Source organism: Patella vulgata, chromosome 2 (assembly GCF_932274485.2).
Source record: "Patella vulgata chromosome 2, xgPatVulg1.2, whole genome shotgun sequence".
Taxonomy (NCBI): Eukaryota; Metazoa; Mollusca; class Gastropoda; family Patellidae; genus Patella; species Patella vulgata.
In genome coordinates, this window is record NC_065880.2 from 34,850,489 (window position 1) to 35,088,738 (window position 238,250).

The following is a 238,250-nucleotide window of genomic DNA, read 5'->3' on the forward strand; positions in this document are numbered from 1 at the left end:
TCATAGCCTCCCCAAAAACATCGACTTCACCAGTTATTAGAAACGAAACAAAGGCCATTTTTGTTACAATGTTGATCCTCAATTATTTTTTTTCGTTTATAGTCCGGGAGGGTGCCAACCAATAAAGGCGGCGTTTTGGTCCTTGAGATATGCCAGAGAGCACCAAAAATAACGTCTAATTTTTCAAGTTTTTCTTCCACTTTCCACTCTGGGTCCACAGCCTTAATCCCTTAAAAATGCCATTCAGTAATCGGGCGTTGTGTCTTCGAGAATGGATTAAATGAATGATAATGTCATTTTTTTTTTTTTTTACTCGGTGGGAACAGTCAGTAATCATTTTGTATACTTGGGCGCGGGGAGCGGGCGTAAACCGCTTTTTTTGTGCAAAATGGCGGCGCGTCTAGAAGGAGCCTGCAAGTCCTTGTCCTGGTCAAATTTTATGATATACATCGACCATATTATGCCAACTAGCCTCCGCTTTGCAGACCATCCGTCCGACAGTCCTGATAAATCAATCAACGCCAGTGATTTCAGATTAATTTCGCTCGTGGAAAATAGCACGTATTCTATATAAAATATATGCTATCATAAGAAGCTTATATTGTAAAAAAAAAATAACAAGAAAAGCTCCAGGAATTCGATATTTTTTACTCTTGTTCTAAACAATAGATGTATTTCGGTATAAGGTCATCCGTTCGTTACATTTCTATTCTGAAAGATTATAGATACTGCACGCGCTAACAATTCAAGAACTTGTAAATTACATCATAAGCTCCTCAGAATGCGTTCGCGATCTTGACCAATGTTTGCCATAACATTGTACTCAATAATACCCTAATTTAACTGTACGTGGCGAATGATGAAGGAATCTCGCATGCGTGCACATGAATGAGGCACACGTGTGCCGATTAAAAGAGAAGCATTATATACTAAAGTATCCTACAGATTGTATATTAATTAACTGTTAATTGCACGTGATGCAAGTCATTGACTCACAACGGTTAATATAACGGGGTTTCTGTTGATATCAGCACTCGATATTATCTTAATTACATTTTGAGGAACTCAAGACTGAGTTATTTTTTTTCAAACTGTTCTAGCTTTCCAAACTTTGTTTGATTTTGTCTATTCCACAAAATTTGCTAAGTTTTTTCCTGAAGTTCGTCTATATGGAATTAATTGAGTACAAATACAATTGTTGTCGGTTCTTTCGTTTTCTAAAATGTAATCTATTCGTGATCGAAAGTTGTGTACAAATGTTTAGTACACCGTTTGGCATGTTTTACCGGCTAATAGCAAAACTGGAAACAAGTATAAATTACAGGTCTTTTATTGCCAATACAGTGTATACGACACTACAACTTTCAACAATACAAATTGCATATTTTGAAAGCAGGACCGGTGCCAGACTATTTTGCGCCTTGAGCAACCCCAACTACTTGTACCGCCCGCCCTACCGCTCCCCACCCCACTCCCACTGCAGCTGCTGGTGAAAGTATTAAACTATAACACATACTTGATACTTATCTTCTGGCAAGCGAACTTCCGTTTCTAGGGACAGGGATGCGTAAAATATCAAAATTTCACTTCATAATCATATACCAACGCACATCAAACATACCGAAATTTTGGTCATGGCTGACGAAATTGAAGTTTAATGAGAATTTATGTCTAATGCCTAATATTTCACCGATTGTATAAATTGTGATAAATAATATTCTAACGTATAGAATCACTCAGTGTTTAAAGAAAAATATATGCATGAACAAGTTATTTAAGCCGCCCTGCATGTACTTGTTTTCTCCTTATAACAAGACGATCCCCAAGGCATAAAGGTAAATAATTATCATTTACGAGGCAGAACATATCAACACGTATTTTGTTGTTAAATACGTATAATACTGTCTATAAACTTGATACAGTTATTTAGGTAAAAACTGCATGCATCATTGCTATTCTATATGTGGACTTAACACAAAAAATAGACTAACTTCATTTTTCTTATCCTATTTTCTGCGTCTTTTCTTTCTCTGAATACTATATTATAAAATATTTTACATGAAGTATAAATCTTGCCTTTGTTCATTCATTTCTTTTATGCATACAACATTGGTGTCCCGTTTCTCACGCGTTTTTAACCCAAAGGACAGATTTACCATCCAGAAATTTCTTTATTCAGTACATAGGTTTATATTACCCTTCGTATTTGACTTAAGTGTAGTGAATTGTAGCATAGTATGTCGTTCTACATTGCTGAATCTATTGGTAAATATAATTCCAAGCAAGATTAATTTGTATAGCTTGTCAGGGGTCCGGTACAATCTGACTTTAATATTTTCTCGCGGTAAAAGCTGTAAAGAGATGAGTACTTTATGTTTACTGTCATTGTATCAATTTTCTAGGGCGGAACATCAAATCCCAACAAATGTCTCACCTAGGTTGAAACATAACACGACTTGCCACGGGGACGTATTGCGTTGATACAACGCAAATAAAGAAATATAACCGAATGTGATTTAATACTATTTCAAGGGGATAATCTGTCCTTCCAGACACAATATACCAATATACAAACGAACCCAGGTGCTCTCCAACACGATACCGTTTGATTTTTGTGCTTTCTCATAACCTCAGATTAATAAAATCACACGATATAACTTTAGTTCCGATCTGCCCCAAGCACCTTAATATAAAATTTTATATTTAAGGTAAGTTTGAAATTAAAATAAAAGATGTCACGTATACCTAATATAAGAAACATAAACCTGATGGGGTGGGTTATTATGCAAAAACGATATTCGTTCGTCATCTGCTATCCATGTTTTAGTTACTTTGTGTCGTACACAAGACAGTATATCCCTACACTTTCTCTAGACCTATATTTAATTCAACTGGCACTCTTTCAATTCGTGGCACTCTTTCAATTCAATTTTAGCAATTCGGGGCAATTTAAGGTCCTGTCCATCTATAAGCTTACCCGATTCCTACCCCCTTTACACTACAAGTGCAATTCAGATTGGTAGCCCCTGGACACATGTGCCTTGTAGGTAATGCCATTGGTTGACAAATTCAAAAGCTTGGTTTCCTAACCTGGGATACATTTGTTGATTCTGGATTATTATTATTATAAACCAACGGCTGACAGGCAAGATACGCCCACATTTTGCAAGAGATGGATAGGGAACAAGCTAAAACAAAAACCCACGATTTTTCTTATAATCAGGGGCCATAATCCAAGAAGTTATGGCTGAAATGCGCGAATATCGAAAGGGACTGTGATCTTTGGGATATAAAGATATATTTTAACAAAGTCGGAAAAAAATTGTGACCTCTATAGGGTCCACAACATTCGTATTACATACTTGTACACAATTTGCGTGCAAGGTTCGGCCATTTTGTCGGGCAGTTTCGGTTCGATTTTCACGAAATTCGAACTCAACCATCATTAGGGTGTAACGGTGATATATTTAAACATTTTTATTTAAATCGGTAAAAAATTGTGACCTCTAGAGGGATCACAAGCTAAAAACGTGATTTTTCGTACAATCAAGGGTCATAATTCAGGAAGTTACGATCCGATATGCGCGAATATTGCAAGGAACCAAGATCTGTGGGTTATAAACCTGTATTTCAAGTTTCATCAAAATCGGGTGAAGATTGTGACCTCTAGAGAGTCCACAACCTTGATATACCATATTTTTACACTATTAGCGTACGAGGGAAGGCCATTTTGTCCGTCAGTTTTTGTCCAATTTTCACGAAATTCAAACTCAACCATCATTACGATGTAAAAATTACTTAAGCTATATAGACACCGTTGTTTCTAGAACAGATTCAACTGATGGAATTATTCGAGCCCAATGGGGATTTGGGACTTTTATGTGCTGTTGTGTCTATATGCCCCAGTACGGCACAGGGCCCTTATTCACGAAAACTTAAACTAAGATACAATCGAAATTTTAAGAAATACTGCAATTCGATTGGCTGACCAATATGCAAATTGAATATATGCAAATTGATTTTACTGGTCAGCCAATCGAATTGTAGTATTTCTTAAAATTTCGATTGTATCTTAGTTTAAGTTTTCGTGAATAAGGGCCCGGTACTGTAACCAATTGATTTTAAGCGTATGGACGCTCACTACAGGTTTGGTGGGGGGGGGGTCAAATCGTTTTAACTGATGACCACATTAGCTGGTCAGTTATAGCTTCTGGACTATGATAGTGCCCCTTTACTAATAGAATCGAAATTCCGCATTAATTCTGCATAATTCCGAGCTTTACACCATTAGAGCCCATCTTGCTAAGAACCGTGATAATATGTGATGTGTTAGATATAATATGACACTTTCGATAAGAAAGATAAGCATGCGTTACAAAGCTTTTTATTTACAGTTATATTGTTACAACATGTAGAAACAGACTAGTTTCATATTCTATAGAAAATATAATCACCTTCTCACTCATAATCTCATAAACACAGGCCAGAATATTATATAATACATAATATGTATTTTTTTTATATTAAAATTAGGACCATTTTCAGTAAGGTCTGCTTTATTAATCATGAGTTTATTAGAGTTCGGATGCGCCATGAGAAAGATGAATCTCTAATAGGAATGTCAGTCAAAAAAAAAAGTTCATTTGCGTTCAGTATTTATAAAAATACGTGGATTTGAAATTTCATCGCAATGCAATAGGCCCGCCGCCATTATCTTGTCTGTGAAATTTAATGAAAGGCTGATTTTAAATTTTTAAATTGGTATTTGATTTTGTTTTCTTAATTAAATGTTAAATAATCAATCTGAGTACATATTAATGTGGATGAAGGTGTGAGAAATTGGATATTTTAGCAACAAAGACAATGGCGCATCAAGCCTTTAAAATGCCTATTTTCACGAGATTATCATTCTGAATGTGCTTCAATTAAAATCATCGTAACCAGCAGGTTGACGATGTTGTCGTATCTATCGTGAATTTGAGAAAACACAGGAATAAAAAAAAATATACAAACTCTGGGAATGAAGATCGGAAACCTCTCTGACATTTTTTTTATTTGCAATTTTAATATACATTAGTACTGTCGTGCCATTAATTTAATTGAATTTCTATTTTCAGCATTTAGACACGAAATTGCCGTTTTAGTCTATCCCAACGCCTATATTTCTAAAATCAACGTGTCAGACTAAATATAGATATAAACACCATACACAACACCATATATAAACACCATATCAACGTGTCAGACTAAATATAGATATAAACACCATACACAACAAAAAAGAGTACTTTTGCTAAAACATTTTGGACCAAACTGAATTGTGGGGTTGGATGGCCGAATGGTTAGCAGGTGCGCGCTGTATCATAAAGCCTGTCAATGAGTCAACTGGCGTGGTTTCGAAGCCCCGGTTGTGCGTTACAAAGAGTAGGGTTGCCTATCCAACCTCGTGGGTTTTCTCCGGGTCCTCCGGTTTCCTCCCACTGCTAAAGACGCCTACGCGCAAGCGAATTATTTAGCCCCGAAATGACCTAGTCTGTGTCGAGTGGACGTTAAACCCCATTTCTCTCTCTCTCCAAACTGAATTGAACTCGATTAGGTAAAGATCAGTTAAAGTTTGCATTGTTTTCTATTGATTTTACACCGTCATTTTATGTGTCTTAGATAATAAGGTAATACAAATTATATCTTTTTGGTACACGCAAACCCAATATGCTTATAATTATATAATAACAAGAATCTTGGCATCGGATAGTGCACGTTTTAACGTGTGCCTTGCAAGAGCATTAAACTAATTGGCGAATTTTCATCGACGAAAATGTGAGGTAACTAGAACAAGAACCTGGCGGATTGGCGACGAAATGATCGGAAAGAAGTAACCAACAAATCCCCACCCCACCTATATATATATCCGTGAATCTACACGTTCAAGCTATTTAATATAGTTACATGTTGTGATAATGATAAAATCCTAAAAGCAAAGACTGTGACCCTGCGTCTAGTAATTTTTCACCGCCAAACAACCAGATTAAATTAAAATAAAACGAGTCCACATAATAAGAAAGTATTTCTTATACTTTTTAAATTGTTGGAATATTTCACATTTAACATAGAATGTACATGTACAGCTCATACAGGTACATTATCGCGTGTAGGAAATCTATTGTGTGTATTTAGATAGCATATAGGCCTAGTCAAAAAATGAATACTGCCCTAGAATTAAAACTTCAACATGTTCTTACAGTTGACAACTGTGGATTATCATTTATTAAAATAGATCTTATAGTGTCTAAAATATAATCCGGTGTTTCTTTGCTACCGCTTTTGATCGCCGAATAACCCCTTTAAGTCACCGTGGAACAGTCCATAGGCTGTGCTTGTGTAGCTGAGTGGCTGAATCCATTTCATATACAATACGACGAACGTTATAACGTGTAGCGAAGTTATCACTACCGATGGTAGAACAGTCGTGTGCTTTACCTTTAATCACTTCGAGGGTTGGACCCGTATCTGGATAGAAATTTGAAAGAAGTGACCTTTTTTTTTACCTTTCTCCATCATGGAGAAAATCGGGACTAACGAGGGGCGAAAACCTCGAAGTCCGTGTGCTTGGATAATATTGTGGATTTTCGTATGTCTTGGAATTTCTTTGCTCATTTTACTTATTCCATTTGTTGTCTGGACCATAATATCATATCAGGATGCTATAGTTTCTTTAGAGTCGCGAGTAGGGACATTGGAAAAAGAGTGTTCGAATTCACTTTCTAAATTGGATATGGAACGTTATATTGACTCAAAATTGGAGACTTTACTCCAAGAGGTAAGGCAAAGTTATTTTTTCGGGATTGTTATAGTCTGTATACAATCATAACACACTGTTTCGAAATTTGACAGCTTTTATGGAATTATTTTGTAAAAAGTAATAAGATATGAATGGGTTAAAAACTAATTCCTGATTACATTTACAATGAGTTATTCCCTAGTTAATAACAATATTGATTGCCCCCTTTTGGATAGCATGCGGAGTCTTCTTCCCAAAGCGTTTTATAACCGTTTGTCTCAGTATAATATAAGTCCAAATGTGAGTTTGATGAAATCTTTCTGCAATGTTAGAAGGAATAGAGGCCCTTCTAACTGGCAGGCTATATCAAACATTTTCCAACCAGCATTTCTCGATTCGAAAGAAGTTGTTTGTCTTAAAAATTAAACATTGTTTTGGCATCGTGGTAAAATTCAAAAGGTGCCATCAATAAAAGGAGTATTTTCAGTAAAATTTATTGGTACTACTATATAACCGAAAAATGTATGTTTCTCTTTATCGTATGAGACTGTCCTTTCGTTTCAGCGCGTGTCAAGATTTCAGCAGGAGGCATGGCGCCAAGACGACACACGAAGAATTAAAAAACGCGCCACCGAGTGTCACTGCCCGGCAGGTAAGCAAACTAAATGATTCCTTTGAATAAATAAATGATTATTATAGCAGGTTATTTTCAGTATACCCTAGGGTTTATTATATTTATGTCTTGTTTTTATTATATCGTTTATGATATCTTACATTCCAAAACCTTGTTCATTGTCAGGCAAATTATAATCACCGAATGGTGATGAGCCGTCTGTACCTCAAAATACGGGTTTTACATTATTCAACCAAAAATAGTTCTGCCCATCTTCAGTACACTTTACAAGATATTTCAGAATATTGATAACCACAATATCAATAGAGTTTCGTTTCTTACTCAATGTGGGTGTTGTCTATCAAAACACTTACATTTATTGTTCATCCATTTTTGTCACTACTTCATATTTTATTACGTGGTACATCATGGCGATGGACAACATGGGCATGTAATTTACGAATGTCACAAAGTGCAAGTATGTGTTTCTTTGATATATGCAAATTCGTGCATGATATTTATATTTATTTCAACCTTAGGTTCAGCATAACGTATAAATTATTAGATTTACAGCACACGTGGATAATTACACTAATAGTTATGCATTTACCAAAACAATTTTTAAAAGTTCTCTAATATGATGCAATCTCAACTTCAAATTTGTTTTTAATTAAATAATTTAGTGGGGAATTAATATATTTTAAAAATATATATATCCTGGCAGGGTTTCTTCTTACATTGATGTAGTCAATACAACGTGATGTTTAATTTTAATTTACAGCACATGGCTGTTTCAACTTCAAGCTCTTTATTGCCTGGGGGAATTTCCATCTTCATCAATTGTGACTTTGTGAAATACACAAACTTTACATTACAAGTGTGTTAATATAAATTGTATTATTAAAACCTTTTACAATTTGTAAGATGAAGAGGAGGGCTGGACATTTTTCTTTAGGTACAATAATAGTTTAAACTAGGAACATGTAGTTAATTTTATATAGGGTGGTACTTCCTATCTCTTAAGTGAAAATTATTGAAAGACCTTTTCACTAAAGTAGACCTGTAAAATTTTCTTAGCTTTCTATAGATTTTCATACAATTTTTTAATGGTCATGTTTTCTATACTCTATTTTGATTAAGCTATGCTTTTGAGAAATAAATCACTTGTTGAGAAACTTACCTCCTCCCCCTCCCTCTCCCTATATTGTTTTGTATGTATTATAAATTGAAAAAGCTAAAAAATAATTTCTTTTAATTGATTTGTTATTTAAATCAGTGATGGATAAGGTCAAAAGATTAAATGTTTGTTTAGAAAGGAAAGATTACCAACTTTGACTGTGTTGACATAGGAACACCAATTGATTATATCCCATCATTGGCTTTATCTATGGAAGTAGAATTTCATATCAAGACAGATGTAAACCCCACAAAACAAATCTGAATCAGTTTTATTTTTGGTCCAGATCAAAGACGTATTTAAAGACTGATTTTAAAATGTTGATAAATAAATATTGTCTCACTTTAAAGGAGCTAAATCGCTAACATTTGCGACCTAGAAATTGACACAAGTGGGTCCCAACTCATATAATACTGTAATATGAATGTATATAAAGTGATTTACATTCAATCGTTTCCGTTTTTACTCTTATTTCAAATCAGTTATGTTCCGTGAAATAAGCCAGAAGTCTCAATCGAATTCAAATTCCTAGCATCTGGTTATTCCAGTTGGTTTGGTGCAATATGTCTAGACTCGTTCCTCGAGTCTCTTACTAGAACTGGGGCTGAAACGCATTATGGTACACGATTCGTGTACCAATGGTAAAATATTTATTTTGTCTTAAATATTGGATATCAGAAGCCCATCTTTTTCCGGTAAGATCACAGCATCAATGTTGTTTTAAATTGACAAATAATTCGTGTTTTCAATGTCGAAGATTTTGGATGATATTGAGTTAGAGACTTAGCTACTTTAAGCAGTGATTCTCAACCAGTGTGCCGCGGCACACAAGTGTGCCCCGAGATCTTCCTAAGTGTGCCGCGGAATTTTTGAACGGCACACTAAGAAAATGGGAAAAACCATGTGATCCCAATTGAGTATTTACTGGTTCTACTGAAAGCTATGTTTTTCTTTATGTAGTTTGAGTCATTCTATGTGTCTCTATGACTAGTCTCTGTCTACGGTTGTATGCCGTCTGACTTACCAGGTTTTTATTTTGTAAAATTCAAATATTTCTCATATATATTTAGCCAGGTGTGCCGCTATTTTTTCATGTGTTACATGGTGTGCCGTTCGTAAAAAAAGGTTGAAAACCACTGCTTTAAGGGGTCGATGCCTCCCACATTGCCATTCTATGTTATCATGTTATCTAGCTCAACTGTCTATATATTTTGAAGATAAGTAAAAGAAAATGTTATAAAATGTGACTAGTAAAAGTAAAAGAAGTGGTTTTTGTTTTATTTATTTTCTACTTATAAATACTGTTTAACTCGACTATAACAGTCAACAGACCAGTAATTTCTGGCTTCACATGGACTATAAATGTCAGTGTACTGGTGTTATTATCCTTAATGCTGATTTAACTGAGATTTTAATTCTGTTAATTAACCATGTTTCCATGTTGTTCATTTTACGATTTATGATTGGTATATTAAGGAGATATGCTACAAGAGGATTAATCTAGTTTATGAGAAAGAGAAATTATAAGATCTGTAATGTAGTTATATTACCCAGTAGACCTACATGTTTTACAGTGGGATTCTGATGCCCAAATATCCTATCTTTAACTTTTGTCTTGGCCAGTAGAGTAGTTTTTAATTCATGTAGATTATAAAACATCTTAATCAGACTTCTTTAACCTATTTTTGTGTTTACTTGTGAACTTATAATTGATTTTAGCTTACTCTTGTCCAATTCTTATATTACTTCAGTTTCTTTTCTTCCAGACCATGAATACAGTATGCTAATTTATCAGATTCGTTAACTATCATACTCTGTTTATAATAAACTTGTTGCAAGCTGTCCCTGTATTTTTAAAACACCCAAATGTATTATTTTCAGTGTTTGTTTAAAAAAGGGGGTTGGCTGGCAGAATGGTTAACGTGCGTGCGTTGCTTCATAATGTCTGTCATTGAGTCAAATGGTGTTGTTTCGAATCCCCACTTGTACGTGACAAGGAGTAGAGTTGCCTGTCCAACTTCGTGGCTTTTCTCTAATTCCTGCTAAAGACCCCTACACACAAACGATTGATTGAAATAAATTGAACCATATGTTAGTCCTGAAATGACCTTGTTATTGTCGAGTGCGTGGTAAACCCCCTCTACTTCTAATTGGGGTAGAATGTTCAAAATTGGTGTAGGTGTCTATTACATGAATGCCTTGACATAGTTTGTTTGTGCGCATTTTCCACTAAGGCGAAGCAGAGATAAGCAATTTGATTGGTTGAGACTTTGGAACATGATAACTTCGGTTCTAATTGGGTGAGAGCGATGAAACTCTGAGTATAGATTCATTATATTAATACATTGACTAAGTTCGATGGTGAGAATTTTCTGCTTAGGCCAAGTAGCGATAAGCGATTTGATTTGTCAAGACTTTGGAACATAACAACTTTTTTTTAACTGAGGTATAGATGTTCATTAGGTGAATGTCTTGACTGAGTTCAATGATTAATATTTCCCATCAAAACTAAGCAAAGGTGAGCAATGTCTTTGGTCGATGCCTTGGGACAAGATAACTTGGATTCTAACTGATGGAGAGTGATAAAACTTATTGTATAGTTTCACTCACTACCAGGTACTTCAAAACCTGAGTTTGATAGTAAACAAGTTTGATAGTGAACATTTTATGCTTAGACTAAGCATAGATAATCAGTTTGATTACTCGATACTCTTGAAAAAGTTAAATGCTCAATTAATTAATATGTGTCATCTGTTTATTTTGGGATTTCGGCAGGGGACATCAGCCTCAGTGTTGTTTCAAAAAAAGGAATTTATTCAAATTTAGGAGAAGTAGGTGTAAACTAGATACCATAACTCCCCCATTCTCTACACAATGTTTTTAAGTGTAACAGAAAAGCATGGAGATTATTGCCAATGATGTATAAACTATAATTTGGTTGTTTTTAAAGAGGAATAATACTTTACTAAATTAGGTAAAACAAAGACTATTTTAAATGTTTAAATCAATTTTGACTTCCCCTTGATCTGTGGAATTGAAAATGTCATTATATATATACTAGTGCTGGCATGATGTATCACTGAATCGATGTATTGCGATTCACTGACTCACGATTCGCGTATTGAATCGTGACACACTGTATCGATTTTTTATGATTCTTTTTTGTTTTTTGTTGCTTCAGTAACTAGCCTTGCCACTCTTAATTATCCATGTCACACATTATCCATAGTTAAACAAACGATTTAAATTGTTTAGGTCTTTATTTTGATCCATATGAATATTGTGATATAAAACCGTATCGTGACTCCAGTCGCAATACCCAGCACTAATATATACCAGAGCTTTTCCCCTTTACATAGTAAAAAAAGTCATACTTCGTGGGGAAGACTCATTATGTGGGGAATACAAAAGTACAACAAAGGTTTAGGTATGTGAACTCCGGAAACTTGTGGAGTACAACATTTGAAAATATGTACTGTGGGAGAAGTAAACGTCACAGAGATCCATTCATATATATATATATATAGTTTAGTTTGGGGAGAACTTTTTATCTTGTGTTCCTAAACCTCCTTATACAAATAGCTAAGTTAATAAAACTTAATGAAATGTTGCCCTTTTGAAATCTAAATGTTTATGACTTATGAATGACTGCATATCATGAATACATTTTGGGGTGTCCTGGAAGAATGAATGAAGGGAGTGGTAATTCTCCATAATCTTTCACCCTTTCAGGGCTTTTTAAAATGTATGATTCTCTTATATTCTGTTATTCATCAAAATGTTTTTATAAAATTTGTTTTTGTCAGAAATGCTAGACTTGCAGTTTTTTAAGATTTTTATCTAGATAGAAGTGTACTATTAATTTAAAGTGGTTATCTTATTTTAAAGATAACTTTGTACAATGAAAAAAATAACTAAAACACACCATTTAATTTGGTGAAATATTATGCTAAATACCAGAATCTGTCCACCACTCACAAGACCTGCATTGCCTGTGCATTGAATAAGGGTTAGAGTTCAAGCAAAGGTTATACAGAAAAATTGTTAATAAACTCCAATTGATACATTGATCCTGTTGTACATATGCTATGGGAGGGGGCGGGTAGCTAACACTTTTAAAATTGATGAAAAGACAACAAACTACAAAGCACACAGAAGAATTTGATATTACAAGTAGCACCTAATATTCAAGGCCCCCTTTAATAGATCCTCATTAATGTGTTATGTTTGAAACACTCTTTCTACACATAAATACATCAACCACATGTAATTATTCTCATAATATAATGCAAGAATATGGAGATTTTTTTCTCTGTGTGTTCCCCTGGAGAGTTGCACATAAAAGAAACAGTCTAGACATGTAGGTCTGATACAGATCTCATAAAGGGGATTTTCTTCAGGTAAACAACAAGAGGGCCTAATTACACTGTTTCTCTATTCTGTAAATACATTGTTATGTGAAACCCTTGAATTTGAAAATATGCAAACTATTTTATAACACGAATGTACCCATCAATTATAAGTTTGTTTGTGGAGCTGAAATATATGGATGATAAGAGAAACCACACTTTTTGTCAAGTAATGTAACAAAGAAGTTAAAGATTGGCAAGATTGTTTGGAATAGTTTATGAAAAAGAAATCCAAAATCTGATCTAACGCAGCAACTGTTACGTCTCCTTTGGGAAAATCATAATGGGCCAAATGGGAGTGTGTATATGTCATGTAGCTGTGTTGAATTTTTTGCCAAGTTATATATGTACCAACAAAGACATTTTTTAGTTGTGGGGTATCTTATTTTTTGAGACGATATTTGTATATAACTTTTGAATTGATAACCCAAATATTATTTAAATATATTTTAATTAAGCCTATTTAATTTTTACGGTAGAGCTACATGTAAAGTAGTGGAATGATATAAAAAGTGAGATGTTTCCCCAAAATGAAAAATTACATATTAGGCCACATTATTCAGAATATTTAGGAATTAATAAAGTAACTGTCATGTCTTCTTGTCTAAGTAAAACATAAGTAATGTGGAATATTTGGGCTAATGAATTACAGAAGGAAATAAATGTTCGAGAGGCTTTATCTTATTTGTTTTGGCAACTAGTATTATGCAAGTCTTGTGGACAGGTTGTGATGCCTTCTTACTTAATATTTATACCTTGAGGCAACAAATGAATAACATAATAATAATGATCCTTTAATATATTTAATTTGTATTTCTTTGAGATTTAATTATTTACATTACTCACAGAAAATTAGTTTTTGTACCTGGTAAATAGGTTTGAAGACTGTTTTCATACCTGTACATTTAAGTATGAAAGACCTTATCTTTTGTCAGTTTTATAATGTGGATAAATGATTATTTTAAGATTTTTTTCTTTTACATTTTCACTCTTTAAGAAATGTTTTTCCTTAATAAGTGAAATACTGGGGAATCTGCTCAAAAAAAGTTTGTGATGGCCAATCCCCCATACTGTTACTTATTAAAATTACATTGCTCATAGGTTTTTATCCTGGGTTTGTTCATGTTCCATTCAATTTAGAGCATTTAAACGTTAAATATGATTTGTGAAAGTTAACTATTAGGTTGATTACAGTATGTAATAGATATGTAATATATAATGCACTGTGTAAACTATATCTATATTATAATCAAATAGCATTAAAGACGTTTATATTAAACCCCACTAGACCCCTATAGCTATAGAAACATCCAAATACACTAACAAATGTCAGAAAGGGATTATAGAGGAATTTATTATGGTTGAGATTGGTTAAAGTTTGTTATTTCTGATGGTTATCCTAGGACACCTCCAGGCCACATCTTACAAGTGGCATCATGTTCTGATAACCTTCTTCAATTCATTGATTCTCTTGAACAGCATTTACCTTCATTTAAAATCGAAGCATTTAGCATGATATTTTATAGATAGTATTGGATTGGGTTTAACATTGTATTGATCTTACCTAGACTAATATTTTTTAAAATTCTGTTTCATTATTTGTGTAATGCAAGGGAAAAGAATTTTGCCCAGGCATTTCCAGTAATTTCCACCTACTCTGCTACTCTGTCAAGGTTTCTTTTGCACACATGCTAGGGTTTACCCAGTTGAACTTGTTTTGTTGTGCCATAATGTACATGTACAAGCTCTTATGGTAGCAGATTTATCAGTTGTGTATAGAAAAAAATATTGATTAAAAAGGTATTGTACTTGGACCCATATTGTAAAATGCAAACCAAACATAAATTTCTTTTTATTTCTATAACACTATGAATCTAAATTGTTTTTCCACATTGAGCACACAGTTGCATGTGGTAAAGCGGCAATTAAATATTGTATTGATTAGAAAAAGATGTAAGCCTGATCATCATTGGATGAGTGGAATCACAGTATGATGCTGACTTTTATAAGACAATTGAGAATTTATTAGAGTTTTCAATGAGATTTATGATGTCTATACAATGTAATTGTATATGTATAATGTATTTATGAGAGAATGTAGGTCTATTAGTTTGGCATTGGTTTTATCTATTCAACACATAGTTGCTGTTATAACACTACAATGCCTTTGTTATCTTGCCAATACCTATCTCTGTCTTCAAGAATTCCATAACTAATATACTTTCTGACAATCTCTAAATATTTTATGGGGGAATTTCTCTGATGTAGATTACCTACAATGACTGATTTTAAAAATAAACTTAATTGGATGCAAGAAAAATAAAATATGTATGTAGTTAGAAAAATAAAAGAAACTTTTCTGCTACTACTATACATCAATAATTAATCAACTGATGGTAATCAGTGAATCAAGTGCAGTACATAAAACATGTAGAAAGTGGCTATACTGTACGGCAACGTACATTAGAAGCATCCACTACAAGACCACTTCTTGAAGTGACTGATCCCAATCGTGCATAATTTAATCAGACTAAAAAGAGACCCATCAAAAGGTTTTATCCAGCACTTACAGGTGGTGCTGGCTTGTTTACATCATTTGCAGAGAATGGTGAATGTTATTAAATTTTCAATTCATCATATCTTTGTAAATAATTAATTGAATCGAACCATTTTTTGGACAGATTACTTTTAAAGATCCAATTTCCTTGAATAGAACTATTTTTTGGACAGATTTCTTTTAAAGGTCCAATTTCCTGGTTGTTGTTCAAGAAGTTGTGTATTTTGTTATATGTGTATGTAGATGCAGGATGGGTAGGGAATAATATAGATTGAATTATTTTAGTTACCAGTACATGTATTAAATCAGTAGGGGGTTATTGAATGATTGACATTAATGGGTTAACCAAGTCATTATGTATGATACAAGGTAATTTATGTTCCCCATTTATTTTTTAAAAATCTCCACCATTTGAAAACTCACATGAAATTTTTAATTCTTCACCTATGATTCATAAATTGTCTATTGTATAAAATAGGGTCATGCATCTACTATTATACAATGCGTTGTGATGAATATTGCTTACAGTGAATACTTGTGTTGTAATTTGCATAAAGTATCATTTACAAAATTTAAAGTGGAATTTCCATTTCTTTTAATGAAACGTTTTGACATTAACTGCATGACAAAATAAAAATCCAGCATATTCTATATACATGTATCATAATTAATATTATATAATATCAGTTATCCATAATTTTGCTGATTTTTAATGAAATGATTAAATTTTGGAAATGAGACGTAGGATATGCATATCTACATGTATAACATATCTTTCCTTCTCTGTCACTTTTTGCAATACTTTGGACGCTTTTGACAAACCTACGCTCTTGTTGGTTCTTGTCGGTGATTGGTAGGAATGGTCACTCCTCCCTTTAAGTCATCTGTTAATTCATCTGTGAAGTCGAGAATATTTGTAGATTTTCTATAAAAGAAAAACAGATTTTCTTACATATTTTAGAAACTTCAGATATTTCTTTTGGAGATAATCTTGTACAAATATAGTGGTTGGCCTGTATGATGGACAGCCCTGATGACACATTAATGGTCAAGCAGACAAATTCTATCACCAACTTACTAACTGATAATGTCCAGTTAGATTGGTCAAGTTGTGACATGAAGCAGATAAATAAATGATTACTAGTATATATGATCTTCTTACTATTTGATACTTGTAGAATTTAGCAAGTATATCGTTATTTTATCAACTGGAAGTCTACAAGATTGATATTAAAACAGACAGATTCTATCTTTCATTCAAGTATTTTAGTGATAAACATCAAACAACCACCATTAGAAACTGATGGGATTAGTTGAACAATTAATTATATTGATGGTTTTCAAACTATCCCTTGATAACCATCCTTAGTGTTTCAATATTTTCTATATTCTACTGGTCATATGAATTTATTTTGGTTTAAGTTAAATGGTAAATATATTTGTGTGCATTAATTTGTGTTTTGTGCTTGTTGTCTTGTGGAAAATTGTATACACTTTATGAACATTAGGAGTCAAATTTAAATAAGAATGACACAAGACTAATGTTCTAATCTGTGTTACCAAGAACTTCCCTAATTTAATGTCATCAATATTCATATCCTTAGAAAAAAATCTGTCAAAGTAACCTTTTGGTATATTTGGCTGAATAGTTATCTCTGGTAATGTGCAGGTAAAAATCGAGAAATTCTGGTATCCAAACCTGTGCGTCTGTAAAATCAAATGAAAGTCTGAAGATTTTTAAATAGTAGACTAGTGTGAAGTGATTATGTTAATTAACGATGTGTCATATATCACAACACCATTTTAATTGAACCTATTGTCATTAATTAATGGAATTAACACCTCATTATACTAATTAGGAAAGTGTTTAGGCCATTGAGGTTGGAATGGGGTGTCTAGCAATGATCATTACATCTAACCATAGTACATAATGGTTAGAGATCTTTTCAGTGATAGATTTTTGTTAAGTCTAGACATCAAACTAATTACAAATTATGTTAATACAAATTATGGCACCCTGATGATTTGTACCTATTATAGTGCAGGCAGAATTTTCTTTCTTCTAAAAAAGACATAGCTTCACTATTGTGAGTTTCTGTAAAATGTTGAGCTACATGAACACCCACTGATTTTGATATTTTTTTTTAAATGAGCACACCTTTGCACTTCTTATGCAATGAAGATTTTCTCTTCTGGATTTGAGAGGTTATCACTCATTTTCTGCTCTTGAGTTTTGAGCAAGCCTTACAAGTTGTCTAACACATTATCTGTAGATCATGTTATCTATACATTCCGGGTTCAATCCTAGGTTTATTCTTGTGTTTCTTCACACTATGTCTCTTTATTAAAATGATCTAGTATCGAGTGAACATTAAATCCCCATTTCTCTCTCTTTATATGAAATATAACTGATTCATAGTTTCATGAAATCTGCTAAGTGGGTAAGACGCTGATCGCTAGCCTGGATGACGGGTGTTCGATCCCTGCATTGGCTGAGAAAGTTCATCCAGATTTTCCGGCGTGGTTCCCCCTTGTCAGTGATGCAGGACGGAGGGCCTGACAAGGACAGCTGTCTAGTCATTCGGATGTTACGAAAAACCCTCATAGCCCACAGTATGGTGTATGCCCGTCTTCATTAGCCCAGTTCGGAGCAAAACAGTAGGACGTTAAACCCCATTTCATTTCATTTCATTTCAAGAAATCTGAAAATATACGAAAAAACATTTGATGTGAGCGCTAACGACATGACTGATTAATTTAAAACTAGAATCTCCAATCTCTACAGTGTCATCGCCCATGGCTTTTAGTCAATTTCATAGGTAAATAGTACAGCAAAGTGCTAAATGAATATATGTATAGGTTCACTGTTATTTTTTTGTTTGTTTATCTGATAGTGATGTTTAATGTAAACTGACTGACCACAACTGTATAGGATGAATGCATAGATAAAATCTACACAGTTTTTATTGTAAGAAATAAACCACAGAGAAAACACAAATACTTGTCATAGAGGTCATACATACAAACATTGGATATACAGTGTTGTGCTATAATATTATACATACAAGTAAAATATGACCACCTTTTACATGCCCCTGTGTATTATCATCCAAACATGGGCAGAGTTTCAGCTATTCTTCTGCCTAAGATTGTAATTACATGTATATAAGCAAACTGGACATAATTTAAGAAGAAATGTGTTTTCGTGCCATACTGTATGTAGATGTATTTAGAAACCTTTCTTTGGGTTTGATCCTAGATCATGATCTACAGAGGATCTAACAGTCATGTGCAGAGCATGAAGTATGTAGAATATGGTTGTATTGTAGGTAGAGTCTATTAGAATTGTATGAAGATTGTAGTTTCTTACATAAGTCTAGAAAAATTTCATAGTTATTACAATTTTGATCATATTTACCAGTATACAGATCAATGCCAGTTTGTTCAAAATGTTTGACTCTTTCTCTGACCATTATGATGGTGTATTATTTTGTTGGATATTGAAGGGGTTCATTTTGTATAGATAAAAGTTATTACTCAGAATCAACGTAAATTCCGTTGTCTTTATTCCATTATAGGTGTCTGTAATGTGTAAAGTAAGGCTGTACATTAGATTTATTTATTCAAATCGAAAAATTGCACCAGGAGCCTAGATCATTTTTAGAGCATCTGCATGTTTATTAAAACAGTATGTATTTGTAGTTGGAATTTCTGATGTGGATCTAATTTAAACCATGCCTTCGGAAGTCTGGATGAACATACATGTAAGGGAAGTTCCTAATTTGTACCATTACTTGTAAATTATTAATTATTGATGTCAAGTGATGTGAAATAAGTATAGACCTTGTTACAAAACACAATAAATGAAGTATAAAACACGTTTTATTGCTAATCTAAGACATGTTGGATGTAAGTAGCTTAATATAAATGAATCATATTCTCTAAACCACAGTATGTAAATAAAGTTATTTTCATACCCGTAACCGCTTACCTACATATTTTTATAATATGGATTCAAGTATCTTACACTGAACTTTTAAAACAACATAGACATTTTTTGAGGCTGTACGTTTATTTTATTTAAGATGTTACCAAGTATTTTAGTCTACAGCGCTATGCCCATAGGTTTCGTACTCAGGGACTTCAAATGGCATATGGCACCAACACCTGCTTAATTGATTTAATTTACAGACAGATACAAATGTTACTTGGTCCATCCTCCATGTTTATGACATAGGGCATTTATACTTAAAAAAAACAGACAGCACAAAACATCCTTTTAAGTATATGCATATGAGACAGGATTTAATTTCTTGTAATTTTCAGTGGCGTTAATCTTTCTTTTAAGTGGAGTACATGACATTGAATGAATATTGAGATTGTTGAGGGCAAGTTTAAATGTATTGCAGATTAGTTAATGTGTACCTAAAGAGGCATTAGCACTTTAAATAACAAAAATAAATATATTTAATTTTGTATTAATACCATTTACGAAAACCTCTATACAAATATTTTATTTATGAACAACGAAGATCACCAAAGTGCTAAGGCCTCTTTGAGGACTGCAGGTGCAAACCTCCCTTTCGACGGGGCTTTGATTTGTATAATACCTTTCAAGACATCACTGTTTTTGTGTCTCTGAATTGATATTAGTGCAGCATGAGTAACAGACCTATCTAAACCCCTTTGTGTGAGATATGTGCATATATATGAAATAGAAATGATATGCTAATAGAACGCTAGCACATGGGTATATCATACAATCTTTTATTATTTTATAATGTAGGATACAGGTTGAATATGCTAACAAAGATGAATATTAACAATAGTAACTAAACCAAATTCCACACATTTCAGAGTATGCTATATAGTAACATCTCTAGTTCTGTGTGTAGTTTTTACATATTTGGCATATGTGTGGTTGTATATATGAAATGTTAAATACATGTATTTCTTTACTTCCCATTCCAATAATAGATTTAACTTGATAGAACCAAATCTTTATTCATTAGGATTCAAATGTCAAATTCAGGGAGGGCTTTCTTTCTTTTAAGGGGGAGGGGTTGGATGGCCGAATGGTTAGCTTGTGCGTGCTGCATAGTGCATCATAAGGTCTGTCATTGAGTCAACTGGTGTGGTTTCGATTCCCCGGTTGTACATGACAAGAAGAAGGGTTCCTGTCCAACCTCATGGGTTTTCTCCGGGTCCTCTGGTTTCCTCCCACGCGCAAGTGAATTATTGAAATAAAATTGAACTATATGTTAGTCCCTAAATGACCTAGTTTGTGTCAAGTGGACGTTAAACCCCATTTCTCTCTCTATTTTTTAAGTGTGGAGTCATTTGGAGTGCAGGAAATGTTTCCCTCAAAACAATTCCCTTGGAGATATTCCTCCCCCCCCCCCCAGTGTAAAATGCCCCCATAGGTAAACCTCCACCTTAGGAAGAATGTCTGCCACCCCACCCCACCCCATCCCATCCCATCCCAAGAAAATAGACTTGAAAAAAAGTATTAAATTGTTTATTATACGCCTAAAGTGAGAATATATTGTTGGCATCCATGTCCGTCTTGGACATGTTATAAACTTTGTATATTATAAGTTGCTGCGTTGTTGATGAACCACCACTGATTTGATTTAGGAAATGTGGAGTTAAAATTTTAAAATTTGAAAACATTATCTGAATAATTAGAAACATTTCCATTGTGTACAGCAGCTAAAAAAAATGTCTATGTTTCTTTTGATCTTAAACAAAGAATTCTAGACTTCCTACTTAGTAAGCAACAGAATTATTATGATGACAGAATCACTGAAACAGTCAGGAAGACTTGAAAACAAAATTTTTTAAAGGGAATAGTTCTTGCAAAAATCAGCATTACTAACATAGCCAAATATTTAGAAAATTAGTAAAATGTTTTAAAGGGCGTGTGGCTCAATTCTTAGGGACTTTAAAATAGACAAAAATGGGTCTCAAAGCACATAGTAGTCGTAACTTTCTGCCAATAAATAAGCTGTGACGTAATTTTAGTCTTTCTGCTCATAGAAATATAGACTAGAATATGAGCCGAAGGACTAAAATGATGTCACAGCTGTTTTATTGGCAGAAAGTTACAACTACTTCTAGAGAATGGCGGAAATCGTTAGAATTTAACTGTGGCAGGTAACATTGACATTGGGGATCATGTTATACTTATAAAAAGGATATGTTGACATAATTACTTGCATTATTTAAAAAAATTATGAAGCTTTTCCGGTGACCCTTAAAGGGAGGGGTGGTTGGCCGAATGGGCTAACTTGTGTGCTATAGATCATAAGGTCTGTCACTGAGTTGAGTGGCGTGGTTTCGATTCCCTGCTTGTACATGACAAGGAGTAGGGTCGCCTGTCTAACCTGTTGGGTTTTCTTAGCAACCACCGGTTTCCTCCCATTGCTAAAGACTCCTACGTGCAAGCAAAATATTGAAATGAAATTGATACATATGTTAGTCCCAAAATGACTAGTTTGTGTGTAGTGGATAGTAAACTCTATTTCTTTCTCTGTCTTAGATTTCAAAGAAACTATTTATTGACAAATTGTTAATAATTAAATTAGTTAGCTATATCTAAATGTACTGAAAGATGTTACTCCCATCTGAAAGATCTAATTTTTAGTTTACCTTGATATAAAGATTAGTAAACCAATCAAACTGAACTATTTAAAGTGAAAAACCTTTTGAAAGGCTACTGGTAGCCTACTTGAACACTCCTGGTTGAACTAAGCCTGTAGATGTGTTGTTTACCTACAGAAAGTTATTGTGTTGTAAGAGCCAGTTAAGAGATGTTCAACCATTCACTTGGTAAAGAAAACTATATAAAATGACAATAAGCAGTTTATGAGTATGTAATTGTAAGAGTTGTTTGCACATCACTTAATGGCCACTTAAATCATATCTTAGTGACCCAACCATACCTTAACTGACCCAACAACATAGTACTTGTTAAACACACCAACATCACAATCAGTAAAGGGGATTAATCTCCTTTAACCAAAGAGGCAGTGGAATGTCTTCTTCATTCAAGTTAGCCCAACTGTGACTTGTTCCATAAAAACACTGGTTTTCGGTTCTGTGCTAATTTAAGATCTATATTTTACGACTTTATGCTCACATTTTCATCCAAGCAATTACCCTTATAGTCGATTCATGATAGGTAAAGCTGTTTTTTGTCTGACGAGAAATATTTGCCATACCATTGTCAGTTCCATATATCTGTAGTAGAAAGATTTGGGCAGCTGAGAATCGTAATAGATTCATCTCCAAAGAGAAGACAGACTATTTCTTTTGTTTCTAACCTGTCAATGATAGAAGATAAATGTTTTATTCTGGGTAGATCTGTCTAGTGTAAACAAGTGAGGACCACTAATTAATGATAACGACCCAACAAGTGATTACATTGCTGCATGATTTATCCTTATTGAAGGAATTCATAATTTATTAATCACAGTGACAAAATATATTGAATATATCAATATACAAAATATTTTGTACAGAACCGTTAATGATGATCATGTTCTGAGAGACATAGGGCGTAACGCCCATGCAACGCTAAAAACAGACAATTTTAGGACTAACATACATTGCATAGTATATTTTTATTCCTTATCGATTAGGGAGGGTTGGATGGCCGAATGGTTAGCACATGCGTGCTGTATCATAGGGCCTGTCATTGAGTCAACTGGCTTGGTTTCGAATCCCCGGTGGTATGTGACAAGGAGTAGGGTCGCCTGTCCAACCTCGTGGGTTTTCTTTGGGTCCTCCGGATTCCTCCCACTGCTAAAGACCCCTACGCGCAAGTGAATTATTAAAATAAAATTAAACCATATGTTAGTCCCGAAATGACCTAGTTTGTGTAGAGTGGACGTTAAACCCCATTTCTCTCTCTCTCTCTCTCTTATCGATTAGATATGATTTCTAATTGATGGTTATGTATCTAGGATGGTGTCTGTTGAGGAAATATATTATTAAAAGATGTAATATAACAGTTCTTGTTATACATTATGTATACTGATAATATGTGATCTCGAAAACAAAGAGTTATTGGTAGGTCTGATTACAATGGTTGTATTTTCTCTACATTAATATGTCACATTCAATTACTAAAGACATGTGAGAAATAACATTGTGTTCCATGCAAAAAAAGAAATAAATTGTGTGCTAGTATAATTACTATGGCAGGAATTTACCTCTGACACAGATTGCTAAATACAGTTTTGACCATTCCATAATAAATGGAATGTTAATGGAACCTGATTTTTTTTTTTTTAGGGGGGGGGGGGAGGGATTAACACGACAATGCTTTGATAGGGCCAGTTCAAGGCAGAGAATTCGGCTCATCTTCGTCAAATTCCAATTGCCAAGTGTTCGTTATTGTGCACACTAATGTATACTATAATGTTATACCCCTGTTTGCTGTACAATCAGAAGGAAAGGGCACACTTTCCTTGTTATCCCAGCAACATCATTCAAAGAAGAAAACATATCAATCAATAAGTGAAGAACTAAATAATTGGAGTTGAGATTTGATAATGTCATCTTTTTATGTTTGCAATTTCTACTAAAATCCATAGATTTCCCTCTGTTTTCAGAAAAACAGTGTTATCTATGGGGAGGGGGGAATGGTGTCTTAAATGAAAATTTGAATGTTAACACGATTCATTTGTCTGATAGTTATACTTGTTTGGGTTAGAACTGAAGATTTTGTAGTTGTACTTTTAAGTCTTAGTTTTTGAGCTGAGATTATTTTTGGCTTTAAAAATGATTATAACCTCTTAGTATTCTTGAACATTTTTAGAGATGAAGTTTGTTTGATATTGTAATTAAATGATGATCAGATAATTAAAGGAAGATATTTGACTTGGGAACAAATGAAGTACTCTTCCAAATCAGGTAAAATGGGCTGAGAATAGATGATGGAAGTTTTTCTCTGTCTTGATGGCCAATTTATCAGTAGTGAAGATCTGTGGAGCGTAATAGGCCATTAGTGTGCTTGTTATATAACACGGTAATTGTTACATACATCAGCAGTAGGTTGTCAAAAGTTGTAAATGAACAGGGTTACCTAGTCGGACAACTGTGATATTTTTCCACGTTTCTGCTATAGTAAACACTTATACACACCTTGGAGATTAGAACAAGTCATGTTTTTATTTTCAACACATTGTTCAAGTTTGAAGGTTGTTTAAATCACTTTTTTTAATGGTAAACGTGTGTAAAGATTTAATTTATTTATAAATAGCTGAATGTTGAGACCGTATGAAGAAAGCCTCCAGGGGTATTTCTATAATTTGATGGAATGTTGATGAGTAAATACAAGCAAAAAATCACAGTGACCCTGTTAAGTTGATTTTGCTGGAAACCTGAAGAATATATTTTTTTGAATCTCTTTCTTGTAGGTAATCAGTGCAGTAGAGATAGTTCCAATTTCAAAATAATTTTTTAAAATGTGTGCTGGTACATTATGAATGAAAATTATTCAATGATGAAATGTTCAATGCTTAAATAGTATTTGACCAAAGCTGTTACTTTCCAAAGGTTTTCGTATTTTTATGTTAATCTGGAAATTTTGCAGCATTTTAAAGGATGATAGAAGGTAAAATTTATCCTAAAAAATCTGTAAATTTGGCTTTATTTGAGAGTTTGATAACAAAAAAGAGACCTAAAAATCTGACAAGTTCAAGATTTTATATATTTTAGAAAACATTGTTCTAAATGGATACCTTATATTTTCGGCTCTAGGTGGTCCAATAGAACATTTATTTTACGAACAAAAATGGGCCAACTTTACAGGCATACGCCTATCATGAAAATAACATTCTAAACTTTGAACTTAGTCACATAAAGGTTCTATTTTCTTAAAAACATAGAATCTTATCTAACATAGAGAGGTTAAAACAATGGATTGGAAGAAAACAGACCAGATTTTTCAAGAGTAATAACAATAAAGATAAAAAAACATTCTCATTTCATTGATATAATTAATGTGGAATTTAAAAAAAAAATTCAAAGAAATAACAAAATTCAGGAATAAGATTAAATGATATTTATATGGAATAAGTATTTTTAAGGAGGCAATGTCTGAATTTTTTGGTCTTCTAGTATTTCTATATAATATACAGTACCTATATCACCCAGTAGATAAAAAGCTATTTTACTTATCTTACACCAAAAACTAATGGTGCATGACCTCAACGAACCATAATAAAACAACTCAGTATTTTTACAACCTTATCAAATTCATTTTTAAATGTTCCCAAAGATTATCCTCAATATCAGAGAACTAATTTCAAGTTTCTTGTAAGATCTATAACATATAAAAGTAAATTTTTGGTTGACGTTTTCACTATGTTGGAACATCAGTTTGAAAAATCTGATTAGATATCATTGATGTCTTATCTCAAACTTGTTAGATCTTGAGTTTTAGAAATTCGATAAATTAAATCACGTCTTGATGCTAGTTCCAGATATAAATTGGCAGTAAAAAGGAGTAGATGTTCTACATTTGTAGTAAATGCAATAAGCTAATTACATCTGACAAGTTCATCTGTTTTGACAGCCAAGTTTTAAGAAATGTTTTTTTATTTTCAAGAAAAAGGGAAGCTGGAAAATTAAAATTAGATTACATAGAATTATCAGTGATGTTGGAGTGAAGTCATTCATCATCATGCCAATTCTTTGTTTACAAAATAAAAAGAAGCAATGTCCTAGAAGCAAAAAGATTTTCATAGTTTTCAACTAATTTTTAAAAAGTTAATCATTGTCATCATGTTTTCAATTGTAGAATCAACAAGCACATAGCGCCACTTATTATTTGGAAATAATATTATTAAACTAATGTATATTGGATAAACCCTTAAAAAGACTTTGATGTAAATTTGCTGTTCCATCTTTACCAATTGTGAATTAATAGTATAATTTAGTAGAAATAGTGGTTCCCATGGATATACAGATTACATGAGCGGCCATGTTTTAATGGCTAAATGTATTTTCAAGACGTATCTATTTGTTTTCAAGGTAAATTAATGAAGGTGTAAAAGCTGGGCAAATTGATCGTCAAGTTAAATAGTTACAATTACAGTTAAATCACCTAAAACTAACATTAGTAATCGAAACCCCCCCTCCATTTCATTCCGAAAATTGTTCTTGGCAGTTGAACAATAAACCAGGTGTTTCTCCCGTCATCAATCTATTTCAAATTTTTTCTACAAATGCTGCAAGACATGAACGCCAAAAATGTATTCATAGATTGTGTAGATTGACTGAAAATCAGAATGTTTCTACTTGTCAAAAGATTATGATGAATTTTAACAGGTTTTTAGACTCGACTTTCCTCCAGATACACCAGTGGGATAAGATGCCTAACCCTGATTCCAAACTGATTTCTTTCCATTCTATTTAGTCTACATCAATAGTTTTGCAATTCTTCAGATTTTCAAGTTAATGTTCCAAGTCGTCAACAATAGTAATCTCTTTCTCTGATCAGAATTTATATTGGAGCTATTAATTGTGAACCAAAAAGAATGTTTTCTCCATTGAGAAAAACTTAGACAAGAAAAACAAAAAGCTCCCCTCGAAGAATCAACGTTTTATTTTATCATTGTTTTATTGTTGACATCTACAAAAACAATTGTTATGTGACAAAAATGGCAGACATAACTTTTTTATGTTTTAGAGTTTCAGGACAAATTTTCACAACTTTTCAATGATAGCAGTCAAGAACGTATGAGTATATCTGTGGGAAACCATGGAATTATTTAAGAAATTTTATCAAAAATAAAACCTATCTAGCTTATCAGAGAAAATCCTATGTCTACAAAAAATTTTGAGGGGATCATTACACCATATGTTTGGGATAAATAAAACAACTTAAATAGTTTACATGGAGCTTACAAACTTTGTATGTGTCAAAACTATATTATATCACAACTAAGACCTATAAGGGGATTACAAGATTTTCCTTTTCCTTTCTTAAGATAAGGCCCTTTATAAGAAAAACGTTTCTTTTGATACTTAAATTATGATTGGAAAATTTAAGTTCATGTAAAATTTATGTGGATATTTCCATTATTTTGTAAAATAGATATTGATTAGCAATGTTTGTATTAATTTAAAACAAAAATTCACATTGTAATTGTAGGAGAAATTCACCTCAGATTACTTTAGTTACCTGAGAGAAGAAACTGATTATTTTTCTTGGCCTAAAGAGTAATCCCAAGATTTTAGAGTTGTTATATGTATATATGTAAAGTCTTTGAATAAAAGTTATATGATTGTATAAATCACAGAGGGGGGTATATTAATAGTATATATACATGTACCTATATGTCATAAATAATGAATTGTGTATACAATTTGATCAGGGATTAGACCATACAAATCCGCTGTTGATACTTATCCCGTTAGTAAAGGTGAGAGAATTGTTATGAGGGATTATGATATAATTATACACCCCCTTTAGCATTTTACTTAACACTATTTCTTGGCACTTTCATAATGATACAAGGCTTAGATAAGTGATTGACTTCTGGATCACTAGAAACAAATCATCACAATGATCATAAATATTTTGTTTTCGTCTCTGACTTGGGAGCAAAAGTTAATTATGGCCGCATTTTCTGGATTCTTGTGTGTCTCTGAAAATATAAATAAACAATTAAAAGGCAACCAAATTAAATAAATCCTAAATAGATTATGTCAATGTAAACAGAACATTTCTTTCCAAGAATTCTCAGCAATTTGTTTTATTTTTGTGTTTCTATTAATTATGGTGAAATATGTGAAAGACAGAAGACTTCAATAAATCACTTTTAACTGTAATAACATATTTCATCATCTTGTTAAAGTAAGGAGAATTTATCAAATGATGAAATCACTGACTTGTAAAAAAATATTAAAATAATTAATTTTTGTTACATAGGAGGTGATAAAATAGGAGGTTTATCTGAATGAATGACATTTAAAGATATGGTAAACTGTAGATTACAGACCACAATAATTATCACATGCCATAACATTTAATTCATGAATCAAGTGTAAATATAGGTCATATGACTACCGCTATAAAATAATCTATGAATGAAATTTTTACAGTTGACTAGTGAACGTTGATTCTTAAGTGGTAACATATTTTAAATTTAACTAATAACGATTACTTATGTAAAAAATTCAAAAGATTTAGGCATTACAAAAATCATGGTTAAATTTTGAAAATTAATTTACAACAAAACTTTTTGTATAGAATTTATCATTAAATAGATAATATGAATGTCCTTAAAATGAAATAAAATGTACTATAATACAATATACATTGGATATGAAACAAAATTAAACAATTAAAGAAACATACAAAATAGAGAGAAATGGGGCTAACATCCACTCGACACAAACTAGATCATTTCTGGACTAACATATGGTTCAATTTCATTTCAATAATTCGCTTGCATGTAGGGGTCTTTAGCAGTGGGAGGAAACCGGAGGACCCGGAAGAAACCCACAAGGTTGGACAGGCAGCCATACTCCTTGTCACATACAACCAGGCAATCGAAACCACGCCAACTGACTCAATGACAGACCTTATGATACAGCGTGCACGCGCTACCCCCCCCCCACCCACAAAAAAAAAATGTACAAACCTAGGTAATTAAATGTTATGTAAACCTACACAGATGCAAATTACATGCATTGATCAAACTTCATTAGCAATGACCATTCAAGAATATCCAAGACGCTATTGTATCTTTCAAATACTGGGTACTGGTAGATTCAAGACAAACACTGTATTCATCAAGGTTCAACTTGAAATATCAGAAATTATAGCCATGCTTCTACAATAGGGTTAAAAACCAAGAAACGTGAAGTATTGTAGATGATAAATTATTGGTGTTGATATAGATATAAAGATATCTACATGTACCTACTGACAGGTGGGATTAATAGGTAAATACTATATTCTACATGTATCTTATTTTAATTAATCTCAACTAAATACTTTATGTGACTTGATAGGCAACAGATTGAATTCATTTATAGCCAGAAAAAAGATCTCTTCATGATCAGTGTAGTGGCTGGCTCGACCAATTACTTTGACGATTTACAAATGAGTTTTGATGACATTGATAGTCAAAGGTTATAGATGAGGGGTCAAGCTTCTGTAAATCTTATAGAATTATCTCTCATGTTTACCTTTAGTCTCGAGTGTTGTTAATGTTAAAATTACCTGTTCATCCACAGATAATTACCTGTCTTTGTCACTGCTAAATCTCCATGTCTTTATCTCTCCCGTGCCTAGTTCACCAAGTTAATGACAGCTTGTTTGGAGGAAAGTAAGATGGACAGATAGAGACTGCCCAGTCAGTTGGCATTTTAAGGGGGTTAACATGGGATTGGTTTCAACAATTTGTACCTCTGGTGAAAGTTATACTGGCTGGTAGTTTAATTAATGAGTTCTAATTTATCTTCATATGTTTGATTGACTGCCAACAACAAAAAATATTATCTAGTTATTTATACCAGAATTTTTTTTCACTGATATAAATGCAGCTTTTTTTTTTCAAAGAACAATCAGTTTATTTTTATATTAAACAAAAAGGATGACGATGTGACATTTTTGATTGATGTAAAATGTCAGTTATGAAATGACACAAGCAACTTTTCTCTGTAAGAATTTGATTTCACATTTTTGGAAATATAGGTAAAAACAAAATGTACCCTCACACCTTATATAAATTCATTTTACTTGAAATTTATTTTCCTAAATTTGGTGTATTTATTATGAATTGTGATGATGTCATCGCTTATCAACACTTACATCATCTTGAGTCGAATGTGATGGAGACTTGACATTCATTGATTCAAGTCTATTATGATTGAATTCCATTTTCAGATACGACAATCCAAGAAATTTTTCCTAATGAATCGAAATAATTGTTTCCACTTATTACAAAATCTAAATGATATTCTAATGTCTCTTCAACAATAACAATGCCGTACAGTTGAAAACATAGTGTAGCTTCTGGAAACATAGCTTATAAATTTACTATAAACACAATTAATGGTATTTGGTTGTATAACATCTAATGTTTTGAAGAGATTAAGAATGTTTTAGGGAAGATTTATAAAATCAAAAGTTGAAACAAACCATTTGGTAGATTCTCAGGGAGATTACATCAACAAACCCTAAAGAATTAATGTTCTATTTAGTTTACATCAGGCAAGTCATCCAATAGCAAATAACACCATATCTTATTGAGCATATTGGCAATAAATTGTGATGAGGTCAACTTTTAATGGTCTAAAGATGAAATACACAGCCACAGAAGCAACTTTCTTGGCCCAACTGTGGTAGCTCTATGTGCAAGGGCTCTTCTTATTTACAATTAAGTAAACCTGTGATAAAAGTTTTCATTTTAAGAAAGCTGTTCAACTTGTACGCAAAGTTAAAACAAGAATTAGTGAAGAATCGTGGTTCCAATCAGTTGATCAAAACCTAGAAAATGAGAACATGAGGTGTGTCTACAATATTTATAAAATAAATCACCAGATTTTACATCTTATCTGTAGACATGTGGACATATCGATCCTATCAAATATGTTTCTATCCAATGTAAAGTTGTAGCTATTTGTTGATATAAGACAGAAGCTTGTTTTGATCCAAGGTATTTTTTTGAGCATGTGCCCATGTTAACAGGTGTGTTTTGGTGAGCTATCTACTGTAATTGGGTTGATTTCCGTCAGACATGTGTCCCTCATTATACAAGTTTTGAGACCAGGGCTGGACCGTGTTCCAATTTCTGTTGACATTTAGCAAACCTTTTACCAAATTTTGTATGAAATCAGATTTATTCAATTTGTTAAGGAAACATTTATAACATAAAGTAAATAATCTGTTACTGATAAAAGTTTACTTATGATTTTGATGGCAAATGTCTATAAAGTTCACCTATCCATTAGTTATAGATTAGGCTTTTTGTATGAAATAATTCATATCTTTAAGAAAAGCTTTATAAAAAGTTAACATTATAAAGCTTTTATTAACAATAAAAAGAGAGTGATGTTTGTTTGATTACTTGGTTATACGCCACATGTATGTACATGTGTAACTTGGGCTTTCTTAGTTGAGTTGGGGCACCCATGTATCTTATGATTTGGTTGGTTTTGGATCCACTATTTTTTACCTATCAGGTCCTGAGGTTAAACCGTCCCACAATTGACAAAAATATGAAATAAGATACAGAACCCTCCCCAACCACATCAGATTTCTGTGGATTCTTTAGTTCCTGCCAATGTAAAAGTTTTAAGTTTTTAATTCTCATATGGTGGTCCTGAAATGATATATTTCTGTTTATTAACCTCATTTCTCTCCATCTATGAACAACTATTAGATTAACAAAGGGCCTCTATTAATTCAGTATTACAAGATATGAGATGGTTTATCACTAAACACAGCTAAATCTGTGAAGACAGAACCACTCAGTTGCTGCCCACATCACTTTTTTTCTGACAATAATTAGTTAAATGTTACTCAATATTGTTATCAGTTGTAAGAGTTATCCATGTTGTTATGAGTTATCCATGTTATGAGTTATCAGTTATATTAATATTTTATCTTTCAATGATGACTTTAATATTCTCACTCACTTAAAACATTATAGAGAAGAAAGAAAGCATGTCGAATTGGCTTATTGAATTTGCACAGGTATAATAGGGTAATCTTGTGTCAATATTGAAGTTTGTACAGGTTTTGTAGCACTTTGTATTCATTGAATAACTTATGTATAGGTTAAGATTGTGAGTATATTATAATATTTTATTTCCTTTTGCATTATGATAAGATCGTATTGAGGAAGTGATACAAGATCGAAGTGACCACTGTTTAATAGAAAACAGCCAGAGACATTGCTTTAGTCAATTATGACAGGCGAAGATTCAACAGGTGTTTCTCTCTATAAAAGTCAAACAAGAAACCCTGCTTGATATGAGAATGATTAGGGAGGCACATGTCAGAAGTCTTTATTTTCTACAATTTGAGGATAGGTTTTGTTTATTTTGCCCGTAAGACAGGATTCTTCTCTCTAGGTTTGAACTAACTGTCATCCTTACCCCCAGTAGGAAGAAATCAAACTTTGTAAAGTAAAGGTCAACATGTCATGAGGCACATGACCACTTTCAACACTTAATATTGAATTTTATAAAAATTATCACTATTAAAGGAGCTAAATCGCTAAAATTTGGGACCTAGAAATTGACACAATTGGATCGCAATACATATAATACTGTAATATAATGTATATAAACTGATTTAAATTCAATGGTTTCCGTTTTTACTCTAATTTCAAATCTGTTATGTTCGGCGAAATATGCTAGCAGTCTCAATCGAATGCAAATTTCTAGCGTCTGGTTATTCCAGTCTGCATAAGAATATGGCGACGCCGTTTGATTTGACGCAATGTGTCTAGCCTCGTTCCTCGAGTCTCTTGTTACAACTGGGGGCTGAAACGCATTATGGTACATGATTCGTGTACCAATTATTTTGTCTTAAATATTGGATATCAGAAGCCCATCATTTTCCGGTAGGATCACAGCATCAATGTTGATTTAAATTGACAAATAATTTGTGTTTTCAATGTTGAAGATTTTGAGTTAGAGACTTAGCTCTTTTAAGCTCTATAAAAAAAAGTTTGGACGAGTCAGGAAAAGCCAATGTACTTGTTCTTCAAATGATACAAAAAATAAAATTTAAAAAACCCCAGAGGATCTGCCACAATTTTTAGAGAAGACCTCTCAATCTCTATCAGCTAAACTTTACGATCTGCCCACTGCCATATTCGCATTATTTATATTGCACATGCAGTGAATAATGCAGAGAGTTCAGGTAAGATTATAATGTAGGGAAATGTCAATGGACATGTTCTGGCATATCTAAAACTACATATCTTAAAATCATCACTCATTGTTTGACTTAGTCACCCAAGCCCTGTAATATGGGGATTGCTCTGCTAGTCCTAAGGAGGAACTTGATGGAAATTCAGACTTGGTACCAACTTCTCACTCAGTTACTTCCCCTATTCATGTAAAGCTTCCAAACTCTCTACATGTTAGAGATATTAATTAAGGATGAGATATCTTCTTGGTGATAATAGCTTGAAATATTAAAGAATGAAAACCTGACAAATTTAGTACTTCCCCATGATGCACATGAAAACCAACAAGTGCTCCTTGGGTGTGAATTGCTTGAAAGCTGTTCACTAACTTCCTCTAGCAGATTATTTTAAACTATACTCACCTCCAAAGAACAACCAATCTTGACAATCACTAACTTTTATTGTAAACAAATTATGTTTACCTACCTTATACATTGCCCAACTGAATATATATGTTTATGATGCTTCTTAAAGTAATATACTGGTATGTTTTATATAGATAATTCTGCAAGATGCAGGCAGTATTATTATTTAGTACTTCTTATTTGTGGTTGGTTGCCTGTGGTTTTGAACACCATACTATCCCAAATAAAACTATATTTATTGGTAGAATAAAAATAATGTAATTCATTTATTGGGTTGGTCTATAGCAAAGTCTATGTTTAATGCCAAAAGCTTATCATTTTCAGCCATTACACCTCCAGTACACTTGGGTTAAAGCTTTAAATATAGAACTTGAGCTGTTTGTTTGATAATTTCTTGATGATTTGATTACTTTCGTTCCCCATACCTTCTCTTTAAAAAGCTGGGAGTAATACCTCCCAGTTCGTTGTGAAATATATTTGCCGACTTTAGATGATTTTTTTTTGTGATTTGTCAGGAATTTTATTCCGCATATGAAATGATTGTCTGATAATTTGTCACAACAACGTGGCTGTTTTAGACCATACCTGTTGAAATGACAACTGAATAGCCCAGACAATCTAAATTAGATTGTCTCCACAGATAGGTTTTAGACATTTAATGCAAATGACTACCATAATTGAAATTAAAATTTTCATCTGTAATCGGATTCCTGTGTTAGAAGACTGTGCCCATATTAGTTTTACGCTTCAGTAATTGTCAATAACACAGATTAAATAGACTAAAGCAGATAATGAAACTAGAATGGGTGTTCAGATGTGCAGGTTGTCAGTTAACAGGTTGAATTACATTAGACTGTCATGTACAATGTGTTTATTTGATATGTGCATTATTTCACTAGTTGATTATCAGATAAAGTACAAATCATGTGTCACATTCCAGTCTGTAATTAGAAATTTCTAGATCTTTCCATTTGCATATCATAACCTGAATTCTTTACAACTCTACAGAAATTTTGAAAGGTTTATCAAAAGAATGCATAAAACATGTATGCATATCTATTCACTTTACACACCTGTCCTTTTAGTTTGGGACATACTTCAATTATATTTTCATGTATTTTATTTGTTTTTTAAATGTATTTGCCAATTTCCAAGGGGACTTTGTGTGGTCATAAATTAATATTCTTTTTGTTACCTAATCTTTAAACCTTTCTATAACAATTCTGAAATGTTTATGCCTTACACCTACGCAAGTCCACAGCCATATCACATTGTTTTCACCCCAACCTTTTTAGTATTGGTACATCAAATTTAGGAAAGAACAGTAATGTAAGAAGTTTGTTGATAAGATATATATTCAAAGTAGATATATTTCATTATGTATGCTTTCCAATACTTATATGTCACTACAAAAGTAAGATGTATGTCATAGAAATGTTAAATGTTTAAGTAGAAATGTCATTCCATAAACATAAATCTAGATATTTATTATGTGTTTATGTTTGAAAATCACAAGATATTACGTTATTTATATGCATTTACTGAAACTTTATTGACATTATTCATGTGCTGCCTTAAAAACCTCTCTGTATACACAAACTGATATTTAAGGTAACATAAATTGTATAACAGCTGACTAGTCAGGTTTATAAATTGGCTAAATATTGAATATTGAAAGGAAATGAGGATAAGAATATGATCTAAAGATTAAAGTATATATTCCCTTACAGAATCAACAAGCTATAATTAATATCTGGATACAGTGCAGATGCTTGGAGACATTTGGGAACAATTACTAACAGAAATTAAACATTAGATTGTGGGAATTTCTTCAATGAATTTTATTATATAAACTACATATCGAAAGCTTGGGGATGTACATGGTGCATTAAGTGTGATGTTCTTTGATAAAACTATTAAATCTGTACGGATGTTACACAAGAATCTGTCTGCTTGCCTCGTTATATAAACCAGAACTTATATTGTAATCTAACCATTACAAGATGGTTATTCACAAAAAAACGAGTAATAGAATTCCCATTATTACAAAATTCTACATGGAGCTGTTTGATCCATCAGCAGTTGAATTTTGACACCATATGTTGAAATTAAGGTCAAATGGGGTCAACATGCATTAAATTTTGTAGATTTTACATTCATATCTACGTGGAATATAAGCGTATCCATTTCACTATTGTTCTACTGGCGCTATGTAATGTAAGATAATGTATATATAAGTGTGAATATATCATTTGCATGTTTCTTTAGTAATGACCTGGAATTGTGAAGATTTGAATGCGGTCAATCTATTTGAGAAGTAATACTCAGATTCAGATTTAACATAACTGGGTGTATGTGTTGGGCACACCTAATATTTAGATGTAACATGAATACAAACTTATATTTTATATGCTATGCACTGTTGTGGTTGCCATCCACACAGTAGATTTTTGGCATGTGAAATCCATGGATGTTGAGCTTAAGGTACTTGATATTCTTACTATATCTTTAACAACCAGCACCACTTTTATATTCCTAACTATTTATAAAGTTTGTCCAAATAAGATTTAGATCTCTTTAATTGATTGGAGGATTATCCAAGGGTTAGGTCTGTTATCTGTGCAGTGTGCACACATCAAGGGTTTGATCCAGAGTTTGTATGTGTCATGTGTGTTTTCTTGGTACTTCAATTTCCTCCCACTTCTAAGGACCTGAATTATTGAATAAAAATATTTCATAATTATTGGCCTGAAGTGACCTGGTTAGTGTCAATTTAGTTTCTACTGTAATCAGTGGAATATAGTTAGTCAAGTTCTGTAGTGGTATAAACTAGATGCCAGGAATAAATCTGTGTTTTTGATAGACCAACCAAGTATTCTCTGACATTACTCAGAGATCAAGTCGAAATCACTTGGTGAAAGGTCAGCTTCAATACATAGCACATCAATAAGATATAGAAAATATACATCCTATATTTTATCTTCAAGAGTTTCAATAATCCTTGGCCTGCCACTTGAATGATTCGAGACGTGATAAATAACAAATACACATGTGGAGGAAAATAAACCGCAGCCAAAAATTTCCTGTATGCTGCCCATAACTCATGTTCCCTTTTAGCAGCAGATCTCATTATTCAACCGCCAACAGCAAAACTGGAAAGGTAGAAAATATGAGATCTATAATCATCATTAATTGGACAAAAAGCAGATTTACATTGGACAGGAACCCTTGAAGAGATAATTGAGATGTGTGTGGTCATATTCCTACAGCAAGAAAAGTTTTAGTTCTATTCTTTTATTATGTGTAAACTGTATAGCATCTTTGTTCCACCTATAACTTTGATAGTTTAAGTTCTGTAGTAGTTAGATAATGTACAACCATTAAATGTGAAAGCTATCTTTGTAAGCTCCTACAGACACTTTCTATCTTCACACTCAAAGATGCTTTCTTGAAGCCCATGTATATTATGATTCATAATCAGTCCCTCAGAGCATTTTCACATCGCTTTACTAAAAATCACATACATACAATATACTGGAGGGTTATCAAAGAGCAGTATATTTTGTGGAAAGTACCCTACATCTCCATCTCAGTTTTGTGGAACTCCACATATGTATCTTATACACACATAAATGATTACAGACACCTCTAAGAAACTGTGAAAGTAGGTGTGGTTTTCATGCATAAGGCAGGATATACTGAACCGTCTCTATCTAGAATCTCTGATATAATACTTGGCATTTGTGAGTAACAATTTTTGTTGTATTATTCAATGTTTCTATCTTTCACAACAATCGCTAACAGTCTCTCTACACTGTGTCTTCCTTTCATTATTGTTTCATCTGAATCAATGTTACAAAAAACATGGCCATGTGTGTGCCTCACGCTCGATCTAGTAATATCACATACCTGCCTCACGCTACCTTCCTGTATTACCAGAGAAATATTTGACTACTAATATGTGCCATGTTTTTGTTGATTGTGTGTGGATAGGTTTAGAGTAAGCGTATACAATATTATTCTCTTTGTCTATATAGTATATAAATATAGAGAAAACAATATACCAATGAGTCAATTAGTTTTACTAAGATCAGGTGTAAAGACGTAAGGATGAGAATATTGTTAAGTAAACATAGTTACCATTTTCTATGACCGTAGTGGAATTTGTTACTTGTAATAACCTCCGATGGAATGATAAAACATTGTCCTGTTTACAATTGGTTGTGTGTGTTGAAGTTGTATAGCTGCATGTACATATTGAAGCAATGCAGATGAACTATATTCAAAGGATTATTCTATATATTTTAGTCTAAAACTCATGAGAGAATAATGTCCTAAAAATCAACTAAGTTTTGGGATCAATTTTTACTGAAAATTGAATACAAATATGTTTTTAAGATTTAGTGGAAATAAATATTTATTCATGCCATAAATATTATTTAAATCATTTTTAAAAAGAAAACTAAAATAAGATATCGAAAGATTTTGATCTTTAACCCAATGCTTACTGAGTTTCTGAACTGCTGGTATTATGGGCACTACATTGTTACTTTCTTGGTCTATTTGCAATATTCCACCTTGTGCTACCAACATTTTGTTGTCTGCACATCTGACATCTGGAAAGTGAAGAAATTTCTAGGTACTAGTAAAATGGTAGAAATTTTGTTTTGACTACTGCTTGTAAAATTTAATTCTTTTACAGGACCATGCATAATTATACAAAGTGCACATTTAAAATAATTATTTACACTGTAAACTTTCAAAATTGTAACAGAAGAGATCATGTCCACCCAATGAATTATAGACTTGGCTGATATTATAAAGAAGTAAACTTAAAAGTTATTACAAATTTGATAAAGAGATAGACCAGGTTTAGTCTTTTGCAAGATGAAGATTCTGTGTTTCATCTCCATAAAACAAATTTGAAGATAAGATTATAATAATTATGACTGAAGTATGAAAAGATCGTAACCCATTTAAATCCCCATTAAATCTATACTGCTAGGTAGGATATGGTTTATGGGGCGGAACAAGTAGTGGATATCTAGTATATTAATGAAGGGTCTTGGGGTGTGCAAGGCTATAAAAATGGGAGTTACTAATCAGTGAAACAGCATGATTAAAGATAGTTCTGTCATAGATCACCATCTTAAATCTTTCTTAGTACCGTTAACCTTTTCTTTAGTAGAAATTTCAGGGTTGATTATTTGGAATTCAAAGAATCTTTAGAGGTCTCTACCTTCTTCATGCTATGGTACCATCCAAAATAAGACCATACTATACTGTATTTAAAAGATTTTTCAGTTATATGCTGTATTTCTAAGATTCTTCAGTTATGTGCTGTATTTCAAAGATTCTTCATTTGATTTGTATTTGAATTTTATCTGCTGAAATTGCTCTCATCTGACTGAAGTCTTGTTAATTAATCATAGAATGCAAGACTTTGAATCTTGCTGGAGCCTTTTTGAAAATATTTATTTTTTAGCCATTAGGTCAATTAAACCTTTACAAGATAATTTTATGGACAGCATGTTAAGACATCCACCACCAAAATTTGTTTTATCCCCACAAGAAGCATCATAAATAGAAATGATGCATAAAGCCAAAAGTACCCCACTTTATGACTTACTTAGTTGATAAGAGCCTTAGCCTCAATTTATTTCCAATTTCACTTCTTTTGATCTTTTATTCCAAGCTTTCACCAGCGATTACGTGGATTATATCACTAGGAAATCTGTGGGTTATGTGTAGAATTTATGATATATGATAAGCAATGTAAACAACGTATATTATAGCATAGGTATGTCTGTCTGGCGCAAGTCCTGAATGTATTTAGACAAAGTAGAATATTTAGAAGCAGATTAAAATCTTTTAATACAGTATATACGAAAGGTGTGAGGTTGCACGTATAGTGAATATTCTGATAATCATCAGTGGATTTTTTTTAACTTTAAAATAATGTAGAAAGCTGAATATTAAGTGCGTAAAAGCCTTCTTGTTTGTCTAATACTGTTTAAATATAGCTTAGAGATATCTTCATTCAACTTGGCTGAGAAGCTTTAACAATCAGAATTCTTTGACTATTAGCATATTATATAATTAAACAGTGGGATCATTTCAGATGATTAAGATAATGTTGATGATAAAAATCTTTACCATTGCATGTGCAAAAGAGGGTGCCAGAGAACTTCTTAAATACATGAGAAAAGTGGTATTGGGTGTTCTAAATAGATTAAGCATACCCTGCATCATGCATAATACCCAATCATCATTTATTTGATATAAATTCATGTATCAGGTGGCCAGGTGAACTGGGTCAGAATTTTATACATGAATAGATTACCTCAAGTTGAAAAACATTCTGTTACTTTGACTATAAAAACATACATTACGATGAGGTAAACATTAGCAGAAAGGATGTTCTACCATTGAGTTAATAAATTGGTGCCTCTTTGGTCAATAGATGGAGACGTTAGTTCTGATTTTACAAGTACAAGTGTAACAACAGGTTTAGTAGAGAATCAGAGCTCTACAACTAGAAGTATATAATTGTATGTATGTACTTGAGACATAAATCTGACACCATGGGTATACGATGATAAACACCTGCAATATCATTCTGTCCGGCAGACGTCTATCTACCTCCTATATAATAAATATCATCTTGAGTTACCAGTGCAAGTTGAGAACAATTAAGACCAAGTTTTTGTAGTATTGTTATCTTATCAACCATAAGACACTTTCTGCTAGATTGATGTCTTACAAATACATAAAATTTCTTATAACTTTCCCCAGGTGATAAGCCAAACATTGAGACGTGTTCAAGTAAGTGATTTTCAAGACAAAGATTAATATTAAAAAATCATGCGTTGGTAATATTGTCATCAGTTTTAAGACAGAGATATGGATGATAAGTATCATCTTGTGATAATATACTATAGCACAAATTAATTTCTTATATACAAAAGCACGACAAATATTTGTTACATAACTCAGCTACTAAAATGTCCATGAAAAATCATCAATCTAATACACATATTTATTAGCTTTCGGCTTGATTATCTTTTGTTTTCCAGATTAGATGTTCTCTTCTAATAAAATTGATTTTCTTGCCCAGAAAACAGTGAACGTTATCTTTGGATTAGGCAGTTTCCTCAAAGTCAGTTTTGAAAAGCTTGGTATTTTTTCTCCATTTTTGATGATGTTAGGTAATTAATTTATAATGGGTATATAGCTGTATCAGGAAGGCACATAAGATAAATTTTGTTGAAGATTTATTAGTATAAGAGGTTCGATATTTTGTTCCACAACTTTCCCTGTCTAAATTTATATTACACACATAATAGTAACTTTAAGTATCTGAGTTCTTTTGTTAGAAATCCATTTGTAGGTAGTTGCTATGACGTAATTTTTTAAATATTTTTGATCAAAAAAAGATTAAATTATTGGCATGTAGCCCATTGGGTGAACTAAGTTGAGAATTTTAACTAGTTTTTATAGATATATTGTTAATAAGGAACATCAAACAGAAAATTATTTGTGTAACTTTCAGTTACATCACTCAATTTTGTTTTTATACGCCCACATTTTCATGTGGACGTATATTGTCGTCGCCCCTGTCCGTCCGTCCACAATTTGTTTGTGGACTCTCTACAGGTCACAATTCTTGTCCGATATTGACGAAACTTGAAATATAGGTTTATCCCCAAAATATCTCGGCTGCTTTCGATATTGGCATGTATCAGATCGAAACTTCATGGATTATGGCCCCTATTTGTACGAAAAATCACGTTTTTAGCTTGTGGACACTATAGAGGTCACAATTTTTATCTGATTTTGTTGAAACTTAAAGAAGACTGAGTTCGAATTTCGTGAAAATCGGCCCAAAATTGACAGACAAAATGGCCGCCGTTTGTTCTCAAATAGCGTAAAAATATGGTATATCAAGGTTGTGGACCCTATAGAGGTCACAATTTTTATCCGATTTTGTTGAAACTTAAAATGTAAGTTTATTACACAAAGATCTCAGTTCCTTTCGATATTCGTGCATATCGGACCGTAACTTTCTGAATTATGGCCCCTGATTGTACAAAAAATCACGTTTTTAGCTTTTGGACCCTATAGAGGTCATAATTTTTATCCGATTTAAAAAAACGTATTATTGTATCACCGTTGCACCCTAAGGACGACAGAGTTCGAATTTCGTGAAAATCGGTCCAAAATTGACAGACAAAATGGCCGCCGTTCGTTCTCAAATAGCGTAAAAATATGGTATATCAAGGTTGTGGACCCTATAGAGGTCACAATTTTAATCCGATTTTGTTGAAACATGAAATATAAGTTTATAACCCAAAGATCTCGATTCAATATTCCGCTCAATATTCGCACATATTGGACCGTAACTTCCTGAATTATGGCCCCTGATTATACGAAAAATCGTGTTTTTAGCTTGTGGACCCTAAAGAGGTCATAATTTGTATCCGATTTAAAAAAACGTATTATTATATCACCATTACACCCTAAGGATGGCTGAGTTCGAATTTTATGAAAATCGGCCCAAAATTGACAGACAAAATGGTTGCCTTTCATTCTCAAATAGCGTAAAAATATGGTATATCAAGGTTGTGGACCTTATAGAGGTCACAATTTTATCCGATTTTGTTGAAACTTGAAATGTAAGTTTATAACCCAAAGATCTCAGTTCCTTTCGATATTCGCGTATATCGGACCGTAACTTCCTGAATTATGGCCCCTGATTGTACGAAAAATCGCTTACTTTTTAGCTTGTTCTCTATCCACCTCTCGAAAATGTGGGCGTATCCTGCCTGGCAGCCACTGGTTAAATATACAATTAAATTGGAATTGTGACAGCTGAAAATTGCTGGGGGATTTAAATTGGAATTTGGTTAATATAAATTGCATATAGATTCCACTATGTGTTTGGTATTCCAGCAAGTGAAATTCTTTCAAAATTGCTATAATTAGTTATCAATAAAAGAAAAAGATTTTTTCTTTGCTATAGGAAATTAAATGAGTCAGCTTATAAATTTTAAAATAACATCATAATAACCAGCTTTTTACAAGAAATTTAATGGTGCTATTTCTTTTGTATTGGATGCAGTATTTAATAATGAAATTGACAATCACCAGGTAATGATTATTGTGTTATATGAATGTTAGATAAATGGACATTTTTCACCCATGCAATGCTGGTTAACTAATTTAAGCCAATATCAGAAAAAATTAATCTCTGTTTGTTGGTATTTAAAAGATAAGACTGTTTTCTCATTGACTCTCAATGAGTCTATATTTAAATACAGATGCATCTTGAGCATGTAAGTGTATGTTGTATTAATATACTGGTATGTTATTTACATTAACGGCTGTATATTTCATCATACCAACAAACAACACATCTGTCAATCAAAGCTATTTGCTTATTACACAACCATTATTACCTAAAGCTCAAAAAATACCACCAAATATTGGTTTAAGAGGACTTGTTGCTATTTAATGGCTCTAAACACATTCTTTGCTAATAAATCATTTTGAAGGCAATTTTCAAATACCTTATAAATAGCTGTGGATTTTTTTCATTCATGGTTTGTGATGCTGATTATTTCAACATGAAGTAATTCAAGTATCTGAAGACTTAATGTGAGAACTAATGATTCTATAGACAACATGAATGGAAGATACATCGTAAAGCCGGTAAAGAATTCAAGAGTAAAAGATTTTGAGAAAAATGTATAATTGATGAGTTCTAATGGTACAATCAGTCGGAAGTTTTCAACAGACAGACAGAAATATATAGATGTTGTTTGTATAGTATAACTTTGCTAATATAAGAATGCTACTTTAGGCACACTCTAACTTGATAACTCAATAGACAAGGCCATGGTAATCTTGCAGTTGGGTTTGGACATGGACATGACTTTGAGGCTCATGATTGACAAAACCATTTTCAGTTAGTTTAGGGCATTGGACTCAAAATAGAATGTCCTAGCCTGCATTCATATTGGAATATATATTTCATAGAAGTGATTTGCTTTGATTAATATAATATGTGTTAATGCAGACCTATTTGTGGAAGCCAAGAGGTAAAATCTGCTGCTGTATTGACAAGAAAAGTGTGTATGCAAAATATCTATTTACGGTTGGAATTCACTGAAGAAGTGGAAACATTCATGTTCAGGCCAAATTGCATGCATTGTAAATTAAACCGTAAACCATAGGAATGAATATTATCAAATGTAAGTCTAAAAATGATAGAAGTAATGTGTTTTAAGATGTAAAAACACACTTTTTCCCTTCTATATTTGGCACTATAATAACACTACAACACTCATGCTATAGTAAACTTTAATCTTGCTACCACACATGACCTTCAAAATTCCTTGAAAAGCTCTTTGTGTTCTTACGTATAAAGACAATGTTATTCTTCTGAAAAACAATAGTTTTTATGTTTATCTTTCAATAAATCAATTGAACCAGTAGTTGTTAGAAATGTAAGTATTTTTTCAGCTGTGTTAAAGGTTTTGATGGATCGCTCTTTATTTATTTACCTTACTTGTAAGAAAAAGTTTTAAAATAAAACTCAACAAACATGAAAGCACACAGTTTTGAACTCAATAAATTAGTAAGTAATTTATTAATTTAGAAAATACTATTTGGCAGAGCAGACTTTTTTTGTCTCGCAGATGTTTTGTTTTATTTTTTGGATTGAGGCAAGTTAGCTTGGAAGATGAACCTGTCTGTAATAGCCCATTCAGACGCTTAAGTTGAACTGGTTTAAAAACCCTGGGGATAGTTAAACCAGTTTAACTTTGTCGTCTGAATGCAAATGTGGGGCAAATAAACCAGTTAAAAAAAACAGCTCGCGAGCTGTCTTCCAGAAGGCGTTTTATTTTAAACTGGTTCATCTTGGCCGTAGTTAACTCTAACCTCCGACCGAAGAGGTCAGAATAGTTAAACTGGTTTGGCATATAGTATGTGTGAACGCAACATGATCCTGTCTTAAAATCCCGGGCGATTTTGAAGTGGTTTAAAAATAAGCGTCCGAACGGTATACAAGATGGGTATGGGGTAATGTTTTTCAGTTGATTTATTCGTCCAACTTTTCACTCAAATTTAATAAGCCAGTTAACGTTTACTCTCAATTTTAAACCAGCTTAAAAAAAAATCTTAACAGCTCATAAGTGTGATTTTATTGAAAAAATGTTGGTATTTTCTACTGGATAGCTTTTGTTCATGTTGAAAAATGACCTAGATTTGAGTTTTTTCCAAATGGTTAAAGTTATGACTGGTTGGATTATCCTGCATGTACCGGTATGCCTCATTCTGTTTATGACTATAAAATTACTTTGATAATTTCTGGTTTTTTTTATACATTGAAGTGGTTACTTTTTTCAAATAATTGTCCACAAAATTGAGGACTGTATTCTATACTGTTGGTGGATTTATTGTTATGTCTAGACAATCTGTTGTTGATGACCTTTGATACAGAAGGTGAAAACAAATAACCATCCTACAGAGATGCCATGGTTGATATATGCATGGTATGAAGAATTTTGTTGTAGTCTGGTTTGTTTCTGGTCAGTTACATGTTGGACAGTTTGTTTTGTAATCTATTACATTTTGATAAGACCAATAATTTGTTATGACACTTTAAACAAATGTTAGCAGCCTACTTAACCTGTTATTCTGAAATCTACTACTGATTTGATTTGAACCAACAAAATTTTTGTACAGCATAAAAATAGGTTATGAAAACTTAATAGTCATGGAATTAAGATGGCAACACCATTTTAGCATACCAGTAATTGGCAATTTTAGCATCTTTAGTTTCAATTTCAGTAAGGTTCTCTTAATCGTCCAAAAAAAATTGATCACAGACTTGTAAGAGATGATCGAGGGCAGCACATTGTTGTTGTTTAATTTTTAGAAATAATGATGTACCCTCTCTCTATGGTTAAATTATCTGTCATTGAAATAGTTAAAAATATTGCTAAATTTAGTTCAGGGTTAACCCAAACGTTTAACTGACCAGCTCAAAATATTTAAGTTGGCTACAAACAAGCTTAAATATCAATGTCTGAACGGGATATTAGATTTAATGTTTTTTTGGGGGGATGTACCTAGAAATGTCTGATTGTAAGTGAACCTTCTGTCAGTGTACATCAACTCACTATCTGAGGTTTTACAAGATCATCTGACATTTACTACTAGGCCAATAAGTTCATCAAAATTAGATATCTTTTGATTAACAAATTAACAGACATGCAACGATTCTTTCACTCCTCATTAACCACAAAATTCTCTGGTATTAAACCTAAAACATAGATGACCCATTGACCCATTCTGATTTTTCAATCTTGACACACAGTTTCCAGATATATGCATGGTGTGAATTTGTTTAATTACTTGATGCTCTCTGTATGTGAACTTGTTGCATTACTTGTTTATATTAAGTACACATGCATTGCAAAAAAAGAGATTATTGTTTGTATTTAAAGCAGATAAGCACTGAAACGAGTTATCAAACAGACATTGACAGATGGTAGCAAGGAAATAGTAATGGTGGCATGAAATCTATGAAAAATAATGTAAATTTCAGATGACTATAACTGCATTATGATTGATCGATTTTAATAATTTGTGAACCAATATGCCTTTAATGTAGTCAAGTATATCTGTATGTGCACAATTTCTATTCACCACCCTAAGGACAACAATTATTGTATAATCCTTATGAAATCTGTGTAAATTGGTTGGCTATATAAGAGGAAGAATCCTATTAATTTTCGGTGATATCCAAAGCGAACTTTTCCCCGTTCTGCGCTTTATAACAAAACTTCAATTTGACTGGTAGTAAACTTCCATAATCTTTTGATTTCAACCATTGGGTTACCTTTTCTTGGTTAATCACACAGTATAGGCGGAATCTGTAGCCAAAAAGAAAATATGAAATATCTGGTTTCTATATAGTGCCAGCAGTTAAACACATTACCATGTTTTCACAGTAGGATGAAACAAAATGACTAAAAAATGCACTAAGACGCATTTCATAGTTCATTATTGCATGTGTGTATTGGTAGGATCATTAGACGGCTATCTGTGTGAATGGTTATCATAGGATTCAACCAGGGAGAAAATTGGTACTAAGAGACTTGGTGTATCATTAAACCAACAAATATCTCTCTTATATGTATCTTTGATCTTATCATAATAGATCACACTTTACCACAAATATTCTAAATACATGAAGGCCAAACCTTGTGGCTTTCTACAATTTCACTGTTTGGTGTATTATAGCTGGAACTTTTCCTTTAAAAAAAAAAAAAAAACAGTAAAAAAATTAGACAATAGAACAAAAAAATACTTAGTTTTCTTATGGTTTTGATCTCAATTTTAATGGATTTCATCTTGTGGTTAGATCAGTCCAAAAAAATAAGATTCCCTTTAGGGTTTACTTCAACAAATTAACTTGAAACACCCAGCATGCAAAAAGCAATATGATTGTCTCACTCATTGGTGAGATATTAACCATGTTGCATTATCTCAGATTATTACGCTATTAGGAAAAAAGATAGCTGTGTCAAAAGTTTGAAGAACCAACTTTTTGGGGAATTAATGTATAACCTGTTAAATTATTTGCTAAATGGGGAATTCGGTGTGTTTTCGATTGAGTTATTACTTGGTTTGAGAACAAGATATCTCAATGGAAAATATGATTTTCACAAACAATGTACTTGGAGGTTGTTCTTTGATTGACCTCATATTATAGACAGGTATTTTATTGTCCTAGAGATGATAAGAATTCTCCCTGTTTTAACAGGTGGTTTCCATCTCTTCTACCTACCTACAAATTTATTTCTAACTAGTGACCTGTCATCAATGTGGGTAAAATTATATACAAGACAAGTTCAATGGTACTGCTTGAATGTATGTAGAACTTAAGGTGAGACCACTCATCTATCAACAGTACTTGGTCAGTTAGACTGATTGAAACAGGTATTGGTTCGTGGAACATTGCACTTTATTGACTAGGGTTGGAATTTGGTTAGATTTTTGTAGGTCTAACATCCATAGCAAACAGACATGGCCGCAGGTGACCATTGATTTCTCCATTGACTTTAATGTTAATTCTTATCCCTTTGATGGGCTCTAACGTTTTCCAAATTTTTGTTGGCTATATTGTTTTCTAGCTCAAAAATATGTATGAGGTTCACTATCAAAATCCTGAAATACACAAACTGGAGTAGCATACTAGTAAACCTGGCACCAACTATCAGCACTACATTTCAATGTAGCCAGTTCCATACTCATTGCACCACCATTCCAGAAAGCAATATGATTTGAATTCATTTACCTATACTATTTTGATTTATTTACCTATGAGGAGCTATTTAAATTCCCTATTTGATGTTCTGTATAAATGTTCTCACACAGATAAAGGTGTAAAAACTTCCTCAGGGCTTTTATTTTACATTTTTTGTTTCATTTATAATGTAAAAAACTCATTTATTTTTTATCTTCCTGTCTGAAAGGCCATGTTTTAATATGGCTATTTATAGTCTTTTAATTAGTACATGTGATATGAATTAAAATAAGAGAGAGAGAGAGAGAGAGAGAGAGAGAGAGAGAGATTGATTGATTGATTAAACCATTTAACACAAACCAGGTCATTTCGGAACTAACCCATGGTTCAATTTTATTTCAATAATTCACTTGCCTGTAGGGGTCTTTAGCAGTGGGAGGAAACCAGAGAAAACCCACGATGTTGGACAGGCGACCCTATTCCTTGTCACGTACAACAGGGGAATCGAAACCACGCCAGTTCACTTAATGACAGACCTTATGATACAGCACATACATGCTAGCCATTCGGCCATCCAACCCCCCGAATTGAAATAAAGAAAGAAAAATGTGTTTTACTGTAATTTTATACGCCCACATGGAAATGTGGACTACATTGCCATCGTATATTGCCATCGCCCCCCGTCCATCTGTCTGTCGATCTGTCTAACGCCAAAAAGTTATCATCTGATTGTTTTAAAATTGATGTATATTGTTTACATTAGTGCGATGAAGAAACCTATTTAATTTTAATAATTTCCATTTATTACGTCTAGAGTTATGGCCCTTGTTTCACTTTATTGAATCTTGTGAACGCTCGAACGCCAAAAGTGATCATCCGATCTGTATGAAATTTATATACATCATTTGAATTAGTAAAGAAAAGAATCCAATTGAATTTCAGCAATTTCCGTCCATTATTTCTAGAGTTATGGCCCTTGTTTCACTTTGTTGCACCTTGTGAACGCTCTGACATCTAAAGTTACCTGCCGATCTGTATGAAATTTATATGTGTCACTTAAATTAGTTTAATGAAGAATCCTATTGAATTTCAGCAATTTCCCTTTATTACGTCTAGAGTTATGGCCCATGTTTCACTTTGTTGATCTTTGTGAATGCTTTAACGGCAAAAGTTATCATCCGATCTGTATGAATTTTATATGCATCATTTAGATTAGTGAAACCACAAAGCCTATTGAATTTCAGCAATTTACAATAATTACTTCTAGAGTTATGGCCCTTGTTTCACTTTGTTCAACCTTGTTAATGTTCGATTGATGAAAGTTATCATCCGATATGTATAAAATTTATATGCATCATTAAATTTGTGAAACGGAGGTTTATTGAATTTTAGCAATTTCTATCAATTATTTCTAGAGGTATGGCCCTTTTTTACTTTGTGAACATTTGAATGACAAAAGTTAACCAATCTGTATGAAATTTATATGCATTATTTAAATTAGTAAAACGAAAATCCTGTCAAATTTCCAAATTTTCTGTAAATTACCTCCAGATTTAAGGCCCTTGTTTCAGTTTGTAGAACCTTATGAACCCTCCAACATCAAAAATTATAATCTTATCTGTATGAAACTGTCTTGTAAATGCCCCCAATTACCTACAAAAGAATAAACATGCGACAACCCTTGTCGATCGCTCGGATGATTTAGCTACTGTTGGCGTATGTTTTGTTTCCTGGCAACCTATCTTATTATTCCTGTAAGTTAAGAAATGCCCTGAATTAAAAGAAAATCTACAGTAGGGTCCATGACAGTTAAAAATGTAAAATAACTGTTAATTATTTCACATTCTAAAAATGTTCATGGTTGAATGAATATTCTCTCCTCATATAGTCGAATTTATGCCAAAATCTGTTGTCATCATTAAACAGGTCAGTGATGCTTAAAGGAATACTCCAACTATTGTAGATTTAGTCATTACCAAGTACAGGAATGGTTTCATTTGTTCACAACCAGAACAGCAAATGTTTTTGCTTTGATGAACAAATGACAAGAGGTGTTGCCAGTCACTTAGATATATAAACCAACTGTGAATGCATGCATTTTAATACCAGATATTAAATGGAATACAAAAAATCTGCAATGGCTGGAGTTCTCCTTTAAAAATCATGTAGGATATTTAGTGCACTATAGGTACTAAACCCAATTCCAGCAGTGACATCCAAACCAGTATTTGAAATGTTGACTTTTTTCCCCCAAATTTCTGTTATGAATTACGAACCAGAACAAGATCAAAATACTCAACAATAGATTAAAATTTCTACATTAAATTACTGAGCTATTTAAATCTTTAATATCAAATTGACATTCCCACCTATTATCACACTGAGGTTTTATTGCTACAAGATCAACTTTCATAATAAAGAGACTTACAAAATATTAAACTTGATTTTATTATCAACAATTCATCAATGTGAACAAACCATGAATGATTTATAGTGCCTTTAATATTTTCGACAGGATGACAAAAGCATTAAAATTGTTCCATTTTAAAGTTAATCATTACCACACAGGGAGAAGTAGTAGACATCACTGTTGATTAGTCTTAATAATGGCATCTTACACCAATTATTATTCACTTACATGTTCTTGTCATTCCTTTTTTTCTGTTTGTTAAATGACTTTATTTATGTCTCAAATGTTATCTTTACCTAATGTGGGTTAATTTCATGTTATTACACACTGTTTCCTTTGTAAAATTATGAATTAATATAAATTTAACTCTTGCTGAAAGCCTAGAAATTTAGATTAGAATTAATTTTTTTGGGATGATTGCATGTGTTATCATTTCTTGCCATTACAAATTGATATAGAAATAAAAAAAACTAATCAAAATGGTCTTGGATTATGAAATACTTAATTATCTTGATATAATTATGATTATAGCCTTTTTGTTAGGTACTGGTTTCACAAGGAGTCCATGTACATCTGCTGGTGTCTGTACCTTTTCAGTCCAGAGGACATTTCTGGTTTTAAAATGAATATTGTGGTTTATGAGTATATGGACTGAAAAGTGGTTTGTTATGCAGTCTACTTGAAACAGTAGTAAATATTTAAAGTTTATAAGAGGTTGTATACACACATGGTTCAGTTTGGCTGGATACTAACTTTTGACCTTTGTGTTTTTTATAGCCAATGAAGAGTGTAATGAGTATATCTGATGAATAAAGTTGATGATCTCCTTGACCTTATCAGTTTCTCTCTAACCTACCGATAGAACTAATCAAAACCAATTTAAAATGTATCAAACACAACATTCTCATGAGTAAATCAAATTAATAACTTTATGATAATTCTGATTATAGTCGCTTCATTCCTTTATTGACAGAGTTAATATTTACTGTTGAATAACTGTAACAGAGGGAGGCAAGAAACTAGCTACACCAAAGAAATGATTGCTTGGCAATTCCTTTTCATGCTTGCAGCTCTTTGCTTGTGGAAAGAAACTGAAAATCTATTGACTATGCATGTATCCTCTTAAGTTGGAAGGAGTAGATTGTACATGTCATTAGAGTAGTTTTAGAATGTGTATTCAAGAAGAAGTGGTTTGATCCGGTAGGGCAAGATGTATGGCACAGGCACTAAACTCTGTACTAGAATGCTCCAGATATAAATCCAGGTTTTCGGTGCAGAGCCTGGTTCCCACTTTAATGGGAAACAAATGGCCTTCACCAATGTATGCATTGATACGCACATAAAAGAACTTTAATAGTAGGAATTCAATGAATAGTCAGCTGAAATACAAAATTATCCTTACATTGTACATTATCACCATTCTAAGTACAAATCACCTTATGTTAGTCTCAAAATGACCTTGGGTAACTTTCAGTGAGATGTTAAACCTCAGTCTGTTTATAAATTTAATCACATAACTGGCAAATTGTGAAAAATTCTTCATCTCTTCCAGTTTCAAAATGACTGTTCTCTTTGACTTAAAAATTGACTGTGAAACATGTGGGTAGTAGCAGTAGCCATTGATTCTACTTTTGATAAAGCATCCCATGTTTCATTTAATCTAAATGTCATAATTCAGTTAAAAAAAATTTACACTTAGTTATTAAAGGAAAAAAGATTGATAACCTTTTATTATTGGAGTCATATGAATGAAAGATAACATTATGGTGGTTAGCATTAAGTGTATTACAGGAGTTAATATTTCAGCAGTAAATATGATATGCGGAAATGAGTTGTCGTTAAAAGTGTAAAATAAATGTGTGTGGTTGAACCATATTATTATTCTATAAATCTTTTAAATTTGTCATGTGAAAGATCTATTTTTGATAATGAAAGATTAACTGAAATCTAAACCACAAATGCATTGTAACCAAAAGGATATTCCGCCCCCAGTTACTGTGGTTACATTAGTAATATGAAAATTGTTGTGCGCTTAAGTGCAAATTACAATTTCCGTTATTGCTAGATTGATGCTTCCATACTGAAAATAATCTGTTTGTGAAATGAAATGAATCCGGTAACAGTATTTTAATCTGATACTTGTTTCTTTTTATAAGGAAGTTATTATAGGATAATTAAAATGTATTAATAGGGCATTATTTTATGAAGGGATTGTGTTAACAGGAAAGTGTAGGATTTTAATTCATTCTTGCGATTCTAGAAAATATTTATACTGGTACATAGTTAGATAATTATGTTTTTCTGAAAATTAATTGATCTTCAGTTGATTTAGAACATCTGGGGCTATGTAACTGTATTCCATAGTGAAAACTATGGGTACAGAGTGCTTATCTGTTAAAATGATGCATAAAAGGTAAATCTTAAGCAAACTGGCTGGTTATTGAGAAAATAGAAGAATCTGTGTACAGAGTTAAAATAATTGACAGTTTTAATGTCAAACATGGCACCCTTGTGTAATCAATACGCCCAATCCATTAACTCTTTATTACAGCAAATTATATGTCAGCCAGTCAATGCCTTCCACTCAACTTTGTGGTAATACACATACTAGGTAAATAAAAAATACTACTGTCTTTCAACTGTGTGTGGTATTTCAAAACCTTTGAAAAAATTTCTAAGAAGTTTTTTCCTTGTATCTTTATTATCTGTTTAAATAAAGGCTTACTGCAGTTTCTTTTTATTTGAAAATATCTAGAAAGTGTTAAATCATAAAATAAGATTCCTCTAAATTTATTACCTACATTACTACAGTCACTTTATTTTATTGGATTTTAAAGTAGAAATCAAATACAGGAAAAAAGTATATATTTAAGGTCCACAGAACATAACATGATCATTTTGGGATTGAATTTGTCTTAATTCTTCCTTTGTTATATTATGTCTCTTGAACGTGCACTTCTTTTTAAGAGGAAACCAGAGATTAGATAGACGACCCAACTCCACATCCAATATTGAGATCACACTCCCGATGTAGGATCCTTAAGATGACCCAACTCCACATCAAATATTGAGATCACACTCCCGATGTAGGATCCTTAAGACGACCCAACTCCACATCCAATATTGAGATCACACTCCCGATGTAGGATCCTTAAGACGACCCAACTCCACATCCAATATTGAGATCACACTCCCGATGTAGGATCCTTAAGACGACCCAACTCCACATCCAATATTGAGATCACACTTTCGATGTAGGATCCTTAAGACATAAATCATATAATGCAACCAATTTCATCTAAATGGTAAAGATTCCATACTTAGCTATCCTATAAAGTATATAGTTTATATTTTGAAAACAATATTATGTTGCTTCATTATTTAATTAAGTGTTCAATCTCCAGACAGGAAATTTTGATTGTTAAATTTGTAGTAGTTCCTTTGATAGATCAAGTTTTATCAAGTATATCATTCTATTCTAATTGTATGTGTAAATATAAACTATCCTTACATACATTATTTAGGAAATTGAGTAAGTTATTTGATAGCCATTATGTATATATTGTACAAGTGTGGCACATGTTAGATCCTAAGACTAGAGGTAATGGAGTACAAAAATCGATTCAACAGAACTGAAAATTGAGACCGTAATCAGCGTATTTTCCAAATGTTCAATATTTGAAAATAATCAATTACCGGAACTCAAAAGTGAACTAGTACCTTGTGTTCCAGAAAGAATTTTATCAATGAAATTGAATAGGAGCAGGTGGAAGTATAGATAAACAATTCTACAATACAAATTATACAATAATAAAATTCACAATACATAGAAGTACATAAATCTCTACAAAATTATTTGGAATATATTATTGGCAGTATGTGTTGGTAGCTGTTATTGTATCTTGCAAAGAAATTATAGGATCTGCTGTGATAAAGTGTTAAGTGTATTGGATATCTGCCCACTGTTGTGAATATCTATGTTCTTACCTCACACCGTTTATTATAAGTTGATAAAACAAAGGACACAGAGAGAATTAGTTGAGATGCAGCTTGAAAGGTTGCCAAAATATGTAACTTACTACATATAAAATTAATATCAGACCATTATATATAAATGTCAAATTGTTATCCAATTTCCAGTTGAAATGTACTGGTTGCCTTTTGACTGGGGCCATACAAATTACTAGAAAGGGTTAAGCATAATTCATAAAAATAAATGGATAATAAAATGCATACCCACTTATAATACTAATAACTACATACATAATCATGGTCATGTTCGTTGTAATATCTTTCTCCATTCATAAATTATGATCAAGTACATTCATAGTTAGTGACATATGACATAACCTATAAAAAATAAAACTAAGGATGGATGAAATGAGGAAAATTATGGTTTACAGATGTTTGTCATTTATTTCATCATTGGTTTTTGATAATTTGTACATAATTGATACAATTTGAACACCAGTGATCGACTGAGCCCACTTCAGGTCTTGATGGTTTTTAGAAATCTGATTAATATCTATTCACAACTGAAATGTAGTAGATTAATATAAAAAAAAGTTGATCAACTTTGTCATCTATTTACTGATACCACATAATACTAGTAAACTTGGTGAGATTACAGATTTCAACAGCTACCATTTTTCATTTACTCTATTTGTAGATGAATCTTCTTGCTATTTTATTGTGGAAAGATGCATTTGGTGAAATCTGTTCACCAAATTTTTGCTCCAATTTGTGGTGAAAGTCAAGTGCCAAATGTAGAGTATGTACATGTAGTATTGACATAGCTATCATGTTTTCTAGGCTTGTTGTTGGTATGTTGAAAATAAACAGTTTGTGGTTGAAGGTAGATGTTGGGTGTGTTGAATCCCAGGGAATGGTAAATCATCGGCAATGTCACAACAGGTGAAGCAACACATCCAGCTTTTAATCTGCTGTTTCCTTTCAAAGAAACAGGTGTTTAGCACATATGGCTTTGGCTCTAGTGTCAAATGAAAATCTGTTGATATAAGAATCGTTGTCCCAGCATATTAAAGATGGTAGGGTATTGCACATGCCAAATGACACTAAAAGCAATGTCCATAAAAATTCTTATTCCTGAAGCAATGGCCTGAGAAATCCCTCTCTGGCCATTGCTGGATTGTCTTCTGATACTTGAGCTTTTGAGGGAGTTTGTCTATTCTTCCCGTTCAATCAAATCTATCCCAAGTACAGCAACATGACAGCCCTTCATTTCATCTGGGTCTTCCCTAAAACTTTGTACAGTGATTTAAGGTATTAAAAACGGTGAAAGTATGTTCGTCTCCAAACAGTATTGTTTTCGATTTGATAGCCTCGTTTGTCACACAATTAGCCTTTCTGCAATATTTTGCTATGCACCGGTTAATTGGGCATAATAAAATCTTGAGTCATGAAGTAACGTTATGTAAACATATTTGGTACAATTTAGAGCTTTGTTTTAAGCGTAATGCTTTTGTAACGCAATTAGCTATTGGTTGTTAATCGGACCTTTGACAAGTCATAATTTGGAACAGAAATTTGCCTTCGTTAAAGCAGTGTTTAGTGGGATTAGGTATAATCAAACGTAACAGTGCAAGGAGTATGATAAAAATTTGTCTTGTAATGTCCAGACAGATTATGTTGTAAATTCTATATTTTTTAGGGTATTATACTAGCATACACAATATTTATGAACATTCTTTAGACCTATGTTTATAAGCTTAGATTGAATCTTTGACTGGCATGTAACTTTAAGCTTCTTATTGATGCAAAAGCCTAAAAGTTTACAATTACTTTGGATTAAAGAGAATGCCTTGAAATATTTATGGATAACTGATAAAAATTATGTTTAGATTTGTTGTATAGGGTGGGTGATATATCATCTTATAGAAATATCAGTGTATCATTTGTATGGTTCTTACTGGCGGCATCACTAGGTTTAAATACCAAACATTTAACATGTATTACAACATACAAAAAGAATATAACATAATGGATAGCGCATGAACAAGGTTATTGAAAAACTAGCCTAGTTGTAGACATTTTTATAAAGTAGAATGTTTAATCAAGCTGCCCTTATGTGTGATGTGTTGAGCAGACATTTTTATTTTTCAAAGACTTTATTATTAATCATCCGTTTTTGCTTTGAAATAATAAGAAATACACCACTAGAATTTGAAATAATAAGAAATACACCACTGGAATTTGAAATGAAAAATAGGGTAAGATAGATGTCCTCCATAAAATATAATAATCTGGTAAAAAAAGGAGTGGGGGGATGGGGTACCTCTTATTTGAATCTTTCCTTGCCTCAGTGATAGACACAATTGAATACGCACTAATAGATGTTGTTCTCTTTGCTGTAGATAACTGCCATCAATTGGCTGTATGCTATCCCAGAAAAATTTCTACATTAGGATAGAGGAATTTGGAGTTGATGAGATTTAAAGAGAATAATTCACCCCTATTACCTGTATAATTTGCTACCATATCACATGTCAGATTTTCCTTTAATGAGAACTTTAAATCTGTAGTTGAGTGGAAAAACCAAGACTGAAATTACCTCCTGAGTATCCAATATAGATATGAGCTAAATAAATGGAAACTGAACCAAAAATCTGAACATTTTATTGTAAAAAGTTAACTAATTGACATGGTATTGTAGGCATTGGGTACAATAAAATAACAGGTTTTGGGTCATTTTTGGTCTTCCCTGCCACATTTAATTGGAATAATAGAACAGCAAGTCCATCCCTTACAGCACGTTTTAATGAGCTGCAAATATATGAAGTGATAAGGTGCACAAATTATCTTATTACTCCGTCTATTACATTTATTATCATTGCTGTTTACAGCACAAAAAAAATACAAAATGGCGTAATATTATCACTTTACAAACATACATTAAGCACATTGTCTAAGACAAATATACTCTGATGTAAAAAACTAAAAATTAAACATATTGTCTACATGTGAACAAGAATAAAATATTTTATTGTCAATCTGAGACATTTGAAATTCCAGTTATTATTTTTATTAGAATTCAATTTTTAGCAGATGTTGTAAATGTGGGTGGCTGAGAGGGATAAATGTTTACCTCACCATATGACAATAACTGTATACCATATGAATTTACTTTGTTTCTTAACATTTCTAAAGGGTATACTTATTATTTAGATGTATTGAGTTGATCTGAAAAAGAAAATTATAACAAAATGGCATTGTGAGTGCCGGAAGAGAAATGTTAAAGGGAGAGAATTACAAAGGTGTCATCAATCTGTTTTTAAGGATTTCTTATGTCCTATGGTCTTTAAAAGTTCCCTGCATATTTGCATGCAAAATATTTACAATATCAGAGAAAGTGTGTACAGTATTCAAAAATATTACATGTAAGTTAGCTAATAGACAGTGAGTGTATGAACATAGTGCAGATAATTAAAAATTGCGGCATCAAGCCAGACATTTCATGAGTTTCTCAAAAGGCTACCTGTGTTAGTAAATGCAATGCACATATGTACTGGGCCTGGCTTAGTTTCCATTTTACGTTATCAATATTTTAGTGAACTGTACTTGATCTGATGAGAGATCACCCGACTTCAGTGGCCCAGTTCTTTTCCAGACTGAAAATGTATTAGACCCATCTACTCTACTCAGAATTAAATAGTACAGTTCCACATCCAGACAGGGTATCGTTTTTCATGGTGAAAATGTTGTTTATTTGTTATGTAGGGTTTTGTGCCTATTGAAAAAGCAAACCACAGAGTATGCATATAAGTTAATTTATCATTACATTAGTGACTAGACATTTATCAAATATAATTAATAATAAAAGTCATTAGATTAAGGACACATGAAATCAAAGACATTAAGTGACATTTACTACAACATGTACATTACGACTATGTGTCTGGAAGAGTGAAATATGACAAAGGTAGTCTTAAAGTTTGTTTACATTTAAAGAAAGTTTAACATGCGCCAGAGATTGGTCATTACACACACTGACTGCTAGTAATGTCTTTAATCTAAATGGTCTACATAGTTGGATTAACACTTGGTATGTTAGAATGGGACCTTGTTAGCACAAGAGATTTGTAGTGACAGAAATCATTTATCCTGCCAACTACTTTACATGTAATTTATACATTTCTTATTTTTATTCTAGTATTTTAAATACATGACTTTTTTAATTTCAGTAGTCACTTTGCTGAGCATGATTCTTAAAAGCAACATTAACTAATTGCAAGACATAAGCCCAACAACTGCTGCTAGGTTCATGCAGTCCTTAAAGACACAAAAAAATGATGAAAATCCCCAAGCCAAAATCATTAAGATTTTATAGGCTCTCCACAGCCCTCTCACACCCAGTCTCTCTCTCTCCCACACCCCCACACGCACTCCCACCTTCAATCACCCTACATTGGTGCTGACATTAACAATGCACATAAATTTCAAGTCAGCTGGATGATAACTTTGGATTTTTCAAAGTAGTCAAGGGCAAGTAATTAGTCTAAAAATGATTATGATAAATTATTGAAAATATAGGTAAATAAAAATTAAAGGAAATCAGCAGATAAATAGATTGTAAAATTTTAATTTACTGCAATCTGATAAATCAGTTAACATTCAGATGTAATAAAATATCAAAGTGTGGAAATTTCAGATCTTCAAATTATGCAGTAGTTCAAATTTTACTGGTTGATTAATAAAAACAAAATGACTCAATGTTTTAATATTGCAAATGAAATAAAGATCAGCAAATTTCATTTTAACAGTTGATTTTGACAAGCAGATGGACCAAGATGGGAAAAATACATATACTTATATATTCTTTGAATTTAGTTTACAAGGACTTTTAAGTCGTGACTTACCATGTCTACATTTGTAGTATTTAAGGATGGACATGTATTTTGTTTGAAACAGCATCTGTTATTCAATACATGTACATGATCTATGGATAGTTTCCAAAAATTCCTCTAATGTGCTTGAAACAGAATAACAAAGTATGGATAAGATTACAACATAGTGAACATTTATGTTAAAGCATATGTTTGTCCTTGAAGTACATCCATCATAGAAAAATAAGTTGTTGAATAATAAACACTTTGTAGGCCTATGTGGGAACAGCTACATGCATTGACGAACACATGAAAGTAAACGAAAGGTGTTTTCTGGAATGTTTAATGAATAGAGTGCCAGTTTTAACAAATGTATGATATATTTTTGTTTGGAAATGAACATATTAAAAAAGGTCTACTGTATAAACTATGCATTTACTTCATACTAGAGGTGAAACAACCTGAAACATCATCAGCATTGTGAGAAGAGAAGAAAGCAGTTTAGTTGTTCAAGATTTCCCAAAAGATTGTCTTCTAATTGCTCACCTGAGCCTTTCTGTTCTTTTCTTAATGCCTGTACTAAACATGAAATAAATTGACTTTCAATGTCTCTAAAAGGAATATAAAGCCATATTGAAATGGTCAATTAAAGTGAAAAGTATAGAGTTGAAATGCTAATTAGAAAGTAAAATTAATGACCATTCTTGTCACAGTCTCAGTACTTTTCATTAATTTTCTTGTGTTTATCTAGTTTGACTTGACATAAAGGTCTCTTTACTTTTATGTTAGTTAAATACCTAGGTTTTTTGTCCCTACAGGTTAATAGGGTTAATCCCTAGTGGACGTAAATACTCTTTAATGTTGACATAGGGTAGAGTAGTCCATCATACCATCATGGTTCGGTCAGTTTGTCCTATTTATTGTAGAAGACCTATCTGTAAATTAAAATATAACAACTTATGGTTACGGATTCAAAATTCTATTTTTCGTACCTAATTTAGCAGTCTTACATGCCTTCAACATATCTAAATACATGATATCCTTCCTCATTTAAAAGTTTTCATTCAGAAATAAAACATGAAATCCACAGACTAGGCTAATAAAGACAGGCATCATGCAATGTGCTGTGGGAGACTTTTTGCTTGGTCAGGAGGTTTCTGTCTACTCTTCATCCAATTCCAACTGTCAAGAGGTCTTTTATGCGCCCACCACAGTTATCCCTCTCATCCATTTGCCAGCCCACTGTCATGCATCACTGACTCGGGGATGGGAAACCAGCCTGGAAAAATTGTGCCAATTTTTGTCAGCCACCACTAGGGTCGAAACTGGGGACCTCCTGGTGAGCCACATACTCACTGAGCCAGGTCTTAATTAAGACAATCAATCTTGACTTTCAGAAATGAAATAAAGGATTCTGTGGAGCATCTCATTCATTTACAAGAAAAACTTTTGTCTACACTTCAAATATTAATGCTACCGGCATTGGTATTAAATTAAATACATGTGCATGAATAATATTCCATAAATGAGATATTAATTGTTGGATATATCATGAATATTATTTTAGTATGGTGATGTTATCATGCTTTTCATGCATGAAAATTACATACCTGAATAAAGACTTCATTATAAACAATTATAAATAACCTTAATTCTTTGGGTCCCTACAACATCATGACATTCAAAAACTTGAAATTGAGAAAATAATGTTCAAATTATGAATAGTCCAATACCCAGAGTTATCAGTTATTATTTTTAATTGTGGAAAAATAGAATTATGAAAATTTGTATGCTCTCGGAGATCCTTTTCCTCTTTGGACAGGGTGGCAGAGGATATTTGAAACCAAACCCTGCATTACTCAATGTCCCAATTCTGTTCAGCCATATTTCTTAAAAGTTTAACAAATGACAGGTTTGAATTTACTTAAAAAGTCAAAATAAAACACAAAATAACCAGTAGTAGTATAAGACTTGTAGAACAACTTAACAAATCTTCCTTACATTATTAGTGTAAATTACCACTAAAAGTGATAAATAAAGTATGACGTCACTTGTTATCTCCTGGCTTTGTTTGATCACAACTAGAGATTCTTTGTACATCTGACAAGAATCTGAGATAATTATTATAATTGCCCTCAGTTGTGTCATGGGTGAGGCTTCTGCTACCAGAAAACATTCATTTTGATAGCAATTTGGGGGCATTCTTGACATTACCTTTAGACCTAAGTGTCTGGGCCTTCACAAAGAATCACCTTAAAAATACCATTTTCTCCATTAGATACAAGATGAAAATGTCTAAATCTGCATCTCATTTACACTGTGAAGATGGCTTTCATAATGATATAACAACCCCAGTCAGGCATGTTGTATAGCTTATCATGTCGGCCATTAACAGAGATTGAAAACACCATCATGCAACACCCTTGGCTAATTGGTGTGAAAATCACCTTCCTCGAGATGTATGACTGGGAAAAAAGTTCAGATGTGGAGATTCAGATGTATGCTCAATAGACCTGATTATCACGATCAACCTTTTATACCAGTGGTATCGTAGTACAGATAATCCTTAGAGATTACATAAAGAATATGTTTTCATATTATACCTGTTTTTGTTTATCTACTGAACCACACAGCACCTTGAGACAAATTGTATTAGCAAATGCAAAGGTTTAGATGGGGAAGATTGGTGAAAAGGAAATATGTTTGGAAACGTCATGGAAATATATGACGATTGAAAACTTCTGTGATCAGTACCAATTGCTATTGAATACACAAACCATATCAGCTGTGTAAATTTTCACACTGACATTAACACCTCTTCAATGGCCAAACTCTAGTTACTACCTACTTATTGTTAAGAATTGATTTTTTGAATCTGTGAAAAATATGCCCCCAAATAAACCAAATTATTAAATGATGACAAATATCAATTTTAAGAGTGTGCATATTTGTTGTTTTTTTTGTGCTTTTTTTGACTAAACATCTGTTAAAGATGCTTGCTATAATAGATTACATGTCTGGCATTTCTTGCTGGGATCAAAATCATAGGAGTGGAAGGGTTGCTGTAATAATTGCAGTGTAATCTGTCCCAAAAGACTCTAGCAGAGATTCTAATAATTCTAGACATATTGGAATCTTGATTTGATATCTGTTAACTTCCAATCCAAAAAACTCATTAGATATGATAAATGACCTTACTAGTGATGGATAGTAGAATCTGTCATTTTTACCATGTAAATGTTTCCATCTTTCATCGCATTTTGAATTATCTCCCTTTGCTAGCATAACTGTTAATGAAAGCTTTTAACACCTCATTCACATCACAGAAGATGCCAAATACCTTGTATTATATGTATAGATCATTATAAATAAAGATGATTTATAATTGAAGGTACTCTAGAAAGGAAAGGAATATGTATGTTTAAAAACAGTAAGATCAACGACCTTCATCTGGAACAAAATATATGTCAAAATATGTTAGTTGTTAAATAGTTTTCATATTTCTGTAATTTACAAGAGCTAAACTTCTTGATTTAGATCAAAATGAATTATGAAATTGTGTTAGTTTGATGTGATTGAATATTTGTTTCAAAAGAGACAGCAGAAGTGGGCTTGTTTACTAATTTTAGTTTCAGTTTTGACTTACTGTAACACAGTGTCACATAAAATTAGTTATATCTCAATAAAATTTCCAAGAAACAGACTGTCATCCCACAAAACAAATCAAAATAGAAAATCTCATGAAACCGAAACGTTTATTTTTGGCCTGTATTTAACAACTCTGATTGCCTATTAAAGACTCTACTATTATATGGAATATAATATAAGACACTGATTAAGACTGTTGATGGCCATTCTATTCATCTGGTTTGCAATCTGTCAAACTATTTTATTTATGTTTGTGGGCGTTCAAAATATAGATTTTATATTAAAGGACATTCTATTGATTACTTGTATGTAATGTTGGTTGGCATTGATGAATATTCAGTCATCTGTTTTATGTTGTAAATTAAATAAAAGGAACACCATCTTATATTTGTGTATTTTTGTATATTTCCAGGTCCACCTGGTAACAAAGGTGATGCTGGTCCAAGTGTAAGTATTTTTATTATCTAAAATATCTCAGGTGCTAATGTGTCAAAAGCACTCTCGTTAATGTGTGGGCCTGCCTTAATGACCAGGCGGTTTCTTTTCTGCGCCAACAGCAGTTGTTACTCCTGGCAACAGGGGATTGTCAAACCCTTAAAGTTAACATTCTGTCCTCTTTCTGGTTGTAAATATAGGAAATTTTACATCAATTATTAAATTAATAGTAAGTTTAAGGCTTAATTGTTAGTGTATATAGGCATTCTGAAAGTTGCTTTGTAGAATTTATTCTTTCTGGACAAAATGGTCACAATCGCATTACAGGAATATCCGTTAGTTTCAAATGACGGAAGCATTGAGCTGATGAGACATTAATGTCCATTCTAATTTTAGGATTTGTATAATAACAGTATGCACTATTAACTATTTTAAGATATTCTAAAAAAAATGGACGCATGAACAGTTACAATTTGGTGATAGATGTTGTTTTTCTAATTAAGCAGTAATGATATTTAAACATTGGAGACTATTGGTTAAAATAATTTAATAAACTTAAGATATATTTATAATTTAATGCTGCACAGCATAATGGTGGACTCATATAAGTACAACACATTATATTCACTGCATGATATGTGTCAGTTCATATCATTCACTCAATATACTGTATAATGATTACAATTTGGGTAGTCCTTTGTAAATTATGGATGAAATTCCCAACAATATTTAACATCTGGAGATAAATATATTCATATATATCACCTTTCCTTCCCACCTGGAACCTTCTTCCCTTCTTTTACCGGTACCATCATTGTAAACATTAATCATTTCCCATTCCAAATTGAAGAAATGCTTCATTTCTATTCATTTGTACACCCTAATTATATAATTGTTGTGTATTATATATTGTTATAATGTGTATTGTTTACAAAATGTGTTTTGTGTGTATTTTATCATTCCAGGGCCCTAAAGGAGAAAATGGTTTTCCGGTACCCCTTTCATTTATCTCTAAATCTAACTTTCATTTCAAAACATCTAGTTCCCATTTAATGATACAATAGTTGATGAATATGAATGAAACCCCTTCTACTGTGTTCAAAACCATAAAATATAAAATTCATGATTTGAATATGAAATATAAATGGGTGATGTAATATCATATCTAGGTCTGTAGAGACACAAAATTGGTCTATTAGGTTATTAACTACAGCCAGAAAGGCTAGTAATGTTGTCTGGATCCACACACAGATTTGCGACATATTGTCCCCTTTAGTAATACTTAATCTGGCTGTGAATATATTTCACTGAGATATTAAACAACCTGGAAATCAAGTTAAATCAGCTGTTTTAGTTTAAAACTCAGTTCAAAAGGGTAGCAGCCACTAACATGTATTACTTGACACACATCACTCTTTATCTCTAAATGGAGCTAGTTTGGGCCTGAAAAACTACTGGATAGCAAGTGTTTTTCCTCCAATGGATACACATCAAAATGAGTCTTGAAATTGTCAGAAAAATGAAAATGTAAAAGAGTTAGCCATTGTATATTGAATGGAACTAGATATTTTGATGTATATGTTTCTAGTTTTGTATCCTGTCTATTCTCATTGTCCTAGATTTATTATCTCGGTTTATTTCTAGCTTTATTTTCATGCTTTGTTTGTCTTACCACCAGGTGATAATATTATTGGCATTAGCTTCTTACACTTTAACATTAAAACTACATAATAACATGCAAACATGCAGCTTCATGCTTAATGGATAATAACAGTACAATATATAAAGGTGTACTTAGAGAAATAACAGTTATATCATTCTGACTTCTATCATTTGTAACATTATTGAACTCCATTTGATGATATCATACCTTTTAGTCTGGAAGTCTTCACATGAGCAGACTTACAGAAATAGAGTGATTGATATAATATCAGTGCAGACGGTCATGTCATGTACGAGGAGTGCTAGCTGAAGACACAGCTTGTTCCGTTTTTATAAAGAGTCGAACTAAAAGAATTAAGCAACAAACTGATGTTAAAAATCTCCTCAGCTTTGACAGAAACTAGTGGAGAGGTGTTTTGTGTGGGTTTACACAAACATGTTTGTAAACTAAGAAAAGAAACAAATATTTTACCATTTATTTGCTGATTTATTTTTTGAACATTGTCACAAAATTTTCCCCAAAACTGGATGGTTCTTCGCACTAGCTTTTTGTGTAAGAAAAACAACAAAATGATTAGATACCAGAATGATATAGAAAAAGACTAAAATGCTATTTACTTAGCTAATATAGTTAGACAGTAATAGCTTACATGATAAATATAACATCTAAAAATAGAAAAATAAAAAACCGAAGTGCTTCCAATCATATCTGCTTTTTGATGAAGTAGAAAATATAAAAATGATTGGATTTTATGAACATGGGTGAAAAATGTGTTGAGACAAAATATGATCATGGTTGATGATGTCATTATTTTTAGGGACCAATGGGTTTACCAGGATGGCCAGGCCAACAGGTAAGAATATTAAATCTTTTTTCTGTAGAGAATCATGCAGCAATAAAAACAGTAGTTTCCATAATCTGCTGACATTCAAAATTCTTTAAAATTCTGTTCTGATGAAATGGATAAAACACCTTTTATTTTCGAACTTCACGTGTAGTTCAAAGAAAGATGTTTTGTTTCTGGCATTCAGTTCTTGAAGCTAAACCTATAACATGGGTCTGTGTGCAGCTTTTGTCCGTCTGTGGATAAGTAAAACTACCAAGTGTAACGATCCATGATATAAGTAGTAGTAGCATGGTTAGTAGTATGGTTGAATGATATTACACGGTATAAAACATAGAAAATAGACTGATAGATCTAAGACAACAAATCATTTGCCTGATGTTGGAATTATAAACCACACTCCTGATGTTTTAACAATATGTTCTTGTAGTAGCAGATCTAAAATGCTGCTCTTTGGATGTATGTGGTATTTGGTGTTGAGTTTTATGAAAAGTTATGTTGATCCAAAGTCACCAGTTGTCAAAAGGCTTATTTATTGCTGAAAGTCCAAATAAACTACATGAACTCAAATTATCAAACAATTACATAAATAGTATATTCTAATACCACTTTGGATGCTAATTTTCTTTATGGAAGTTAGTAGAGCAATTAAAAGGGTTCCATTTCCAGGGGTGTATCCAGGAATTTGAGTTAAGGTAGAATTGGTTTAATCTTAGTACATGTATTTGTTCAAACTCTAAAGAAAGTTGTGTTATATAGCTCATATAATTTGTCCAAACAATCTGGATTGTACTTTTCAGTAACTGTAATCTGTTAAATTGTTCACTCAAAATAAAATTATCGAGATGAAGCAATGAGTGCAGCTGATTTGATTCACGATTAGACTATTTTATATTAAGAAACATATCTGTTTGATCTGTGTACAGGTTATTTGTGTTGGCTATGGTGAGTGTATAATGTAGATCCCATACAAATCTGCAGTTGAGATCTAAGTTAATTCATACAAATTCAATAAAATTCAGGTGAAAATGTTGATGATAGATTTTAATTTGTGCTCCTGAAAAAATAATTTAATTTTCTTCAAAACATGTTTTCGGATAAAAGATATCTAATATCTCATTGGAATGTAGAAATCACTGATGCGTCAAAATGAAAAATATCTATTTAATTGTTAACTTTTGAAACTAAAAAAAATGTGTCACAACTTCACATTCCTTAAGCAATTCACAAATTTCTTTTGGTAAGATTATATACTGTTATTGATAAGTTTGTTGCTTGACTTAAAAAAACATGAAATGCTTTTAAGTTGAAACATGTATTAAGTTATCAATGATTACCATCTTTGAAATAGGATTGTAAGATAATAAATTATAAATTCAAGGAAAACCTTCATTCAGTTCTCATAAAAAGCCCATAAACAGTCAGTGAGCCATTATTTATGACTCCGCTACAAATTAATTTAAATTTTAGTGTGCCTAGCTAATCGGTTTCGTGGATAAGCCTCCATCACTAAAACCACATGAAGAAATTGATACGAATCTGATACTTTTGACAAGGTAGATTAAACTTTTTGAATCTGAGTATCTAGTAAATTATAAGATAAATACTCCACTGTATAGAGCAGGGAAAAACATTTGTCGAGTCACTGTTGGCAATGGTCATTCACAGCTGAAAGTCAAGTGGCATGGGGTCCCTGAGAAAATCCCCTGGAGTTAATTTAGCCATCCTAATATCCTTACAATATCAAAAGATACTGACCTATATTTAAGTCTTAATAGTTTTGCACGAGATATGACCTGTTTGTGGTTGGTTAAATAAATATGTAAAGATTTTTGTTTTGAAGATTTGTGATCATTTTCTATTATATTGTAATGCATCTTACTAAACATGCTGTTTCAATAGATTGTTATCAACTTCCTCAAGTTCATTTAACAGTGATAAATAAGTACTTACAGTATTATTATTTTTTTAATTTTAAAGGAGCCAAGTCTTTAACTCAATATCATCCACAGTCTTCAACATTGCAAACATGACTTATTGGTCTGTTTAAATCAACATTGATGTTGTTATCTCCCCGTGAAAAGTTTGGCTTCTGATATCCAATATTTAAGACTAAATGAAATTTCTAAATTGGCACACAAATCCCGTGCCAGATTGCTTTCAAGCACCATTTGTATGATGCGACTCAATAAATGAGGCTAAACATAATGTAGGAAAATACTAAAGGTGTGGACTGGAATAACCAGACACCAAAGACTTCCATTCAATTTGGACTCTTCACGTATTTCGCTGAATATAACTGATTAGAAATTACACTAAAAACAGAAACGATTGAGTGTAAATGAGTTTATATACATTCATATTACATTGTTATATGCATTGCAACCCATTTGTATCCATTTCTAGCTGCAAAAGAATAGCGATTTAGCTCCTTGAAGGAAAATCGTCTTAATTATTAACTGGGTAGATTATAGTTAATTTTGAATTTGAATAAAGCAAAAACATCTTAATTTATACACTGTGTGGATATAGCTATAGAATATATATATATATATTAACTTAAAAAAACCTCTCCACCACATAGCCTTTATGGTTTTGCATATGCGCAGATAGCAAGATAGTGTGAAGCTATAAAAGGTTCCAATCGTCTTTTTATGTGCCCAAATTTTCATGTGGATGTATATTGTCACCGCCCCCGTCAGTCCATCTATCCATTCAGATTTGTTTGTTGACACTTTAAAGGTCACAATTTTTATCTAATTTTGACGAAACTGGAAATATAGGTCTATCTCCCAAAGATCTTGGCTCCTTTCAATATTGGCATGTATCTGACCATAACTTCATGGATTGTGGCCCCTGATTGTACGAAAAATCACATTTTTAGCTTGTGGACACTCTAGAGGTCATAATTTTGATTTGATTTTGATGAAACTTGAAATTCATGTTTATAACTCAAAGATCTTGGTTCCTGTTGATATTCGTGCATATCGGATCGTAACTCCCTGAATTTTAGCTTGTGGTCCCTCTAGAAGTCACAATTTTTATCTGATTTAAACAAAAGTGTGAATATATCACCGTTACACCCTAATGATGTTCCTTTTAATATCTGCACATAAAAGACCGTAACTTTCTGGATTATGGTCCCTGTTTGTACGAAAAATCGCATTTTTATCCAATTTTAAAAAACGTTTAAATTTATCACCATTACACCCTAATGATTGTTGAGTTCCAATTTCATGAAAATTGGACCAAAACTGTCTGACAAAATGGCGGCTCCTTTCGCTATTTGCACATATCAGACCGTAACTTCCTAGATTATGGCCCCTGATTGTACAAAAAATCGTGTTTTTTAGCTTGTGGATTCTCTTGTGAAGGTTGTATTCGAATTTTCGGAAAATCGAAACGAAACTGCCCGACAAAATGGTCGCTCTTTGTAATCAAATTGTGTAAAAGTATGTAATACGAAGGTTGTGGACCCTCTAGAGGTCACGATTTTTAATTGATTTTGATGAAACTTAAAATACATGTTTATGTCCCAAAAATCTCAGTCCCGTTCATTATTTGCGCACTTCAGACCATAGCTTTCTGGATTGTGGCCCCTGATTGTAGCTTGTTCTCTATTCATCTGTTGCAAAATGTGGGCGTATCTTGCCTGGCAACCGCTGGTTCAGTTTATATTTATTATGTTGTTGCTTTTAGAATGGTATCGATATTGTCATACCTATAAACGGCCCCACACCCTCTCCATCACAATTGAGTTTTGGCATTGTTTCCCTTTAAGTTATTTGATGTTATTACATGCCTGTATGGACATAGCCCCATACAAATATCTCTTTCTAATAGTCCTTTTGTCTCAGTAAATGCTGAAAGAAAGATAAGGTATATCGAAGAATCAGTGGAGTCATATTTATGTAGATTAAAAAGAAAATAGGAGGTTAGTCAAATATTAGGAGAGGACCAATCATTGTAATGTAGAAAACTAAAATTTAGTATTCTTGTATCACTAGAATGAACTCATACTTCCAGTCTAATATTACATACTGTTTGTGTAATGTCTGAAAGTAGATCACCGATTATCAGTTCAGACATCATCAGGTTTAAGAAAGTTATCGCATTGAAAGATGAAAAAAGATCACCAAGGTGAAACAATAATATATGATAAATGCCAGTATGTAATTAGGTGTTGATAGTTTAATATCTATACTGATTGAGTAGTAGAGTATTGTCTCAACATTTTCTACCAGGTCATAGTTATCTCCCCATTAGTCTCCCAATACATTTTCTCTACTATTTCTTGGAATTACAGATGTATTTTAATCAACTGATATATTATTTCAGGGCATTCCAGGTGAAAAGGGCCAAAAGGTAAATAGTGCATAGTTTTAATATTTATAGCTTCTGTGTGTTTTAAAAAAGTTTGAAGGAAATTTTGTAAACATGATTCATGTAAATGAAAACTACTACCTATAAAACATTAAATAAAATAGTATAACAAATGATCATTTAGGTTATATATTTTTTTGTGGGTATGAGGAGGGATATATTGATTTAGTTCTTGTTATAATATATGAGAATGGTCTTCTGCTCTACAATTTAAATAACATACTTATAGAAAACAAATATGTATGGGAGAGCATTCTCTCAACATTATCACGGTATTGTCAGCATCATTGGCTGAATAATGCTAAAAGAGAATATTATTTGAAACATCACCCAAATAGATAAATAATTGTTTTGCAGAAGTATGTGTTATAGTTTATGGCTCTGTCCAGTTTGTAAATGTCTAAAAGAGGGGGGTTGGGTGGCCGAATGGTTAGCACGTGCATGCTGTATCATACGGCCTGTCATGGAGTCAACTGGCGTGGTTTCGAATCCCCGGTTGTACGTGACAAGGAGTAGGGTCGCCTGTCCAACCTCGTGGGTTTTCTCCGGGTCCTCCGGTTTCCTCCCACTGCTAAAGACCCCTACGTGCAAGCGAATTAATGAAATAAAATTAAAACCATATGTTAGTCCCGAAATGACCTAGTTTGTGTTGAGTTGACGTTAAACCCCATTTCTCTCTCAAAAAGATAATTAAAATGATGTGATATATAACTACTGTATTGGATAAAATGTTATTATTCTCTTTTATTTCATCTTTCAGGGGACATCAGCAAATATAGAATATATACAAAATTTAGTTAATAATATAAAAATACCACCAGGTCCCCCTGGACCTGTAGGCTTACAAGGTCCCCCAGGTAGACAAGGGTCTACAGGTTTACCTGGATCTCCAGGGAAACAGGTATTCGTTCTTTTAGCTCTTTGATTTTTGAATGTTTTTCTTGAATTTAGATGTGGCAAATACACAATTATTGTGTATTTGGATGATTCAAAATTTATTGTGTTTCTGTATTTATCATTTTTAGTCCATTGAGTAAATAACTCAAATGTGTATGCTGTCATTCTCAAGTCAGCCCATCTGGTTTATACAATTTATGTAATTCTTCTAGATCTTCTGATATGAAGCCATTTCATGAATGGGTGGTGGGAATTTGATATAGATCTGCTCATTAAAGAATTTCTGTATCTCCAGGGTAAAATTATCAAGTGATTAATTTTCTTACATTTGTTCAATAATATATGAACATAATTTTAAATTTGCAGGCATTCATATTCATACCAAGCCAACTCTTTCGTAGACATGTACTCAATAATCAGCAGGTGACGCACTGCCCTTACATGGATCTCATAATTAGAACATCTAGAGATATCCATTATGTTACATACGCTTGTATTCTTTAGAAAATCTCTTAAAAGTAAATTAAATCCAGTTAGGAGGAAAACTTATACAATTGTTTATTGGTACATTTTTGCAGGGGTTTCCAGGACAAAGAGGTTACTCTGGCTTTCCGGTGTGTTATTAAGTTACATGATTATTTTTTATATCTAATTTTATCCTTGATCCACCCAGTTTTTTTTACCCCTGACATGCCACCACCATTTCTGCATTTGATTTTAAGTTTTTTTCCAACTATTGAAAGAATGAGATATATAGTTTTACTTTATGGCTACACTACTGTCTAAAATAAATCATTTCCATGATAAAAGAAATTTAAAGATGAGATTTCTGCATGAAAGATTTAAGTTAATAGTCAATTTTTTCTGAGGGTACATACATACCAAAAAAATAAAAATGAAAAGAACTAGGAATACAGTTAAAATACTTTAAAAATAAAATTCTAACTTTTATGGCACGCCTTTCTGTGAAATCTTTGTGGGGTTTACTTCGACCTGGGTTTCTGATATATAAATGGAAAGTTTTGTTTTTTGTCTTGTTCTGTTTTGAATAACCTTGGTTTACAATTTATAAAATATAACTGCATTTTTATTATTACTTATATTTCAGCACCTGATTCAAGAATTTATGTATTTTAAGCACAAATATTCACTCACGATTCTCATAAAATTCTTGGAAACTTTTTAAATTTTTTTGATTTTTGATATATTTGGAAGCACTTTCTATTTTTATTACTAAACATTTAGCATGATATATCTTAACATCTTTCAGGGTAGACAACATTGATTGTAAGGAAATATTCTAAACTCATAAAAATCAATTCTCAATGCCCTAATACATTTGTGCCAGATTTTCTTGAGATATCACATCCAGTAAATTTTTATCTTTTCTAGTCTTCATATTGGATCTGTGAGTACTGTTCCAGTTAAAAACACAAACACATATTCCCATGTTTATTATTTTTAGCACAAAATATGAAATAACTTTAAACTTTTTTATGTTGCTTATTTCTGTTCTGCATTGGCTTGGTCACTTTTTTGTCCTTGACTTTTTCCTGGTTATCTTTATTTTTTTTTATTGCAATATTTGGTGATGGTGCCAATTGTTTTTCAAATTCAGAAAGATACTTTTCTATAATCTTTTTAATTCTATATTTAAATGAAATACATGTATTCTTTATAAACTGGCTTCACTCCCAATTTCTTATGTGTAAGAATTGATAGGATAGTACTTAAAGGAATTGATGTGTATGTATTCAGAGTGATGTAGAATTACTGACTCCGGATATGTCAGGATTAGAAGTTTAAAAAGCCATCACACCTGTTTAGTTCATTTGAGTACTAATTGTTCAGTCTGATATGTCAGCCGTAATTTCACACACACTGACTAAACTATTCAGCTATTAGCCCAAAAAACTGAAACCAAAATGAACTCAATCTACAGATTAATTATGAATTTAACTGATAAATAAGAAAAACATTAGTAGAAGAGTTTTGAGTGCTGCTTAGTATTATGTAATAGTTACATGCATGTTATAAATTATTATAAGATATTGCTTTAATTGTTCATGGCTTTAATGTTTATTAATGTTGTCTTGGCTTCAGGGTCCAATCGGTCCACCTGGAAAAAGTGGCTTGCCTGTGAGTTATTTCCCTTAGTAGAAAATAAGTTTTAAAGACTAACTAACGATAAACTGATTGTTGGTTATGTCATTATGAAAATTAATTATGCTTTTATGTAAAGAGATACTGTGATTTGTAGTTAATCAATTTGTTGAATAATAAAAATGTGCTGCATGGCAAAAAATTAACATTTTGTCAGTGATTAGCATGAAACATAGAATTAATTTAATACCGTACAAATAATGATATATTTATTTCTTTCTTCTTTGTTCTGGTTATTTTTTGAAACAATTTTGATTTCAGGGATCAACTGGTGAGAAAGGAGACAGGGGTGAAAAGGTAAAAAATGAGGCATAGCATTACATTTGTTCAAAATTTTCATGACCACAGATTTGGCAATCATTTGTGCCTCTCTAATTTTTCATTAAAGTATTCTTTTAACAAAGTTTGAGTTTACTTCAGGTCTGATGAGTTGTGTTTTTCAGCTCAAGAAACCCTGAATTTGGAATTCATTAAATTTTATAAAAAGTATAATGTGTTCTTAGTTTGAAATATATTCTAAATTTTAATAACTGACACCCTTTGTGCACTTCAATTGGGAATATAACTGAATTTGACATGAAAGTTAAATTGTTATGTATTTTTGTTATTTTTAGGGTGAAAGTGGTGAAAAGGGAGAAAAAGGAGCGGTTGGTTTACCAGGTTTTGATGGTATTAGAGGTGATAAGGTATAGTCGCTAGATTATTAGGACATATTTTTATTTCTTTTTGTTATATGGAATGTAGTTAAAGGAATAAGGGGATTCATTATCAGTATCATATTTATAATTGTCTATTTCTTAGCCACAGCGACATTTCCTTTTCTGATGTATAGGTTTTTTTCTAGAGAAAGATTTTATTTATCAATTTGTTTTTCAGGTCAAGTGTTTGTTTAGACACACAAATGAAGTTGTTTGTAAACACAGATGTATATCTCACATGTACTAGTCTACTAATAGATGCTTTGATTTTGATTGTATAAAGAATTTCTTTCTTGCAGGGCATTAAAAGATCTATCAAATTAGATGGAGAAAGTAGTTTTAGAGAAATCATATCCTTGAAGGTACAAATTATCTCCCTTGACACAATATTACTTCCCCTTAATTTTATCTGTTATCTCTGAACAGAAATATTTTTATTAATCCCTTATATTTTCTGTGATATGATTTAATACAGATATTAAATTGATCTAAAATGAAATATTTTCAATCTGATGAATGATTTACTGATGTTTGGCAGAGGTAGTAGTTGTTATTAAATAGAACTAATAGATTTGATTTCATTATAGGGATCAACATATGAAGTGATAACAATAAAGGTTTGTTGTACATGGCATGGTCTTTGGGTGCAATTTTTAAATACCATAGTTGTTTTGTTTTTTACAAAGAATTTTGTTTACAGAGTATATGTTGTGCATGACTGATGTTAGTCCTGTGATGTTTTTTTGGTTGCATGCTTATTTTTTTTTTATATATATATATATATATATATATGTATATGAGTCAATTGAAGAACAACGGTTTAATACTATTATTCTTTGTAATAAAAAAATTGTAAAAAATTAATAAAAAAACAAATTTTTATCAGTACCTAAGTTTTATGAGCACTTTCTGTTCAGGTTAACTTGGTCAAATTTGATAATGAGCCTTTTCTGTTCATTGCATCAATACCATGAAGACTAAGTGTGAGAATGAGCATTTATAAAGGTGCAACTATTTATTTTGGCATAAGGCAGAGTATATCAGTCTCACTGTTGGCTTGGTTATGTATGAACTAATTACTTTTGAATCATTGTTCTTTAAGATGACCCCACTGTTATGGAAAATATTATCAATTTCCGTAAATCAAAAATTTGTGTTTGATATTATCCCAAAGAATATTACTCCACATTGTAGAAACTTGTTTGCATGTTGAGTTTATAACTTAGTGTGTTGTTGTTTGTGTTTTATGTCAATGTTGCATGATGCATGTTCATGTTTTAGGGTGATTTTGGACCACCTGGTTTACCTGGCCCGCTTAAACTTGAAGATTGGGAAACCAGGATAATAGAAATAAAGGTAGGAGTCGGAAAAAATAAAACCATTGTATTAACAGTATAATCTGAATGGATTTCACGTGGATTATATTGTTGTCGCCCGTATTTGAAATATAGGTTTTTATTCCAGAGATCTTGGTTCCGTTCGACAATTGCAAGTATCGGACCGTAACTGCTTGGATTATGGCCCCTGATTTTACGGAAAATCACATTTTTAGCTCATGTTAATAGAGGTATCTTTATAACATATGAATTTATGTACAAAAATTCAATATGTGATAAATTTTTAGTGAAATTTGTTTGTTGTTACACCGTCATGTATTGCCATCACCACTGTCCTTGTTCTCAGTTGCTAAGGACACTCAAGAGGCTGAAGATATAACCTATGGGAACAACTTTGCTGCTGTGAATGTATGTTTTGTTGTCTTGTCTATCTAAACTAGATGATGAATGGTATCCCGTTTGCATGCTTTCAGTTCCTTTGTTGCATGATACATATTTTATTTAAAAATTTGTTTGAGATATGTGAATATTTGATTTTAAAGAATTATCTTAATTTAGAATAAGATTTGCTTTAGAATCAGTAAAAAGATATTCTTTGAATGGCATTTAATAATTAGAACATAATCAAATAACACACTATTTATGGATAACTATTACTATAGTTTATTTCACTGGGACGTTTCAACAAGATTTCACAAGTCGTTATCAAGCATAACACTTCCTTTTAAAATTTTGCTAAAGATTTATTGCTGTAAGGAACATAGTGTTGTATTTAAGCGAACAGTGAAATAAAAATTGACTTGATTATTTTTCTATTGGGTTTATGTTTACATCACAGGGAGAACCAGGAGAGGGTGGACCTCCAGGACCTAAAGGTGACGTAGGACCATCTGGTTTACCAGGGTTTGATGGTGTACCAGGACCACCAGGTGATCAGGTAAAATATTTTAATTATGACGTATCCAGTTTTAAAACACTACAATAAGAAATCAAAATAAGAGAAGGCAGTGTTTCACTCACATGGCAAAGTTTACCTATAGCACACTTAATTGCATATGACCCACTTCTTTAGTCCTGTTTGGGCAAAAAAGAAAGAAATTAAACTCCATTACATTTTCCAAAGATTCCTCAAAAATCTAAAGAACCGTACCTATGTGCCTTGTCTTTGGTTATCACAAAATGTATCAAATGTTAAAATCTGATGATTATTGTTAATATTACGGCAATAATTTAAAAAAAAACAACTTCAGTGATTTCGGACATTTCACATTGTCGTCGAAAGTTAGAAATAGCTTGAAACTTTTAAGCCAAACCTACTTTCCCTGTAAAACCGAAGACATCGAATTGATCAGACAAGTAGTTTCTGAGATATGCTCAAGTGGAAAAATAATAATAATAATAATAAGGCATGTAATATTAAAGTTTTGTGAATATTTCTTTTACAGGGACCTCCTGGACCAATAGGACCAGCTGTAAGTAAACTAAGTTTTTATACAATCACATTTTGCTGTTGCCCCCGTCAGTACATATGCCTGTCCATCGTCCACAATTCCATGTGAGCACTCTACAGACTACATTTATCATCTGATTGTTTTGAAATTGATATATGCTGTATACAGTGAGATGAAGACGCTATTTCCATTAATTATATCTAGAGTTATGGGCCTTGTTTCACTTTGTTGAACATTGTGAATGCTCTAACAACAAAAGTTATCATTTGATCTGTATGAAATTTATATGCATCATTTAGATTAGTGAAGCGAAGAAAGTTGATTTCTTCTAGAGTTATGACCCTTTTTTCACTTTCTTGACCCTTATGAATGCTTGAATGATGAAAGTTATCATCTGATCTGTATGAATTTTATATGCATCATTTAAATTAGTAAAACAAAGAATCATATTGAATTTCAGCAATTTCCGTTAATTTCTTCTTGAGTTATGACCTTTGTTTCACTTTGTTGCACCTTGTAAAATTTATGCAATTTATACAGATCATTTAAATTAGTGACATGAAGACTTCTATTGAATTTCAGCAATTTCCAATAATTACGTGTTGAACCTTGTGAACATTCGAATGACGAAAGCTATCATCTGATCTGTACGAAATTTATATTGATCATTTAAATTAGTGAAATGAAGAATCCTATTGATTTCAGCAAAGTCAATTATTTACTTGTACTGTTATAGCCCTTGTTACATCTTGTTGAACCTTGTGAACACTGTGATCTGTATGAAATTTATATGCATCGTTTAGATTAGTGAATTTGATCCCTGCATTGGCCGAGAAAGTTCATCCAGATTTTCCGGCGTGGTTCCCCCTTGTCAGTGATGCAGGACAGAGGGCCTGACAAGGACAGCTGTCTAGTCATTCGGATCAGACGAAAAACAGAGGTCCCGTGTATACATTGGAATGCACGTAAAAGATCCCTTGGCAGTTGGAATTCAATATAAGAGTAGGTGATAGTGCCGCTGCCCGGGCAAAATTTCCCTCATAGCACACTGTATGGCGTATGCCCGTCTTCATTAGCCCAGCATAGGAGCAGAACAGTAGGACGTTAAACCCCATTTCATTTAATTCATTTCATTTCATTTCAGATTAGTGAAACGAAGAAAGTTGATTTCTTCTAGAGTTATGACCCTTTTTTCACTTTCTTGACCCTTATGAATGCTCGAATGATGAAAGTTATCATTCAATCTGAATGAAATTCATATACATTATTTAAATTAGTGACACGAAGAAGCCTTTTGAATTTCCATCAATTACTCCTCAATTTATGGCCCTTGTTTTACTTTGTTGAGCTTGTGAACTTTTCGAATGACAAAAGTTATAATCCGATCTATATGAAATTTATATGCATTATTTGAATTAGTGAAATGAAAAATGCTGTCAAATTTCAATAATTTCTGTAAATGACTTCCAGAGTTAAGGCCCTTGTTTCAGTTTGTAGAACCTTGTGAACCCTCAAACGAAGAAAATTATGATCTGATCTGTATGAAATTGTCTTGTAAATAAATGCCCCAAATTGTCTACAAAAGAATAAATATGCGATAACCCTTGTCAACCCCTCGGACTATTTAGCTGCTGTTGGCTTATGTTTCTTGCCTGGCAACCTATCTTAGAATAATTTCTTATTGCCCCCCCATCTTTTGGAGGAAGCAGGATACTAGTGAAATGGATTTGTGTGTCTGTCCATCACACATTTTGGAGCACCAGAAATCTGCTTCCAATTGATTTTCTGGCGTGATTTCCCCTTGTCAGTGGTGCGGGACAGAGGGCCTGACAAGGACAGCTGTCTAGTCATTTGAATGGGACAAAAAAACGAGGTCCTGTGTATACATTGGCCTACACATATAAGAGTAGGCCGCAGTGCTGCTGCCCGGGCAAAATTTTCCTCATAGCACACTGTATGGCATATGCCCGTCTTCATTAGCTCAGTCGGAGCAGAACAATAGGACGTTAAACCCCATTTCATTTCATTTCATTTTTTTGCTTCCAATTGAAGTAGAATGCCCAAACTTTATAAAGGGTCTACACTGTCTTGACAGGGTTCAAAAATGAGCATTTTCTTCTCAGGCTAAGTCTAGAGTTAAATAATTTGATTTTTTTGCTACTTTTGAACATGATAATTGGGAGAGAGTGATAAAATTTGGTGTATATTAGATATGCTCTATGCTTTATAAGATAAATGTGCAAGTTAGTAATGAATGTCATCTATTTATTTTCGTATTTAGACACTGGACATTTACATCTACCTCACTGTTAAGAACACTGAAAACCACACCTCATTTCATGAGTTGTCTTGTAAATTGTTACAATAAAGCTTTTGTAAACAGTAATACTTTTCGAAACGAGGGTGGGGTTTAGGTATGTTTAAAAAAGATAGAATGGAGTGGGATACAAAGATGTTAGGTAGCATTGACACATTTGATCCATCTCTTACAGGGTCCACCAGGAAAGGATGGTTTACCAGGCGAGCCAGTAAGTACCAAATCTATTTTTATGCAATTGTTTTAATATCATATTGTTCATGTATTAATGCATTCATTATTATACAGAAAAAGAAGATTTAATCTTGACAAATTGTTTCCAAATATTCATTCTTAAATGCGAGAAGGATCTGTCTTTGATTTTGTGTGCAACATTGATTAGTTTTCTTCTTCTGTGTAATTTCAGATAATAAAAAGTGACAGTCTGTTCAATAAATCTACAATTTGAAATGTTGTTTTTAAATTACAATGTTGTTATTGAGGTGATTAAACAGATTATGAATGATTATTTCTGATCATAATCAAGGAGGAGAAATTGTTTTTATTTAAACAACATTTTTGTTAAGACACTGTTCTGAAATGAGATTGGGTAACGGGCTAATCTCTTCGAAATTAGGATAAATCAATAACTAGACTGTCACTTTGGAAAAAATGATAAATGTATTTAAAGACACAATTTGAAATGCATCAAACAAGTAAGCCTATACATGGTATTATACATATAAGTAACTGAGATAACTCCACAACTTAAATTGCTCACGTTATTAAAAATTTGAAAAAAAAAACCCATCTCAGTATAAAATGTATGTTTCAAAACTATTCTTCAGATTGTGCCTATAAATACTTGGGACTTATTTATGAAAACTTAACAGATGATCATACTAAAAGCATCTTCATTTAAGTTTTCATGTAGAAGACCCTTCTTTACTGAAATTATGAGAGTGAATTGAATCATAGTGCTTTGGCTGATTGTATGATTTTGAAATGTTTTAAACAAAATTGAAAAACTAATATTTCAGGTAGTGCTTTTAGATTAAATGCTTCAATAACAGTTATGATAGATTTAGTTATTCATAACTTACAGGATGATATCAAATTGAACAATTTTTGAAGAAATCATTCTGGGATAAACGATTGTCTCCCTAATGAGATATTCCCTATTTGGAAAGGCATTTATTAAACTGATAAATGATGATTGATGAATGAAAAAGAGAGGTTTATTAATCAGACTTTCAAGGAATTCAGAAGGGGATTTCGGTCGCAAAGTCATATAAATATGGCTATATTGGACCAGTTTTTAGTTATCGTACTCACGAGCTGGAATGGCATGAAAACGCTTTTGGAGTCGTCTTGTTTCAGGGGTGGCCCTCCATACTCCCAGATGCCATGCTTCACTGGCCGTGACTAAAATTCTTCTAGCATTTCATCCCCCCCCCACCGGCCCGCCTCAGGTCATCTGGTCCATATGCCTATTGGTTAAACATGAAGCTTTTAACACACAAATAAATGAGTGATCGTTTAAAGATGGGTTCCCAGAAAAGTATTTATCGGGTGGTTATTTCCAATAAAAGTATGGCAATTTTGGTATATATGGAAAGTAGAGATATCCAATCTTATTAGAAAAATACTGGATTCCCTGAAAAACACTCATGGTGCGTATACAGGACAAAAATGTAAGGGTTCCCCTAATCAACAGCCCGACGATTAAGAATTTCTGGACGTGTGATGTCAAAAGTCACACGCGAACATTGAGTGCTTGATGTACAAGTTGATAAACTTTATGAAGAGTTAGACGTACAACACTTTCTGAGATAAAAATGACGGAAAAAGACGCGGGTGGTGGATAATCCGAGAATTTAGTTAGGATTCATTATTTGTAATAAATAGTAAGCGATTAAAGACAACATCATCTTATGTATGCAATGAATTCTCCTCTGACCCCCAAGACGTGACGTGAACATGACCTGGTTTGATCGAATTTTAATAGCAGTGAATTCCTTCGCATTTACAATGTTTGAAAAGGATTTGAAGCATAATTATGACAAATTAATTAGTTTGAATATGTTTTTAGTCCATATATCCATTAAATCACCCAGTTTGTACGCGGGAACCCATCTTTAATGCGAAAATTAAAAAAAACAAGTTTTAGAATTAATGTAATCCAAATATTCGAAGATGTGTAAAATATAACTTGTGAGCATAGTAAACCTCTCTTAAAATAAGACTATGTTTCAATACTTATGTAGAAAATTTCTTTATATATCTACATAGAATATCTTTATAACTTTCCGTTCTCTGGTTTCTTTGATTCCTTCTCTTCTATTCTTGTCTATCTTTCTTTCTGATATTATTCTCTATCTTTCTTTCTGATATTATTCTCTATAATATGACATGAACATGTGAAATATGTGTTGTGCTATTCTGTGCACTTCGCTGCCGGTTCCTAACACTGCTTTGCATACTAACAGGGTCCGAGAGGATTCCTAGGGATCAAAGGGGAGATGGGCTACCCTGGTCTCCCTGGGCGGATGGGTGCTAAAGGAATGAATGGAGTAACAGGTAGACCGGGGCTCACTAAATATAATGGCAAACCAGGCCTTCGAGGTCTTCCAGGCATACAAGGAAAGATAGGCCCTATAGGATTAAAAGTGAGTTGAGGCATGTAAACAAATTCTATGGTAATCTATGCATGCATTTTTTTTTAAAACTATTGTGTGGAACTCTCTTTTTTAATGGTTTTTGGGTACTTCTCACTACACTTCACATCAAAATATACTTTCTTGCACATTAGTAAACATGACTGTTCACTATATTATTTTGAGAAAGCATAAAATCTCTCAATTTATGCACCTTGTCATAGTAAAATTATGTTATCTAATTCACAGACACAGCATTTTCAATGTGCACATAATTTTAGAAAAGCAAATGACTTTGAAAATTTGTAATACTCTTGCATCTATTCATAATATCTCTTTTGCAGAATCATTAATTATAGTGATAAATGACTCCTTAGAAGGGGCTTTCAAAAATAAATGGAAGAATTGTTTTTGGTGTGTTTTGATATCAATGATAATGCCTTAGTGAGCAGTCAGTATTTTTTAAAAATCTTTTTTAGTAATCTACTTTAATATTTTATAACTTTGATTAATGCATGGTGTCGTATCTTTTAAGTTCTTCTACTTAATTTTTCTTACACTTTATTCTTTAAAAAAAAAATAAACAATAACAGGTAATTAATCCTTTTATATTAACTTTATTACATTACTAAATGCTAGTGCCTTGAATGTGCACACGTTCACCGGCAGCGCGTCCAAATAAGGTAAGGTAACAGTAGCACGGCTAGTAGATCTATCTGCTTGTGTTACAGGGAGAAAAAGGTGCTAGGGGGGGCCGTGGGGTTGGGTATGACCCTGACGGAAATTTTCCTGCAGGATTTATCCAGGGCCCTCCAGGTCCACCAGGAACGCCTGGGAAGAAGGTAATGTATGGTATCACCAGTGCTTCTTGTTTAAGACTGAACCTTTAGTTATATTATGTATACTAGAACTTTGGTTGGTGCTGTTTGTCTTATTTGTAAGCATGGCTGCTACTAACATTAGGCATTGTCATGTGATATATAATAAACGAATGTCTTGTATGTATCATTATCATCATCACTCATGATCATTTAAACCATTATTTTATGTAGTAGCTTTAAGTGAAACATCAAAATAAAGGTTCTGTTTATTAGCTTTTTTTTACAGACAATAATTATATTCAAGGTTACCTTTTGCTACAGTCACAAACCTAAAACAAAGCTGATATTTCTACATTGGATTCTTGTGGATTAAATATTAAAATCCATCATTTTCAAAAGAACTATTGGAATTTATATCCAATAAAATTAATCAATTTTAGCAATTTTATTAACTGCAACAAAAGGTGCTTAAGCTAGATTAAGTGACTGCAGCAAATGATCATATTAGTTAATTAAGAAATTATGTAATGTGATACTTATGTGATTGGATATGTTCTCATAGTCTTGTGGATCTGGAAAACGTAGACGAACTTGTCGTATGGAAGTAAGAGATATTGTCTCAGTTAAGAAGAATAGAAGACGGAACCGTAAAACTCGCGTCCCCCGAAATCTTAGAGAGTTGCTTAAGACTCCAACAGAGGTATTGAGTAGTTCAACTGTAGAAAATCTATTCTGTAATTTTTAACATTTGCTGCAGTCAACAAAAATTTTATAGTTAATGGTGAAGGTATATATCTGTATGTATGTTTCCTTCCTTTTTTGGTCTTGTTGGTTGGACACAGTGCAATGAAGACATTATTTTATTATCAGTTGAATAAATGGAATGGTAACAATATATTGATTGAGCAATAGATTGATCATAAAAGTAATAAACTCTGCTGTCCTGGTTGTAAAGCAATTTGTAGCGATTAGAAAAAAGGCAGGAAACAACCAGATTAATATGTTAAATAATTTCTTTGCAAACATCATTTATACATTCTTTTGCTCTAAGCAAACTCTTCACTTAATTGTGATAATAATTTAGACAGGACCATATTTAGCAAAAAAAAAAAATAAATAAATAAAAAAATACACACTATAGCTTACAAAATCGAAAAGTACTTATGGAATGAAAACTGCACCAACGAAGTTCAATTTGTAATTAATAAAATTGACAGAATCAAAAATATTTTAAATAAATGTGTTAAAATGGTTCTGTCTAACATGACTATAATATGACTATAATTTCATTATAATTATATTTTTAATAAGATTAGTTTAAATAGTATTTCTTCTATCTGATTACTTTCCTGCTGTAAGCTTATTTTGTAAAAAAGAAACAACAACAAACAAAAATAAATAAACAAAAATATTATTACATTTCTTTTAAAAATTTTGAGGGCTCACTTTTTGAACTTCTAGTATCATATATCAAATTATAGCTAAAATGTAACTAACAAAATTAAGTTTAAAACGGTGATGGTGTCTTTGCCAGATATTGTAAGATTATATTCCTTTATATTTATATTTTGTTTCAACTTGTAAGTAAAGATATACCTGTAATTTATAATATCACTTAAATAATTATTGGTCATTTCTCGAAATTGTAATTATTTAACTTATCCAAAATGCAGGTATATGCTTAATGATAGATTTATATATAGCTATGTTTTATCCTTCCCTTTATTGAAGATGCATATTTCTATTGTTTTCACTTTATTTAGTTACAAAGTGTATTAAGATATATCTATTCTGTGTTGTTGGGTTTATGAATGTATGCAGTTGTGCATATACATGTAATCCACTATAGTATTATTATATATTAGTTTCAGTTCTGAATACTATCATTTATGGCTATAGTTATTGATGATATTCTGTGTATATTTATATTCATCCATATTATGCATTGTTGTTGTAATTATGTATTTTTATGAGAATTATTTTATTTTGTATTGTATTATTATGTACATCTCACATGTTATTGTTAATGTACATATCGTTTGGCATCATGTTGATTCTGTAAGTTATTTTCAGAGCTTCCCAGGGTGTAGCGGAGGGTCCTGGATAAAAAAACCTTGGCTATAGGCATTATTCTATATATACTATTAGATTATTCTCTTTCTTGGTGGTGGTGTGGTCACTTTTATTATTATTGATGGGTTGGGGGAAAATTTTAAATTTCCAGGTCCCTCCCCTTAAAGGAGACCCTGATATTTTAAAAAAAAATATTTATAAATATTATATACTATTCACGATGAGAAATATTTATTATTTTCATATTCTGTAAATATAAGAATTATTTAATTTTCTATGGATATGATTTATCATTCAAAGACTTTTCATTTAATTTGAAATGCATATTGTAGCTTCTATGTTTTATGATTGTCAATATACATTACTGATTGGCATAATCATTATAAGCATGCCTTATTTTCTATCTCTTTCTCTTTCTGCCTTCTATAGGGTGATATTGGTTTGCCAGGAGTTGCTGGACCCAAGGGAGAATCTGGGGAAAAGGGCAAACGGGGCAAAAGGGTAAATACTCAACATGTGATTTTATCTACATTTGGCTTCCATCCTCCTAGTCCCTGCATGATTATTGGTAATTGATTCTCTGCATGTTACAGATTCCGTCGTGTATTTGTCCTCTGTCTGTATGTAAATATTTCTCTTGTATAAAAACCCTGCCATGATTTTGAAGTGCATCATGATAAAGATGTTAGCAATTTAATTTTTTAAACTAAGTTACAATGATATTCCAAAACGGAAATGACAGCACGTTAAACTTGATATTATTGCATGTAATAAGACCCCTTACCATTAATATCACTTTGATCTTTGGTTAATATTTGTTATTTTGATATTTGACTCAAATATTTGCGGATAAATTATTTAATAGAATTAGATTAATTCAAATTTTATTTAAATTTTAAAGTTGATATTTATGTATTGATAATCACTTTTAAAAAAGAAGAGTCAAGAATTATATCTGGTAATTAGCATTTATTGCCTCTTGCCATTCAAATAACATAATATTAGAATATAAGTCAATAGTGGAGTTAATTGTAGAGAATTAAAACCGGTATGTCATCTTCCTGAAATTAGTGACAATAATAGTATCCAGTACTAGCGTTATTGAAAAATGTATCCCAAAATCATAGGAATGGATCAGTTGTAATTAAGTATCTAGAAAACATAGCAATGATGAAACTTTCAGTTTATGTAGTTCAATGTTATTGTTTAGGACTCCATATTTTTGTTGAAGTCTGGTTATATTAAAGGGAATGGAAGCTAATAATTAACCCATTTTTTAACGGGACCTCATCTGACCCAATTCTGGCCGGTTCGTTTCAAAATGCATTAAGAACTCTGATATGTATATATATATATATATATATATATAAACTCATGCAGATCTTTGTAATTCTTGTTGTAAATAGCATGCAAACCTGTCTATCGATAGGGTTAAGTGTTTTCCTTACAATGTATTTAAATTACAATTAAAAAGATGTTGACTTTGTGTGTGTCAAAAGCATGATATGTGTGTATCTATTGTGTTGTCTGATAGATTAACTGGTATTAGTCCCTTGTGTTTTCGTGTTACCCCTTGAATGCTCCTTTTAAGAGAGGTTGAAATCCTAAACATAGTGTTTATTCAGTGTACAAAAAATATTAGTTGTGGTTCTTGTTTTGCATGAATTGTACCCAGTGTTACTATTCCATCTCTTCCCCTCAGATATTTTTTGATTTTTTTTACAGTTATTTAATTGAAATTATTATTTTTTGTCCCCCTTTCGAAGAAAGCAGGGGACTATTAAAATAGGTTCGTCTGCCTGTCTAGCTGTCTGTCACACTTTTTGAGACACAATAACCCTCCTTATAATTGAGCTAGAATATTCAAACTTGGTGTAGATGTTTATTAGGTCAATACCTTGATGGAATTCGAAGATGAGCATTTTCTGCTTAGAGTGAGCAGAGATAAGCAATTTGATTGGTTGATGCTTTGGGACACGGTAACTTTAGTTCTAATTAAGTGAGAGTGATAAAACATGGTGTATAGTTTCATTGCATCAATACCTTGATTAAGTTCGATAATGATCATTTTCTTCTCAGGGTAAGCAGAGCGATAAGCAATTTGATTGGCCGAGACTTTGGAACACAATAACTCTCCTTCTAATTGAGCTAGAACGTTCAAACCTTGTGTAGGTGTTTATTAATTCCATACCTTGACGGAGTTCGAAGATGAGCATTTTCTGCTTAGGGTAAGCAGAGATAAGTAATTTGATTGGTTGATGCTTTGGGACACAATAACTTTAGTTGTAATTAAGTGAGTAGTGATGAAATTTGGTGTATAGTTTCATTACATCAATACCTTGACTAAGTTCGATAATGAGCATTTTCTGCTCAGGTTAAGCAGAGCGTTAAGCAATGTTATTGGTCGATACTTTGGAACACAATAACTCTCCTTCTAATTGAGGTAGAATGTTCAAATTTGATGTAGGCGTTCATTAGGTGAATGCCTTGATGAAGTTCTATGATAAACATTGTCTGCTTCGGTAAGCAGTGATAAGCAATCTGATTGATGCTTTGGGGCACGAGAACTTTGGTTTTAATTAAGTGAGAGTGATGAAAATCGAGTTCATTATATCAATACCCTAACTAAGTGCGATGATGAGAATTTTCTGCTTAGGCTAAGGAGCAATAAGCAATTTGATTGGTCAAGACTTTGTAACATAACAACTCTGCATTTAATTGAGGTAGAATGTTTAAATAAATTTGATGTAGATGTTCATTAGGTGAATGTCTTGACTGAGTTCAAGGATTAACATTTCAAGCTAAAGCTAAATGCTTTGTGACAAGATAACTTTGATTCTATCTGATAGAGAGTGATGAAACTTAGTGTATACTGGTAGTTGATAATCAGTTTGATTGCTTGATACTTTTGAAAAAAATAAATGTGCTATTAATTAATATGTGTCATCTATTTATTTTGGGATTTCGGCGGGGGACATCAGTCTCTCTGTTGGCTTGTTCCTTTTGATTTCTACTATTGAACTTATTATGAATTAAGTAAATGAAGCATTTTTTTACAATTACAATTTTGTCGAATTTCACTGCCCATAATAGCATATTTAGTTACAAGTAGCGTGCATCATTCAATTTTAAATATTAGGGTCGTAGAGGCAACAAAGGTGACCATGGTCCTGAGGGTCGTGTTGGATTCCCAGGCCCACAAGGTCCACCAGGTGAAAAAGGCGATACAGGAGCTAAAGGTAGCATAGGGCTACCTGGTCAACAGGTATGTAAATCTTATTTTCCCAAACCAAAAATGATAAGCTTGTCTGAAGCTCACAGATTAGATATGGAATCTACATTGTTGTTGTGGCTCTTATATTTGATCAGAATTTATTATGACTTTAATTGATCTTAAACAATTCAGTAGAGTAAGCATTAATAAAACCGAAGCCTAAACAGTTATGGTTATAAAATCATTTATTTCTTAAAACTCTACTACAACAGGGTATTCAAGGTTATACGGGTAGAAACGGTGTTGATGGTAGACCAGGAGAACCAGGACCTCCAGTAAGTACTGTTAGGAAGCATTTTCAAAATTTCAGTCCCACTGGCTATCAACCTAACAAGATACATCCAAAACCACACCAATGTCATCCAGACACAAGTAGTAATAGTAATAATGATAATAATTTATTAAACTTATATAGCGCCAGAATCCAGCTGGAACAGCTGCTCTATGGCACTTTTACAATGCTACAATATGAGAATAAGAATATATATATTTAAAAAATAAAAATTCAACGTAAAAAAACCTTAACATATAAAAGACATGCAAAAGTATATCAGATTAATTTTAAAAAAGGCTAAAACATGTTAAGAGCAAAGTAAACTGATAATCAATTAAAAGCTTTAATAAATAACTCTCTTTTAAGATTCATTTTAAAAATGCTGAAACTTGGACTAGTTGTTGTGGTGAGGGACAAATCATTTCAAAGTTAAAGGACAATATTGGTGTCAGTCGTTATCACATATGTGATAAAAATTGGTTAAACACGTTCCAAATATAATTTTAACACAGATCATTGCTACGATAGATGTGTCATGAAGATTTCAAGAAACAGAAGTGACGAATGCAAAAGGAAAATACAAGTTATCATTCTATATAGCTGGCTGAAGTGACACTGCCGAGTGATAACAGCGAATTTTTGCTCACTAATAATTCCTTCGAAGATCAAAAGTTCTTATATGAGACTGTGTGAGGATATCTTACAATTTAAAAAAAATAATTGTCTGTCACTAGATAAGAAAAAATGAGAAAAATAGAAAAAGTCTGGGCATCACCATTTTTTATGTTAAATGTAGAGTGAATAAAAACAAGGGAATGTACAGAATATTTTGAGTAAGTTTTAAGGGATATAGTGTTTTAGAAGGAAGACCAACTATCAGAGAATTACAATAATCCAAACGTGAGGTTATTAGAGAATTTACATGACAATTGAAGTGACAAAATCAACACACTAGAAACAGAAATCCTAGTTTTAACACTGAAATAAGTGGCAATTTTGTCAACTATTGTAGTTGTCTTTTTAGCCATTCATGATAGCCAAAATAGCGTTCTCCGATGAAAAATTTAAACAAAACCAAATAAAAAATTGTTTTGACAATTATTTGTAGCAATTTGGTGTGAATTAAGATTTCGGTGCACCAAAAAAATTCAAATAGTGAAATGGAAGCATCATTTCCTTCCTCCATTTATGACTTTATCTGTGCAGTTGTCACACATGTGAAATTGTCAATGCCATGTGTTGTTGTCGTAGTAGTTACCTCTGGTGGAAATTGGTCTTAAGTGTAAAATTATTCATTACAGTTCAAAATTGAACATAAAATTATCTGAACGTTCATCTGAATAGCTTGATATGAATTACCAATGTAACAGCATTAAGTTAGATTTATTACAGAACAATGTACATCCAGGTAAAAACTTAATGACTTGAATGATGCATTAATCCTTCTGGTTCACTAAAAAAAATTTTTGCATGGAAAATTATGGATCTCAGGATCAATTAAGTACAGTATTTGTTAAAAAAAAAAAACTTTTCTGATATTTGATATTTTTCTTCATTTACAAGATTTTTCTTCAAATTTCATATCTATTTATTAAAAATTCCTTTACCCTTTTTTTTTCATCTGAGAATGCATTTGGATTTTTTCTTAATTTTATTTTTATTGATGGGAATAGCTAAAATAAAACCATTTTGGGTATAAAAGCTATCATTATTTTTACTGCCATTTACGATTTGATGATGAAAAAAGTTTACTTTATAGATTGTAGGCATCAATTATCAATTTTGATATCTGATGATTTTTTGGTAAAAAATATCATTTAATGAGGAATTTTAAGAGGCTTTCTCACTTTGACCATCACTTTGAAGCTGCAAATTATTTTTCATAAGTTACTTAATTTGCCTAAGTTATTGAATTGGGCAAGCTCATACTAGATATTTATTTTCATGGTGAAAGTGATAATGCCCCCTTGACAAAGGATGCATGAGGTGATGATATAATGTGAAGTATTTAATATTTGTGCAGGGTGATAGAGGTGATAAAGGTGATATGGGAGATCAAGGTCCACCAGGTTTATCAGGAATGATTGGACCACCAGGTTTACCAGGTCCTCCAGTAAGTATCCACCATAGACTGAACAAGTATAAACCCACTTTTAAATCAAAATATTATGCTTGCTGATTATTTAATTAAACTGTAATGATTTTTATTTCACTACCCTAAAGCATGGGTATCTGAAATATCACCCTGACTATGCCAAGTTCTGTTATATTCATGTAATGCAAATATATTACAGGGTGAACCTGGGTCATTAGAAGGTGGTATTGGTGGTGGTAGTGGTGAAGGGGTAAGTAGTGTAATTAATTTGAACAAATTTCATGTTGGTATACTTCTTTGCATTTGTGATCAAATTAAATCGTTCATATTACCAGCAATCTTTTAACTATTTGATTCTCAAAATATTAAATATAATAAAAGTTCTTTTAATCTTTATTTTCTTAGTTACCTGGTCCTCCTGGTCCCCCAGGTGTTATGGTAAGTATAGATGTTTTGTTATTATTAAATTCTATAAACATTTGAAAAATATTTGAAATAAAAGAAACACCCAAACTTGGTGCATCTTCATCCTCGATTTTTATTCTTATTTTAGGGTCCAATTGGTTTACAAGGACCTCCAGGAACAAAGGTAAGTTTGGAAGAAATTTATTTTAAGGAAACTTAAATGTACCATTTCTAGTCGATAGTAAAGGTTATAGAAAATTGTAATTGTTAATCTAACTTAAGGTCACATTGCACATGCTTCATGTTATTTGCATAATTAACAAATTTTCCGCGAACATAACTTTTAGGCTAAACAAATCAAATATATTTAAAAGCATTGCAGTTGCACAAAAATTTCTTGACCTTGTAATACTTTATTATATTACTTTGAATTGATTTATCTTTAAGGGTGACCGAGGCCATCCAGGACCAAAGGGAGACCATGTAAGTTGTTTGTATTGTTTTCTGTTTATAAAACATTTACTTAATATAACATCTGTACCAATTAATATTTATATATGATTTTTACATCCAATTATGATTTTTGTGGGGATCAAAATTAAAAAAAATCATCAGGCCACAATTGAAGGGAGTAATTGATGATTTTGAGGTTCTGTGTTATTAATATTTTGGACACATAAAAACTGTTTGCATATAACTTTCAAATTAGCTGTATATAGGATCGATGATAAATAATTGTTTTGTTTAAATAATAAGTGATAAATTTTGCTGTGTCAAGGGGAATAACTCTGAATTAGAATACTAAACCCCTGTTGCTTCTCTCCTGTTGTTAGCAGTGTTGGCGCCAAGGGGGGGGGGGGGGCTACCCCTTGTTGAAGTCTGCACCTTTACCCCCTTAACCTTGGACTTTTCCCCAACTTTGCCCCTCCTACCACCGGCAGCTGGCACTGCCACTGGTTGTTAGCCCTTAAAAATAAGCTTATTAGGTTGATATTGACAACAAAAATTATATTTCAAATAATTTGAACTACTTAATCTATGAACATTTTATTTTATTGACTAGGGACCTAAAGGATCAATGGGAGATAGAGGAATGTTTGGATTGCCTGTAAGTTGTCGCCTGCATGCTGTACCTTATTATAGATATTTATTAGGAGTAGGACTGCATGGTATATGGTGTTTGGGATTACAAAATTTATTAGTTGTAAAAATCATTAGTTGTAAATCAAACGAGGCCATTAAAAGAATTTAAGAAAATTTATATATATTTTTGGAATAAAGAGTTTTTATGAGTGGTGTTTGGGTGCATGTTTTATTGGGATGGAAATCAATTAAGTAAAACTATTTTAATTGTAGTTTTTGTGATTATTGATGATGATGTTGTTTTGTGTGAAGCACCTTGCACAGTGGTGATGTGTGTTGCAAACACTGCACTGTGCACTGCACAATTACATAAGATATTTATTACGAAGCGTACCACTGAATTATATTATTATATTATTTATATCACAGATTATAAAGAATGTACAATGTATGGTTATATTAAAGTATTTAAAGGAATGGGAACTCTTTGACATAGATTAAAATATAGTGTTGAATTTGTGCTGTTAATTACATTAGAGTAGATATAGCAAGAGTCTATTTCAAACCTGATCCTGATAATGGTAAAATGATGCCTCTAGAAAAGCCTATGAATTCAAATGGGTTCACACTTTTAGAACTTTCGTGCCGGATGGTATTAATGATAAGGTATAATATGGAAGGGTCTCAACTCTATTTGTTTACTTTTAGACAGGAGATAATTTACTTTTTCTATTCTTTTTTTTTTACTTACAAAGTCGACTGTTGAATGAAACATCAGTAATTAGAACTTGACATCATTTTACAAATAAATCAATATATCAAATTTAATTAAATGTTTTAACTCATGTCAAAGAGGTTGTCTTCTTTTTAAGTCAGTAAAATATATTTATACAATAAATTGTTTGTAAGGCTGTTGGCACTGCTATGCACTTGTTATATATATGTAGGGATCAATTGGTGCCCCTGGCCCCCCAGGACCCGAAGGGCCCCAAGGAGAAAAAGGGAATGATGGTGCCCTGGGTCCTATGGTGAGTGTTGTCTTAGTGTTGAGAATGTGCATGCAGAACCTTGCATGGTGTTAATTCTTAAGCATGATGGGGCTATTTCAAACTTCTGGATTATGTTTTGATTGTGGATATACACGTAATTACGAATTTGAACAAGATCAAGTCTTATTTCATGTTTCTTGATTAATTATAGTCATGATTAGAGTCAGCTTTTAAGTGAAGTAAACTTAAACACTGAGTATAATTAGGCAGGAAACATGATGTTGCCTTCTAGAACTTATGAATGAATCTTTCTTGCAGCTTTCAAATACACTTCTACTTTCATTTTCTCACATCACTTGCAGTAGTAGTTGGTAGATATTAGTAGTTCAGTCATGCAAAGAATGGAACAATCTTTCTACACTCACAGAACATTGCCTCACCGTTAAAAATTCCTGCCCTGTTGCAGGGAGAATTTTCACAGATGGAAATAGCATGAAAACAGAATAATGACTTAAAATCACAGAATATTTGTCCCTTTCTTCATTCATATTCCATCTATTTTATCGTCTTTTAAAATTTTAAGTTTATATTTTGTTTATTTGCTTGCAGTTTTCTTTTTCTCTTGTAGAATTTATTTTTCAGTATTATTTAAGGTGTATTTATTGTACTTTTTGGTTATTTATTTTTTTTATTTATATTATGTTGTATTTGCATGAATTTTGATATTTTAGTTTGTATTTATATATAAATTATACAATTTGTTTTAAACTTTACTTTGTATGGATATATTTAGAATTAGTGACTATATATCTTTTACTCTTAATACATGATTCAAAATCTTTTAATAGGTTTCATCACAACAGACATAGAAATGGTATAATATTTTAATACGAAAATCTATAATAAATATTTGTTAGATTTATGCATCTTCAATATGTTTAGGATCTAATCTAATCATTTTGTACATGTTTGACTGTGATATTATATGATCAGTATTTAATTTTTTTCGTATTTTTGTTTTTATATTAGGGACCTCCTGGGCCACCAGGTAAAGGTACTGTTGGAATCAATGGAACATGTTCATGTGAAAAAGGAGACCGTGGAGACAAGGGGTCACTTGTGAGTATTTAGGCTATTTCAATTCTTTTAAACATTCTCTTTTTTAAAAATAAAATCAACAAATCATGTGATGAAACCATAGACATTCTTAAGATTTATTTCAGGTTCTTGTCGTAAGCTACCTGGTGATTACCTAATTTTAGTGCAAATATCAACATAACTTGCCGTATACAGGATTACATAAAACAAGTTGACATGACCTCACTAACATTTGAATTTTAGGGTCAGAGAGGTCGGCGGGGTAAAAGAGGTCCAAAGGGAGGAAAAGGAGAGCAGGTTGGTTTTGGAGTTCTGCTGGCATGATCTCCCGACTTACTTTTTTTAACTTTCAGTGATGAGATGAAATAATACACCACCTAACAGTCATTTATGTTTTGTGTTCTCAGTCACTATCCACCCTAACATAAGTTTACAGTCTGTTAATATAGTATTTAAACTTGTTGAGCACCTGGAATTGTTAAAAATTGTGTGTACTGTATATATGATCCCACTTGCATGTATTTAGCTAAGGTGAAAATACTAAATAACTCTCCCATGAGAACACCAAAAATGGAAATTTGAACTTTATTGGTATATATATTTACTTGAGTATATATTAAAGAAATCTTTTCTAAAAATGTCTTGGTTACCGGTAGATATGTCTTTTCTCTGGTTAGTGAGAAATTTTTCCGATCCACCAATGTTACATGTATGCCAACTTTAGATGTAATGGGAAACAGATTCAACACTCGTCTACATAAATTTGAAACAAATATCAAAACAAATTTTCTGTTCATGCAAAAATTTTTTCTTTGTTGGAAATTTGTCTAGTGCTATGTATATTTCTCAAGTTATTTGAACATTTTTACTTGATGATGATTCATTCTGGCAATTCCACCAAAAATGTCTTCCAAACTATTAAAACATGCCTGTTTTTAATTTTATATAAAAGATATAACATTTATTCACACTTAAACTTAAGCATTGGTTTATTTGGATTTTTTAACAGATTAAGGCAGACAAGTTTTGTGTCTTGCTGATCTCAGGATTGAGAGTTACAACTTTTTCTGAACTGAATTCTAAAGTGTGACATTGCAACATGAAAACAGGAGTCTGAGCAAGTAGCGGACTCTCGGTTTTCTGTTTATTATTTTAAATAATATTTTGAAAAAATGATGAAAAATAGTTCTCAAGTTTTGAAGCATGAGCACTCTTTTCACATATCCCCAACATAAGAGAAAAGACAGATCATCTTTTGATATTGCGAGAAAAGCGATTCAATTGTCACTGCGAAACGATCAGTGCAATTTACACTCTTTATTCTAGTTTAAGCATCTTTTCGTTGCAGCGTATACTGTAGAGGCAAAACACTTCTTTTCTTTTCTATGCAGACACAGTCAAAATTTAAAAGATGCCATCTATCATATTTGATAACTAACCAGCAAGTTTGTTTTTATTATGAAGAAAATGAAACTAATTGATAATTTAGTTACCATGGATGGCATTAACAGTCTTGTCATTCGTTATGAAACCATTTTGGACTTTAATTGAGTTTCCTGGGTGTGACCATGGGATCTGTTAATAGTAAATAACAGTTTGTGTTATGAATTGTTATAAATAATCTGCATGATCTGTATGATTTTAATATAATTTGAACTTATTTACAGGTTTTTGATGTTTGTTTCCTAATTCAATGTGTTAATGGCCTTCCACAATATAATATAACATTTCCCTCAGGTTTAAACTTTGGATATATGTATGAAAAAGGGTTCATCATATTCAAGGCAATATGTATGCCTAAACAGTTAAATTTAAAAAAAATAGTCTCACAATATTAGAAAGTTAGTAACATGGCATAAATATTCAGTAGAATAATAGAATGGAATTTGCTCCCAAACCCCTCCATCAGTCTGTAGTCCTATGTCTGAGAAGAGGGGACAGTTTTTGCCTGGACTATTTAGAAGGGAGATAATTGTATTGTGGACGGCCATGTCCTGTATTAATATGTGATATCGAACTTACAGCACGTAGCATGTTTATATGTGTGTGTTTACGTCTGTTTACAGGGTAGAAGAGGAAGAAGGGGGAAACGTGGGCCAAAAGGGGAAAAAGGAGATCAGGTTCGTTTAGTATGGTCTCATTCTGATAAAACCAAACATGTTTGAACCATGAAGTTTTCCCAGAAACATTTTCAATTGAACAAATTTTCTGTCAGAACATTAATTCATGAGGGAATATATTTTAGATCTAGCTTAGACCAAACTTGCAACTGGGTACAAATAGCTGCAAGTATTTTGTGAGTGACTATAAGCAACTGGTGGCAACTGGTAATAGTTGCTGGAAACAGGCTGGTCTGTAAATTGTTATGACTTCCTGGATCTGATTTTTGTGTCCTTCTTTTCTGGATACAGTTGTGTTGAGTTTAAACAAGGGCAGTAATTCTGAAACTAAATGGACAGGAAAAAAAGTGAAACTTTCACCTGTAAGTCTCTATGCAAAATTTTATTAAAATTGATCAGTAACTTAAGACTCATGGTTGAACATAAAATTTCTGGAACAATGCAGTAATTCTGGAACTAAATATATTTTCTGCCTTCTTGTATTCAGACTTGTAAACCCTAATTGTCCAAATCCTGTATTCTATTGATGTTGTTCCTATGAAGATTATTACATCTAACTAAAAAAGGAAAAACAATATTGCATGTTATCTAATCTGTGTGTACAATTTAACTTTCGATTAATAATTAATGAAAGATTGTCTGTGACACAAGGTGCATGGCATGTCATCTCAAAAACATTGTCATGTTCATACTTCATAAACATTTACTTCTAGTGGAGTTTTACTGAACTATAAAACACTATACAAGAGGTTCTGTTTATAATGTAATAATGTATGACAATATTGAAGTAATGATTTCACTGACAATATTGCAGAAATTATTTCAATAAATACAAAATTAATATGTTAAGCTTTGAAAATATTTTTCCCTTCTAATATAACATTCAATATTTTCTTTGTCTTTCTGATATTAATTAGAAAATATTTTTTTTGTGGCTTTTTTTATATTACTTTCAAAATATTTTCCCTTTTCTAATGTAACTTATTACTTTCAAATATTTTTCCCTTTCTAATGTTAATTTGTAAATTTTTTTGCTTTTTAAAAATACTTATGTAACTTATTGCTACATCTCGGACAATATTGGTGTCGGTCATTATCACATATGTGATAGAACTCGTTAAACGCGTTCCAAATATAATTTTAACACAGAGATCATTGCTACAATAGATGCATAACAAAGATTTGAATAAACAGAAGTGACACTAATGGAAAACATGAGTTATTCTTATATATAACTGACTAAAGAAGCGAGCGATAACAGATACATGGTTGAATTTCAACTTACTGATAATTCTACTAAAGATGAAAAGTTGTTATATGAGACTGTGGGAGGATATCTGACAATTCAAAAAAAATAATTGAATGTCACAAGAAAAATAGAAAAGGCCTGTTCATTCCCTTGTTTTTATTCATTCTATACTTAATAAAGATAGGTTGCCAGACAACGAAACATACGCCCACAGCAACTAAATCGTCCGGGCAGTCAACATGGGTTGTCACATATTTTTACTTTTTTCGGTAATGAAACATTTATAATACACTAAAATCTGATTAAGAGCAACAACTCACGAAGTAATTATCAGAAAACTATTAGAATTTGTTTGGTTTTTATAAAGTTCTGCCCCATGCTAACGTTTTGTATGCAAAGCTTTTAATATCATGGATTTAACTGTTCAAGTCATAAAAATTCATTGAAAATCAATATACTTGTTCGTCTCAAGATCTTAAACTCTGTGTATCAATCTGAAGTCAATCAGATTATAACTTTAGCCTTTAGAGCATCAGAAGATTTTGCAAAGTGATCAAGGGCCATAACTCTGGCAGTAATTATCGGAAATCGCTGAAAATCAATAGGCTTCTTCGTCTCAAGACCTTAAACACTGTGTATAAATTTAAAGTCAATCAGATATTAACTTTAGCCTCTAGAGCGTCCACAAGCAATTGTGGACGCCGGACGGACGGACGGACGGGGGCGACGACAATATACAACCACATTTCAATGTGGGCGTATAAAAACATAGTAATGGATGGACTTTTTCTATTTTTTTGTTTTCTCTTATCTAGTGACAGTCAATTCTTTTATGAATTGTCAGATATCCTCTAACAGTCTTATATAACAACTTTTCGTCTTCGAAGGAATTATCAGTGAGCAGAAATTTGACTGTGTATCTGTTATCGCTCGTGACTTCAGTCAGTTATGTAGAAGGATAACTCTTGTTTTCCATTTTTTGCGTCTCTTCCATGTCTTCAAATCTTAGATATGCATCTATCTATCTCTGTGTTAAAATTATATTTGGAATGTGTTTAACCAGTTCTATCACATATGTGATAATGGCAGACACCAATATTGTCCTTTAATCCAGTCTCCACATAATCACAGAAAAGACAGTTATCTCCCTTATATAGCCAGTATCTGATGTGTGAAATATTTACATGTACATACTACACGTATATACAAAATACTTACAATGCATATTGGAAATTTTGACATCAGTGCCAGTGAATTGTACGCTTGTGAAAGTTTGGAATATTTATTTCCTACACTTGCAGCGTGACTAATGATCTATTGGAAAACTAAAACAACACCTTGCTTTTTACCCCTATTTATAAGATAACACACCGAATATTATATAATAATGTCGCAAGCACCTGCCATCCTTTTGCTTATGTTATGCTTATATAACTAACATCTCATGCTACAGGGCAGTCCAGGATTAGATGCACCATGTCCGATTGGTCCAGATGGATTACCCTTACCAGGGTGTGGGTGGCGGGGTCCAAATCAGGTAATCTTTGGTCCGCATGAGCTGTAGGCTGTAAAACTTATATACCTGTATTGTTATTTAAACAGGATTATGAAAAATAAGATCTAGAACTATTGATTTTAGCATGATTTGGTTGCAATGTGAGGTTTTTTGTTTAATTACGCTCAATAACTTTCTGAATTTGTATGTTTTATATACTGCCTATTGAGATGTTTTAATGGCAGACATTTTTGGTATTGCCTGCTTTAATTTCCCCCGACTAATCATCATTCATATTGGTTAATCATTGGAGCTGCATGCATTATTAGTATAACACTTTTTGTGTAATGGATTATCAGATGTTATTTTATAATAAGATCTTTTACGTAAATGTCATAGTATATAAATCTGTTTTGCAATCTGTTTTGTCAATGAATTTGATGATTTGATACACTTAACATGAGAGAATTAGTTTTTATGACATTAATACATAGGCATACATATATAATAGTTTTAGCATAGATTGCAATCATTTTAGCTTAATTGACTCAAAGTCAGAGTTTTTAAAGCCAATAACATTTTTGTGGTACCAGTAAATAAGTCCACACTTGACAACAGCATGTATTAATTTTTTATATGGTATGACTGTATATATATTTACACAGGCAGCAAAAAAAAAAAGGCAAGAAAAATCAATTTGCTGTCATCTTTGTTAATCATTTCTATTAATACTTCTTCTCTCATTCTTTGTGAGTCATTTTCTATACCTAGTAGCTATACTCATTTTAAAGAGCAAATCAGACTATATCTTTGTCAAGGTAGAGTTTACAAGATTCTAACCAACATGCATTTCTCTATTTTAATGTTCAGTCCATCTGAAGATTTATATTGTTTTGTTCAGGCCATGGGCCAAGTGGTTGTTAATGGGACTCTTTGATCTTTCTGCTGACATAAAATAACAAATAAATATAAACTATAATAGATGTTGGAAAATAATCAAAGGGTTACATGTACATCAATGATAGTAAACAATAAGAATATACAGTACAAAAAAGTTGCATATGGCAAAACAAAAATGATTAATTTGTGTTATTTTCATTATGTCATTTCTATATGTTCATTCATAGTATTAAAGGTCCATTTTAAGTTCAAATTCATACTTGTTTAATTTGTCCCAAATAAATCACCATACGTTTGGTGCAATGTAGCCTGGATGTGACGGATGTGCCATTTAAAAACATTTCATTCATTTATTCATTCCATTTCGAGTTCAAATTCATACACACCAAAAATCCCCTACAAAAAGATGATAATCTGTGTTACTTCTTAAGTTCCTGCAAAAGACATAATATTGGCCTCATTTTTAGGTTTTGGAGGTTATTAAGGAGCTCCAGAAACTACAGGGCTGTTTTCAAATTCCATTGCCATAATTTATTTAAAAGATTGATTATTGGGGTATTTTCCACACATGAAATCAATAATAAATATCTATTTGTCCATTGATAACATTTTCATGCCATTAAACAGGAAATGGATCTTTTATCTATAACCTTTTGATATGGGTATACGTACATCTTTTCATTTATTTTGACATTACCATGCACCTTTTGCCACAGAATTATTTGGAATGTTTGGCACTTTTTAGCACTTTATAGCACTTTATCTTATGTTAAAGCATGCTTATGTTATAGGGTTTACCAGGCTTAGATGCGCCTTGTCCAGTGGGTGTTGATGGCTTTCCTATTAAAGGCTGTGGTGCTCCTTCAAGACCGCACCGGGCAAAAGCACGCGGAGTAAGACACCATCATACAAAAAATTACCCGTAGGGCAGCAGGTAGGTTGTCTCCCTTTATTAATGGTTAATGCAATCATTATATTAACCAAACTAACAGGTGGTGTAACTAATATAGTGAGACATTGATTTGTAATTTATTAATAATAAGGATTTGGAAAATACTTCCAGAGCGATACATACATGTTACTTATTGGTCAACTTAAAATCTTACATACCATAGGTACCCAATTTGAATAGCCCATTCTGATATCAGTGTTTTGATGTCTCTTTCGAAAGTAAACAATGTTTTGTGATAAACAAAATACCTGTTGATTAAATTTTGGGTGCTTATTTAAAGGGCACATAAGATGGGCGAGAAACTTTTCGTTGCGTACAGCCAATGGTTACTATATCTACTTTATGGCAAGTTCACACCAATCTGATTGAAATTAATTTAGCTTAATCCCCTCAGACACAGTGACGTCACATTGACTGAATGCATATTCCGAATGTTTATTCCTTATTTACCTATCTACAGACGACAGTGTGTGTATTCATTAACGCCTGACTGATTCCTTAAACATACATTATGCAAGAGCTAAATCTGCTTATTGTAGGTCTTTCTTTATGCCTGAAATGTTATATAAACTATTAATTAGACATTAATTAACATATCCAAATCATAATTAACTCTCAATGCCTTATGTGTTGGGTTTTCACTGGATTGGAATTCAATCTGCTGCTCAACGCTCATTGATGATTAAATCCAAGTACCGTCTTTAGTGATGATGATTGAGGCTAGACTTAAAATTCAAAAGCTAATATCTCGGTTCATAGTGGAGCAATTTAACTGAAATTTTCAACATCATCTATTTTTTAACTATTATAGCGAGAACAGTCAACTCTTTATCTAATCTCCCATAATGTATCTTTAATCCCCTCCTTATTAAATAAAACAATTGATTACAGAATAATTTTTTTTGTAATTTTATTTTAATTTAAGATCCAATTTAGAATTTGTTTTATAATGTCCTAAAGTCCGTTGCTGTAGCCATATCCCTGTGTAATTTTAATCAGAGTAAACCAACAATAATTGGCTTCCGATTAAAACTACAAGATTGGTGTGAAATTGTTATCAGCGGCGCTACGAAAATCTATGAAGCCAATTTGAAATATTTAAATGTGGGATTTTAAGAGGTGAAATAGTTTCAAATCATAAAAATTTAGAGCATTGTGTTTTAAAGTGACTTTTTGATAGAGTTCCTCTACGGGTGCAGTCCAAACGATTCGATATACATTTCCTTCAGAAGAATATTATGGTACTAATTTCCCAGAATACAGGAGTAAAATGATGTGTTCATGCAAAATGCATCATAAAAGTCAAACATGATTGAAATACGATTTGTAAATGACAATCCATTATCAGAGTAGCCAACCGTATCTCATTTTCCGGTAGCCATTGTATGGTGCCTTTCTTTCTCCATGTGGATTTGACTTACTCTGAAATAGACCGTAAAAATGAAATATGAAAAAATATCTTAATATACATTAGAATTGACAGTAGAAATAAATTTGACCTAATTAATTTTGTTGGTAACCATCTAAATCGAATAACAAGATTGAAAAGGGGCATCTAACTATCTTTGTGTATTAATAATAATATGGCAAGGTGGAAGCGGGCGTAAAACCCCACGAATGAACGAAAAAAGTTACGGGCGAACCTTTCGGCAAACGTTTCTCCACACCATCTTAATGGATCTATGGCATGATACAGCATTTTAAAATTCACTCTAAAATATTCCAATCACAAATGTCTATAACAATGCAAGACGATAATTCGTAGATTATAATTAGGCCAGTCATACGTTAATTGGACCGTCAATAAACACTTGTCAACTGATGGTGTGTATAGTCAGTGATATATTGTATAGGTAGTGATATATTGTATAGATAATGTGTATAACTATGTGTAGTCTTGGTGAAGTCCCCTACCAATCAACCGGATTAACGGTGTAATTGAAAAATTGAAAAGAGTTTTTGAGTGTCCGATACTTAAACAAATAATATGTTGAATAATTTTAACCGGATTGATGTGAACTTGCCGTAATGTGTATATAGTAACCACTGGCTATAAGTACATAAAATCTAGTTTTATCACCTTATGTGGTCTTTAACATTATTGAGATATCTTATGATTTTCAATTTGTAAAAATTCCTTTTCATTTCAAAACTACTTGTTGTAAATATGGTATATGTGACATTTTGGTGACATGTAATCTTTGAATGTGGAAGGATTCGGTAATTACTTTCTTCAACCATCTCTATATAAGCATCAGTGAAAGCTATTTGAATGTAAGGTGTTTATGGCCAGTTATTTTTAGCATTCTATTCTATAGTAAAGTTTATTGTATTAACTATTGTGAAATATAAATTTGAAATAATATGAGCAAGGACATGTATATTTTAACAATGCATATTATGTGCATATGAATAACAAAAAAATATATTGTAATATTAACTATGAGTAAAAGTACATGTATATTTATTTAATGCATGTCTGCAATAATAAATTGTCATCAGTATCACATGAGTAGGACTTGGGTATTTTAGTCCACTATGTCGCATGTTAGAGGAAACCTGTTACATTTACAATAATGTTTTTCCTTGAAATACATCACATGCTATTAACATTTATATATATTATCTGTAGTTTATTTCTGAAGTGAAATATTTATTTTTCTTTGCTGTTTGTAATACATATATATTATTATTATGGCTGGAGCACGTTGAAGATTTTAATGGGTTAAATAATTAATTAAATGTGCACAAAATGAAAATAAATATTTTTGTATGTGCACCTTTTGAAATTTAAGTTGTAAGTCAGATCACTGAATCCTTAGATTGCTATACTGGTCTAAGCTATTCTAAGACGTTTTGTTTATGAATTAATCGTGGAGTTATTGCTCTTTGCACTAGTTTTTTCTTCCAAACTAGCTAGGAAAGGATAAATCTTATTGAAAATCAGTATTGCATTTCAAATTATTTTTCGAAACCAGGTTCCAACCTCCCAAAGTATGAACACTGTTGACTGATCCATGTGTACATTATTTGCAGCACAATTGTCCCAGTCATCTGAGCTTTGTAAAGTGTCACATTATCTGAAAGTTCTGTTGATTGTTCAGGATTGTTCAACTCGTCAACACTTTATAGATAGAGCTTAAATAATACAAATGTTGGTAGACACATGTTTTGTTCAACAACTGTTTTTAAGATGCAACCACAGCAGCTAAATCATCCGAGCAGTCGACAAGGGTTGTCACATATTTATGCTTTTGTAGGTAATCGTTTACACGACACTGATATCAATTTCATACAGATCAAATGTTCACAAGCTTCAACAAAGTGAAACAAGGGTCATAACTGAAGAAGTTATTATCAAAAATTGCTTAAATTCAATAGGCTTCTTCGTTTTACTAATCTCAATAATGCATTTAAATTTAATACAGAACGGATGATAACCTTTGTTATTAGAGTCTTCACTAGGGGTTCAACAAAGTGAAACAAGGACCATAACTCTGGAAGTAATTACTGGAAATTGCTGAAATTCAATAGACTTTCTTCGTTTTACTAATCTAAATAATGCATATAAATATCATACAGATCAGAGGATAACTTTAGTCGTTACAGAGTTCATAATGTTCAACAAAGTGAAACAAGGATCATAACTCTAGAAGTAATCAACGGAAATTGTTGAAATTAAAGCGGAAATTTAAAATTTTTAAGTTATATTTTTAAAATTTATTAAAATAAAGCCTTAAAATAGATGGTATCCATAAACAGTCCTACCTTGTTAAAGAATAATCCTATTAATCCTATAATTCACTATTGCCAGTTGAGAAATTGGCAAAAATATCATTTTCCTCTTCAAATTCAAACGTTGAGGAAATGGCTGACCATTGTTTTCAATAGGAAAACAAGGGAGGTAATTGTGTTGTTATTTCCTGTGTAAATGAGATTTAAGTGTGAGAATGACACCTATGATCGTATAATAGTGAGTTGATAACCTATTGAGCAAAAGACAGAAATAATTATGTTTCGACTTTCTTAGAAAATATGAAATTCTCGCTTTAAGTTTAATACAGATCAGATGAAATTAAATAGGCTACTTCATCACACTAATGTAAACAATATAATTAAATTTCAATCTGATCAGATAATAAATGTAGTCTGTAGATTGTTCACTAGAAATTGTGGACGGACGGACCAAGGCGATGTAGTTACTGCAATGTACATGAAGGGAAATTTTTCAGGTTTTGGTAATGCCTAAGTTTACCAAAGTCCAGAAATAACCTAGTTAATGTTAAGTGAAGGTTAAAGATTATTATCTCACTCCAATTTTATTACATTCTTGTGAAAAATTGTTACTGGGTAACTTCATTTTAACATGCCAAGTAGGTTAATTATGTCCATCTGTCCTTTGCACTTTCTGGAACAGTATAATTCTGCTTCTAATTGAGGTAGTATGTTCTAACTTAGTGTAGATGTTTGTATTGTGAATTTTTTGACGGAGTGCGATGATGAGCATTTTTTATATGCCCACATGGAAATGTGGTCGTATATGGCCGTCGCTCCCGTCCGTCCATCGTCCACAATTTTTTGTGAACACTTCTATTATCCGATATTTTTTAAATTTATATACGTTGTATATGATAGTGAGACAGAGAAGCCAATTTTTGTTAATTACTTCTAGAGTTATAGCCCTTGTTTTACTTTGTTGAACCTTGTGAACACTCTATTGACATGATCTGTATGGAATTTATATGCATCATTTAGATTAGTGAAACTAAAAGAAGCCTATTGAATTTCAGTAATTTCTGTTAATTTCTTCTAGAGTTATGGCCCTTGTTTAACTTTGTTGAACTATGTTATCATCTGATCTGTATGAAATTTATATGATAGATTTAAATTAGTAAAACAAAGAACCCTATTGAACTTCAGCAATCTCCGTAAATTGCTTATAGAGTTCACGGTCTAACGACAAAAGTTATCATCCAATCTGTATTAAATTTATATACATTAATCAAATTAGTGAAACAAAAAAAATCCTATTGAATTTCAGCAATTTCCGTAAATGGCTTCTAGAGTTATAGCCCTTGTTTCACTGTGTGAATGCTAATGACAAAGGTTATTATCCGATCTGTATGAAATTTATATGCATCTTTTAAATTGGTGAAACGTAGAAGCCTATTGAAATTCATTAATTTCCGTTAAATACTTCTAGACATATGGCCCTTATTTCACTTTTTAGAACATTGTGAACGCTCTAACAACTTAAGTTATCATCTGAAATTTATATGCATGAATTTTTGCAATCTCTGTTAATTACTTCTAGAGTGGTGATCATTGTTTCACTTTGTAGAACATTGAGAATGCTTTTTTGACAAAAGTATGTGACAACCCTTGTCAACTGCATGTTTGCATGTTTTGCTGCCTGGCAACCTATCTTTACTCAGGCTAAGCAGAGATAAGCAATATGATTGACCAAGACTTAAAATACAACAAGTCTGCTTCTAATTGAAAGGGAGTGATGGAACCTGTGCATAATTTCATTTCAATAAATCTTTTCTTTGATAATGAGCATTGTCCGCTTAGGTTAAGCAGAGTGATAAACAATTGATTGTAGGATGCTTCATAAAAAGATAAATGTTCAAGTAAATAATGAGTGTCATATATTTTGGGAAAGAGGCAGGGACACCACCCTTAATGTGAGACACTACAGCATCAGTGTCTGCCTTTCCTTTAATTTGTTTTATACTGTGTAATGACTCTAGTCAACTAATTTTAATTAGTACACCTTAAATTACCATTAAAAAACAAAAAAGAAAGCTTTCACATCCATCTGTGATATAAATACTTGAAAACAAATTGATGGAGAACAGTTAGGAATAGGAATTAAAAATGTGCTGGTTCAACAAGATAAAACATGGTTGTGCAATATCTCTTAATGACTGACATTGTAATTAACTTGTAATTAATTATTACTCCGTGGGTTTTAGGTATACATGTCAGACAGAATGTTTAATTTGTTTTAATTGTTCAACACGAGGTCCAATTTAAAAAGATATTTATCAAACACTTTTAATGGGTAACTGTAGTTTTGAGGTTAGGGTTTATTTGATTTCAATTTTCACTTCATTTAGCAGGAAACTATGTGGGTTTACAAAAGCCCTTATTGTTAAATTTTGCAAGCCTTGGGCAAGGTGTCTGGAGATGTACATTAGCCAAGTTTTATTTTATTCTTTATACAGTTGATTAAATCATGTCAATTACTATGCTTTTATAGCCACTAGCCATTTATTATCATCAAAGACAGAATTTTTGGTTATGGTTAATTTGATGGTTCAGCAATCCAACTATCTGACAACTGTCAAAATAATGAATGAGGTTCTTCACATGGTCATATTATTTGAAATTGTTTAGGGTACAAAAATTAAATTACTTTATGAAGTTTAATGTGTTGACTTGATGTGTGACGTGGGTATCTGTCGACATTAAAACAATTGGTTCTAAGATGGTGCCAATGTTGAAACATAAAGCCCGTTCAGATGCGAAAATTAAACTTGTTCAAACAAAAATGGGGATCCTTAATAAGCCAGTTTAAAAAAAACAGCTCTCTGCCTATATTCAAGAAGCGTTTCTTAAAAGCTATCTTGTGTTGGCCGTTTTGCAAGGGTCTGCTTAAAAACACCGGTTCCAGCTTCCACGCACAATTAAGTTATCTTCCTGGCAAAATATGCCCATGCATAATTAACTAGATCAAAATAGTTAAACTGGGTTGGCTTATATATTACGTGTGAAGCAACACTATCTTGTCTTTAAAACCCTGGCGAATTTAAACTAGATTAAATAAAAGAGTCTGAACGGGCTATTTGGTTAAGTATTTTGAAACGAAAATGTTATCAGCTTAGATGTTGTTTCTTTCACTAATCAAAAATAATACATCAAATTAATCCAATTCAACGTTTTTCTTTAATCTAAATCAAAGAGCTTCAGCACCTTTAAAGCCTCTGTGGATCAATCTCATTTTGGGGAAAATATCAATGCTAAAATGTACTCAAATTGATTACTTAACATTTAATTAAGGAAACAAAATCAATGGTAGATATCTCCCAGGTTGGATTCAGTTGGATGAAAAACATGCCCATCAAAAGATTCAGGGAAACCCATAGGAGGCGCGGGCTTGTGTTGATAATATCCTAAGTATGGTCTGCAGTGGATACCAAATGCTGACAAATTTTCATATCATCATATCTTTGTAAATAATGAAAGGATTATTGGATTGATATTCCTTTTAGAGATTGAACTTTTGGTCAATAACCAATCAAATTAGTACATTAAGGTGCAATAATTAGTACCTGTACTACATGTACTATGCACAAACTAGAAGACAATCAGTTTAAACTTTAGGTATGCTAAATAAACACAACAGCCAATGTTCAGAGTTACTAGTAACCTTATAAATATGGATTAAAATAGCAGATCAAATTCATTGTTATTGTAAAATTCATTCCTACTAATCAATAAAGTATACCGGTATTAATAATTTCATGTAATGAAAATAATTGGCGCAAAATATATATAGATGTGATCTATTATATAATTTACTAAGTTAACTATGACCATCTGAAAAAACAGAACTGACACAGTTTCAGAACAATTCTTCTATAATAATATAGACTATAGAATGAAAACATATTTTTAGTATTTATTTTCGAGAGCACTTTTAAATTTACAGAAATAAGAAGTTTGATACAGATCACTTCCTAATCAATACTAAAATGTACTCAAATTCATTATTTTACATGCAAGAAAGTAAAATCAAAATATCAACAATTTGATACACGCAGATTAAAAAGAGGCCCCACATGAGTTCAGCAAAAGTTATAGGTGGTGCTGACTTGTATTGACTATATCCTCTGTATTGTCTTTAGAAGAGTGAGTTAAGTTTTCTAGTGTCACTGCAAAAGATCATATCTTTTTGACTAGGGAACTGGGCAAAAAAAGCAAGCTGTGTAGAAATTAAAGACACTGTGTTAAGTTATAAGACAGAAAAATAATCTCAAACAAGCATTGGCTGGGAATTTAGTTCCTAACCTTAATGCTTGTTTTTCAGATTAGAAATACAATTAAAAAAGAAATGACAATTTTCAGCTTAAAAACTTGAATAAATTTACCTGTATTTGTTGTGTTTTAAGATTAAATTCTGTGAAATACATAAGTTTATGGTAAGGTAGCCGGTCAGTTTCATAGCTAGTCAGTCAGTCAAGACTGACCAAAATGACCGTAAGGACAAATGAAATGAAATGAAATGGAGTTTAACGTCCTACTGTTCTGCTCCGAACTGGGCTAATGAAGACTGGCATACACCATACAGTGTGCTATGAGGGAATTTTTGCCCGAACAGCGGCACTACGGCCTACTCTTATATCGAATTCCAACTGTCAAGGGATCTTTTACGTGCATGCCAGTGTTTACACGGGACCTCTGTTTTTCATACCATCCGAACAACTAGACAGCTGTCCTTGTCAGGCCCTCCGTCTTGCATCACTCACAAGGGAGAACCACGCCGAGAGGTGAATAGTCTGTGATAAAGATGGTTATTGTGTCACTCATTGCCATTTAATTACAAGGTGATAAAAATACAAATAACCGGGTTCATTAACCTTAATTCACCTCGGTCAGTCAATCATTAACTGGTCATTAATTATATAAGAATATATTGGTTATTATCGGGTTATTTTCGTATTTATCTCATATGATTTATCTTTATGTGGAATCTCTGCTAATTACACAACACAGATATAATAAAAGTTTAATATATATTATAGATTTTTAGTAGACTTCCTGGTCTCACAAATATAAACAATGTGTATAATTTTCAAATCAATCGAATAGCCTCCACAAGATTTTTCAAATTGATCAAGATTGATAACTTTACAGTAATTATCATAAATCGTTGATAAGTTCCACAATTTGAATATCAGTAACAGTTCCAGGAATGGTTATTTATAGCAATGTGAACAGGGTAAATTTCTTGAACTTTATCACAGTCTGCTGTAAAGGTACCCAGAACAGAATACTTATCATGGCCATTTATAAACATAGCTTTAGTGTAGAATCCAATACTCGGTTGTATATTCATTTTACAAACTGCTTCCATGGCATTAGTAATTGAACTTGACATACACAGGACATGTACCATGGAGAGAGAAAGTAATGGAGCCGAGAGTCCTCTAAACACAAACTAGGTAATTTCTGGTTCAATTTTATTTAAATAATTCGTTTGCACGTATTGGTCTTTAGCTGTGGTAGGAAGCCGGAGGACTCGGAGAAAACCCACAAGGTTGGACAGGCGACCTTACTCCTTGTCACATACAAGCGGGAAATCGAAACTATGCTGCTTGACTTAATGACCGACCATGATCTAACCCCCGTTTTTCTCTCTCTCTTTTTACCATGATATATAACTGCCAGTCAGACATTTGACTCTTTCAACTTTAACAAAACACTTTAAAGACTTGCTTATATTGAATGTACATTATGTATCTCTACATGTAGCCTATGCAATTTTACATGTAAATTTGCATGTAGCCTATGTAATTTACATGGAACTTTACATGTAGCCTATGTAACTTTACATGTAAGTAACTTTACATGAGACTGGTCAAAGATGTATCCCTGTCTACAACAAAATTATCAGAAGCATAAACTCAGAGATTTTAATAGATGGTAAATGGTAACATACCCAGAAAATAATTAATAAACACTGTGCAGACTTCCAACTTCCAGATACCACTGGCTATCAATATGGACATATGGTTTGGGTCAGTTAATGCTATTAGAACAAAATGTCAGAAATGATAAGTATTCTCATTTTTATTGGTGGTAAATGATGGTTCTTTTGACATATGTATGTTTCTGGGTGCTTTGGCAATTAAGGCTCTAATCAAAAATACATTGTTCAAGATCAGCTGGTTGCTGTCTTATAGTCTTTGACAGGAACCTTGGTTCGAATTTAGTGCACCATTATAAATCATTGATCATTTTTGTTGTAAGAAAAACAAGTGTTCCACACAATTATCCAAACATATAATTAACATTAAGATGAAAGAGTATCATTTGTTCTTTGACAAGATAAATCAGACAAAGTTCAGATATAAAATGTTCAAGGAGTTGTAGCATTCTAAATTTGTTTATTTATAAGATTTTAAACCTCTTGTATTTATTGCTTAACTCCAGGCGAAAGTAATAATGATCCTCTTAGGTCAAGATATTAAAATGGCTGGAGATTTACTTAGGTTATCTCTGGACTTCTAGTGGTTTCACAAGTGATCTAAATCTTTTGATGAAAAGTAGTGACCAGTATGAGCATTAAATGCTGAGTGTGCAGAAATCCTGTTATATAATCCCACTGCCCACTAGTGATAATGTCCACCCATATTGTCCAGTTACTGAGGGATATCTTATAGTTAATGCATGTTACTATCTAACACAAAGGCTCTTGTCTTGTTTGTGGTTCAACTTGGGGGTCAGATTTTTAGGTCAGGGGTCAATTGCTTATGTTACTAGGGGGAATTTTCAGCTGACTAGCTAGTTTTTGCAATGCATATTTCTGCAATAAAGACCGGTATTATAGGAATATTTTTCCTTTTCTTTATATCTGCACATAGAAATAGCAGAAATCTTTGGCTAAGGGCAGAAGAAGCGTCTATTTTGCACGAAATTTTACACATTAAAAAACAAGTACCATTTTCTAATAATAGTATTTTATCACACAGCATGCAGGTTGTATTTCAGTTGACTTATCTCAGTGATGAAAATGTCAATTGAAGAAATTCAGAGGCTTAAAAAGATATTCGCCTGGTTGTAATTGACCAGATCTATTTGACAAGCTCAGGAAGAGAAAAAGCACTTCATATTGTTTTATGTCCTTTGTGAATGAGATCGTAGTTGTTTGATCATGAATAGATGCTAAATTTGATGGATTTCTGATTGCCAAACTCATACTAACTTGACAGTTATTGGATTAATTTATGTACTGAAAGAACTTGATAAAACCAAATTTAAGAAGTTTGTGTCAAAATTTTTGGCTGACTATTTGCTGCAATTAATTTGCTTTAACTATCCAATTAATTTTTCTTGCTTTCACCCAAATTTTCCAAAATGTTTTGCCTGAATTTGGAAAGACAGTAGGCATTATTACCTGTGACATCTTACATTTTATAATATAATAATAAGTTGATCGGTCATTCACCATACCTGACCTCCCATTTGGATCAAATTATTTTGAAGGTAGAAAAAAAAAAAATTGTGCTTGATCAAATAATACTTACTTTTTAGCCAACCCTAGATAAGGCCTAGATATCACCTTTGAACACATGATTAGAACTAAGACAAATAAAGTACACGGTATATTTAGGCAATTTGCCAATAACATGTATATTACTATACTGTCACTTTATCCATTTTATTGATTATGCTAAAATAAAATATCAATGAACTATTACAAAATTCTCTTTTTTATGCCAATTACAAGAGTTGGACTTATCCCAAGAGAATAGCAATATTCACCTATTGTAGAATAAATTGATATTTTTTTAATATATAATTTTGAATAACTTCATTAAATTTACATACAGTGTGACTTTCTCTGTTTATGTTAGTGTTCAGAATGGATCTGTGATGGTAAATTTGTATAATTTTTCTAAAGAGTTATAAAAAAAAATTCATAATTCTCCTTTGTCACTCCAACAATCTTTTCAAGTGTGCGTTTAAGTTGAACATTGGCATTAAAGGTGCAGACTAAATGATGGGTTATATAAGATCTTAAAACAAGTTATGGAAAAGTTGATAATATATACCTGGGTGTCACATTTATAGTAAATATTTTACATTTGATTTGTACAGGTATGTTTTGACTAATTATGAATTTGATGGTTCACTTTCAGAATTTTTTGTATGTGGCCATCTCCAAGTTCTGTCATGGCATCTGCCTCTGAGAAACCTTGAAATATTGCAGTGCAAAAACTGTGAATCTCTATAATGCCAGCACAGAAATATTTTTTCCATTTGATATCAATAACTAATGTTGAACTCTGTAGGATTATGTTGGTGTTGAACCATTATAAGATAATATAATAAATGTTTATTTAAGTTGATGTAGAGAGAGATAGTGTATCAAAACTGACACCTGTCTGTCTGTAGGTAGATATCCATGACTGGCCAGCCAAACATTATCAATTTGCTTATAACAACTTGTGACCTTCAACTTTGCATGCCCCACAATTGGCCCACCACTCATACCAATTACTGCTTTTATTTATCAGCATTAAAACTGATACTGCCCAAGGTGACTGGTACATAAAACATAAAATATATCTGTGAAGGCCAAAGATGAAAAAAAAAATAACAACAACATTGCCTGGAGAAAATTTATTTTTTATGGCCCATTGCCATATAATTTCATCTACAGGCCAATGTTTTACTCATGACAATCCTTGGTCACATTGTTCTGTACATACAGTTAAAGGAGACAAAACATCATAGTTAACAAACTTTTTCAAAAGTGCAAGATTGGTCGAGTGGTCAAATATGTGCACTTTAGGTCATAACGTCTGTCGTTAAGCCAACTGATGTGGTTTCAATCCCATGGTCGCCTGTCCAACCTCTTAGGTTTTCTCTGGGCCTCCAGTTTTTTCCCACTGCTAAAGACCCCTACCTGCAAGCAAATTATCTCTCACTCTGTGTGTGTGTGTGTGTGTGTGTTTATGCACACTCTTACAAGAGAATAAATCTAGAGAATTACCAAAAAAATATCTTATTGTTGAAAAAAGAAATATCTTATTGTTGAAAAAAAAGTATCTTATTGTTGCTTTAGATATCCTTCACAATGAAGCATAAACAGGTAATTATAATCTTTAATGCGAGATATGATCTTTAATGTGAGATATGATCAATAACAACATGATAAAGGATTACAGTTAATAAATAGGTCTTGTTTTTTAATTCAGCTAGTAACTGCTGGTTACTTACTTGCTGCATGCTGCAGCAAAGACACATAAAACTGCACAGATAAACCGTGTATATAAACCTGTCCACTGAGTCTAGACCTAACCTAGCTGTATCATCCTGTAAATCAGCTGACTTGTTAATTACCATCCCAGATATATAAATGGCATGATATTAGATTAGTAAATGTCCTGATCATAAAATTGTTTAAAGTGTTATTTTTTTTTACCTACAGTTATAACATGGTATATAACTCCAGCTGTAGTCTCAATAAAATACTTGTATTCATGATTTGCTAAGGCAAAACTTACCAGAGTTTACTTCTACATTTTAAACATATGTTTATGATAATGAAGCTCTAAATGGAAGGTTAGCTCTCATTTCAGCAATAAATTTGAGTTCACGCATACTGTTCATACAATTATATTTTATAAGCTAGTTTAAAATGCTGGAATTCTTAAACATGCATTATGCAAGAGCTAAATCTGCCTATTGCAGGTCTTTTTTAGGCCTGAAATGTTATCTAAACTATTAATTAGACATTAATTAACCTATCCAGACCATAATCAACTCTAGATGGCATCGCTAGCCTGTGATCTTTAGTGGATTATGAGTCGATTTACTGCATAACTTTCCTTCGTGATTTAACGATTAAATTGATAATCGAGACTATGCTGTTTATCATACTGACTATAGTAATGATGATCAAGGCTAGCCGGAAATTTCAACCGCTTAGTTCTCGTTTCATAGTGGATCAATTTGAATGAAATTTTCAGCAAATTGCCTTTACATTATCTAGTTTTTAACTATTATAGTGAGAACTACCAACTCGTTATCGAATTTCCCATAATGTATCTTTAAGCTAGGAGAGTGTAGCATTTACATTCGACTAGAGGCGAAACGACTTTAATTGTTCTGTTGCGATTGTCACTGTCAGAGGCGTTAGTTATGCGCACTTATATTGTACTTGAAAACATAAATTAACAAATGTGCATGCTCAAAGCTAGCTGAAACTGTCAATTTTAAGTCAACCAGTTTAGGCAACCAAGACTGGTGGCCAAGTTAGGTAGCTTGGCAAAAAAAAACCCCAACTACTGGAAGAAAGGATCGAGCTAGTGATTTTAACCAGCTTAACTTAATCATCATAATGGCATATTAAAAAAAAAAGAAGTTTCTGCTTGAGGTGTTTTTTTCCATGACAGAAATCGAACACATCTACCCATAAAAACATTTGAGAATATTTTAATGTCTTTGGCATGTTCATTGATTTTATTGATTTTTAAACTAAAAATATTTCTTCTGATACGGATACTGAATACCGGGTAATGCATTTATTTGCCATATATATAAGTTTATTACTGCTATTGATCTTTTAGATCCATTTGAATGCATTTGTGTTTTAATGGTCTGAAGTTAAAGTGCTCTGACTGTTAATCTTCTTTTTTCAAATTTATGATTTATGATGCATGACTTTAAAAATTTGTATTAGATTTGAGGTTGTGATGATTTGTGATTGATAGCTGTGATTAAATTTCAATTTTTATTCTGTTAAATGTTGCATGAAGATAATAATCCACAACCTTGTTAAGGTCCCTGAGCCTCTCGTTAACCAGATGTTTGTTGTGATATGCTTTTACCCTGCCTTTCAGGGGTGGGTGGCTGGGGGGGGGGGGGGGAAACAGGAGACTATTGAAATGGGGATGCTGTCTTGTCAATCCCTCTGCTCAATAACTTCTAATTGAGGTAGAATGTTCAAACTTGGTTCAGATGTTTATTATTTGAATGCACCGAGTTAATGATGAGCATTTTCTGCTTAAGACATTGGAACACAATGTCCAAACTTTCTGCTTAGGTTAAGCAAGTTGATATGTTGATGCATTGGAACATAATAAATCTGATTCCTATCGAGTGAGAGTAATGAAACTTGGTGTATAGTTTCATTACATCACTACCTTGGCTAAGTTTGTTAATGAGCATTTTCTGTTTGGGTTCAACAGAATGATATGCAGTTTGATTGTTCAATGCTTTAAATAAAGATAAATGTGCACGTAACTAATGAGTGTCATTAATTATTTTGGGATTAAAGCTTCACTATTGTCAGTTTTATTTTGCAGAAATCCATTTTTTTCTTGCAAGATGTTTTTTTATATGAATATTAAAGAAAATCAATGTTATTTAATTAAGACTATTATGATGTTCCCTGTTACAATAAGCTAAACAGAGATAACCAATTTAATTGTTTGAGAATTCGAAACACTATAACTCATCGTATAATTGAGGTACAATATCCCTTGCATGTGTGTGTTGGTAGACCTACGTTAGGAAAGGTCTTGTCTGAGTTCGATAAAAAGCATTGTCGGCTTAAAACATGACAACTTTTATTATAATTGGTAGTTCAATAATGAGATTTTACTGCTTAGGTTATAGGACAATATTGGTGTCCGTCATTATCACATATGTGATCACATATGTGATAATGACCGACACCAATATTGTACTTTAAGCTGAGTGAAGAGCTTAGTAATGATGATCGAGGCTAGGCCGAAAATTCAATTGCTAAATTCTTGGTTCAGCAAATACCCTTTACATTATCTAGTTTTTAACTATTATAGTGAGAACTTCCAGCTTTTTTATCTAATCTCCCATAATGTATCTTTAAATGAATGTCATTTATTTATTTTAAGATTAAGGTGGGGGCCACAGCCTCTTGTTTAAATTTAAAGTGTATTATAATAAATATCTTTATTAATTTCAGTGGCAGTGAGTGTGAAATGAGGACAGCAAGATTAAATAAGAAGATGACACATCAGGATATTTTGTCCACTCCTATTGATGTATTGAGTGATGGGAAGAAAGTTTAAATCAAATCAACTGTCTATGTGGTGTGTGAAAGGGGGATTATAAGATTATATGACGAATGTATGGTTGTGAATGTAAATATCTGTCTTTAAAATTCCAAGAAAATTGCCATTTTTGTCTCAGTATCTGTAACCCCAGTAATGACAGTACTCATTGACTGTGTATAAGAGTAATTTCATATGCCAGTATACAGCTTCAGCACTTTATAAATGGTATCCACAAATTTATTTTCTATGATATCTAGAGAAAGGCATTTTTATTTTTTTTATTTTGAGATTTTCAAATGAAACTTCAAATAGTACTGATCATAATTTTTGTTTAGTTTGGTTTGTATTCGATTTTGTTTCCAATACTGTTAAAGGAATGAAAAACTTTAATAATCAGTGCCAAGCATTAAAAATATTACTAAAATTACATTTTAAATCATCAATATTTTCGATGATTTAATATAGAATAAGTTGAAATTACTTGAATTCCAGTAAAAAAATTCTTATTGAATATTGAACCTACAGAAAATGAAATTAATAATTTTGTGTTAAATTCCTCAAGAAAATTCAATATAATCAGTAGCGGATTATCAGTGAGGTTGATGAGGCTGCAGCCTCATGCCCAACGATTTTGTAAAAAAAAGTTTTTTAGACTTGTCTGATACGATTAAAAACGCATAGACAATGAATGTTAGGGGGGTTGGGTTTAGGCCCAACGGGAATCAACATAGGCCCTGACCCGAAATTAATTAGGCCCACGCCATTTTAAATAGGCCCTCCAGCAACTGCCGCCTCAGGCCTTGGTGGAGCTTAATCCGCCACTGAATATAATATATATACATGTACATCAAATACTTGATATATTGTCCTATAAAAAACAGTGCAGTTTTCTTGGAATCGATGCCATTACAGAAATGTTTTCATGAACATCAGTTGTCTTCTCATATTTTCTGTTTTTGGTTCATTATAATGTATGTGTTAATATTTTATGTTATGTATATGTTCTAACAGAAGCATTAATTGTAGCATAATAACATCCTAACATAAATAATATTTATTTTTACCACTTTCATTTTGTCATAATGTCATACTCAGAAAGGGTAACCTTATCATATATACATGTATTAATTTTTATAACATCTAAATTTATAAGTTCTTTCTATTTGAGAAGAGATAAAAAAAATTAAAAAAGAGATTATAGCTATAAGGATTTAGACCTATGATGAATAAAACTAATAGTATTTGGTTCAAAATGTCTTTGTTTGAAAAGGCACACATATAAGTCAAATTCCAACCTCTCTCCAACTGATATAAGAGTAGAATGTTAAAATTATAGAGGTAAATGGTAGGCTAATTACAAATGTCATCCCTTTGACCTTACAAAACAACCCTGTATTTTTTGGTGACTCAAAATATAATGGCAATGCCAAAACAATCAAATTTTTGTATAAATTAATTGAAGTGTATCTTGTACTTTCGTAGCCAAAGTTGTACTATTTTATTTAGTACAAGATAATACTTGAATGTGTTAATTATATTTAATAGCTATATTTAAATTAAAAATGGCTATTTTATATGAAAAACATGTGTTATGCATTTATATGATATTACTATTTTCTTGTGTTACATACGTATAGCCAAGAATTATATATTTAAGGTGTATATGTTAATTGTGTAGAATTAGACTTATATATTGTAAATATCAGTGGTAAACTGCTTTTTAAAATCTTTATTCTTTGTACATCATTGTAAATATAGAAGAATGAAATGAAAGCTCTCTGATCTAGCATTAATAAACCACAGCAATACCTAATAATGTATGCAAAACCAATCGTAAAATTTCTAATTTTAAAAATATTAATATTTTTTTTTAAAAGTGATAAAAATCTTCACCTTCAATATGGATTATACATTTTAATAAGTTCTTACATGTTTCATAATTTGTTTTCTAATACAACAAATTGCCTTTTTTCATACACAAAATAAAATAAAAATTGTCTTTTATATGATAATTTTTCTACAGGTTTAAAATTTTTCATTTTATCATGTATATATATTGATATGTAACAAGATTGTAATAAGTTATTAATATATACATTAAAACTTTTCTAGTTTGTATCACATAAATAATAAATGTTGATCTCAGTTTTTTTCTGAGATTCTGTTTTGTCCATTTCCCCATTTTTTAAAAAAGTTTTATAGATTGATATACATCTGCCAATAATTTGTCTAAGGGTTCTTGCTTTGTGTAATTTTTTAATCAAATATTGGGTAATCCATTTATGAAGAGGTGTTTGGTAAATTCTTAAGTAGAAATAATTTTACGAAATTTGTGTCATTGCTAAAATATAGGAATTTCACAATGAATACACAAAGTACAGGATTTGTTTAAAGTTGTTTGATTGGTCACAAGATTAAAAGTAACCCTTTATCATATCCCCCATGAAATGGAAGCGCCACATGCATTAGTTTCCCTGTAAAAGGGTTGGGTGTGTACTTGTCAGTATGAATTCAGAAAACAAATTTTACAAATATCTGCTCTATTTATCCCATTATTACAAGAAGTTAATAAAAAATATTATATGCAAAATCAAACCTGCCTTCATCTAAATTTCTAGAATACCATTGACCAACCAAATAATTTTTAGTTTCAAAAATTGTCCTTGCTGTTGGAGGACATGACTGGCATAAATGGATGAAACAAGAACCCTTTTGTGCTATGCTTTCAGAATATACTATAACCCATTTAATTAAATGTGATTATTAGAAATAAGGATCATTATAAAACTAACATGTTCTCAATAAATTGAGAAATTAACTATGAAATGTCAGTGTCATTTTGTTTCCCTTTGCAATATATTACCTATGCAATTTCTTTTACTTGTGCCTTATTGATATATCAGAAAAATATTTCCGAATTTGTCCTTGAATTAACTTTTACTGATATTAGCTCAAAAAGAGTTTAGATCTTGAAAAAAAAATGTGAAATCAGTTTACAAAAACAAAAGCCAACAACTTTTTATTGCATACCAAGTAGATGTAAATCCTTCACCAAACACATGCAGGCCTACAATTGTATTTGTGGCAGGCAGATATTAAAATTTAACGAGTGGTCGTTTGCTAATGCAAACAATCGTTTGTGAACAATAAATGGACCTCTTCTTGATATGGTCTCGTAGCAACATGGACATTTAATTTGGCATTTACAGTACTGATCAAATGATTTATAGAGAGTAAATTAGTTCTTTTATTAACTTTATTTACACAAGTGTCGGAATCCGTACATCGCACCTGCACATATTGTGTGACGTATTGTCTGATTACACACAAAGCACGAACATGATGTCACATTACTGATCATTATGTCATCACCCGAGACGTGCTCTTCGGGGATTTGTTGACGTGCGGTCTTTTCCATAATTTTCGTTCATTTCTATCCCATATTAAAACTCACAATAGACAGTTCATCGTGTTTTCTTTCAAATTGTGAAGCTTTCAAGCGTTGTCACAGCTCTGCAAAATGTACATTTTCAATTAACGAAATTCGAATCTCATTGGTAAAAGTGAATAATCTAAAATGCAATTATTAATTTATAGAGGATATAAAATGTGTCAGACGCTTTTTCTATTATAGACTTAATCCGGTTGATTGTGCTCTTTAATTTAAGATCTTTAGCCGGTTTGTATAATGGCATGAATTACTCTGCTTTTATGCGTGCAAATTCAGGTACATTTCCTTTCAATTTCAATATCAATGCATGATCTATTAATTTGAAAGTACGTACTCGAAATGTATGTTAGTATATTGTAATATCTATTGTGTATAAATTTCTATGTAATATTTAGTGTTTAATACCTCAGCCTTGTCTGTGTATATTTGTTAGATATTATATACAGTCTCTTTAAGACTCATCGCATTGTTACTGTTAATACTGGAATAAACTGACATTTCGATAACAAATTTATCTGCTTCTTCGTTCAAAATGGTGGGCATGACAGGAAATCAATTATTTACAAACTTTTAATATTTTATTTACCAATTCTCCAGATCCCGAGCCTAAAAGGGTTTATCCCAGTTTGTCCCAGTCTTATAGTGGTAGTGGTGGTCTTGCTGTAGGGGTTCTTTAGCAGATTCGTCAAAGAATTGAATTGAAATGAAATGGGGTTTAATGTCCTACTCTTCTGTACCGACCGGGATAATAAAGACGGGCGTATGGCATACAGTGTGCTATGAGGGAAATTTACTCTTATTACAAATTCCATCTGTCAGCGGTTCTTATACGTGCACGCCAAAGTGTACGAGGGACCTCCGTTTTTGGTACCATCTGAACGACTAAACAACTCTAACTTGTCAGTGGTGCAGGACTGAGGGCCTGGCATGGAACCGTATCCCGTTCGCCAGGTACCAGCATACCGTTTCCCCAAAAAAGTCGAGGAAATCACCACCCTGACAAAATGTGATTTTCTTAATGTAAATACAATTGTTTGAAAATGACGTCTGAGTCTATGTCTGTCACTGCGGTTCTTCGGGTGAACAGTATATATACTTAGCATTTGACCACTGGTTATAGGATCGATTGTGCTTGAATTTACTTTTACGAGGTTGTTGATTTAACCTTTTAAAAGAAAGTCAGTGTTATCAATTGATTACTGTCTTAAAGATCTAGGTGTAGTAAATATATTTATTATATATATTAGATCACGTTCATGTAGAATGAATTTGATAGAGTATATCCGGGGGCTGTTGACCGATCACTTGCTCTTGTTATCTGGGATTAGAAATGAATCGCAATAAGTATATGCATTATCCTAATCTCTTTCAAGGTTGAACATGAAAAACGGGCTACTTGACTGAGATGGGCAATTTTACGTTCGATAAATAGTTTTTAAAAATTGTACAACCACCCATTACTGAGTTTACAGACTGACAACCGACGCTTCTGAGAGAGAGAGAGAGAGAGAGAGGGAGAGAGATGGGGTTTAACTCGACACAAACCAGGTCATTTCGGGACTAACATATGGTTCAATTTTATTTCAATAATTTGCTTGCGCGTAGGGGTATTTAGCAGTGGGAGGAAACCGAAGGACCCGGAGAAAACCCACGAAGTTGGACAGGCGACCCTACTCCTTGTCACGTACAACCGGGGATTCGAAACCACGCCAGTTGACTCAATGACAAACTTTATGATACAGCACGTGCTAACCATTCAGCCAGCACCCCCCCCCCCCCCGAAGCTTCTGAGAATTTGGATGATAATATAAAACATACAAAAAATGGAAGCGGGAATCTACATCGACAGGGTGATCCTTAAACGCCGTCTTGGCGATATATCTCTAGACTCATATATAGCTGGTTCATTGATCGGACCGCAACTGAAGAAGACGTACTGCTTTGTTAGACTACAAGATTAGCATTATAGGTAGTAAACTAGTATTTGATAAGGTGCTATCATCAATAAACCACCCCATCTGCTGTTCAGTCTGTTCAATTAAAACATTATCGACATTTTGAGCTTCTTTTATATTTCATTTAACCAATACTTAAAGCCGTTGTTGAAATTGTGAAAAGTGTCAAATTTTAGTTGTTCCTAATTACAGAGGAAGTATAGAAGCCACACCGCCTTATGTTAATCCCTTTAATCCAGGAGGGTTTATTTACAATAATTAGGATTACAGAGGCCACGGGGCTGTCATAAAAGTATTATTTTACAGTTTGATATTCTAATTGTTAACCCCGTGGACAAACACACGTGCATTAAGAACAATATGAGGGTAAATCCTATCATTTAGGGGATAAAATCAAATATTTATTGTTTATGAGCAGAGTCAAATGACACGTGTTCTATCATGTTCGTAACTGTTAAACCGAATTTGATTTATTGGGAACACAAAGACTGATGTTTTTCGAAATGTTGGTTTTGAAAAAAAAAAAAAAAATAATATATAAAAATATACATGTTTCTATATAGAAATAAATTAAAATGAAGCGATATTTCACTAAGAATTGTATTGTTATGATTTCGAGTATGGTTAGCCCAGCACCCCCTCACACGCCAAACACTTATCTTACAACGGTCACGATGAAACATACAACGCCCTCGCCGGTAATAAATAGAATAGTCAGATGACAGCTATATAGCAAATAGACCACAGAGAGAAACATGGGGTGGGGATACGAGTTAACTGCTGTATGTGAGAATTTTCGGACAATCTCTTCATCCTGAGATGGTTTATTAATATTGTTGTATATGTCTGATATATCAAATATACATTCAAACTAAGTTTGATAAAAAAAAGATCAACGATAAACTGTGAACTTAATTCCGGAAATGTACATATATTAAATGTATATATTACAATATTATTCAAGTTATTTCTTCGGCATGGCAACTACAATTGCGATCTTTAATACTATAAATTGCATCATGCATGTATAAAATAAATTTTAAAATTCAAAATCTTACTTAAGTAGCCACTCCTGGGTCACCTAATTACTTCAATAATAACTATACATGTAAAATGTCAGGCAATATGCCTATTATTATTACAAAGAACAAGAAACGGGGCAGTTGATGCAATATTAAGTCTTTTTTGACTTAAGTTACACGATTAAATAGTGTCTAATGTCAGTATGTAATCGTCTTTTATAATGCATGCATCAAATCGCATAGACTGCTGACGACATTCACGTTCGACCCAAATAAATACGATATACTTTTAAAGCGATTTAAAGTTCAGGTTTACGTAAACATTTAAAGATCGTGCTGAACGTCGTGTAAACAACCCAATATGCTTCACCGACTTTCTCTCTGATTGGGAATCCCATTAAGTTGGAATAAACAAGGATGGGTCCACATTTAAGAGAAGCAGAACAGAAGAAATGAAATGGGGTTTAACGTCCTACTGTTCTGCTCCGAACGGGGCTAATGAAGATGAGCATACGCCATACAGTGAGATATGAGGGTAATTTTACCCGGACAGCGGCACTACGACCTACTGCCAAGGGATCTTTTACGTGCACGCCAATAATTACACGCGACCTCGGTTTTTCATCCCATCCGAACGACTAGACAGCTGTCCTTGTCAGGCCCTCCGTCCTGCATCACTGACAATCGGGGAACCACGCCGGAATTTCTGTCGATCATCAAGACTAGCGAGCCAGCGTCTTACCGACTTAGCCACCGTGACCCCATAGAGCAGAAGAACAATAATGCAATAATTATATAATCGGGGAAATGGCCTTTAGTGGGCGTTTCTCTGAGCTGGCACAATCCATAGTGTTTGTAAGACCCACCCCCATTAATCTTGAGGCCCATTCCGACAATGATTCCAATTGGGGGAACCACGATGGCTCGGTGAGTATAGCACTAGTGCACTAACCAAGCGGTCCCGTTTTCGATCCTAGTGTTGTCTTAGAAATTTCTTAAAATTGTCTTGCCTGGTACATGTATCTCCTTGTCGCCTGGCAAGGAAAAGCGCCCCATTCGTTCGGATGGGACGGAAAACCGATGTGCACTCTTGTACACATTGGCATACACGTAAAAGAATCCTTGGCAAAATTACCCCATATAGCACATGGTGTACGACTGTCTTCATTCTTCAATAGTCCAGTCCGTGCAGAAAAGTAGGTGACCAAATCAGGCCCGTAGCCAGCTTGCTAGCTTCGGAGGGGCAGTGAAGGTTTTAAGGGGGGGGGGCACACCCGGCACAGTCTACAGTAGGTATTTTAGAGCTATGGTCAGCAAATTTGTTTTCGGGGGGGGGGGGGGGCAAAACATTTTTTCGGGGGGGGGGGGGCATTGCCCCCCCCTTTTGGGTACGGGCCTGGACCATATTTAGAATATAAATAATGAATAAGTATGATATATTAGCAAAACAGTTCGACTGTTGATTCATACTGTAGAGTTGAACCTCTAATCTTCCCATAGTGACAAGATCTAAACCATTTTCCATTAAACCAACTTCGTAACAATGAAATATTTTATTATGGTTTCGACACATGAACTGGTTACAGTTTGTAATTTCATCCTAACACTTGAAAGTTCAAGCACTCGGTACATTGTTAGTATAATCCCATATTTCACCATGTAAAGTTTATGTGAAGTATCCGCTACAGTATAATAGTAAAGACAGGAGCTCAATTGTTCAATATTGTCCACTCTTTTGTTATCAGATAGCATAGATAGGTTTTATATATCACGTGTGACATTGAAATTGAGAGAGAGAGAGAGAGAGAGAGAGCGTTTAACACAAGCTATCATTTTGGGACTAACGTATGTAAGGCCTACATTTTATTTCACTAATTCGGTCGAACGAAGGGGTCTTTTAGAAGTTGAATTCTATAATCTCTGTCACGTCCAACTATGGAATCGAAACCACGCAACTTGACCCAGTGACAGACCGTATGATGTCAAGCTCGCGCGTTAGTCCCGCCACCCCACCCAGACAAATCTAATAATGATAAAATTGGGAAAGCGAAGATCATGTAAGTGACCAAACTTAACTGTTTCAAAAGGGTTTTAACTACGACCGCATCTCCACCCCAACCCACTTAAACGAAACCCAAACCCCACAATTAACATTCACTTTGTATATTTGTATATTTAATTATTGAAGAGGAAAGAATCACTATATCCAAGTCATGAAAGAAAACTTTAGATGAATGTATTTCGCCGCATTCAGCTAGGTGACTTCCCATTTTACTGCGCCCTTTCCCTCGCCCCCACGACACCAACACTCCGGATTTTTTCAACGAGGAAGAATGACCGGCAATATCGTCTACTGATAAACGTCCTTATAGAATTTGTTTATGACCTGATATTCAGTTTATCGTTTACCTGTTTTTATTAACCGCAAATTATCTGTTTACTTATCATACTTTATCTGCAAGTCGGTTATAATGTCCTGTATAAAACAATCACAAGTTTTATTTTTCATGAACACATTTTAATTTGCAATTTTTTGTGTGTTTACGTTTGGAGGAGGGGGTGGGTGGGGTGGGGTGGGGTGATACCACTTAATGCTACATTTTGTCATCCAGATAATGACTAGAAGCCATTTGGCACAATCCTCCAACTAACCATAAAGTCTACAGTACACGGGTGTATCAAAGGGTATTAAAAAATTAATGGTAAGGCCTTTTTCAAAAACAAAAAAATGCACGAAGTGGTATCAGATGTTCCGGAAAAAGTAAGTGTACTCATACGCCGTCTCGTAAATTCAAGTATATTAAGGGGCTTTAATTTTATATAGATCTACTTCTACTATATTACTTACGAAGTATATTAAGGAGTTTTAATATTATTTAGATCTACTATATTACTTATAAAACTGCACACTTTTCCATATTTGACTAAACAAAATTCAGTATTAAAGATCAAATTGAACGTAGGTTAATACTTGTGTGGTATCATTTGAAATATTATTCAAGTTTATTCTAGCTTGTTCTGGTCTGCATTTCTCCTATATATAATTGCCTTTACCATAATTGTTTATTTTTTTTATTGACAATTAATGTTCTACGTTTGTTCAAACTTTAGTTGTTCGCGGGAGGAAAAAAAAACTTTCCGTGAACAACTAAAAAAACGTACTGACATTGTCGCTTTTAGCTAGCCTTGACCAATACTGTATACACCCATGGACTGGAATACTCTTGAATATATGAATACTTTGACAATATGTGACATAGCGACATGTGTGAATGAAAAATTTACAATGCCAACGTAAATTAGTTGAACATTGTCAATAAAAAATAGTCACAATCTGAACCATGTTTCAAATCCCACTTTTGTTTATCAAGGTGAAGTCGATTGTGAAATGCGTTCAGGGGTATGTTCACTTGAAATGAGTTTTATGATAAGTGGTCAATTATTATGGATTCGATTTTTTGTGGATTTTACTGTCATGTGATATTTGCGAAACAAATAACGGTCTTCATAATTCTTGAGATGACAGTCAATACACATACCCTTTTTTTTTTATTGTTAGCCTACCATATAAAAGGGTGGGGGGGTGCATGAAAACAGACTTGTCTTCATCAATAGGTTTTATCTTTCCCCTTCACAAGTTTTTTTTTCTATTAGTTAGTGTTAGTTGTATTTTACGTCCGTTTCCACCGAGGTGATATCGCAGACAAGATTTTTTTTTCTATTGTAGTGATATGTCTTATAAATCGTTATGTTGGGCATGTCACGTACCGGCTATTAAGTGGTATGGCAAAGAAAACATAACTGATATGGCCTCTCTTTATTTACCGGCTTCACAGCTGATCAATTTAACCTTTGACCTGACCTCTATAATTATATCGTTGCGGCCGAGCTCAATTAATTCCGGAAAATTCCACCCTTTATTTGATTGGTCGAGATATGAAGGCGGGACTGAGCTATGTCCTTATTTGGATTAATTTATCCACATGACATAATTCTCTGCATAAAACAGCTGATTTACCGGCTGTAGTTAGAAACTGACTTCATCGCTGAGATAGGAGTCAGTGACTACACAACAGTTTGAAATATTTACTTGATCAAGAAAAGGATTCATTAGTTTTGATGGTGAAGTGTTCTCTGTCTGTACTTACAAAACTGTAACAAAAAGTGGTTGCCGCAAAAAGAACTCTACAGAACGAACGTTCGTTCGAGCAAACGTCAGTCACGAGACTTTCAACTACGACGTCAAAATGTCATTTGGTTCTGCTCTACCCATGGAATACAAAGAAGACAACTCGACTTCATTTGATTTGGACAAAGTGCTATTTAAGATTAAAGATATATTCGGTACCTTAGCAAGAAAGAACAACACAAGAAAGAATGGTTATTCACTTGTCATAGAAAATGATTTTGTTGATGACAAAACAAAGTCTGACAATGACAGAAGCAAGCAAGGTGAGTCACATGCATGCTGCTATGTCAGTCAACGTCCGAAGCCTAGCCTTATAAAATAAGTCATAAGATTATCCTTATAATACTTGTTAGTAGATAATGTCGAATAAATAAAATAAAATATGTCACTTTGATTAATATGATTCAAATTATATTATGCATTGGATCTTGAATGATATGTGATTTGACGTAAAAGTGTCGAAAAGTATTTTAAACGTAATTTGATATAAAGAATTAATTAATTAAATGGTGTTTAACCCTTACTATTATACTTTTCTGCACTAACCGGTTAATAATGAAGACAAGCATACCATGCAGTGTGCAATGTTGAGGAAAATTATGCCTCTTTCTAGGCTACTGTTAATTAATGTTATATTTTGATTTCCAACTGACTTTGGATGAAAGAGGAATATTGGCCAGCTCAGTAAATTTGTATTGTCCACACAAATCCGAAAGTCACCTTTTTTGGGGTGTTCTAACATAAATGTTCTCTGGAGCAGAGGGAAATTTGGGTTTGTAATTCGTGTGGTAGTGTGTGCTACTGCATAATAAAAATGTATGGAAAACAACAGTGAAAACCCACAAACGCTCGATGTACAGTGTTATGTCTTGTAAGATTTTCAGATAGCTTTCCCCTCATACCTCAATTATACCTTCTAAAAAATATAGAATATTTTCCTAATCAGAATTAATAATAAGAGTTTCTGTTTTATTTTTTCAGACTGCCATACACCTGGTTTGAACAGTTATGGCACATTTGCCGATCAAGGTGAAATGCAGCAGTGCAAGACTATTAAAACAAAATTAGAAGAATCTTTACGTACTGCCAGAGATACCAAATTTAAATGTGAGATTCTGTTTCCGTGTGGTACAATGTCGAAAATTGCTCAAGATGTATATAGAATGTCTAGTCAAGAACCCTATGGTTTACGCGGGTGTGTTCTTTATGTTAATTTGGAAGAGAAGAATGTATGTCGTAAAATTGCGTGTGTCGAGATGGATCCTTCTACAGTAGCGACCTTTGAACTTTATTTGACATTAAGAGAGGATACTAGAGGTTGGTGTATGATTGAAAAAATCTATCTTACTTTAAAAGGGTGTTTCAAGAACTCTAAATGGAAGAGCATGCCGAAAATATTGTGTTCTGGGTTTGTGTTAGAGAAAAAGAAATTGTACCGTACCAACCAGTAGTTGAACTGACACATTCTTGCGTTGTAGACCTAGATATAGGACAAATTAATTAGTTTTGAATTTAGTTGTTTTTATGTCTTTCATATTATTTAGTGCAACATCGTATTGTGCATGGTATACAGAGGGGAATGACAAATTGTATAACCCATGAACTTTGAACTGTGATATTTAACACTTACTTTTCACATGCTAGTCTGTTTCTCTCAAATCATTCAGTACAGATTTAACAGAACGTAGCATTATAAAAGCCTTTGAATTTGACAGATACTACATTCCATAAAGAGACAATAATGTGATAATCAAATCTTAGTTGAAGATTGAAATCCATATTTCAGGGGACATAACTCCTGAAATCTTTAGATCCAAATCCCCCACTTCAATTTCTTTGTGCCAACATATAACTCGAAAGATAAAAGAATTACATAAAATAGGTCTGTTATATACATGTAGTTTGTGATTTAAAATCAAAAACAGATTTATTGCTGGTCCAAAAAATTCTTAAATTTTGATATCTTTGTCCCAAATTTATTGCTTTAGCTTCATGTAATTGGCCTTTATGTGCAATTTGCATTGATTTTTTACATTCATAAAATGTAAATTGGAATGTTTTCATATTTTTGTATCAATTAACTTGTAATATTGTGGATAAGAACAGGGGCAGGATATTTTTGACAAAATTAAAATGTGATTAAATTATAAACAATTTTTTCTAAATATATATTTTGATTGGTTGAATAGAAATGTCTAAAAATTCAGATTATAGCATGGTCCAGGTTCCATAACTATAGTAAAATGAACAATTTTTATATGCTCACATTGAAATGTGGTTGTATATTGGCATCGCCCCTGTCACCCTGTCCGTTACTTGTGGACGCTTTAGAGGCTGAAGCTAATATCCGATTGACTTTAAATTTATACACAGTGTTAACGGTCATGAGACGAAGAAGAGTATTGATTTTCAACAATTTCTGATAATAACTGCCAGAGTTTCGTCCCGTGATCACTTTGAAAAATATTCTGGATGTTCTAGAGTCTAAAGTAAATATCTGTTAGACTTTAAATTTATACACAGTGTTAACATCATGAGACAAAAAAAAGTTTTGATTTTCAACAATTTCTGATAATTACTGCCAGAGTTTCGTCCCTTGATCACTTTGAAAAATCTTCTGCATGCTCTAGAGGCTAAAGTTAATATCTGATAGACTTTAAATTTATACACAGTGTTTATGGTCATGAGACAAAGAAGCCTATTGATTTTCAACAATTTCCGAAATCTTTTGGATGAGCTAGAAAACTTATACACAGTGTTTACGGTCATAAGACAAACAATCCAAACAAATTCTAATGATTTCTGATAATTACTTAATGGGTTGTTACTCGTAATCAGATTCTAAATATTCTAATTACTGACAAAAGAAAAAATATGCGACAACCCTTGTTGACTGCTCTGACTACTAAGCTGCTGTGGGCGTATATGTTTCATTGCTTGGCAACCTATCTTTTAAAATTGAAGATAAATTTCCTCATCTCTAATTTATATTTATACAAGGTTTGCTTTTTAAAATAGTCCTGTCCCCTCTTTTTAAACATTTTGATGTGTTCAACCTCAAATACGTTCTACTGGTAATTGTTGTGAAATATATATTATTCTTATGAGTGCTTACATTTACATAATTTATTAAACCTAAGACATTTATCCAAAGAAATTTCATTCTGGTGAATGAAAAGCTGTTCAGTTATTAGGCCTATCAGTTCTGGTTAAAGGGTAGATAACTTACGACATTTTAAATCGATTTGTGTAGCTCATTAAATACTGTTTTATTGTCTAGTCCGTCCTAAATAATGACAAATAAACATCCCATTTAATCAGTGTGCAATAAAACTTCATTAATGTATGATTCACAAGCTTATTACAACACTATCAAACATATCTTTTAGGAAATGCATATGTAGCTCCAGGAACAAGAAAGCAAATTTGAAACATTTTCATTCAACTACAGTCAATCATTATCTAATCTGTATCCCTATCTGTAAATATTTGGAATTTGAAAATTCACGAAAAACTATAATGAACGCTGAGAATAGCCTATTGACAGAACTTTCATTTATCAGTATTTATAAAATTTGGGGTGAAATACCTTTCTTATTTTCTTTTGACAATATGGCAAAGGGGCTTATTGTATTTTCAGAATTATTTTCTGAATTAAAGCTTTTGTATTTTGTTGTTTGTATTAAAAACAGATGGCATTGAACACTTTAAGTATTGACACGAATATTAATAAATCTAATTTAAAATAATAGTTTGTCTTTTACTGTTTTAATGAAGTTATCCAAAATAAAGGGGTTTTATTACTTGCCAAATCGCTTGGAGAGTATAGTCGATTTCAAAGCAATTTGGTGAGTTCGTTAAATGCGCCAATTCAGGGTAAACAATTCTTGTAGGTGTAAAGAGTTGAAAAACCATGTCATCACGCGATCAAATTGCAACTGGATGTGTTTTGGCAATTTGGGTGTCGATAAATTCACTGATTTGGCAATTTGGGTGTCGATAAATTCACTGATTTGGCTAACCAAATGAGTACAAATCACTTTGTCTAATCAGTACAGTAGTTGATACAAACGCCTTAACAAGGATGGTGCTCGTATGAACTTTTATAGGATTGTTGTTTGTATACAGTTGATTTAAGCCTGAAAAAATAAAGTTGCAGTGCAATAGGCTGTGACAGAGGGTACCTTAACGTTATGAATGAAGACAATTTTACAAAATCGTCTATACTGTTACAGTAGTCTATGGATTTCTTTGTAACTTGGCATTTTAGTCTTCCTTTGGTATAGACTCTACATGTTGGTTCAAATGGAAAATGTTCAAGGACAAGAAAGAAGTTCGTCTATTTCACCTTGCAACCCAATTTCAATGTTATATATTGAAACAAATTGTAATCACCATAAATAATGAATGAACTGAATGAGAACAGACCAATGTTTAGAGAAGAAGAAATCCCATGGTTAGTATGGGACATATATATCTACATATTATTATTCAGTTAAAAACTGTATTTTATGGGACAGATATATTGATATACTTCTAAAATAAAGATTAATTTTAAATAAAACAGGTCACATACTGGTAAAATAAAATTATTAAAATTGCCTTGGTTATGTTGAATGAATGTTAAACCCCATCTCTCTCCCCCCCCCCCCCCCTCCTTTGAAACATGTGAAATATATAATTAAATTTAGTGATGTCAATCCCTAAATATTATACAATAATTATACAATTATTGTATAATATTTAGGGGTTGACATCACTAAATAAAATGCAAATGAGATTGACATTTGCATCTGTTTAAATGCATTTCAAAATAGAGATCAGAATACATTTAGCATATTATGGGAGAGAAAAATGGGGTTTAATGCACGCTTAACACAAACTAGGTCATTTTGGGACTAACATATGGATTAATATGGCGAGTAGGGATGTCTTTAGCAGTAGGAGGTAACCGGAGGACCCAGAGAAAACCCACAAGGTTGGACAGGCGACCCTACTCCTTGACATTTTCAACCAGTAAATCGTAAACCACAGCCCTTAACTCATGACAGACCTTGTAATTTCGCATGTTAAACCACTGGGATTCTGTCTCAGTTTCTGAGGGGAGCCACGGTGGCTCAGTAAGTAAGATATTGGCTTGCTAACCAGGAGGCTCTGTGTTCGATCACTGCATTGGCCAAGAATGTTTATCAGTATTTGTCAGTGTGGTTCCCCTTTTTCAGTGGTGCAGGACAGAAGGCCTGGCAAGGATGGAATAAAAAAAGAGGCCCTGTGTATACATAAAAGATCCCATGGCAGTTGGAATTCGATATAAATGTAGACCGTAGCGCCACCGTTCGGGCAAAATGTTCCCCATAGTCATAGCACACTGTAAGTGCGGAGAGGGGAAGAGGATTTTGAAATGAAATGGGCTTTATTTTCCTACTTTTCTGCTCCATCCAGGCTATAGAAGTATGGTATGAGGGAAATCGTGCCAGTGCAGCGGCCCTATGTCCTACTCTTATTTCAAATTCAAATTGTCAAGGGTTCTTTTACGTGCACACCAAAGTATACACAAGACTTCAGTGTTTTTTCTATCATCCCATAACTCATAAAACCAAAGATTTCAAATGGGATTATGCATGAACTGGACAATATTTATTTGGTGTCTTAAGAAGTGTGTTTCAATAGTCGAACCAAAAACAGTAAACAACTCATCATTAGGCAATCCAAGATATCTACAACATTCGCACATGCATGAATGCGGAATTCTAGAATATATGCTGATTGCAAACCAGTCTTTCGACATGTCATGACTAAGGATACATGTAGCTATATTTCACAAAATTATTATCAACTTTAGACAAAACATGTTTTAGGAAATATTATGTGGTGTAGGGGGATATTTAGTAATCAAACACGCAAATAATATTATCCTATACTTTAACGAAGAAAAATCAATACATACACTATGGAGGGGTTCATTGTCAAATTTGACACTTTAAGGAAGGGTTGATGAAAACTGCCGCGTGCTGGTTTATCTAATGTTTGCTTTCCTATCGGTTCTTGCATAAGATTTACTGTTTAACGTATCTTTGCTTTAGTGTGTTACGTTTAATTTGATCGAGAGACGTCAACGTCAACCGACAACACTGCAAGAATTGGCTGTGGCACTGCAAGAGGAGTGGGTCAGATTGCCCCAAATCGTGATTGGACGGTTGATTAGGAGCATGCCGCGACGAACTGCTGAATGTCTGAGGATTGGTGGAGCAATTACTCATTATTAAGACAAAAATCAAAAACGTCCATTTCACTTTTGACGGTTTATTTTGTTCCGAGTGAAATGGGGCCGTCAGATACGCCGCCCATATGAACTGTTTATGTTCATGTGTAGGCAATTGGCCTGTTATTAACATACACTGGTTACCTCTAATAAAAACAGCAGTGCATTTCCGCAGTTTTGTATTGTTTCTGAATATAGTCAGCCAGGTGTGTCGCTATTTTTTCATGTGTTCCAATGATGATGAGTTAGTTGTAATTTAAGTCCGCTTCCACCGAGGTGATATCGCAGACAATGTGTTCCAAGGTGTGCCGTTGGCTTAAAAGGTTGAGAACTACTACTCTACACCATCGAATAGGTGAGATATTAAGTGGAGTAGCCAATGTCTGCCATATCTTTGTTAAACGTTCAAATGGAAAATAGAGACATTGTTTATTATCATAGCAATCAATGGTTCTTGACAATCAAGACCATTTGATGCTATTTTTTGTAAAAACTTCAAACATTCATAACTTAGCTCAGAATAATTTACTTTGAATAAAATTTCAATATATTCATTTTTCATTATCTATTTTTTAATTATTAATAGTATTACCGGTATAGCAAGATCAAGCAGTCCTTTATTTAAATCCAACAATGCATTATTTAAGGTAAATGTAAGATAACATTTTTAAATTTTTTTAAGTTTGTGGCTTGAAAGTCAGACTTATGAATACAACAATGTAATAAATATATTGACTCTTTTTTTACTTTAATCATCTAGTCCATAACAATACAATGAGGAGTAGTTTGTATTGATCTCCCTGTCTATCCATTTAAGGGGAAAGAACTCCATTGAAATAAAAAATGAATAAACCGCCATTGAAAACTGGGAAAATAGATTGATATCTCCAACCTAAAACTAACTTTGGAAATAAAAATTATCTACCAAGATCAAAATATCCTCTCATAGACTCAAAATACAAACTGACTGGTATATAGAGTTAAATCGCGAAACCCGCGTCTGTGACAAAATGACTGCCAGGGAAATTTAAGGGCGAAATGCATTTTGTAATTGATTGTACACATCTAGCAATAGGCTTGTTGACTTACGTCTGTACAGTTGTTAAGTGGATTTATCTCCCTTCCACTAAATATTTTTTTAGGAGAAGACATTTATCTTTATTGGCCTGAGGCTTTAGTGCATTATTATATTTTCTCATCCCTTGTTAAAATAACAAAAACAATTTGTATAGTCTTATATTATATTACTATTAATTCGCTGTCATTTGACTTTCTTCTCTTTGAAAAATCTGTATTAATTATGGACGCTTGATTGGACAGTAAAGTTATAATTCTTTTTTTTTTCTACCTCCGTGGCAATTTTTGGTCTAGAATCGAGCAGGTGTGTTTGAATTTACATTTTTTGCCAGTTTTCTGGTAAATATAAATATGCATGATGTTGAGGCAAAGGGACCCACACAAATGACGTCACAACAGGGCTGATACGGGAAATTTGAAGGGTGTGTGTGTGTTGGAGCGGGGCAACGGATGTTGAACCATTTTCTCGGAATAAACCCACGACAGGTTAACCAAACATTGAAATTTTTTACGTTTAGACAGTTTGTGACATTCTTATTTCCGACATTCCCCACAGGGATACAAGAAAAGAAAGTACCTCGAGCAAACCCAGCCAAATAAATTCATTCTCGCTCTTTGAAGCTTGGTGTATACAAATATACTTTTTACGTTTTTATGTTCATTGTGCCTTTTCAGATTTTATAACATTTTATATAATATAATGCATTGACAAATCAGTAGTAAGTTAATTGCATATTTATGTGTCCCAACAGGTCAAGCAAAGTTAGTATATAAAAGCTCATCCAAATTAGTTTGGTAAGCGTTGTTACGAGGACTCAAAAAAGGTTAAATAAATGAAGAATATGACATTGTAAGTTTATAGAAAATTGACAAATAAACTGATGAGTGTTAATCCCGAGAAACGTTTTATTGTAGTGAAGGTATATTTTTAAAAAAATGTCTATAAAAAAGGGGGTGCGACGGCCACACTCTCTCTGTATCTACCTTTGCGCATCTCGCAACCTCTCGAAATGTTAGAAAAATGTTAAATAGGCCAAGAAATTGCATGGATTTATAAGTGAAACCTTCTGGTGGAGAACAACCCCTCTCAGTCTGATTTCTGAAAAAAAAGAATGATATATACCGATGTCGCGGTTCCTAATTATCTTTTTAGCGTTTATCGATTCAATTTGATTACCTACTCGTTCATACTAACCGCGAACTTGGCCGAACGCTTCCAGCGCTATTTTCTTTTCTTTTATGAACAACTAATTGTTTTTTGAGCAATATTCATTAGCTAATATTCAAATTCCTCCAGGAAAAAAAAAACAGTGCAGTCGGTCGCAAAATTATGGATCAGCGACTAAATGAATTAATGAAGTAAACAAAAAATGCAAAAATAGAAGGGAAAATCCCAAATACTTATGTATGAACATGTATACATGATAGCTTTGATTCGATATCACAATGCGCCCCAATTTTTCAAAGCTCAAATTAGTAAAAACTGTTATGTGGGAACTTAGCATTAGCGCGGACCATTGGTGAAAATATGTAGAACATAGTCATATCTTTGCTAATTCATGCATATTCAACACAATATATCGAAGATATAGGCCCATGTAAATGATGTATTTATTATCACTCTCAGAAGTTTTCACAGATTCACAGTTACACGTTCTTGCAAATTTCTTAATAAATAACATGAATTTGCATGCGTAGTACTCAATTTTACTCATACTATTATAAGAGTTGTCTAACCATCAGAATTCTGCCAAATTTTCCCCCAAATTCCAGGAAATGGCATTTCATGGACTCTAGATTCAAAAGTGTCTCCGGGGGCGCATGGCCCCGAACCTGCCCAGTAAGCTTGCACCTGCCCTGCTCGGGTCGTGGCTGCGTCACTGCATTAGGGGATTATGCATCAGTCAGTCTCATTTTTCCTGAACACCCCTCCCCCAAACAAAATGAATATGTACACCCACTGGTTTAAATGCTACCTTTTGGCACTGACTAGGCTAATGAAGACGCTCATACGCCATACAGTGTGCCCGAGCAGCGGCGCTACTGTCCGCTCTTCTTTTGAATTTCGACTGTCAACGGTTCTTTTACGTGCACGCCGGAATTTACACGGAACCTCGGTTTTACGGTCCATCCGACAGACTAGACACTGACAAGGGAGAAACTGATTAGCAAGCATGCGCACAGTGCATGGGTCAGAATCTTCTCAAAGTTTGCCAAAATTTGTGAATGCGACATTTACAACTCTGTTTTTTTTTTTTAACGTGATACGGCCTACTCTTATTTCTAATTAAATGTCAATGGTTCTTCTACGTACACGGAACCTTGGTGTTTTGTCCCATCCGAACTACTAGACGCTATTATTTGCCAGGTCTTACGTCCTGTAGCCTACCTGCACTGACAAGGGGAAACCGAAATGAAAATGAAAAAGGGGTTTAACGTCCTACTGTTCTGCTCCGATTGGGATAATGAAGACTGTCATACGCCATACAGGGTGCTATGAGGGAAATTTGGCCGGGACAGCGGCACTACGACCTACTCTTATATCGAATTCCTACTGTCAAGGGATCTTTTAAGTGCACGCCAATGTGTACACGGGACATCGGTTTTTCGCCCTCCGTCCTACGTCACTGACAAGGGGGAACCACGCCGGAAAATCTGGATGAACTTTCTCAGCCAGTGCAGGGATCGAACACCCGACCTTCAGGTTAGCGAGCCACCGTGACCCCGGACAAGGGAAAACCACGCCGGACAATCTCGAGGAAATGTCAGAGACAGCGCCTTACTGAAACAAAAAAAACAACTGGGTTAGTGGCGTGTCCATGCGGGGGGGGGGGGGTCAAGGTGGAGACGTCAAGATTGGTGTGAGAACTTGGGGAATACCCGAGAATTTCATAGATTTTAAAGGCCCGTAGCTAGCCCAAAAATGTGTGTGGGTGTGTGTGTGTGTGTGTGGGGGGGGGGGGGAGACAAGGGCTTCTGGGGCGCCGATGTACCTACACAGTGGACGCGACTCCCTTCGGGTGCTTCCTCCCAAACATTTTGGAAAATAGGGTTTGCACCTGAGGAGAGGAACTATGAAAATGACGGAAAATTTCAATTTTGAGACTGAATTTGCGATATTGGCGTATTATCATATTTTGATATGAACATTATAAAAAATTGAAGGAAGGAATACGACTTCAGCTTATAATAATTTATGTGAAAAACGAAAAGTTCGGAATTATTGTCACTCGGCTTTATGGGGCGCCCATACCCATATGGGCATGTTGGTCGTTGACTACGTATTGCGCCCAAAGTTCAAGACTTTGAAATCGGGCAGTGGAGCTTGGATATGGTTAGCTGGTACCGGCACTGCTTCCCCACCTCACACATTTGAAGAGTAAGTATGTTTGGGACTAGGAAATTACTTTAGAAAATGGAAATGATGTCTGGTATTTCGTCCGTGTCTGTATACATTCAAGTATTATTACAAAGTCTCCCTTCTTTCGTCAAATGAAACATACTGTGTAACTTCATATTAATAGTACCGGGTCACGGAAACCTTTACAAAGGGATTCTTTTTAATTAGAAGAGACATTTTCTCTAGGGGGTATTGACACTTGATAAGATACTAGTGTTAATGACTTAAGCAATTATTGTTACGTAACGACAGCTTGCTTTATTTCAAAAATGGGGCGCCGTAGTATTACAATCGTATTATAAAGGAGAAAGGATTTCGTACATTTTTTTCTCATTATCAAAGCAATAAATGAAATCCGTTGTTTAGATAAGAGATAGCTAATCTGTATAAATTACGAAATATATCGTGAACATTTAATTTCTTTATGAAATCACTTAAAGGGCCTACTATTAAATTAGGCGTCTAAATAATGATTGCTACACGGTGTTACTTAAAATTATTACATAGTTAACAAATGGTGAATGCAAAAATTATAAACGCGACGCATAAGTATATTCTCAAAAACTATATTTTTTTATATGAATATTAAATGATTAAAATTATGTGCAAATCTCTCCCTCTCAGATCGATCCTTTAAAAATAACACGAGCTCCCCATTTTATTTTTAATAATTAGGTTTTGTATTTTGCGTTCAGAGAACTCAAACTAGGCTTAAAAATTGACCTATACTAGAGATATTTTGGACCTTGTATTAAAGACAAAGGCCTATAAAAGTGCCGCCAGTTTTATTGGTTTTCAATTATTACAATTGTGGCTATCTTTTCTGCATCTTCATTTGTGTTCGTAAATTACACAGAGTTTATTTAATGATGTCTACAAAAGACCACTAAATTAATATGAGGCATAATGATATTAAATATTACAGAGAAATGCAAGATAATATTATGCAATACAATTTTATGGTGGTTTTTACCATAGACATACTATTACTAATATTAGTATGTCTATGGTTTTTACGCCGAGTTGCGTCAGACAATAGAGTTATTTCCCTTCCATCCCTATCCAGATTCACAAAGAAGTAGGGCAAGTCAACACTCTAAGAATTGCCTTTTCTTCGCATTTTCACCTCCAGATTAGTAAATATATAGAAATATATATAGACAATGTATGGCTGCGATGTATTGTGTGGAATAAATGAACATAAGAGATCTTCTAGATCTACATTTAGAGTTTCTCTAAACAAAGGGCAGCGGCTAGTATCCATTCAATCAGCAAAATTTCATGTTTATGATTGGTGCATTTGATCACGTGAGCTACTATAACTGACGCTGTGTTTTGGCGGAATAGGTCATTGAGCAGTATAGTATTTGGAAGGATAGCAAGATGGTAAGAATCGTATTTATTTTGCAAATTTGATGAACCATCGACGATTAATTTTGGTAAACAATAATCAGTGCACTTTGGACGGATTTAATAATGTGCATATTTTTAATGCAGGTCATCATGATATAGTTTAAAGTGACATTGTTTGTAAACATTCATTCGTTTTGACAGGCAGGAGGTAAAGCCGGTAAAGATTCTGGAAAAGCGAAGGCAAAAGCAGTTTCCCGTTCCGCACGAGCAGGATTACAGGTAATTAATGTTTTTATAATACCAATTTTAATTATTCTTTTGCAGGGGTTAATGATTTTTGTGATTTTTATAAATTTTAATTAAACTTTTCAGTTTCCAGTCGGTCGTATTCACCGTCACTTGAAAAACAGAACTACCAGTCATGGAAGAGTTGGAGCTACGGCAGCTGTTTATAGTGCCGCTATATTGGAATATCTTACAGCTGAAGTAAGTTTATTAATCGGGCAACATAATCTATTGTTCTCCACTCCATAGTATGTTTAGAATTGCGAAGTAACTTGGTTAGATTTCATAAATATTGACATTTTGTGAAGGAAATAACTCAGCTGATAGTCTTGACTTTGGCTTCAATTTAAACAAATTTCCGATCGAGTTGAGAGAAAATAAGGCGATTTTTGGGGTACCCACATCATTCCCGAATAAATCTCTACAGTTTTTGTTAAAATATCTCTAAAACTAAAAAAGTTATGCGGCTTCAAATTACAGCATGTCATAATTCGCGGGTATCAAAATGGCGCGAGCTGCCATACTTCATTGACCCGATACCGGAAGTAAATAGTTCATCTGTCACGCTTGCTTGCATTTCTATGCCACTTTTAAAACTCTGTTTCGGATATTAAGTACGCATGATGTAACAAAGGCATATAAAAGGACGATTTTAGATGATTATCTAGGCTATGTGTAATTAAATTTAATAGCATACAGACTGTTACACGGTGAGTAAGTCTAGTTAAGTCGTTCACAAACATCAAAATACATCAATTATCAATTGGTTGACTCGTCCACACGCCATTATTGGTTATGTTATCGATATGGATAGTATTCATAGTGATTATAAGTGTACTGAGGGAAGTTTCATCACGTGCTATCCACATGGTTTTCATAGTGTTTGATATATGGTATGATGGGTATAACATTTTTTCAATATTTCACAAAATAAATCTGAAAGAAAATGTTGAAACTGGGGGGCAAACTTTCTTGAACCCCTGGTGTCTAATTGAATGTCTTTTGTCATCCTCATGCATATATTCCACTTTCTCGTGTGAAAAGCTAATCGTCTGCGTTTCACTATGATTCTTTTTTCTTTTTATTTTGAGGTTAAAAAACTATCACTAATTCGAAATAATCACTGTTTTAATGTTAATGTTATTCATAATCAAGAGGAAATTTTACAAACCGGACTGAGGATTGCTACCTGTGTCCAACAGCTATATTATTATCATAGGTTAGAATCCTCTTATTAGCTGACAGTGAACAGCATGCATGCACGAAGGCAAACCATCTTATTTGCGTATTGCAAACTTAATAGTATTATTGGCTGGATTTATTTTTAGATTGAAAACTTCAACGACAAACGTACAATATTTTGTGTAAAGTAGAGGTGCACACAGTGCTATAGCAAGCGATATATCAACTTTGCACAAAAGATATATTGTAAGCTTATCGAGTTAATGTGTTGAAACATTCTTTTAAGAACAACAGAATATCAAAAAACACTTTATTATAACATTGATGAACTAATCTCAGCCGTTATCGTTCAATCAAGCCCATGTAATTAATAAAACAAAAGCAACTGATGTGTAAAACAGATTTATTCCATATAATTAACATACTAGTCAACTATTAGTTTGGACGACATAACCAAATCTATGTGGACGAGTCAATCAGTGGTGTTGGACGACTTGACTGTGGACGAGTCAACCAGTTTCCCACCATTGTATTGTCATAGTACACATAATATTAATACTGAAAACTAGTTGCAAGTGTGCTTATGTCAATAAAATCAACTGAATTATGTGGACTCGGAACTGTTAGCGATTACACTTAACATAAGACTCAATTTATTTATCACATGATCAGCAAAATGGCAAACACCCTAGAAGAAGCACACCAAAGGCATTGTCAGCCTTGATGCCATATATTACATTATTGTTAACATCATCAATTGAAAAATGGATGCCTTCGTTTGCTTTGATTTTGCTTATTTATAAAGTCACATGAATCATGTGATTTTATTTCCATGGAAACTAGTTGACGTCAGCTGTAAGAGCGATCGGGTCGATGAAAGTAGTTCCCTCTAGTTAAAGCGAGTTGCAGAAAGTTAACCACTGCAACGGACTAGAACTGGTTGCTTTTGTAAGAGAGACACTGGTCGACCCTTTTCAGATGCAGGAATGGCAGTTGCTCTCTATTGTAAGGTCGACATAAGCCCTGCATTAAGTTTATTTTACTTCAATCAAGAGCTTGTTTCACAATGTACTAACAGTAACAGGATGTTTTGTTTTGTTGTCTCTACTATCCCGTCTTCATTAGCCCAGTTCGGAGCAAAACAGTAGGACGTTGAACCCCATTTCATTTCATGTCTCTACTGTTTAGAATCTACTGTAAGATTTATCTGTATATGGAGTTAAATATAAATGAGTAAAAGCTTTCTTGGCCTTCCCAACCGGCTGTTGGCATTATCTGGATCTGCTGGATAATTTTAACTTATTGGAGTTGTGACAAAACATAAACATTTGCTTTAACTTCTGTACGGGAGTACTTTTAACATTACGAGAGAATTGGCCTCGTACTTAAACAATGGTGCTTTTAGCCTTGATCATTAAGTGATACGGTACTGACGGTAGTCATGGTCCGACAACTACAAAGTACTGTACCAGGCTTGTGTATCTGAGCAATCAAATATAACTAGTTTGGAAATTTCTCCTGAATATTTGCTAAACATATTGATAGTCGAAATGAGGATAATTTATGTGAGTAATGGCTACAATATTCGTATATTTGTATTTTATGGTTGTTTATTTTAGGTATTGGAGTTGGCAGGTAATGCTAGTAAAGATTTAAAAGTAAAACGTATCACGCCCAGACATTTACAGTTAGCTATTAGAGGAGATGAGGAATTAGATTCCCTCATTAAAGCTACCATTGCTGGTGGTGGTAAGTATGCTTCTATTATTTTAGTTTGTTTTATAAGCATAATTGGTTGAGGTCTATTTTCACCTGATACTAGATATCAGAGGTCATCCATGAAAGTTCTGGATCACACTTATAAGGTTACACGGCAAATGTACATGGTGTGAATATAGTGCTATGGTGTGTTCTGCCTAACGAATAGTCCCCTCATATTGCAAGATCGGTCACTTATATGTGGTATGATTAAATATTTTCTTTTTGAAAGTCAGAAAAGCATACATGATCAGTGGAACAAAATATTTAATCAGCAATATGGATTCATTATATCCAAACAATCCTGAATCAATACAGTTCCTCAAATTACAAGTTACTAAAACTATTTATCTTTTGTTTTTCAGGTGTCATACCTCATATCCACAAGTCTTTGATTGGAAAGAAGGGTTCACAGAAGGCAGCATAATACAATGCACCATCACGTTGGATTTTAGACTAGCTGACTGTCCAAATCATCATCATTCATCATCTCATCATTATAGTCTCATTTATTGTCTTCATCCTCATCATTTTCATTGTAGACAATTTTTATTATTTACGTTTTAAAATTTGGTATTCATATTGTGTCAATAATCAACATAAACACTAACTTCTTATCTTTGTTTTTTTTGGTTATTTCCAACAAGTTGTTTAAGCTATAAGTGGATCAGTGTTAAATGAAATAAGTTATCTGTCTATATGATACAATAAGACAACGGCCAAATAGTAAAGTTATAAATAGCTTAAATTGATTAGAGGTCATGGCTCTCGAAGCTGTGTACAGTGAAAATTTCTTATAAAATAGACGGCTAAGAAAGAATTACATATGTGTGGATCTTCAAAATGTTTGCATTTAAATTTGCTTGCCAACATATACTATTCAAAAAAAGTAGGGGATATTTGATTTTTAAGTGTTATTAAAGTCACCTAATGAAACTGACGAAGAAACAAATGACAAAATGAAATGAAGTTCACATTCATCGATTTATTCCAAATGATCGTTAGACTAAGTAAGGCACAGACTGACCATTATAAGGGTAAAATGATACCGGGGGTCAAACAGCAAAGTTACCACAGCATCACAACCAAGTCAGTAACGGGTAAATCCTCCTCTGTTTGCCAAACAAGCATTGATCCGACGTGACATACTCCTAATGAGACGTCTAAGGTCATTTTGGTCCAGATTGTCCCATTCCTGTTGCAACACAGCAGCAAGTTCTTGGACATTGGCAGGATGTTGTTGACGTTGACGTAACCTCTGTCCAAGCATGTCCCAGGCATGCTCGATGGGGGAGAGGTCGGGACTCAGTGCTGGCCAAGGTAATGTGGTGATGTTCTGTTGTTGGAGGTAACCAGTAACGATCCTGGCCCTGTGACATCTTGCGTTGTCATCCTGGAAGATGAAACGGCGGCCATGACGTCGTGCGAACGGCACAACATGGACTGCCAAGATGTTGTCCCGGTAGTACTGACCTGTAACACGCCCTGCACAAACATGTAAAGCCGTTCTTCCAGCTACAGTGATGCCTCCCCACACCATAACAGAACCACCCCCAAATCGATCATGTCTGATGACGTTAACGTCTTGGAAGAGCTCGTTTCGACGACGCCACACCCTCCTACGTCTGTCCAAAAAATCAACAGTGAACCTTGACTCATCTGAAAACATCACATTGCTCCAGCGTCGATTATCCCAGTGTTGACGATCCCTACACCAACGACGTCTTGCCTGAATGTGATGATCTCTCAAACAAGGGATCACGCAAGGACGTCGGGCGCGAAGGTGACCCCTATGCAGTCGATTCCGAATCGTCTGGCCACTCACTCTCACACCAGTGTCTGTTTGAAGACGAACGCTGATCTGATTTGCTGTGATGACACGATTTCTCAAGGCCAAGGTACGGATAAATCGATCCCGGGCTTGAGTTGTCGCCCTTGGTCGACCTGAGCGTGGTCTGTCCTGTACAGATTGTGTATCACGGTATCTGGACCATAGCCTGCTTATGACAGACTGAGAAACATTCATCGTCCGCGCCACAACCGCCTGTGTTGTGCCGATCTGTAGCATGCCAAGGGCACGTAACCTCTCATTTTGGGTAAGCCGACGCATATCAAAATTTGTTTTCTGGTCACTAAAACAATTAAACTGATGTTTCCACCCTGGAATTCAATGCCACAATGACTGTAACATTCAAAGTCAGAGTCGTGCAAATCTTGGGTTGGACCCCCATGATGATCCCAAGCATCACCTGCATTCCATGCGGTAGCTATTGGTGCGTTTGGGCGTCACATGTAACTGGAAATGTTTCTTCTGTTAGGTTCTATAGTGACTTTTTTCGTAGTCATTTGCATATTTTAGTATTATGCCCCCAAAATCAAATATCCCCTACTTTTTTTGAATAGTATATTACAGTATTAACTTCAATCTGTTCCCCTTTACTGGCTATATTCACCTGGCCCTATAGCTGGCTAGTAGTATGGAGACCATTTTGGAATATAGAACCCTTTTATGTTGACCAGTGGACAAATATAGTCGGCTTTAAAGTAGCTAAGTCAATATCATCCAAAGTCTTACACGTTGAAAATACGAATTATTTGTCAATTCAAATCAACATTGATGTTGTGATCTTACCAGGAAAAGGCAGGCTTCTGATATCCAATATTTAAGACAAAATAAACATTTTACCATTGGTACACGAATCGTGTACCATAGTGCGTTTTAGCGTCATTTGCAACAAGTGACCAGAAAGAACGAGGCTATACATATAGACTGGAATAACCAGACGCTAAAAATTGCTATATGGTTGAGACACATGCTGTTTTTCGCTGGACATAACTGATTTGAAATTAAGAGTCGAAAAGGAAACAATTGAATGTAAATCAGTTTATATACAATCAGATTAGATTATTATATGAGTTTCGACCCATTTGGGTCAATTTCTAGGTCCCGAATATTAGCGATTTAAAGGAGCTAAATTGCTAATATTTGGTACCTAGAAATTGACACAAATGGCCAGTAGCAATGCAGGTAATTAGTTAATATGAATGTATATCAACTGATATATGCCAGAAGTCGCAATCGAATGGCAATCTCTAGCGTCTGGTTATCCCAGTGTATACTGATAGTATGCTCTCCAGATAATGACATCACCGTTTAACATAACTTGTGGAATATGTCTAGCCTCGTTCTTCGAGTCCCTTGTACAAATGGCGCTGAAACACATGTCGTAAATATTGGATGTCAGAGGCCCATTTTTTCCCGGTAAAATGACGCCAGTGTTGATTCAAATTGACAAATAATTCATGTTTTCAATGTGGAAGACTTTGGATGATATTGAGTTAGAGACTTCACTGCTTTAAACCATGATCTCAAATGTAGTTGCCTCCCTTTGGCTTAATAAGCCTATTATTCAGGTGTCGATTTCCTGTGATAGAAAAGAACTGGGAACAGGCTCTGAATTGATGACAATCCACATCTATTATCTGCATAAATCTCGACAAATCGGGTACTTAATCCAGCGAAGATCATTCTCTTCTAAAATAATTTACAGCCTGACTATTCAATGAAAATCCTCAAACGAATTCCAGTTGGAATTTATTGTCAGTCTTTCGACAAACATTGTTATTGGCCAACCAAGTTGACCAGCAGACCGATAGCCCCTTTATCCATATGCCTTTAGCCTGTGATTTGATATCATTGGACTGAAAAAAACATTCAAACCAACTATCAAAAGTTTTCTTCGACCCCCTCGCAAGAAAACTACACCATTTTCTGGGAAGGGTGCATTCTTTAAGAGAATGCATTATGGTTTTGCATAATTTTTTATATTATTTTATGTTTGACCAAAGCTGTAAAACATTCTCAGTAAAGGGTGTGTTTTACCCACAGTTTCACCAAAAAATCAAATTGGTGGCTTCCGAAGTCTTGTTTGTGTCTCAATTCCATAAAGATTTAAAACAGTTAAAGAAAAGAGCATCAGGTTCATAGATATTATCCTTAATCCGTCTTACCCTGGCTTTGAAAATGGACCAACCATAGCACAGATCTTTACTTTACCGTGAGATGAAGAAGCCTATTTAATTTCAATAACTTCCGTTAATTGGAAAATTTTACGATCGCAAACACGTTTTCCTACACCCCAGCCCGTGAATACAGCAACTTCAAATTGGTCGAATTACAATCAACCAATCAATCATTTACAGTTCTTGGAGGCGGGGGACCGTTGTGAGAAAATTTAACTGCCGCAGCCCTTGAAAACAGCAACTTCAATGTGGTCCAATATAGCCTACCTGAGGTGGCTGGCCAGAATCACAAACAACCAATCGTCACAGGGTAAGGGTGCCTCGCCCTCCTTGAGAAAATTTTGAAAACGTAGCCGTCGCAATTACTATTCTAGCCCGTGGGTTAAGCAACTTCAAAGTAGTCCAATGGTTTTGTAACCGAAATTCCAACCATCCAATCAGATTGTTGCAGCTGCATTAACAAATAATAATTGATGCCCGAAAATGTCGCACAAAGTAGAGTGACTCCAGACAAAATGTTTTAATCCATAGTCAATTCAGTACAAATTCGTGGTGTTCAATTTAAAGAAAATTAAAATTGGTGTTTTATTAGATTTCGGGCACTTTATTTTGCCAACTAGATGAAATAATAATTTTGGTTTTCCTTTTACCCGTCTGCAGGAAAAATCAGATTGCCCCCCCCCCCCACCCTCGGCTCGTAAACCTATGCGCCGTTACACCTACAGACAAAACGATAAAAGTTGGGGACTGCTACTATCTCTCTATTGATACTCTGATCTATGGTACAGTAGTCGAGTCTTAAATTTCGATTTGCTTTCCTGTTTCCATATAGTGTGAAATTTCCGCGTCATTGCGACCACCTGGTTAGGGTCCGCCATTTATTTTTCAATCTTGAAAATGACCCTTCATGTCTTTATACGAGCCATGCAAATACTCATTAAACTGACAGCGTTTACAGAAAGCTTATATCGATATGTAAAGGTTATATTTACACCACCATACACACAATTATGCCGTATTCCGTTTAGCAATAAAACACTTCACCGTTTTATAAACGTAAACATTGTGAACGATTTCTACCTTCACGTCTGAAAGTCTTACGTCCTTGACCTTCTGCTAATATCAATGATCAAATTGTTAATTTTAATTACAAATTTTTCTATTTTGAATTTAAACAACTGCGGAGTAAGACTTATTCATATCTGAATACAAATGAGGTGTCATTTACGTGATTTGATAATATTAAAAAATAAATTATTCACGAACTTATTGTCGTAATCAGCACTTCCGTTAAGCGGCAATTCGACACAGAAAGGTAAATGAAGATGCAGTAAATACTTTTTGACTTATACTATCACAATTATTGATAAATCAGGTGTTAAATAATAGTATAGAATATTGACCATCATTTGCAAGAACAGTCACATCATTTAATATCAACATTATTCATATGGAGCGTTCTATAAATTGATGAAAACAGATCTGTCAAAATCTAAGCTGTCATGACTGCCGTTGTCAAGTGTTGCTAAATGTTAACAAAAAGTTTTGTTTTTACATTTTGGATAGATTATTATTCATTTATGTTAGAATAATCAGTATTTTGAGGGTTTGGTATAGAATTTGTTACCTAAATATAATTTTTGTATGGCAAATCTTCTATGGAGTACCATTTGCAACACATCATATGTTCAAATCAAACATTCAGCTGGATATTTCCACATTCAGTTTATGGACTATTAGTGTACAATTTAACAAAGATTAAACACCGTGATGAGTGTGAATAAATATTGAATAAAATGTATTACAAAATAATTTAATGCAAAACTTAGTAAATACGTATGTTCAATGTTTAATTGTCAGTGTATCTTTATGTTTCCAGGCAAAAAGTTTAAGAAGTCATAAAAATGTTAGGAATATGTATTCATTAGGTCTATAAAAAGGAAATTTTGATGCAGTATTTACTATTTGCCATACAGACCCGCAATATTTCATCCAGATGATGCTTATGATGGTACTCCATACAAAAAGTCTGAAAGTAGTCCCTTGAAAAAAATGGAGGATATTTGAAAAAAAGTTTGATTATATGGCCTTGTTGTGCTAAAACAAAGATAGTTTTCAAAATTTGAAATCTTGATGGCTGTAGTGTATATATTTAGGTATCTGTGCGAGACTTTGTGATTTCCGATCTTGTGTTGTTTACCCATTTGCTGCGCAGTGCTGAACGGTATATTTACTTCATATTTTCCAAAGTTATAAATGCCAAATTCATTATTTTTGATTTTCATACATTTTATTTGTTCAGTATCATCCCAAGCAGACTTAGATACTAAAATACAGGCACTAAGTCTGTTGTGAATGATTCTTTTACCCCCCCCCCCCCATTTCAGGTGTTGTGACAATTTTTGTCACCTTACCTTGCCCTTAAATGGTTACAGTGTTCTAATCTACTTGAAATCGGAGTCATCCGATAATCCGGAGAGTTGATCATGGGCTTCTCATGTTAATACAATGTTTAAATAGTAGTTGATATATAACATTTGAACCTAAAATAAAGACTCGCGGCGAGTATAGGCAGATTTTTAGCTCTTATATAGTGCATCTTTAAATAAACGTGCAATAATGATCCTGTTTTTGTAATTTTGTGTACTAAGATTACACGATATCTCAAACTGTGCAGTGATTAACCCGGAATGTGCAGGGACCATCCTCATTTTGTGCACTGAAATGACACATATCTAAAACCATGTTGAAGGGTATACCCTGAAATATTTATCCTTTTTAATATGTAATCGGGCGTAATCCCCTTTCCTTATTTTATACCCTGGAATTCAGTCAATGTAAATACGGGGACTTATTGTCTGTCGTATGCACATGAAAAAGGTGTATCCTTAATCCCCTATTTATTAGACCCATATCGTGTCCATACACATCTCAGGTAGACCAGTATAATTATTATCAACCCAAGGGGAAGAATACCAAATATTCCCAACCACACAACAATGGCAGGGTCACACTTGTGCTGAAAACGCACCTCTCCACCTAGTCGCTCGTTCTCTTCAAAATGGATCAAAATTTGTTCTGGATAATCATGGCTCAATTTCAATGCACATGTCTCCCTGGTATGGTTGCACATTGAAATATGACTAGAAATATCATATGAAGTTCTGTTCAAAATGATATTATAGGATAAATAGACGGCCTTTTCCAGATCTGATTCATACTTTCTGCTTATGACAACGTGATAAAATTCTTCATTGGTCACAGTGTAATTCAATATATCAACTTTTCCACCGATAGCACATACCGCACTAAATGGAATATCTTCAGTCACAATAGCACAATCTGAGCACGTGTATTGATTGGATGACCATCTGTCCCAGGCTGACCTCCCTTTAACAATCATCACTTCCGTCAATACGGTCGTATTAACCTCCCTGCACGCTTTAAAGGATATTTGCGAACCTTTCAAGAGATAAGCACCTCGTTCATCGTAACTGTTCATAGCCGCCATGCTTTGAAGTATTTCTATCGTTGTTGTTCGACGCTCAGAACTAATTTCTGGCATCTTTGGAAGTAGATAAACATCGGCGTAATCCCAAGGGTTAACGTTGTACGCACTGCACCAAAACGTAGAAAAATCGAATCCAGGAAACTGGCTTATTATGAGTTGATCACCCCTGAAAGCGTCCTGTAACGTATTTGCATCTGAAAAGTATCTGTTTTGTCCAAGAACTACGACCGCAATAGTAACTGCCAATATAATGACACCCAGTAGAATTATTGGTGGTAGGCGAGCTTTTAAAAACGACGACATTCTACAAAAATAGAGAAATCTATTCGTATAATCAACATTTTGGTTTGTTTGATAAATATATGACATTTGATTAGAATATTATTTATACAAATAGGTTAACTTTTACCACATCGGAACCCAGGTCATTGGGATTGGTGTGGTTTTATGAAAACCGTAATTATACAGATCGACTTCTATCTGAGGAAATTTGCCTATGGTAATTTTGTAAATGTTTATACTATACCCAACACCCTATCCATCTATTCAACTTACCTTTATATACGTTTAAACCCACTTCTGAATATACAATACATTTATCGTTATCCACTTGAGTCATATGATCATGATCAGCTCACGTGGGTCATTGTCAGTATCCCCGGATGAAATTTCATTGAAATTAATTTGACATGGTATAGGCCTATGGAATTATTTGACTAACCAATAACAGTTGGTTAAAATGGGCCATATAGTGTGTTGATGCCGGTTTTGATCTTATATGAATATATTGTTGTAAAGAAGGGGGGGGGGCAGGTACATGATCTACCGAGAAAAGATTTAAGGAACAACAACATGAATAATGGAAAAAAATGGGCATGCCAAGAATGACATATTGAAGTACTGTTTGGTAGGAAGTGCGTTCTCAAGTTTATAGTTGGGATCGGATGGCTTGTCCCGCAAGAGGTTTTTAGTTTTTTTTTATATTTAATTGGTCCGAAGGGCGAACCCTTTTTTGGCCTAGACGGATGGTGGGAAGTGGCTGAGGTGCATCACACTTACGCTTCTGACCTCTGATAATCTCCCTTTACTTATCCTTTATCTCTGGCCAGGATTAATTCTTTGCCTTTATATCAGCCCACACCGACAAGCATTTGTCGGCGGCAATTTCTGAAACTACTGGAGGACAATCTATTACCTTCGAGCTTGGCAAATCTATATTATAAAGGCGATTTAAGCCTTTGGTGGAGATTACTATGTTAAGTTTTGCTTTGTGGGGGTCCTCACCTTGGGGATTCTCTCAACCCCGGCGGGTGAAAATAGTTGAAAACTTGACTGTAAATGGTGCTTTTTATAGAGTATAGTATGTATATCCTAAGTACAAACGCTCCAGAGACTGCATTTGTGCTTTGCTTATCAATCAATCAAAAACTACGTAAAGCCCCCCCCCCCCCCCCCGAGCAACCATACTCACAGACTCCTTCTCAATTCACCCCTGGCGACACACAACCCTTTGCGTGTCTGGAGGTCTTGACAAGATAATAATGTGCAAAATTTAAAACAAAATATATCAATTGTGAAGATGGCAATATAATTTTATTTCAAGAACAATGGACAAATCATGCTTCTTAGCTATTAACGAACAACGCACTTGATAAACATATAACCATCCCACCATTGTCAATTTCTGCTCATGGCACTGATATCGTATTATTCCTGTTTGATTGATTTGTTAGCAATGTACTGTTTTTGTTGAAAATGAGATCTACAATTACACTGTAACAAAGTTCCGGGGCATCAAGTCCAAATATAAAGTCTATGTGCTCCCAATGGTCAATGTTTTTGTCATAAATCAGGTTCTGTAATTTAGGAAGCAACCATTCGATATCTTGTGGGTCAGCTAACCAATCGTCACCACCTCTGAATACAGCCACCGGTACAGTCATGTTCTCTGGGTGATATGCGGGTGGGGTTGGCTTAAAAACATAAACATATAACTATAGTCATATAATATAAAACTATTCTACTTCTAGAGCCATAATTAACAAGTAGCAGTAAATTTCTCACTTGGGATATACACAAGTGCAAAGAGTCAATCGGAAACACCAAAACAGGTGTATAAAAATAGATTTCATAAATCTAAAAGAGTCGAAAAGTAGGACCCTTAACTGCTTAAACTCTCAAAGCGATAAACAAGCGTATGCAGCATTTCTGTAAAGGAATGGGGTTGGCGTGGGGGTGGAAATTAGTTAATCATTGGACGATTTCTCGAAGGCTTACTTTAAAAAGTTTATGATGAAACTTTAAATTTTTAAATTTAGATATGGTGGCGGGACAGAGGCAACTTTAGAAGATTCTGACCTTTTCTTCAAAACTACTAACAGAATTCTAACCAAATGGTAGATATACATGTATGGTGCTTGAATGGTAATTTGGGAATTGTGTAGGGGCGTTTTAAACACAAAAGTGCCAAAGAAATTGGGCATTTTCTTGGTTTTAAGTAAAGTGTTTTTAGGCACCTAAGCAAACATGTATAGAGAATTTAACATTAGATAGCGTTCACTTGGGCTCTTACTTTCTTTTTAATATCTTGCGTCATAGTTCTTTTTGTTATTTGAATATTATATCAATGATGTATATTCCATACCTGTCCATAATGTAAAATATTCTTTTCTCCTGATCTGTAATCATATTTCTGAAACGTGTCTGTTTTGATAGCCTACAAAATATATTAGTAATCAGACACACTTAATATTAATAATTAGTTTACAAACACTGTTAAACTCTGTAAACGTACTGTCTAATGAGGATATATTGTGCATTAGAAGAATACAAATTTACCAACTCTGTATTTTAATCTGAGGGAGAAATGAAGTTTAACGTCCACTCGACCCAAACTAGGTCAATTCGGGACTAACATATGGTTCAATTTTATTTCAATAATTCGCTTGCGTATGGGTCTTTATAAACAGTAGGGGGGGGGGGGACCGGAGGACCCGGAGAAAACCCACGAGGTTGGTCAGGCGACCCTATTCCTTATCACGTACAACCGGGAAATCGAAACCCCTCCAGCAGTTAACGATGCAACGCGCATGCGCTAACCATTCGGCACCCCCACCCCCTATTTTAATCATATTGCAAGAAGAGGTTATATAGAAACTAGAAGAAATACGTAAACTATTTTGTAAGTTGGCTTAAGTATGAAAGCAGACTTATTATCATCTGTATGATAGTCAGATATTTGGTAGTCTGGTAGTATGAAAGAAGGATGCTTTAATTAGAATATTCTTTTAAGCAGACTCATTCCTTTTCTTATACTTTTACCTGGGCAAAATGGACCATGTTCTTGGCTGAAGTTCCTGCAGGATTATGCGCCACATAAACGGGAATTCTTGACTAGAAAACAATAAAAAGGTAAATTACATTCCTAGTTTAAAATCCACTCAGAACGCTGAAAATAATATGCAAGGATTAAATGATCAAAAATATAAATAGTTATGAGGTAAGAGCTTTTTTGATAGAAAACAATCTAAATTCTCATTATAAATAATATTAATATTAATATGTACATTTAATAAAGAGCTAGTACTCCATGCACAGAGTCAGACGCATGCTCATAGCTCATACAATTAATTAATTTGATTAATCCTGATAACATTTCTCAAAAAGATGGGTTTTAAACATGCATTATGCAAGAAGTAAATCTGCCTATTGCAAGTCTTTTTTAGGCATGGAATTTTATATAAACTATTAATTAGAAATTTATTAACACGAAAACACATTTATCAACCCTCGATGCCATCTTATCTGTCCGATTTTCAATGGATTTGAATCCGGTCTGCTGTTCAACGCCCGTTGATGATTAAACGCAAAAGTGGTTAATCGAGACTTTGTAACTTATCGTGACAGCGCTAAGAATGACAATCGAGGCTACAAAGATTTTAAAATAAAGTTTTCTAGGTTTAGAGTTAAAGCAATTTGACTGAAATTTTCAGTATATTCCTTTTACATCATCTAGTTTTTATCTATTATAGTTATCTTTAAGTCTAGGTTAAAAACGAGAAAGAGTTTGAGATGATTTAATAATTTCTGGTAGATTATTCCACTGTTTAGGCGCATTCACCCAGAACGATCTGTATCCGAATGATTTTAGCTTCCACCTCGGGCATCATAACTGCTGAAGTCTGTTTGACCGGAGGTTACGCGTGGGAGCATGTATTTGCATGTGGTCGGATAAGCCATTCACACACCGATATGTCAAAGACAGAATTTTGAAGATGATTCTTTCAATTATTGGCAGGTTTCTTTGTTTTTCTTTGACAATAACCTTTTTTCAAAACATTTTACTATCAACCATAGAGTTGTCCAAAATTGTTCAAATAGGGTATACTTACTTGATTCAGGGAATGGAATGAAGAACCTCTATGGAGAAAAAATAGATTTGTACATAATTGTGTGACATGCGGACATACGTCTGTCGCCATTAATTTATCAAATTCCGTCGTAGGTTGAAATTGACCTAAACCAAACAAATTGGTTAAGAACTGAAATAAATAAAGATATACACTGTACCCATACATCTTTTGGTAAATCGACACACTCTGTAATATATGACTAATTATGAGTTGGTATCATGTCGTATTTAGGAGGGGGTTGGATGGCTGAATGGTTAGCACGTGCGCGCTGTATCATACGGTCTGTCATTGAGTCAACTGGTGGGGTTTCGATTCCTCGGTTGTACGTGACAAAGAGTAGGGTCGTCTGTCCAACCTCGTGGGTTTTCTCCGGGTCCTCCGGTTTCCTCCCACTGCTAAAGACCCCGACGCGTAAGCGAATTACTAAAATAAAATTGAACCATGTGTTAGTCCCGAAATGGCCTAGTTTGTGTCTAGTGGACATTAACCCCCCCTCTCTCTCTCTCTCTCTCTCTCTCTCGTATTTAGGACTTTTTAGTTCGCAAACATAATTGTGGGACTACAGTTGATCTTTTTGTGGCTCAACGAAATAATCCTGCGATAAATACACTTATCTTCCAAGCAGTTCAAGAATTCATTTATTTGTCAAAAAGATATTAAAATTCCTATCAAACAATTATAAATTTATCTCGTATAAATATCGCATATCACCGACTCTTCCAACTGGTCAGGGGAGTAATAAATACTATGTAGTCCATGATTATATAAGTTGTACATATGTGTACCACAGCTTCCAATAAATTTCGCCCTTTTATATACTCTTCAAAAAAATACAGAAACAATACAAAACTGCGGAAATGCACTGCTGTTTTTATTAAAGGTAACCAGTGTATGTTAATTGCCTACACAAACATAAACAGTTCATATGGGCGGCTTATCTGACGACCCATTTCACTCGCAAAGAGATACACTGTCAAAAGTGAAAATGGACGTTTTTGATTTTTGTCTTAATAATGAGTAATTGCTCCACCAATCCTCAGACATTCAGCATGCTCCTAATCAACCGTCCAATCACGATTTGGGGCAATCTGACCCACTCCTCTGGCATTGCCACGGCCAATTCATGCAGTGTTGTCGGTTGAAATTGACGTCGACAAACACGTCTCCTGGTCAAATTAAACGTAACATACTAAAGCAAAGATACGCTAAACAGTAAACCTTATGCAAGAACCCATAGGAAAGCAAACATGGATATGATAAACCAGCAAGCGGCAGTTTTCATCAACCCTTCCTTGAAGTTCTTCATGTGAACATACTCACAAAGCATGTCAAGTGTCCATGAATATTTATCATATGACAACCTGCATAGGCATTTGCATTTCAATATCTCCTACTTTTTTTGAAGAGTATCTATAAATATATAATGTCTCTATATTATATGTTTTAAAGATCCTGTATGTTTTATTTAACGTTGTTTTCAAACCGGAAATTCATTATTATCGTGAATACCATTTGATTATAACGCTGCATTAAGCAGACGACACAATTCTTCAAAATTGACAAAAGTCCTGTCTATACTAGTTGAAGTACACATGCACGTGGCATTATTTATATTGTTATTCTAAAATCGTCAGGTATGACCTTATACTGAGTTAACTCTTTGAATTCAGTCACAGCCTTTCTTGAAAATGTTCTCTCTCATGTTTGATTATAATTTTAATCTTGTAATAATACTTTACCTCCAAATCATAAGCATATGGACCAACTAGCTTATATGGACCTCTGATGTGAGCAACTTTAGCTACTGGTGCTAAAGCTACAAACAGTTTGATTTTACTTGCAAGGGTTTGATTTTGGCTAAACCCAGCAAAACCAATCGTTGTTCCCTGAGAATGACCGACATATATTACTTGACTTTGTCCAGACTTTGCTAAAACATAGTCAACTACAGCTGGTAAATCAAATCTTGCCATTTCATCAAAACTGGAAACAAAGAAAGGATCATAAATCATTTATCATAACTAGAACAAAAGTGTCACTTAATGCCGTCTCAGAGGTCAGTTACAGAAATAAAAAAGTGTTCATAAAGATTGTTTTCGATCGGATGTTTAAAATATTAAATGGGCTGTCTAATTTCGTCCCTTCCTACCTCCAATCCCAGAAAACCACCTGTGAAGGTTTCAGATGAGTGTGGGCACGTGAGTAGGTATTTCCTCTACTGTTAGACAACCACACGTCAGCTCCTGCATCAGCTAAGACATAAGCTAAACTTTCATTGGCTAAATTATCCAAGTAGTTCGTGCTTTCTCCTAGTAGACCATGCTGAAGAATAACCACTGGTCTATCACCTGGAAAGAAAAATCCAATCATCCATTCTGTGTAACTGTTAGAATTACACGACAGCACAGACCAATGATCTGTAACGATCTATTAACTTGAAGACTTAAACAGTTGTGCCAACATCTTCATACAGAAATGGATTTTAATATGAGAGAATTACGATCGTTAATTACGATCGTATCGTTGCAAACTGGTAGATACATGATCATATGGTACTTTAATTCTACATCACGACGTGAAGATGTTTTGGAAATATATTGAAAGATAACAATAAAATATTAATACTAAGAAGGACAATAGTACAAAGCTTTTAGTACTTAAACAAAAGAGATACCTTTGGTACCGACCTGTAGACGAATTAGTATTACGACCATGTGGTATTCTCTGCATTGTTAATATATAACCATCTTCTGTTATAACTTTATGATCTTCACATGGATAACCTTTACTTGTTATCATTTCATTCTACAGAAAAATGAAATACCTATTTCAATACTGTGTTTTATTACTTTGATTGATTATTGATCGATCACAGCTATTTTAATAATTTAAGACGCGAAAAATTCGAAAATGGTCAATCTATTGTTCGCATGATAAGCCGGCTTTAGCGTGACTATTCTCTGTCAGAATAAGGACAAGTACCGACGATAAAATAACAGGTCACTGTAATGATAAGAAATCAAATGCATTTCATATTTTGTAATTTTTATCCATATGATCTTTAAGGACGATCTTTGTTTATTTTAACCTAAGAGTTCTAATTTCAATGATCTTTTTTTTGTCAATGTGAAAAACTAATAAACATTCCTTTAAAATGTAAATGGTGTCATTTCAAAAGAACAAAATCTATTGGATAGTTGGAACTAAACTCGCACGACAAGGTTCAACTACACAAATTTTAAAACATCGACTTTAATTCCTTCATCCTGATGTCTGTCACCATATTTAAACTCAGCACTTAGAAATAGTAGACCTACCGCGTCCATGAAGATCTCAGGGTCAATTCCAAATTCCTTTATAAAGGAATACATAGACTCCTTATAAATCCGCATTATGTGTTGGAAATACTTCGGATGGGGTTTAGCGGTTGTTTGCTCAATAGCGCCATGGCTTACAAATACCAATGCAAACATTAAAACCGTTCTTTGACAAAGGTTTAAATTCCACATTATGAATGAATGAATGAATGATTATTATCGAGTCGTCTTATATATAAACAGTTTTTTAAAGATAAGATATATTTGAGGTCAAATTGCGACTAACCAACACCTGTTGCTGGACTTTAATTTGTTTTACCCCAATGTTACCGCTTATAAGATGTGCGATGTCATTGTGAGAATTACGTTTATATAACTTAATTTAAAAGAACAGCGACCGGCAGTATGCGTCTATGGGAGACTAAAATTCATAGGCGTAGGAGCTGGGAGTGTGTGTGTTGTGTGCGTGGGTGTGTGTGGGTGTGTGTGGTGATGGGGGGGGGGGGGGTATGGCACTTTGGCACTTACTGGCCGACGACTCTAAACGGGAATTGTTTCAGCGAGAAACGTGTTTCGGTATGATTACATGCAGGAACTTATTTGAATTTGTTCTCCCAATGACATTAATGTTTGAATTTAAAATTTATGTATAAGTTAGATTACACTTTTACATGCCTAATATAAGCGACTAAAAAGGGCTCTGATAACGCCCCGCCCCTGTTTTAATTGCTTAGACAAGTAAAAATTGAGTCTAACGAATTTAGATTGTAACCTTTATTCTCTACGATTTTAACAAACACATTTTAGAAGTGTTATTGGTTATACATAAAGTACCGTTTTTTCTTATTGATGTTATAAATAAAGCACTTTTATAACAGTACACGGAGACTGAATTGACACACATCTAGGTCGGACATGTCTCTTAAATGTGGTCATAATGTGACAGGTGTACATTAGAGTGCGACTTAACAACAGTACAAAATTTGCACACGAATTAGCAAATCTTAAACTACTAATATCTGGATAGTTAAAGATGGTGGCAGTTGTGTTTAGATTTCAAAGGGGCAGTCTGTACAGACAATATGACATATAGTTACTTCTTCACTCAGGAGTTATAAGGTGTGCTATTTATTGTTATTGTAATGTTCTAATATTTAAAACTAGATTTGTATTAAAAATAAATTTTGGAAATATTCTTTTTAGTTTTCATATTAAATTGATATGTTTCCGACACCAAAATGCCCCCCCCCCCCCTCTTGGCTGTGTGTCTTTTATACCCCGCCAAACTTTTCTATTTTCTATCGACACAAATGTTGATCAGTCTTCTGGGTATTTAACTTGTTGCCACTAGGGGGGTTGCTATTATTTCTTGAAACCATTTACTCTCATCAGTTGTTTTTTTTAATATCAGAACGTGAATGTTCATGTTCGTTTCCCAAAATTTAGAGCGTCTGGCGTCTGGATGACCAAGTACTAATAATCTCAGTACCTCTGTTCTGTGTTTTCATTAGCTACTATTTTTTGGTGTGTATCATTATTTTAAGACCCACGATGCTCAATTTTGTTCAATTTATGGTGATTAGTAAATCCACAAATTCTCGTCCCACGGTGAGTTATGGGTAAGATTAAAGCTTCGAAAAGTTTAGTAAATATACTGTAAATAGAGATAGAGGTTTGGTGGTCCATTTTGTACAGTCAATTGAGTAAAATGGTCCATCCTGTTGGGGTAAAATGGTTCAGCATGGAAATAAACAAGAATCTCTCTAATCAAAAGTCCACAGTCATAGAAGTTGCATAATTGTGATCAAATGACAAGCTCTTTGTCATTTTACATGACTGTTATCCATGCTTGTTCACTAAAAAGTGGAAAAAACTTCAGATACCGGTACAAAAAACAAATGAAACAGAACTAGTTGGTGAAAATAAAAGAACAAAACAAGTGTTTTAATTTACTTTAAAACCATTAATGTATTAAGGATGAAACGAGCTGACAAACAGAAGTCGCATGTGAAGATCTCGGCATTCCTGGCAACTCCTGCACGGCCATGATTATGCCCCTAGCGAGGACGTGTAATGCACCGAACCCAACCGCTGTTTAGCTGTAGGAATCTGTACAGTACAAGCAAAACAATTCACTGTTTTCTTCCTCAGAATCATTTGTACTAGAAACTCGGATTCACTTAAACTGGAAATTCCGTACGGGCCAAAATGGCATAGGGGTCCATTTATTACAAATGACAAATGAAAGGGTCCATTTAGCCCCACTTCAGTCGAAAATAACAATGGTCCTGCTCTAGCCTAGCTGAACGAACGGCACTAAAATTGATCAGGCACATTAAAAGTAGTTTATATTTACAAAGCTTTATCGTATGAAAAAAAATGGAACATTCACTTTGATTGACTCACTGCGTTCGTTTGACACTTTCCTTTCTGGTCTGCTAAACTAGTAATTTGGCAACAGGCGGTATCTGGTAAGCTCTATTTATCTCGTGTGCAGTTCCGGCAGTCTATTTTTCAAATTTTCGAGGGCTTCATTGAGGTTCGCAAGTCCGTTCGTTTGACATTTTCCTCTCTGGTCGGATAAACTAGTGATCAGGCGACAGGCGGTATCTGGTCAACTCTGTTTATCTCGAAAACCGGTGCCTGAATACTGTAAAACTGCATTTCCGGTTGTTTATTTTTTTTAAAATTTGGGGGAGGTCTCCCATACCCTCCGCAAGGGCCCGCTACTTTGGCGCTCATGGTGGGGCTTCGTTGAGGTTGGCAAGTCCCTTCGTTTGACATGTTTCACTCTGATCGGATATTATATATAGTGGTCAGGCGACAGGCGGTATCTGGTCAGATCTGTTTATCTCGACGATCAGTGCCTAAAATACTGCCAGACTGCATTTCCGGCAGTCTGTTTTTCCAAAAATTTCTGGGCAGTCCCCCCCCCATACTCCTAGTTGAAGCTCGCGCCTTTGCCCCCTTAACCTTGGACTTTGCCACAGCTTTGCCCCTCCCACCACCGTTGGATATCAGGAAACGGCAAAACTTTCACTTGATAGGTGCCTCCCTGCACCCTTGATATACCCAGTTCGCCATGATGTTAACGTTAAAGGGTGTTAGTTATGTTCTCGACTACTTGGACTTTATTTTCCAGCTACCTTATCTCAGGAAACTATCGGGTTGAGGGTCCATTTGACCCGAGGTGTCCATTTTGTCCCACTTTCCCCTAGTAAACCACAAAATTTGATGCGAGAAAACATTCTGGCAGCAGATTGATCAGATTTTTTCCTGTAATTATACCTGTTTTTCAACAGACACATATACTATACTGCTGTGACCGAAATTGTCTGTTAAAAAACAGAATTGATCATTGACAGTGTGTCAACTGACTTTTTTGTTTATACAAAATTAATTTTATTTAATAAAAACAGAACAAAATAACAGATTATTAATTTACAAAAAAAGTTAAATGAAACTTAATAAAAAGAATAAATTACTAGAATTATTTGTACAGTATACGCTAAGAACCTATTGCAACTTTATATAACCAATCATGGCATCAATGCCATGCAGATCACCCACACCTGGATATATATAAATATATTTATACTCTTCAAAAAAAGTAGGGGATATTGAAATGCAAATACCTATGCAGGTTGTGATATGATAAATAGTCATGGACATTTGACATGCTTTGAGAGTATATGTTCACAGATGAAGAACTTATCGCCCCAACAGAACCATACACGTGGGAGGGGTTCATTGTTAAATTTGACACTTCAAGGAAGGGTTGACGAAAACTGCCGCGTGCTGGTTTATCCTATCCATGTTTGCTTTCGTATCGGTTCTTGCATAAGATTTACTGTTTAGCGTATCTTTGCTTTAGTGTGTTACGTTTAATTTGATCGGGAGACGTGTTCGTCGACGTCAATGTCAACCGAAAACACTGCATGAATTGACCGTGGCACTGCAAGAGGAGTGGGTCAGATTGCCCCAAATCGTGATTGGACGGTTGATTATGAGCATGCCACGACGAATTACTGAATGTCCGAGGATTGGTGGAGCAATTCCTCATTATTAAGACAAAAATCAAAAACGTCCATTTTCACTTTGGACAGTGTATCTCTTTGCGAGTGAAATGGGGCCGTCAGATAGGCCGCCCATATGAACTGTTTATGTTCATGTGTAGGCAATTGGCCTGTTATTAACATACACTGGTTACCTCTAATAAAAACAGCAGTGCATTTCTACAGTTTTGTATTGTTTCTGAATACCCCCTACTTTTTTTGAAGAGTATACTAAAGGTGGTCAGAATTTAGTGTTCGATGGTTTTAAATTCAGAGTAAAGTCTAGACGTAATATTATCATACACCGGGAATGTTGTAAAAAAAACTGTACAGCTTGGGTTACCATTCACGGTGGTATTCTAGCATCGCCTTTTTCTCAACATAATCACGCTTCAGAGGAGAACTAGATAGGAGCCCAAGAGGTTGTGGAGAAGATGAAGGCCAGAGTCAAAGCTGACTGCAGAGCTGTACCTTCTTTGTACAAAGAAGGGCGTCGAGGTAAAATTATAACCTTTTGTTTAAAACAATATTTATTATGAAGATTTATACATTTATCATTTACAATTACACTGTTATGGATTTTGATGGAATGTAAATTGTCATGTTTATCAAACTGTTTATCAATATTTATACTATGCACTTACTACGTATTACTTATTATATATTTATTATATATTTGTACATTATTGAAATTTATTTATTTAATCTAACAATTTATATATTTTTTATATATTTATTATATTATATATGTAATTAATTTGTATATTATTAAAATTCTGGAAATGGTTTAATATAAGAATCCATATTATATGTATTTTTACATGTAATCTTTTCCACTAAATATTGCTCAAATCATTTTGTTGAAGTGTCACAAACTTGTTTCCGGCTATACTTTAAACCCCCTTTGTTAATTAATTTGTCATGACCTGGTGGACCCCAACTCTAAACAATAGATGTGGGGATAGTGAGATGTTCCCATCCGGACTTAGTGTGCTCGATATTACCATGAAACACAGGGCAATGAATGATTGGGTATTTTCTCCGGGAAATCGAAACCACGCCAGTTGACTCAATGACGGGGGGTTGGATGGCTGAATGGTTAGCGTGCGCGCGTTGTATCATAAAGTCTGTCATTGAGTCGACTGGCGTGGTTTCGAATCCCCGGTTGTACGTGGCAAGGAGTAGGGTCGCCTGTCCAACCTCGTGGGTTTTCTCCGGGTCTTCCGGTTTCCTCCCACTGCTAAAGATCCCTACGCGCAAGCGAATTATGTAAATAAAATTAAACCACATGTTAGTCCCGAAATGACCTAGTTTGTGTTGAGTGGACGTTAAACCCCATTTCTCTCTCTCTCTCTGACTCAATGACAGACCTTATGATACAACGCGCACGTGCTAATCATTCGGCCACCCAACCTCACCGTATGTTAAATGTTCTCCAATCTTGAAATCTGGAATAAAGACTAAGCTGATTTTGTGGACAGGGCCGTATTAACCTGTGGGGTCCCGTCACATTCCACATTTACGGATGCAATCCGCCCCTCATTGGCCAATGAAATAAAATCATGGTGGTGATTGTAAAAAATTGTATTATCCGTAAGGACAGCAACCTGACCACTTTAACCGAATACTGTATTTTTCCGGGTGGTGTGTGTGATTTAGTCGGAACAGGAGGGCACTTTCGCCTATCTATAAACTTTAAAAGTTCAAATGTCAAAAATATTTGATGAATAATACAAACCTGTGGACGTGGTTTGGGAAAGTAAGCTATCTTGTATTTTGTAGTATGTAAAATTTCAATAAACGCATTCAGTTAAGTTAGGAAACAGCACGTAGACCAAGTCATGATTTTGAGACCCTATACACTACGGGCCCCGATTTGCTTGACTAGTTTAAATGTGTCGAAATCTTATTACTTCTAAACTGTATACTGCATAACATTAGCTTATCAAAAGCAGGACTCCTTTCAAAACGATGTTATATTTTCAATATCAGAGACACAAAGGGCAAACAGCGCCGAACACAATATCAATCCTTTGGGAAAACACCACATTTTCGGGCAGTGTGAAGTTTTTCGATATTGGCGAATAACGAAAAACAACTAGCTCGTTTTTCGATATTGGCGAATGTCGAAAAACGAGCTTGAATCTCAAAAAAGTAGATTTAATGGATGTACATCGACAGAATGTCTCCAAAACACATTTGATTAAATCAGTTTTGTAAAACGAACTAAATATATCGTAATAGAGGAAGCCTGAGCAGTGTATTCACATAAAAACTGCTCTTTCTCCTTGTTTTTTTGATATTGGCGAATCTCGAAAAACGAGCTACTCGTTTTTCGATATTCAAACTTGAATCTCAAAAAAGCAGATTTGATGGTTGTATATCTACAGAATTTCTCCAAAACACATTTGGTTAAATACGTTTTCTAAAACGAACTAAAAATATCATAAATGAGTATGCCTGAGCAGTGGATTCACATAAAACTGATATTTCTCCTACAAATGTGTTTTGGAGACATTCTGTCGATATACTTCCATCAAATGTGCTTTTTTGAGATTCAAGCCTGAATATCGAAAAACAAGCTACACGTTTTTCGACATTCGCCAATATCAAAAAACAAGTAGAAAGAGTAATTTTTTATGTGAATCCACTGCTCAGGCATCCTCATTAATGATATTTTTAGTTCGTTTTACAAAACTGATTTAATCAAATGTGCTTTGGAGACATTCTATCGATGAACATCCATTAAATCTACTTTTTTGAGATTCAAGTTTGAATATCGAAAAACGAGTAGCTCGTTTTTCGAGATTCGCCAATATCAAAAAAACAAGGAGAAAGAGCAGTTTTATGTGAATCCACTGCTCAGGCATCCTAATTTATGATATTTTTAGTTCGTTTTAGAATACTTATATAATCAAATGTGTTTTGGAGACATTCTGTAGATATACATGATTAAAATTTGTATTTTTGACATTCAAGCCTGAATATCGATAAACGAGTAGGTCGTTTTTCGAGATTCTCCAATATCAAAAAACAAGGAGAAATAGCAGTTTTTATGTGAATACACTGCTAAGGCATCCTCTATTACGATATATTTAGTTCGTTTTACAAAACTGATTTAATCAAATGTGTTTTGGATACATTCTGTCGATGTACTTCCATTAAATGTACTTTTTTGAGATTCAAGTTTGAATATCGAAAAACGAGTGGCTCGTTTTTCGACATTCGCCAATATCGAAAAACGAGCTAGTTGTTTTTCGTTATTCGCCAATATCGAATAACGAGTAGCTCGTTTTTCGTTATTCACCAATATCGAAAAACGAAAATCGAGCTAACTTCACACTGCCACATTTTCGATACTATGCTAATTGCGCGCTTGCTGTAACATATTCTTTGTTATGATCTACTGCTTTGGGGTCTAGTTGTATATTCGTACCTTTTTAATTCCCTTTCATTAGACTTTAAATTAGCTAAGAATCTGACTCAGTATCATCCAAAGTCTTCGACATTGAAAACATTAATTATTTGTCAATTTAAATCAACATTGAAGTTGTGATCTTACCGGGAAAATATGGGCTTCTGATATCAAATATTTAAGACAAAATAAACAGTTTACCAATGGTAGACGAATCGTGTACCATAATGCGTTTCAGCGCCATTTGTAACAAGAGACTCCAAAAATGAGGCTAGATATATTCCACAAGTTATGTCAAACGGTGACAGCATATTCTTATCTGGAGAGCATGCGTAATAAATACTATCAGTGTAAACTGGAATAACCAGACGCTATAGAGATTGCCATTCGATTGAGACTTCTGGCGTATTTCGCCGAACATAATTGATTTGAAATTAGAGTAAAAACGGAAACGATTGAATGCAAACCAGTTGATATATATTACATTATTATATGCGTTGCTACCCATTTGTATCAAATTCTAGGTCCCAAATATTAGCGATTTAGCTCCTTTAATATAAGTTGGCATGTAATCTTGATTTTTTTTCTCTAGAAAATGTGTTTGATTCTCACATAGGTGTACAATAAGTATCAATAAAGACAATTACATAACGGATATTAAGAATAAATGGAATTTAAAAAAATATATATATTTAATTTATTTTCCGGTGTTTAACGACTATCAGTATTCTAACAGTTTACAAGGTGCCTACTAAATATATGTTTTTGTCATTAATTTAGCATTACTATAAGTAATAAAGAACTTCGTTCATAGATTGTATAGGTTTAATCATTGCATTTTTCATATATGGTGTAAAGATTTGTTTTTGCTTAAAATGAAATTTTCGATAACATTGTAACATATATTTGGTGCATCTAGTCCATAAATAAAGTCGACATGTTCCCAATAACTGATGTATTTATCAAAAACCACTTTTTTTAGTTTGGTTAACAACCATTTTACGTCTTCTGGGTCTGCTAACCAATCTGCGCCACCCCTAAAAATAGCGACGGGAGTAGTCATATTCTCTGGGTGGTAGACAGGTGGTGTTGCCTAAAATAAAGATAATATAAGAGATATAAATGGTCGTATAAAATTTATTGACACGCAAATTTGAAAATTCAATGGTTCTTTATCAAATCGTATTGATCTTAGCCATAAATTTTGTTGCGGACATAGCCCTTCACCATTAACTAAAAAGTTTGATTTAAAAATGAGCCTGATTTACAATTATATTTTTAGTATATAATTATTACCTGTCCGTAATGTTTCAGATTTTCAGCTGTTGACCCATAATCATATTTCTGAAAGGTGTCGGTTCTTACACCCTTAAACAAAAAAATCAAGATTGGAATGGTATAATACATTTTTTTTAATTCATGAATTAAATGTTATAAGAAAAAAAATTATAGGCATCGGTTTGAATGAAATAAAAATAACGCTTACAGAAATAACTGCTTACCTGTGCAAAGTGAACCATGTTTTTAGCCGATGTTCCTGCAGGATTGTGGGCCAAATAGACAGGAACTCTTGACTATTTAAAGACACAAAGTAATATACTGTATTATTTTTCGAGGATTTCTCCATTACTTTTCGAAAATAGTAGAAATAGAGCCACTATTTAAAGATATTAAAATAAACCATTACGAGAAACATCAGTCAGTAGCTATTTAGAATTAACGGAATACTAACCTTATTCATATTTTTAATGTCAAACCCATCAACAATAAATAGAAAATTCTCACAGATGCCAGAAACATGCGTACATACATCCTTTGCCAGGAATTTTTTGAATTTACTTGTTGGTAAGAACTCGCCTTTTCCAAATAATTTTGATAAATACTGGAATTAAAATCAACAATTACATACACAGTTTCAATAATTAGTTAGTGTACCTGGAAAATTATTTTTTCCAACAACCACCTGTTATGTGCCACTTTCATTCGATTCTTAGCGTAAATATCTTGCAAAGTTAGAATATAAATCCCATTACAAATTTGTACTTGCTTGTTAGAGAACAGATTAATTGCATGTCCTTTATAAACCATTTATTGAGGACCTATGTCTATAGCAAGCGTTTTATCATTTGAAGAGTAGTTGATGTACTGTTCTGTTGAATTAAAGTCTCTGATCGTCAATTGATTGAATTTGAATCCCTTACAAACTACGATATTGTGAAAGTGTATACTCTAAAAGGAACACCAGTCCAACCCCCCCCCCCCCAAAAAAAAAAACAAAACAAAAAACAACAATGGTTCAATTCCGTTCAGTATTAAAGAATCTACAACACTCTCAGAATTCACAAAGCAAAAATATCTTCAATTTATCAATTAAAACCTAAAGAATACTTTTATTTTGGCAAGAGAAACTGTCAAATCATTCATTGTAAAATGCAAATCTCAAAAAGCGATCTCAACCATCATAAGTTTCTGATGCACATAAGTAACGACTTTTACTTCTCTTTTATTGAACTGTCCTTTGTATTTGGTCACAATCGACACTTTGGACGGCGACTCGAAAAATACAAAAACTCTTCTAAGCGGAAATAAAAATTGTACAAAATTTAGGGTGGTTTGGAGGAAGTTCGGCGAACGCTCATCTGAAATACTTTGTAGGCTATATTATAGTGCTGGGACAGCTGGGTGAATCTAGTTGGTTTTTTTTGAATATCATATAGTAAAATTACTTATATCAATTTTGTTATTTACAGGTAAGCACTTACATCTATTTGATTAGAAAAAGGTGCCAAAAGTCGAATAGGGCTTTTGATATTGCCAACTTTTGCGACTGGCGCTAAGGCTATAAAGAGTTTAATTTTATCAGCCAGAGTCTGATTTTGACTGAACCCGGCAAACCCTATCATTGAGCCCTGAGAATGACCCACGTAGGTTATTTGTTCTTCTCCTGTGTTCAATATAACGTAATCAACCACAGCTGGTAAATCATATCTAGCCATTTCATCAAAACTGAAAATAAATAAAACGAAGTCAATAATCATTCCAAGATATATTACTAAATGGTCATTTATAACCTATATATGAGCTAAATTTATTTTATCATTTTCCTCACCTCCAGTCCCAGAAAGCCTCCTGCGAAGGTTTCAAATGGATGTGGGCACGCGAGTAATTATTTCCCCTGCTGTTTCCCAACCAAACATCTACTCCAGCATCAGCCAAGATGTACGCCAAACTCTCATTGGCCAAATCAACTAAATAGTTAGTACTCGCTCCCAAAAGTCCATGCTGTAAGATAACCACTGGTTTTCTGTCTGAAAATAATCAAACTTTAGTACGGATTACGGCTTTAAATGTGAACGTTTTTGTTGTCACCCGCTTCGTCACAGATATCAATGTAACTGTATTATGGGTTTACTAAACTACTAGGGCATATTAAACTAAACGACATTTGATTGTCAGACCGAACCAAACTGACAGAATTGCAATCGAATGACACAACATTGAATCCCGAGAGGAGAATCTTGACGTAATTTTACGTTTCAGATATGCTGATTGATCCGGATGCAGGTTCTAAATTCTTGTGTTTTCTCGATTGACACATTTTGTTAGTAGCCCTTTAGCTAACAACATGGACCCCATCATAAGGTCCATGGTAACAAGAAACGATAATAAAGCGAGTATCTTTTAACTCCGGAAATTAAAACAAAGAATTCCCTAAAATCAGACATAAAACAGCGAGAAAACGAAATACCAAAGATAACAATAAACCAACATGAAATCGAAATGATACTTATCTCCCTTAAAGAAAACCGTGGTCCAAATAATATAAACAAAGATTTCCTGAAAACACTAGCGAAAAGTATTAGTTCTCCACTCAACCAGCTTCTTGAAATATTACTAGAAAAATCTATCATTCCAAATTGGTGGAAACAGGTAAACGTTGTTCCGATATCACTTCTTAACACACTGGGCAAAATTTATGAAAACGTCATATTTAAAAATATCTATAATTTCACAATAAATGAAAAGTTAATAACACCTAATCAAGCCGGTTTCCTGCCAAATAACCCTGCTTCTAACCAACTGTTAGAATTATACGATCATATATGTAAGGCCTTAGACAAAGGTGGCGAAGTAAAATAAATATTTTTTGACATTATTAAAGCTTTCGATCGCGTCTGACACACTGGAATAATTCATAAATTAAAATCAATTGGAATTAGAAATAAAGAATTATAACTTTTGGAAAATTATCTATCAAAACGAAAACAATAAGTAGTAATAAACGGTATTAGTTCATCCCCGAAAGTAAACAAGGTAGGAGTTCTACAAGGCTCAATTGTAGGTCCTTTGTTGTTTTTAATCTTTATCAACGACATAGTTTATTTCGAACATACACCCATTCGCGGACGACACGTCTATATTTTTAATTATTGATAATCCTCAACGAGCACAACATATTTTGAGAAAATCTACAAATGGTCGAAAGCCTGGAATATTGAATTTAACCTAGATAAAACTATTAGTTTAACGTTCTCCTGGAAACCGCCTCCATCAAACTTTAAGCTGACATTCAACACATCGGAAATACCGGGCCATTTGTAATATTATAAACATCTGGGCATATTCCTTATATATAATAATAGATGCACGTGGAATACTCATATTGATTACCTTGTAGCAAGAACCAGTTATAACGAGATTACCACGAGGTACATCACATGATATCCTGTATAACGAAAAGGGCTTTTGTGCGCTTAGCAAACGCCGTTCTATCATAAAATGATACTTCCATGATAAAATCCATCAGCGATACGAGACTGGAATAATTTAACTCCTAGTATTAAAGAATCTACAACACTCTCAAAATTGGAAACAAAAGTATCTCCATTTTATCAATTAAAACCTAAAGAATACTTTTATTTTGGCAAGAAAAACTGTCAAATCATTCATTGTAAAATGCGAATCTCAAAAAGCGATCTCAACCATCTGATGCACATAAGTAATGGCCCTTACTTCTCTTTTTTGAACTGCCCTTTGTATTTGGTCACAATCGACACTTTGGACGCCGACTCGAAAAATACAAACACTCTTCTAAGCCGAAATAAAAATAAAGTTATGAAGAAAACATTGATCTCTTCCGACTTGTTTTTAAATTTCTCGAATTAACCAAGCGTTTTAAACGATCGTGATAACTTGTATCTCAGTCAACATGTACAGGAAAATAGAATTATTATTATAACAAGCTAATGATCAATGTGTATTTATTAATAAAGCTTCAAACATGCTATATTTTAAACTGAGACCTTCTGGACATTGATAATTAATGGCTAATTCAAAGCTGGAACCAGGAAATGATATGATTATGTTAGTCCTAAAAATAATCATTACACCTTCCTTGCTTCCATATTTGAATTTACATATTTTATCCATAACTTTGGTTTAAATCACACAATATTTTTACAGATATATATATATCTTTTTAAGTCGTCATATATGTAATGATCATAATTATGGAAACGATTTTATATAAGCACTTTTGCTTATTACTACATCCAATTCACTTATATTTTCAAAATGATTAATTGTAAATACTAATCTTCTCTGTTTAAACCAAACGATAGTGTCTCCCAAGAAATATGACGTACGCTCGTCGAAATGAAATGAAATGGGGTTTAACGTCCTACTGTTCTGCTCCTAAACTGGGCTAATGAAGACGGGCATACGTCATACAGTGTATGAGGGAAATTTTGCTACGGCCTACTCTTATATCGAATTCCAACTGCCAAGGGATATTTTACGTGCACGCCAATATGTACACGGGACTCGGTTTTTCGTCCCATCCGAACGACTAGACAGCTGTCCTTGTCAGGTCCTCCGTCCTGCATCACTGACAAGGTGAACCATGCCGGAAAATCTGGATGAACTTTCTCGGCCAGTGCCGTTATATCGGTGACTATACACCTGACGGACAGACAACTCTATGATCTTAAATTTATTATTCAGATTGTATACCAACCAACCTGTAGAAGAATTAGTATTACGACCATGTGGTATTCTCGATTTTTCGTCCCATCCGAACGACTAGACAGCTGTCCTTGTCAGGTCCTCCGTCCTGCATCACTGACAAGGTGAACCACGCCGGAAATCTGGATGAACTTTCTCGGCCAATGCCGTTATATCGGTGACTATACACCTGACGGACAGACAACTCTATGATCTTAAATTTATTATTCAGATTGTATACCAACCAACCTGTAGAAGAATTAGTATTACGACCATGTGGTATTCTCTGCATTGTTAATATATAACCATCTTCTGTTATAACTTGATGATCTTCACATGGATAACCTTTACTTGTTATCAATTCATTCTAAATACAATTTAATATAAAAGTTTGATGTTTTAGGACATCGACAGTATTGGTTAAAGACAAATTAAATCAGTAAACCCAGTATAATTAATGTAATAGTCTACACAACATCTTTATTTTATACATTTCTTTAGTTTTCCTCCTTATTCTATAAAAATGATAAAATTTATCATTAAAGAGAAAATATGAAAAACGTACGGCATCCATGAAAATTTCTGGATCCACTCTAGTCTGCGAAACATTATGGTGGTGCTGTGCCGTACAAGTACTTACTAATATCAGGAGAAGTAGCATTCTGTTACACTGACAGAAAGCAATTACTTCATATATTTACATTAAAGAAGGCCTTATAAATAAAATAATCTATCGATCATTTTGATGACCTGAACAGTCTTATCTTTCAGATAAGCTGCCACAGGTCACCTAGATTATAAAAGCTGTTTCTAAGAGAAATGAAATGGGGTTTAACGTCCTACTGTTTTGCCCAGAACTGGGCTAATGAAAACGGTCATACGCCACACAGTGTGCTATGAGGGAAATTTTGCCCGGACAGCGGCACTACGGCTTTCTCTTATATCGAATTCCAACTGTCAAGGGATCATTTACGTGCACGCCAATGTGTACAGGATACCTCGTTTTTTTGTCCCATCCGAACGACTAGACAGCTGTCCTTGTCAGGCCATCCGTCCTGCATCACTGACAAGGGAGAACCACGCTGGAAAATCTGAATGAACTTTCTCGGCCAATGCAGGGATCGAACACCCGATCTCCAGGTTAGCGAGCCAGCGTCATACCCAATTCGCCACCGTGATCCCCGTTTCTAGGAGAGTACTTGATATGTTTTCGGAAATATTCTAACTCCTTCCCCTTCGTATTGTTGAGGTTATAATGAAATATGTGTTTGTTAGACAACAAGTGATCGAAATCTGCACGTGTCTACGAATCATTCAAGGATCTAAACCTCTAACTTAATATTTTCCATCAAATTAAAAATTAAGAACACGAATTAATATCGGTCCATTTCAATCAACATTGGTGTTGTTATCTTGCCGTGAAAATATGGGATCCTAATATCTGATATTTAAGACATTATGCACCATTTGTAATGAAAAAAGAAAAACAGAAATAATTAGTACTGACTGATTCACAAACGACTGAATAATAATAATAAAAAACGCGTAGAATGGACTAAGCAGGCGTGAACGACAGCCGTTAAATTTGGACTGTTCACGTATTTCACCGAACATTATTGGTTAGGAATTACAATAAAAAAGTTAAAATTTGAATATAAATCACTTTATATACATTCATATTACATTTAGACCCATTTTCGTCAAGCTTAAAGTTCCAAAGAATATAGCCATACGCGCTTTAACACCCACTCCATTCACTTTCAGTCGAACGTTCTAATAAAATAACAACTAGTATGTTGATACGTTTATAGGGAAGGATATTTTATTGAAAACCATAATGTTTTAACATAGAAGGAAGATATCTGTAGGTTGAAGTATACTTAAAATTTCTGTAATAATGGCGACCCTTTCACTTTTAGTTTTTATATATGTGTATTAAAATGTACAAAATGCAATATTTAACTGTTTATCGTCTAATACACAGAGCTGTTTTTGTGGAAAATCAAATCATGAATAACAGTATAACACACTGTAGGGGCATCAAGCCCAAATATAAAGTCGATATGGTCCCATTGCGGAATGTCTTTATCAAGTACCATATGTTTTAGTTTAGGTAAGAGCCATGCGACATCTACTGGATCTGCTAGTATATCATTGTCACCTCTAAATAATGCTACCGGTGTTGTCATGTTCTCTGGGTGGTAAACTGGTGGTGTTGGCTGTAAAACAGAACATGGGCTGGTACTTCACTTACAACATAATTTCTAAAATGGCTAAAAGCAATATGCGTTAACATCAGTGAAAAGGTCTGATTAATTGTGCGCAAATTAGTAAACAAACCGGATTTCGCTTTTAAAATCATTAAAAACAAACATGGAATAGTATAGAGCTTGCCCCACCATCAGATAAACAAAATTCCATGGCTTTGGATAATTTCTGGATTACTATTTATGGTTGAGTATGGCCTTCCGTGTTCATGTTGTGACTTTAAATATTATATTCAAAGAGGAAGGATAAATAGAATCACAAGGTTGAAGTTTTTTTATATACCTTTACAAAATATTAGCTCACTGGTATTTTTTCAAAATTTTAATTGTTTTCCTTATACACTCAAAGTAACAAATTAACCGATACAAGCATATCTAATATGTGTTGGTATAATAAATTTTTATTACCTGCCCATAATGTATGATATTTTCAGCCGCTGATCTATAATCAAATTTCTGAAAAGTTTCAGACCTTACACCCTGCAATATTCAAACTGTTAAGTCCATAAAAAAGTTTCACTATTTTATTTTGTTTTAATATAGAATATAGACTTTGTAATATAATTGGAAAAGAATATCTACAGCGAAGACTTCCATATTCTATTAAACTGCTTACCTGTGCAAAGTGAACCATGTTCTTGGCAGAGGTCCCGGCAGGATTATGAGCCACATAAACAGGAATTCGAGACTATACAAAAGTATAACAAACAAAAAAAAAGTAATGGATGATAACACAACGTACCGTCAATCTGGGGTAAAGGGGTCAACTATGATCATTTAATCACATAGACAAGTTTCAAAAATAATGTCATTACGGTATATAGGCTTTACTCTTTGACAGTTTTACTAGGTTTTCGAGAGAAAAGTGACAGCTTGGTCAACAGGAAATTAAGTTAGAAGATAAAAACGTGGTATAAACAATGCTAATATAGTAAATACATTATACAAACTTCATTTAAGTTGTGTAAATTAAATCCACCCAAGAGGAACAAAACATTTTCACAGATTCCTGATACATGTGTGCAAACATCCTTTGCCAAAAACCTTTCCACTTCACCATTTGAAAGAAATTCGCCTTTGCCAAATAACTCAAACAGAAACTGTAATATATTATCACTGTATTATTTATAAAATATAATATAGATGATATTAAACAAGTATTTATTTCAGCCAGATTTTAATCATACCGAAATTTCATTCCGTTATTGATTTCATTTGTTTACATATAACGGAACATAAATAAGTGATATTTTGAACATTTAAAATAGAGACAGTCCATATAGTGTTCCTACCTCCAATTCGTAAGCGAATGGTGCGAAAAGCCGTATTGGACTCTCGATGTGGCGAACTCTAGCAACAGGTGCTAAAGCTACAAAAAGTTCTATCTTCTCGGACAAGGTCTGGTTCTCGCTAAATCCCGCAAAACCAATCATTGTTCCTTGAGAATGACCGATATATGTTACTTTATCTGTCTGTGTTGTTGATGTTACGTAATCTACAACTGCAGGTAAATCATATTTGGCCATCTCATCAAAGCTATAATATATAAACATAAACTAAACGTAAAGTACCGTCATATATGTAGAACTCATAGAAGTAGTGTAGACAGGGCTTTAGGTAAAATCTATGGTATGGAAGCGTCGTGGTAGGGTTCCCCTCATGGATAACGTAATAATCTGAGCACAGTTGTATGTAAAAGAAAGCCTAAAAAACCTGCAAATGCAGATTTTGAAAGCATAATGCTCTGCACCAATCTGTTTCGTCGAGGATTACGAAAGTCTTCTAATATATCTGTAAAAGATGACTGCCTTCAACACGTGACGTCACATCACGCGACGTCAATCATTGACTCAATGGCGCGTGCATTGTTTACATAAGACGTTATTGAATCGGGCAGAATGCTGCCTTTAACTCATTTTAATACCCATTTACACTAAATGGGAAATAATTTTTACCTACAAATACTTCAAACGTCTTTTTTTAATTTTTCTAATACATAACAAAAAATGTTATAGAATTTAATTTGTCTGAGGAAAAGAGTTAATATTTTTTACTCATTAAGTCGCATAGATGTCATCCTTATCAGTGATTGTAACGGCCTAGCGAATATTCACTGTCGATCAGTGTGGCTGTGCACGACCAAATATTTCGGCAATGTTCATTATTATGACTAAAGACGAACTAGCCTAACAAGTATCACCGGGTTGTAATGTTTACTACCAAGGCCGCAGATCCCGGGGGGTGGGGGGGATGGGGGGACTGGGGGGGATTTCATATGCCTCGCCCCCCCCCCCCCCACAAAAAAATCATCGATAAAATTTCAAAAGTCTTATTTTCAGCCCGGGAAATGTAGCCTATATATAATAAAATTTAATAAGATCTGCGGCCATGTTACTACAATTGTGAAAGGACAAGCAGTGATGAGGATATTATGCTTCCATGTTAAATTTGCGGGCGGGTAAAAGATAATCTAACAGAAAGCAGTTTTCTAACCTCCAATCCCAGAAAGCCTCCTCCGAAGGTTTCAGATGGACATGCGCACGTGAGTACATGTTTCCTCTACTGTTGGATAACCACACGTCTGCGCCTGCGTCGGCTAAGATGTAAGCTAAACTTTCATTGGATAAGTTATCCAAGTAATTGGTACTGGATCCCAGCAATCCATGTTGTAATACTACTACTGGGCGTCTTGCTGAAACATAATAAAATTGTGCATTTGTTCAATCATTTTACTGCTGTAGATTTATCTCTTTTAATTGAGACGTTCGTGATATTCCCAACTGATCACCATGCACCAATTTACTTTGCAATTATCCCTCGAGGGGGTGTTGGAATTTGATAAATCCGTCATTAGATGCAATAGATACGTGTTTGAACCAAACTTGATGTATCTAGATCAGTTTTTATTATACATGTAGTGGTATGTTTTCTTTAAATACTTTAAGGCCTATAACTATCTAGACGTCATGAATATGTATAACTTGTGCACGCGCACATTCGGATACTTGACGACGGATGGTCGTCGCATGGTATAAAGCTAAATAAACGTCTACCTTGTCGTATCATCATCTATCGGTAGCCATCATGGGCAGCACTTAACACAACAATACCAACCTGTAGAAGAATTAGTATTACGACCATGTGGTATTCTCTGCATTGTTAATATATAACCATCTTCTGTTATAACTTTATGATCTTCACATGGATAACCTTTACTTGTTATCAGTTCATTCTATATTAAAATACAATAAAGAGAAGGTTATAATTATTTTTAAATAAAATAAGGAAATCGAAAATTATAATGTATAATAAATGTTCATATATATAAAAAAGAAAATATAAACTCTAAGAAATAAATCTTCTGGCAAATCAAGAAACTATGACGTACTAACACACGCGAATCAGTTTGCGTGACTATTACAGATAGAACTTGTTCTGCTCCACAAAAATCTGTCCCATATCCTAACTATTGATTAGTTTGAAATAAATTTGATACCGAATATTAATTAAAGGATTAAGACCTTTCGGATCTCTATTTGGCGTCACATAGTAGATGTAGCACAAAATGAAAAGACATTTGTGGTTCTCTAGTTAACCATGCAAATCAGAAGCGTTGCGAGCTTTTTGTCATTTCGACGCCTCTTGTCGAATTTTGAGCAACCAAATGAACCCTCGGGGGTGGGGGGGGGAGGGATTTTGGACCAGTTTTACTAATAAGATTGTTCATGATTTATAGTCGTAAGTTGAATCGTTCTTCCGTGTTTTTGCTCTGAAGATGGCTTAAATTCTATTTCTCATTAACAAATTATAATATTGTGTCTCTTCGGCACCCCTTGTAAAACCTCCCAAGGAACCAAATATTTGCCAGTTTATAGTCATATGTCCCCGAAATCTTTTTGTGATTTTGAAATCGTTTTGTTGTTAAAACTGTAATAACAGAAGCATACCATTGACATAATGCGCAACCTCTTTCCGCTTACATAAGAATACGGAATATTCCAATCCTTCGTTAGAAAAGATCAAGATAACGCAAACCGCTACTCGTCGGTGATTGGACGGTTAGAGGCTTTCAGATATAAGCTTGCGGTACTATTAATTTGTGGGCACGTGAACTCTGCTATAGAGACTAACCGACTTAAACTGTACAATCGGTTATGCTATAATATCCCGTTTAAGCGTGCTTGAGTACGAGATTGTGCAACCTACATACAGAAGGTTAAAACATATTTTTATACATTTATGAAAATACTTACAATGTGATTAAGGTATGATACATAACAATACACTTTATAGATCTTATAAATAATGGAAATCAGATATACATGACATGTAATATGCCAAAATTTACAAAATATGATTCTTCATATTATGGTTAATAAAATGAATACTGTAACATGATAACTATTAGGAATGATTATATAATTATGTAGGCTATACGACTACTTATCATTGCATTTGTAAACAGAAATAATCCGTAAATTCCTGGTCATTCCAGTGTAATTTCAAGACATAATTCACATTTATAACACATTTTCTCCCCCCACCTCCCCCGAAAAAAAAACCAACAAAAAAACCCCAACAAAACCATCGATTAACAGAAAAAAGGAGTTAAACTACGGAATTCGTCCACAGTACACACTACTCTAATTGAGGCGAAATTTTAAAATTAAGATCATTGGATCTATGTTATTTGCAGAGCTGTAAAGCGTTTAGATGAATTATTGTTTCAATAATAATTGATATTTTAATTGCTATATTCATATAATCTTTTATAATTGTTAAAGGTTTTAGAAGATACACTTCAATTTGATGCCAATATACTATTAGCCTGGTGTGATAAAAACAATATTAGATTGGAGCCACGGTGTCTAAGTCAGTAAGGCGTTGTCTCGCTAGCCCAGAGGCTGAAAAGAACAGCTGTCTAGTCGTTCGTTCGGATGGGACGAAAAACCGAGGTCCCATGTACACATTGGTGTGCAAGTTGGCAGGTGGAATTCGATATAATAGATAGGCCGTAGCCCCGTTGTCCGGGCAAATTTCTCACATAGCACCCTGCATGACGTATGCCCGTCTTCATTAGCCCAGTCGAAGAAGAACAATGGGACGTTAAACCCCATTTCATATGAGATCGAATATATCGAAAATCAAAACTATTCTAATCACGGCGCAATAGAAAAGAAATATCCTCCCTTCTATATACTTTAAAAACATTACTAAATTACGTTATGAACCATTAGAAGTTGTCTCCTCGGTAAATCTATTGGGTGATTTTCTCAATCATAATCGAGTATATTTCTAAACAATTAAGCCAGAAGCTATTTAAAATTAAAACATATCTTCCAGCTCCATTCCGAAACCTTTTCTACAATGCCCATTTTCAACCACATAAGATTATTGTTCTCCAATATGGGGCAATTGTGAAGCTAAATCTCTTGACCGTCCTTCTCGACAGCAAATATATAATAATTTTAAAATTAATTCTAGATGTAAAAAATACTGCCGACGTTTACCTTGGATGTTAAACTTCACCTTTACCTTAAATCTACTTCACATATCTTATCTTAGCTATTGGATTTTTTTTATATCTCTTATTATATACATTCTGTTTACCTCCATATTATAAGCATGTACATATTGTATATTTGTTAATATGTATATCTATGTATTCAGACTTTCTGTTTTTTGACCCGCATAATACAGTATATAGTCTTATTAACTAATTCTGTATATTTTTCCCCTCTCTGTTGTAAATTATTGTGATATGTTATTTGATTTGTCACACTAAATCATTTGTATTATATTTTCTATGAAGGGTAGGGTGCTAGAAAGCTATTATAGCCTAACCTTCAACCCTTCTTAAATAAAGTCATTATTATTATTATTATTAAATGCAATTTAAATTTATGAAATACCTACCGCGCCCATGTAAATTTCAGGATCCACGTTGAAAAACCTTATAAATGTATAAAACGTCTCCTTTAAGACTTGACTAAAACCAGGAATCTGTTGAGTTTGAGCACTACTTTGGTGAATGATGCCAAAACACGCAAATGTGAAGTAAAGAAGCAACATTTTAATTGAATTTAATTCCAAATGAAATTACAATAGACCCACTCCTGTCGATGTTAAGCAGAGCTACTATAAAAAGCTATCTCTCTTTCCAAGATAAACAGTCTGCGATATGAACAGTGTGGAAGCAGGCGTTAACTCGCGAGCTACTACTATTACAAAGATAACTAGAACTGCGAAGCAGTAATGACGGGTTTCACCGGTGCCACGTTACCCTTGAACTTATGTCACTTCCGGTACCAATGAAACCGTTAAACAGGTTTCCACATAAGCATTGCACACATGAAATAAAATGGACGCAGAAACAACCAAATCCAGCAATCAATTCATTTGCTACATGTCAGTGATCCTGTCAAAATTACATTACTTCCGGTGATAATGAAAATGTTAAATTGGTTTATGAAATCAGAAATAGCATCATCACATGGTGAAAATTTTATGTAAATCCTATAATAATTGCCACCTTTATAGACCAAAAACCTTGAAAAATGACTTGTAGAAAATCGCCTATTTCTCTGCAACCGTACAAGTTAGAAACCATTTTGAGGTATCTGTATGATCGAATGAGTTCATTCTATTTGTTGATTGGAATCAAATATCATAATTTTAAAAACATTACAAATCTGATTCATTTGAATAAAATATCTGTTTTGAAGGCTAAAAATACAGTTTTTGCCAAAATGACGTTACTTCCGGTGATAATGAAAATCTTAAATTACTTGTATGAAATCGTAAATGGCATTATGTATCACACAGTGAAAATTTCATGAAAATCGAATAATAATTGACACTTTTATTGACAAAAAACCTTAAAAAGTGACCTGTTGAAAATTGCCTATTTCTCCGCAACTGAACAAGTTAGAAACCATTTTGTGATATCTATATGATCGTAAGGGTTCATTGTATTGGTTGATTTGAATCAAATATCAAAATTTTAAACAAATAACAAATATGACTCATTTGAATAAATTACTGGTTTCGAAGGCTATAAATACAATTTTTGCCCAAATTACGTCATTTCCGGTGATATTGAAAATGTTAAATTGGTTTGACCTAGTTAAAATTGACATTACACATCAAATGGTGTCACTTTTATGAAAATCGAATAATAATTGACTCTTTTACAGGCAAACTAGCGTAAAAAGTGACTCATGCAAAATTGCCCATTTCTCGGCAACTGCGCATATTACAAATTAATTTTCACATACATTCTCTCCGTATAGATTATTGCTACGAGTTTATGAAAGTTACGAAGTAATATTTTAAAATATGAAAACGCTGGATGGGTTGTAAATAGCTTAATTTTACACCTTTTTTTCACCTTTTAATCGAAATAGCCCAACATTTTGTGCTCCTTTAAAGGGCGCACAATTTCAGTTATACCAGATTTGAAAAAAATAATATTTGCTTTCGAAAAATGGTACCTAACTGTCAAAATTGTAGTTTTTTGTCAATTTACGCCACTTCCGGTGCCGACAGATAACACTATTGGTAACAAAAAAAATGACAATTGAGACAACGGAGCATATGAACTTTGTTTTATACAAATCGAACAATAAATAATTAATCTAGGACTGAAAAACTGAATTAGCCAATGGGGGCCAAGGAAAATTACCGAGACAAAATTTTTTCACATTTTTGCCCAAGTCAGAGGACTCGTTATATTTGTTTAAAACACGACTAAAAAATATTCATAAATAAAAAAGTTTTTTGTAAAAATTTAAATTTTCTAAATTTAGCGCCTAATATCTGCGAAGATTTGCCGAAAATCAAAAATCAAAAGTAACGTAGCTATGTGCCCCGTCTCCGGCTATGCCAAAATGCATCGAAAGTTAAAATCCAATGATTATTGTTAAAATTACTGCAATATTTCTAAAAACGATAGCTTCGGTGATTTCGGACATTTCGCATTGTCGCAGAACGTTCAAAATAGCTTTATCCTCTAAGTTACACCCACTTTTCCGATAAAACTGAAGAAATCGTAACGATCCGACAATCAGTTGCTGAGATCTACTCAAAACAAAAGAAGAATAATAATGATAAGAATAACAAGAGATGGATAGAGAAGAAAGTTAAACAAGAAAGTTTTTTCATACAATAATATAATTCAGGAAGTAACAATCTGATATGAGCTAATTACCACAGGAACCAACATCTTTTGGTAATCAATTCATTTTATACATTTAGTGATCCTGACGAAATTACATTATATGCAGTGATAATGATAAAGATAAATTAGTTTTTTAAAATCAGAAATGGCAAAGACCCAAAACCTTGAAAAGTGACTTGTAGAAAATCGTCTATTTCTCTACAACCGTACAAGTTAGAAACCATTTTGCGGTATCTGTATGATCATATGTGTTCAATATATTTGTTGAGCGGAATCAAAAATCATAATTGTAAAAACATTACAAATCAGACTCATTTGACCAAAATATCTGTTTTGAAGGCTACAAATACAGTTTTTGCCAAATTGACGTTACTTCCGGTGATAATGAAAATCTGAAATTACTTGTATGAAATCATAATTGGTAAAAGGTATCAAACAGTGAAAATTTTATGAAAATCGAATAATAATTGACAGTTGTATGGTCCAAAAACCTTGAAAAGTGACCTGTTCAAAATCGTCTATTTCTCCGCAACTGACCAAGTTAGAAAGGAATTTGTGATATCTATATGATCGTATGGGTTCATTCTATTAGTTGATTGGAATCAAATATCAAAATTTTAAACGAATAACAAATACAACTCATTTTAATAAATTATTTGTTTCGAATGCTATAAATACGGTTTTTGCCCAAATTACGTAATTTCCGGTGATATTGGTAATGTTGAATTGGTTTGACCTAGTTAAAATTGACATTACGCACCAAATGGTGTAACTTTTATGAAAATCCAGTAATGATTGACTCTTTTACAGGCAAACTAGCGTAAAAAGTGACTCATGCAAAATTGCCCATTTCTCGGCAACTGCTCATATTACAAACTATTTTTCACATACATTCTCTTCGTATGGGTTATTTCTACAAGTTTATGAACGTATCAAAGAAATATTTTAATATATGAAGGCGCTGGATGGGTTGTAAATAGCTTATTTTTACCCCTTTTTTTACCTTTTAATCGAAATGGCCCGAAAACGAAATCGAAATTAAAAAAACTGAGTCCGAGATTTTGTGCACCTTAACAGTGCGCATCTTTTGGATAATATCAGATTTGTAAAAAATAATATTTGCTTTCAAAAAGTGGTACCGAACTGTCAATATTGTAGTTTTTGCTAAATTTACGCGTCTTCCGGTTCCGACAGGAAACTTTACCGGTAACAAAAAAAATGACATTTTGAACCACGGAACATATGAACTAGGTTTTATACAAATCGAACAATAAATAATTAATGTAGGACTGAAAAACTGAATTAGCCAATGGCGGCCAAGGAAAATTACGGAAACAAAAAATGTTGACATTTTTGTTCAAATCAGATGACTCTTTAACCTTGGTTAAAATGTCATATAAAAATATTAATAAATAAAAAAGTTTTTTGTAAAAATTTAAATTTTCAAAATTTAATATCTTCCAAGATTTGTCGAAAATCAAAAATCAAAAGTAACATAGCTATGTCCCCTGTTTCTGGCTATGTCAAAATGCATCATATGCTAAAATCCAATGATTATTGTTAATATTACGGCAATATTTCAAAAAACGACATTTTCGGTGATTTCGGACATTTCGCAATGTCGCAGAATGCCGGGAATAGCTTTAATCTCTAAGTCACACCCACTTTCCCAGTAAAACTGAAGACATTGTATCGATCCGACAAGATTTTGCTGAGATATAAGCAAATTGGAAAAAAATAAATAATAATAATAAGAAGAATAATAATAAGAATAATTTTAACAAAAACAATAGTGTTTCACACAAGCTACGCAGTGTGAAACCCTAATAAGAATATAGGATTACTCGTATATGGTGGCGGAAAGCGTCCATTTAGATCGTCGTGTTTATAGATACTTATAGATTACTTTACGATATCGGCGTCTCTTTCGGCGACTTTTTTGTCGCTCTGGCCTTACGGCGACTCTCGTGTTGTAACAGTCGCCAATCGTCGCCCTTTTCGTCATGCTGACTTAACGGCGATTATCGTCTCTGAAGTTGAAAGTTATTTACATGTGCAATGGCTGCTGCTTTAACGGCAAATCCAACGGACGCCTGCCGCGCCTGAATGTGTTCTTATTAGAACATTTTGCGTTGAAATGCGAACACGTCAATGTTCACGTATGAACACCGCAGTTCTAAAATGTACCCAAATCCTTAAAATCGTTCAAATCAATTGTGTCCGCACCGTCTACGAGAATTACCGATCGTTTGATTGACAGACGATAACTCCACGCACATATTCTCGATTATCAAGTAATTTTCTCAATGGCTATGGTACCCTCGCTTGGTAGGCCTTTCATAACCAGTTTCCGGTAATGACGTCAGTCACTAACGGTAAACGTTAGCTTGGTCGGCCATTTCTTGATTTAATTTTAAATGGACGACTGTTTAAATCCAAGCTGTATCCAAGTCATCCGAGGGTCTACAGAGTTGATTTTGAGCTTGCCATGTAAATAAAGGTCTAATTAATAATCTCTATAACATCTGAAGCCTAAATAAAAACTTGGAATAGGCAGATTTAGCTCTTGCATAATGTATGTTTAATGGTAGATAACCTCAATTCATCCCAAATTCTAGAACTTATGAAAACATTTGATCAAGCTCACCTAAAGGATATTGCGATACCAGATGTAAATACAAGTGATGCTCATGTCTTGATTGGTCAAGATATGCCAGACGTATTAATACGTTACTTTTTACAGTATTGGGTCTTTAAGTCAGGTTCTTGATGACAACACTGGTTTAACTTCATATTATGATACTTCTATTTTTCTTTAAACATATCATGTACAAATCTTAAGACTTCGTAATTAGCTTGTGTTGAGGGAGCCATGGCCATAGCATGGCTTGGCACAGGGTGCCAACTCCCGACTAACCTACATGGCCGCTGTCCGGTCTTAACTCGAGACCTGCCAGGTCCCAAGTTAGCTTCTAGACGCCCTCGTATAGCCTTAACCCAAGGCGCTCATGGCCTCCGTCTGTCAATCTACTTTTCATTCCGGCTAATAAACCATTTCTACACAATCTAAGAGAGATTATACAGCTGCCTATATTGCATCATAACCCAGGCCAAGGGATAGTAACCAATGACTTCCACGTAGCCGTTGGCCGTGTCACACCAGTGCCAATGTCGACCATCTGTTGGTCATAATCTGACAAGGTTAATCGCTTTCATGTATGGATGGTGTTAATTAACAATTTTCTACATAATCTCCAATTATGTAACATACTAGTCGACAAGGAGAACCACTAAAACCCTACAGGGATGGACGCTCAACGGGCCTACAGAAAGTAAAGGTCTGTGTACCCCGTTAACATATTTTGTTAAAGATGACGCTGATCTGCAAACACAAGTCGAGAAATTTTAGAAAATTGATGACCTAAACGAAGATACCAATTCTTTCTCAATTAGCGATAAAAAGGTAATATCTGTTTGGGAAGATTCTTTGGAGATGTTGAATGGACATTACTCTATGAACATTCCCTTCAAAATAAGACCATCACATTTACCAAACAATATACCTGTGGCAGAACATAGGTAACGATTGTTAGGAAGGCGTCTTCATAATAACCCATCTATGAAAGAAAAATATATTTCTGGAATCACAGACTTATTGGTAAAGAAGTATGCTGAAATTGTTCCAGCAGAACAGATAGACAGAAATGACAGATATGTCTGGTACCTCCTACATCATCCAGTTATTCACCCCTCGTAAGCCAGACAAACCAAGGATCGTGTTTGATTGCTCGTCGAAGTTTAGAAACATATGCCTTAATGATAAAGTCCCACAAGGAGCTGATTTGACAAATAAGTTAACTGTAGTTCTTCTTCGTTTCCTTTAAGAACATAGCGATATAATGGCCGACATGGAAGGTATGTTCAATCAAGTACGTGTCAATGAACCTGATCGTGATGTCCTCAGCTTCCTTTGGTGGAAAGACAACGATACAAATATGGAACCTGTGACATACCGTATGACTGTACATCTGTTTGGAGATATACGGTGTGCCTGAACTTGATAACAACACACTTCCTGTTGACAGAGCGATTAGTGTACTCTGGAAAGTAAAGACTGGTGCCTTTGGATTCAACACTTCATCACCAGAAAAACACACATACCAAACGAGGAGTTTACGACCCTCTTGGATTCGTCAGCCCATTTATCCTTAAACCAAAAATTATGTTCCAGACAATGTGTCGTATGAAATGTAACTGGGATGATCCTATACCTGCAGTCTTAGCTAAACAGTGGAACCGATGGCTTCAAGAATTACCCACTATTAAATACTTCACCATGTCTCGATGCATCAAACCACACGGATTCGAGTTTCACCATTTTGCTGATATCTCTGAACATGGTTACGGAGCGGTTTCATCTTCGTCTCATAAACGTTGATGGTAATGTCTACTGTCAAAACTTGCACCTTTGAAACCAATGACAAGATCTCGCCTAAAACTTGCCGTCGCTGTAGAGACAGTTAGACTGGGCAAGATAATTCGCAAAGAACTCGAAATACCACTTGTTGAATCAGCATATTGGTCCGACTGTATGAAGAGGAAAGATTCCAGACTTACGTTGCAAATCGAGTTGCAACTATTAAGGATCACGCCTGGCCTGCACAGTGGAAATATGTAAAATCCGATCATAATCCAGCAGGCCACGCATCACGAGGGCTTGCAGCTCATGGCCGGATTAGTAAATCCCATGGTCTCCAATTCCTTTGGCATCCTGAAGACGTGTGGCCTTCTCAACCAAACTATGAAATAGACGTTGATACTAAGGCAGAGTTAAAGAATGAACCCCAAGTGTATGATGTTACTAAGCAAATCGACATCATCAACACATTCTTCAAGAGATACTCTTCGTGGTTTAAATTGAAGTAAGCCGTTGCTTGGATATTATGTCTAAAGACCATACTTCATAAGAAGAAGAATGACTTCCCTAAAAACCTTACTGTCACAGAAACCCAAGCGGCTTAATTGGCAATTGTTACATACTTACAGCGAACTAACTTTACCGAAGCTGCCATCAAAGAGAAGAACCTTCGAAAATTATGTCCTTATTACAATGAACAATGTGTTTTATGTCTAGGTGGAAGGCTTTCCAATGCTGATCTTACTACTGAAGCTAACCACCAAAAAGATTCTACCTATCCCCGGGCCGTGTTACAAGATTGATAATTGAATACTACCATGTCCTATCTGCTCACACAGGTGTTGGAAAAGTATTAGACGATATAAGACTACATTATTGAATCCTTATAGGTCGTGTAAACGTTAAAGGTATCCTGACCAGATGCCTACCGTGCAAAAAACTCAAAGCGCTTCCTGAATCGCAATTCATGTCAGATTTACCAAAGGACAGGGTTACTGCTGGACAACCTCCATTCACACGCACCGGAGTCGACTACTTTGGACCATTCCTAGTAAAACGTTGTCGCAGTGAAATTAAAAAGATATGGGTGTCTATTCACGTGTTTAACTACGCATTCATATTGAAGCAAGCCATACTTTGGACACGGACTCTTTTTTAAATACGCTTCAACGTTTTATAGCTTTGTCGGAGGTCGAGCAGAATTAAGGAAGTCGATAAAACTTTGGAATTTGGATAAAATTCACAATTTTATGCTAAAGAAGGAAATTAAGTGTTTTTTAATACACCAGCAGGATCTCACATGGGTGGCGTTTGGGAACGCCAAATCCGAACTGTCCGATCTGTACTGAAAGGTCTACTCAATCAACAACTCTGTGACAATAAAGGACTCATAACACTTATGCGCATCGTTGAAGTTCATAATATGAGCGAGATAAATATCTTTTTGATGGCTGATCAACAGCTCGCATATATCGTTATGATATGCTTCAGATACCCCTTCACATTGTAAATTTTCATTCCAGCCATACATCGCACTGTCATCTTGTTCAATCATTGGGTTTGCAGCTTGTCTCCATATTGTTGCCACATAATTGCCGTGTTTAATGTGCAGCAAAAGACTATTCAGGCAAGATGGTAACAAAGAAAGCAAGGTTTGTTAATTTTCACCAGAAAATCTTTCGCCGTACATGGTACAAATCAAAAACAACCAGAAACATGATTTGTCTGTCCCAGCTCTTTAAAAATTGTTAGAAATTTTAGTAGGGTCAAAGTAATGAAAAACTTTTTATGGTTATTTCCTGTAGTATATGGTCTAGACAACAACATATCAAAAGATGTCTGAAATTGAGCTACCGCAAAGGGTCTAAATATGACGTCAAACAAAACGGCTGCCATTTGACCAAAATCTCTTTTTTCTTGCTTATATTCTATCAATGATGTTGTTGTAAGACGCTTAGGTGTAAAACAATGCTATTATAAAAGCAATATCTTAGTAATTCATCACTCTTTGAGTGCTGTGCAGTGTTTCCAAGTGACGTCATGGCGTTATAAGGGGTCGTTATGACGTCATGACGAAAATTATTCCTTTTTGATGGTTTGTTAGCCATTTCATTTGAGGTTGTAGATGGATGGATAGCATAAATGCGGGCAATTGCTGCAATAGAAATGCCGACGCCGATTTATGGTTGGTCTAGACTTATATTATCACCCAAAAATGTCCCAGTCCCAAATCCGTGCCAAAATGGCCAAAATTCAAAATGGCCGCCGGTTTTGGCTGGTAAATTCCAGTTTCCACCCAATTATCATAATATGATCGAGTTTGGTATCAAAATATAAGTTTTCGGGGTAACTGAATCCATTTTTCATAAATACTTTTGTGATAAGTGTTACAGCTGAGTCAATATTGGGGGTTATTCAAGATGGCGGACAGTTTTGGCGGGAAAGTTCGAATTTTACATAAGGATCAAGTTTGGTGTCAAAATATACGTACATGTTTTAGTGTTTTAATGATTAATAGTGATTCCCTGTGTCAATATAGGAGAAATTCCAATTAGGGATTTAGATTACAGATTAGGGAATGGAGGTTAATGATACTCCTACCTTAAAACTAATCGATGACATTCATCGAGTATCAACTAAATTTCATTTGGAGTGTCGCCCAGCTCACTGTAGTAGGTGCGTATGGGTATGTCGACTGGGGACACTCCCAGGTCACTGAAGCACGTTGCTAATTTAATTCGCAAACTGATCCAAATTTTGAGACACAGGTGGATACCGTATCGCCTGTTTGCCACATATGCAGTGATCTGCCCAACATTATTTCGGAAATAACGCGTATTGGAAACGTCAAAAAGGCGGCTAAGCTGAGAAATCATGATCGTGATTTCAAGCTCGGTGAAAAATACCATGTGGAATGTTGCAACTTTCACTATTGCACAATGTTGTAACGCTATTAAGTGCAGGAGCCTGTATCAAGGTCTAGACGGTCCGAGGTGCCAAAATTAATTTTTGTGCACCGTTGTCTTTTACATGGTCTGTAAGAAAGACTAGCAGTCGGTCCATTACAACAGATATAACCAGTGACCGCTGCTACAACGCCTATTTTTTGCACATGCTAAGACTGGACATTTGGCGACTGGACATTAATCTAGTGTCATCTGGTGTCCCTAAATAGATGACATTAATTAATTACTTGCACACCTAACATATTTATAAAGCATCTAGCATTGAAATTGTTCATCACTCTGTGTAACCTAAGCAAAAAATCTCATTGCAGAGGCGTGCTTTCCTAAATGCAAAAACAAAACAAACTGGATATGGTTGATAACGCTCGAATCCGATAAGATTTTCTACCAGGGTGTAGTGGAGCGACCGGGGGTGGCTATGTACCCCCCCCCCCCTCCGAAAATGTGCCATCGAATTTCGACAAAGTTACCTTAAATATTTGGAATTACATGTATTTTGAAAAAGAAAGACAGATAGTCACTACCGCGTTCCATACTAATCTTGATTGGATCAACAAATATATCAAGATTAGAATTGAAAGTGTAGAGAATATTCTAGAAAAGTGTGTGTCTGTGTGTGTGTGTTTGTGTGTGTGAGTGTGTGTGTGTGAAATAGCTTTATTTAACGTCCGCTTGCACCGAGGTGATATCGCAGACAACAACCACGAAGACACCAAAATAGCTTACCTACTCCACTTCGCATTGCAAAATAATGGAGGCGCTGAAACAAATTGTATTTTGCGTTCTTGCTCGGGCGAAATAGACATCCCAATCATCCTCCTCGCAAACGTTGATCCAATAATACACATTTTGATCGATAACGAGACGGGCAAAGGTAGAAAATATCACAAATGGCGACTTACATCAGTAGATGACGCTAGAAGAAAGATTTTGTGGGTCAAAAAATAACAGACTTTTCTTTATAACCACCTTACCACATTTGTCTTTTGCTGCACATTAAACGCAGCAATTATTTTGCAAGAATTTGGAGACAATCTGCAAAACCAATGATCGAACAAGATAACCCTGCAATACATGGCTGGAATGAAAATTTACAATTTAATATTTTGAATGACGAAATTGGTACTAAACTAAAAAGCTAACGAGAAGTCACTTTTAAGGTAAATTTTGAACCAAATGATTTCTGTCCCCAAAAATACATGTTGCCCCAACCCCCCACAATGCGAATCTTATACACATATTTACATATGTTTCATCAAGCTCTAATTCCCAGAAATTTGTTTTATTAATATATAACATGATCATCATTTATGTCAACATAATCACATTTTCCTCCAATTGTAGATATTGGACCTCCCATATCTCGAAAACGCCCCCTCAAACGCCGGATCACCACTCAGTTTCGGAATCTACGCAAAAAACTGACCTAGAAATGACGAAATTGGTACTAAACGAAAAAGCTAACGAGAAGTCACTTTTAAGGTAAATTTTGAAACAAATGATTTCTGTCCCCAAAAATACATGTTGCCCCAACCCCCCATAATGCGAATCTTATACACATATTTAGATATGTTTCATCAAGCTCTAATTCCCAGAAATGTGTTTTATTAATATATAACATGATCACCAACACAATCACATTTTCCTCCAATTGTAGATATTGGACCTTCCATATCTCGAAAACGCCCCCTCAAACGCCTGATCACCACTCAGTTTCGGAATCTACGCAAAAAACTGACCTAGAAATACTTGGTGTCAGCCACCGGACTAGCAGTAGAAGTTTATTCGTTCAAGGTTTATTTACACCCATAGCATGAATTCTAAACACATTATACAAGCTATTACGTTCTACCCTAATGATAAAGTATGTGTTTGATCTCATCTCATAATTGCAGAACTCAGTAGGTATCCACTTTGATATCATAATAGATCCATTTTTTTTTATGTACAAAATTTTCAGTAATATAACCCCAGACTATCTCTCTGGTCTTATTCCATCTGGAACTATTTCCTATAATCTTCGTAACAACAATATTTCTGAATTCCATGGCCGAATTTCTCTCTTCTATATATAATAATTGTTGTTATTAAGATATATATATAGGCTTTGCTTGTTTCCCAATCCTAAAATTGAATAAAATATTGTTTGTGAAAAAAAAAAAAAAAAAATTTTGTATTTTATATAGTATTTCTGTTTTTAGTGCACCAGTCCTCCCTTTGGACAGAAATGAAATGAAATGAAATGAAATGGGATTAACGTCCTACTGTTTTGCTCCGAACTGGGCTAATGAAGACGGGCATACGCCATACAGTGTGCTATGAGGGAAATTTTGCCCGGACAGCGGCGCTACGGCCTACTCTTATATCGAATTCCAACTGTCAAGGGATCTTTTACGTGCACGCCAATGTGTACACGGGACCTCGGTTTTTCGTCTCATCCGAATGACTAGACAGCTGTCCTTGTCAGGCCCTCCGTCCTGCATCACTGACAAGGGGAAACCACGCCGGAAAATCTGGATGAACTTTCTCGGCCAATGCAGGGATCGAACACCCGACCTCCAGGCTAGCGAGCCAGCGCCTTACCCACTTAGCCACCGTGATCCCCCCCCCCTTTGGACAGGATATCCGAATTAAATTTCACGTTGTGTTCTTTTTGATAATGAAATTCGGGAAAACTAATTTGCTCTAAATACATTTTTATAGACCTGGAGCGAAAAGAAATAACAAGTAAAGCTCTTCCACTTCCACTTGAAAGTGGTAATAGATCTAATTTTTGGAACCTTAAAATAGACGAAAATTGGTCTGAATGCATATAATAATGTAATATGAATGTGCATAAAGTGATTTACATTCTATTTTGTTAAAACCAGCGGGTGCCAGGCAGGATACGCCCACATTTTTCAAGAGATGGATAGAGAACAAGCTAAACAAAAAGTGATTTTTCGTAAAATCGGGAAGTTGCGATCCGATATTCACGAATACCGACAGGAACCAAGATCTTTGGGTTATAAAGATATATTGTGACTTCTAGAGGGCCCACAGCCTTGATATATCATATATTTACACTATTTTGCGTACGAGGGGTGGCCATTTTGTCCGACAGGTTTGGTCCGATTTTCACGAAATTCTAACTCAGCTGTCATTAGGGTGTAACAGTGAAATATTCAAACGTTTTTTTTCAATCGGATAAAAATTGTGACCTCTAGAGGGACCACAAACTAAAAACGCGATTTTTCGTACAATCAAGGGCCATAATTCAGACAGTTACGATCTGATATGTGCGAATATCAACAGAAACCAAGATCTTTGGGTTATAAACATGTATTTCAAGTTTCATCATAATCGGATCAAACATGTGGCCTCTAGAGGGGCCACAACCTTGATATACCATATATACACTATTTGCGTACGAGGGGTGGTCCTTTTGTGCGGCAGTTTTGGGCTGATTTTCACGAAATTCGAACTCCATCATCATTAGGGTGAAACGGTGATATATTCAAAGGTTCTTTTTTTAAATCGGATAAAAATTGTTACCTCTAGAGTGACCGCAAGCTAAAAACGTGATTTTTCGTACAATAAAGGGCCACAATTCTGAAAGTTATGCACAATTCGATATGCACGAATTTTGAAAGGAACCAAGATCTTTGGGCTATAAACATGTATTTCAAGTTTCATCAAAATGGGATCAAAATTATGACCTCTAGGGGATCCACAACCTTGATATACCATATTTTTAGACGATTTGCGTACGAGGGGCGGCCATTTTCACGAAATTCGAACGCAAGCATCATTACAGTGTAACGGTGATATATTCAAACGTTTTTTTTTTAAATCGGATAACAATTGTGACGACAAGCTAAAAACGCGATTTTTCGTACAATCGCAGGGATCCTAATTCAGGAAGTTACGATCCGATATGCGCAAATATCGAAAGGAGCCAAGATCTTTGGGTTATAAACATACATTTCATCAAAATTAGAAGAAAATTGCGACCTCTTGTATAAAAATGAATTGTAATTTCTAATCAACTATGTTCGATGAAATAATTAAATTGTCCAAAATGATCGGCATAGTCCATTTTATCGGTTTTTAAAAATTATTATTATTATAGTCCATTCTATGGGTTTTATTTAAGAATTATTATTATTATGTCGTTTGTGAATCAGACATTTTTAATATTCTGTGTTTATTACAATTGGTGCTCGAAACCATAGAGTACAAGACAGTCTGATTTTAAAATGTTCACAGTGGATTAAATATTGAAGATTAGGATCCCATATTTTTCCGGTATCACAACATCAATATTGATTGAAAGATACCAATACTGAATTTTTATTCGTGTCTTTAATTTCGATTATTATGAATAATATTGAGTTAGAGGTTTTGGGTCCTTTAAGATCCCTCCATCGTGGCGAAATGGCGTCTGTTTATCTACTCGCGCTCCTTTCTTTTAAAAAAGGGGTACTATTTTAAGTATTTATCCGATGAGTCAAGTCTGCAAAGACTTTATCCTAATGTACTAACATTGAAACTGTGTCCATTTTTCTAGGTATTAGTTGAAGGAAGGGGGAGGGGGCATTCTCTTGTGGCTCATGGATGGATATAAAAACTATGCCCAAATTAGCAGAACCAGATATTTGACGTCACTGATTCAAGTTAATTTCCAGGGCACCTAATTAACCCAAAATCTTATTTTCAATCTAAACGGACCACCCAAATGCACGAAGGTCATTGTCTTAATTAATTACCATATTTAATAGCATAATCAAGGCCAATATCAGAATACAATATATGCTCATAATTACCAGATTTCCTCATGTACGCCAGAGAAATATACAGATGGTCTAATGAAGATGGGCATACTAGTCCGATCGTTTATGTAAATCCGTCGGCTTTTCGGGTAGAAATCGTGGAATAAGCTTTATTTTGTAGGTTTTGATGTTTGATTACAAAAAACCAATGTTGACATTTTTTGAGTAGGTCTTCATGGTATGGGAGGCCATTATTTGAGGGTAGCCATTTTGCGATAATATTCCAAATTATTTTTTATTTTCACCTTATTTATAATGTTATCGACATATCAACTGTGATTTGGCAATGTATTAATATTGGCGGCATTCATGACTATATCTCAGATTGTTTTCCTTCATTTCATGATGATATTTCCAAGATGGCGCCCATTTTTAGCGGGAAAATCGGTCGATGTGCTGATTTCGATTAAGTAGTAGTGTTTGGTGTCAACAACCTTGTAAAATGATCACGTGTTCATATACTTAGCATATTACCAAGATGGCGGACATTTTTGTCGGGAAAATGGGCGATGTGCAGATTTTGATTAAGTGGTAGTGTTTGATGTCAATATATATGTTTACGGGGGCGCAGAATCAATTTCTGACAGTTACAACCTTGTAAAGGGATCAAATGTTCACATGTTTAGTATAGTTCCAATATAATTGCCACTTGTGTCGGGAAAATCGGACGATAGGTTGATTTCGATTAAGTAGTTGTCGTTGGTAACAATATATATGTTTTCGGGAAGGCAGATTCGATTTCTGTCATATACAACTACGTATGTTCACCAATTTAGCATATTTCCAAGATGGTGGAACGTTTCTAATCACATTATTGGCATTTATTTATCATCGATTTTCCTGAGAAAGTAAAGCCTATTTCTGGCATGAAGGCAAAAAGAGCATAGCGGCAGCGTGGTGCTTACGACACGTGTCCATTATGCGCCTGCCACGACCACACCAAGCGCTTACTACAAGATCTTTCTACGCTCATGGCCAAGCTCTGGCTGCGCGAAAAGTGTTACCACCATGATCTCGCGGTTACCAGTCAGACCGGGATACTTTCTCACCACACTCCAGTGACGTGCCTACCAGACGTAAGGCGTTCACTCGCCACGCCTATAGAGACTGTGCCATGCTCACCCGTCCTTATTCATTTTCAAAGCAGAAAACAACCAATAGTCAAGCAATCAAGAACATTTCATAGTTTTCTTGAGGTTTCCTCTTTGGTTGCTAGACTGGAGCTGATGGACGAGGGACGAGGCTCAGTATCTTCCCTATATGTACATAAAGGTCATAACAGCGTAGCAAGCATATGGCTATGAGTTTCGTTCCAGCCCGGCAGCAACGTGGATGATAGGGGTGGGGACTTGGCTGGAAATGAAATATTTGCTAAGAAGCCCTCATAGCATAGATTATGTTATCAACTGACTTCCAAGATGAATGTAGAACGAGCATGTGGAATGATAGTGCGCTGGAGTTCAACTACTACATTGTTGGATAATATACCTAATGGGTAAACTCGGCACAGGCTTCCAGGAACATGCTACAAGCTTATACATAGCAGAATTGGAATCAAAAACCTTTTCAGTAATGTGTTTAGAAAATTTCCTGCTACAAACAAAAATATGCTGAATGTGTGAACATACCACCATTTCATGCAGTTGTAAATGGCAGAAATCGAATCTGCGCCCCCGAAAAACAAATATTGACAAAAAAACGCGACTACGTAATCAAAATCAGCACATCGTCCCATTTTCCCGCCCGACATGAAAGCCATATTGGAAATATGCTAAATATGTGAACATGTGATAATTTTACACAGTTGTAAACGGCAAAAATGGAATCTGCTCCCCAAAAAATATATCCTGGTACCATAGACGACTACTTAATCAATATCCGAACATCGTTCCATTTTCCCGCCATAAATGGTCGTCATATTGTAAATGTGCAAAATAATCATTTTACAAATTTGTTACTGACTAAAATTAATTCTGTGCCCTTGAAAACATATATATTGTCACCAACGACGACTACAAGACACAGTAATTATGTTATATTGAAATTTTAGACTCTTTCTTCTCATTGACATTGACACCTAGCTACCTTCGTTTTATTATCTTTTTAACTGTTAAACAAGTGTAATCCTTAACGGAGTAAGTACAGCTAAGATTTAATTGATAAAAGTAATCATAAATCATACTTTTCTGTGGTAGTAATGGTGTACTTTCCATCAGTTACAGACACATAAAGTTGTAAACAAAACAAAGAGTGGATTTCAGATTTTTATAAAAAAGATAATATACTACATAGTTTAATGTACATCATTTATACAATCAGTTTTTGTTAGAAAACAAAAGTTTCAAGGAAGTCAAGCATTTGGCATTCTATTGACTTGCACAGCACATAAATCTAATGAGCAATTTACAATCAGGACCTGGACAAATAAATATCGAAAATATAGTCGGGTAGATTATATATAGGCACAGATAAACTTGCATATATTACAGACTGTTATAGCAAGATATAACTGTAAGATATAGCTGCTTATAACAGGCTATTCTCAAATAACCCATTGTGATGTATAAGTGGTTAATTAACATGATTAATTGGTGACTCATAATGACATACTAATAATTCTACAATATAATGTAATTCAATATAATAATACTAAAGATAACATGCCTTATTATATCTTGATAGCCTAAAAGTAATCAGGTTTAAGGTCAAAATAGATACCTCCAAAGAAATCGAAATAAGACACAAATTCTCAATGATTCCTTCAAGCCAATTAAAAAGTAAGGCACACTTCTTATTGAGGCCTTGCTGCTCAAATATAATTTTCACCTTTTCTACAATAATAAAGTACTTGCAAAAATACTTTATGAGTTTATAATAGCTTGCAATGTATAAATAAATGTATTTTCTCCTAAGTCAGAATAAATCAATTATGTTTGATGCTTGAATCTGTAATCTGAGAAGTCGAAGTGGGTAGGTTTGGTCTGACTTCCTGTTAGCTCTTCAAATACAAATAGCCTTTAAACTATTTTTAGGGTACATATAATATAGTACTTCTTTTAATGAAAAAGATCTAAAGTTGTCATCTTTGTCTGATCCAATTGATAAATATTGATCAATAGAATTCGTGTAAAGTAAAATATTTAAAAAAAAAACAAACAAAAATTAGTACCAGTACCCATTGTCCACATAACACTAATCACAGAGAATATCCTTTTGCCAACATACAGCTTACATCAATTTAACCACATTTGGCAAAATGTTAAGTCACTTGATACAGTGAAATTAACAATGTGAATTGAGAGATTTTTTTTATAATTAACCAGTGAACATTTTAGTTAATATTCTGATATTTCATAACTAAAATGTATAACTAATAACACTACCATGTAAAGATGTTCTCCCTAATATAGGAAGCTACTACAACGAATGACTTAAATGTATACGGAAGCTACTACAACGAATGACTTAAATGTGTTAGTTATCTATGTCATACTTCTAATAGTCAATACACTAGTATTTATCATTCTGAACAGTAATCTATCATATTAGACATGGATATAAAATTTAAAGAGCAATTTGGATATTTCAATTGAAATGTTTTGAAATTTGTCTTAAAATGTCTAGAAATTTGAATTACCGGTACGTTTTAAAATTCACTCCAAAGTACTTCAAAGAAAGAATCCATTTGACACAGTGCTCTAGAAAATCATTGAATATATTTAAAATTTCAACATTCATAAATTTTACAATAATATTCGGTTACATCTTGCTTATAATATTGAATGCTAAATCACATGAATGTGAATTGTACCCATTTAAATCATAATTTGACATCAATACTTTACACTGAGTAGCTCACGACAGCATACACCTAAACTCTTTCCAATGGCAGTACAATAATTAACATTCTTTGGGAATAATAGCCTTGCAGTCACACCGTTTAATTTTTAACAAAATTTATATATATTTTTAATATTAATTGAAAGGTGACTATATAGTAAATGAATTTAAGTTGTAAGACATAAATAAAAGTTATATTTATAAGACTATTTACATGTAGATATAGAGTGAGGGAAGTAACTGATAAAAGAATTTTTTTTAAAGAGATTTATTGCTACATGTATAAAAAATACTTCTTAATTAACAGCAGTAACAGATATATTTCTTCTTCAACTAAATTTTGAATGTTAAGCTCGTATGATTAAAAACTTTATAATTTATCACAGTAATATACACAAGACAATAATTAACAATTACATATAGGTACATGATTCACATCATGAAATATAAATTAAGAACACTGCCATATTCAGCAAACAAAAGCTAAAGATTGTGATTTGCTAGTACCAAACATCAGACAACTTAAGTGAATTGTTTAACCTTCGAAACTCTCAAAACTTAGTTATTTTTATTTCTGAGTGTCATTTGCTTGAAAAAAAAGAAAATAAAGGCTGTCACAAACTAGTGGTTATTTAACGGTGAGTAATGGCCAATGTGCAACAGATGATAATCCTGATAATAATCACAACTAACCTCGATGTAAAAATTGTCAAAATTGGTAAATCATTGCTAATGGATAAATCAATGTATATTGTGTAAAAATTGAACTTCCCCCTCAAAATCACAATAGAGTTAGTTGTTGTCTGATAAATTATCAAAAACAATGTGGGATGAAAAACTGACTTGATGCCAACAAACAATCACTAGTATGCTTTGGCTTTAGATGCAATCCATGCATATGACAAATATCTAGACTAGAAAATACTTTACATTTAACAATTAATCTGTGATTAATTCAAGTTTAAATAGCCTTAAAAGCTGGTGGTGTATTTTATGATAAAAAAAACTTGGTCTAATCCAGTAAATATCCACCAGCAGGATTAAAACAAATATTAATTTAAAAATATATTCTCTGAATGGCATTTTAGCAATTGGAACTTAATAAAATTACTGCAACGTTTCAACAAGATTTCACAAGTCGTTATTAAGCATATATAAATCATTTCATTTTATTTATTTGTGTTGATATATGCTTGATAACGACTTTTGAAATCTTGTTGAAACATCGCAGTGACATAAACCATAGTAATTGTTATCCATAAATAGTGTTTTATTTAATTTAAAAATATATTACTATGTTTCGTGGCAATTTTAAATGATAGAAAAACCAAAGCATGTGAGAATCTTTGTTTTGGCATTGTTCAAAAATATTACAGAATTAGATTTTGATTTTTGCATTGGATAACAAGATGTGTTCATATCCAAATAAAATTATCCCAGTACCCCCAAAAAATGCTTTCTTTGTATTTACAACTCTCTATTAAAACTGCATTTAGACAAATAAAGGGAAATATTTTTCAGAAGACTAGAACGTGGTATATATAACAGTATCAAAGTTTTGCAGCTGTATGTTTAGTAGGTTTCACCACCATTTAGACCTTCAATCAAATAGGAAAAAAATGTAACATTAAAATAAATAGAGGGCTTAAGTCATGAAAAAAAAAGTGATGGTAAAATGAATTAACTCTACAATATATTGTTTCGACAATTACTAACTTATAACTTTAGCTGTTAAAGGCCCATTAATAATTAAATTAAAAGAGGTGATATCCACAAAAATGTAAAAGACCAATTCTACACCCAATGCATCAACCCCTTATCAATTGATTTGTTTGACAACATCTGTAATAAACCATTGCCATTGATAACATACTAATATGATAATATAATCAAACTAGGAATGGACTTTTAAGACTAAATTATAGTAGTTGAAAATTCACTATGAATTTTTCACTTTAAAAAATAATGTTGTAGTGTTTTTTATGCTTCACTCCCATGCATTGGATCAATCTTGGCTGACAAAATAAGTTTGAGAAATAGGGGAAAATTAAAATACAAATTTAAGAAAAAAGAGGGACTTATAAATAATAATACATCATACATAGTAACCAAAGAACATAAATCCTTCAGCATCTTTAAAACTTAATTAAAGCACTAAGCGTGACATAAAACCAAACTAAAATCTAGTACTTATACTACACAATGACATGCATATTATCACAAACAAATCCACAGGTAAAACAATAATTGACATTTATCTTGTTTTTGACTAACTGAACTTAAAGTAAAGTCAGTGAGATTCAAATTGATGAACGTACCGGTATATATATTTATAGAGAAAAATGGGGTTTAACATCCACAAACTAGGTCATTTCGGGAGTAACACATGGTTCAATTTTATTTCAATAATTCGCTTGCGCGTAGGGGTCTTTAGTAGTTGGAGGAAACCAGAGGACACGGAGAAAACTCACGAGGTTGGACAGGCGACCCTACTATTTTCTGGTGCTATATTTAATACATTTTTTAAATTTTACTAAAACTAAACAAAATCAAATCATTTGAACATTTAAGGTTCATTACATAAAATTTCACAAAATTAATGTCCTAAATCAGAACAGAAGGATTAGAACTGCTGAAGTTTTAGACTTGTCATTACCAATCAAGCTTATTCCATAATCTACCGTTACTTTTAACTTAAATTTCTTTACAACACCACCAGAAATATCTACTATATCACATTTACACACAAGCAAAGAACAACATGTATTAAGGGTTCTTTTAGACCCGTCAAATATTTTTACTGTAGACAGATACAGGGGGAGGGGTCCAATTACAAAAAAAAAAAAAAAACATAAGCAAAGCAAGCAAAATTTGTTTTACTGAGACATAAACACTCATGGACGGCCGACTAGATAAGGCATTATCGATCTTTACAGCTTAATTTATCAATAAGTTCTTGTAATGGTGCCAATTCTTTTCGGTCAATCAAGCTGAACTCTTGTACGAAAAATATGAAATGCTTGAAAGAAGTATTCAGATGAGCTTCCTCGCTAAGCTGAACTACTTCTTTGAAATGCTGATGGTAGATATGTGCATAAACTCTGAAAAGGCGCTTTAATATTGTCTTGGCAATGGTTAGAAAATTCTTTGGAAAGGGAACACCTGAAAAATAGAATATAATTAGGTCAGTCAAATCATACCACTGTAAATATCAAAATGAGAAATTTGCCAGGCGACAAACGGTTTTCCTTGCTCACAAGTTTAAAATAATAAACTTCAAGATAACTTTTTTAATGTAAATTTTGTTTTACAAGTAAAATAAATAACAGCAGGAAAACCTGACTCTGAGATTTGACATTTATTGTTTTTTTTATTAGTTATTCTACATGCAGCCTTACCGATTTTTGAAGGGAAAATTGTTTCATCATCCAGTTGGTCTTGAACCCATGTCATCAGGTAATCAATATATTTTGGTGCTGAACATTTTATAGGTTTTTTGATAGTTGTACCATCAGCCCAATGGTATTCATATTTTGGTCCTGCTGACATTACAGGACAAGTTTCTTCTGAACAGAATTCTGTTATTGTTCCATATAACATATTAATCTGATTGAAGAAATCAACAGCTGGAAAGCAGAAGAATAACAAAATTATTTAGACTTAGAGAACTGTGGAGACAAAGTGAAAATTAATGCGGATAAGAAATTAATGCGTTAAATATAATCTATTGGAAGTCGCATAATTTTTCATCCGCATTATTGTTCTAGATAGTTAACTTGTGCAAAAACAGAATAGTAAATCAGTGGATGGAGAAAACTTAACACCCACTCAAAACAATAGAATAATCAAACCTGATTAATCAGACATTCAGCAAATGATGTCATTATCTTGTAAATAGTTTTTTTCTTTAGCTAAGAAGTTAATCATGTGGATCCATTTCAGGTACCATTAATTTCTTAACTGTATATAGAAAGTGATATCCCGGATTACATAGACCATGCTTCATTGATTCAATGTATTTTTTTTAAACATAGACCAAAATATACATTTGGAAATACCTAGTGTTTTAATCTGATATGTCATATTGAAATAACTTACTATTCACTGCAACCCATTCATTAAGGTCTTCTCCTTCTGGTAGCATAACCGCTAACCTGAGGTTACCACTCCCCAATGTAACTGCTGCATGTTTCATCAAATCATACTGATGAGTTCCTTCTGGAATGTTCTTTTTAGGTTTAAAGGTCTTATTGTTTCGACTTCCACTGAAAATATATTTATTACTCTGGTAAAACATTTGAACTGAACTATTTAGTTTCTACCTCAATGAAATATATTCAGTGACTGGCAAGGAGTTTGTTAAAGAGGTGGTTCTAATAGTAAGTGCAGGAGGACTGCACCACACATAAACAATTAAACAAGACAAACCTGTGGACAAGTCACAATATACAAAGACTTTTAAAACAATAAACAACAAAAGTATACCAAATCAAATCCACTGCCACGTACAGTGTCCGGTACATATATCTGCTATGTACCACTGACTTTGGGAAACCGCGTTGGAAAACCCCAGGATGGAACCCTGACCTCCTGCTAAGTGAATCAGCGCCTTACTTATCGAGCCACTGCGACTAGCTATAATCCTTAACAAATACAACTTTTATATGACACAATTTAAGTCTTTCATTCGAGAACAAGCAACCCCCCCCCCAAAACGTCATTTTTCATACAATCAGGGGGCATAATCCATGACGTTCTGGTCTGAAATGCACAAATATCGAAAGGGACTGAGATCTTTGGGATATAAATATATATATATTAAGTTTCATCAAAATGTCACCAAAATTGTGACCTCTAAAGGGTCCACAACCTTTGTATTACATGTACATGTACATATACCCTATATATACAATTTGTATACAAAGAACGGCCATTTTGTCGGGCAGTTTCATTTTGATTTTCCCGAAATTCCAATTCAACCTTCATTATGGTGGAATGGTGATATACTATTCAAAAAAAGTAGGGGATATTTGATTTTGGGGGCATAATACTAAAATATGCAAATGACTACGAAAAAAATCACTATAGAACCTAACAGAAGAAACATTTCCAGTTACATGTGACGCCCAAACGCACCAATAGCTACCGCATGGAATGCAGGTGATGCTTGGGATCATCATGGGGGTCCAACCCAAGATTTGCACGACTCTGAATTTGAATGTTACAGTCATTGTGGCATTGAATTCCAGGGTGGAAACATCAGTTTAATTGTTTTAGTGACCAGAAAACAACTTTTGATATGCGTCGGCTTACCCAAAATGAAAGGTTACGTGCCCTTGGCATGCTACAGATCGGCACAACACAGGCGGTTGTGGCGCGGACGATGAATGTTTCTCAGTCTGTCATAAGCAGGCTATGGTCCAGATACCGTGATACACAATCTGTACAGGACAGACCACGCTCAGGTCGACAACTCAAGCCCAGGATCGATTTATCCGTACCTTGGCCTTGAGAAATCGTGTCATCACAGCAAATCAGATCAGCGCTCGTCTTCAACCAGACACTGGTGTGAGTGTGAGTGGCCAGACGATTCGGAATCGACTGCATAGGGGTCACCTTCGCGCCCGACGTCCTCGCGTGATCCCTTGTTTGAGAGAACATCACATTCAGGCAAGACGTCGTTGGTGTAGGGATCGTCAACACTGGGATAATCGACGCTGGACCAATGTGATGTTTTCAGATGAGTCAAGGTTCACTGTTGATTTTTTGGACAGACGTAGGAGGGTGTGGCGTCGTCGAAACGAGCGCTTCCAAGACGTTAACGTCATCAGACATGATCGATTTGGGGGTGGTTCTGTTATGGTGTGGGGAGGCATCACTGTTGCTGGAAGAACGGCTTTACATGTTGTTGCAGGGCGTGTTACAGGCCAGTACTACCGGGACAACATCTTGGCAGTCCATGTTGTGCCGTTCGCACGACGTCATGGCCGCCGTTTCATCTTCCAGGATGACAACGCAAGATGTCACAGGGCCAGGATCGTTACAGGTTACCTCCAACGACAGAACATCACCACATTACCTTGGCCAGCACTGAGTCCCGACCTCTACCCCATCGAGCATGTCTGGGACATGCTTGGACAGAGGTTACGTCAACGTCAACGTCCTGCCAATGTCCAAGAACTTGCTGCTGCGTTGCAACAGGAATGGGACAATCTGGACCAAAATGACCCTAGACGTCTCATTAGGAGTATGCCACGTCGGATCAATGCTTGTTTGGCAAACAGAGGAGGATTTACCCGTTACTGACTTGGTTGTGATGCTGTGGTAACTTTGCTGTTTGACCCCGGGTATCATTTTACCCTTATAATGGTCAGTCTGTGCCTTACTTAGTCTAACGATCATTTGGAATAAATCGATGAATGTGAACTTCATTTCATTTTGTCATTTGTTTCTTCGTCAGTTTCATTAGGTGACTTTAATAACACTTAAAAATCAAATATCCCCTACTTTTTTTGAATAGTATATATCTAAACAGTTTTTAAAATCAGAAAAAAATTGTGACCTCTAGAGAATCCACAAGCTAAAAATGTGATTTTTCGACCAATCAGGGGCCATAATCCAGGAAGTTACTTTCGGATATGTGTGATTATCAAAAGGAACTAAGATCTTTATGATAAAAACATATATTTAACCCTTTCACTGCGCATACCCGGTAGTACCGGGTATTATAAAATGTCGGTAAAATACCCGTACCCGGTATTACCGTGTACTCAGTAAAGCCCTCGCTAAAATTAGTACCGTAACTGCAAGTGCCATCTATTGTATTTTCTATACACTAGAACATATTTCCACGTGTTTCAAAGCGGCAAACCGTAAAATGGCGGAGTGCATAGTGACAACGTAGACGATGCACTCTCGACGAAGTCGTGAATGACGTCTTGCTGACCAACACGTGGACAATTTCGAGGCGGGTGATACACATAATTCGTTTCCAGTTACTTGATAATGATAGTAGTCAGGACAGTGATTGGTATTATGAAGTGTGTGATTTGTTGCGCGACGTTCCGCCCATGGCTAGCTATGTCTCCCGTGCATGATGAACAAGCCCAATGTGAACACGATAGCCCTGTGTCTGCAGTAGATTCTGACAATAATTCTGATGTTGATAATAATGCTGGCCTGCTGGATCGTAAAAGACGTAGGTAATTCCTGATTCCCGAACGTGTAGATCTATTGACTGACTATATTGATAATGATATAGGACTTGGGGATGAAAGTGAAAGTGAAAGTAAAAACAAGGTATTGCAATCCGCACGTGGTCATGGCAGCGGGAGACGTGATGCGCGTGTTCGCGGCGCCATTGCTCATGGCTGCTATTGATATTTTTGTTCATTTTATATATCTTTATCAAAATCCAGTGAAAAAAACAATATCTTTTAAGTATTTCATGGAGAAAAATTCGTTTTCGTGTTAGCTTTAGTGAGAAATGAGCAATCCAAAATGGCCGCCATGACGTCACGTGACTACATTATTATGCAAATTTCCAAAATTCTATTTTTTCCTCTTAGCCCAACCTCATGCCCATCCCAACAGACAAAAAGATTTTTCATAAAAGCTTCCATAAGTACTGCTTGGCATTCAGTTCCAACCTCCCTTTTTTCCTCAAAAAAGGGTCTAGCACAGGCAGTGGATTTACGTCTAGCATTGAAAGGGTTAAAGTTTCATCCAAATTGGATAAAAACTGTGGCCTCTTCAGGGCAGACAACCTTGATATACCATATTTTTACACTACCGGTATTTGCGTCAGTTTTTTCTGATTTTCACGGAATTCGAACTTAACCATCATTAGTGTATAAGTGTGATATATTCCCACTTTTTTTTTTAAATCGGATAAAGATTGTGATCTCTATAGGGACCACAAGCTCAAAACGGGATTTTTCGTATAATCACAGGCCATAATTTAGGAAGTTACGATCCGTTATGCGCAAATATCAAAAGGAACCAAGATCTTTTGGTCGTAAACATGCATTTTAAGTTTCATCAAAATTGTGACCTCTAGGTCTACAACCTTGATATACCAGATGTTTACACTATTTGTGTACAAGGGGTGGCCATTTTGTCCGGCAGTTTTGGTCTGATTTTCACTAAATTCGAACTCAACCATCATTATTAGGGTGTAATGGTGATATACTAAATTTTTTTTTTTTAAAATTGGATAAAAATTTTGACCTCTAGAGGGACCACAAGCTAAAAACGCGATTGTCCTTACAATCTGGGGCCATAATTCAGGAAGTTACGATCCGATATGCGCGAATATCGTAAAGAACCACGATCTTTGGTTTATAAACATGAATTTCAAGTTTCATCAAAATCAGATCAAAATTGTGACCTCTAAGAGGTCCACAACCTTGATATACCAGATGTCTACACTATTTGTGTACAAGGGGCGGCCATTTTGTCCGGCAGTTTTGGTCCGATTTTCACGAAATTAGAACTCAACCATTATTAGAGTGTAATGGTGATATACTATAACGTTATTTTTAAATTGGATAAAAATTTTGACCTCTAGACGGACCACAAGCTAAAAACGCGATTTTCCGTACAATCAGGGGCCATAATTAAGAAAGTAACGATCCGATATGTGTGAATATTGTAAAGAACCAAGATCTTTGGTTTATAAACATGCATTTCGAGTTTCATCAAAATTGGATCAAAATTGTGACCTCTAGAGTGTCCACAATCTAAAAACGTGATTTTTTGTACAATCAGGGGCCATAATCCATGAAGTTATGGTCCGATACATCCCAATATGGAAAGGAACCAAGATCTTTGGGAGATATACCTATATTTCAAGTTTTGTCAAAATCGGATAAAAATTGTGACCTGTAGAGTTCCACAAACAAATTGTGAACGGACGAACGGACAGGGGCGATAACAATATATGTCTACATGAAAATGTGGGTGTATAAAAACTGAAAAGTTTTTTTCTATCTTTGTGTGTATGACATTGAAACGGAGTAGACCGCATTACAAAATGGTTTACTGATTTTTGGATATGGCAGCCATTCAAGGCAGGTGTATCTATTCTCAAAGTATGACATAGATGTTCTGGGTACAGCTAATGAATAACTACATGTATCCCTTGGCCTAATTCCCTAGCTAAATTATTATGTGGTTGTAGTAAAATCTTTGGAAATTATCAACAAAATCCCTTTAAAAAAACAAGTGCTACAAGTAAAGTAACAACTGCTACATTTGAAATGCCTGCAATTATGCCATGATACATCAAATGTTTTAGAAATGCCAAACTCAAAATTTTAGAAAATCAAAGTGCAACAATTAAACTACAGGTACATGTAAGTGTATTACCAGTAATTGTTTGGAACCATTGATGTCACTACTGTCTGAGCACACCGCGTGATGTATGTTTGTCTTCAAAAGCCCGGATAGAGCAGAAAATACATGTAGGATGTTAAACCTTATTTCATATGATTTTTGGATGAAACCAATAACAGATGTAATGAAGGTACATTTTGACAGATTTTGACAACCACTTGTTGCATTAAAACCAAACTGCAATAATTTTCTATGGTTTGAGTTTGAGCCATGCAAAATTTCAACTGAAAATTAACAACATGTATAAGAATTTTACATGTACATCAAAACAACTGATCATCTGTCTACTAAATTTTAATCACAATGAATGCATGTAATTGTAACTGATTCAATGGATACTAGCAAAAATAAATTCATATGTATATAAACTAAAACTTTCATAGTTTTAAATATTTTATCAAAAGTCCAAGGTGCAATGTACATGTTTCTGAATTCTGGTTAAGTGGACATAAATCCTCAGATATGCGTAAATGTGTGGCCAATTTTTTCAAAGAGCTGTCAGGCTGTGACACAGCAAAGATTTGGTCAGTTGACAGTTCCAACTAAAATATATTACTGTAAGCAACTCCACATAAATATACCCCGATACCCTTAAAAAATTTTGATTTTTCACCTAACAAATCAAAACTCTTAGTCTTACCTACTCCCAATAAGTCCAAATTTATGAAATCTAGATGACATTCACCAAATTGCTATTCATGAATAATTAACCTGTAATTATGTTGCTCATTTTTATTACCAACATTATTTTTCATGTGTGTGAAATCGCTTTATTTAACGTTCACTTCCACCAAAGTGACATCGCAGTAATCCAATAAATGTCAATACATGTACCCTGAGCAGGCTTAAATTTGCACATACAGATTAGTAATCTGGACGTGAGGTGAACTCTGCTCCCAACATCTACATACTAATGATACAATAATAATATTCATAAAACATAAACAATAGAATTAAATCCTAAAAAATATTTCAAAATATAAAGCAAGAAAACAAAGTGGTCTTACTGAAAAGTATAAAACCAAAACCAAATAAAATACCACAGGCACATTGAATTGTTTGTATGTTTGCAAATGCCCAAAATAAAAACCAAACTGAAACTACGTTGAAACATCTTGTTCATTAAACATACATTATGCAAGAGCTAAATCTGCCTATTGCAGGTCTTTCTTTAGGCCTGAAATGTTATCTAAATTATTAATTAGATATTAATTAACATATCCAGACCATAATCAACTCTCGATGGTATCGCTAGCCTGCAATTTTTATTGGATTAGGTTCCGATTTACTGTTCGACTTCCATTCATAATTTAATCATGAAGTGGATAATCAAGACTATGTTTTTTATCCTATCGACTTTAGTAATGATGATAGAGGCTAGGCCGAAAATTCAATCGCTAAAATCTTGGTTCAGATATAGTGGATCAATTTGACTGTAATTTTCAGCAAATTCCCTTTAGTATCTAGTTTTTAACTATTATAGTGAGAACTGCCAGCTCTTTATCTAATCCCCCATAATGTCTCTCCAACTGTATTTTCACGATGTCAAAGTTTGTGACAGGTCTAGACTCTAATTTTGCAGGAAAGAACTTTTTTGTATATTGGAATTAATTGTACGGTACAATGAATTTTCGTTTACTTTAGTTTACTTTTGGTGGTATCATTCAAACAGATTGATAAGTTTATAATAGTAATAACCCTGATCATATAATTTGCTCATAGGCCTACAGTACATGACTAAAACACTATGTTTTTGCATGGTTCCCGGCAGTAGTCTCTCTGGTAACCTTTCATATTACTATTATTATTAGGATCAATGTTGTTATGACTTTTAGTTTTTCAACACCATTTCACTCGACTTTGACTCAAAGTTTGAGTTTTAATGTAGGCTACAGCTTACAGAAAATATGAAACCCTTTGAATTTGGTCTGCCGAAAAGAAAAAAAAATCAAAGGAGGTAATATCAACATATAACTGTATCTATAAATAATAAAATAAAAGCCTTGAATTTTTAGAAGTTCAGTAGAAGTTGTTTGTAGGCCAAGTGATAGAAATTAGAATTTTTGACAAGCTTACCACAGAGATTTCAATTTAATTGTATTTGTAAACAAAATGGGGGAGAAAGTCTAGATATTATTCGAAATATGACAGTTATAAAATATTAATATGTGTCTTTTATACTTTGATGAAACTAATAGTAAAAGGTTCACAATTAAGTTCAACTATGCCATATTTCGACAATACACAACCCGTTAAATTTGGTCATACTTCTATTTCCTGTTTAGTCAACCAAGAAAAATGTTCCGACTTCTTTTTATACTTACAAAAGGAAGCTCATCTTTTAAATTCCAATAACAATGCAGTACGTGAAAGATGAATAGTTCAGCTAAATAGTCCTGGGTAAGTAATTCAAAATAATCGAAAAACTGTGCGGATGATCATGGATTTAACCGATGTAGTTTTGACATATAAAACATCAAATATGGCTTCTCAATGTTTATGTCAGAAGCGGAAATGAGTAAGCTAACTTCGAAATTTGATTCTACAATTTAGTAAACGAGTGAATGTAATAACTTAAACGGGAATCTCTTTAAAAAATGAGGCAACTATAAAGTAAGTTCTCAAATTATAGAATTATATTACAAATTGCATCGTTAATGAATTACACTATTTCGTTTCGCCACCTTTATCCGGTGTCATTTTAACCTCGGTTGTCCAGATACCTGATAGCCATAGAACTTGATAGGGTATACAGACCACTCATCCCAAAGATAACTCATCCTAAGACAACTCATCCCAACCTTAAAGGGACAATAACACTCTTGCTGGCTTGACAGCTCCAGAAAATAAAAAATATCCTTATTCTAAGTACTAGATGTGTTAGTGTCTTACCTGTTGTGTAAATTATCCATTAAATCCTATTTTACTTTTTAAATCCAAGTCACATTTGAAAAGCTTTACGTCAGGCTTTTCAAATCATTTAGTTGAATTTTTCCAATTTTTTAAATTAGGTGTGTTAAGATGAAATTTATATCACCAATTAATTGGAATATTGTAAAATAGTACAATTTGTTGACCAGAATAAAGATTGGGACATATTATTCAGTTACAACAAGAGTGGTATTGAGCCTTTAAAACATGGGCAGAGAACTCGAGATATAAGACAACTCATCCCAACAAATATAAGTGCAACTCAGACCAATCTGTTATTTTAATAAAATTCATATTGTTGTTTTAATCAAATTGATGGTTATGTGTATCGTTGTTTGTATGTTTTTGTACTTTGTTGTTTTACCTTCTACTAACATCTTCCTATAAGGAGGCAGCACAACTACCAACCCAGATCAAAATGGTGTCTGAGAGGAAACTGAGAAGACACCAACAGAAGCAGACCAGATCCACATGTTAATATTAAAAATAATATAAAACAAGATGACTAGTCATCAACATCCCGCGCCCTTGCACTTGTTTGGAAGAAATAAGGAAAAATAACTTGTTTATGCTATTGGTAATCAATATAAAAATGTATCAGATTTCACAAACAGTGTCACTGGTCCTAATATTGTGGCCCTGTTTAGTAGATATTGCTCTCTATTTCTGAAAACTAATGACTGATTGCTATTTACTAGAAGATTTGAGATAATTTATGACATTAAGCTCTGTTTTTAAAAATTAGACATGACTACATAGAAAATAGAGATATTTTGCAAGTGGAGGGAACTGGAGCTTTAGACAAATCTCATATTCCGACACATGGAATATCAATTCACAGAATTTCATACTCTGATCACAGTAGCTCGGCAAGGCAGGGTCGCTACTCCCTGTAAGGTTTGCACAACAACCTTTGCCTACCTCAATTAGCTGCTGTATGTTAAACAATAAACTTATAGAGGAGACTGGGGCACATTGACCATACGTTCACATTGAGCCACCCATATTTTTTATTGTATTATGTGGATCCAGCTACAGATAATGGGAGATGTTCCCCTTTAAGGTCTTAGCCTTGACAGAGATTCATAGAGGACATCAATCTGCTAGTAAGTATTTATGGTACTTTTTCTGTTTTCAACGCGATTTAGTAAATTTTTCAGTATAAAGTAATGTTAAGGTTTCTCTATATTATTATGAAATAATACCTTGTGAATATTGCTATGTTAAAAGTACCCCATTGGTCAGTTTTTCTCCCAATGACTTTTTGTGGCAAAATTTCAGACACCATTTTTAATTAAGAATTTGTTTTAAATTAGTCACTCGGGGTAGTGTACCCCAAATAATGTAATTATTATTAAAGAGCTTTTGTAGGCTCAATCTGTTATAATATCGGTTTCTGATACAGATTTCTGATACAGACACCATTTTTAATTAAGAAAATTTTAAAATTAGTCACTCAGGGTAGTTTGAACCACAGTCTTTGGGGCACATTGAACAGGTGGTTCAATGTACCCCAAATAATGTAATTATTATTCTTTTGTTTGCTCAATTTGTTATAATATCGGTTTCTGATACAGGTTTCTTTTTTTTATAAAGATCTGGTATGAAATCATAAATGTAAAACTGACAGGCGAAAGCAAGATGATGAATTTTTGTATGTTGGTAAAATAATAGATAAATATACAGATGAGTCGGAAACAGATGAGCCAGAATCATTTACACCACAGTTTCGTTCTATCGTCAAAGTTTAAAGGCTCCAGGAAAGTTTGTTAAACCTGTCGTTGAGGACATTTCATGTATTGACGAAAACAGTATTGCAATGTGCCTACCTGAACCCATGAACTCTGGTGGTACAAAAAGAGTATCGTCCCTTGTTCATTTTTCTATTAATTTGGAAAAATTTAAGTGCAAGTAGTATGAAAAAGCATTTTTTGTGCATGTTGTTTATATTAATAAACCATTTTGTCACTGTTATTTGGCTCTATTTTGTTTCTTATACCCTATCTTAAAGACGATTCAATGTGCCCCATAATGTGGTTCAATGTACCCCGTCCCGTGCATGGGGCAGTTTGAACCACATTTTGAAAAAATTTCAATAATCAAAATAAGATCTAAATTTTAAATTGATTTTAATTAAAATATTATCAGCTAGTAAGCTATAATAGTGTTTAACATCATCAGGTGAATTTAAGCCAACATATGATTTAGGTGAGGAATGAGAGGACTAGATGCAAAAACTGGCTCAATGTGCCCCGGTCTCCACACCAGAAAATAAAATACTATAATAGGTTAATGTTTGTACAAAGTTTCAAAAAGATTTCTTGAACAGATAATAAAATATGCTCCAGAAACAAAATCAGGATGGAAGGCTGGATTTCAGAAAATAAAATAATGGGTAAAATTATTTTAAAGGTATCTTGAACAGTCAAATGTGTTTCCATGGAAACACATAAAATTATCAAATCTGAGAAATTCAAAATAAGTGCCATGAAGATATCTTGAACGATTTATGAGATATGCTCCGGAAACCAAATTGTACACCAAAATCTAAGTCATTTTTGTTTCCATGGAAACACACATAATATCAATCCCAGAAATTCCTAAATGGCAAAGGCACAACTACTGTAATAGGTTGATGTGTGTGCAAAGTTTCAGAAAGATATCTTGAACGGTTTATGAGATATGCTCCGGAAACAAAATTATACACCAAAAACTAAGTCAAATTTGTTTCCATGGAAACACAAAAAATATAAATCTCAGAAATTCCTAAATAGCAAAAGGCACAACTACTGTAATAGGTTGATGTGTGTGCAAAGTTTCAGAAAGATATCTTGAACGGTTTATGAGATATGCTCCGGAAACAAAATTATACACTAAAAACTAAGTCAAACTTGTTTCCATGGAAACACAAAAAATATAAATCCCAGAAATTCCTAAATAGCAAAAGGCACAACTACTGTAATAGGTTGATGTGTGTGCAAAGTTTCAGAAAGACATCTTGAACGGTTTATGAGATATGCTCCGGAAACGAAAATGAACGGACGGACAGACGGACGGACGGACGAACGAACCCCATTTCAATATCCCTCCCTAACTTCGTTCGGCGCGGGATAATAATGACTATTTGATATTACGACAACAAATAAAAGGATGCCTGACAACTCGTCTAAAAGACAACTCATCCAAATATAAGAAAATACTACTCATCCCAAGATAAAAGACAACTCATCCCAACTTTAAAAAAACACTCACCAGTCCAGGGCCATATGTGTGATTTTAAAAGTGGGGGTGCAGCAGAGTGGTGGAGGGCGCCAATATAATGCCCGAGTTACTGAGCGCAAAGCGGTGACTGGCAAACGCGTTTTACACCCACTTGGAGCTGCAATCAAAGTCGCTCCTGTGTGTCAATTTCGGCGGGGCTATTTCTCATTTTGATGTTAAACACACCAAAAGGAGAAACATCTTGTCCTCTAAACTAGAACTAGTCCGAAACACCAATAAGGCCATGTGGATAGGATGACCAGAACGAGAATATTTAATAATGTCATTTGGTGGCAGCGCCCCCAAAGACCAATAACGCCTTATCAAATGTGGATAAGGGCGACCAAAACGAACCCTCTAATGTCATGTGGTGGGTCAGATGCTGACCCAGAAAGAGGTGATAGGAAGGGCACTTCGCCTATGGGGAGGCACCCATGTCAGGCGTCCTCCCTCAGAAAAGTTTGAAAAATAACGCTGCAGGAAACACGTTATTCGGCCACTCTGGTGATATCTAAGAGTCGATTTTGTATTTTATATGGTCGATTTTTTTTCAGGGGTGCCTTATTTCAGGGGCGGCAGATTTTTTCGGAGAGGCATTTGCTCCTGGTGCCTCCCCCCCCCCCCTGGATCCGCACCTGTGGTGACGCCCCATACCTTCACATAAGTGATATAAGAAAGTTGGATCAGGGCAAACCTGGGCAAACGAATCAGGTACCCATTGAAAGGTTGTCAAATTTTTTGAGGGGGTGCCATTTTTCCGGCTGCCTTATTTTTCTGGGGGTGCAATGTACCCCCTGCACCCCTGCTAAATACGGCCCTGCACCAGTCTGTTAAAACAACAATGTACTAAAACATTATTAGAAACAGTGAAAACATAACCATCAATTTGATAAAAACAACAATATCAATTTGATTAAAACAACAATATAAATCTGATTAGAATAACACATTTTTTAATTTTTATAAGAAAATCAGATTGGTCTGGGTGGTCTTCAAAGAAAGCAATGGTATTAAAACAAATTTACCTAGCACTTGGGATGAGTGGGGTTTTATAAAAGTAGGGATGAGTTGTCTTTTATCTTGGGATGAGTTGTTGAGTTGTCTTTTATCTCAACCCATGTTTTAAAGATGGGAATGAGTTGTCTTCTAACTTGGAATGATCGAGATGTCTCATATTGGCATGAGTTGTCTTGAGATGAGTTGTCTATATACCAAATGAAAAACCCTCTAGGCCTACTTTCCTTTTTAAGAAAATTGATTTGTTAAAGCATAGTTCTGTGGTTGGATCAATTTGATTAGGCCAACTACACATTTTGTCAAAGGCCACAAGATGTAAGGACCGAGAAAGTTCTTCGAGATTTTCCGACGTGGTTTTCCCTTTTCAGTGGTGTACATTGGCGTGCACGTAAAAGATCCCTTGGCAGTTGGAATTCAATATAAGAGTAGGCCATAGTGCAGCTGCCCGAGCAAAATTACCCTCATAGCACGCTGTATGGCGTATTTCCGTCTTGATTAGCCCAGTCTGAGCAGAACAGTAGGAAGTTAATCCCCATATCATTTTATTTCTATTTACATCTTAGCGACTTTCACAAAAATTAAGCTGGCCATAACAAATAGATTTGGCTGTATTCTTTGTAGTCTCGATCATCCAAAAAAATATTCTACGAATATATGTCTGGATGCGTTGTCAACATTTGAGAATAATAGGTCATTGGTTAGATTAACCGGTCTTTTACATTGTCATAAACAAACTCTAAGGGAGGTAACTAGTCCTTAAACAAGATGTTGACACCCATGAAATTATTTCAAGAATGTCATTTAAAAAAATCCATTTGATTGCAGCCAGTTCATTATCCAACACTCTTATTTTTTTTGTTTTGTAAAATTTCTCTCTTCATGGGCCATATCTATGTTTTTTTTTAAATTAATCCTAATTCATCGTCAATTCATGTTTGTTTATATTAAGGCAAGAATTATGGGATTTATTGCGAGAAGGGGCGCAACTCTTACTTGACTTGGCCAGAAGATGAACACAGCTACAAGGGCTAAAGCTATTTTTAGTCTTTCTCTCCCATTTCCTTTTTCCCCGCTTTTGTGTGGCGATTTTTGTTAACTTTTTGGTGTAGAATCGAAGAAAGGGGTTTGAAAATACATTTTCTGTCAGGTTTTGGTGAATATTCATGATTTTGAGGTGGAAGGATACAAGAGTTGAAAGGTTGGTTAGGTTGAAATGTAGGGCCGAAAATTGCATGTTTATTTGTCTCTACTTCAGGCTTGTGTATCTCAAGTTTTTCATGAAGAACCTCATACGTGCTTTTGGGCATGATGTCGCCACATAATGTTGCTCCATCTGTAGTAGAAGGCGTTCTACCCAACGAAAATTTTGGAAAAAGTTACAGCTCGGTCTAAGAGACGAAAATTAACATTAAAGTCAATGGGGAAATCATTAGTGACCTGTGGCTAAAAACCAAACTCACGGTTACGCATGGGCAATGGACTTTCCGTTGATGATTGTTTCGAATTTAATTTGACGGAAGAAAAAAGTTAATATTTGGGACTCATTAAGTCGCATCGATGTCATCCTTTTCAGTGCTGATCAGTGTGCCTCCGTACGTTGAAAACTAGGAGAATCTGGGTGATCGAGACTATATTCTTTGTGGTAACAATTGCGCATGCGCAAACATTGTTAGTTGTTGAAGCATAGTTCTCAATAGTTCTATCCTGTAATATTAACTTAAATAGAAGACGTGCATATACAGTGTTTTCAAGGCATCACCTTTTTCTTATCGGTTTGTTTACATATTTAATTACAATTTACGTTACATTTTTTGGTATATAATACAAAGTCGTTGCTGGCGGTTTCATATTCTGCGTTCACGTGTTCTTTGTAACCTAATTTTTATTTTTATTGTCCGCCATTTTTGGAACACTCACACAAGCAAGAAATAACTATGAGCTATAGGCTAATTTATTGATAGACCTAGATAATAACTTATAAGTAGTCTAGTGGACCAAAAGAGTACTTTCAAGTATAGTAAGGTATCAATGCCAACGAAAGTGAACAAATGCACCTGAAAGAGCTCTCAGACAAAGGTAGAAAAGATACGGCGTCGTGTGGCTGATTAAGTGAAGTTGGTAGCCTAATGCCGACTGTATTCATTGTTGTCGCTGGGCGAATAGGGACAAGGTAGAGTAGTAATTACGAGTAACTAAATGACAATTGCACAGCCTACGGTAAACACTTCAGCAAGTGGCAGCAACAATTGCATTTTTCCCCCAAACTATCATAACCCATTTTGTTCTAAAAGAAAAACAAACTGTTTCTTTAAAATTAAAAAGAGAAAAACAGGGGCATGCAAAACATTGACTGATTTGTATCATGAATGAAATGGGAATTGACATCCTACTTTTTTGCACCAACTGGACTAATGAAAACAGGCATAAGACATACATGGTGCTATGGGGAAAATTTACTTACTTGAAATAAAGCAATTCAAAACAGGATTCAGGAAAGAAATTATTATGAAACACATGTTAAAAAAAAAGGCTCCACCAAACGATAAAAAATTAGTTGTATCATTTCCAGTAACGATAATATATTTTCTAAATAAAGGGATAATATGCTAACAAATTTATTTCAAAATAACCCAAACACAAGAGAATATTTACATGGCATGCACGATTTTACAAGCCCCCAGAAATTCTTAACGATAATTCGTAAGCTGCATAGGAAGTAATCGGTCAGTTACGCTAGTTTACTATATTTTTTAATATTATTGTCCGAAATCTCGTTATGAAGTCGGAACCTTGGATTGCGTGTATCCTTTCCAGGATATACAGTACACGGCTAGAGTTTCAAACTAGAATCGCCGAACACGGCGGAATAACACTGAGTTCCGCAGGACATCCTTAACGAATCGCCAAATCATGGAGTTTCATGGTGGATCACAGAGTTTTGCGGTGAATCGCTTGCGTGACGATATGGTCCCGATTCTAGCATGTTGAAGAAAAATGTACTTAATTTAAGTTGAATACATGTATGTTAATCTTGAGCGAGGAGGCTAGGGTCAAACTAATATTGTCTACGATACATTTTGATGCTGCCGCGAAAACGTGTACATGTACAATAATCCAACGTTCACCGGCAATCTATATCAGTTAAAATTTTGAACATAAATGTATTACTTTGGGCTATACATTAATATGTATGCAAACAGTGAAAAACTTACAATTTCTTAAACGTATCATTTGGTCTTCGTCTATAACTTCCACATCGTAACACATAGATGTAATTCATTAATCATTGGCTGCTATCAAATCCAAATTTTAAATTATGTACGATAAGGTTTTACAATTACATCATTACTGGCAATTTCAGTTAATCTAAATTAACCATCTATACAACACAGTGCCATATACCATAAATCACTCTGCGATGCACACAACGGTATGTCAAATGGTCAATTACGCGCAAAAACATTGAGTGTGTACATGTATTCTTACGCGATATCATTAACCTGTAGTTGGAAGTGGGCATAAAATCTCCGCTGTGACAATATACATCTATTGTCTTCGAAATCACATATATTTAATCTCAAAATAAATCATTTGAATTTGACTGATTGTAAAAAAAAAATCACTTTTATATTAGCATGTTCTCTGTTTATCTCATGCAGAATTTGGGTCGTGTCTTGCATGGCAACTACATGTCCTGGTTTTTGTAAAATGTTAATTTTTACCATTATTTTAAATTCAGATAAAAAATGTCTTCAGAGGATGATGATGGATGTGTGATTCGGGTAAGAGGTCTGCCATGGTCGACAACTGCAGAAGAAGTTTACAAGTTTTTTGAAGGTATAACTTAAAGATGTCTTACCTGCATACAAACTGTGGTGTTTGATTATATTTGTGGACAAAAATCATATTCAAACTAATTTATCAAATTTTGCTTCAAATCCCTATCAAAACATTTTGTTTCGAAGAGAACTATGGTACCCCAGGCAGCAAGAATCTATTTTAAGAAATCTTGTTTGTCACATGACTTGATTGAGGGAGAATCCATTTTCCAGCTTTTATGGAGGCAGACCACCATTAAATTTCATCATCTCAGTACCCACGAATTGTAGTTCGTCTATTTATAGCAATTCTCTCTCTCTCTCTTTTCTCCCCTTTTGCATGCCCATTTGTGTTGATTTTCTGGTCTAGAATGGACGAAGAGGGTTTGAATTAACATTTTCTGCCAGGTTTTGGTAAATATTCATGATTTTGAGGCGGAAGGATAAGAGGGTTATCAGGTTAGCTACGGCGATATGTACGGCAACTAGTTACATGTTTTTAGTATGCTTCTTCAAGTTTGTGTATCTCAAAATTTTGGTGGTCAACCTCATACAAATTTTAGTGCAAAGACATGACCATTTGTTCCTCTGTCTGTAGTGAAAAGCATTCAGCCCAACGAAAATTTGGGGAAAAGTTGGAGGTGGGCAAAGAGGCCAGAATTAACATTGAAGTCAATGGGGAAATTAATGGTGGTCTGCCTCCTATATGAAAACAACCTGACAGTGGATGAAAGGCCTAAATTTGATGATATGATCTCCAAATTGTCAGAAAATGTGATATATGGCATTTTAATAGTAAAAAATGTGAAATGGTAAAATTTCAAAAATATTTGACAAATTTGGGAGGGGAAATTTTGATTTTAGTCAAAATTTTGTGATTTTCAGTGTTTATTTACTTTTCAAAATTAGTGGAAAATATTTTAATGTATGATTTTTACTTTTTCTGCATTATAATTGTAAGACGGGAAGAAAGTATCATAATTTCACTCAATTTTGCCTAAAAATCATGATAAATTGTCTGAAATTCTTCAGATTACCCCCAATATTGCTGTCAAAATTTTAATTATTCATCTGTTGTAAAATGAACCAAAATGTCTTGCATGTCTTTATTTTCATTGTTAAATAACTTGGCAAGGATCCATGTGTTTGTCAGATATTGAAAAAGTATTCATGTGTTTGTCAAAAATTTAAAAATTAAGAAATTTAGTCTAATTATGTTCTGCTTAGGTGTGTTAGAATTTTCAAAACATGAGTGAACTGCATTTTGCTGCTGTTTTCCTCAGGCTTAACACAATTTTAATCTTTCAAAACCTGAAATTGTTGCATTTCCCTTCTCGAGAAAGTAAAATCTATGTGTTTGCAGGGAAATTTCTCTGTCTTCATTTCATTTAGACTGGCTCACCCTCCCCACCCCACCCCTTTTCTTGAAGATGATATTTGGATATTCAATTGAACATTTGTTGACTCCAAATTAGCAGTAATCTGATTTTGTGCTTGAATTGTAACCGAGCATTTTATTTGACACAAACAAATAGTTACATATAAGATTTCAAGGATTTCTAAGACTTTTTGTTTATGGTCAAACATGTAATCCTATGACATTTCTTCCAAATGAGTCCACACCCCAAAATGGATATGTTGTAGATGTGTTTTTTGCAGCTTAATGTTTTACATTTTGAATGTAAATCTATTATTTGTGGTGATCTTTGAAAATGTAGCACTTACAGGGCAATAAAATATTAATTAATAGCCTTTTCATACCCCTTTTATGCTTTGAATTATGTCAGAACTCCCTTTTTCCATCTCATTTTGTCAGGACATTGATGTAAAGATTAAAACAACTTGCTTCCACATAATATTTACACTATGTAATTTCAAGGATACCTCTGATTGTTAAAGTATTTTAAAAACTGAAATATTCCCATTTTTTTAAAAAAAATAGTGCTTTGCGACCCTTTTATTAGAGTGGCTGGTTGTCACCTAAATACAGCATTTATTTTACATTTATCAATCCATATTTTAATAAATAATTCATACTTCTTATAACAAACTGTGTTTATATGTATGTATATAAGCCAGGGATAGAAGAACATGGCTTTTAGCCATATTCCATCAACAGTATTACTTATGTGGACACAAGTGGGATTTGTTACCACACCAACATTTTTAGGGGGTGGGCTTACAGGTTTCACTATAGTTCCTTACAGTTACCTTCAATGCAACAAATTTGCAGCTTGTCTTCCTGTATACCGGCCAAGGTTTCTAGAAATAAATGCTTTTCATCTCAGACTTTCCCAGAAATAGGGAAATATTAGCATTTTGAGGCATACAAAGTGTCAAAAATGGACCATTTTGTAGAAAAAGGTAAAAGAAAGTCAATTTTTGAAAAATATTCCAATATTTTGAATATTTTTGATGTGACTTGTCTGAAACTCTTTAAATCTTTTCGCAGAACTCACATTTCGACAAAATTAAGAAAGAATCTTCAATTCTAGAACAAAAGGCCCATGGACCTGAGCTGCAATCCGGTATACAAAACACTACATAACTTTAAAGGGTCACCATTTCTGCAGTAATTATTTTTTTCTGATTCTGTATTATAATAATGTTGCAAAAATAAATGTGAAGCTATAAAGAAAAGAATTTTGATGATATATGAACTTATAAAACCATATAGGAGGCAGACCACCATTAAATTTCATCATCTCAGTACCCACGAATTGTAGTTCGTCTATTTATAGCAATTCTCTCTCTCTCTCTTTTCTCCCCTTTTGCATGCCCATTTGTGTTGATTTTCTGGTCTAGAATGGACGAAGAGGGTTTGAATTAACATTTTCTGCCAGGTTTTGGTAAATATTCATGATTTTGAGGCGGAAGGATAAGAGGGTTATCAGGTTAGCTACGGCGATATGTACGGCAACTAGTTACATGTTTTTAGTATGCTTCTTCAAGTTTGTGTATCTCAAAATTTTGGTGGTCAACCTCATACAAATTTTAGTGCAAAGACATGACCATTTGTTCCTCTGTCTGTAGTGAAAAGCATTCAGCCCAACGAAAATTTGGGGAAAAGTTGGAGGTGGGCAAAGAGGCCAGAATTAACATTGAAGTCAATGGGGAAATTAATGGTGGTCTGCCTCCTTATTATACGCCCGAGTTATGGCCCTTGATCACTTCAAAATAATCTTGTGGACGCTATAGAGGCCAAAGTTAATATCCAATTGACTTTAAATTTATACACAGTGCTTAAGGTCATGAGACGAAGCAGCCTATTGATTTTCAGTGATTTTCGATATTTACTGCCAGAGTTATGGCCCTTGATCACTTTGAAAAATCTTGTGGATGCTCTAGAGGCCAAAGTCAATATCCGGTTGACTTTAAATTTATACACAGTGTTTAAGGTCATGAGACAAAGAAGTCTATTCATCCGATTGACTTCAGATTGATACACAGAGTTTAAGAGCTTGAGACGAACAAATAAATTGATTTTCAATGAATTTTTATGACTTGAACAGCTAAATCCATGATATTAAAAACCAAACAAATTCTAATGGTTTTCTGATAATTAATACTTCATGAGTGTATTATAAATGTTTCATTACCGAAAGAAGTAAAAATATACGACAACACTTGTTAACTGCCCGGACGATTTAGCTGCTGTGGGCGTATGTTTCGTTGCCTGACAACCTATCTTTTTTATTCGCTGTACTCACACTCATGTCAAGACCACATTACTCACACCCACCTCACATACATTTAATTATTTGTTTTTAAATGCAAGAATTAAAGGGGGTTGGGTGGCCGAATGGTTAGCACGCACGCTCTGTATCAGGTTGTCTGCCATTGAGTCAACTGGAGGGGTTTCGATTCCCCGGTTGCATGTGACAACGAGTTGGGTCGCCTGTCCAACCTCGTGGGTTTTCTCCGGGTCCTCCGGTTTCCTCCCACTACCGAAGACCCCTAAGCGCAAGCGAATTATTGAAATAAAATTGAACCATGTGTTAGTCCCGAAATGACCTAGTTTGTGTCGAGTGGACATTAAACCCCATTTCTCTCTCCCTCTCTCACAAGAATTAAGAACCACTTTCTGTAAGATTCAGGCAAAAATCAAGACTTTCTTTAGTGACGACCTTCAAATTCTCTAATTTTTCAACATATTGTACCATTTACAATGTAGTACTACAATCACAATTCTAAAAAATCGTTATTTTTATACGCCCACATGGAAATGTGGTCGTATATTACCGTTGTCCCTGTCGGTCCGTCCGTCGTCTACAATTTCTTGTGAACACTCTACAGACTACATTTATCATCTGATTGTTTTGAAATTGATATATAATATGTTGTTTGCATTAGTGAGATGAAGAATCCTATTTAATTTAAACAACTTCCGTTAATTTCTTCTGGAGTTATGGCCCTTGTTTCACTTTGTTGCACCTTGTGAACGCTCTAATGACAACAGTTATCATCCGATCTGTTTGAAATTGATATGCATCATTTAAATTAGTGCAACGAAGATGCCTATTGAATTTCAGCAATTTCCTTTAATTACACCGTGAGTTATGGCCCTTGTTTCACTTTGTTGTACCTTGTGAATTCTTTAACGACAAAAGTTATTATCCGTTCTGTATGAAATTTATATGTATCGTTTAAATTGGTAAAACGAACAAGCCTATTGAGTTTCAGCAAATTTCCGTTAATTACATCAAGAGTTATAGCCCTTGTTTCACATTGTTGAATCTTGTGAACGCTTGAACGACAAAAGTTATCACCCAATCTGTATGAAATTCATATGCATCATTTAAATTAGTGAAATGAAGAAGCCTATTGAATGTCAGCAATTTCCATCAATTACTTCTAGAGTTATGGCCTTTGTTTTACTTTGTTGAACGTTCGAACGACAAAAGTTATCTTCCGATCTGTATGAAATTGATATTTGAATTAGTAAAACGAAAAAGCTTGTCGAATTTCAACAATTTCTGTAGATTACTTCCAGAGTTACAGCCCTTGTTTTAGTTTTTAGAACCTTGTGAACCCTGAAACAACAAAAATTGTAAACTCATCTATATGAAATTGTACCTACAAAATAATAAATATACGACCGCCTGGCAACTATCATTGTCAGTTGCGAGATATGGGAGCTTGAAAATTGACCCAAATTTTCAAAAACAGCTTTTGTAGAACTTTAACTGAAAAATTACAACAAAGTACATAGTTACCCATAGGTTATTTGGGTGAGTAGAGATGAAAAATAGTAAAGAACCTGTGGGATACCTTTGGCTTACCAAAGTGTCGTGGCTCAAAAGTGCACGAAAATGAATTTTCGAGCTTTTTCAATGGTCATTTTCTCCAAAAGCCTTCGGTATCCCATAATTTTTTTTTTTTTGTGATACTGAAAGACTACCTACATAATGTCTCTAAAATACAGAAACATTCATGGGACAGTAAAGGCTTTTGGATATATTTCAATTCAAAAATAATTTTTGTGTCCATTTTACCACTCTTTGTAGCGCCATATGGATAATGAATGGCTGATGCCCCACGTTTATAAAAAAATAAAACAAAACACTAAAATTAAACCTAAAACATAAAAATATTATATTTTTAAGGAGGAACCCATGGGATATTAACCCACTCCATTTAAATAAATCCTTGAACTTGACCCTATGGCCCACTTGACCTTGAGATGACCTTTTATTAAAAATTTAGCCCTACTCAATATCAAAAATTGACGGTATAATAATTTTAATTATTTGTCTGTAAAATCAAGGTCATTTCAATAGGAGAAACTTACTTGAATATTGACCTACTTAGTTAATAATTATAATTAATATTTTATTATAACATGGGTTTTGTAACTTTAAAAATAGCAGTGGACGCTTATAAGGCTAGTCTCATCCACTCAGTTGATTTCATATTTATACTTTTGCTATTTATTGCTTGCAATGTCTGTGGGTTTGTCTAGTGGATTTTGTCTGTGTGTGGCATGGTCCTCCTAGTCCTACATTTACTATAAGGTAAAATGGGGTAACTTTGACATGCTTGTTGTTTTAATGTCAATTTGGAAAATTGTCAGCGCCAATTAGTAGTCATATTATGTTTGTATGGCATGATGACCCATTACCTATGGAAGAATAACGTTGCCAATATTATTTCAATGTTACATGTACCAGTGCAAAATGCAAATGTCAGCAGTTCAAAATACCTATTTTAGTTTTACAATTTGCAATTTCTATTGCTCAACAATACCAATGTCACAGTGTTGAAATTCAGAATACACTTTTCAATAATACAAAATAAGGTATATCTATGGTTGACGGCACAGTCATTTCAATCTTTCACTTCGACAGGAAGTATTTAAGAGTAAACTATTGCTGTGAAAGCTAATATTTGATTAGCTGAATGTAAACAGTTTATCGTGTTCTAGCGAATCCAAAGTCTTGTATGAAACGCGCTTTATTGCTTCGAGGGGGTTGGATGGCTGAATGGTTAGCGTGCGCGCGCTGTATCATAAAGTCTGTCATTGAGTCAACTGGCGTGGTTTCGAATCCCCGGTTGTACGTGGCAAGGAGTAGGGTCGCCTGTCCAACCTCGTGGGTTTTCTCCGGGTCCTCCGGTTTCCTCCCACTGCTAAATACCCCTACGCGCAAGCGAATTATTGAAATAAAATTAAACCATATGTTAGTCCCGAAATGACCTAGTTTGTGTCGAGTGGACGTTAAACCCCTTCTCTCTCTCTCTCTTTTTATTGCTTCCAGTGCAGCAAAATAGGGGTCTCAGAATAGCTACGTATAGAAGGCTTACTGCCATGAACTTAAAGATTATGAACGAATTAAGATTAAATATAAAAACCTACGGAGACTACGTACAGTAGCGGTGTGTAAATGCCGCGTGAACCACAAAAATTGATCAAGTAGTGCACAAACTACGAAATAGAATAATCTAATTATTCTCACGTTGTTGAAATTTTCTGCGTGTAAATTACGCAGTGCCCGTCAATATTTGCGTTTATTTTGAAAAAATGTGTGAAAAAAACAGATTTTTGCATGACTGCAATCGCTGGTTGAATGTCTTGAATGAGTTCAATGATTAACATTTCGAGCTAAAGCTAAGCAGAGCTAAGAAATTTCATTGATCGATGCTTTGGGACAAGATAAATTTGATTCTATCTGATAGAGAGTGTATACAGTAAACCTCGCATAAGTTGGATTCACAGATAAAATCGTTTGGACCTTTTGATCCTGCACGTTTTTTTTTTTTATATTAAATTTCAGCGTGTAAGTTGGACCTTTGCTCAACTCGGATCAAAATGTTTGGTCCATTTGATCTAATTCCGGCTTTTTTTCCTTTGCCCAAGTCGGATCGGCAATATGTTCAGAATTTGACTGTCAGTTTCGTCCCAATGGTCTAAAACTCGGTTAGGTATTCCATGCACAGAGCCCCAAAATTCGAAACTAGCTGTCTGCTGGGCGAGACACTTTCCGGAAAATTTAGGACATTTTTCAAAGATGGCGACAAAACGGAAGTTATCTTCTTGTACGAACAAAAGCTTGAAATGTGCCTTTGAGTTTGAATCAATTATTATCCGGCTCTTGCAGTTTATTTCTAATCGAGCTAAGATTGATTTTCGGTCTTCGGCTAACTCAGATCTTCGCTTAACTTGAATAAAATTGGTCAGTCCACTTAGATCCGACTTATGTGAAGTTTACTATAGTTCATAATCAGTTTGATTGCTTGATACTTTGAAAAAAATGAATGTGCGATTAATTAATGTGTCATCTATTTATTTTTGGATTTCGGCAGGGGACATAAGCCTCACTGTTGGCTTGTTCCCCCCAAGTTTTATTCCCCCCAATGTTCTTACAGCCTTTAGCCATTAGAGCAACAGACATGAAGTGAGCTCCTTTGTCACTAGTAGTAGTAAGAAGATTGAGTGTCTGTACTTTCCATAGCTGGAACGTGTGCGCTTTATAAATGTATTAAATTATTTATTTATTTAATTATAATTATTATTACACCAAATATGCCATACATTTACTTAAATGCTCAATAGTAAAAATGCCCGAAGTCTCACTTCGGAATATCCGCTCAATAACAACTGTAACAATACCTTTTTATACGCCCACATTGAAATGTGGACGTATATTGCATCCGTCCGTCTGTCGTCCACAATTTCTAGTGAACGCCCTTACGCCAAGAGTTATCATCCGATTGTTTTAAAATTGGTATGTTGTTCACATTGGTGAACGCTCGAACAGCAAAAGTTCTCATCCGATCTGTGTGAAATTTATATGCATTATTTAAATTAGTGAAACGAAGAAGCCTATTGAATTTTATTAATTTCCAATAATTACGCCTAGAGTTTATTACATCTAGAGTTATGGCACTTATATCACTTTGTTGGACCTTGTGAACGCTCTAATGGCAACAGTTCTCATCCGATCTGTGTGAAATTTATATGCATTATTTAAATTAGTGAAACGAAGAAGTCGATTGAATTTCAGCAATTTCCAATAATTATGTCTAGAGTTATGGCCCTTGAAGTTAGCATTTGATCTTTCTGAAATTTATATGCATTATTTAAAGTAGTGAAACCACGAAGGCTATTGAATTTCAACAATTTACAATAATTACTTCTAGAGCTATGGCCCTTGTTTCACTTTGTTCAACCTTGTTAATGCTCGATTGATGTAACTGTAAGTTATCATCCAATATGTATGAAATTTATATGCATCATTAAAATTTGTGAAACAGGGGTCTATTGAATTTCAGCAATTTACTTTGTGAACCCTGTGAATATTTGAATGACAAAAGTGATCATCCGATCTGTATGAAATTTATGTGGATTATTTAAATTAGTAAAACGAAAAAGCCTGTCAAATTTCAATTTCTGTAAACTACTTCCAAAGTTGAGGCCCTTGTTTCAGTTTCTAAACCTTGTGAACCCTCAAACGACAAAAATTATAATCTGATCTGTATGTATGGAACTGTCTTGTAAAGGACCCCCAATTACCTACAAAGGAATAAATATGCGACAACCCTTGTTGATCGCTCGGACGATTTAGCTGCTGTGGGCGTATGTTTTGTTGTCTGGCAACCTATCTTTAACTAGGAAATAGTCCCCATCCCCATTTTGGAAATCAGACAAGTCATTAACCACAACAGCTCTATAAATACTTTAGTGGGTATGTATCTTTAAGGGATTTAGTTAATGCAAGCTTTATATAGAATGACTCAAATTTCATTTTATATAGTAATATATTTAAAGTTATTTTCATCTATTGTAATATTTTTCAGGTGCAAATATCCAAGGTGGAGAAGATGGTGTCCACTTTACATTCTCTAGAGAAGGAAGACCAAGTGGAGAAGCTTTTATTGAATTTGAAACTCCGGATGATGTAGAAGTGGCTATGGGAAAGCATAATGCTCACATGGGTACAAGATATCTTGAAGGTATGTAATTCAGGTGATGTGGATTTGGTTGTCCAGTTTTGGTTTTTGTTAGGCATACTTTCTTTTCTCCTTCAAGTCTGAAAATAAGAATTGAACTTAAAGAGTCACCTCTCAAAACGACAGCTTTCGGTTATAGTCTTGTCAAATTTTCTTCAGAGCAGTGTTTATTGTCTACTTTGTTGCTGAATAGCAATACTGCTTGTATTTCAGTGTTCCGATCAAAGCGAAGTGAAATGGAATGGGTTATAAAAAGAGCTGGACCAAATCAGCACGAAAGTTTAAATGAAGCATGCGTTCGGTTACGTGGGCTACCTTTTGGTTGCTCGAAAGAAGAAATTGCTCAGTTTTTCACAGGTCAGAATTTATTTTATTGTTATTGAATCTTATGTTTTGAATAAAGAGTTTAAAAAATTAATTCTTATTAGTAGATAAAGATAAATACAGTAATTTTTATCTTATGAGCTTATGTACTTACTAATTGAATTGTTAAGTTAAGGAAGAATTTAGAAAAAAACATATAAATATTAGTTTGAGAAAATATCTAAAGGTTAAGTTAAAGAATCATTGCTAGAAAAATAAAGAAGCTGTTAAATAGTAATTCTTTTATTGTTAATGTATATATTTAATTCCCTTTTTGGGAGAGGATAATTTGTGATTTTTGTTTTCGTTGGGTGGGATGCAGGGTTGGAGATTGTACCTAATGGGATAATGCTACCTGAGGATCGACAGGGGCGCAGCACGGGGGAGGCCTATGTCCAGTTTTCAAACCAATCCATAGCGGAAAAGGCACTGGGGAAACACAAGGAAAGAATAGGGCACAGGTGGGCGGGCCCTCGGGCATAAACACAACACGGAAAACCATGGGACCCAACGGGTGGACGGTTTGGTGGGCGTGTTGGGTTCTACAGGGGCCATTCTATTTCACTTTTACTAGTTTTATCTTAATTTTCTTTCAAATTTAATTTCCATTTAAACGTTTCATTAGTATTCAATTGTTTGGCACTTTGCTGTTTTTATTAAATCTAAAAGAAAGTTTCAGTATTTCTTAGAATAACCATCACTGTATATATCATTCCTTCTGCTTATTTTTAGTTTGGTTATTGTTATGCAAACCCCTTTATATTTGTTTAGAATACTATCTCAAAACATTATATGGAGAACATATAAATGATTATAATTATGGGATAAATATTATAATGTAATTAAATTTCAATAATTAATTTTAATTAAAATCTCTGATTTAGTTCTTTTAAGTAGCAATTACAATTTCTTGTTCCTTCTGAAATCATGTTTACATGTTCATTAGATAACAAAAATCTATTTTTCCTAACTTTAGATACATTGAAATCTTCAAAAGCAGTCTGAGCGAAGCTCATTCTGCAATTGGTAACCGAAACATCCGACCTTTAATGGGAAGTTCTATGGGTCGACCTAGTCCCTATGACAGAAATGACAGATACGGAATGGGTGGAGGTGGTGGAGGAATGGGTATGGGAATGAGTGGTAATTTTGGTCGTGGACGAGGAGGACGTCAGATCAAAGGTGAGTTTGACATCATTTCTGGATCTAAAGTAAAAAGTAATATTCCAAATGTCTTAATGTTTGTGTGTTGTATCTAATGTGGAGAAGTATTGTGATGTTAAATTAAATGAAAGTCATATTTTTGTTGATAATTTGTGTTGAAACTTTTTTTCAGGATTTTATGATGATGATTTTGATGATTATAATAGTGGAGGGTATGGAAGTGGAATGGGCGGGGGATTTGGCAGCAGTGGGGGTGGTATGAACAGAAGAGGGGGAATGAGAGGACGTGGTGGTATGAATCGTATGGGTGGTGGAGGCGGTAGTGGTGGTGGAGGTTCAATGAACAGAATGCCAGGAGCCCAGCCAGGTAGCCAGTACCAGAGTAAAACTGGTCATTCAGTCCATATGAGAGGTTTACCCTTCCAAGCTCTTCAATCCGATATTCAAGATGTATGTTTCATAGTTATTTATTTTAATTGGTTTATATTTATAATTCATTTTTCACCTTTGGTAATATTTTAACAGTTTTATAATGGGTAATACTAATTACTAATCTGTGTAAATTGTAAAAACAAAATATCATTCTCCACTCAAGTCTTGCTATCCATCGTTTGACTCGGCTCTCAGCTCGCATGCTACACCGGTTGACCAAGAGGTCATTGGTCACATGATTAACTACATGAAAATGGCATTTGTCAGAAAAGTTCTTAGTGTTATAAACACTTAATGAGTTATAGTCAATTTTAGGGGAAAATGTCATCAATTACTACTTCTCCGGAAAAAAATCAAATCTAAATTTGCATGTTTCGTGGTTAAATATATTAGGCCTTAAGATCACGTTATAAAGGTAAACAGATTTACGTGTATATAATTCTAAAATTAGCATGATGACATGCGCAGTTCATAGTTACGACCCTTTGCGAAAGAGTTCCCTGTATATTTGTAAATACTTTATTATTTTACGAGAAGTATGACCTCATTTTTTTTTTATTATAGTAATAGAAAGAAAATATTATCATTTATTTGGTTTCCATAGTATTGTTTATCATTGAGTAGCGTAGTCAAATGAGCCGTTAGCAGAGATTAGTGTGGACTGTAATGGAAGACAACTCTGGGAGATTGACAAAATATGTAGTTGTTTTTTATGTCCAAGATACAAAACATTAGCAAACTAAAAAAATTTTTTCCAGTTTTTCACACCATTGAGACTTGTTAAAGTTGAGTTTGAATATGGACCCAATAATCGTCCAACAGGAGAAGCTAATGTAGATTTTGAAACGCATCCAGATGCTGTTGAAGCCATGAAGAAACACAAAAGTAACATGCGTAAGTATGAATATTATATTTTTTTCTTTTTTTTTTTATTAAACAATAATTTTTTCTAAAACTTGAAAAGGATTGAATAACAGGCATAGCCTTTATGACCTTTTTTTAATATGGTTAGAAAGAAAGAAGAACAAAATGTATATCACTGGGAGTGGGATCTAACTATAAGGTGACTTTGATTCCCAAAGTCATTATCTTATAATGAAACCCTTTTGTACAGCGCAGGACTCGTCATTTAAAAAAATACAATGTGTTGAAAAATTGACCAAACAGCAGCACTCGTAAAATTTAATTTGCAAGCAACCTGGAATGCTATCACGTCTTAAACGATGTCTGTAACGTAAAGTACATAATATAATGCGGTTACAATTAAGGCTCAGTTTAGTAATAGTAAAACAAGTGATTTAATTATTTTTTATACATCCACATGATTATGTGGACGTATTATGCCATCGCCACCCTACGGGTCAAAATTTGTATCCCATTTTTATGAAACTTGAATTTTTGGTATGTCTCACAAAGATCTTGGTTCCTTCGATATTGGCATGTATCAGACCATAACTTCATGGATTATGGCCCCTGATTGTGCATAAAATCACACTTTTAGCATGTGGTCCCGCTAGAGGTCAAAATTATTATCTGATTTAAAAAAAAGTTTTGAATACATTACCATTACACCCTAATGATGGTTAAATTTGAATTTTGTGAAAATTGGACCAAAACTGCACAACAAAATGGCCGCCCCTCGTTCCTTTCGATATTCGTGCATATCGGATCATAACGTCCTGAAATATGACCTTTAATTATACGAAAAATCAAGTTATTTAGCTTGTGGTCCCTCTAGAGGTCTCAATTATTATCCGATTTAAAAAAACGTGGAAATCGAACCAAAATTGCCGGACAAAATGGCTGTCCATCCTATGCAAATGATGTAAAACTATGGTATATCAACGTTGTGGATCCTCTAGAGGCCACAATTTTAGTCCGATTTTGATGAAACTTGAAACGTACGTTTCTAACCCTTTGTATGCAGATTGTGTAAAAGAATGTAATACGAAGGTTGCAGACCCTCAAAAGGCACAATTTTTATCCGATTTTGATGAAACTTAAAATATATTTTTATATCTCAAAGATCTTGGCCCCTTTCGATATTTGCGAATTTCAGACCATAACTTTCTGGATTATGGCCCTTGATTGTATGAAAAAACACTTTTGTTTTTAGCTTGTTCTCTATCCATCTCTTGCAAAATGTGGGCGAATCTTGCCTGGCAACCTCAGGTTCCATCTATTTACAAACTATAACTATTTACATATAGGAAAAATAAAGTTTTTATATTGAATGTTCTATTTACTGGCTCTGTATATTTTCCTTCAGAACACCGATATATTGAGTTGTTCCTCAATTCTACACCTGGTGATAATTACAGTGGGGGAGATAACTACAGTAGCAGTATGGGAGGAATGGGAAATGGTGCTAGTAATAATTTAAGTATGGGGGGAGGTAATAGTATGGGGGGCGGCGGTAATATGGGAGGTGGATCATATGGTGGACCAGGAGGTAACTTTAATACAGGTGGAGGATATGGAGGTGGAGGAGGAGGAGGTATGTCACCTGTGGTGTTTTATTTATCATCATTGATTACTGTTGGTGTATTTGTTTTAGAATCATTGCCTATTAAAATTTGTACCTATTTGAAGTTTATCATATTAGTACACAGGAGGGCTCCCTCTTAAAATATTGATTGTCGATCATTATTTATAATGCACGGAAACTTTGCAAATTAAGTTGATAATACATGCATTTGATTTATTGTGCGGTAAATATATTAATGAAATAGGCCCTTTTGACTAGAGAATGAGAGAGAGAGAGAAATAGGGTTTAACATCATTTTGGGATAAACACATGGTTCAAATTCATTTCAATAATTCGCTTGTGCGTAGGGGTCTTTAGCAGTGGGGGGAAACTGGAGTACCAGGAGGAAATCCACGAGGTTGGATAGACGACCCCACTTCTTGTCACTACAACCGGAGAATCGAAACCACGCCAGTTGACTCGATCACAGACCATATGATATATCGCGCGCACGGCACACTGATCAGCAGTGAATATTCGCTAGGTCACGACAATCACTGATAAGGATAACATTGATGCGACTTAATGAGCCACAAATATTTAACTTTTTTCGTCCAACAAATTAAGTTCTAAAAAATTTTTGTATGTATTAGAAAAATAAAGAGGTTTGTAGTATTTGTAGGTAAAAATTATTTCCTATTTTAGTGTAAAAGGGTATTAAAACGAGTAAAAGGCGCCATTCTGCTCGAATCAGTAATGTCTTATGTAAACAATGCAAGCGCCATTGAGCCAGTGATTGACGCTGCGTGATATGACGTCATGTGTTGAAGGCCGTCATCTTTTACAGAGATATTAGAAGACTTTCATAATACTCTGTGAAACAGATTGTGCGCACGTGCTAACCATTCGGCCATCACCCCCCATTAAAAAAATCTGCATTCTGGATGGTGTGAGGGATTAGCCAATGAAACCATCTGTTACAGTGACTTCTTGACGTGCAGTTTTTAGCTTTTATTCAATCTGATTAGAACACAGATCCTATTTTGTGTTATTTTTTATACTTCGAAATTTCATTTTTATACGCCCACGTGGAAATGTGGTCGTATATTGCCGTTGCCCCCATCTGTCGGTCCGTCCGTCCGTCGCCCACAATTTCTTGTGAACACTCTACAGACTACATTTATGATCTGATTGTTTTGAAATTGATATATGTTGTTTGCATTAGTGAGATGAAGAAGCCTATTTAATTTCAATATATATTCTGTTAATTTCGTCTGGAGTTATTGCCCTTGTTTCACTTTGTTGCACCTTGTGAACGCTCTAATGACAAAAGTTATGAACCGATCTGTATGAAATTTATATACATCATTTAAATTAGTAAAACAAAGAAGCCTATTGAATTTCAGCAATTTCCGTTAATTACATCCAGAGTTATGGCCCTTGTTTCACTTTTTTTTTTTAATCTTGTGAACAATCTAATGACAACAGTTATCATCCGATCTGTTTGGAATTGATATGCATCATTTAAACTAGTGAAACGAAGAAGCCTATTGAATTTGAGCAATTTCCGTCAATTACTTCTAGAGTTATGACCCTTGTTTTACTTTGTTGAACCTTGTGAACGTTCGAACGACAAAAGTTATACGATCTGTATGAAATTGATATGTATTATTTGAATTAGTAAAACAAACAAGTCTGTCGAATTTCAACAATTTCTGTAGATTACTTCCAGAGTTACAGCCCCTGTTTTAGTTTTTAGAACCTTGTGAACCCTCAAACGACGAAAATTATGTCATCTGTATGAAAATTGTCTATTAAATGCCCCCTAATTACCTACAAAAGAATAAATATACGACAACTCTTGTCGACTGCTCTCGGACGATTTAGCTGCTGTGGGCGTGTTTCGTTGCCTGGCAACCTATCTTTTAAATTAGTGAAACCACGAAGCCTATTGAATTTCAGCAATTACAATAGTTACTTCTAGAGTTATGGCCCTTGTTCAACCTTGTTAATGCTTGATTGATGAAAGTTATCATCTGATAACTTTTATTGTACCAGCTATGTATAAACTCTCTGACGCCAATCATGAGATAGTGTGGCTTCTATACATGTGCAACATTCTGAACAGGCTGTAGAATTTTATAGTTACATGGCCGAGGTAGATCACAGCAATGTTTGAAAATAGTATTTTTAAACAATATGCTCTTTTTCCAGTGTGCAACATGTCTGATTAGTCAGATACTCAGATCTAGTTTTGGTCAATCTCCATAGCCCTTGGTCATGACTGGCATATATGGCCGACATGGATCCCATGGTACACATATCTGATAAATATTGTAAAATATTGTAAATAATAGTTTATATTTTTGTCGAAATACGGAAAAGTTACCTGGAATTTTTTCACTTCTATTTAAGGTATGAATGCTTACAGTGGTGGATACAACTAATTTAGAAGAAAAGAAGCAACTGATCTTCAAGAAAAATCTATTCTCGTGCTTTTCTTATGATTTTTTTAAATATTTTCTGTATCCCAAGATAGGGTCAATAGATGTTGTTTAATTGTGGAAACAGAACTTTATTTTATTAATCTCAGAAAATAATATGTAATGTCTATTTTATATATTGATGTCTAGTTCATATTTATAATTTGACATTCACAGAATACTAATGGGACTAAAAAATCCTCAACTTTTTCTTGTTTTTATTTCAAAGATTCATCGCAATCTGTGGGCAGTTGGAAAACATATTTGTTTTATAACATGTATATAAAGGGGTTCATTGTTAAAAGTTCATATGTAAGGAAACAGTTCTTGGTGTACCTTTATTCATTGTCATAAGATAATTTATTTAATGTCTTGACAAGATCCAGATTTTAAAAAATTCCTGAAGATTAAGTCACAACTTACAGATTTATCATTGTGTATAGTGTATGTTTTCATAACAGAAAAATAAACTGCTTTTGCTGCTATTAGTATCATTTCATTTATCATTGTATGCTTTCAATAGATAAAAATTATTTTCTGAAAGTCAAAGGAGTGTTATTTGTTATTAGTCATTGGTTAACTGAAGTCCACACCTATTGAAATTGGTCTTCCTCTGAACTTTCCATGAACATTACAGACAGTATATACAGTCAAATTTTTATATGCCCACATTGACTTGTAGTTGTAAATTGTCACAATTTCTTGTGAAAACACTACATTTATCATCTGATCTGGAAAGGAACAGTGTCAATTCGTTTGGATGGGACAAAAAACTGAGGTTACGTGTACACATTGGCTAGCAGTAACAGAACCCTTGACAGTTGGAATTTGAAACATGAGTAGGCTGTAGCGTCGCTGTCCAGGCAAAATTTCCCTTGTAGCACACTGCCCTGGCAGATGTCTGTCATTAGCCCAAGTGCAAATCTGTAGTTTGTGCAATTTATTGCACTTGATCACTTTGTAAAAACTTGCTAGTTCTCTAATTTCAAGTTACCAATTGATATTTTTGACATCAACGTCAACTGCACTGTCCAGATTATCGAATCGAAGAAACCTATCAATTTTTATATGCCCACATTGAAGTTAATGTCAATTGACTTTAAATTGATACAGTGTTTAAGGTCATGAGATGAAGAATCCTATTGAATTTCACGATTTCCGTTAATAACCTCCATAGTTGTGGCCCTTGTGGATACTCTCAAGTCTAAAATTAATATCCGATCGACTTTAAATTTATACAGTGTTTAAGGTCATGAGACGAAGAAGCCTATTGATTTACTGCCATAGTTATGGCCCTTGATCGCTTTGAAAAATCTTGTGGAGACTAAAGTTAATGTCCAATTGACTTTAAATTTATACACAGTGTTTAATGTCATGAGACGAAGCCTAATGATTTTCATTGATTTCCGATAATTACTGGCAGAGTTATGGCCCGATCACATTGAAAATCTTGTGGATGCTCTCGAGACTAAAGTTAATATCCGATTGTCTTTAATTTTTATACGCCCATATTGAAATGTGGTCGTATATTGTCGTCGCCCCCGTCCGTCCGATTGACTTTAAATTTATATACAGTGTTTAAGGCCATGAGACGAAGAAGCCTATTGATTTTCAGCGATTTCCGATAATTACTGCCAGAGTTATGGCCCTTGATCACTTCAAAAAATCTTGTGGACGCTCTAGAGGCCAAAGTTAATATCCGATTGACTTTAAATTTATACACAGTGTTTAAGGTCATGAGACGAAGAAGCCTATTGATTTTCAGCGATTTCCGATAATTACTGCTAGAGTTATGGCCCTTGATCACTTCAAAAAATCTTGTGGACGCTCTAGAGGCCAAAGTTAATATCCGATTGACTTTAAATTTATACACAGTGTTTAAGGTCATGAGACGAAGAAGTCTATTGATTTTCAGTGATTTCCGATAGTTACTGCCAGAGTTATGGCCCTTGATCACTTCAAAAAATCTTGTGGACGCTCTAGAGGCCAAAGTTAATATCTGATTGACTTTAAATTTATACACAGTGTTTGAGGTCACGAGGCGAAGAATCCTATTGATTTTCAAAGATTTTTGATAATTACTGCCAAAGTTATGGCCCTTGATCACTTTGAAAAATCTTGTGGACGCCCTGGAGGCCAAAGTTAATATCTGATTGACTTCAGATTGATAAACAGAGTTTAAGATCTTGAGGCGAACAAGTATATTGATTTTCAATGGATTTTTATGACTTGGAACAGCTAAATCCATGATACAGTATTAAAAGTTTTGTATACAAAATGTTAGCAAGCATGGGGCAGAACTTTATAAAAACCAAACAAATTCTAATGGTTTTCTGAGTTGTTGCTCTTAATCATATTTTAGTGTATTATAAATGTTTCATTACCGAAAAAAGTAAAAATATGCGACAACTCTTGTTGACTGCCCGGACGATTTAGCTGCTGTGGGCGTATGTTTCGTTGCCTGGCAACCTATCTTTTTTTATATACACAGTATATGCATTAGAGACCATAGTTATCATCGGATTGATTTTATATTTATACACTGTGTTTACGCCTATATATAATTGTTTCGATTGACTATAGATTGATACGCAGAGATTAAGGTCTTGAGACCCACAAGTATATTGAACAACTAAATCCATGATATTAAATGTTTTGCGTAGTAAACGTTAGCATGGTCCAAACAAATTCTAAGGATTTTCTGATAATTACTTCATACATTATGGAAGAGCTAAATCAGCTTATTTCAGGTCTTTCTTTAGGCCTGAAATGTTATCTAAATTATTAGACATTAATTAACTTATCCAGACCATAATCAACTCTTGATGTCATCGCTAGCCTTCAATATTTACTGGATTAGGATTGGATCTGCTGCTCAACTTTCATTCATGATTTAATCATGAAATGGATAATCAAGACTATGTTTTTTATCGTACCGACTTTAGTAATGATAATTGAGGCTAGGATGAAGACTCAATCGCTAAATTCTCGGTTCAGAGTGGATCAATTTGACTGAAATTTTCATTATCTAGTTTTCAACTATTATAGTGAGAACTACCAGCTCTCTATCTAATCTCCCATAATGTATCTTTAATAAATTTAAATGAAAAATTGGCAGCTCTTTATCTAATCTCCCATAATGTATCTTTAATGAGTCGTTACTCTTAATCAGATTTTAGTGTTTCATTACCGCGAAAAGTAAAAATATGAGGTGATAACTCTTGTTGACTGCCTGGACGATTTAGCTGCTGTGGGCGTATGTTTCGTTGCCTGGCAACCTATCTTTGTCCTAGAGTTTATTTTATTTTGTAATGACAAAAGCTTCATTCAATATGCATTGTTCAGAATACTTTGGCTCTTTGCAGAAGCTTATTCACAAGAACCTCAATCGTTTGCAATAGTTTGTAGGTAGAGAGAATAAATTTGCCACCTGTAGATTATGATTGGTTATGACTGTAAATGTTACACCACTGGGGTAAGTAACACAGAATTCATGATGGATGAATTTTCTGTATGGAAATGACCTGCAAATAGAAAAGCTCAATTTCTCCGCAGCACAAGAGAGATGGCTTGGGATGTAGCTGTAGAGACAATTGAATAAATCCTCTTCCCTAAAGCAGCAGACACATTGCGTCAATTGCATCTGATTTCACACTAAATTACATCACCTTTCATGTAAGTAACATGATTAATCATGGCAGCGACCAAGAACAAAAACAGCTGCAGTAGTGGGAATTTTTGTTTAGTTTGATGCTGTTGGTGTAG

General features: G+C 33.9%; 7 protein-coding genes across 32 annotated transcripts; 3 read left to right on the top strand and 4 right to left on the bottom strand.

The window, feature by feature from the left end:
* The first annotated feature begins 6,394 nt into the window (after positions 1–6,394).
* Positions 6,395–120,517, top strand: LOC126809600 (collagen alpha-1(XXIII) chain). 23 transcript variants are annotated; one of them, XM_056098594.1, is made up of 33 exons: positions 6,396–6,817; positions 7,343–7,430; positions 63,481–63,515; positions 64,469–64,495; positions 65,984–66,019; positions 70,349–70,375; positions 71,154–71,294; positions 71,869–71,904; positions 73,394–73,429; positions 73,715–73,750; positions 74,068–74,139; positions 74,451–74,513; positions 74,739–74,768; positions 76,327–76,425; positions 76,934–76,960; positions 79,432–79,467; positions 81,725–81,904; positions 85,216–85,287; positions 87,926–88,051; positions 88,273–88,335; positions 90,358–90,447; positions 90,629–90,679; positions 90,835–90,867; positions 90,983–91,018; positions 91,282–91,317; positions 91,898–91,942; positions 92,865–92,945; positions 93,936–94,025; positions 94,248–94,301; positions 96,071–96,124; positions 98,827–98,910; positions 100,560–100,702; positions 116,466–120,517. In XM_056098594.1, the coding sequence occupies exons 1-32, from the start codon at positions 6,557–6,559 to the stop codon at positions 100,692–100,694; spliced, it is 2,280 nt and encodes a 759-aa protein (XP_055954569.1). In that variant the 5' UTR covers positions 6,396–6,556; the 3' UTR covers positions 100,695–100,702; positions 116,466–120,517. The 23 variants fall into 23 exon arrangements, with proteins under 23 accessions (XP_050390195.1, XP_050390206.1, XP_050390203.1 ...); XM_056098597.1 differs by lacking the exon at positions 81,725–81,904 and adding an exon at positions 82,603–82,734; XM_056098600.1 differs by lacking the exon at positions 81,725–81,904 and adding an exon at positions 82,624–82,734.
* Positions 120,518–139,141: 18,624 nt separating this feature from the next.
* Positions 139,142–143,107, top strand: LOC126811853 (histone H2A.V). The gene is made up of 5 exons (XM_050537798.2): positions 139,142–139,298; positions 139,467–139,544; positions 139,638–139,751; positions 142,352–142,481; positions 142,856–143,107. Exons 1-5 carry the CDS (start codon positions 139,296–139,298, stop codon positions 142,915–142,917), a joined length of 387 nt encoding a protein of 128 aa, XP_050393755.1. The 5' UTR covers positions 139,142–139,295; the 3' UTR covers positions 142,918–143,107.
* An 8,581-nt stretch (positions 143,108–151,688) lies between these two features.
* Positions 151,689–157,238, bottom strand: LOC126811848 (gastric triacylglycerol lipase). Its single transcript, XM_050537794.2, has 7 exons — positions 157,124–157,238; positions 156,586–156,784; positions 156,176–156,419; positions 154,416–154,565; positions 153,346–153,417; positions 152,669–152,740; positions 151,689–151,997 (listed from the first exon to the last, which is right to left on the bottom strand). Exons 1-7 carry the CDS (start codon positions 157,233–157,235, stop codon positions 151,713–151,715), a joined length of 1,134 nt encoding a protein of 377 aa, XP_050393751.1. The 5' UTR covers positions 157,236–157,238; the 3' UTR covers positions 151,689–151,712.
* An 8,826-nt stretch (positions 157,239–166,064) lies between these two features.
* LOC126809562 (lysosomal acid lipase/cholesteryl ester hydrolase) lies at positions 166,065–171,885 on the bottom strand. The gene is made up of 8 exons (XM_050534191.2): positions 171,792–171,885; positions 171,476–171,593; positions 168,333–168,531; positions 167,986–168,229; positions 166,956–167,105; positions 166,726–166,797; positions 166,520–166,591; positions 166,065–166,316 (listed from the first exon to the last, which is right to left on the bottom strand). The coding sequence occupies exons 1-8, from the start codon at positions 171,798–171,800 to the stop codon at positions 166,065–166,067; spliced, it is 1,116 nt and encodes a 371-aa protein (XP_050390148.2). The 5' UTR covers positions 171,801–171,885.
* A 1,224-nt stretch (positions 171,886–173,109) lies between these two features.
* LOC126811847 (gastric triacylglycerol lipase) lies at positions 173,110–179,507 on the bottom strand. The gene is made up of 8 exons (XM_050537793.2): positions 179,410–179,507; positions 176,608–176,725; positions 175,987–176,185; positions 174,786–175,029; positions 174,444–174,593; positions 174,110–174,181; positions 173,902–173,973; positions 173,110–173,445 (listed from the first exon to the last, which is right to left on the bottom strand). Exons 1-8 carry the CDS (start codon positions 179,416–179,418, stop codon positions 173,200–173,202), a joined length of 1,110 nt encoding a protein of 369 aa, XP_050393750.2. The 5' UTR covers positions 179,419–179,507; the 3' UTR covers positions 173,110–173,199.
* A 16,610-nt stretch (positions 179,508–196,117) lies between these two features.
* LOC126811852 (MOB kinase activator 1B) lies at positions 196,118–209,789 on the bottom strand. Its single transcript, XM_050537797.2, has 4 exons — positions 209,427–209,789; positions 201,805–201,971; positions 201,105–201,332; positions 196,118–200,868 (listed from the first exon to the last, which is right to left on the bottom strand). Exons 1-4 carry the CDS (start codon positions 209,438–209,440, stop codon positions 200,627–200,629), a joined length of 651 nt encoding a protein of 216 aa, XP_050393754.1. The 5' UTR covers positions 209,441–209,789; the 3' UTR covers positions 196,118–200,626.
* On the top strand, positions 209,373–235,034 carry LOC126811846 (heterogeneous nuclear ribonucleoprotein H2). Of its 4 annotated transcripts, none has more exons than XM_056099237.1 (10): positions 209,373–209,502; positions 218,051–218,148; positions 227,424–227,579; positions 227,790–227,933; positions 228,262–228,400; positions 228,916–229,121; positions 229,276–229,553; positions 230,294–230,429; positions 231,805–232,032; positions 234,418–235,034. In XM_056099237.1, exons 2-10 carry the CDS (start codon positions 218,058–218,060, stop codon positions 234,447–234,449), a joined length of 1,410 nt encoding a protein of 469 aa, XP_055955212.1. In that variant the 5' UTR covers positions 209,373–209,502; positions 218,051–218,057; the 3' UTR covers positions 234,450–235,034. The 4 variants fall into 4 exon arrangements, with proteins under 4 accessions (XP_055955212.1, XP_050393747.1, XP_050393748.1 ...); XM_050537790.2 differs by lacking the exon at positions 209,373–209,502 and adding an exon at positions 215,955–216,083; XM_050537791.2 differs by lacking the exon at positions 209,373–209,502 and adding an exon at positions 216,267–216,481.
* Positions 235,035–238,250: the final 3,216 nt, after the last annotated feature.

Bases quoted from the DNA above. Each gene is read 5' to 3' on its own strand.
- LOC126809600 (XM_056098594.1), top strand. From the start codon at position 6,557: ATGGAGAAAATCGGGACTAACGAGGGGCGAAAACCTCGAAGTCCGTGT. The intron at 64,496-65,983 runs GTACCCCTTTCA...CATTATTTTTAG, and splicing joins AAGGAGAAAATGGTTTTCCG to GGACCAATGGGTTTACCAGG. The intron at 81,905-85,215 runs GTGAGTTGAGGC...TGCCTTCTATAG, and splicing joins TAGGCCCTATAGGATTAAAA to GGTGATATTGGTTTGCCAGG.
- LOC126811853 (XM_050537798.2), top strand. The intron at 139,545-139,637 runs GTAATTAATGTT...TAAACTTTTCAG, and splicing joins CCGCACGAGCAGGATTACAG to TTTCCAGTCGGTCGTATTCA. The intron at 139,752-142,351 runs GTAAGTTTATTA...TGTTTATTTTAG, and splicing joins TGGAATATCTTACAGCTGAA to GTATTGGAGTTGGCAGGTAA.
- LOC126811848 (XM_050537794.2), bottom strand. From the start codon at position 157,235: ATGATAACAAGTAAAGGTTATCCATGTGAAGATCATAAAGTTATAACA. The intron at 154,566-156,175 runs GTAAAGTATTAT...TATTTATTTCAG, and splicing joins CATATGCTTATGATTTGGAG to TTCTTAACCAATTTGTTTGG. The intron at 151,998-152,668 runs GTATGGAATATA...TATGTTTTTAAG, and splicing joins ATATTTTACATTATGGACAG to CCAACCCCACCCGCATATCA.
- LOC126809562 (XM_050534191.2), bottom strand. The intron at 167,106-167,985 runs GTAAGTGCTTAC...TTTTAATTCCAG, and splicing joins CTTTTTCTAATCAAATAGAT to TATTTATCAAAATTATTTGG. The intron at 166,798-166,955 runs GTTAGTATTCCG...GTCTTTAAATAG, and splicing joins ACATTAAAAATATGAATAAG to TCAAGAGTTCCTGTCTATTT.
- LOC126811847 (XM_050537793.2), bottom strand. The intron at 176,186-176,607 runs GTTGGTATTGTT...ATTATGTTTCAG, and splicing joins TAATACTAATTCTTCTACAG to CAAGACGCCCAGTAGTAGTA. The intron at 175,030-175,986 runs GTTAGAAAACTG...TATATATTATAG, and splicing joins GAGGCTTTCTGGGATTGGAG to CTTTGATGAGATGGCCAAAT.
- LOC126811852 (XM_050537797.2), bottom strand. The intron at 201,333-201,804 runs GTAAGTTATTTC...TCTGCTTTCCAG, and splicing joins TGAATGGGTTGCAGTGAATA to CTGTTGATTTCTTCAATCAG. The intron at 200,869-201,104 runs GTAAGGCTGCAT...TCTATTTTTCAG, and splicing joins AATTTTCCCTTCAAAAATCG to GTGTTCCCTTTCCAAAGAAT.
- LOC126811846 (XM_056099237.1), top strand. From the start codon at position 218,058: ATGTCTTCAGAGGATGATGATGGATGTGTGATTCGGGTAAGAGGTCTG. The intron at 227,934-228,261 runs GTCAGAATTTAT...GGTGGGATGCAG, and splicing joins AATTGCTCAGTTTTTCACAG to GGTTGGAGATTGTACCTAAT. The intron at 232,033-234,417 runs GTATGTCACCTG...CTTCTATTTAAG, and splicing joins TGGAGGTGGAGGAGGAGGAG to GTATGAATGCTTACAGTGGT.